General features: G+C 49.7%; 9 protein-coding genes and 2 long non-coding RNA genes across 18 annotated transcripts; 5 read left to right on the top strand and 6 right to left on the bottom strand.

Annotated features, from left to right (window-relative positions):
- The first annotated feature begins 592 nt into the window (after positions 1–592).
- On the top strand, positions 593–2521 carry LOC122901739. Of its 2 annotated transcripts, XR_006383667.1 has the most exons (4): positions 593–792; positions 1060–1262; positions 1540–1701; positions 2165–2521. It is a non-coding gene; the product is annotated as an uncharacterized LOC122901739 (long non-coding RNA). The 2 variants fall into 2 exon arrangements; XR_006383666.1 differs by having other exon boundaries at positions 593–1262.
- On the bottom strand, positions 1339–7537 carry LOC122901738 (ciliogenesis associated TTC17 interacting protein). The gene is made up of 10 exons (XM_044240845.1): positions 7494–7537; positions 7239–7331; positions 6163–6363; positions 5788–5843; positions 5031–5117; positions 4673–4840; positions 3274–3398; positions 2151–2227; positions 1765–1853; positions 1339–1569 (listed from the first exon to the last, which is right to left on the bottom strand). The coding sequence occupies exons 1-10, from the start codon at positions 7516–7518 to the stop codon at positions 1339–1341; spliced, it is 1152 nt and encodes a 383-aa protein (XP_044096780.1). The 5' UTR covers positions 7519–7537.
- Positions 7538–17815: 10278 nt separating this feature from the next.
- PNKD (PNKD metallo-beta-lactamase domain containing) lies at positions 17816–79357 on the bottom strand. 3 transcript variants are annotated; one of them, XM_044241584.1, is made up of 10 exons: positions 79275–79357; positions 78383–78551; positions 24087–24202; positions 23799–23911; positions 23119–23177; positions 22298–22390; positions 21788–21951; positions 21000–21086; positions 20034–20149; positions 17816–19751 (listed from the first exon to the last, which is right to left on the bottom strand). In XM_044241584.1, the coding sequence occupies exons 1-10, from the start codon at positions 79339–79341 to the stop codon at positions 19578–19580; spliced, it is 1158 nt and encodes a 385-aa protein (XP_044097519.1). In that variant the 5' UTR covers positions 79342–79357; the 3' UTR covers positions 17816–19577. The 3 variants fall into 3 exon arrangements, with proteins under 3 accessions (XP_044097519.1, XP_044097520.1, XP_044097521.1); XM_044241585.1 differs by lacking the exons at positions 78383–78551; positions 79275–79357 and adding an exon at positions 38512–38682; XM_044241586.1 differs by lacking the exons at positions 17816–19751; positions 20034–20149; positions 21000–21086; ... (3 more) ...; positions 23799–23911; positions 24087–24202 and adding an exon at positions 76865–77262.
- TMBIM1 (transmembrane BAX inhibitor motif containing 1) lies at positions 59709–76136 on the top strand. The gene is made up of 12 exons (XM_044241587.1): positions 59709–59799; positions 68311–68552; positions 69980–70080; positions 70903–70967; positions 71114–71167; positions 71711–71761; positions 72252–72291; positions 72526–72563; positions 72744–72831; positions 73159–73254; positions 74254–74307; positions 74728–76136. Exons 2-12 carry the CDS (start codon positions 68351–68353, stop codon positions 74872–74874), a joined length of 936 nt encoding a protein of 311 aa, XP_044097522.1. The 5' UTR covers positions 59709–59799; positions 68311–68350; the 3' UTR covers positions 74875–76136.
- A 344-nt stretch (positions 79358–79701) lies between the features above and the next one.
- LOC122902301 (angio associated migratory cell protein) lies at positions 79702–84659 on the top strand. 2 transcript variants are annotated; one of them, XM_044241588.1, is made up of 11 exons: positions 79702–79909; positions 80371–80529; positions 81194–81313; positions 81829–81968; positions 82236–82380; positions 82663–82746; positions 82850–82965; positions 83104–83207; positions 83358–83448; positions 83611–83765; positions 84190–84659. In XM_044241588.1, exons 1-11 carry the CDS (start codon positions 79789–79791, stop codon positions 84263–84265), a joined length of 1311 nt encoding a protein of 436 aa, XP_044097523.1. In that variant the 5' UTR covers positions 79702–79788; the 3' UTR covers positions 84266–84659. The 2 variants fall into 2 exon arrangements, with proteins under 2 accessions (XP_044097523.1, XP_044097524.1); XM_044241589.1 differs by having other exon boundaries at positions 79703–79909; positions 80374–80529.
- Positions 84660–84895: 236 nt separating this feature from the next.
- GPBAR1 (G protein-coupled bile acid receptor 1) lies at positions 84896–87936 on the bottom strand. Its single transcript, XM_044240844.1, has 2 exons — positions 87736–87936; positions 84896–86046 (listed from the first exon to the last, which is right to left on the bottom strand). Exon 2 carries the CDS (start codon positions 85999–86001, stop codon positions 85009–85011), a length of 993 nt encoding a protein of 330 aa, XP_044096779.1. The 5' UTR covers positions 86002–86046; positions 87736–87936; the 3' UTR covers positions 84896–85008.
- Positions 87937–92096: 4160 nt separating this feature from the next.
- ARPC2 (actin related protein 2/3 complex subunit 2) lies at positions 92097–121523 on the bottom strand. Its single transcript, XM_044241583.1, has 11 exons — positions 121448–121523; positions 121149–121230; positions 113329–113363; positions 111895–112007; positions 107345–107390; positions 103565–103751; positions 102840–102933; positions 97200–97326; positions 95635–95735; positions 95096–95196; positions 92097–92556 (listed from the first exon to the last, which is right to left on the bottom strand). The coding sequence occupies exons 2-11, from the start codon at positions 121220–121222 to the stop codon at positions 92532–92534; spliced, it is 903 nt and encodes a 300-aa protein (XP_044097518.1). The 5' UTR covers positions 121223–121230; positions 121448–121523; the 3' UTR covers positions 92097–92531.
- Positions 121524–151527: 30004 nt separating this feature from the next.
- LOC122901736 (C-X-C chemokine receptor type 2-like) lies at positions 151528–159598 on the top strand. Of its 2 annotated transcripts, none has more exons than XM_044240842.1 (2): positions 151528–151717; positions 158520–159598. In XM_044240842.1, the coding sequence occupies exon 2, from the start codon at positions 158528–158530 to the stop codon at positions 159596–159598; it is 1071 nt and encodes a 356-aa protein (XP_044096777.1). In that variant the 5' UTR covers positions 151528–151717; positions 158520–158527. The 2 variants fall into 2 exon arrangements, with proteins under 2 accessions (XP_044096777.1, XP_044096778.1); XM_044240843.1 differs by lacking the exon at positions 151528–151717 and adding an exon at positions 157335–157359.
- Positions 159599–179129: 19531 nt separating this feature from the next.
- Positions 179130–187105, bottom strand: CXCR2 (C-X-C motif chemokine receptor 2). 2 transcript variants are annotated; one of them, XM_044241582.1, is made up of 2 exons: positions 187058–187105; positions 179130–182319 (listed from the first exon to the last, which is right to left on the bottom strand). In XM_044241582.1, the coding sequence occupies exon 2, from the start codon at positions 182292–182294 to the stop codon at positions 181224–181226; it is 1071 nt and encodes a 356-aa protein (XP_044097517.1). In that variant the 5' UTR covers positions 182295–182319; positions 187058–187105; the 3' UTR covers positions 179130–181223. The 2 variants fall into 2 exon arrangements, with proteins under 2 accessions (XP_044097517.1, XP_044097516.1); XM_044241581.1 differs by lacking the exon at positions 187058–187105 and adding an exon at positions 186151–186192.
- Positions 187106–194041: 6936 nt separating this feature from the next.
- Positions 194042–213154, bottom strand: RUFY4 (RUN and FYVE domain containing 4). Of its 2 annotated transcripts, XM_044241579.1 has the most exons (12): positions 213118–213154; positions 211828–211968; positions 211591–211697; positions 210039–210164; positions 209656–209762; positions 209167–209310; positions 208439–208508; positions 206937–207563; positions 206244–206350; positions 200429–200575; positions 195370–195480; positions 194042–194843 (listed from the first exon to the last, which is right to left on the bottom strand). In XM_044241579.1, the coding sequence occupies exons 2-12, from the start codon at positions 211865–211867 to the stop codon at positions 194741–194743; spliced, it is 1689 nt and encodes a 562-aa protein (XP_044097514.1). In that variant the 5' UTR covers positions 211868–211968; positions 213118–213154; the 3' UTR covers positions 194042–194740. The 2 variants fall into 2 exon arrangements, with proteins under 2 accessions (XP_044097514.1, XP_044097515.1); XM_044241580.1 differs by lacking the exons at positions 194042–194843; positions 195370–195480 and having other exon boundaries at positions 200463–200575; positions 206244–206348.
- LOC122902295 lies at positions 195392–204612 on the top strand. The gene is made up of 3 exons (XR_006383790.1): positions 195392–195467; positions 203499–203619; positions 204007–204612. It is a non-coding gene; the product is annotated as an uncharacterized LOC122902295 (long non-coding RNA).
- Positions 213155–227806: the final 14652 nt, after the last annotated feature.

The following is a 227806-nucleotide window of genomic DNA, read 5'->3' as shown; positions in this document are numbered from 1 at the left end:
TTTCTCAGTTTCCTCTAATGAACATGCATTCCTTTTGAGATAAGGGATGAGGACAAAGAAAGTATTTAAAGAAAAATTCTTTAAGGCTCAATTCAAGTGATAGCTCATGAAGCCTTTTTGCCCCGAGACTGGAGTCATGGCTACCCTCATCGCAGGGCAAAGGTTGTGGGGGTCGGGGAAGTGGGGGGGTTCCCTCAGCTGGAAGAGGCAGGCCCATGAGTGGGTAAGTTGGGGGATGCGGCCTGCACATCCCCGTTACCAGCTGTCCCGGAGAAGCTTGCCTGATACTTGCAGATGAGCCGTGGCCAGCCCTGGGCAGAAAAAAGCCATTGGCTGTCGGGGACCGCCTCCGGCCAGGAAAGTCCCCGCCATTACAAGATGGCGCTTGGCTCACTGCCAGCAAAATATGCTGCAAGTAAACACCGAACTTTCTGGTGAAGCCCACCTGAAGGAGGACATAGTCATTGGCTGTTTCAAATTTAATCAGTATAATAACAGGACTCTCATTGGCTCTCCCCATTGTTTGGCCCCTTATTGGTCACCCTGACACATATAAGCTAAGAAAGTTGTCGAAATAAAGAGACGAAGCATTAACACCATGCCAGGCTGGTTGTCGTTCTTGCGGGCCGAGGGCGACAATTGGCCAGACTGGAGCCGATGATTCCCTGCCTATCCTTTTTTCTCAGGGAGCCGGTAACTGGGGACCCTGCATGCAGCTTGGGGGTTCCTGTCAGTGGAAAAGAAGGTGGAGTGTGAGAGCTGGCGGCCCACATGTCTTGGGAGGCTTCAGAGGTGATGAGCGAGGCCCATGGTGGTCCGGATCTCCCACCAGCCCCTGCTCTTTTTCTTGGTTTGGGGGGGGGGAGCGGGAAGAATGGTAATTTGGTTTATGCTTCGGGGCACCAAGATACCCTGCCCCTTTATCCCTACGAACCTAAGGACTAAGAGTGTGGCATCTAACGTTAGCATCCAACGTCCAGGTTTGCCTCCCGCTTCCTCGTACTAATTCTGTGAGTTACTTAACCTTCCCGCGCCTCTCTTTTCTTACCCGTAAAATAGGAGTATTGATTATAGCATCTTGGAAGAAGCGTGAAATTCGCTGGATAAACTCTGCTCACAGTTCCTCTTTTTAGCCAAGACACAAGACTCTGGCCAGGGAAGGTTCCCGCGCCCACAGCGGAACTGCGGGGATGGGGCCAATTTATTGCCCCCCCCCCGCCCCCACCAAAAAAACCCCGCAGCTCGCAAGTCGCGCCTCTGGGGTGAGTCCCTCCGGTTCCCCGCTGCGTCCCCGGCGACCGCCCGACTTCCTGCAGGTCCCCGCCCGCCGCGCCCCGCCTAGTGCAAGGGGTCCCGGGGGTCCAGCGAGCGGAAGGGGCTGGGCCGGTGGGAGGAGCGCAAGGCGGGGGTCGGGGGGTGGCGCTTCGCAAAGGGGCCGAAGAACTCCGCGGCGAAGGTGACCACGTCTTCGGGCTGGCGCAGCAACAGGAAGAGCAGAAAGTCTGAGATGAGCGCCTGGGCCTCGGGGTGCTGTCGCAGATAGCTGCTGTGGCTGAGACGGAGCTCCTCCTGGCGGGGACCGAGCCTGAGCGGGACCCGGGACCCCGCGCCTCGGGAGCACCCCTCCCCCGCCCCCTTCGCCCCAAGGAGGGCCCTCCAGCCGTCCGGGTGTGCCTCTCAAGCAGGCACAGAGAGGCATCGGTACTGGTAGAATTCATGCGCAGGGGGGAATGGGACCCCAGGCTGATTGCAGCCTCTCCTTACCTTCCGGTCCACGAACCTCGAGTAGAGCTCCATATCCTCCTCCCACACCAGGGGCTTCTTCTCAAATACGGGGCGAGGCTCAATCTCATCTGGGTGCGGAGGGAGGAAGGCGGCACTCTCTCACGCCAGAACCTTCCCCAGATACAGGGGGATGCCCAAGAATACTCAAATTGCAGTCCCAGGTGGAGCCCTGGGTTCTGCTCAGATGGCCAGAGTTGCTGGAAGGGGGTCCTTGCAAAGTGATCCTCCCTTAATTGCCTTGGAGTCAGAGGCTGGAGGGCAAAACTTCCCCGTCTCCACTCAGTCCAGCCTCTGCACCCCGGAAGGTCCCTGTTTTCCCCACCTCTCCTTCATGAAGTCTTCAGCCAGCCAGCGGCTTCACTCACCCTTCTCCCTCAAGATAGGCATCTGGGTGATCAGGCAGTACCCCGGGGAACCCACCTGGATTCTCTTGGCCAGGTGCCTGGAATACAACGCAGGTGTGAGAGTGGGAGTCTTCCTACACCAGCCCACCCCTCTGACAGCGATCCTGGGGGCCTCCCTTTGCTGCTGCTTCCCCAACACCACTTATCTCTGAATTCTAGGGTCATGTTCATTCCTAGGTCCCCAGATAACGGCACCGCATTTCAAACTGGGTCTTGTCTGTGCGCTTGGAGATGTGTGCTGGTGTGCACTAAAACACTCACGATGGGCGCCTGGATGGCTCAGTGAATTAAGTCTCTCTGCCTTGGGCTCAGGTCATGATCTGGGATGGAGCCCCCGCATCCGGCTCTCTGCTCAGCAGGGAGCCTGCTTCCCCCTCTCTCTCTGCCTGCCTCTCTGCCTACTTATGACCTCTGTCTGTCAAATAAATAAAATCTTAAATGAAAAAACCTCACGAGCTTCCTGCTTCGTGACCCCCCAAATAGAAACAACATGCTAAGTTATCAAATAAGGAAAGCCAATGATGTTCCGATTATTTGTTTTCCCAATGTAATTATTCTATCAATACCTCTTTGGAAATTTCAAGAAACAAATTCTTCCCCCACCTCCCTCCCCAATTTTCTAACGATTTCGCTCCTGTGCTGGGCTAGTGACAGCCTGACAATGTGCCAGGATGTCCCCCTCTCTCCCCAATGCACATTGATTCTACCCAGTGTCGTTGTTCAGACCTTGGTGCTTTTTGGTATTATACCCAGCGGTGGCAGCTGCTTTAGCTACCATGCCTTAGGCTTTGTGAGGTTAGTATTGACTTTCTCAGCCATTCAGGGCTCCTTGGTGAGGTTTGGACATGACTGCATCAGGGAAAGCGTACCCATTGGGCACGAATCGGACATGGTACAAATCAGGAGAAAATGTGTGAATGATGTGGAAAAGAATGAATGATGTGGATAAAGCAGAGGGGCGCTCCTCCTGGTCGTGTCCCCAGAGACAGTAGTCTTCCTTGGCCTCAGGCCCTGGGCCAGGATCCATCCAGTTCCCAGGCTTGTGCTCCACACTGCCCCCTAACCCCCACTGTCAGTAGCTCACCCATCCGACAGCAGATAGAACTGGCAGGAATTGGGGATGCCTTTCACTGAGTGGACCCTCTGCTCCACGATGAACACCTCTACCTGCTGGCGGCCCACCTGGATCTTCTGGAAGCCCAGGTCTTGCTAGCAGCAGCCAAGATAAGAGGGAGGGAGGTGAGGTGGATGCCCACCAGCATCTCCCCCAAATCTCACCCTGGCCCTTTTCTCCATCTTGCTGCTTCGTTTCTTGCTTATCAGTGACAAACAACCCTTGGCTGTCCAGGCCCTCAGCCACCACGGGATTTGAATCGCACCCCCAAGTTAAGTGGGGGTCCCCTTGTAGAAGGCCAGTTCCATGCTGCACTCGCCCCACGCTCCCCTCCTCATCTTGATGACCAAGTTCTCCTGGTTGGCAGATTCAGTTACAGGATGAGATCATCCAACAGGTGTGAGCCTGAGGAGGTGGGGGCGGGGAGCGTGGGGAGGCTCTTTGAGAACGGGGTCCACAATGCTCTGAGGTGGGGGCTAGATTGAGATCTGTGGCCCCTGCTGCTGCAGGCAGGCCACCCTGTTGTCGTTACAATTTAAAACACTGGGAGCAGCTGCGGACACGGGCCCGAAAGGAGCTAATGCAGGAACTGTGTTTCAGAGAAGTGACATGGGCCTGTTTGTATCAAATACATTGCCGTTTGTCATGTTTGCGATAGAAAAGACTGGAATGTCATTTACAAAGTTGGTCAAATCAGCCCCCCAAATGTGTGCTTAGAAGCATAGCTTTAAAATTGCACATGGCAGGGGCGCCTGGGTGGCTTAGTGGGTTAAAGCCTCTGCCTTCAGCTCGGGTCATGATCCCAGGGTCCTGGGATCCAGCCCCACATCAGGCTCTCTGCTCCGTAGGGAGTCTGCTTCCTCCGCTCTCTCTGCCTACTTGTGACCTCTGTCAAATAAATAAATAAATATCTTTAAAAAAAAATTGCACATGGCAGAAAGTCGTAGGTATGTCAATCATGAAGTTTTAGCCACAAGAAAAGAAAAAGGAAAAAAAAAAAAAGGAACCCTTCAGGTCCGAGACATAATAAAAATGCAGTTGGAAATGGTGCATTTCCTGATGTTAAAAAAATACATCTTTTAATAGCAGCCCTCTGCTATGTTTATTTTTCCTGGACTGACTTCTGGGCAAGAAGCATTGCTTCTCAACTGCTCCCCGCTTTGGTTCCTCTTTTTCATGCCACCTGCCCCCCACGTGATCTTCGAACACATGAAGACTTGCTTTCTCCTGCCCTTGGAAGTCCCACCGGCAGGGCCCCAGCCCACCAGCTCTTCCACACCTGAAGCTGTCTTTTCCCCTTCTTCGGCGACCTCCGTGCCCCTCCTGGCTTTCGCCAAGGCCAAGTCCCCCACCCAGGGAGACCCCTCACGTAAGTGGAGTAGCAGAGTTTGCCCTCTGTGTCCAAGGCCAGGAAACGGGCATTGCTGGGCACCGTCTGCCGCCAGGCCATCACCCTCAGCAACACCAGGTTGGCAGCCTCGGAGATGAAGCCCGTGGTTGAGCTCCCTGGGATAAAAGTCACTTCGGTCTTGACTTCCTGTTCAGGGAAAGTCTGGGTCAGGGACTTCCATCTGGGAAGGGGTGGGGAGGACAGGAAAGCCAGATATTGGGCTCATATAGGGTCCTTGCTGAGTCTCCACGCCCAGCTCCCGTCCTAACAATCTGGCCCCTGCTCTGGGCTTCCAAGAGGATGTGAGGAACGGCCCCTACCTGTCTCTCACCCTTACCTCCCCCTCCTTGACACTTCTGGTCATGGTCAGCTGGTCATCCTGCTTCACCAAAGTCATCTTCCTCTCCATGGGGAGGACGCGGAACTAAGGGCCAGAGCAGGGAGGGGAGAAGCAGGAGCTGGCCTGGGTCCCTAGTGAACAGGAACAGCACCCCCACAGGTCGCCTTGCCCCGTTCTCCTTTAGAAATGAGAAAACTGAGGGAAATTTGGATAGAAATATCTTTGTAGTGAAGTTCAAGACCAGAAGGCATATGATGGTGTAATAGAAAGTTAAGAAGCAAATGCCCTTCAGAACACGGGTTTTAAAAGAGGGGAATGGTTTCTGTGGGAAACTTCTTAGGCACAAGTGCTTTCCAGCGTGTAAAACTGGTCCTGTTCCAGAATTTAATGACGTGGCTGTGGCTGGGTGTGGGAGGCACAGAGCAGGAGAATTTGGAGGTGAGGGGGTAAGGGCCCTTGGAAAAGGCCAGGCTCTGGGAAAGGTTGGCCTGAATGGTCCTCAGGGAGCTACTGGGCTCTCAGCCTGGGGAGCCCCCTGGTGGACTGGACCCAGGGTTCGTGTATTAGAAGGTCGTGAGAAGCAACCTGTTGCCCCAGATGGATTGGTTTCCAAGTGTGATGGGGATTACAGGGTAACTTGGAGAGAGCTGCGCGTGACATCCTGCTGAGTCCCCCCATTCTTCTCTCCTTCCCTCCCAGGGTCTCCATTCTTTCTCCCTGGTTTGGGTTGTAGGCTTGGGGCCCCAGGGGGTACCTTGATGAACTCTTGACTATGTTGCTCCATGACATGCAGTTTCCATGAGAGGTAGCCTGGAGCAGGAGGGGAAGGCTGCCGTCACTATGACCTCATCACAGGTGACAGGCTGGGAGACAGCAGGGCAGGAGGGTGGAGGCCCAGGCTGGAGGATGCAGGGGGACTGTGACTGCAGGGAAACTAAGAGGCGCTCTTGTCCTAAGTCTGCAGCAGTGATTAACGTCCCTGTCACCCCCACCTCCTACACACCCTCCTGGCGGCCTTCTGGTCCCAAGGTGAAATCCAGGGTGGGTCCCGAGTGAAGATCCTAGGAATGGGGGTGGAGGGGGGAGGGAAGAAGGATGGAGGTGAAGCCCCAGGCAGCAGCAAGTCTACCCAGCAGGGAGTTTCCGCAGAGTATCTTGTCCATGAAGCCACGGCTAAAGGCGTGCACGCAGAGGCAGTGTGACATCACTCCAAATTCGTCTTTGTTTTGCCGTCTCTGCACCTCAATGGTCAGCTCTCCCTGAAGCTCCCCCGTGTCCGAGACCATGGCCAGAGTCTCAGAGAACAGCAGCATCTGCAGCTCCTCCTGCTCTGGGGGTGGGGGGGTTCCCATGGGCACAGATAAAGCCCCAGCTCCTGGGTCTCAACTCTCAGACCCCACCCCACCCCCCCGCAGGGCCCCACCGTCTCCACCCACCCCTTCCTCATCTCCTGGGTCCCAGGCAGCTCCTGCCTCCCCTCCGTTAGCCCATACAACAGACAGCAGGTGAAGAGCCTGCCACCACCCCGAGTCCCCATGTCCTTGGGGGTCTTCTCTTGACAATTATCAACAAATAGGGGCACCTGGTGGCTCAGTGGGTTAAGCCTCTGCCTTTGGCTCAGGTCATGATCTCGGGATCCTGGGATGGAGCCCCATGTCCGGCTGTCTGCTCAGCGGGAGTCTCAAGCAGACTCCCTGGCTGGGCAGGGAGCCTTACATGGGGCTCGATCTCAGGACTCTGAGATCATAGCCTGAGCTGAAAGCAAGAGTCAGAGGTTTAACTAACTGAACCACTTAGGTGCTCCAAATAAATAAATCTTTACAAACAATTATTGGGGCACCTGGGTGGCTCAGTCAGTTAAGCAGCTGCCTTCAGCTCAGGTCATGATCCCAGGGTCCTGGGATGGAACCCATGTCAGGCTCCCTGCTCAGTGGGGAGTCTGCTTCCCCCCCTCCCCACTGCTCATGCTCTCTCTCTCTCTCTGTCTAATAAATAAATAAAATCTTAAAAACACACACACACACAAAAAAAAATTAAAACAAAACAAAACAAAATTTCAGTGTTTAAAAAAAAAAATCAATAACCCTTGAACCCTTTCTGAGTCCCAGGGGAATCAAGGCTGAGAGAGACAGTGCCAGGTCTGGGCCTTCTCTCTTCCCTCCTCTCCACATCTGTGCCCCCACCGCCCCCACTGTCCAGGCTTACCGAGGGTGCTGAGGAAGTGGATGGCTTCAGCATTGGCCTTTGGGGCTGGCAGACTCTCTTCAGCTGAGGGCTGGTGGTCCTTGGCTTTGGGGACTAGGGAGGGAGGAGAGGCTGAGATGGCAATCTTGGGGAGAGGGACAGGGATGGCACACGAGTCCCCAAAGCAAAATCCCCAAGGCCACCTCAAGGAGGATGGTGGGGGAGAAGAGGAGAAGATGCCTCTTCAATTTCCAGTGCCAACAGCCCCCTTCCCACCTGTGGATTGAAGTTTAGAGGACATGCTGCCTTCTGCTACCCAGGCTGCGTCCAGCTGTCTCCATGGCAACCGGAAGCCAGCTACCGCCTCTTAAAGGGCCATCAACACATCTCACAAAACACCCAGACCTGGACACAATGGTAGGAACTGTGGGCTTTGTAACTCAGGCCATGCCTGAAGCATTGTCCTGCAGAGGGAACATTTGACATAGCAGAGGGATGACATGGGTCACTAGAATCACCTTAAGGAGTGCCTGGCTGGCTCAGTTGGAGGAGCATGTGACTCTTGATCTCGGGATCATGAGTTCTATCCCCACGTTGGGTGTAGAGATTACTAAAAAATAATAACAGTAAACATTAAAAAAAAAAAAGAATGACCTTGGAAGCTGTGGCCCTGAGTCAGACATGACCTCACATGCGTAGAACCCACTTAGATGCCCCGTGAATAGTGCCCTATGTGAGAATGATGGTGATAACAATGACAGTCACAGCAAACCCTTAAGCTATGCTTACCGTAGACCTGGCACTGTTCTGGAGGGCTGGACACAGGTGATCTCATTCAATATTCAGACCAACCCTCCGAGCAGGTCCTTTTTTCCCCTGCACTTTATGGCTGAGAAACCTGAGGCACTGAGAGGTTAAATGTCCTCCCAAGGTCACAGGGCTGATAGAGTTGATTTGCGCAGCACGGGTTTGAGCTGCCTGGGTTCACTTATAGGCAGATGTTTTTCAGTAAATATGGTACAGTAATGTAAATATGTTTTCTCTTCCTAATGTTTTCTTTTTCCTTCTTCTTAAGGATTTTATTTATTTAGATGAGGGGGTAGTGGCAGGAGGAGAGGGGGAGAGGGAGAATCTCAAGCAGACACAGGGCTCTATCCCACCACTCTGAGATCATGACCTGAGCAGAAATCAAGAGTGCGATGCTTAGTCGACTGAGCCACCCAGGCGCCCCATCCTTATGACTTCTTAATAACATTTTCTCTCACTTACTTTATTGGAAGAACATCATATATAATAACAGAAGGTACAAAATGTGTGTCAATGAACATTTTATGTTATCTGTAAGACTTTGGGTCAATAGTAGGCTATTAATAGTTAAGTTTGGAGAGAGTCAAAGTTATATTTGGCTTTTTTTTTTAAGTTTTTCCTTTTTTTTAAACACAAATTTCAGTTTTATTTTTTTTAAGTTTGTTTATTTATTTAAGTAATATCTACACCCAATGTGGGCCTCTAACTCATGACTCCAAGAACAAGTCACATGCTCCTCCCACTGAACCAGCCAGGTGACCCATGCCCAGATTTTCAACCGTGTCCGAAAGGGCGGGGCAGTGTTGGTGGGCCCAGCCACCATGTTGTTCAAGGGGCAACTGTAATTGGCAGAGCCATGACTCAAGCCAGTCTGGCTCCTAGAGAGAATTTGAAGAAAAATGAAGCAGCAAATAGACAATAGGTTGAATCCAAACACGTGCCACAGAACGGGTAGTGATTGGTGACAAAGACGAAAACTGTGTTATGATAGGACTCAGACCCCAGGCTGTGGCCGATCTGGTCCCCACCTTGTAAGTGTCTGAGTCTGCATCATAGTGGCTACAAAAAGGGGCTCAGCCTAAAAGAATCACACACACAAATCTTCTCCGAAACCTCCATCACCAAAGGAGTTGGCCACCCACCCCCGACCCCCACCATAGTCCTCAGAAAGGTAATCTTCCAATGTCTTCTCATTAGGTAATTACCAACTTCAGGAAGATTTAGAATTATGTGTAAGCAAAGGAAACAGTTAACAAAACCAAAGACAACTGACAGAATGGGAGAAACTATTTGCAAATGACATATCAGATAAAGGGCTAGTATCCAAAATCTATAAAGAGCTTAGCAAACTCAACACCCAAAGAACAAATAATCCAATCAGGAAATGGGCAGAGGACATGAATAGACATTTCTACAAAGAAGACATCCAGATGGTCAACAGACACATGAAAAAGTGCTCCACGTCACTCAGCATCAGGGAAATACAAATCAAAACCACAGTGAGATACCACCTCACACCAGTCAGAATGGCTTAAATTAATAAGTCAGGAAATGACAGATGCTGGTGAGGATGCGGAGAAAGGGGAACCCTCCTACACTGTTGGTGGGAATGCAAGCTGGTGCAACCACTCTGGAAAATAGCATGGAGGTTCCTCAAAAAGTTGAAAATAGAGCTACCTTATGACCCAGTAATTGCACTACTGGGTATTTACCCTAAAGATAAAAATATAGTGATCCGAAGGGACACGTGCACCCAAATGTTTATAGCAGCAATGTCCACAATAGCCAAACTATGGAAAGAACCTAGATGTCCATCAACAGATGAATGGATGAAGAAGATGTAGTATATATCTACAATGGAATACTATGCAGCCATCCAAAGAAATGAAATCTTGCCATTTGCAATGATGTGGATGGAACTAGAGGGTATTATGCTGAGCAAAATAAGTCAATTGGAGAAAGACAACTATCATATGATCTCCCTGATTTGAGGAAGTGGAGATGCAATGTGGGGGGTTTGGGGTGTAGGAAAAGAATAAATGAAACAAGATGGGATCGGGAGGGAGACAAACCATAAGAGACTCTTAATGTCACAAAACAAACTGAGGGTTGCTGGGGGGAGGGGGGTTGGGAGAAGAGGGGTGGGGTTATGGACACTGGGAAGGGTATGTGCTATGGTGAGTGCTGTGAAGTGTATAAACCTGGTGATTCACAGACCTGTACCCCTGGGGCTAATAATACATTATGTACTTATTAAAAAAATTTTTAAAAAGACTGAAAAGAAAGAATTATGAGTAGAATTGCTTGAGACAATTGAACTAACAATGTTAATTTTTGTGTGTGTCATATTGTGCCTATTTGGTATTTCAAGGTCTTTAAAATAATTTGGCATAGAAGGATGCTTAAAAGATAAGTCTTGAGGGGCACTTGGGTGGCTCAGTCAGTTAAGCGTTTGACTTCAGCTCAGGTCATGATCTTAGGGTCCCAGGATCGAGCCCCACATTGGGTTCCCTGCTCAGCGGGGAGCCTGCTTCTCCCTCTCTCTGTCCCTCCCCCTTTGCTTATACTCTTGCACACTCTCTTTCATATGAAAAAATAAAAAATCTTAAAAAAATTTAAAAAGAGGGATGCCTAGGTGGCTCAGTTGGTTAAGCAGCTGCCTTCAGCTCAGATCATGATCCCAGAGTCCTGGGATCGAGTCTCGCATCAGGCTCCTTGCTTGGCAGGGAGCCTGCTTCTCCCTCTGCCTCTGCCTGCCACTCTGTCTGCCTCTGCCTGCCACTATGTCTGCCTGCCACTCTGTCTGCTCGCTCTCGCTCCTCTCTCTCTGACAAATAAATAAATAAAATCTTTTAAAAAAATAAAAAAAGAGAAGTCTTGAGATTCTAATTTATATCAGGCAGTTGAATGACACCTGGCTGGGTCAGTCATAGAGGGTGGGACTCTTGACCTTGGTGGTTGTGGGTTCGAGCATCACATTGAGTATAGAAAGTCCTTAAAGAAACAAAAAAATTTTAAAAAATAAATAAATTGGGGGCACATGGCTGGCTCAGTGGGTTAAGCCTCTGCCTTCAGCTCAGGTCACGATCCCAGGGTTCTGGGATCGAGTCACGCATGGGCTCTCTGCTCAGCGGGGAGCCTGCTTCCTCCTCTCTCACTGCCTGCCTCTCTGCCTACTTGTGATCTCTGTCTGTCAAATAAATAAATAAATATTCTTTAAAAATAAATAAATAAATAAATAAATAAATTGGGCAGCTGAATAATTGATTTAGACTGAACTCTGAAGTTAAATCCTTACTGGATGGGAATGCAAGTTGGTGCAGCCATTTTGGAGAACAGTGTGGAGATTTCTTAAAGAGTTAAAAATAGAGCTTCCCTATGACCCTGCAATTGCACTACTGGGTATTTACCCCAAAGATACAGATGTAGTGAAAAGAAGGACCATCTGTACCCCAATGTTTATAGCAGCAATGGTCACAGTCGCCATTGATGCTATAATGGCATAGCATCAATGTGGAAAGAACCAAGATGCCCTTCAATGGACGAATGGATAAGGAAGATGTGGTCCATATACACTATGGAGTATTATGCCTCCATCAGAAAGGATGAATATCCCACTTTTGTATTGACATGGATGGGACTGGAAGAAATTATGCTGAGTGAAATAAGTCAAGCAGAGAGAGTCAATTATCATATGGTTTCACTTATTTGTGGAGCATAACAAATAACATGGAGGACATAGGGAGATGGAGAGCAGAAGGGAATTGAGGGAAATTGGAAGGGGAGATGAGCCATGAGAGACTATGGACTCTGAAAAACAATCTGAGGGTTTTGAAGGGGCGGGGGGGGGTGGGAAGTTGGGGGATCCAGGTGGTGGGTATTATGGAGGGCACATATGGCATGGAGCACTGGGTGTGGTGCATAAACAATGAATTCTGTTACGCTGACAAGAAATTAATAAAAAAAAAAGTAAAATGGAAAAAAATTCTTACTGGAATTGTAAATAGAACCAAAACATTTTTTAAAAACATCAAAATTTTAAAAATAAAATAAAATGAAAAAACTTTAATTTTGCTGTATGTATGTACGTATTATTATTATGTTTTATTAACCTCACAGGCGCCCAGGGGGTTCCATATGTATGTATTTATAAGTATGCTCCACACCCAACATGGAGTCCAACGCTGGGCCCAAACTCATGACCCTAAGATTAAGACCTGAGCTGATATCAAGAGTTGGACACTGAACCAAGCCACCCAGGTGCCCCCAAATTTACCATATTTATATGTTTATTTTTATTAGATTACAACCAAAGTACTTGGAAGGCTTGTTTCTCTTTTTTTAAGATAACTGGGTTCTTTTTATTTTACTTTATTTTTTCCAGCTTTATGAGATATAATTGACATATAATAATCAGTTCCCTTTGAAAAGGAAGAATATCTGAAATGAATAAATATAACATAAACTGCCGAGAGCAGCTGCAATTTTGAAAAGAGGACCAATTTTTTTAAAAGATTTTATTTATTTATTTGACAGACAGAGATCACAAGTAGGCAGAGAGGCAGGCAGAGAGAGAAGGGGAAGCAGACTCCCTGCTGAGCAGAGAACCCGATGCCCAGGACTCTGGGATCATGACCTGAGCTGAAGGCAGAGGCTTTAACCCACTGAGTCACCCAGGTACCCCAAGAGGACCAATTATTAATCAAAGTCCCCTTAAAAGTTATTATTAACATTATTATTATTATATTATTAACATTAACATACTGGATTTATGATGAAAATAGGACTGATAAGTTGAACTTAAAAGTTTTAAAATGCTTATGTTTTAAAATTTGCAATTTAAGAAACTGAGTATTAGATTTTTAAATTTTATTTTTACTAGTTTTTGTTTTTTTTTTTTGTAAGCTCTACCCACAATGTGGGGCTTGAACTCATGACCTCAAGAGCAAGAGTCTCATGCCCTAAACGACTGAGCCAGACAGGTGCCCCTAATTTTAATTGTTTTTTAAATTTTATTTTGAGTGTTAATTTTTAAAAGCCACAGCGCATTCTGAAGAAGCCTTTCTCTGCACATAAGCAACTGTCAGCGGCATTAAGAAAACTCACAACGACTTTACAAGGTAGTCTATTAGTTCCTCAAAAAGTTGAATGTGGAGTTACTATATGACTCAGCAATTCCACTCCTAGGTCTATACGCAAGAGAACTGAAAACATCTGTTGGCACAAAAACCCATACACAGATGTTCATAGCACCATTATTCATGACAGCCAAAAAGTGGAAAGAACCCAGCTGTCAACTGACTAACGGATAAACAAAATATGGTGTATATACACACAATGCAATATTATTCAACCGTAAGAAGAGTCAAGTATGCACAGGTGCTGGACCACGAGCCTTGAGAACAGCCTGAGCTACAGGAGCTGGTCACGAAAGACCACGTGCTGTCTGATGCCATGTTTGTGATTTGTATAAACCTGTGGGGACAGAAAGCTCATCAGTAGCTGTCTGGTGTGGGTCCGCAGAGGCAGGATGTGACATCCAATGGGTGCTGGCGTTCTTTTGGGGATAAATGAAAATGTTCTAAAGTTAGATTGTGAGGCCCCTGGGTGGCGCAGTAGATTAAGTGACTGACTCTTGGCTCAGATCATGCTCTCTGGATCATGGGATAAAGCCCCATGTGGGGCTCCTGGATCAGCACAGAGTCTGCTTGGGTTTCTCTCTCTTTCCTCTTCTGCCCCTCCTTCCCCACCCCCACATGCGTGCTCTCTTTCTCAAATCAATAAATAAATCTTAAAAGATTTTAAATTAGATTGTGATGATCACAAAACAGTGCATATGCTAAAAATCACTGAATTGTACACTTTAAAAGGATGAATTTTGTGTCACGTCCATGATAGATCAAGAGAGTTGTTAATAAAAGGAGATTTAAATAAGATCTACAAAAGCAAACCCGGTTGCTTTCATATGTAAATGACATAAAGTTGGAAATAATATTTTTGCTTATTAGGACAAAATTGGGAAAAAAAGAAGGCAGTTATGGTGTAGATGCTCTTAAAGGGGTGCCCATGTAGTTCTCTCCCTACTGTGCACCCCCCCCTCCTGGCCTGAAGGCAGATCTGTCCCCCAAGCCCTTTACTGTTTAGAGTTTCCCTCCTCCCCCCTCCCCTCTCCTTGGTCAGGCCCCTGGAGCTGCACAGAGCTCCCGCCAGTCTGTCCACAACTTTCTCAGCCCCCCGCCCCGGCCATTTCTTTCCATTTGTGCTGGCCGTTTCCTGCTAGCAGAGAAAGAAATGTGACAAAGTGGTTCACAGAAGGATCAACATTCAGTTTGTTCGTCGGATTTTAAAGCATCTGAAAGAGATCTGCCGCAGACCCTTGTTACCGCCCCCCTCCCCTAGCGCCTCCTAGTGGAGGTTCCCCAGCGGAGGGATGCTCTGTAGCAGGTTGACCTACTAGCTGTGCGGCAGAGTTGGGCAGGTTGGTCTCTTTGAATCCATGACAGGGACAGCCTGTATCCTCTGAGTCACGGGGATCTGCATCTAAGGAACCACAGTCACTAACGTGAAGAGGGGCTCACTCTGGTGCTCAGCTCTGCAGGTATCAACTCACTAGGTCCTCACAATCAGCTTCCGTGGCAGTGCTGGCCACACCCTCAGTGGATGCAGGAGAGAGGGAGGCACAGAAAGGTTAAGTAACTTGCCCAAGTTCACCCAGTTAATAAATGGAAAGTGTGGGGGCTCCTGGGTGGCTCAGTTGGTTAAGTGTCTGCCTTTGGCTCAGGTCATGATCCTGCGGTCCTGGGATGGAGCCGCTGGGTCTGGCTCCCTTTTTAGTGGGGAGTCTGCTTCTCTCCCTCCTTTTGCTGCCCCCCACCCCCGGCTCATGTTCTCTCTTTAATAAATAAAATCTTTAATAAAATGCAAGTGTGGACCCCAGCCCAGATGGGCTTTCTCCAGAATCCATGTTCTCAGTTTGTCCTATTGTCCTTGAGGGACTGGCCCTATGTTTATTAGTAACAGTGTGTGTTGAGGGGGAGGTGTTCTTCACTGAACAGCACTGTGCATCTTACTTAGTCCTCCCACTTGTTCCAGAATGAGGCTCGGTGACATGAGATGCCTGTCTGGCATCACCAATGGTCAACCAGAGGTAGAACCTGTGTTCCTCTCCAGACCCGTCCCTCTCTGAGTCCTCTCCCTGCCACGCCGTCCCACTTATTATCTGTCTACCCACCTATTATCTATCATTTCACTTTCTGTTGGTTCTGTTCCTCTGAAGAACCCTAAGACAGGTGTTTTTCTCTGCATCTTTGGTGGGGCTTTGCCTCTGGTTAGGAACTCAGTGTCATTGCCTAGGGTTTAAGACCACCTGGGTTAGGTTCCTACCCACTTTCAAAGTCTCCTTGTGTGGTCAGGGCCTTGGAGGACTAAGATCACCCACAGCACACACAGGTAGGCAGAGGGCTACTCCCGATCACACGGTGGCTTCCCGGGTCTCTGTTCCTCCCCGGAGCGCTGATGGCTGCCTGCTTAGTGTTCCCTCCCCTTCTCCTTTCCTGCCCCTAGAGACAGCCAGCCTGCGAGTCAGGAAAAAATGAACTGCTTGCTGGTTATTTTTTAAACTAGGTATTATTCAAATACCTTTGGGGCCACCTGTCTACCTCCATTTCTTCTATATAGGTATTATAGCCCTAGGAATCTGATGTAGCATTTTCCAAAGTGACTTCATGTGCCCTTGCTCATCGGACTCTCCTAATAGCTTCTAATAAGTGGACTTTTGGTGACTGTCAATGATTTTGTTGCCTTATATCACTTCTGGTATCAGACCCCTTCTACTCTGGGTGACATTTTCTACACTCCCAGCGGAGCTTCCAGCTGGGTTTGACACTGCCCTGCCAAGTGTGGTCATGTGACCTAACCTGGCCAGTGAGAGGGGCCCATTCCCTAATTCCTGATTGGCTCAGGATTGGGCACATGACCCAAGCTGAACCAATGAAACTCAGCCCCTGGGACTAGGGGAAGTTAGGCTAAACTTGATGAACCAACTAGTAGCCTGTAATCCTGGAATTTGCAGACTTGGTCTTTTCCACTGCAGGGACAACACCTGACAGACAACGATACCACTGCAAAAGAAAGCTGAGCTCAATGATAAGACTGCCCTTGGAATCCGTGGATCCAGCAATGCCTGCACTCACCAGGACATAATGCCCCACTTCTTTATTTCACCGGCTGATACATTTTCCTCTTGGTTTAAGCTCCTTAGTGTTGAGTATGTCACTGGCACCTGAAAATGTCCTGACACATTCAAGGGTGTTATCTCCGTGGAAGGTGAGGGAACATGTTGGTCAGAGAAGTGAAATTTGCCCAAGGTCACTTGGATGTTGCATTTAAGAGTTGGGAATGGAACCCAAGTCTCTAGGGCCAGTGACACCTGCTGGCTTATAAGCAAAGGGCAGGTAGCCTGGTTGTTGCTGGTCAGCGCCAGCAGCACAGAAGGCCTGGGCCATCATTCACAGCAATGTCCCAGTGGGCGGATCACCTAAGACTCTAGGAAAATGCTTCACCAGCCCTAGAGAACCATCGCCAATGACCCTTGTAGCTGGGCATCCCCAAAGAGACCTAGCCCTGGGACTTGCCCATTCAAGACAGGAGTAACCCGGAGCAAGAGAGCAAGGAGAGCTGCCCTTCTTCTGGAAGGTAAGGACCATGGCCCCTTACTCCATGCTCACCCTAAGCACGGCCCTAATCTGGGGGCCCATGGCAAGGTCCCTTGCTTAGGGTGAGGAGTAGGCTGAATTGTGGGGTGGGAAAACTATGCCTTGGTCTGGCCCCAAGGAAATGTGGAATTAGGCCAGTGTTGCCCAGACTTCAGGCATATCAAAGCGACCTTTAAGAGTTCTGCTATGGGGGAGCCTGAGTGGCTCAGTCAGAAGAGAGGCTGGTTCTCGAGTTTGGCAAAGGTTGTGATCTCAGGGTTGTGGGATCGAGCCCAGAGTTGGACTCTGCACTCAGTGGGGAGTCTGCTTGCAATTCTCTGTCTCCATTTCCCTCTGCACAACCCCCAACCACTCACACCATCTTTCTCTCAAATAAATAAAAAAGGGGGTTCTGCCAGGGCCCAGGGTCTCCTTTACTTCATTCCTATTTCAATAAATATCCTTAATTACTTTCATGTATTGAAAACTGTGATCACTTTGTGGAAACAAAAGAAAAAAGAACACTGCTATCATGTGTCAAAAATATTAACCCAGGGGTGCCCGGATGACTCAGTCAGTTGAATCTCTGACTGTTGGGATTCCAGAGCAGGGCATGATCACAGGGTGGGGGCACCGAGCCCCACATTGGGCTCCATGCTCAGCGGGGAGTCTGCCTGTCCCTCTGCATGCACCCGTGTGCTCCCTCTAAAATAAATAATAAATTATTAAAAAGATATGGTCCTCAAAGGTAAATACAATGAAAACAAAACCAGGGTGTTAAAGTTTAACTCAAGATAGTTGACGAACTAAGGTGCCACCTGGAGTCTGGCTCTGTTAGAGATGCACTGAGGAGAGGTCAGGACCAAGACCTCTCCTCTCAGTGCTAGTCCTCTCCCTGTGGCTGGAGGTGCACCTGTGCCTCCCACGCTTTGGGGGACACTGAGGCAAGCATGTTGTAATTCTGACCAAGCCCACACAGACATGCAAGGATGTTATTTACAGCACTGTTTCTGGCCAAGGCTCTTGGAGCTCAGTAACTCCCAGTTAGCAGCCTGGAACCAGCAATAAAGATGGTCTCATGGAGTGATCAAGCCCCAGTTAAATTATTCATTCATTCAAGATTTATTGAGCGCCTCCTGTGTGCCAGGCACCGTGCTAGGCGCAAATTACAGAGATGCATAAGATACAGTCCATGCCCTGAAGGGTTCACAGTCTAGAAGGGGAGACAAACATGTAAACAAGTAAAATACAATGTGAGAAGTGCCACTGAGAGAAGCATTTACAAAGAGCAGAGGTAGCCTGGAGGGTGAGGAGCATGGGGGTTGTCTTCCTGGAGGAGGGGGCCTTTGAGGGGCATTGTGAGAGATGAATGGGTGTTTGCCAGGCAGATAAGGCTGGAGGAGCAGGGGAAAGGCATTCCAGTCTGAAGGAACAGCATGAGCAAAGGCACAGCGGCATGAAACTGCTTGTCTGTTGAGGGGGTGGGGACTGTATTCTGGTGGTATTGCTAGAGTTGGTACCAGACACTACGGCTGGAGAGAGAGGCAGAGGCGGGATGATGAGGGGAAACCGAGGGGAGGGGGCATCTCAGAAGCTCACTAGAGGCGAGCATAGCCTGAGGGAAAGCTTGAACACAGGAAGCAAAGGCTCCCGTATGCCTCCTCCTCGAGGACCTCAGGAATCCTCTCTGAGGCCCCAAAGGGACCCGGACCAGAGGAGAGGCTGAGCCAGAGGGCAGGGCTCAGGCCTGGGGTCCTGGAGGCTGCCACTCGGTGGAGAGCGGATAGCTCTCTGCTCCCAGGCTTGATTTCTGCGCTCTACTGCGTGGACCCCCTTCCCCGGCCAGGATGAGATCAAGGATCGAATGAAAGATGACGTGAGGAGGTTCTTGGCAAACTTCAGAGGGCCAGAGGAAGGGTTTTATAACTAAAAGAGGAGAGGGACTGAGGAGGGTAAAGCAGGAGTGAGAACAAGGCAGAAGTTTCTAAGAACAAGGGCCATGAGGAGAAAACTGCCGCGGCGGGGTGCAGGATGGCTCTCGCCCCTGGGAAGCAGAGTCCTTTGGGCCCCAGGCAAGGGCAGAGGCCAGCTGCACAGGGAGCCTGACTGGCCAGGCTGCAGTCCAGCATCCCCTGTCTCCTCAGCCTGAGGGCACAGTGTCGGGGGCAACCAGGACCCTCCCCCTTCCAGGCTGCAGGGGGATCACTGAGGCCGAGATTGTCCAGACATGCAGACGTCCAGCCCTTTCAGCTTTCCCAGAAATGGCTCTGTTTGTAAAATGCCTTCATGGGTGGGGGACAAGGGGGTGGGCAGAGGGGAGGCTTGGGGAGGAGGGCCAGTGTCTCAGGGCGCCGGAGCCCAGCTGCCCCTCTGAGTGACCGCTTTTCCAAGGCACCACACCTCAGGCCACTTTGGGGGCCTGAGTGTCTTTCCCAAGCCGGGAAGGGAGAAAAGGGAAGAGGACTCAACCTGCTCCTGGCTCCTGCTGCCCTAGGTGAGAGTGAGGTCCTCCTGAGGGAGGGGCGACCAGCACTCTCCATGTCCTTGACAGGGGCAGGAGTGGGGCCAGGGAGGAAGCCCCCTCCCAGCAGGGTCTGGAGAGGTCCCAAGGCTCCCCCTTTCCTCTTGCCCTGGATATCTCCGCCTCCCCCCGTGGGGTCTCCAAGCCTTCAACCAGCCTCTGTCCTTTCGGTCTCATGGCCTCGTCCCCTTGTCCCTCCTCCCGCGACAGTGCTGGACCCTGAGGCCCCCCGTGGGCGCCGATGGAGGTGGTGGTGGCAGCAATGAGGGGGATGGCATGGTGCGGGCGGTGGGTGGACTCCCCGCCATGGGGGATGGGCTGGCGTGGGCGGGGGGGCTGTCACTTGCTCTTGTGCAGGTCCTTCAGCTGGCGGAGCTTCTCCAGGAGCTGGGCCCGGGAGTAGTCATCGTCCCCAGTGGGGCCTGGGCCTGGCCCCAGAGCCTCCTGCAGCACCAGGCAGTGGGTCCTCAGGAACGGATTGTAGGAGCGCTCCTCTCCCAGCGTGGATGGGCACTGCGGGACAAGAAGCACCAGGTTTGGTGGAGACAGTCTGGGAGACAGACCCAATCAGGGAAGCCATCCCCCCAGGTTCCCTGTTTCAGGGTTCAGGGGGCCTCCCTTGAAGGCCTGTGCACCAAACATGTTGGGGCTCTAGGGACAGGTCTACAGGCCACAGCTCAGCATGAAGGGGTTCCTGCTGGGGCGTGCCCTGGGGGGGGGTCCCCCCACCCTTACCTCCCCCTTCCCCCATGTCCTCCCTCCCCCACCCTCACCCCAGGCCCCACCCGCCCGCACCGTGCTCTTGCGCTCCATTCGCTGCCTCTGGACCCACTGCATCTTCCTCTCCCGGGCCAGGTTCTCAGGCTCCACCACACCTGCGAAGCCCAGGTTCTCTTCTGCGTACTCATGACCTGAGGCCCAAGGGGTGGGGAGGGGAGGGACCAAGACACCGGGCACAGAGAGAGCAGCAGTGCAGTTAGAAAACGTCCTCCTTCCCCCCACGCACCTGATGGCCAGGGGGAGGGCTGGGAGAGCCCCAGCCGCTCGCTCGCTCGGGAGCCCTGCCTCCTAACCCTCACGCTGCCCCTGCCAGCTATGCAACCTCAGAAGAGTCACGGCACCTGAGCCGCAGTTTTGTCGTCTGGCACGTGGAGCAGATAATGCTACCAGAACACAGATGTGTCCCCAGTGCCTAGGATAGAGGCTGGCACGCGTTCGGCATTCCATCAAGGATTTGTCAAATGAACGGATGGGTAAATATACGTTCTGAGGATTAGCTGACATCTCAGTGATGTGCTTGAGAATCTACGGCTATCTGACGTTTGTGGACATATGTAGGGACGTGCAGTGTCTGGACGGACGGATGGATGGACATGCCACATACACACCTGGGGACAGATGCACATGCAATGTGGGGTATGGGTGCCTGCAGTGGACACGCGCAGAGTTGGGTTTACTGACTTCTCTGATAAGCAAAGGTGATATTCTGTTCTTGGCTCTGGCTGTAAAATATCAGCCATCTCTGGGATGCCGCGGGGCCTACAGGGCTTCTCGGAGGCCGAGGGCTGGCTGTCAGGGGCAGCTGGCATGAGAGGCAGAGGCGCGTTCCAAGCCAGTATTCCAGAATGAAGGGGGCTCTGCCCTCGTGGCTCGAGCTGGCTCCCAGGAGCCACTGGGGGTGGAGTGGTATCCCCTCTGGGCCAGTTGCAGGGGTAGCTGGGGCTGTAAGGGAGTGAGGGAGGAGGAGGAGGGGGACCTCACCAGGCCACAGCAGAGTGTCATCCCCTAGCCCCAGCACCGTGTCCAGGGAGCTCAGCATGGTCTCTGCGGTGCCCTCAAAGGTCCGTCCTGGCGAGGGGCAGCGGGTGTGTCACAAGGTACAAGAACACAGCTCGGTGTAAGGTACAGGGAGCGGGCTGGGGCCCAGCATGCACAGCTGGGACTGGCCACCAGCTCTCAACCTGGCCCCTGCCACCCCCACCCCCAGGCGTCTACACCCTCCTTCCCACCGGTTGCTGAGCCCACATGCTCACTCCCCAAGCAAGCCTGTGGCAAGGCCTGCACTGCACATACTGACATGTGGATGGAGAGGGGGACGGAAGCATCAGGCTGAGTGCCCAGGGCCCCAAGCACCGTTGGTGTGGGGTGTCTCTTTTCCACGGCTGCCCTCTGAGACTCCACACAGCCTGGGATTGTGATCCTCCCCTACCCACGGGTCACCCTCGCATTCAGGGCTTCTCTACTTTTTGTAACCTAGTCTCTCCAGGTACCGGAGAACTAGTCTCCGCCCAGTGGAAACCCACGCCCTGCCAGGTCTGTACTCTGTGACAAGCATCATCTCGTTCTGTGCATCCTCTGTGGGAGGTTGCGAGGGTATTAAAAACCACGGGCTCACCCAGACGGGAATAACAAGCAAGGCAGTGTCTGCACTGAAAGCAAAGTTTTCAGGCACTGCATGGGGCTGTGCTGTCTTTGGGTTTCAGCCCTGACCTCTCCCTCCTTTCTATCCACCCCCGCTCCCACTTCCCTTTTGGTGTGGGGGAACTCACCACAGCCAGAGAGGAAGAGGAGGTCCCCTGAGAAGAGACAGGAGGGACCCTTGTAGGGCTCCCCGTCCAGCAGGTAGACCAGATGGCCTTGCGTGTGGCCTGGGGTGGCCAGAGCCCGGATCTGAAGTCGTCCCACGCTAACCACATCTTGATGACACAGGGGGCTGAGAAGCAAGGCAGCAGGGGAGAGAAGGTGCTAGAGCCTGGGCTGTGCTGGGCCTTGCCCCACCCGATGCCCAAGGAGTCTGGTGAATTGAAGGAGGCAGGGCTTCCACACCGGAAAGGGAAGGCACTGACAGTGCTCAGGGCTTCAGATCCAAACTCTCGCCTCTCCCACTCTCGGGGACCATGGCTGGATGAGTTGGGGGGGTGGGCTGTGATCTGCCCTCCAAGGGCCAGGAAGGGGGTCAGCAAAGATCCAGCTGCTGGCACTCCTACAGTACTCGACTACAGGACAGGGTGTGGGAAGGGGTGAATGGAAGGGCCACCCACCCCAGGACAGGGACTTACTGGGTGAGGTAGGGGATGCCATCCTGAGGGCTCCCGTACACCCGACAGTCCTGGTGCCGCCGGCTGAGGTCACGGTTCCCTCCACTGTGGTCCCTGGAGGACAGCAGAGACAGGAAGGAACTTTAAGGGGCAACAGTACTAGGCCTCCTTGCCTTCCTTGTTCCAGATCTCTAGGCCTTCAAGCCTTGAGCCCTGGGCTTCTGAACTGAGCCAAGCTGTCCACACCTCTAGGCCTTTGTTCGAGCTGCTCCCCTGCTCGCAATGTCATCTCCACGACCTGCCACCCCTCCCCTCCATCGCCTAGCCGGTGCCCGCCAATCTTTTTGGACTCTCTCAGCTTCAGGGCCATCAGCCTGTAAGTCCTCCAAGTGGATCTGGTCATACTTCACCAAGAGCCGCCCCACCTCCTGTACCTTGTGCCAACTGCCATCTAAATGTCTGTCATCGTTGTACCTGGTCACGCAGAGCTATCTCCCCTACCCAACTATAATCTCCTCAAGGAAAGAACTCACAGGGTTTGCCCATGTCCCAAACACAGTGGATATCTAATACGTGCCTCAGGAATGAAAGATAAATGCCTGTCCTGTCCTCCTCTAGGGCTCCAGGAGCCTGATAAGCCCCACGGTGGGAGACCTGCCCCTTCCCTCCTTTTCTGCTGGTGCCCCCCAAGACTTTATGAAGAAGGTAGGTTCCTCGCATCCCGACTCCCTGCCCCCCCCAGCCCAGCCTCTCCTCCCTGGGTCTAGTCCTGCCAAGCCCACAGGGGCAAGGGTTGGCCAGGGAAGATCTTCTGGACCCAGGCCCCCACCCCAGCCCCTTACCAGTGCTTGTGGGTGCAGAGGATGGCAACCAAATTAACGCCCTCCTTTTCAATGGAAGCCTGGGGGAGAGAGGAGGCACTGAGATGGAGGGGTGGTGTGTAGCGGGGGCGGGGGCACAGGTGCTGGGTGAAAGCAGAGGGAAGGGAGAATGAGAAGGTAGGAAGGAGAGGGCTGGGGAGAAGGGAGGCAGTTGAAGCTGAGCCACAGCACAGGGGAGATCATGGGGAGGTGGGAGGAGGGAGGCTCGAGGGGCAGGGGAACACACAGGTACACACATTCACAGAGAAATAAGAAATGGGAAGGAAAGATGGAGAGACCCAGACACCAACAGACACAGATGAGGAGAGAAGTTAGAGGGTCAGAAAGGCGCCACAGAGAGTGAGACACACAAGAAACCTCAGACCACGGTCCTGAATCTGCATCCCCTTCCCTCTGGCTCCGGTTCCCCCAAAGCTGTAGGTACCCCCTCCCCAGGCCATGCCCTGGACTCTGGCCCCTCCCCCATACTGTGGTTTTGGGGGGCTCTGTGTATTCTTGCATGTTGGGGTCTGTGTGTGAAGGCACAAGGAGGGAGCACATCCCACTGGCAGAGGGATCAGGAACAGCCCCTCTCTAGTGAGGGAAAGCTGCCAGCCCCCAAGGTGACCCAAATTACCACTGTCCCCCAATCCTCCCCTCACCTGTACGGCCTGAGGGTCTGAGGGGTCCACAGCCACAGCCAGCCGGGCCTGGGTGTCGATGATGAGGTAGCTGTAGTTGTCTGAGAGGACAGGGATGGGAAGCACCTTCACTCCTGGAGGACAGAGATGGGCTGTGGGCGGGGTTCCGGCCAAGGAGCCCAGCGATTGGCGGTGGGGGAGGTTGTGGGGGGTGTTGGTGGTGGTGGTGGTGAGTGGGCGGTATACGATGCGGGGAGGGTGGGTGGGCACAGCTTGGGGCCATGCTGGCCCGGGGCAGCCAGAGCTCACCGTTGAAGAGGCGGGCCTGGGTTCTGGAGTGGCCTTTGGGGTAGCGATTCCGAGCCCTGCGCAGCTGCTGGCGATAGAAGAGGTACCCCAGCCAGGTGCGGGTGTACAGACTGTACCTGCAGGGCGGGAAATCTGCGCTCAGCTGCGCCCCCCACACGCTCGGCCCCGCCCCCGGCGCAAGGGTCCCGCCCCCACGCCCTTGGCCACACCCCCTGCCACACCCCCAGTCAGCGCATCTCTCCCGTCACTAACTGTGTGCCTACTGTTTGCCCTGCTTAGTCGTCAGGCCAAGATAGAGAAGGGGACAGACACACCCAAAGCCCCAGGGCCATCCGCGGAGATGGGAACGGAGGGATTCACGGAAGGGACTCAGAGGGCGAGGGGTTTATTCCACAAACGGTGTAGGAGTTAGGCAGCTGAAATGAGGTGTAAAAAAGTAGTTCCAAAGAGCAGGAGAGCATCACATCACGCGGGGAGCTGCTGAGCCAGATTCTTTGCCCCATCACCCCGTCTGCGCTCCTCAGCCCGGCTGGGGTGGGGCCCGGGAATTTGCATTTCTAACAAGCTCCAGGTGATGCTGGTTGCCGGGGCCCAGGGACCAAACTCTGAGAGCCTCTGGGGCGGAGGAAACAGGCAAGGCCCAGAGGCAGCAGACAGCAGGGCCGTGTTTGGGGAAACTATAGAAAGTGCAGTCTGGCGGGTTGGAGGAGGAAGTAGGGAGTAATGAAGCGGGATGGCTGACCGCTCTCCGTCTTCTCGCCATGTCAGGCCGTCCCAGGCTACATATGGAAAAGGCGGAAAAACCCGACACAAAGAGGGGTCTTGTGACTAACAGAGTCCTCCAAACACAGAGCGGCAGCATGCAAGGAGAGCCGCAGGGGCATGTGTGAGAAGCGCAGTCGCGCGGGACCCCACGGTGGGCTCAACGCTCCACTGCCACCATCTTGAAATTCTTAATGATTTTGCCCTTGGCTATGTGTCCCGGAAGTGAAGAAAGTGAAGTCAGAGGCCACACAATTTGCGCATGCTCGGTCCCTGATGCCCCCCCGCCCCCATTCACGGTGTCAACGATCACAGGATTCTGGTGGCCCCACCATGGTGGGAATTCAAGACTCAAATGGGTTCCAAGGTGACTATACACCTATGACTAAGTGAGGGTCCGAGAGGCCACTCCTTTGGTCCAAACCAGAACTTGCTTCAAATGCATGAAGAAGGTGTTCTAAGAAACACAAATGACCAAGAAATCCTGCCCCATCCTTTCACTTGTGTTACTTCCCTGTAAGATCCATTTTGGCTGCAAACATTGCTACAGGAGGCAAGGGATAGAGGGTAGCCCGTCTGTCCTGTCCCTTCCGTCCACCCTGGCTCATTAGTAATCCAAAGGCAGACGGGGCTGGCAGAATGTGGGCGTACCAAAAGCGAAAATAGAAACAGGTAATTCCGTTCTGTGCAGCATTTCCACTGCTTGGGTAAGAACAAAATACATATCTGCGTACAAGCTAGGAAGGTGAATTGCAGTTTTGGTGATTTCATATGTGACTTAAATGTCTCATATTTGCATTTGAAACGGATTGTACAAGGGTGCCTGGGTGGCTCAGCTGGTTGAGCCTCCCACTCATTTCAGCTCAGGTGCTGGCTTCAACGTCAGAGAATAGCACCCTGCGCTGGGGGTGAGGCCTGCTTGGGATCCTCTCCCTCTTAAACAAAAACAAAAAACTGGGATTGTATAATAATAAAGCAAAAGGCAAAATTTCATGCTGATAATTTAGATTTTTATTTTTTCTTTACTTAGGCTGACGTTAAGTAGCAAATGAAAAACATCAGGACAAGTCCCAAGAGAAATTGTAGAAGAAAGGAAAAACTTATATTTTAGAATGTTTCATGGCAACTTTTTCCTGCTCTTTGAGGAAGAAGCTCTGGATTCCATTTTCCACTGGGCCCTGCGAATACTGTGCGCAGCCCAGCCAGCACAGGACCAGCCACCTCAAGCTGTCTCACACCTCAGCCTCTCAGAAGGAAAAATGAGACCAGGGTGGGGTGCTGGGCCAGGGGCGGGGGGCTTACAAAAGCCTCCTGTGTCCATGTTTAAGGTTATCCAGCAAGTCAGTCAGAAAAGAAAAATCTGGCTGATTAAGACAGACAAAGAAGGGGCATCTCGGTGGCTCCGTTGGTTAAGTGTCTGCCTTCACCTCAGGTCATGATCTCAGGATGCTGGGATAGAGCCCCATGTCGGTAGGGCTCCTTGCTCAGCGTGGAATCCGCTTCTCCTTCTCCCTCTGCCCCTCCTCCCTGCTTGCTCACTCTCCGGCTCGCTCTCTCTCTCTCTCTCAAATAAATAAAATCTTAAAAAAAAAAAAAAAAGCTGAGAGGAGTCGAGGTGCAGGGTTGGGGGTAGATGGTAGACCCTAAAGGTCGACGGAGATTTGCTGCGTCTGTCTTGGGGCGGAGGGGGCAGGGACAGCGGCTCTTGAGGCCCCTCTGGGAAGAGCTAGCTCATTTGTCTACAAATAAGTTGGTCAAAAATGAGCAGGTTTCCATGACTGCATTAGAGATTAATCATTGCCGTCCCTGCTCCAGGTGCCCGTGCACCTGTGTGCGTGGGGAATTTGGATACCCTGTGGCAGGGTTTTGCCATGCTTTCTGTGTCTTTATGTCCAGTTTCCATAGGCCCTCCCCTTCCTCTTTCCTCCCTCCCTCCCTCCCTTCCTTCAGACTTTATTTATATATTTGACAGAGATAGAGAGTACAACCAGGGGGAGCAACAGTGGGAAGGGGAGAAACAGGCTCCCCACTGAGCAGGACCCAGGAATCATGACCCCAGCTGAAGGCAGATGCCCAACCAACTGAGCCATCCAGACGGCCCGGCCCTCTTTCTGTTTCATTTTCTTTCTTTTTTTTTTTTTTTCCAATCTGTTTCATTTTCTTTTTCTTTTCTTTTCTTTTCTTTTTTTTTTAAAAGATTTTATTTATTTATTTGACAGAGAGAGAAAGACAGTGAGACTCTCAGGAACCCAAGCAGGGGAAACAGGAGAGGGGGAAGCAGGCTTCCCACTGAGCAGGGAGCCTGATGTGGGGTTCAATCCCAAGATGCTGGGATCATGATCTCAGCCAGAGGCAGACACTTAAACTGAGCCACCCAGGCACCCCTCTGTTTTCATTTTCAAATCTTCCAGATCTTCCCACTTTCACCCATTCAACGGTATTTAGTGAGGCCTGGCTTTGCTTTGGGCGGAGTAAGGCAGTCACTGTCCTCTGGCAGCTTATATGCTAGTGGGACAGACAGGATGACAAATTCATTGTCAAGAGGATAAAACCAAACTGGGCAACAGAACAGAGAACGGTGACATCAAGGAAGGCTGCTCTGGAGGCGACATTTCCAAGAAGCAAGGGAGCACTTGGGGCCAGAATCTGGGGAAGGCTTACCAAGAACTGGACTGACAGGAAGTATAAAAGTCCCCGCGGGGAGGAAGGGAGCCAGCTGGCAGGGGCTGCTGACTCCCTGTTCTATGCTGTTGTAATCACAGAGTCGGCACGACAGACATGCCCAACAGGAGGGGACTGGTTGGGACAACATAAATATTCTGGACTGCACTTTAGACCAGAAGAGGAATGTTAGTGGGCCAACTGGAAAAATGTCAGTAAGGTCTGGAGAGTAGTTAAGAGTTTATATGGACGTTAATTTAACATCTTGGTTTTGCTGTCTGTGGTTATGGGAGACAGAACATTCAGCGGAGCTGGTTGAGAGGTCTTTGGGGGATCCTGTGTACTGTTTCCACAAGTCTGAAATTATTTCAAAATGAAAACTTAAAAGATCACAAATAAGTCAATAAAATCATTTTCCTCTGTGCCCCAACACTACCTCGCATCCATGCTCGGAGTCCTGCTCCTGACCTTACTCCTTCCGACTTAGACTTATGGGAAGGGCCCGGGCCCCAGCAACAGAAAACTCTGGGTACCAGATATGGCTTGGCACTCCCAGCCCTGTCTCCTTGGGTGAGTTACTGGTCTCTTAGATCGGCTTCCTCATCTACAAAGTGGCGACACCAAGACTTAGTCCCGCAGGACTGTGTGAACATTCAGAGCCATACAACGAGATAACAAGTGTGAATAGTCTGCCAAGGGCCGGGTGGGTGGAAGGTTTAGCAACTGTCACTTCCTTCCCGAATTCAGTCAGGCCCCCATCACGGCTGTTGGAAACGGCTGTCCACATTCAGGAGGGACTGATAGTTGTTGCCTGTCTTCCCTTACTGGATGCTTCTTAGGCGTGCTTTCTCCCCAAGCGAAGGTCAAGTCCATGAGGACAGGGCCCATGCACTGGGAGGCTGCAGTTAACAAGGCCCCCTTCGTGCATTCACTATCTTCTGCAAACCTTGCTTCACGTGCTGGGGGCCGGGCAGACAGCAGAGAGCAAGGCAACTCTGGGGGGCTGACAGAGCCAAACTAGGAAACGCATTAATGAGAGGCAAGTGGTCCAGTGCAGCTGGCGAGGGAGGAGACCAGCAGAGCGGAGGCATTCTGACTGTGGAAGGCCTGGCTCTTCCCTGAGGGTCACACTGGAGCCGGGAGCCCAAAGGAGAGAGGGAGTGCAGACTGTCCAGGCAGTCCTCAGGCCCCGAAGCAGGAAGGCATATTCTAGAAGTTGCCAGCAGGGCTGGAGGGATGGAGAGTGCCAGGGAAGGGGTCAGCGGGATGGTCAGGGGCCAGGCCATGGTGGGGCAGACAGAAATTGCTGGTAGGTTTTAAAGTAGGAGGCACATGCTTTGACTCCCTTTCTAGGAGCTTGCTGGCCTGCTGTGTTGGAGGGAGCGGTGAAAGGCAGCAGAGTGGCGGGTGGCAGGAGGAAGTGAGTTGCCAGTGGGGGACCTGACCAGGGCTTGGACTGGAGGGGTGAGGTGGAGGTAGGTGGGAACGGATGCCAGACCTGAGATGGGTGCGCTGCTTGGCTGTGGGGGAAGGGACGAGGTGGCCTCATGGGCCTGAAGTCTGGGTCACTATACAGAGCAGGGGAAGGCTGGCTTGGGTGAGAGGCAGGGGCGAGGACGCAGGGACCCTGGGATCCTGTCCCTAGGCCTGCTTTTTCCCTGACAAAGACTTCTGTGTGACTCTCTCCAGTCTCAGAGCTGTGGCTCCTTCCTCGGCCTGCTGTGCTGCAGGCTGACTGTCTCAATCCCCAGGAGCCCAAATCCATGCTTGTCAGCTCCTCCCCGTACCCCCTACAGCCTCTCTCTCTGGGAAAGGCCTTGTCACTCTCCCAGGGACACAAACTTGAGCTGGCATCTAACTCTCTCCCCGACACACGCTACCAAAACCGAATCCTCTCAGTTTCACCTCCCCCAAGCCTCAGCATGGGTCTCGCCTGGGAACAGGCCCTGGGAGCTCTTCAGCAGGCCCTTGCGAAAGCCTTTCCTCAGCTCTCTGCCCAAACCGCAAACCAATGGAAAACTTGAAGTTCTCAGAGCGACACCTGAATGAGCCCCGCTCTTGCTTGGGAGCCTTCAGGGGCTCCCCGCTGGTGACAGGAGTGTGTCCCACAAGCAGAACGGTCTAGAGCACCAGGTCTCAATGTGCACGAAACTCAAACACACATTAAGCTAACAGACATGCTACCAGGGAAACAGACAATCTGAGAGTAGTTATTAAAACTGTCAAAGCAGGGCGCCTGGGGGCTCAGTCGGTTAAGTGTCTGCCTTTGGCTCAGGTCATGATCCCAGGGGTCCTACTCCACGCTCAGGGGGAGTCTGCTTCTTCCTCTCCCTCTGCCCCTCCCCCACTCCTGTGCCTATGCGCTTGCTCTCAAATAAATACATAAAATCTTTAAAAAATAATACAAGATAAATAAAAATGTCAAAGTACGCAAAACCACTATGCAGATTGCCTGGGGATACAATCGGGTGTAGGGAAAGAACCAAGGTGGCTGAGGAGACGGTCACAGCCCAGCTCAGCAGGGTTCCCACACAGGCAGGGAGGAGGTCGGCTGGGAGGTGGGCACAGGGACTTCACCGGTCTGTGACATTTTGTTGCCGAAGCTGGGAGGTCGGGGAGTTGCTATATTCTCTACCTGCTTTTGCACGCCTGAGACACCTCCCGCCAGCCTTGTACTACCATTGTGCCTGGCTCCTGCTCTCTGGCCTCGAATACCTCCAGGTCTTCTCCATTAACTAGACCCCTAAGTATCCTTCAGAGCACGGCTCAAGCCCCCCTCCTGATGGCCCCTGCAGAAAGCCACCTTCTTCTGCTCCTTCTGGAGCACTCGCCTCCCCCTGCTCCCCTCCCCTACCCCGGGTGACAGGAGCTGAGTCCCCCAGTGGTAGGGCCTTATCCACTTCTACCCGTGTCTAATCAGTGCCATGCACGGGGTAGGTGGACTCGGCTGGTGACCCAGCCTGCTCCGTGGGGCTCCTCTGCACAACTCCCCCGCCGGAGTACCCCAGCACCAGCACAACACAAATTGGCTCTCAGAGAATGCTGGCTTAGTGGCCAGGAAAGCCTGGGGTTGTGGGGCGGGGGAGGCCAGTATGCAGGTGGGAAGCAGCAACCTGGAGGAGAGAAGGCTCTATCCACCCAGTGGGCCCCATGTCCGCCTGTGGACCTTGTGAAGTCTGGTGGGGGCTTGTGAGGCCCAAGTTGCAACCACCTCTGCCCTTGCTCTCCCCTCCCCTGCTCACCCATTGGCTGTCCAAGTCCCTCCCTCTCCCTGCAGCACCCACACACCAGGCCCAGCAGGGTGCTCTGATAACCAGGTCACCTAGACCCAAGGGCATGGGTGGGGCTGTGTCACAGGGCACAAAATCCCAACTTCCCAGGCTCTGGGGTGGGGGCCCAGGGCCACTAAATGGAGGAGATGGAGGGAGCACTGGACGGGAAGGGGGGGGGGTCTGTCCACGCAGGTTAGAGCGTGCCTCTGCAGCTCATGGGCTTATCTCTCCCCAGCCACACCCCCGGGCAGCCATGAGTTCAGTGTCTCCCATCAGTCATCTCCTGTCCCCCTCCAAACAACCTGGAGGCAGCTACTATTCGTTCCTCCATGGTATAGACAAGGACACGGAAGCCCAGAAATGTGGGAAAGTGTCCACCCAGATCACAGCAAAGCAAGCGAGGGGCAGAGATTCAATCCCGGCATCCTGATCCTGGAGTTCACATGTGTGACTGTTGACATCCTCCCCAAATCCTGATTGAGGGCAGAGATGACATGAGTGGGCCTGAAGTATTTTCAGGTCGACCCACCTCCTCTGAGGGCCTCTGTTGAGAAAAATGCTACATCACGGTGGTTTCAGGGACCCAGACACACAGCCCGGATCTGGCTGCTGGGACCTCTTAGATCACTGATTTTGGTCTTTTCGAGACCAGACTTGAGCCGACCTCATTACACGTGCCACATTTCGCTGATGAATGGAGGCTCAGAGACCCCACAGCCCTCCGGGGAAGAAACCCTGAACTGGAGAATCTTGAAGGTCCCTTTCAATTCAGGGCTCTGATTCCTAATCCTGGGTTTATGACGGCGTTGATGGTTCCCTGGGAAGAAGAGCAGGAAAACAGAACAGATCCCAGCCAGGAGGAGCATGTGAAAGGGAAGGAGTCAATGGGAAGAACCTGTCTCATCTGCTAGCCGCCCCCCCAACCTTGCTGGGAGTCACTGCCCCATCAAATGGGCCCCTATGGCTTCCTTTCTTCTGTTGCCAGAGGCAAGAAGCAGGAATGCACTCCCTGCCTCAATTTCCCTCCCTGTGAAACCAGGTGCTCCTCTCCCGTGAAGGGGCAGCTTGGCCTGGAAAGGCCACATGATTTATAAGATGCAGCTGACACCCCAGGGCCTAATGTGGGATTCAAACTCTCTGCCCTGGGGTTCCCAGGCATCAGCAGAAATCTGGAGGTGCTAGTTAAACAGGAAGATTTGTACCTTCTCCTCTTCTGCCTGCTCTCCCCCCACCCACACTCTCCTCCCCCAGACCCCATGCCCTGGCCCCTCGCTTGAATTCTGATTCAGCAGTTCTGGGGCCCAGAATACCCACTGTCACTTCACCAGAAACAAAAGTAAATTTCTTAATTGGTCTCCTGGGACTCAGAAAAACCACAGTGCAGGTTTGGGAGGGGATTGGGGCAGACTGCCTGGGGTGATCCCCTGCAGTTGTCCTCAGGGGCCCTCCCTGAGGGGTTAGAGCTGGGACACAGCCCGGGTCACCCCAGTGAGGGGTCACAGGCACACCTTTCGCTCCCAGCTTCACTGAACAGAGCATGGGTTCTCTGGCTTGTGAGTCTGAACTTCTAGTCCCGTGGGAGGCCTGTGGGCCAGCTGGGGACTGAGACACAGCCCCTCCCCCTCCCAGACACCCAGTGCGGAACACACAATGGAGTTCTTCTTCCCCTCCTCCCTCGGGCAGTCTCCCCATCTGGGCGAGAGAGGCCTGAGGGCTCTCAAGTGTCAGACCAAGCTCGCTCTGGGCCCTGACCACCACTGGGCCCCAACAGGCAAGCCCAGGTTGCAGAGGCCTCTGGTCAGGGGGTACTTTCACCATCTCCCCTCATTCTTCCCCAGGACACAGCCTGACCCAGGCTTTGCACCGGACAGGGAGCGCTTTATGAAATCCAACCCAGAAAGGCCTGTCTGAGGGCCGAGGGTCCTGGAGTGCTACTGGGACCGGGGAACAGAAGGAGACTCAGTGTTTGACGTTTTCTCAAAACTGAGGAAACCAAAGAAGATAATGAGACAGCTAAAAAGGCCCTAGGGAGGGAGTTTCCTGAAGCTGCCAGCAGGGCTGGAGTAGGGGGGCACTTCCCTACGCCCCAGCGAGGGGCAGCGCCTGCGTGGTTGAAACGGGCCTGCCCCGGGGGACCATGGGGGCCTTTCTCCAGTCTCCATGCCTGTCCGCAGCCCTCACAGCCCTCCCTGGACTCCATCCAGTCTTCCCCTACTCTCCCTCCCCCCAGTGCCAGCCCTCTTGATTGGGTCCTGTTCCCGGGGCTAGGAGTCTGACGGCGGGTGGGGGGAGGGAGGAATCAGACCTGTGGAAACCTAATGGAAGAACAAACCAGGATGGGCAGTGAAAGCTCTAAGGGGAAAGCCAGAGCCAAGGGCACGCTGGAGGCAGAGATGAACTTGGACTGGGGAGCCTGGGCAGGCTTCACGAGGAAATGGCACCCGTGCCAAGCTTTTCATTCAGAAAACATTTAACAAGGGCCAGCTGTGTGCCTGGAACTGTTCTGGACACTGGGATACATTACTGGAAGAAATTTCTCCCCTCCTGTGGCTCATATTCTGGTTGGGCGAGGAAACTAATAAACCAACAGACAAATCAGTACATAGGATGCCCTATGGTGCTATGTATCACGGAGAACAATGAAGCAGGTTCCCGGGGATAGAGCCCAGGAGTGTGAGCGTTGTTTTTTTTATATGGGTTGGTCAGGGCAAGACTCCCCAGTAGGGTGAAATTTGAGCAGAGACCTGAAGGAAGCAGGGCAGCAAGCCACGTGGCCATCTGGGGGAAGAAGGTTCTGGTGAGAGACAATGGCAGTGGAAGGGCTCAGAGGTAAGACTGTCTTAGAGGGTTTGGGGGAAGAGCCAAGTGGCCCAAGGAGGCACTGCAGAATGCGCCAGGGAGAGAGCACAAAAGGTGGGCTGGGGATTGACTGGTCACACAGGACTTCAGCTATTCTGGAAGGATCTGAGCAGAGAATGGCACACTTCTTTTTTTTTTTTTTTTTTAAGATTTTTTATTTATTTGCCAGAGAGAGAGAGAGCAAGCGAGTACACACAAGCAGGCAGAGAGGCAGGCAGAGGCAGAGAGAGAAGCAGGCTCCCCGTTGAGCAAGGAGCCCGATGCGGGACTCGATCCCAGGACCCTTGGATCATGACCTGAGCCGAAGGCAGCGGTTTAGCCCACTGAGCCACCCAGGCATCCCAGAATGGCACACTTCTGACTTAAATCTTAATGGTTTCGTTCTAATTGCTGCGCTGAGAACACTTTGGGGTACAAACGCCAAAGGAAGCAGTTTACGAGGCCAGGCAGGAGAGGACCCCGGGCTGGCCCAGGGAGACAACAGCGGAAGCAGGGATAGGTGTGTTCAGATTTGGGATGATATTTTATTTTATTTTTTTTATTTATTTTAAGTATACTCTACACCCAACACGGGGCCCAAGATCGAGAGTCGTATGCTCTACAGACTGAGCCAACAGGTGTGCCTGGATATCTTCTGAAGGTGAGCTTTGAGCGCGCAACAGCGTCTGACAGGTAGAGACAGAGAGAGGAAGGAAAGTCTGACTGGTCCCAGAAAGAAGTGTAGAAAGAGCTCAGGGCCTGCGGAAGATGGCACTGGGTAAGTCTGCAGGGGTGAAGGAGGGTCCCAAAGGCCTAGGTCGGGGTGTCAACTCTATTTTGTAGGCAATGTGGCTTGGGGGTGGGGGTTCCCACTCAGAGCCATGCTTTGGAAACTACCTTGCAGCAGAGGGGCCACTGTGGATGCTGGGGCTGTAGCTCCCCAGGGTCCCAAAGGCCGGCCGAAAGGAAAAGGACAGGCCATACTGGGGACGGCCCAGCCCACTGCCTCCACGAAGCCTTCATTCCTGTCAAGCAGATGGGTCATTTACCCTGAGGCCCTCAGCTCGGGATTCTTGCCTTTCCTTGAAATCAAGCCAGTGGGCCTCACAGGCCCCAGAGAAGCGGGTTCCTCTTGCGGAAATAGAGCAAACAAGATTTGTCCCAGACATAGTTGGGTCAGGAGAGTCAAAAAAGACCCCCTCGGGGGCACCTGGGTGGCTCAGTGGGTTAAAGCCTCTGCCTTCGGCTCAGGTCATGATCCCAGGATCCTGGGATAGAGCCCTACTTCGGGCTCTCTGCTCAGCAGGGAGCCTGCTCTCCTTCCTCTCTCTGCCTGCCTCTTTGCCTACTGGTGATCTCTGTCTGTCAAATAAATAAATAAAAATCTTAAGGAAAAAAAAAAAAGAAAGACCCCCTCGGCCTAGGTAGGAATGAAGAAGGGGTTTAGTCAGGGAGTGCAGAAGGGCTCTGGCAGCTAGGACTGTCTACCCCCAAAGGCTGGGTGCCATCTGCTTTCCCAGTTGTGCAAGATGTTCCAAGTCCTGGATGAGCTCAGCTTTGTGTCCTTCCTATTCACCCCTGCCTCTGAGGAGGCTCTGCTCAGGGCCCCATTCTGCAATACCTTCTTGACTACCACTGAGAAGGCAAAGGGGCAAAAGGGAAACAGAGGCACAAAGCAGGGGGCACATATGGGAGGGTCCCACGCTCCCGATCCCAGCCTCCTCAGGCACCCCCTGACACTCCTGGGGAACTTGTCCTGTCCTGCCTCCCACCATGGTTTGGGTCCCTGTTCCTGCTCCTTTCCCCTCTTTCTTGAGGGCAGCACCCAGACTCTGTTCGTATCTGTGATCCCACAATCCCAACCCAGAAGAGTTAGGAGTTCACTGGAGGAATGAAGGGATGTGGGATCTCCTGAGGGCTGGGTGGACAGGACAGTCTTGGAAAAGAGAAGTAAGAAAGGAAGCTCTTGAAGGAGCCTGGCCAATGCCCGCCGCCCCCACCCCCCAGCCAGGCTCCATGCTAGAGAAAGAGCCATTGCTAACATTTCCCGAGCACTTACTATGAGCCAAACCCTGTGCATTTATATGCATACTTTCATTTGATCCTCATGGGATGCCCATGAGGATGGTACCATCACCATGCCCATTTTACAAATGCAGACAACCGAGGCACAGAGAGGCTGAGTTATCTGTTCAAGGTCCAATGGCTGCTATGCAACAAACCTAGGACTCAAAAGCAGATTTGTCCCAACCCCACATGCCATGTACTACCTGTCTCCCGTGCCCTGCCGAGTCCCCAAGTGTGCGTGTCTATCTCAGGTTAGCCTAGATATACAATCCATGATGCCCATTCATCCCCATCCCAAGACAACGGTAATTTTTTAAAAGATTTTTAAAAATTTATTTGACAGATAGAGATCACAAGTAGGCAGAGAGGCAGAGGGTGGGGCGGGCGGCGGGGGGTTGGGGGGTAGCAAGCTCCCTGCTGAGCGGAGAGCCCAATGCAGGGTTTGATCCCAGGACCCTGGGATCATGACCTGAGCCTAAGGCAGAGGCTTTAACCCACTGAGCCACCCAGGCGCCCCAAGACAACTGTAATTATGTTTGAGGAAAGCCCTTTATAAAATCGTCCAACACCAGTGATGATTGTTATTAATGATAATAATTGCTTCTCTCTTAGTATTTCCATCACCTGCTTTCCAACCCCCAAAGGAACCCCCCATTTGGGGTCCTCCCAACCACATGTTTAGGGTGGAGTGTGCCCCTGCACTCTGCCCTTCCCATCACAGCCTGTCCCATCCCATCCCACACCCCCCTCCTCTCCATCCTTCCTGGAGGCCACCCCCAGTAGCAACACCTGCCCATTTCCCCCAGACCATTTCCTGCTCACTCCCCTTTGTCCCTCCCAGCAGCCAACAGCCTCTCCCCCAAGGGACTGAACTGATTGTTTCCCAGACCATGGAGGGGCAGGATCTGGAATTCTGATTCCAGGCACGCCCTTCTGCTCTGCAAATTTGGGGAGTTGATTCCAAGGCAATAAGGAGATCCAGACAGGAAAGTCCAATAGGGAAACCGAATTCCGAAGAAGTTCTCTGAGAATTCCAAGTTTTGAGATTTGGAAACTTCCAGATCCTAAGTTCTAGGAATACTCAGACCCTCAGGATTTGGAGAAGGCGATCTTGGAAATTCTTATTCCAGAACTTTTGATTCCAGTTCTTTGTGGAAACCTTTCTTTTCCACTTCCTCAGGCCATTTGTATGACTTCAATGTGACTAATTTTGAAAACCAGAAGTAAATTTAAAAATTTATCTCCACACAGAGCTGCGAAATTCCCAGAAATTTTATCGGGAAATTTTTTTTTAGGTCCCAAACATGAAATTATTTAAATATCTGTAAATCTCATTATTTAATGCTTTTTGCAGAGCAATGGTGACTTGGAACATTATCAAGAATGTGACCAGTGTTGGGATGCCTGGTTGGCTGAGTGGGTAGAGCATGTGACTATGGATCTTGGGTTGTGAGTTTGAGCACCAAGCCCTATGTTGGGTGTAGAGATTACTTTAAAAAAAAGAAAGAAAGAAAGAAAGAAATCTTATAAGAAAATGCAACCAGTGTTCAATCATTTAGAGATGTGAATGCCCCAAAGCCGCACCCATGCAAGATTCTGTCGCCCCTCATGTTCTTCCAATTTTCCTCCAATTAGCCCTTGTATCTGTACCCCTTAGACTGAGTTTCAGTAGAACCCTAGGGCTGAAGCTTCTTTCTTCATTTTTTTAAAAAGATTTTATTTATTTAGTTGCCAGAGATCACAAGTAGGCAGAGAGGTGGGGGGGGCAGGCTCCCCACTGAGCAGAGAGCCAGATGCGGGACTTGATCCCAAGACCCTGAGCTCATGACCTGAGCCAAAGGCAGAGGCTTTAACCCACTGAGCCACCCGGACACCCCAGGGGTGGTCTGGGGAGGAGGGATAAATTGTACAATGTACCCTCTCTGAAGCTCAGGAAATTCCCAGCCTTAGGCCCTCCCCCAAACCTGGCCAGTGGCCAGGGCTCCCACAGTTCCCATCCCCATCATAGTTGTCCTCAAGTTTGAGGTCCTGTCCCCTAGGCCTGCTGGCTGTGGGAAGGGATTGGGGCCCTAGGAAGCCTTCTTGTGGTTCCCTTCCTGCCTCTTAGTGTTTCCATGGCAGATCAGAGCTGGTTACCCCCCTAGTCTAGCCCAGGAAAGGGGAAAAGTAGGGAGAAGGAAAGAGTGAGGACTGGGGGAAGGGGATAGAAAAAAGTCATTGGAGGTCGGTGAACTTCCCCAAGCTCATTGAGGAGGGTTGGATTTCACAGCCTGGCCTTCCGACACGGGCCAGGGTAGGGGAGAAGAAGGAAAGAGACAGACCTGCAGAGTTGGGACTCTCGCTTGGGAGAGAAGAGCTGACAGAATGGGGGGAGGGCTGGGTGATGGGGAGAAAGACAGGGACACATGGAAGCAGCTGGCAGTTTCAAGTGACACTGATGGTCTGAGGCATTCCTTCTCTCCTGCACCTGCCCTCCTTTTCCAGCTCCCTGTCTCCGGCCCCTCATCTGGCTCTTTTCCCCAGATGCCCCCTTTCCCTGGCCACCCTGGCCTGCCCCTCCAATACCTCCCCAGCCTATCCCAATTTTCCAGCGCCTCCCCCCCGGCCCCACCCCCGCCCCCGACTCCTGCTCTGCTCAGTTCCCCCAAGTCAGTGGCTTCTCCAGCCCGCCTCTTCGCTCTCTCTTCTCTGGCTCTGGACGCCCCAGCCCTCGCTCCGTCCAAACCCTCGGGCCGCCCCCCCCCGACCCCTGCCTCTCGGTCCCCACTCCCCTGCGCGCGCGCCTTCCCGAGCCCCGCATCCCGTCGCCGGAGCCCGGCACTAACCCGATTCGGAAGAGCAGCCGCTTGCTGCGCGCCATGAAGAGGCCGCGGAGGGTCCGCCGCGCTCGGCAGCTGCGGGGGCTCACCAGCAGGACGAGGACAAGGAGCAGCAGCCCGCAGCCGGAGACCCACAGCCACGGCGCAGACCAGCCCTGCCAGGCCATGCTGGGGGCAGGCTCCCGCGGCCGACTGGGGGCGGGCGGGGCGGGGCGTTGCTAGGCGACGGCTCGGCCCAGGCCACTTCGCGGGGGATCTGCGGGGTTGGGGCCCCGCCCCCTGCACTGCCAGCCTGGGGGGCGAGGAGGGGCATTCTGGCCCCGCCCCACTCTGCGACTCGCGTTCGAACCCTCCCCCTCGCTACTCGGCGCAAGCCCGGAATGCCACCCGCTGGAGGCGGCCTGGCTCCGCCCCCGCCGCCTGACCCGGGGGCGGGGCCCGTGGGGCGTCTGACCTAAGGGGATTCGAGTCCAAGCTCTCCAGAGGTGGAGAGGGGACCGAGGCTCGCCGGGTGCCCGCGCACCCACGTCTCCTCCACACCCCCACCCCCGACATCCTCCCACCTTTCCCCAACAAGAGGACTCTGGGAGAGGCCCCGGAATGGTCCTCTTGGCAGGAAACCCTAGACCGAACTTTTTCAGGTGGAAGAAACCTGGAAGATCATGTGGGTTAACGGCATTCATTCATTTATTTGTTCACTAAATTACTATTCTGTGCCCTCCTTTGCGCCAAGCACTGGGGATGCAAGGGTCAAAGACACAGCCACTGTATTCCTGGAGCCTGCAATCTAGAATCTGGCAGGGAAACAAACCAAATAAGCCAACAAACATAATTATATACGCATTTATTTATATCTATATACACACATATACACACCACACACATATGTACATACCTGTGTGTGATTACAAACTGTGCTCTGATAAAGGGATCGAGCACAGGGGGCAATGATAAGGAGGAAAGAGGACCAATTTAGATGGGCCAGGGCCTCCTTAAGCAGGTGACCTGTAAACCACACGCCATTAAGGATAAGAAGAGACGACAAAGGTCAGAGAGTGTGATTCAACCAGGATTAGGCAACAAGGGGTGGCAGAGACAGGAGAAAGACCTTGGTATCCTGCCTTCCAAGCCCAGTGGGATTTCCACACCATTCCTCCCCCTTCCCTCCCCACTCTTACCCCCTGCACTGCTGCCTTCCTGATGGGTTCCAGAAATTGTTGAGGTCAGTGGGAGGGAAGTGGATGCAAGGGCAGGCATGGTGACATCGACAAATTTGGCAAAACTTTCTGGCTCCAGCCCTAGGGCTGGCCCAGCTGGAGAAGGGAAAGAAATGTTGCCAATAGTCAAGTGAGCTCTCTCTCCTGCTGGGAGGGGTTGGGGAGGGAAGCAGGTGAGGCAGTGCTCTTGTTTTCTTCCCTGCAGCCTGCACTTGGGCCCAAGAGGCTGGCTAAACTGACCCCCGAGTCATGAACTGTCTCCCTCTGATGGACATGTCTGGGGGCCCAGCGTGGAGAGCATAGACGGATGGGCTCATCATGCACAATGAATTGGAGGCGTCATCATCATCCTTCCAAAAAGCCAGGAGGTGGGTTGATTTATCCCTAAATGGAACTGTAATCCCATCACATAATCCCGGTTTCATTCAGAAACCCCAGATGTGGACTTTCTCTTACATGGATACATCCTGAGGGCCAGAACCTATGGCCTGCTCCCTTTCTGTCTCCTTGCCCATAGTTCAGCTCCTTCTTGGGGCCTGGCCCACCAAGAGTCTGAATAAACAAGTGTCAGATAGAATGGCATTAGGCTCCCACCTGTGGTTAGCTCCCCACCTGTGAGTGCTGGGCAAGAACAGCAGGCTACCTTGCAGAAGTCCCTGCCAGGCCAGGGGACTTCATATGTCTCTAAGTCTGGGTCTGTACATGCAAAGTGAAGAATTATGAAGCTTCATCAAAAGACATTGTGAGGGCGCCTGGGTGGCTCAGTGGGTTAAGCCGCTGCCTTCGGCTCAGGTCATGATCTCAGTGTCCTGGGATCGAGTCCCACATCGGGCTCTTTGCTCAGCAGGGAGCATGCTTCCCTCTACCTCTCTCTCTGCCTGCCTCTCTGTCTACTTGTGATCTCTCTCTGTCAAATGAATAAATAAAATCTTTAAAAAAAAAAAGACATTGTGAACACACCTTTCTGCAGGTAAGGCATTATATTGGGAAATTAACACAGTCTCTATCATCTGAAACAGGAAATGCAGGCTCGGGCTTGAATACAAGATGATCCAAGCCTTCATCTCCAGCCACACACACACACTGACAAGATTAGATAATCATCCAAGATGCATTTTATGAAATACATGGAGCCAGGACAGGGCTGGGCATAAGGAGCGAGGGTGGGTGTTTTAGAGGTCTCACGTGGGCTCAGGAAGGCCTCCTTTCCTCCCCTGGTCTGTTCTGGAAGACTTCCAACGTCTGCTCTGAATCTGCTTTTATTATTTATTTATTTACGTTTTATTTTTTAAGTAATCTTTACACCCAATGCCGGGGGCGGGGCTTGAATTTACAACCCCAAGATCGAGAGTCTCGTGCTCCTCTCACTCAGCCAGCCTGGCGCCCCCAAATCTGCCTAGTGTCATCTCCGCTCCATGGAAATCTTCTGTCCCAGCCAGACTGATGCCTCAGTATTCACCTCCTACTGATCTTACATCTTATATCACCTACTTGTCTTTCCCTGAATCCATCATTTGTCATTCCCTGAATCCACACCCTCGAGATTTTGACCCGCTGTGCCTTCTGCCTGGAGTATCATTCATCCTCTGTTCTCCCAAAGACTCAGATCAGATGCACTCTCTTCGAGAAAGCTCTTCTTGAACCCTCCCACCCCAGCATGGGTTTACGCATGACGCCCCTTTTGCCAGCTCTAGGTCTTGTCCATAAGTCTATCTTTCAATGCAGTGCCTCATGCTCTGTGTGTGTGTGTGTGTGTGTGTGTGTATTTGTTTACATGTCTATTTCAAGAGTCTAGAGTCTAGAAGACTTTACTCTCTTCCAGAAGAGTAGGGAGTATAATTTAATTGATTCATCTTTGAATCTCCAGTGTCTGGCGTGGTACCAGATGCATACTAAATACGGACAAATGTTCTTTGAAATGTCCTAACGCCAAAGCCCCTGCTTAGTGATTTCAAGCCTATCTCTTCCACCTTCTCAGATGCCATTCCTCCCCTATTACCACGGACCAGCCACACTGTTCCTCAGATGGACCAAGTTTGTTCCCACCCCAGGGCCTTTGCTCATGCTCCCTCTTGGAACGCTCTTCCCTCAGTTCTTTGAACAGGTAGCAGCTTCTCATCCATTGGGTTGGAGCTCAAAGACCAGCCCCTCTGTGATGGGAACAGCCTGTATCCTGAGTTGACTGACGATTACATGGCTTAGCCCAGGAGCCCCCCACGGGGGAATGCTGCCTCGCAGAAGACATGCGGCCAAATCTGGAGACATTTCTGATGGTCACAAAAGGGAGGGGGAGGTGTGCTACAGACATCTGGTAAGTAGAGACCAGGGGATACTGCAAAACATCCTGCACTGAACAGGATGGCCCCACCACAAAGAATTTTCCAGCCCCAAATGTCAATAGTTCAGAGATGGACAAACCATGGCTTATGCAAATGGGAAAATTCACCAGACGGTGCCCTAAAAATGTGTGCACTTACCATATGTAGGCTATCCATCCAATTAAAGAAAAAATGCGACCCTCTCTGAGAGGCCCTCGTTGTCCCCTCCATCCTGCTCACTTCCTTCATCACGCCTTCACACTGACATTATTCTGTGATCTCATCTGTCCCCCTGCTGGAATATAAGCCCCGTGAAGGCAGGGAAGAGTCTGTCTGTCTTTGCACCACGGTATTCTCAGGGGGGTGCACAATGCCTGGCTCCAAGTAGGTGACAAACATCTGGTGAGCGAAGGAGTGAATGAGAGAAACAAAGAATGAATGAATGATAATTTGGTTATTGCCGCTGAACCTGTGACCATCCGAAGATGAGCATCCTGACCAAGTGGGCTGCGTCCCTGCAGGACGGATGTGCAGAAGCCATTCCCCACTCGGGAGGATCGCTAGTGAACAGAGAGGTTCGACAAGCCTGGTGACTGCCCGTGTTTCCTACTATGAGGGAAGGCTGCAGGAGAGCCAAGTCTGAGGAACCCTCTTTGCCCATGACCTCCTCCCCCCACCTCGGGCAGCTTGGGGTGCACTGCCAAGGCTAAGGTTTGCCTCTGCAACTCTCCTGGGAGAGAACCCATTAATCACCTGGGTCAGACAATGGGCAGCATGTCATTCCGGCCTGTGATGGGGGTTTTATTTTTTATTTTGTTTTATTTTATTTAATTTTTTTGATGGGGGGTTTTAGAGTTTAACTCATGAAGAGCAAGCCTCCCCACAGGTTCCTGGGTTTCTCAACTCTGCCCCTTGTCCACTTGCCATCTCGGTTTGCCTGTCCCTGGTGTCTGAATCCTGTCTTCCCAACTGGCCTGGGACTTTCCATTAGGATCGAGAGCCTGCCTTCGTCTTGCATCATACCTCAGGCTTGAGGCCTGGCGCTTGGCTGGTGGTCAGGAAATCAGGGAATTAATGGTGGTGATGGTGATGACGATGATGGCGATGAGTGGTCATGAAGGAGCGGAGATGGTTGGCACTGTCTGAATGTTAGAGAAAAAGACATCTTGTTGGACGGGGGTGGGGAAGTGAGTTCAGCGTAGAAAAGACAGCCGGACACAGAGTGGTGGCTAGGATTTTCTGTCCCCGCCTCAGCCCAGCCTCATATGTGCTGCCCCACGCCAATCCCGCCCTCCCACCGTAGACCTCCCACCAGCTGTGCTGTACATTCTGGAACCCCGGTTTGTGTGGCTTCCATTTCCTTCCTCCCTCTGGCTGCCCTGCCTTCTGGAGGGGGAACCTACAGCAAGCGTGGCCCATTGGTACTTTCAACTTGGCTGTTCTCAAACTTCAGGGAGTCTAAGAACCCCTCGGGGGAGATTGTGAAAATACAGAATCCTGGGCCTCTCCTCAAAAGATTCCAACTTCGTAGGTCTGGCCAGGGCCTAGGAATCTGCATTTAGCACGGGTAACTCTGAACTCTGCCTTGGCCTCAGTTCTGACCTCACTTCCGAGGCCTTCGGTTCAATAGAACAGCCTCCTCATGTGGTCCCAGCCTGGACCCCCTGGAACTTGTTGCCCTCTGAACATCTCAAGTCTGGTGTCCTTCCCTTTGACCCCTCAGCCCCACATCCTATACTCCTTTAACTCTAGCCCCTCAAACCTTGTGTTTTCTCCCAGCCCCTCCGCTCCTCCTGCCCACATTTCCTTCCCAGTGAGAACCTGGGTTCAGTCCCTTGAACCACTCACCAGCGGAGGAAGGAAACTGAGGAACCACTCGCTGCCCAATCCGGGCCCTCCATCTTTGGCCCGCCAGGCTCCAGCCTGCCTGGACCAGCCTGACAGCCCATGGACTGCTCCACCCTCATGGACAGGACTGGAGACAAATGGCCATCCCATGTGAATGAGGGTCTCTACCGCTCAGGCTTCACTGGGATCCCCCAACACGAATGCTTGACACAGCTTTGACTTTGCTGGGATGCCTGCTCATGACCCCCAGTGGCCATTGGAAACCTCAGGCCCACCTCCAGTTCTCTTGCTTCCAGCCAACACCCTTCTCAGAGGAAATAAGTTCTGTGCCTGCCCACCCCCTCTACAAATTTTGCTGTTTCCATATGCATTCTTAAAGGACATGCTATTAGCCTTGCTCATACCTTCAAGGGGTGTTCCTCCTGACCACTGCTTTTCCTCAACCTATGAGCAAATATGAGTATCTCGTTGCCTTAAAAAAAACTCCCTTGACTTTGGGTCCCTTTCTGGATTCTGTTCTGCCATTTATCATGACACGACTGAGCTTCCTGAAAGTTGGTCTCCATGGGTTTAGTAGATTACATTTCAGTTCTCAGTTCTTCCCCCCCACCCCAGTTCTTTTTTTTTTTTTTTTTTAAAGATTTTATTTATTTGTCAGAGAGAGAGAGAGGGAGAGAGAGCGAGCACAAGCAGACAGAATGGCAGGCAGAGACAGAGGGAGAAGCAGGCTCCCCACCGAGCAAGGAGCCCGATGTGGGACTCCATCCCAGGACGCTGGGATCATGACCTGAGCCGAAGGCAGCCGCTTAACCAACTGAGCCACCCAGGCGTCCCCCCACCCCAGTTCTTAATTCATCTCTCCCTGTAAACACATCCTTTGTCATGTGACTATGCACATTTCAATAAAGATGAAATGTATTTATTTCCCCACACCATTGACATTGGGCTTGGTCTTATGATTTGTTTCCGCCAGTGGAATGTTAGCAGACAATGATATAAGCAGAGGTCTTAAATATGTGATGGTGACTGAATCTGGTCTCTTTATGTCTTTTTCCAGGAGATCATCCTCTGGCAGTTGCTGGTCTAAGGAGGATGGAAAACACTTGGAGCCCGCTTGAACCCACTCACAGCTTAGAAGCCAGCCTAGCAGAGCCCAGCCTAGATCAGCTGAAACTCCACCTACCCACGGATGCATGAGAGAGTAATGCTTGTTGTATGCTTCTCAGTTTTGGATTTGCTCGCTATGCAGCATGATTGCAACACTAGCTGGTGGAGCCAGAGGGAAGCAAAAAGGTTAGTTAGTAACAGTGCTGGAAACACAATGCTTGGAGCTACTTGGAAAAGAGCAATTTAGATCTGTGCATGGCAGAGTGCAGCAAAATGAACTGAGTGAATGAAAGTGTTAAGGACTTAAAATTAAACCATACACAATTAGAGGAAATGTAAATGCATGTTCAACGTCTAGACAGTGGAAGACTTTCTAAGGCAAAAAGCAACTGAAGAGTTCTAATTTTTTTAGTAGGCATCTATTACTCTTAGACGAAAAGCAACTTACGATCTAACAAGGGAAACAATTACCCTTTTAGGTACTTAAAAAAAATTAAGTTTTTCATATATTAAAAGAAAAACCATGGGAAGCCTGGGTGGCTCAGTCGGTTAAGCGTCTGCCTTCAGCTCAGGCATGATTCTAGGGCCCTGGGATCCAGCCCCACACATGGGTTCCCTGCTCCAAGGGGAGCCTGCTTCTCCCTCTGCCTGCTGTTCCCTCTGTTTGTGCTCATGCTCTCTCTCTCTCTCTGCAAAATCTTTAAAAAAAAAGAAAAACCACGCATGCACAAAAGAAAAAGCCCAAAACAAAAAAACATGGAAAATATTTGCCTCAAATTTGTCACAGAGTTAAGCTACCTATTAAATAATAAAGACCTTTATAATATAAAGACCTTAATAAATAAGAGGACACTAAGAGCCCAATTAACAAAGGGATAAATGGGTACATGAAAAAATGTTAAACTCTTAACATCTAAGAGTTAAATTAAATTTCTTAAAGACATCTAGGGGCACCTGGGTGGCTCAGTTGGTTAAGCAGCTGCCTTTGGCTCAGGTCATGATCCCAGAGTCCCAGAATCGGAATGGAGCCCCAAATCGGGGATCCCTGCTCCATGGGGAGCCTGCTTCTCGCCTGTGTGCCCCTCCCCCCTGCTTGTGCGCAGGCGCTCTCTCTCGCTCTCTCTCAGTCAAATAAATAAAATATTTTAAAAAAAACGAGAAAATGTAAGCTACTCTTTCTCGTCACTCCCTCTCAAATAAATAAATCTTAAAAATAATTTAAAAAAAAAGGGAGGTTCCTGGGTGACTCAGTCGTTTAAGTGTCTGCCTTCAGCTCAAGGCATGCTCCTAAGGTCCTAGGATGGAGCCCCTCATCAGGCTCCCTGCTCAGTGGCGGAGCTTGCTTCATCCTCTGCCCCTCCCCCATGCTTGTGTACACGCTCTTTCTGTTTGTCTGAAATAAATAAATAAAATATTTTTTTAAATAGAGAAGATGAAAACTAATAAAATCTAGGGTCATGATTTTGGCTCAGGTCATGATCTCAGGGTCATGAGATCAAGTCCCTTCTCAGGCTTGTGCTGAGCATGGAGCTTGCTTGGGATTCTCTCACTCTCTCTCTCTCTCTCTGCCCCTTCTCCACAACAAAACAAGACAAACTAATAAAATCTGAACGTTGGAAAGACTATGGGAAGATGGGTATTCATACACCACTTGTGGTGATATCCTGAGATCGAGAGTTGGATGTTTAACCAACTGAGCCATCCAGGTGCCCCTAGATTTTTTTTTTTTTTAAATTAATACAGCGGTGGGGTGCCTAGTTGGCTCAGTCACAGGGCTCTCTGGATCTCAGGGTCAAGAGTTTAAACCCCACATTGGGCGTGGAGCCTACTTAAAAAAACAAAACACGTGCAGGCAAAGCAACACAGGTGTGGCTGATCCTGCCCGTTGATTAATGCCCATTCGCCACTCCCCCCCTTTTCCCTTGTTAACCCGTATTTTGCCAGCTTTGCTATGAATTGCCATAGCTTTTTTTTTTTTTTCCAATTTTATTTATTTATTTGACAGACAGAGATCACAAGTAGGCAGAGAAGCAGACAGAGAGAGAGGAGGAAGCAGGCTTCCTGGTGAGCAGAGAGCCTGATGCGGGGCTTCATCCCAGAACCCTGGGATCATGACGTGAACTGAAGGCAGAGGCTTTAATCCACTGAGCTGCCCAGCACCCCAAATTGCCATAGCCTCTGAATGACTCCCTCCCCAGCTATGGGGTGGGTGCATCTTGACTAGTCCAATCCAATTGGTACATTCTTTGCCCTGTCACATAATTAGTTAGACCCAGGAATGGGATGAAATTCCTGCCACTAGATAATAATAACAACAAGTATTTATATAGTACAAATCATATGCCAGGCACTGCTCTAAGTGCTTTATGCAGAAAAACTCTCAGCTCACCACAATAGCCTTGTAAGTCAAATAGTTATAATTTCCATTGCACAGATTAAAACATTGAGGCACTGAGAGATCAATTGCTCCACGATGCATAGCTGTGAGGTGGGGTAGGAAATAGACTGCGACCTTCTAGGATGGTTTTCCTAGTTGTTGAAGAGGAATACAATAGCACTGTGCTCTTTTCTTGTCCAGGATGCTGTCATCTGCCTGTGATGCCTGGAACTGCAGCAGCCACTTTAGGATTAGGAGGATACTGTAACATGCTGGAGATGGCAGAGTAAAAGTGAGGATGGAACCAATGTCCTTGAAGACATAACCAAGTCCCTGAATTAACCAGTCCAGATTACCTTGCCCCTGGACTTCTCATTACGTGAAATAAAAATAGTCCTTATTGTTTAAGCCACATTTAGTTGTTTCGTTCTGCTTTGATAACTGCAGCCGAAAACATTCAAGCTAATACTGTGGGTGTCCATTTTAACATAAAGTGGGAGGAAAACAGGATACAAGCATGTGTAAATTTTGTATCATTGGTAAGAGCGCTGTAAACAAAATGCACAGAAGAAAATCTAAGATGCTACCAGTGATGACTGTTGATTGATGAACTTATGGGGTATTATTTGTTGTCTTTTTCTTTCTTTCTTTTTCTTTTTTTTTTTTTTTAAGATTTTATTTATTTATTTGAGACAGAGAAAGAGAGAACTTGAGCATGGGGAGAGGGACCGAGGGAGAGGAAGGCCAAGAAGCAGACTCTCTTCTGAGCAGGGAGCCTGATGTGGGGCTTGATCCCAGAACCCAGATCCCCAGATCATGACCTGGGCCAAAGGTGGATGTTTAGCAACTGAGAGGCCCAGGTGCCCCTTGTTTTCTTTTTCTTATATTTAAAAAATATTTTCTGTCTTACTACAATGAGAAGATATTACTATTTTAATAAAAAAATTATTTTAGAGGGGTGCCTGGCTGGCTCAGTCATTAGAGCATGTGACTCTTGATCTCAGGGTCATGAGTTTGAGCCCCCTCTTGGGGGTAGAGTTTACTTTAAAAAATATATATATATATGTATAATTTTATTAATATATATAATTAAGATATATATAATTTTTTGAAAAGATTTTATTTATTTATTTGACAGAGAGAAATCACAAGTAGACGGAGAGGCAGGCAGAGAGAGAGAGGAAGGGAAGCAGGCTCCCTGCTGAGCAGAGAGCCCGACGTGGGACTCGATCCCAGGACCCTGAGATCATGACCTGAGCCGAAGGCAGCGGCCTAACCCACTGAGCCACCCAGGCGCCCCAAGATATATATAATTTTATTAAAACAAAGAAAGCAGTCCTCCTTCCTGCCTTTACTTTTCACTTTGCACCAATCTTAGGCCATTCAGCTGAGCTTCTGCTCCCATCATTCCATCCTAATTTGGCTCTGAACCCCTTGGGGCACCTGGCCAACTTGGTCCAGACAGCGTGTGATCTCGGGGTTGTATGCTGGAGCCCCACATTAGGCATAGAGATTACTTAAAAATTTAAAAATATTAATAAACAAAACCCTTTGTCACTGTTCATTCCTGGTCACCTAACCTCTGGGCAGAGCCTTGTTTTGCTCCACCTTCCCTATCGCAGCCTCTTCTGACTGCCCTCCCACAGGCAGCCCCTTCTGCTGCCATCGTTCTGGTTCCCCAGAGCTCATGACTTGGCCCTTTTACTTCCAGAGTCACATTCACTGCTTCCCTTGCCTCCGTGTGACATAGAAAGCATTGCTCGCAGAGAATGTCCACTCCTGTGTTCCTCTCGAGTTCCAAACTGAAATACCCATCCTCTTTCTTATCATTCCCAGATGTGGCTGGGCAGGTATAGGGGATCCCCAATCCCTTTCTTGGCAGAAGGGACTGAGGACCCGCATGGAGCTTTTCTGACCACTAACCTTGATTACCCAAATAAAGTTCGCAGTGTGGGGTTCTTTCCAGATACTCATTCACTGATGTTACTGAATCTTTTGTCTTTCTTGCAACATTGACGCCTGGTCCTTATGGGCACGCCAATACACATTTTAGGAATGGGTGCAGAGGGGGTGATCCTTCTCCTCCATTTCCCACTGCCATCACCCCAATTTGGGCCGGGGTCCTAGCACCCAGCCCACCGCAGACACCTCTGGCCCCCACCCACCTCACGAAGGCTATCAGACAAAGCCTTTGGAAGCCCAACTCTCAATCAGGTCTGTCCCCTCCCCACTTAAAGCCAGGGTCTACACCATTAAATTCACATTGCTTGATTTAGCAATATGGCTTCAACCCAGTTTTTCAGCATTTTATGCTCCCGCCGCTCCCTTCCATGTGCCGCACACCCCTCCAGTAGGTCTGCCCTGGTCACTGTCCTGGATTTTTTGTTCCCTACATCTGCCCCGACGGGTCTGGAGAAATCCCCCAGGCACTCTTCTCTGGGTACTTTCTGCCCCCACATGGTCAAGTTGATCTAATACATTCCTGAAGTGGTTGTGACTAATTAAGGCTGATTGTCAGTCTGGGGAGTTCTGCAGGCTCTCCCAGGGGGAAGGAGGAAAGTGAGGTCAGTCCCCGCAGAGACTGAGATGGCTTACCTTGGAGCACAGCTCCTTTAAAGCTAAAAGTGAATTCAATCTCCCCTCCGAAGCCCCTTCTGATCACATTTTATGCCTGGTCACTACTCTATCCCCAGACTCTGGAAAAACACCTGCCACAGAGTTGTAAACAATGAAATGAATGGTTTGGAAAGTAAGCCTCATGATTTTCTACCCTGAACTGTGGTGGAGTCCAACGGGGGAGTCACTGTACCTTGTTCCCAGGACCGCAGCCTCCCCAGTGTCCCCCTCATCCCAGCGCCCATTACGGTGCCGGACCCTGTGCAGAGCAGCAAATGCTCACTTGGTGGCCGGGGAAGGAAAAACAGAGCGGGGAAGGTGGTCTGCTGTGCACAGGGCCTGAGCCACACCCTTGCATGTGTTCCTTCGCTGTCCTAGCCACTGTGTGAGGCAGGTGACAGTGTCCTCATGTTAGAGATGAACAGACGGAGGCTCGGGTGGGCTAAGCGATGCACCCCATCACACAGCTAGTAAGGGACAGAGCCAGAATTCAGTCCCAGTTTTATCTGACCCCAATGTCCAGGCTCCTCCCACCGATGCTGTGTTGCCAGCGGGGTGGGGGGTGGGGGCGAGAAGGGAGTTGAGAAAGAGTCGGCCAGGAAATGGAGGACCCACTCAAACTGAGGACTGGAGGGGAGCATTATGAACTGATTACAAGGCGATGGGCGGGGTACAGGGAGCCCAAGGGATAGCGGCCGTACCCCAGGACCATGACAGTGGGGCCCTGGACCAACTCTAGGCTTGATGGGTGATGGCACGGAGCAGGTGTAGAACTTGAAGGGAAAGAGGTGAGTGGACAGGACCACCTGGTCTTTGGTTGAAGGATGAGCCTGTCCATGGAGACCTTTCGGGAAGGAGAAGGAGGACAAATACCCAGAGTTCAGGCTCCTTGACTCCCCTCCTCCAGTGACCAAACCCAACTGAAGCTGGAGGACAAAGGGCCCACTGATGTGTCCAACCAAGCCAGCTCTGAGCACAGCGAAGGGCAGAGATAGTTGTGGGGGCACTTGAAAGATAGCCAGCCAAGGGAGGCCGAAGAAGATATGTGGTTTGGGGTGGCTGTGTGGGGGGGAAGTCCGCCATCTTCCCTCCGATGCCGAGATAGCTCCTGACTGGCCGCCCTGCCCTCATGCTCCCATCCCAGCCCACTGTCCACTCAGAGCCAGGGTACCCTCTTAAAGTGAAAACCAAATCAGGTCTCTCCTCTGCTCAGAAACCATTCAGTGGCTTCCCTTTGAAGTAAAATTCAAAATCTGTCACAAGTCCCAAGAGGTCCTGCAGGTCTGGCCCCAACCAGCTCCCCAGTCTCCTCTCAGGCTGCGCCCCGGGGCTCACCTCACCTCCGAGTTCCCCCGCACTCTGGACACTTTCGGCCTCGGGGCAGCCTCTGCTGCCTCCACACAGCTTGCTCCTTCAGTGGAGAACGATGGCAGCATGCCCGCCACTGCCACACACACACACACACACCCCATACACAGCCCATACATCTCATAGAATACACAGAAACACATATCACACACCATCCACGCACACATCCACACCACATACCACATGCCATACACATCCATATCCACGTGCACACACACACACCCATACATAACAAATGATACACAGATACCATACACATCCATATCCACACACACATACCTCACACACCATCCACATACATACATAACATACACATATACATATGGACCACATACAGCCACATCTGCACATGCATATGAACCATCCACATCCACATATACCCACCACACACTACACACACACACACACACACACAAACACCACACATGCCCAAACACACACAAACACCACACACATCCACACACACACAAATATCACATACATCCACACACGCCCCACACATCTCTGCACATACACACGTACACACACACACACACACACACAGAGCTCATCCGACTCGGGCTGCTCTTCAATACCGTCCTCTCAGGGCAGCCGCCGTGGTCTCTCCAAGCTCAGCGCAGTCCCATGCATTGCTCTGTTAGGACCCCGTGTCCATTTTCCTTCAGAGCAGGTATTACTGTTTCTAATGATATATTTACGTGTGAGATTAGTTGCTAATGTCTGTCTTGCCCACTGGACTGCGAGCTCCCAGGGGGCAGGAGCTGTGTTTATGCTTTTCCCTCCTGTCTGTCTGTGCCTTGTGGGCGACCTTAGCACACCGTTGGCCCCGCAGCCCCCCAGCAGCCCTTGCTGAGTCGGTATGAAAGCACTGGGTGTGAGGCCTGGCTCCATTGCTCCTAGCCCTGAGCCCGGGTATGCCATTCGGCTGCTCTGAGCTCAGCTCCCTTTCAATTTAACTTCAGAGGATTTACAACAGCTAAATCAAAGAGGAGACCGCATCAGGAGCTCTCCCAGTCCCATTTCCTACGACACTGGTCAGCGTGTGGGTTTGGTTTCTTTATCTGTAGGTATGGGAAATTCAGGTGATTTTCAAACTTATTGACCATGACTCACAATAAGAACATTTACATCAGGACTCATGCACAGGGTGCTGGGGGGCTCAGCTGGTGATGTACCCCACCCTTGATTTTAGCTCAGGTCATGATCTCGTGGTTGTGGGATGGAGCCCGGTGCCCGGCTCCACACTCAGCAGGGAGTCTGCTTTGGACTCTTTGCCCCTCCCTTCACTTGTGCATGCTCTCTCTCTAAAATAAATAAACCTAAAAAAAGACTCATACACAATGTTACACATAACAATAATAGAGCTTATATTCATATTTTTTTCTGGTCTCTTTTTTTAATGTCAGTATGACTCAATTGAAATCGCTAATGGGTCATGAGAAGCAATAAAACCCTGCCCCGAATGACCTTCCACCTGTGTAGAAAATTGTTAGCGGTCTCCTTTTTCTTGCCAAGAGATGATAGCCAGCTCCTGCCCCCTAGTGGTAATGTTTGGGAACGAAGCGTGTGTTCCTAGACATCAATTTTTGACTTGGGGATAAATTTATTTCGATAAAAAGTACTGAGTTCAGGTCCTAGGCCAGGCATCGAGGGAGAAGTGTGGCGGGGGGTGGGGCTGAGATGAATTACAGCATACACCTTGACCCCCAGAATCTACCCCCAGTTGATGACCAGCTTAACTGCTCTACGTCCGTGCGGTCCAATACGTAGCCACCAGCCACATGTGACCAGCGAGTACTTGAATTGTGGCTAGTGCAATGGAGAAACTGAATTTTAATTTTATCTTATTTCAATTTATTTAAAGTTAAATATAAAAATTAACACTGATTTCAGTTCCTCAAATATGTTCAGAACAACCTGGGTATGTGAATCAACATTATCAACTATACATCTTTTTTATAAAATCTAGATAAAGAGTCAGTATTTCTGATGAAAATTTAGCATCCAAATCAAGGTGTGCTGTAAGTGTAAACTACGCACCAGATGTTGAAGTCCTAGCATGAAAAGAAATCCTGACAAGAATCTTTTATATTTGGTTAAATGTTGAAATGGCACTTTTAGACAAATGTTGGGTTAAGGAAATAAATTATTAAAATTCATCATACCTGTTTATTTTATTTATTTTATTTTTTAAAAAAGATTTTATTTATTTATTTGAGAGAGAGAGAGTGAGGAAGAGAGAGAGAACACAAGCAGGGTGAGGGGCAGAGGGAGAAGCAGACCCTTCACTGAGCAGGGAGTCCAATGCAGGGCTTGATTTTGGGACTCCAAGATCATGACCCGAGCTGAAGGCAGACGCTTAACTGACTGAGCCACCCAGATGCCCCATTTTTACTTTTTAAATGGGAATCCTCGAAAATGTTAAAGTACTTATGCTGCTTAAGTCATGTTTCTATCAGACAGCACCTGCAAGGCTAGAGTTCCTTCTGACATCCCTCCTTCTGTGTATCTTGCATCCTTGATGGAGATGAGGGAGGATGCTAGAATCCTCAATCAGACTGGGTGGGGATGGGGATGGGGATTAGGAGTTAAGCGTTGGTCAAAAAAGCTTGAGAAGCTTCTGACCTCACGAGGAAGAGAGAAAGTCACCAGGCAGCAGCATCACCTGGAGCTCATTAGCAATGCAGATTCTCAGGCCTCACTGCAGGAAGTAGAATTTGCATTTATTTATTTTTTTTTTTAAAGATTTTATTTATTTATTTGACAGACAGAGATCACAAGTAGGCAGAGAGGCAGGCAGAGAGAGAGAGGGGAGGAAGCAGGCTCCCTGCTGAGCAGAGAGCCCGATGCGGGACTCGATCCCAGGACCCTGAGATCATGACCCGAGCCGAAGGCAGCGGCTTAACCCACTGAGCCACCCAGGCGCCCCAGAATTTGCATTTAGATAAGATTCCCACATCATTTGTTTGCACACGGAAGTTTGAGAGAGCTTGGTGGAGATCCAGGTGGCAGTTCTCTGACAGCTTTAGTCCGCTCAGTGACACAGGGAAGCAAGGTTAAGCCCGAGAGCGAGGCTGTGGAGGAGTTGGGAGGTTTGAAGAAATTGGTGGGTAAGTGTGGAGTAATTATCTAGGGTGGGAAGGTCAAGATGAATGCCGAGAAAAACCCAAGTCTTGATGAACTCAATGAGATCTGTCAGCACCTTGCATGCTTTCCTTCTCCCTTTCAGCTGGGTGTCGTGCTGAGCTCCACCAGGCTGGGAGGGGAGAGGGGTATGGGGATTCCCATGGGGGATCAGAGTTTGAGGCCGGTTAAGAAGGAAAGTGAAACGGGGAGGGACAGGGCAAAGGAGATGAGACGCAGAAGCTGTCAATCCTGGTGTGGTCACAGTTGTCACAGTTGGGGTTGTTGAGCTGGGCAGACCGATGGGGATCAGAGTGTGGGCGCCTGACATTGAGATTACGGAGGGGACACAGTTACCGGCAATGAGAGGTCCTAGGACAGCTATTATCTTGGGCTGGAATAAGAGAAGAGGAAATGGTTGTTGGCTTTGTGGAGTGTGGCGCTGTTTAGACAAATGCAGGTAAAACATGGGAGGGCCTTCCTGTGCGGGAGAGGTATGCAGAGCTGGGAATTCCCCTAGCAGGTCAGGGTGACCGAGGAGGCCAAGGTCCACGGGCGTCAGTGGGCAGGGCGAGAGGGCATACCTTAGCCGCCGCAAACTCATCTCTTCTGGTCCCGCTTAGCCTTCCAAATGCAACCACACCGCCGGCAGATCAGAGGCGCGAACTCATCACTGAGTCACTGGGCTTCTCTCTCACCACCAACCGTAACAGCCGACAATATTTGCTAGGCCCCAAGCAATTGGAAACTGCTATTTTTAAACCTCACACCCTACATTATTACCTCCCTTTCTACAGAAAAGGACACAAGGCTCTGAGAGGTTAAGTAATACACCTGGCCCCAGCGTCACGCAGCCACTAACACGATTTGAAAAGAGCCCGGGTCTGTCTAGCACCAAAGCCCGTGGAGAATTAGAATCAGCAGCGGGTGTTTCTTTCAGCCTCCCCTGACGATTCTGATTCACATTTCTGATTCTAGAAAGAGGTATGCCCCGAGGAATGGACATATTTTCACAAGCCTTTCGGTGATTCTGACGGTCAGGGAGGACTGGAAAGCATGGCCCCATACCCTGGCCACGTCACAAGGCGACACCTCCAGGAAAGGGGGAGCTCTCTCACCTAACCTGTTTCCAGTTCCACTTCACTGGCAAGATCACTAACAACAGACCCATGTGCAAGCCTTTTTTAGTACTTTTCACGTAGATGACTTCATCTGAGGCTTCAAAAGTGTAGGAGGAAGGAAAGAATGGTATGATTAGACTCATTTATAAGGAAAGATGGGGCCCCAGGCCTCACAGCCACTCAGGGACAAAGGTCGGACAAAACTCTTATTCCTGGGATGTTCAAATCCACTATTCTTTCTACTCCTGATTTCTTTCTTTTTTTTTTTTTTTAAAGATTTTATTTATTTATTTGACAGAGAGAGCACAAGCAGGCAGAGAGGCAGGCAGAGAGAGAGGAGGAAGCAGGCTCCCTGCTGAGCAGAGAGCCTGATGCGGGGCTTGATCCCAGGACCCTGAGATCATTACCTGAGCCAAAGGCAGCGGCTTAACCACTGAGCCACCCAGGCGCCCCTCTATTCCTGATTTCTTTATGAAAGTGCTCACTGATGTTTATAGGTAATAAGACTAATTTTGGGGGCACGAGCTCTAATGCCCTCCCCCACCCCGGTTTGGTGCAACAGAGTCCCTTTAACTCAACAGATGATGGGACAGGGCTGTCTGAGGCTGGGGATGAATGACTTTGTCCTTACCCTCCAGTTGTGAGAAAGAGGCATATTTACCCCCATATTTACCTCTGAAAAACAAAAGGGAGCTTTTTGGATAAAGTGAGCGATAAATGAAAAGACCTTTCTCGGGGGAATTAAGCACAAGCTCAAAGTGACCAGGCATCGGGCAGGAGAAATCTGTAGGAGAGATTACTGAAGCCCTGCGGCTGGCTGCGGAGAAAGCTGAATTTCTGGCCCACTCCCTCCTAGTTCCTCCCCGGGGCTCCAGGGAAACCACCCCAGGGGCCCACTCCTGTCAACCTCCCCTCTCCAATCACTAAGCTCTGGCTGTCCCAACCCTAAAACAACTATCAGCCTGATTCCTTTCGTTCCTTCTACTCTGTCTCCTGCTGCCTCTGATTTGACTCAACTTGACTCAACTCTCCTCCTGGGGCAGGGTTGCCAGAAGAATACCAAACGCCCAGTTAAAAGTGCATTTCAGATAAGCAATGAACACTTTTTAGTGTCTTCCCAAATATTATATGGGACAGTGACACATACTTAGGCAAAAAAATTATTTGTTGTTTGTCTGAAGTTCAAATATAACTAGTCATTCTGTGTCTTTATTTGTCCAAGCTGGTACCCTGACTCCAAAGGCACTATCATGGGATGCCTGGGTGGCTCAGTTGGTTAAGCGGCTGCCTTCGGCTCAGGTCATGATCCCACCGTCCTGGGATCGAGTCCCACATTGGGCTCCTTGCTCAGCAGGGAGTCTGCTTCTCCCGCTGCCTCTAGTCTGCCACTCTGTCTGCCTGTGCTTGTGCTCTGTATCTCTCCCTCTCTCTCTCTAACGAATAAATAAAATCTTTAAAAAAAAAAAAAAACAAAAAAAAAAACAAAGGCACTATCATGACTCCCACCCCCTTCCCGACTTTTTTCTAGATGCCTGTTGACAGTCACAGGCCTCCCATTGTCCTAAAGGTGAAATCTCAATTCTGACCCCCTGCATCCTTGCTCAGTCCCATCTTTTTTTTTTTTTTTTTAAAGCAGACTCCATGCCAACATGGGGCTTAAACTCGTGACCCTGAGATCAAGACCTGAGCTGAGATCAAGAGTCCTGTGCTTGGGGTGCCTGGGTGGCTCAGAGGGTTAAGCCTCTGCCTCAGCTCAGGTCATGATCTCTGAGATAGAGCCCCATGTCGGGCTCTCTGCTCAGAGGGGAGCCTGCTTCCTCCTCTCTCTGCTGCCTCTCTGCCTACTTGTGATCTCTCTCTCTGTCAATTAAATAAATAAAATATTATTAAAAAAAAAAAAAAAAGAATCCTGTGCTTAACTGACCGAGCCGCCCAGGTGGCTCCCCGGCCCATTTCTTATCACTCCACCCGCTTAACCCGAGACTGCTGTAAACCGCCTGCTTAAGATGCTGTTCCCAAGTGAAACCTTCCTCATCCCGGCACTTGTCAAACTATCAAAACTAAAGCGATATACTCTTTTACAATCTTCCCGAGAGACTCTGAGTTTCTTGAGGACGGGGCCGGGCTGCGTCCTTCAGTTAGTCATCTCCGGAACCAGAAATTCCTGTCCGCTTGAAGGACAGCAGGGGCTCAGTAATCTGCTAAGAGTCTTATAAATTAGACCTTTATCCCTTTTATCCAGGCATAAAAGGGGGTCAAGAGAAGGAGACATCACTTGCTGAATGCCCATGGCATGCCCTGGGCCAGGTGCTCCCTTTAGGATTCTTTTAGGATTATAATCGTGATTCCGTGATCCGAAAATGGGCTCAGAGGAAAGCATGCTCTGAGGCTGGTGTGGAGTTTTGTCAGTGTGTGTCTCCACATTCCGCTTTCCCATGAGTCGGATGTGAATGCTGGCTGGAAAACGAATCTCCCTGGAGACTGCCCTAGCAGTTCCAGAAAGTGGAGGGCGCCTTCTGCAGTCAAATGCTCTACCCCTGAGCTATACCCCCTGGAGGGCGCCTTCTGGAGAGGAGGCCTAAGTGTAGAGAACGTAAAGAGGTGTCCGGAGTCTGGGGCTTTGCCTTTCAACTGGGGCTCTATTCTACTCTCAGGGTAGAGTAGTGTGACCTTCTTGCTTGGAAGGTCACATGTTGGGAGGGGACTTCCTAAAATGAAGTCTATGGCTTCTGAGATCTGAATTCACATTGAGAGCTGGGGTGGCTGGGGGAGGGGGTGGTTAGCCTGCCAAAATGTCCACCAATCCCCCTAAGTAACTCCTACTTAAATTGTATCTATACGAATAAACATAGGAACTTTCAAATAGGCAATGTGAAAAAACATTTCTATTTTAATTGGTTTGAAATATACAATCTGAGTGGTAATCCTGCTTACTATGTTTACTCGTAGGCACACTGCTTTCACTCATGGGCTCCCAGATTAAATCCTTCCCAAGTCTTGGTCTGTGACAAAGCTAGACTGGCCACCAGAGAGAATCATGGAAGGATAAGTGCTTAGAGATGGCTCTGGAATCAGGAGGGGTTCTAGCTGCATTTTGTCAAGTCTAAGGGTCCCACTGCTGCCATTCAAGAAGTTAGCGCCCTAGAGGCTGAGAAAGACATCCAGCGGTAGTGTTGATTTGTGGCTATTAGCACTAGATAAGCGCCTGAAATAAAGCTTTCAATGACCGGCAGCTTTGGCGTAATGGAAAAAAACATGGACTTTGCAACTATACACACTCGGGCGATGTTTCAAAAATTCCCAGAACCCGTTTCCTGTTCTGCAAAATAGCACTCGGAGGGCATCCTTGCATTAGGGGCTGGGCATGCTGAGATGACAGGGCCACGAATACTAGTAACCTACAACCCTAGTCAGGATTTCTGAGTCCCAAAACACCTGCTTTCCAGGTTGAAGTAACTTCAAGCAGGAAATGTCCTAGTTCCCAGGGACAGAGAGATTCCAAGTTCCATCTTTATGTTTGGACATTTGACGTTGTAAACCTGTGAAGTGCGTTTGGTTTTAAAAGAAGAGAATTGTCAAGGATGTTCAGCACAGATTTGTGTCTGATACTGAGAAATAGGAAACAATTTAAGTGTCTTCCGGTAGGAAATTAATTTAATAAATCAGCATAGCTATGTGATAGAATACTTTGCGGCATTAAAATGATGCTTTTGAAGAATTATCTAGTGACAAGAAAAATGTTCATGATAAAATGTTAAGTAAAATAAAAGCAATGGATAAAACATCATACAATGCGCCCCACTCTGGAAAGACAAGTAAAAAACACGCGCTTTCCGCAGGAAGTCGGGAGGCGTGTAGCGAACAGATTTCCCTCCTGTATGTTTGTGTTTTCTAAGTTTCCATCAATGATCACGCATTGCCTTTATATCCGAGAACCCTAGACGGTCCTCCCGGCCTCCCGAGGCGCGCGCGGAGCCGCCAGACGCGGGCGGGACCCCGGGCAGCCCCCAGCGCCCCCTGGCGGCATCCCGAGGCCCCGCCCCACGGGGGGCCGACGCGACGGGGCGGGGCGCGGAACCCCAGCCCTGCCCAGCCCAGGCCCGCCCAGCCCAGGGCAGGCCCGCGCGCTCAGTGCTGGACTAGCTGCGCCTGGAGGGAGGCCGGGAGTGAGGCCGGGAGCGCACCGTCGGAGCGGTCAGGCAAGTCAGGGGGCCGGGGCCGGCGGGAGTGGGAGACCGCGGGCCAGCGGGGACGGGGCGGGGGCTGGGGTGACGCCCCGAACTTTCTCCGAGTTCTCTGCCCGGGGAGGCGGCGCCGGATGACAATCTGTGGCCCTCGCCCTTGGAGTCTCGCTTTCCCGCGGCGTCCGGGCGGCCGAGGGGCGCCTGTTTCGCGTTGGGAGCGAGCAGTGGGTTGTGGGCCCGGGCGAGCGGGCCAGGGTCTGAGGGTGTCATGTCTCCCTCCTAATGGCGCGTGTCGCAGGGTGTGTCCACCTTACGAGCCCCCAGAGTGGCCTGCTGAGCGCGGGAGGAGGACTGTCAGGGCCCTGGGCCGGCGGGAGGGGGAGGGGAGCGGCCGGGAGGCTGGTGCCAGCCTCGGCGCAGCCAGGTGAATTGAGCATGGGAATGGGGGGAGGGGGCCTGGCTCTTGGGGTGGGAGCAGCCAGCGGCCCACTGTCCTTAGCGTGGAGAAGTGGCCACCCCTGTTACCGTGACTTTGCCTCGGCCCGCCTGCTTCCAGCCACTGTCCCTAGGCTGGGTTGAGAAAGAAACAAGGAAGTGCTGTCTGCCTCGTGCCCTCTCTGGGTCAGCATAAAAACCCAATTGGAGCCTGGGAAAGGGGAAAACAAGTGGAGCCGGACAAGGAGCCAGCAGACGGTGGCAGGGCAAGCCAGGGAAGGCTGTTGGGAGGCTTGGCCCTGATCCGGAGGTCCTGCATCAGCTCCTGTCCCTGCCGGGGGGGGGGGGGGGGGGGCGGTCCTCCATTCCCCCCTCACCCCACTGTGGCCTGGGTGTGGTATCCGGGGGGGTGAGGTTCTACTTGATGCCAACTTAGGATGTGAGATAAGTGGAGGAAGGCCTGGGAACTAGGGTCAGAGCCAGATGTCAGGGCAGGTCCCTCGGGTGTCCAGTTCTCTGGGGCTCTGAAATATTCATCTCACTGGTGAGCTTTGGTTTCAAAGCCGGTGCCTTTGGCCTGGCCAGTGGTGGCAGCGGAAGCCAGGTGCTGCCTTGGGTCTGCTTTGTCTGGGGCAAAGCGGCAGCCATACTTTCTCTTCACCTGGTTGCTGTCCCTGGCCCTCTAGGCTGGGGACCCAAACAGAGAGCCAGTTTGTAACTTAAGAACAAGTGGTAGGACCACAGTGTCGAGGGCACTGACTTCCTCTGTCTTCTGGTGCCATGACCTCAGGGCCTCACTTGTAAAAATGGGCACGTCAGAGAGGTAATGATGGGGTACACTGAAAGTGTGGGGAGTGCGTCGTATCAGGAGCTGGGGTAACAGCCGCTTCAGCTACAACACCTCTCTGGGGACGGGGGCCTCGGCTGGAAGCTGTCCGCCTCAGAGCACATCCACCCCCAAACTTCTCACCCTGGCTCCTTCAGAAAGAGCAGAAGCCCCAGAGAAGAAACACATGCTCGCGTCTTCACAGGGCCGGAGTGGGAGGGCCAAAGTGGGCACGCTCAGACAGCTCTCTGGGAAGGAGGCCTCTGCTGACAATATGGTTAACACTGATGTGGGCCTTCTTGAATATTCTGCTGGGAATGCTGTGGAGGGGATGGCCTTGACCGGATCCTCCAACCCTAAAAGTCTGGGCTTCTAGACCAAAACCTGGGTGTTGTTTGGAAGTAGAGATGTTCGGAAGTCCACAGGCCACAGTCCCGGCTGCCGAGAGTCCTCAGTACACTGGTCAGGAAGGAGGACGGATGAGTCTTTGTATTTAATGACTGGTATTTTTCCCATTCCATAAGGGTGATGTTAGGGGACGCCAGTCTCCTAGTTCTGTGCTGGTTGAAGATGTCGCCCAGCCCTTGGCCTTAAGGCTACTGTGGAGATGACAGAAGCTGTCTTGTGGGACGGGTGGGCGGGGGGAGAGGAAGGATCCCGAAGGATCCACTTGACGCAGAGTGAGGGGACATGCTTGTACTTCACGTGACTGCTCCGAGGGCTGGCTAGGAGGACAGGGGCTTTAAGATACGAGGGTTAGGACAGGAATCATTCTCAGGGTTGGGTCTCTGTAAAACAAAGGTGGACTGGTCAGGATCCCACGGGATATTAATTAGGTGTGCCCTGATTAAAACTGTTTCAGGCTCAAGGAAGTCTGGGGGGAAGCTGGGTTCAACAAAGCTGAACAGTTCTTGCCCCCTGCAGGACTGCACAGAGGCTGGATATGCCGTTGTGCCTTGGGAATTTCTGAAAGGGGTACTGGTTGTTTTTCAGATTTCTCTGTTTCAGAGCTCATCCAGTAACATCTCCGGGTTATGCTTTAGAGCAGTCTGGGAAATACCTGGTTGGATGAGTTTAGCTGTCAGCTCCAGGGTTCTGGGTAACTGGTCCCTCCCTGCTGCCCCATGGGGGCTGGTGTTGGAGGGTGGGGAAAGGAGGCCAAGGGAGGTCACTTGCCTGGTGGCAGGGTTAGAACTGGAGCCCAGTTCTCTGATCTCCCTCCTGCCTGGTCGTCTTTCTTGTCTACACTGTTAGACTGTTTCTCTGCTGGCTGCAGGTAAGTGAGCGCCCTGGAAATGCTGGCCGAAGGTTCCAGAGGGCAATATGGGAACAGTTTGGGAGGGAGGATGTTAGGGCCACTCCCATCCCTGGAACATGCCATGTGTCTCTGCCTCTGTAGCTGTTCTAGATGGGGAGTAAGCCCAGGTGTAGATTCTTTAGGAAGCAGGGCGGTGTGCCCTGACCTGCTGTGCTCTGTCGGGTTGCTCCTTCAGAAGCAGAGGCTGTTGGAGTTGGAACAGACTTGATCTTTTGGCTCAGTGTACCTGTTTTATGGTGGGGAAGAGAGAGTCCAGGGATGGGGAGTGGCCCACCCGGACTCCCAGAGGTGTTAGGAGCCAGACAAGAACTCTGCACCTGCCTTCTAACCCACGGCTCTGGCGTGGACTGACTTTCTCCAAGGGAAAGGTCCTCACTACACCAGCCCATCCTGGGTGCGAGTCTGTGCACGAAGGTGGCTGATAGGGGTGCCTGAGGGGCTCGTGTTCCAAGCAGGTGTAAAAGCAAAGGGCCTGGACTCTAAAATCGGATGTCTAGCCTGGGTTCCAGTACATCTCTGATGTTTGCCTGCTGTGGGCCCCTAGATCTGTTTTCCTCTGAATTTCAGTTTTCTCCTCTGGAGAGTGGGGATAAGAACACACCTCAGAGGGCTGTTGTCAGGCTCAGACCTGCCTTAGGAGCCAGTGACAGGTACCCAGTACTCACTGCTATAAGCGGCTCTCTTCCTTCCTGCCCGGCCTGCCCACTGAGGGAAGGGTGAGTCCCCTCTCCACCGTGGGTTGCTAATTACATCTGCCTCTCCTCCCTCCTAATCTCAAGACACAAGGAAAAGCCAGAGATGAAAGGCAAGGGAGGAGGTGGCTAGGCACAGTGTTTCTGAATCCTCCTTCCTTATCTGCACTTCCAGGCCTTTGGGACCAGTGACGTGGTTGGAGTCACTGAGCTTACCCACACTGGTGACACACTTATGTCTCCCCACCCCCACCCCCCCCACCCCCCCACCCCCCCCCGTGAAGAAGGGTGACAGAGCTGTGGGGCTCCTTTGCTCTCCAGGGCGTCTTCCCCACCCCACCTCTCTGAGCCCTGGGCTTGAGACTCCGGACGGAAGGGAAGTCAAGGGTTGGCAGTCTTATCTGTTTCTGAGCAGGGTGGGGACACAGAGGAGGGGGGCGGAACAGAAGGCGGGTGGCTTGTCCTGGCTCCGCCTCAGCTGTGTGTGTGCTTGTATCTGTTCCTAGGTTCTCAGACAGTGGGCAGGGCTGGGTGGGAATGGAAGTGCCAAACCTGTGACCCACAGGGCCTTTTGTGCGCTGGGCAGGAACTTTCTTGGTATTGGGGTTTCCTGGTGTGTCAGACAACCAGATGATTTCTAAAGGCACTCTAGCTCTTTTGAGATCCATTCCGCGTCATGCTGTTATTCCCAGAAGCCAAGCAGACAGAAGGATAAGTTGATTCTGGGCCTGTTGGTCCGCGTGCAGGCAGCCTGGTGACTTGCCCAGACACCTCTGGGTGTATCTTTTTACTTCTCTGCCCTGGTGGTTCTGTGCTGGGACCGGGGCAGGGGAGTGGGGGGCCGGTTCCTGGGGCTGGGGGAGAGCTGGGGGTGTTGGGGTAGTTAAAGGAAATGGGAGGGAAGGACTGTGCTCCTACGGCTGCTGGGTGGGGTTTCCTGAGATGCACACTTTGAGCTATTCTTTCCATTCTGACTCTGGGCGTCCGTTCCTGGCAGAGAGGAGGGCAGGCTGCCTGGGACCAGTCAGCTGCTCCTTTCTGCGAACACTCACACACACACACACACACACACACACACACACACCCTCTTGGTTCAACCCTTCTGTGCAGATTCCAGAGCTTTAACCCTCCAGGGGCCCCCAGGGGAGCCTGAGGCTGGGCCTGAGCTGGCTGGGCTGTGGTGGCCACACTGAGCCGGCTCCAGGGGAAGGGGCTGTTCCACCCCACGGCTGTATCCGAAATCCCTGACAGCCAGCGAGTTCTGCATTGGAGCCCACCCGCTTCTGCTGCCAGGATGGCTGCGTCTGCAGGAGAAAGGAGAGCTTTTGGCACCTTCCTGCGGGGGCATTGGGGTCCTGAGGATGGAGGAGCAAACTTAGCTCTGTAACATGGCAGGGATGGGGCAGAGTTAGAATGTCTTGATAACAGGCAAGGTGAGGAAGAAAGTTCTAATGATTCAGGCTGCCGGCAAGGGAAGAGCCTGGCTTCCGGTTACTGGAGTGTGTTCAGGAGAAGCTGAGTACCTGCCGTGTTTTAGGAAAAGTCAGGCTTCCAGTGGGGAGCCTTAAAGTTCCCTTTTAGCCCATGGAGACCGTGAGCTCCTCCACTAGCTCTTGGTGGAACCCAAATGACCCGATTCCTGGTTTCTGGTCTCTGGATTGTCTCCCTTCCCTTTCCCCTCATTCCCTTTCGACTCTACGTTCTCCAGCTCCTGCCCTTAGTCATAGCTACAAAAGCAAACACTGACTACTTCCCCCTGTCTCTACTACCCAGGCGGAGGCCACCCTCAAGCCTTATCCTTAGCAGAGGCCTCGAGGCCATGGAAGTGGCCAGGCCCCTCAGGTAGGCTGGGCAGCAGTCAGCAGCCCACCACCCCCCTACCCCGGCCCTGCTCAGAGGTGAGGGAGGCTGAACTTAGCCACTTCCCTGATTTGCCTGAACACCGTCTCCTGTGCCCAGGACTCAGAAAGCTGGGATGTGGTCCCAGCCCCCCGCCCAGCACTGTGACCATGGATGGGTCACTCTATCTTCCTGTGCGGTTGGTAAAGCGAGGGGGTTGGCTCGTCTTAGATGAGTGGACTTGCTTTCAGCTCAGGCAGTTAAGACTCTATCTCTGACCACCCTCCTCACCTCCTGGCGGTTATTTGGGAACTGGGATTGGGGGGGGATTTTAGAGGGAGCTGAACAGCTCGGTGTCTACTTGTCATGTAAGCCTTCTGTTATTGCTAGAGTCTTAGATGGGGAGCCATGAGATGTGAAAAGAGGCTTCGATGGACAGGGTGTCCAGCTGTGGGATTAGAGTGTGGCCTCTGGAGTCCATCTTGAGCTCAGGTGTAGACTTCATCGCACCCTAGCTAAGTAACCTTGGGGTAGTGACTTAATCCTTTCTTCATCTATGGGATAACATTACCCACCCTGCTGGACTACTATGAGGATTAATAATAACTAGAAACAGCCACCATTTATTGTTTTTATCGGGGGTCAGGTACCCCTCTAAGTGCTTTATGCGTAGTTGTTCACTTCTGTGGAGAGTACTAGTATAGTGTTAAACCCATTTTCCAGGTGGAGAAAACGAGGCATAGTAAGGTGAAATGGTCCAGTGCCAGTCTCTGGTAAGCTTGGGCTGGTGGCTGAGCCCTTGGACACCTGGACTATGACCTGCTATGTCCCAGCAGGCTGGTCTACTGGTGAATTCCTCTGAAACCAGAAGAGTCAGAGGGAGGGGCAAGGGAGGAACAAGGGAGTCCTTATGCGTCAGTAGCCTTCTGAGTGGAAACTGGCCGCTGGAGTCTCCTGGGGGGCCCTTCCAAGGCTGACCTTGCCCTTGGTGATTCACCCCGCACTCTGCGGCCACAGCCCCTGTGGTCTGGGAAGGGACCTGTTGGCCTGGCTTGGCTTAGAGGAAGGAGGGAGGACCATCTGCTTGGCTGGACAAAGAGCAAGCTCCACAGAGCTGGGTGCCTCTGAGAATTCAGTCTGCTGGAGCTGGAGCTCACAGATCACCTGGCCTGTGACATGTCATTTTACAGAGGTGGACCCTGAGCAGCAGACAGGGCGGGGTCACGGTGACATTCCTGTGGTAGCTCCACTGGGGCTTCCAACCATGGAGCCTTCCCTGCCAAGGTCTCTTGGGTCACGTTCAGCCTGTTCACCTGTGTACCACCACCCAGATGGCTGGGCATCCCATGGACCCGGGGCCGGGATGGCCGTAATGATGACAGAGAGCCCTACTGCAAAGGTGACCTGTTCACACCTCTACAAACAGGATGCCATTCTCTTGGTGGAGTTAGAAGGGGCTCCTGGAGACGGGCAGGCAAGGGGCTGTAGAGAGAAGGAGCCTCTTGCCTTGGGATGAGAGCCAGTTTGTGTTTCATCCTTTTGAAAAATCTGGGAGAATTGACACATTACAGCTACCTGTGCTAATTTCCCTGCCCTTGCAGGAGACCAGAACATTGGCACAGCAGTTCGTTTCCCTGTTTCTGAAACTCGCCGCCCTCAGTGTTTGGTCTGTTCCTGTTCTCTTTGGCTCCTTATCTCGTCAGGTCACTCTCCTCCACTGTGTAGACCTTCACCACAAGCCTGGCGTGGACGCGCTGTCGCACCCTCACTGCTAGAAAAGTCTTTCTTATTTCTGACCTGACACATCCTTGTTGTGCTGGTCTGTCTACTCTGGGAGGATGGAGAACGGCTTTCCTCAAAGTAACCCATTTAGAGGCCTGGCCTGTTACTCGATCCCTTCTCCCTGCCTCTCCTACCTCCTCTCTGAGCTATCCCACTTCTAAGAGAGAAGAGGTAACACAGTCCTTTCTCAGATCCCTGGACTCCGTGGAGTACCCTAATAAGAAAAGCCAGTTCCCTCTTCTTTCCAGCAGAAGTTCTGGGGATGTCTGCCTGTCTGGATCCGGGGGTGCTTCCTCCTTGTGAGGTCCTAAAGTTCTGCCCCTTGGGAGATGCTGTAGGAGGAGGCTGTGGCACTGTCAAGGCTCATTACCAAGGACGCAGGGCCTTTCTGGGACCTCCTCCTTAGCTTTTCTCCAGCCCCAGCTTTGCTACCTCAGAGGGAACACCAGGCCTAAGAGGCACCGAGAACGCAGTGTAACACAGATCATGCATACAGGCCCCTGAAGGCCTCGGTGCTGTTTGTGCCTTCCTTCCTCTGCTAGTTCTGTGACCCTGGGAGTTATACGTCCCTTCACTGTTAGGCGCCTTGATTCCCTTATCTGAACCGAGCATTTGGGGCCATACAACCTGGCTGTTTTGGGGGCTCCCCCTCCTCGTTCTAAAGCCTTCCCCTGGCTATGGGAGTCTTCCTGCTACAGAGAAGGTATGGGCCAGGCCTGGTGGCAGACTCCTCAGGGCGCTCTCCTTCCCCCTAGCCACGGGCCCTGCTGGGGAACATGGGGATACCAGAGGCCCCGGGGTTCAAGACATGTGTCTGTCCCTCCACGGGGGTTCGGGGCCTGCAGACACTTCCACTCCCCACACAACACAGCCAGAGGCTGCTATAGACCTATCGGATGTGCCTCAGCTATTACCCGAAAGAACCAGAAAGCCCTGTCTCTGGCCTGCCCTTTTCTGCAGTTTCCCAGCTCCCAGTGGCCAGCCCAGTGCACCCACTCACCTAGACCTCTCCAGCGTCCCCTGACTCAGCCACTGGCCTCCCCTGACTCAGCCACTGGCCGTGGGCTGGCTGCCCTCCGGCTTGGTGCCTGGTGGCTCAGCCCTGGGGTTCACTTGTTGTCCACACTCCTCCCCCTCCACTTGGAGCCTTGGCTCCTCCCCAGCTCTGCCTTTCAGGCCCTAAGCTCCTGCCAGCTGCCCTGGGGGCTGGGCTGACCCCTGCAATGGGTCCCAGCTGGCCTTGTGACTCACCCAGAGGCTTGGCTGGTCCCTGGAAGCTTTGCTTAGCTGAGCACAGGGAGTTCCCGCCCCACCCCGCCCCTCACACCACCGGGGCCCAGTGACTGCTCTGGGCTCCAGCACAAACCTCCCTTCTGCTTTCCTGGGGCCTGAAACTGAACCGAAGTAGTGCCATGGCCAGAAAGCTGGCATGAAGGCAGAGGGGCTGGGGCTGAGCTGGTGGGGCCAGCAGCACTGTGGGGATCAGGAGGATGGCCTGAGGGCAGAGTGTGATACACGGGGAACATGATTGAGAGAGAGAATATGAGGGTCCCCTCTCCTCAGGGACAGCCTGGACTGGTGCCCCGTGTGCCGGCTCTGGGCACCCTTGATTGCTTTTCTCATCTCCATTTCAGGTGCCAGCAGCTGGGGTCTCCCTTCAGCCCTCGAGCAGCCATGTCCAACCCCAGCGCCCCCCCTCCATATGAGGACCGCAACCCCCTGTACCCTGGCTCTCCACCCCAGGGGGGCTACGGGCAGCCATCCGTCCTGCCTGGTGGCTACCCTGCCTACCCAGCCTACCCCCAGCCTGGCTATGGTCACCCTGCTGGCTACCCGCAGCCGATGCCGCCTATTCACCCGATGCCCATGCACTACGGTGAGTCCCTGAAGGGAGCTGGGGGGAGGGGACGGCGGGGCAGCATCCGGCCCACGCAAGACACCTCTTTTCCTTCCTTCTCAGCTTCCTGTCTCATCCCTTTTTTCATTTCCTCTTTAGTTCTCTCTTCCTGTCTCCCCATCTTTGTTAACTCCCCCACCTGCCCCCTCGGCACCTCACCCCCCCACCAGATGCCTGCTAGCCCCTTATTCGGCAAGGAAACTGAGTCCACAGTCACACACCAGAACTTACACATCAGATGAGAAAGTGGCAGGATGAAGTAACTAGTTACTGTTTCCTAATTAGACAGTTGTCCCCTCTGCGCCCAGACTCCTCCTCCCTCAGGAATTGCCTTTGGAACCGGAAGCACTTTTTTTTTTTAAAGTATTCTTGGTGCTAACAGGTCCTCCTCTGTTAAGATAACATCTGAGTTTTGCAAACGTCTAGAAGTCATTTGGATGTTTGGTATGTGTCACGGCAGGTAACTGCTCTGTTGGGTCCAAAATGAGAGATTAGATGTGGCGACTTTTGGTGAATGGCTCACGTGCCGATTTTGAAAGCGGTTCTCAAGGAAGCACTGAAGGAACATTCTGAGCCCCGCAGTCTCTGGAATGCCGGGCCACGGCCAGCCCTCAGCCGCCTGCACTTGTTCATACGTGTTCCGGCGGGGATATTCACACGCCAGTCACATTCATGGTCACGCCCTGTCCTGGGCATGCAGACCCCTAGCATCCCTGAATGCTCATGTTTGCCAGGTGGAGAACACGACCCCTCCTCTGTTCCCCATCCTCCGCACATATATTCCATGTGTCTACCTGCCTTTCCTCTCTTCATTCCTGCCCTGCCGCTGCCAGCTCCTGTCAGCGAGGCTCCGAGCCTGTCCCTGCCGGCTTCCCCACTAGGTCGTGACCCCCAGATGGCAGGGACCATGGGTGTTCACACCCCAGAGCACCCAGGTGTGGGCCAGACACCCTCACGCAGGGAGCCCTCAATGAGTGCGCACTGGGGCGCCTAGGTGACTCAGAGGGTTAAGCTTCTGTCTTCAGCTTGGGTCATGATCTCAGGGTCCTGGGATCGAGCCCTGCATGGGGCTCTCTGCTCAGTGGGGAACCTGCTTCCGCCTCTCTCTCTGCCTGCTTGTGATCTCTCTGTCAAATAAATAAATAAAATCTTAAAAAAAACAAATGAGTGTGCACTGACAGATGGGCTCATACCTCAGGCCCCTCGTGGCAGGGACACATGGCTCTGTGTGGTGTCCAGGCCAGCACTGGGTCTAGAAAACCTGGCTGGGGTCAGGAGCTCCTGAGTATATGGCACCTGTCTTTTGGCTGGAGATACTACAGATTCTGACATAATGTCATGCGGGCTTTGGGATTGAGGCCACTTGTCCCACTTCCCTGTTGGTCACATGTGATCTGTCCCCCCAGGCCCAGGCCAGGGCTATGATGGGGAGGAGCGAGCAGTGAGTGAAAGCTTCGGGCCCGGAGAGTGGGATGATAGGAAAGTCCGACACACCTTCATCCGAAAGGTGAGACACGGGCTGGGAGGCCACTGTCCCTGGGCCCCTTGGGCTGGGGGAATGGGGTGCAGGTGGCCAGGCACTGTGAACCCCGGGCACTCATTCCAATGGAGATATGCTGCTGCCTTCCAATGTCTTTCTAGTTTTGCCCTGCCATGGCGGGGGGTGGGGGGGTGCGGGGGGCATCTCCTCTGACCCATGTTGCCTGCCTCTCACTCCTCTCTTCCTTGACCTTGTGGCCAGGGACAGATTCAATCTGGGAAAACCTAGGTGGGTTCTGCCGAAGTGTCCTGCCCTCCCCAAACTTCTTTCTCCTGAGAGACTGGCAGCAGCTTGCAGCCAGAACAGTCACACTTGTTTATGCCCCTCCTCCTCCTCAGCCCCCATGTGTGCATGCGCTACTCTAGGTGGGCAAAGGAGGGGGCACAGGAGTGCTGTGTGAGCTGGGAGGAGCCTGCCTGGTAGTGGGGGGAGGGATGCGGGGGGGGGGGTGGGGAGAAGGGAAGCCAGGCTAGCCACAGGACATGTGCAGGTGGGGGTGGGGGCAGAGGTGAGGGGATAGTAAGGAGCAGCTGGAGGTGGGGGTCAGTGTTGGGAGTGTGAGTGGGCTCTGAGCCAGATTCCTTACTCTGGGGTGGCCTTGAGGACAGGCAGCAGCCGGGGAGGGCCCTCAGGTGGTAGCGAAGTAAGACTAGATCCTTCAAAATTAAGAAAGAACCCCTTCCCCACCATCAGAGCCGGTCTTTGGGGCTCCTGGGGGAGGGCTGGCTGCTTCCTGGGGGGATGGTGTGACACGTGCTGCCCCACCCCCCACCCTGGCTTGCGTTCCAGGTTTACTCCATCATCTCCATCCAGTTGCTTATCACGGTGGCCATCATCGCTATCTTCACCTTCGTGTGAGTCTGAGGACTCCACCCAGTTCTACTGGGTCCCCTGCGGGGAGTGTGGGTTGGAGGGGACCCTGTGCAGTGGTTGGGAGGGCCTGGGGAAGGAGCTAGCCAAGCCTCGTGTGACTGCTCTCCCCTCCTCCCCTGCTCCCCAGGAAGCCGGTTGGTGAGTTCGTGAGGAGAAACCTGTTTGTCTACTACCTGTCCTAGTGAGTCTCTGCTCCCCTCTGCTGTGTGTGTATGTGCTGGGGGCGGGGGGGGGGGGGGCTGGGCAGGGAGATGAGGGGGGTACCTCGGAAAGGGGGGTACCTCGGAAGAGCTGCTTTCAGGGCAGGGATCAATATCTGTTCTGAGAGGGGCCCTTCAAACTACCAGCAGTGCTGGGAAGTGTGGGTGTGTGGGAGTGACCCAGTGAGGACTGACAGCACCACAGAGCTCCTGAGAGCAGGGGTGAGGGACTGGTGGCAACGGGCAGACTGCCAGATGGTCCCCAAGTTCTCTTAGCTTCTCTGCCACAGTCTCCTTCAGCCTCCTTCCTGCCTAAACCCTGCATCTCAGAGGATCTCCAGGGCCTTGGCTGGGGTAATCCTGTCCTGGGTAGCCTCCCCTCAGACTTCCAGATGGTTCTGTGGACGCCCAGTTTCCGAGAGCCCCCAGTCTGCTGGCCTGCTAAGTGCTGCCAGGTGGGGCCCGGATGGGGCTGGGGGCGGTGAACGGGCCTGGAGACGACTTCCTCATCTCTTTCTTGCCAGTGCTGTCTTCCTGGCCACCTACCTGACCCTCGCCTGCTGCCAGGGACCCAGGTGAGTCCCAGACAGATGATGAGAAGGGACGGTGGGGAGCAGGGGGGACAGATGTTTGGGGGAGAATGGGAATCCTGACAGCAGCTGAGTGGTGATGGGCACAGCTGAGGTACAGGTGTGTTCAAAGTCCCTTGCCTGTGTGGGATTGAATCTGTCACGTGGCTGCGGCTTTTACGGTACCTCTGCACGGTAGGTAATGCTTTAACCATTTCACAAGTAGGAAGAACCCAGTGCTCATTGAGGCCGAGTAACTTCCTCACAGTCACACCGGCAGGCAGTGTATGAGCTGCAGAAGGACCCGGGTCTGTCCCACTGGCCCATGTTGTCCCTGCATAGAACACCTGCGCCGGTACCAAAGGCCAGGCCAGCCTCCCTCCCCCAGGTCAAGGCCTCATTCTCCAAGCACCTGAGCCAAGAACTACCTTCTGCTCAAGGAGCCTCTGACACCTGGTGGTCCCCAAGTCACTTAATCACGTCTCTTTCCCTTCAGACGCCGTTTCCCATGGAACATCATCCTGCTGACCATCTTTGTAAGTCACGAAGGGCGTGAGGGAGGGTGGGTCCCAGGGAAGGGCTGGAGACATGACCATGGAAGATGTCCCTGGTGCTCTCCCCCGACCCTAACCTGACCCACGACCTCGGTCTCCCCTTGGCTGCCTGGGACTCGGTCACACGTGGCCCCAGCTCTGGCAGTCTGCCACGGCCATGCCTCCAGGGGCCTGCCTTTCTTACATGTTCCACTCTCGTCTTTGTCCTCCCCTCAGACTCTTGCCATGGGCTTCATGACGGGCACCATTTCCAGGTATACTCGGGACAAATCACCACACTTTTGCGGAGTATTATGGGGGAATGGGGCATCCCTGGGCTGGCAGTCTGTGTGGAGGGGGGGATGCTGGGCAGGATCCCTCTAGAAGTGAGAGTTTTGAAGTCATTCCTGCATGACTTATGCCTCTGGCCTCTCCACACTCCTTTTCCCCCGAAGCGTGTATGAAACCAAGGCCGTCATCATTGCAATGATCATCACTGCTGTGGTGTCCATTTCAGTCACCATCTTCTGCTTTCAGACCAAGGTGAGGGTATGGGGGTGGGGGGCTTCCCTGGCCACCCCACACCCCCTTTATTTATATAACCTGGCCCTCCAGCCTTGGCCCTGCAGCAGGCCTGCCATGGCCCAGACTGCTCTACACCAGGGATTTCCCTCAGAGACCCCGATCCCCTTCCCCTTCTATCGGCACCTGCAAGACTCTTCCTTGCAGCGGTCTTTAGAATGTCATGGTTACTACGGCGCCTTCTAGGAGGCAGCACTGGGATTTTGTGGTTGGGGAGCTGGGGCAGTCTGGCTGGGCTGCTGGGTGTAACACTCATCTGATGGGTGCCTCCTTCTCCCTTCTCGGCAGGTGGACTTCACCTCGTGCACAGGCCTCTTCTGTGTCCTGGGAATTGTGATGATGGTGACTGGGATTGTTACTGCCATTGTGCTGTCCTTCAAATATGTGAGTGTCCTGGGAGAGCTGGGCTCAGTGAACCTAGCTCTCAGAGGAGACTTGCCGTATAAAGTGTTGGGAGTAGGCCCCACCCAGGCCTCTTGGCAGGCTCTGACTTCTGGAAACCCTCCACTGGCTAGCAAAGGGACCAAAACCAGAGCACCATCCTTTGGGTTAGGGTAATCTCTATCTGGAGTTAGAAGGCCCTGGGAGACTTAGAACCCGAAGCCCTGGTCAGCATAGCAGAATTCCCACGGGAAGTAGTGGGTGAGATGTGCCTGACAGCTGAGGTTAGGTTCTAGAAGGGAGATGGGAGAGGTGCCCAGGACTAAGAAGATGGGCTTGGATGGAAGGGGCCTGCGAGGAGGGAGCACAGTGCTGGGAGGGCACCTGCCTACCGGACCATGGCCGGCCCTGGCCTTCTGTGAACAGGCAGGTGGAGGGCTCCAGGATTCTGGCATTCCTTAGTGTTCCTGGGGGCTTCCTTCCCAGGCTGGCTGCAAGAACCACGATTAAGTGTGGACTAGGACTGGGGGAGAGGTGACAGGGCTCTTCAACCAGTGTCTGCCTGGCTCTGCCCCTCCCAGAGTGATAACACAACCACCTGCTTTTTCCCAGAAGAACAGGGAACACTTCTGTACCCTCACTTTGGAGACTGGTGTCATATGAGCACTGAAGGATGGCCTGTTTTCTCTGTCCAAATTTGTTACTATTCTTTTTTTTTTTTTTTTTTAAGTAATCTCTACACTCTATGTGGGGCTCGAACTCAAAACCCCGAGATCAAGAGTTGCATGCTCCACTGAGCCAGCCAGGCACCCCAAATATGTTACTCCTCCTAATTTCTTCCTTGATCTAGAAGGCAGAACTGGTCCTTTCATGTAGCTACCTTCCTGGGTCTCCGGACTCAAGTACCAGAAGTCAGGGGTTGGGGAGAAGCTGGTTCTGAGGAACTGCCTGGGCTTGTGCTTGGCTAAGATCTCTAACACCATCCCTGCCTCCTCTCCCCAGATTTACTGGCTCCACATGGTCTATGCCGCTCTGGGGGCCATCTGCTTCACATTGGTGAGTAAGGACCTGTTCCCTCTCGGGAGAGGAGCTGAGGGGCTTGGGCAGGGAGTGACCAGAAGGATACAGCATGATTTTAGGCTGCGTTGGAGGCAGGGGCGGGCCACAGCTACCCATCCCTCTCTCCACTGTCAAGAGGGGACTGCTTTTCTGGGCATTCCTGCCCCCTCTTGTTCACTACCAGCTAGGGAGAACATCCAGGAAGCCATATCACAGATGAGGGTGGGTCTCTTCCCCTTTCTAGGTGGTGGGCCCCTTGCGAGTAGACACCATGTGCTGTGCTGTTCATTAGCGTGTCTGTAAGCAGCACTGAGGCTCCCAGGACAGATCTGCTGGGAACAGCTGAAACGAGAACCAGAAAGGACCTCTGGCCACTGAGCCCCGGGGTCCTCACGTGTGCCTTCCCTGTTCCTACAGTTCCTGGCTTATGACACGCAGCTGGTCCTGGGGAACCGGAAGCACACCATCAGCCCCGAGGACTACATCACTGGCGCTCTGCAGATCTACACCGACATCATTTACATTTTCACCTTTGTGCTGCAGCTGCTTGGGGATCGCAATTAAGGAGCATCGCATTCCGCCCCTCCGTGGGCTCTCCCTTCCCTTAAGGGCTGGGCGGCTGTGACTGGAGTCTGGACCTCACATCCGTCCCTTTCCTTTCCCTCCAGTAACATGCCCAGTTTCTTTTCTGTCCTGGGACGGGTGGCCTCTCTGGCGGGGGACGCACAGGTACCTGGTGGGCTGGAGGAACTGGGGACTAACTTGCCTTTGGCAGACCCAGACAGCATGAGGCAGATGTGCCTTCTTCCTCTACCTGCTACATGGCACCAAACTCTTCTCAACAGCTGGGGTTGCAGGGAGGGACTAGGAGAGCCTATTCTCTAGCCAAAAAGGAATACGAGCAGTAGAAGTGACTTCAAGGTGATGAGGTGTCCCCTCCCACCTCTGCCATAGGCTTCCAGGGTCTGTAACTAGAGCTATTTCCTCCCTCAATGCCCCAGAAGGCCAGAGAACTTTGTCCCCAGCCTCCTGGACTGCTAGGCCATTATCCAGTACTCCTTTGACAACCCTTGGTGCCTTCGAGCTCATGAAAGTAGAAGAAATCTGTGCCCATGGTCTTCCCCCGCTTCAGTCCCTCTTCTTTCAATGGCATATACTGTTTATTTGGAGCGAGGCAGGAAGAGGAGGGTAAGCAAAGTCAAGCACAGGGGCCAAGCACAGAGCAGCATCTCCCCTGGGCTTCCATAGGGCTTCTGGTGGTGGAGAGGACAGGCCTGGGGCCTCCTTGGGTGCTTCTGAGATCTCTGGTCAGAGACACCTCTGGCTTCCTGTGCCCAAGCTGCTCAGAGCAGAAAGTGAGGAGCAAAAGTCAGGCAATGGGGTGGTTTGTGGACTGTAAGTGTGGCCAGGAAGTAACGAGGAGGAAGACAGGCCAGGGTGGGGATAGGGGAAATGCTCTGCGTCTTCCACCTGGTCTGAGGGAAATGAAAGCCTCCTTTGGTGTCCCTGGAAATGTCTGTGTTCTTTCCTTAACGATAACCTGGGGAGGATCCTGAGCAAAAGGAGACTTCCCCTCAGTTTGTGTTGGGGGATTTTAGACCTGAGCCTTATCTCTCCAGCCAGCTGCCACTTTCTTCATGACATCAAGTGCCTCAAGCTGAAATGGGGAAGGGGGACAAGAGTCACTCTGTCGCTGGGGGGTGGAAACCAAATCAGCCTGAGAGTATCAGCCTGAAGTAGGACTTCTCTTAACTACTTGGTCCTAAATATATCATGCAAAAGGACACAACTAGAAATGTAATAAAGTTTTATGTTTAGAAGTTAAACCCCTATTTGGATCTGATTTCTTTAAGGTGGGAGCTCTGGGAGTGCTGGTTGGCTCTGCCCAAAGCACCCACTTCCGACCTCTGCATTCCAGCTTGGCGTCTTCTGCCTTTGCTAAGATAACCAAGTATATTTTGCCCCACTGCTTCTTGGTGATGGATGCAAAAGACTGGTAAAGGTTCAACCTTGAAATATCGGGTCTGGCAGGGACCTGTCGGAGCAGTGGCACATGACCTTTTCTGCATCATGGACCCTTTATAAAAGCACATGAGAGCTATGAAGTCTCCTCCCCACAAAGCTGTATGTGTATGCACAATTTCACAGGTGGGGATGGGGGGAGATGAACCACAGGTTCAAGTTTAGAACCCATGTCTTAGACATCACTAGCCCAATCCCTGTTACAAACAAGGAAACTGAGGCCCAGAGGGCCCAGTCTCTTGGACTGGTCCAAGAGGAGGAGTTACCCCCACCCCGCCGGCCCCCACTCAGATGCCCTTTTTGAATTCTCTTTATTTTTTGTTAGAGGCTCAGGGGGCCCCACCCTCCTGGCCAGCAGCTCTGAAGGCTTGGTCCCCTAGCCCAAGCCTAGGCTTGTTGTATTTAAGTCTCTGTGGTCTCCCCAACCAGCCAGCCAGGAACACTGAGGGCTTCTGTGAGAGGGAGCACAAGTAAGTAACCAACCCCTCCCTCGGCCCCTCCCGTCCCAAGGAATTCACAAGCCCACTCCTGGTTCCTTGGCGCTCAAAACACTCTGTGACTTTATTTGCCTTTGGCTGGCTTCTGGGCAGAACGGGGCAGGCGCTGGCAGCGGCCTGAGCTTCATGCGCCCTCTGGCGGCCCTCACAGGCAAGGGCTGGAATCCTGGCCAAACCCAAAGGACTTCACAGTCTTGAAGGCCACAGTCAATAGAGTCTAGGGGAGGGCTGCAGTGTTCCTCAGGCTTGCACCCCTGACCCAGCTTCAGGAGACAGGGCGTGTTGGGAGGAGGCCCTGAACCTCTGGCTCTCATACTCGCCCGTGTTGGATGCCCGCATGTTCTGCCGAGCCTTCATCTGCTTCAAACGGTCCTTGTCCACTTCCCGCTTGGTGAGGATGAAGAGGAGGATACCACAGGGGAAGCCGATGGCCCTAGGGGTGGGGAGATGTGCACGGGGTTTGGGGAGGGGCCAAGCCTGAGCCAGAGGAGCTGGGGGAATCTCATTCCAGCTTCATCGGTCGCAGGAACACTGCAATACCTCTCATTTCTGGGCAGCCTCCTCCAACTGGCTGCTGGAGGGCCCCAAGCAAATCAGATCCTGGCTACCACACTGCTTTAAACTCCCTAAGAGCTCTCCGTCACTTCCCAGCCAAATCCAAACTCTTAGGCACAGCACAAAAGGCCCAGTATGGTTGGTCCTCTGCCCACCTTTTCACTCCTGTCCCCTACAGTTTCATGCCCCTCGACGTGAGCCCTGCGATCCTGCCACACCGACCATGCAAGGTTCTCCAGACGGCCCATCCTCCTTCCCTCTCCCAAGTGCTGGCAAACGTTCTCTCTGCTGTAACCGCCCCACACACATCCCTTCCCAGACCCCCTTCTTCATCTGAGTAACCACCGCTACCTGCTTGACACTGTGGTGTGGGGTAGAGCGCATGGAGTCACGAGACCTGGTGGGAATCCCACCTCTGAATCTTTGTTCCCTCCTCTGTGAAATGGGATGGAATTTTAAAAAAATTTTTTGTCTTTTGGATTTAGGGGATGTAATATTTATCTCAGAAAAAACTAAAACATTACATTGTAAAGTACTGGCACACCTCAGGTGCGGAAAAAAGTGTTAATTTTCCCCTTCTTTCCTTTAATATCAATCAACAATACACAATAAGGTCAGAGTCAGATCCAAATAACGATATACTGAACATCTAGATGCTACTTATACAACTAACATAATCTCACATGATCTTAATGATTTCAATGAAAGAGCTCAATAGGTTTTCAGCCCGAGCTCCCAAAAGAGAGAAGGCGGCCAGGGACCCAAATTCAAATGAGATCAGCTCAGCTTACTACACAGAAAACCCACTGTGCCTCCAATTCCACATACTTTCCCACCTCCCCTCCACCCCTGCTCTGAGATTCCAGTCCTCAAACCAAGCAGTTCTGTCCCCACAACCTCGATTCAACTCACCACCTGAAACTTGGAGAAGTTTCTGGGTCCCGCCCTCCACTGTGCCACTCCCCATTGGTGGGCAAAGAGTTTTAGTTAAAACTCACCAGGCGAGTCCCACAGCTTTCATGGGGTTCTTGCCCCTCTTTCTGGGAATGTATTCCAGCTCAGGGGAAAGGGACTCCGGCTCCTCCTTGCACTCTGGGGAGCTGTGGCTTTGCAGTGCCCGGGTCCTGTTCTGGGAGGCCTTGTTAGCTGTGGCTCCTGAGAGAATTCCTGTGGATCGAAAGGAGGGTCAGTAAGAGAGGATAAGAAAGCCCAGGGGAGGAAGGGGAGTGACGGCAGTTTGAAGTTACAAGTGCCAGGGAGAATCCAAAGGGAAATGGGAAAATTGCCATCAAGGTGGCACCTCTGGAAGCCACTTCCACGTCACTGCGGGCTCATCACCCTGGTGCCAGGAGAGCGAGCTTCGTTGTTCTTCATCTGATCGGACGACAGGATGTGAAGGACTGCAGTGGGGCTCACATAAGTCGTATGAAGGAAATCCGAGGAAAGGTTTTCAAACTGCAGGATGTTAGCACTGGGAGCTTGCTTTCTCCCGTTATTTTAGACAAGAGGAAACTAAAGCCCCGAGAGACGAGCTGCTTCGCCCAAGGTCAAACTGCTAATTATCCGGGGCTAGAACCCAAGCCTCCAGAAGCCCAGGGCTCTTTCATCTGCACTGCGGTGAGTGTGAAACACCTGGAGCGCGGGAGTCTAAAAGGCTTCCCCAGAGCTCCCTCTCGCAGCATGACCCCAGAGGTGTCGCGTAACTTGAGGGCAGGGGGATGGACTGTGTGACCTCTAGAGAGCATCTTTTAGCCCCCAGACTCTTTATGATCCTGCAGAGCGGGGTGCGAGGAGGAATCGACAGCCATGACCTCCTGCTATCGCTGGTCGGGATGTATAAAAAAAGGGGATCCCCTGCCGTCCTGCCCTCCCCGGGGTCCCTCTCCTTACCCCGGAGGACGCGGGCATTTCTCGCCCCCCGGCCCTTCAGCGCCGTAGCAGCTACCACCGCCGCCATGTTCAGATCCCACCCCCTTTCGCTGCGCTCCCCGCCGGGAATTGTAGTTTGCGTAAGGAGCCTCCCCCGCTCCTTCCGTCCTGCCTACAGACCAGAAACTACAACTCCCAGAAGCCTGCGAGGGGACCTGGGAGAACTACTCTTCCCAGGAGACCCCGGAGGCGCGCACGCTCGCTTGTTTCCCTCCTGTTGGAGGCGGAGTCAGGCCGGGCGGAGTTTGGATTCTCCCCGCCACGTCCCGGCCCCTTCTCCCAACTCTGACCTCTGATTGGTGGATCGGGCAGTTAGCCCCCTTCACTATTGGCTTAGTGGCCGTCGCTCTTTCTGCCGGGGAGTTGCCTACGCCTACTTCCTCCCGGGAGGAGGGGCTCGAGTTCCGCGTCGTCGCGCAGAGCTGACTCTGGGAGGCGTTTGGGCCCAGAGAAGTGGATCGGCCGCTTGCGCCGCATGGAGTCCGAATCCGAGAGCGGGGCCGCCGCTGACACCCCCCCACTGGAGACCCTGAGCTTCCATGGTGATGAGGAGATTATCGAGGTGGTAGAACTGGATCCTGGTCCGCCGGACCCAGGTGAGAACTGCCGCTCCTCGGGCCGTGGGACAGGAGGCGCTCACCCCTGGCCTCTGACCCCTGCTTCTCCCCCCTCCCTTCCTCTCCCCACTGGTCATTCCTACCGACCCATTTCGCCCTTCCCCCCCTGCCCTGCCCCCACACTTAGTTCTTAGGCCTGGCAGGGGTGGGGGTTCCCCTGACGCCTCCTCTGGCCCTTCCCCTCACACACCCCCTTCCCATCATCCCCTCGGTCCTCCCTTCCCACACCGTCTTTAGCCAACCCCGGGTCCTCAGACCTCTCCTGTCCTTCGTCCCCCGTGTCCCCGCCTCCCTGCCGCTTCTACCCTTGCTTCTCCCTCTCTGTCTGACCTCAGCCGACCCTCTTGTTACACCCCAGCGCCTCAGACCTCCCCACCACTTCTCCCCTTCCCTCTTTCTTACTGTCTGCCCAGCCGCATCTCTTAACCCTCTCCCCAAAGCAGATGATCTGGCCCAGGAGATGGAAGATGTGGACTTCGAAGAAGAAGAAGAGGAAGAAGAGGGCAATGAGGAGGGCTGGGTTCTAGAACCCCAGGAAGGGGTGGTCGGCAGCATGGAGGGCCCCGACGATAGTGAAGTCACCTTTGCGTTGCACTCAGGTAGGTCTCTGAGGGGATCCGCCATCAACTCAGTGCACGTGGGCATTGGAACATCAGATTCCTGCTGTGTAGGGAGCCTTTGGAGGGACAGGGAGTTGGGAAAACAGAGGCTGGCCTTGCGCTGGAGGAGCTCGCACTGTGAGAGCCTGGGGGAGAGCTTGGCTCCTGGAGCCGGCTGGCTTCAAAGCCTCCTCTTGTTCCTTAGCGATTTATGATCTTTATTAATCTTTCTGGGTCTTAGTTTCTTTTCAGAAGGTTACCTTGTAGTAAATTAGAGATAGTTGTACCTTTTTGAACGTGTTTTATATAATTCTCTCAAATATTAGCCCTTAGTAAGGGAAGTGACACGGTGCTTTTCTCACTCTGTGCTCAGCCTGGTGACACCCTGTGCTGAGACCTGGAAGCCTGCACGTGTACACTCCTTGTCTATCTGGGGCAGTGAGGGCAGCAGCACTGGGGAAGGACTTGGAGCTTGGCAAGCGTGGGCTGGGATTGCTCCAACAACTTGAAGCTTAGAACTTGGATGCACCCTTCTTTTCCAGGAGGAAAGACATGTTGCTTTGGGTGGAAGGGGGTGGGCTTCCTGAAGGTCCCGAAGGACAGAACCCGGGTGGGTGGGTGGGGGAACCCTGTCCGCTTACTTATGGAAAATCTCTTGGGACAGCGTCTGTGTTTTGTGTGAGCCTGGACCCCAAGACCAACACCTTGGCAGTGACCGGGGGTGAAGATGACAAGGCTTTCGTATGGAGGCTCAGTGATGGGGAGCTGCTCTTTGAGTGTGCAGGTGAGGGGGGGCAGGTGTAGTTGTGTTACTTTGGAGGTCTTGGGGGCTAGCCTGCAATGGTTGTGCATCCAGCACCATTTACTGGTCCCCATTTGGGGCGAGCTCTGTGCTGAACCTAAGGACCTCAGAACAGAATAACCTAGACTGTCTTGGGCATGGGGAGGGAGCCAGTATTGGCCCGAGGAGTCTGGGGAAGGTCTGGGAGGAGGTAGCAGCGATCTAAGGCTATTTAGACAAAAGGAGGGGCTGGTTTTTTGGGCAGAGGTATGGAGTAGACAGAATGGGGAGGACATAGGCCTGGGCTAGCTAGGCATGGTTGAGTGAAAGGCCAGCATCGCCACCCCTAGGGAGACCTGGGGGGATTGGCTGAGTATTGACTCCTGGAGTGGCAGTGAGCTTGAGGCCCCTGTTATGGTGGGACCGACCTTTCTCTTCCCAACTGGTCCTTTCAGGGGGCCAGACACCTGGGTCCTATTCTCCTGATGTTCTCTCTTTCTGCCTCCTTTCCTTTGCAGGCCATAAAGACTCCGTTACTTGTGCTGGTTTCAGCCACGACTCTACCCTCGTGGCCACAGGGGACATGAGTGGCCTCTTGAAAGTGTGGCAGGTGGACACCAAGGAGGAGGTCTGGTCCTTTGAAGCAGGAGATCTGGAGGTGAGATCTTCAGAGTGGTGTTGAGCTGTGCGGGGCCTTGGTAGGTGCCAAGAGCTGGGGGTGGGGGTGGGGGGTCCAGTCTCGCCTTTACCAGACCACGCTGGCTTGAAGGCAGTGTGCTGTCCAGGCGCAGCATGAGTGTCTGGCTCTGTTCCTGCCCAGTCCCTGCCACCCTCAGAAGCAAGGACAGCTTGGGTGGAGCTTATGGAAGGGCTCCTCGGGGAATGGGGTGAAAGGCCTGCCTGCTGACCCCTCCTCTCTGCCCAGTGGATGGAGTGGCACCCTCGGGCACCTGTCCTCCTGGCTGGCACAGCTGACGGCAACACCTGGATGTGGAAGGTCCCAAATGGCGACTGCAAGACCTTCCAAGGCCCCAACTGCCCAGCTACCTGCGGCCGAGTCCTCCCTGATGGTGAGGGCTGCTCCCCTTGCTGTCTGCCAGGCTGCTGGGTGGTGGGCTGCAGGTTTCTGTGGCGTCTTGGATTCCCTCCTCGGCCTGAGCTGGCCAGCTCTGAGGTCTGCTGTCTGGAACATGGACCCAGGCCCCAGAGCAGACGGCTTCCCCTCTCCTGCCCTGACTTTCTGCTAGTCCCAGGGGCAACGTCTGCTCCCTTACTCTCCCTGCCGTTCCCTTGCTGGGTGTGTCTGAGAGCATTGTCTGTCCTCCCCTCCATCTGTGCCTGTGGGCCTTCAGGGAAGAGAGCTGTGGTCGGCTATGAAGATGGCACCATCAGGATCTGGGACCTGAAGCAGGGAAGCCCGATCCACGTACTGAAAGGTCTCCAGGGCGGGACGGGGTTCCCTGGGTCTCTGTGCGGAAGGCCTGGGGTGGGATATGGGGGCCACGACGAAGCCTCACTTCGTCGTCTGCTCTTTCCTAGGGACTGAGGGTCACCAGGGCCCTCTGACCTGTGTCGCCACCAACCAGGACGGCAGCTTGATCCTCACCGGCTCTGTGGACTGCCAGGCCAAGCTGGTCAGTGCCACCACCGGCAAGGTGAGTGTAACCCAGAGCCAGGCTGCCGAGCCGCTGCCCCCCATGCCCGCCCCACCTCCCCCCCGGGACTCTTCTGGTCCCCTTTCCTCCCCTTCATCAGCCCTGCTCTCATCCTCAGCTTCTCTCCGGGGATTCTAGGTGGTGGGTGTTTTCAGACCTGAGACCGTGGCGTCCCAGCCCAGTGTGGGAGAAGGGGAGGAGAGCGAGTCCAACTCTGTGGAGTCTTTGGGTTTCTGCAGCGTGTGAGTGTGAGGAGGGCCTTGGCCTGGAGCGGAAGCCAGCTGGGGAGGAGGGTTTGGCGAGGGGTGCCTGGGCTGGGGAACCAGAGAGGAGTGCAGGGTATGGGAGTCCAGGGTTGTCCGCTAGTCTGAGTGGTCCTCTCCTCTGCCCAGGATGCCTCTGGCAGCTGTTGGCTACCTGGATGGGACCTTGGCCATCTATGACCTGTCTACACAGACCCTTAGGCACCAGTGTCAGCACCAGGTACGGGCAGCCTGGAGCCCTGGCAGGGCTTGCTCTCTGGTTCCCCCCCCGGCCCACCCCCTCCCTACCCTTCCCCTCCCTCCCTGAGAGTCAGAGGCAGGCCCCCTCCCCGCTCCACTTCTCTGGCCCTGATGCCCACTCTGTCTCCTGGCGCCGGCGCAGTCAGGCATTGTGCAGCTGCTGTGGGAGGCGGGCACCGCCGTGGTTTACACTTGCAGCCTGGACGGCATCGTGCGCCTCTGGGACGCCCGCACTGGCCGCCTGCTCACAGACTACCGGGGCCACACGGCCGAGATTCTGGACTTCGCCCTCAGCAAGTACGAATCTGGCAAGGGCTGGAGTCTCTTTGAGTATTTGGAGGATGGGAAGGGCCCCTGGGGGGCCGCAGGGTCCTTGGGGGTGTGGGAGGGACTTCTTAAGAGACAGAAGGTGGGCCCCAAGGCCTGCTGGCAGCCTGTGAGCCCGAAGTGCAGGGAAGCCTGAGGGAGTTGTCGCTTCCAGTGGTTGGGGACCTGCGTGGGCACTCACATCTCTGTTCTGGCACCGAGGGGCTGGGACCATCTCCTCCATGCTGTGGCTCTTTTTTGACCCCCTACGTGGTGCAGGTTTCCAGCATGTTCACTTGACGTGGACACGGCAGCCCGGTGCTAGGCACCAGGCCCCCTGAGGGCCTCAGGGCGGTGGGCTTGAGGCCAGGCCTCAGGGCCCTCAGTCCTATTGACCTGTGCTTTTTGTCCACAGAGATGCCTCCCTGGTGGTGACTACATCAGGAGACCACAAAGCAAAAGTATTTTGTGTCCAGAGACCTGACCGCTAATGGCTGCAGCCTCTGCTCTGATGTTGAGGGGTGAAGGGAGAACCCCACCAGCAGAGGCGGTAGGGTATGGGGGAGGAGGAGGCGGGGGCCTTGGACTACTTTCCAACCCCTTCAAACTGACTTGCCCCCTTTCTCCCTTCTCTTAAGAGACCCACCCCTTGCGCCCGCCCCCACCCTCGCCCAGACCTGCGGGTCCCTCAGAGTTGGGGTGGGGGGTCAGGCCTCTTTCTCATTCACCTTCATTCGCTGGTGTGATCACGGGGCTGTGTGTTTGTATGTGGGGAGTAGGTCCTTGAGGTTCCCGTTCTTTCCCTTCCCAAGTCTCTGGGGGTGGAAAGGAGGAAGAGATACTAGTTACAGATTTTAAAAATGTAAATAAAATATACTTCCCAGAGACTGTGTGTGTGTGGTTTTGTGGCATCTGGATATGAGAAACCAGAAGGGGCATGTCGGGGTGAGGGGCCCCGCAGAATCTGCTAGGCTTTGAGAGCCCTCAGCTGGCTCTCTCTGACAGTTGATGCCGAGGGAGTCGGATCTCTGTGGATGCACATCTGACTTTAGTTCTCTCCCCACCCCCTTTCGGAGAAGCAGAATGAGATAACCGTGACCTGGCTAGAGTTTATTAGGTCAGGGTAGGGTCAGATAAGGGCAGGGCCTCTGATGCAGCACCGGGGAGACAAGAGACTGCCTTCCTGGCGGAGATGGACAGATGCTTCGAGCAGGAGCCAGCAGAGGCCCTTCCCCTAGTTCAAGTCAAGGTTCACGCTGCTTTGGCTACTGGTGCGGTAGGCTGTGCGGGGACCAGGCCCAGTGTGGGGGGTCCTTCTGGGCAGCATGCGCAGGCACCTGCGGGCAGCCGTCCTCCAGGGGGCTGTGTAGCGCTGATCCCCCAGCCCCATGGCCACGGGCACGGCTGCTGCGCTGGCACTACCCAGTGAGATGAGGGACAACAGAGTTCCTGGCCCCAGCGGCAGGCGCTGCTCAAAGGCCAGGACTGAGAGGAGCAGGGTGGCCACATAGGGTCCCCAGCACAGCCCGAAGAGCAGCGTGGCCCCGGCCTGTGCCCTCGCCTGCCTCCAGGTGAGGGCCTGGGCCAGGGCTGATGGCGCACCACGGCACACTGCCCGCTCCAGCCGCCGGATGTCCTGCAGCTGGCGGTGAGCCATGGCCAGCACACGGGCAGAGAGCAGGGCGGCGGCCCCCACGGCGGGCAGCAGGAGCCCGTAGACTTCAAGGTAGAGGTAGGGGGCGGGGAAGACAGCCTGGGAGCTGCAGTTGGTGCCGGGGGCCCAATGGTTCCACCCCAGGGCTGGCAGGCTGGCGAAGAGCAGGGGCCCAGCCCAGGTGAGGAGCAGGGCCAGCCATGTGCTCCCGCGGGGCCGCAGGGGCTGCCGCACTGCCATGTAGCGCTCGCCGTGCACCAGCAGGAGGTTGGCGAGCAGGGACAGGAAGGAGAAGTTGGGCGCCAGATAGAGGAAGAGACAGGACCAGTAGCCTAGGCGGCTCTGGCTCCAGAGGCCGGGCAACACGGGTAGCGCCAGCCCTGTGAGCAGCCCGGCCAGCAGCAGGCTCAGGAAGAAGCAGCCAGCGGGCGGGCGGCGCAGGTGCCGATCCCTGGCGATGCCCAAGGCCAGGAGCAGGTTGGCGGCGATGATGAGGATGGCCAGAGCCAGGGAGAGCCCCAGGGCCCCCGTGGGAACCGGGCTGGGTGCCTCCCTGGTGCTGTTGGGGATCATCTTTGGCCTGGGGACAGGGGAGGCCTGGAGCAGCAGCCAGCGTGCCTGAATGAGAGATGGGCAGCCAGAATTAGGGGGCGCTGGGCAGTCGTCCAGAGGGCGCACAGCAGCAGGCTGTGGGCCTTATCTTGTTTGCTGAGAACATTTCCCCCCCTCAAATAACTGCCTATTGAAATTTACATAAAAAATTCATATTCTGGGCTTCCCTTAAGAAGTCCCCTCTAGCAACAAGTATGCCCAGCGTGCTGGCCACGGGCTGGAGCTGAGGGGCAGCTGTGTTTCCCCAACTCCCCAGGCTCTGCCCGTGTTGGCCGGTGCTATTACCTGTCCCACCCTCTCTGGGCAGCCGTTTTAAGGCCTCCGTTTAGACTAAAGGGTGGACCCACCCAGCCCCAAAGCCCCAGAGCATTTTGTCCATCCCGGCCTCCACAAGACAAGGCCTCCACGTTGGCCAAAAGGGAGAACAGGGTCTGGCTGGTGTGTCGTGGCTTCTGGCCATCGATCAGTTGAGAGCCTCCTTCAGGTTGGGCTGGGGCCAGGGCTAGGGGTGGGTGCTCTGATGAAGGAGGGGTCCCTGTCCTTGGATGCTCCCAGCCTGGTTGGCACCGGAGCCCTGGGAGAGGGTAGGCTGCTAAGGATTGGGGGGTCAGGGCAGGAGTGAGTGAGGCAGAGGCAAGGGCAGGGCTGGCTGAACACCTGAGTCAGTGACAGGCCACAGCCACGGAAGGCAGCAAGGAGCAGGTTGCCTTGTTCCCCTAACCTGCCCCCTACCCCCACCACCCCGCCCCCAGTACGTAATGATAACAGCTCAGTGAGCAGCCTCTGGGTAGGACTTCCAGCCCATAAACTTGACTCATCTGCACCACACTAGCAACAGAGCCCTTCCTGGGAACGGGAGGAAGAGAGGAATCGCCAGGGAGGAGGAGGATGCCAGCAGCAAGGAGGATAGCTCCCACACCTTGGGAGCTGGCAGGAGGAGCCCGAGGGCAGGGTCTGGCCGTTCTGTGACTCTGATCTGGCCCTGTCTTTTTCTTTCTCGGTTCTTCTGGCACCCTGGCCCCAAGGCCACATGGTGGGGAGGAGGAAGGGTCCAGGCCCAGGGGGAAACTCCTGCTACTGTCGGCAGGACAGCAGCGCCTGTTGCTAGGATTAAAGTCAATAAGGAAAGGATTCCTACCTGCCCCCACCCCCAAGTCATCGGATCTCAGGGCACCACTGTCTCCCTGAGCTCAGGACCGTCCTCTCTCCAGCTCCCCCCAGGCCCACCAAGGCCTGCCAAGCTACTGCCCCTCTCCCCTCTCCTCAGCTTATTTCCTCTTCCTCAACTTCCCCCACCCCTCACGCTGAGCCCTCTACCCAGGACATCCTTCCCTCTCTAGCAGGCCCTTTAGTTTCTGTTCCCTTTGTCCCTGCGCCACAAACTTTATTAAACCCCATGAGACCTCAGGGCCCTGACTTCAAACCTGGACTCTTGTCCGGGGCTGGAGGTCCCAGCACTCCCCTGGTGGGAGACCCACCCCTCCTCCCCAGGAGCAGCATGAAAGGCAGGGCTGGCGCCTGGGCCACCTTGTGTGGTGTGCTGGCCCGTGACCTGCACACCGTGGAGGCTCTGGTGGCTTGGGCTGGCTGCAGTGGCCTCTTCAGGACCTGGGGCTGAGGTCTCCAGGTGAAGTTGGGTGCTTGGTGGGGGCAGAGGGCGTGGAGGGGGGCAGGGAGGAGGGCGTAGCTACTCACATGGCTCTTGGAAGGTAGGTGTTGCTGGCCCAGCCTGGGCTTGTCCCTGGGGGTCAGGGAGTTGCTGTAGGCGGGCCTGCAGGGCTTCCTGCGCGGTCTGTGGTCCCTGTGGCCGGTGAGGGCATGGTGCCTCCACTCTGCGGGTACAGCAGGGCCCCAGGCTCTCTGCTGCCCAGGCTCTACCCCAGCCTGGGCTCCGGAGGGTTGGAGCTGGGGGTGGTGGGGCTCAGCCTGGCCCCGCCTCTCGGGGGTGGAGCCTGGCACTGGCTGGGCGGCAGGAGTCAGGAGGCTGGCCGGTCTTTGTCCAGTGCCCTCCCCCTATCCTGTACCTTTTTTGCCCCCTCCCCAGCCACCAGCTGTAGCTTGCCACCGAGGTGGCAGATCCCTTACCTCAGGGGAGCCCTGTCACCTGCCGCACGCCTAGCTAATCTGAGAAATGCAATCCAGTGAGCGAGGAATCAGAATTTGAGGAATCAGGGTTTCAGCTACTCCTCTCTGCTTCTTGTCCCAACGAATATTTACATTTGATGAGTTGTAAACCCCTGGGGTTGCGGACCAGCTAACAGCACATCCAGCTCCGTTAGGTTAATTGGGAAGAGCAGTATCTGATGGTGGCAGGGGTGGGGCTGTTTGGAGCTTGAGGATCCTTCCATCCTATCACCTGATGGGCCTTCCGGTTTATAAAGCCAAACTTCCTTCTAGAATCGGGGGTCATTCTATACTTTTCTCAACTGCTTTGAGTCTAGTTCTGGGCTAGGAGGAAAAAGTGGCTCTGGGCTAGGAGGTGTGGCATTTGGACAAGCTACTCCTGCGCCTCAATTTTCCCACGTGTAAAATACAAGTAAAAGCACCTCTCTGGGGTGTTGGGGACTATCACAGAGTAACATGTGACTCTATATATCCCAGTGCCTGATAGCCTGACACTTAACAGGAGGCCTCCGTTATGAGTAAGAGGTGTGAGCCAGTGTTGGAAGCAGAAAGCCTGGGTATGAATCTTAGAATCTCGGGATTTTATTTTATTTTTTTTTTCCTTTTGTGTGAACTTGGGAAAATTACTCAAGTTCTTTTGCCTTCGTTTCCTCATCTGTAGAAGGGGGCTTGTACTGTGCTCACCTATGGCGAGACGAACCCCAAGCTAATGTGTGGTGAAGACTTAGATGAACACTAGGCCCACAGACAGCTGTTATTAACATTTTTAGGATTCCTGCCCTCTGCCTGTCGCTCCCCTCCAGCCACCTGCCCCCTCTAAGAACTCTGTAGAGAAAGGCAGATCGAGAGCTCACAAAAAGCAAGAGAAGGGCACTTCAGCTCCACAGAGACACTGAGTGGAGTAGGTACAGCAGAAGAAAGGCAAGTTCAAGGCTAGGGAGACAAGAGGTGTGATGCTCCAATTTTCACTTGTATCAAGTGAGGCCTTGAGGTGCCAGAGAGAAGCAGGTTGAAGTGTGAGGTAGCTGGTAGCAACTGCAGCAAGAAAGCTGGAGATGAGACATGGGGAAAGACTTCCTTGCTCAAGAGCGCAGGTAGACTGAGATGGGGACTTCGGTGCCCTCGGTGAGGAAGGGCAGGGGGAGGAGACCTGAGCTGAAGGCTGTGGACCCGAGGGGTCTAGCTCTGCCCATCCTGCAGAGGATCGGGGGAACCGGGGAGACAGGACTTCTGTTAGGGCAGCAAGTGGGAAGAGGAAAGCATCCAGCCTCAAACCCCTCCTCCAGCAAGCTGGTGGTGAGGACGCTGGCTTCCAGCAACCGGCCCTCAGACCCACGCTATCTGGTCGGGCAGAAGTCAGAGGCTCTGGGAGAGTTCAGCCTGGGGCCTGGACAGAAGTGGGTGTGCGGCCCCTCAGATGTTGGACTGCCAGGAATAAACAGACCTCCTTCTGTTCCCAGCCCTGGCCTCCTCCCTAAGGGACCCAGGATGTCTGTGTTTCTTCTTCACTGCTTTGTCTAAACACTGTGTGTGGGATGACGTCCGAAGGGGGTGGCTTAGGCAGCAGGGGCCAGGAAGCCTGGGTCCTGACTCCTCACTGGACCATCCAGGCCTTCTCTGCTCCCTCACCCAGCTCTAGCGTGGATTCAACCCCAGCCTTCTCCCGTTGGCCCATAGGGCTGTGGTGCAGATAATTTCCAGACCCTCCATTCTAGCTGCAGGCCGACCTCTGTGGTCCCCATTCTCCTCTCCTCCTGCAGTCTCTACTGTGGGGCCCAGGCCTGCCAGGGACTCCTCTTGGGCTTCCTGTTTGAAGCTCTTCGCTGACTTTGGCGGCCTGGGGCTGGGCGGGAGTGGTGTACAGGGGCTGGGGTACTCGCTAATGGGACCTGTGGAAGGGAGGCGGCTCCAGGGCTTTCTGGATCCTGGCTGCCCTCCAGGGGCCACTGTCAACTCTTCACTCCCCCCTAGGCAAGAGTAGACAAGCCCTTGGGAGTCTCTGGAGGGCTCTGGGCACAAGTCTAGCCAGGACCTTGGCCTCAGGAAGCCCTGAGGCCAAGGTCTCTGGCCAGAAGACACTCTGGTCCTTCCTGTTAGGGTTAAGCCAGGTTCAACACGGGCCCCTCAGAGCCACTACAGTGCTTTCAGCAATCCCAGGAGTGGGTAGCTTTGATTGAACTCAAGAGTCTTCACTTCCAATGAGACCAAAGAGAGTGGAGATGGCAACTGCTAAGTAGTGGGAGAGGGCCGACACAGCGGCCAGCACTGCCTTCTCCATCTCTGCCACCACTAGAAGTGGGGTACAAGAGGTCACTCCTCCCCAGCGCACAGGTTTTTTGGGATGGGAACTGAGCTATGTCCCCAACTGAGAGCCCATTTCAGTGGAGTCTAAAATGACTGGGTGACTGAATGACCTATAGCTTTCAGATTTCTTGACTGTGACCCACAGTAAAAGGGGGGGGGGCTTTTATAATCTAATCAAGACGCGCCTACATAACCAAAACACATTCCAAAATCAATACTTACCCTTGAGAAATGTGATACACTCTCATCTATACTAGTCCATTTAAAAAAAAAAAAGCTGGGGCACCAGGTGGCCCAGTTGGTTAGGCCCCTGTCTTCAGCTCAGGTCATGATCTCAGGGTCCTGGGATTGAGCTCTGCACTGAGCTCTTATCTCTGTGGTGGGGTTGGGGGGGACTGCTACTCTCCTCCCAAGAGCAAACTTGTGTTTGCTCTTTCTCTCCTCCAAGAAATAAAATTTTCAAAAAAAAAAAAAAAAAAAAAAAAAAAGGCCAGTGATGAAGTTACACATGTGACAGACACACAGAAATACATAGCCCCCCCAACACACACAGACACACAGACACACACAGAGGCCAGACTGTGGACAGGGTCCTGGCTGAGATACCACTCTATAGTCATTTGAGATGCTACCACTGGGGGGAGCTGGGTGAAGGGCACACAGAAATTCTGTATTATTTCTTAACGGCTGCATTATGAACCTACAGTCATCTCATAACAGTTCAGGAAACAAAAATATCATGACAGCTCACAGTTCACGAATGAGTCTTAAAACCAGTCTGAAACACACTGCACTAGATGGAGACAAGTTAAAAGGGAAAGCAAGAAGCTAAAAACTGCCAGGATGGCCCTTAGACCATTTCAAGTGCTCCTAACATTCTCTACTGAATATTCTGAACGATTTTATTTTGGGGATCAGTGTCCTGCTAGCTAGGGGCCAGCATACATTTCTAGGCTTGGTACTGTTAGGCAAGCATCTCTCCAAAGGGAATTTTGCGGAATGCTAGTCTTATGGGATCCTGTGTGGGAAGAGAAAGGTGGCCAGTTAGTCTACATTGGGCCCACACCCTAACACCCATCAATGTCCTGCAGAACTCATTGTGGGAAATCCTGTGTATTATCCATAATTAAAGAACTAGCCAGGAGGAGCCTGGGTGGGCTCAGTCCTTAAGTATCTCCCTTCAGCTCAGGTCATGATCCCCAAATCCTGGGATTGAGCCCTAAGGTGGGCTCCCTGCTCAGTGGGAAGCCTGCTTCTGCCCCTCTCAATCCCTCTGCTTGTACTCTCTCTTGCTGCCTCTGTCAAATGAACGAATAAAATCTTAAAAAAAAAAAAAAAAAGCCAGAAAACACTTAAGTGACTATCACAGTCCCGGAAGTTTCTCGGCCACAGCCAGCCAGACTTGGTAACAGGCAGGCTTTACAGGAAGCACGTTCACATTTACTCAGAACCACCAACCAAGAGCTCACTAACCAGCCATTCTCTCTCTCTTCTAAGGGGTGGTTGAGGGACTCGTGGTCTAAGGTTTCCCAGATTTGGGTCTGTAGTTTAAGGACAGCGCCATGTGTACTCTTCTTTCCCCTCCTCTCTCTTTTGAATTCAGTCTAGAAACCCAGCAAATTCTCACGTAAGATAGAAAGATTTTCTTTATTAATGACCCCAAACCGTATTTCTTTAGATACAGGAGTTTTGAACTCAAATACTTAGGAGAAAACAAGTTAAGATTGCATTATCCTGCAACTCATTACCAGTAACATATTGCAAAGCGCAACAGCTCGGAAAAGGGGAGGAAGGCAAGGGAGTGAGGGAGGGAAGGTAAAGAAAAGGAATTAAGTTGATCAAGTGGAAATCCTTTTTTTCTTTTTTTAATTCTTGAGAACTATGAAGTCCTTGCAAGCACAGCTCGTTTCTGCAGATTATTTTCCAAACGTGTACAAAAATGGAACCAAAACGGAGAATCCCTTAAGAACCTGAAGAGGGGCAATGTTGAGAAGCTACGATTATCCAGCAGCAAGTGTTCCCGCCTTCAGCTGCCAGCCGCCTCCTCTTCCTGTTCCCGAGAGTTAGCGGGATGAAAACGTCTTCCCCCTTCAAAAGCAGAGAGAAGTGTGAAGGCCAGTTTCTGGCTCACCTGTCCTGCCGCCCCACACTCCTGGACTGGGGATGTGATCCCAGGGACACCAGACGTAAGTGAGTAAGTTCCTTAGAGGCTGTGGGAACTCTAGGCCTGGAATAAGCCCCAGCTCCCAGAGAGACTTCATCAGCTTTCCTCCTGCTGAACACTTTGGGGACACCGCGGAGCAGCTGTGCCAAGCCCGCAAGGACATTCAATGTACCAAGCTAGACAGGACAGTCCCTGGCCCATGGTGTCTGGATGGCCTAGACCTACTCGAACTTCAGTCAGGACTCAACCCTCTTCCAGGCCGAGAGCTCAGGGCCTCTCTTACACAGCTTACGCCCCTTCAGGCTCACAGAGAGCAGCTCCTTCAATCTGTCCCCATGGGATCAGGATGCTCGAAACTTCCAAGTACAGGAGCTGTGTGCTGCCTTGCAGTGACCACACACTCGGTTACAGAACACTCGCCCGACTTTAGGCTCCTGAATCTTGGTCTTCTGTCCCATCCAGTATTACTCTGGAAGGGCCAGCTTTGGGAAGAGGCTAGTTTCTGAAGACAGAGGTCGTTTGGTAAAGCAGCCTGGAAGCTAGGGCTGAGAACTATGAGAAACTGGGGCAAACAAAGATTGGGGGCTAAATTTTCCTGTCCTGAATGTCTCACCCAGCCCAGACTGAAACCGTAGTGGTTCCTCCACAGCCCCATCCCGCCATGCAAAGCTCCTGAGTGTTCGATTCCGGCAGAGAGCACCAAGCCAGGAAACCATCCTATTCCATGCAGCCCGTTTCTGCTGCCGGGAGTGGGGGGTGGGGGTCCCGGCTTCTCCTACTCATCCTTAGTAACACGACCTGGTTTTCAGCTTGGATATGGTTATTTGCCTCCCCCTCCTCCTTTCTGGGGCCCATCTCTGCTAAAGAGAGGTCACAGAACAGAGAAAGGCAGAGCTGCTCTTTTTAAGCCCCAGGAAGGAGGTTTACGGACAATTTGTTTGTTTTAAGTATCTACCCTTCCCCAGTTCCATACCAGGATAGGGGAGAACCCTTGTGGGGAGACACAGGGTGGTGGCTGCCTTGGTGGGCTCTTCTGAACAGACGAGAAGTTACAGGGCTAAGGATGACACAGGCAAGCCCTTATGGCCTATTTACGAGGCCAGCCTTCCATTTGGTGTGGGATGGACTGACAGGTCAGGCTTCCTTCTGCTGTGCCCAGCTGCCCGTTCACCTCCCAGCCAGTCTCTCCACTGGCCCTGGAAACAGCACAGCATTGGCTGCCTTACACTTGAGGTCACCAAAGTGACAAGAGCGGTTCGTGGAAAGCCAGAGGGGCAGGGGACCTTGGAAACTCCAGGAGGGAGGCCAGGTTTTAGAAGAGGTGGAAACAGCATTTGTGTCCCAGGACATATGCCCTCCCCACAGTGTTGGTTTTGCCCATGTCTGGCCTTGCCACAGAGCTGCGGAGTAGAAGGGGTGACGCTGTGAATTCGCCACCATGGCTTCGGGACACCTCTCTGGAAGCAGAAGACCCAACTACAGCCTGAACACCCCTCCTGAGGCTCTGGGCAGGAGCTACAGCGAGTTACTACCTAGCCTCTAAAGTGGCCTCTAAAGCCTTTGCCTGAGGAAATCGGGAATGACTTCCACTGCTCTGATGTTCCCGAGACTGAAAACCCTCAGCTCCGGTACCAAGAGTCAGGCGCTTCTCTTATCTTGTCAAGTGGCAGCAGAAACTAGCTTGGCAGGAGAGGCCTCATGTGCCAGGGGAGAACTTGGAGCCCTGTGCACACCATACCTGCCAAAGGTCATCCCTGAGAGGAGCTGGTGTTGGCAAATACGCTGGCTGGGAGGGGTGTGCAGAAGCTTAGTTCACCTCAAGACCTGAGTTTAATGGGCACAGAAGCTGGCAGATAAGCACTTATTCCTTGAGAACAGGATCGCCTAAATTTCACCAGAAGGGGCATCCAAACCTGACATTTTGCTTGAAGACCTTAATCCCTACCTAGGCTCCAGGCCACGCTGGCCTCTCCTGCACGGAGCCACACATGGGAGTGCTATTCAGCATTTCCATCCCTGAGAAAGATAACTCTGTCTCCATGCAGCTTCCTGCCAAGCAGCAGAGCAGGGGATAAAAATAGGGGGTGGCTGCAGGCCCGTTAACTCAGCTAAATGTCTGTAAGCAAATCTCTTCCCTTTTCGAGGAAGACCCTGAGGACTGACCTCTTAACTCAGGCCCAAAGAGAACACAGTGCATCTCAGTAAAAAGGTCCCTTTTTGTCTTCCCTAGCTGACATTTTGCTAGCTCACGAAGATGTGGAAACAAGGGAATCCATCCCGGCCCGCTCAGGACTGAAAACCTGTCCATCCCATTTTTGGTCAGTCAGGTGGCTCCAGGCCCGACCCTGCCTGCCTTTCCCATGTAGGCAGCAGCTACCAGACACCTGAAGGGCCAGGTCACCCACATCCACTATTTTCCTCGGGAAAGGAGGGTGGTCCTGCCTGTGAGACCGCTCTACTCACGTGATTGTTTTCATTTCTTTTTTCTCGGCATCTGGACGTGCACGGTTCAGCACCTTGAGGAAGTCAGATGTTTTCGCCCGCATACGTGTGTGGATATAGGCCTGGGAGCAAACACAATGGGTACTGAAGCGGTCACGTCCTAGAAAGACAGCTCTGCTTTCAGGAAGGTCGGGGAACGTATGCCCCGGGCCTGACAAAGGTCCATGCAGGCAAGCCGGAGGGCAACCCTTTCTGGAGACATATGTTCATCTCTCTACTGTGCAGAGAGGTAGTGGAGAGAGATGGAAGGAAGGCCATGGTATCTTAAAGTCTCCAGAACCATTAGAGTTCATAGCAACAGCCTGGACTATAGGAATGACTTTTTTTAAAAAAGTAAACTCTACCTGCAGTATGCTGCTCAAACTCACAACCGTAATCATGATCGCGTCACATGCTCTACTGACTGAGGCAGCCAGGTGCAGCCCACGCAGAAATGACTTTTTATGCCATTAACTCTGGTGGAGAATGACCTGGAGCACAGGCCCGAGGTGCTGCCTCACCTTAGAGCACTTGATGTGGTAGTGCAGATAGTCCCGGAACGTGTGGATCAGGTTGATGGTGTTGTCTCGAGCACTGGCGTTGGTGTGGCGAGGGAACAGCACTGCGGGCAGGGACACAGGTAAGACGTCAGGGTAACATCAAGGCCAAAGGGCGGCAAGATCAGAGCCTACAGTCAGCTCCGATCTCTCCCTGCCTGAGGAGAATGCACTTGTTTCACTAAGCCCAGGCTCTGACAAGGTGTTCTCCTCCAACAAGGAAGGGATAAGTACTACAACAGGGCGGGTCCCAGTGAGTGCAAATGGAGGCTATGTCAAGGAAAATGGAGGAGGTGATGGCAGAAAACCAGGGCTCCCCTGGGAAAGGGCTTAGTGCCGGGCATCACTCTAGGTCATGGTCTCTTGAGAAGGTGGGACCACTGGCTGGGGGGGTGGGGGTGACTTTGGAGAAAACACCTTATCTTTGACATCAGCATGAGGAAACAGCCTGCTTATCCTCCATCCATGGTGATTTGGCCTTCAGAGGCACTTGGTTCCAGAAGATTCAGTGGTCTTGTGAACACTAAACATTGTAAGCTCCAAGGACCTCAACTTTCCTGATAAGAATAGGCAGCAGGAGCTGCTTTGGCCGGGCATGAGAAAAACCCCTCCCAGGGCACCATGCACTGAAGCCCCCTGCAGCCACTCTGCCCTCTTCACCCCTTTCAGCTTTCTGCAATCCTCCCCGTCTCCTGCACCTACTCTACTCAGTGGTCTCGGCAACAGTAAAATCCTCCAAGTAGGTGGCTTTGCTAACATGAAAAGGAATACCTCAGAAGAAAGGGTGGGACCCCGGTGTCCATTTGCCCTGAGAAGAAACAAACACCAGAACCAGAGGTAACTATGTGGCCTAGGATCTAAGATGCCAACGACCGGACCGTTTATATGCACCACAGAGAGAAAGGCTGCCAACGAAAGCGTGTGGCATGCGTGAACTGTAAGCTGTGTTCCAACCTCAAAGACGTCACACGACAGAAAATGTGTAGCTCGGATTTAAGGAAACATGGTAAACTGGAGGGCTCATCACCAATCAACAGGTGCACCATCAAAAGTGAGGGGACTTCAACCTCACAAAAGGCAACATCTCAGTGGCATCGGGTGCCAAGTGTGAACAAGCGGTTATTTCAAACTGTCAGCTATAATCCCGAGCCAGCTCACTGGTCTGGAACAACCATAAGGGAAGATTTGAATTTCTTCAGTGGAATAAGTGAATCATGGCTGGAGCGCTGGCTCAGGAAGCAAAAAACCAAGAAACGCCAAATGCCAGAGAACTCCCTCCCACCCAGCTGCTTTGTGGTGCTTATGTGGTCCCAAGTCTTAACACCTGACACCAGGGGCTAGATTTTTTTTCTCCCAGCATTTAAGAAAAACAGGGGGAATAAAAAAGAGGACTATGGCACTCCTTCCCACAGTTAACGCACTGGCACAGAATGATCTGGTATGCCTGCTTTTGCCCCTTCCACATTTTAACAAAGCCCTGTCCCTGTTCAGGCCTCCTGCAGCGGGAAGGCACCCCCCACGCCGCTCACCGAAGGTAATGTAGCCAATGTTGTCGCCCACGGCAGCATCGGTGTCCTTCAGCTCCAAAGGCGGTTCCCTGTGGCTGAAGAGGACCTGCGGGGCTGTGTGGCTGGCTCTGCGGCCTTCTTTGAACTCCTGAACAAAGCAAGCAGAAGAGAATCTGACGTAAGGAGAACAGCAGCTTCCACTACAAGGCTGGCCCCATGGGGTGTGCCCTCTGTAGCACTCCAGAGCGGCAGACGGCTAAGAAACACCTGGCACGATGTAGGACAGTGCCACCCGCTACCCACACGATCTGGACTCAAAAAGCAGAGACCACAGAGTCCTTAACAAAGCTGGTCTTCAAAATGTGATGAGAGCATTTTTTTTTTTTAAAATTTTAAGATTTTATTTATTTACTTGAGACAGAAAGAGGAAGGGAGGGAGGGAGGGAGGGAGGGAGGGGGAAGGAGAGAAAGAGAGAAAGTGGGGAGGAGCAGAAGGACAGGGAAAAGGAGACTCCCCACCAAGCAGGGAGCCAGATGCTGCTGAAGGCAGACACTCAACTGCCTGAGCCACCCAGGCGCCCCTGATGAGAGCGCTCTTAATCCCGTTTCCTTTCTCTTGCTTTGCAAGGACAGAGGCAATTAAAGAGGCAATAAAAGTCCATCTGAGACTAAACAGACAACAAACTGCAAAGCATGAGAGAACCAGCTTACATTTAGATTAAGGACTACTGCTGATTTGGTTCTTTTGATTTCATGTGGAGAGGCTGTATTTATCAGGAAATCTTGAAAATCTCAGGGTGCTATGGAACCCAGGCTCTAGCTTGCTTAAGACTCAAGATAAAATCTTAACTCTTTTCCTCTTTGCCTGAAAGCCCGTTAGGAGCTGGCCCATTTCTCACCCACCCCCTTACTGCCCCTTCCGCCCCATCTCTGCTTCTTCCTCTTTCTTGAAACCAGGCTTTTTCAGGGCTCTGGACCTTTACCTAAGTCCTGTTTTGCAGAGGTATCTTAGACCATTACTGTTTAGAATCCACCAAATGGAACTTCAGACTAAATTTAAGCCCTTCTTGGGGGCAGAAGACAATGGAGTTAAAGAAGCAGAGCTGTTTTAGGGTTCATCCCTGAGAGAAGGAGGCTATGTAACATGAGAAGTTAAAGCCTGACCGTTAATTCTGGTCTTGGATGAATTCAATCACCACCACTCTGCCTAAGAGCAAATCATCCCTAAGACAACGTCCCCACCCTCTTCAAAGGAGAGGAAAATGAGGATGTAAAAACCAGGTCATTCCTCGCATGTTTTAATCTTCAAACCACAGGCTTTTCTAACACATACATTCCCGTGTACATACCAAAGTCATACAAGGCATCCCTGTCTCAACCCAGATGTGCAAAAACAGAACTAGACTTTCCAGCAAGGCCGGCAGAACAGGGTGATCCAAATTCACTGAATGATAGCAGAAGGATGGAACCGAGGGCTAGGTAAAGCCTCGGAGCGTCAGGAGGACCGAAAACCAGCTTCCACGGCTGTTTGGTCTGTGATGCTCTTCTGCTGCTGCTCAGCTATGACCTCCTCTATCCTGCCATCTCCAGCATACTCGGGCAGCTGGCTGCTGTCTCGTCTCTAAGTCTCTACTATGGCACTTTATTATTCACTAACAGTCTGGCTTCCCTACCAGGTTGTAAGCTCTACATGCCAAGGATCCTCCTTTATTACTCTGTATCCATTTCTTCTCTTTCAAAGAGGCCGGCTAGCACACAGCTTGCTGAATGAAAGCAAGCGCTTTCTACCCTCGCTGACTTAGTGCTGTTGCATTGTAAAGGAAGGGACAGGGACTATGCTTCCATCTGTAGGCAGGAAGAAAGTGCACAGGGCAGCAAGCCCTCAACAAATTAGCAGCAAAAGAAGGGTAACATCTGAGGAATTCTAATGCCCAGTCTGGGATCTTGCCTGTTCCCCTGTGCTGCCTCCTGAGCCGGCACTGCCTGGCTTCTAGAGCTTGGTGGAAGATAAACTACCACAGCCAGATTAGGTTATTAGCTCCCTCTTAAATTTTGTTCCTCAAATGAAAAATATTTGGAGAGGCAGAGAAGGAGTCAAGATCATTTAAAATGGAAATTCCTAAAGCAAAGCTTCTGAGATTACCCATCTCTAGAAAACATTACTTTTCATTCTGCAAAGGGTTGGGAGGTTTTCTCACTTCTTTTTTCACTCTTTAGCGCCCCTCCCCTGGGGGATAGGGAGAAAATAGAACAGATAATAACTGCCAGCATTTTCTTGTGTTTATTAAGTTTCTTGAAGACTCCAAATCACTGGTACCTGTTGGCATTCAAACCCAGATGGGGTGCGTGTAAACCCATGGTGACTTATTAGCACGGATTCCTTGGGTTCTGTGTGCAGAAAACCACACGTTATATCTGGTTAACAATGCACTTCTGATTTGGGGCTCGCTCCCGTCTTTGTTTCTTCTTGCTGCGTTCTCTTAAATAATACTTCAGAAACTATCAACCAACCCACACAAATAGCTCTCCTTTCTTGTTAGGGTCTTTGTCCTGTATCTGTCAGCAATGATGCCTCTTTCTTTTTCCTCCAACTAGGATGTCTTCTGAGTACCACAATACTATTTCTCTCTTCCACCAAAGCACAATTTATGACAGCAAATACAGCATATATCCAAATATATACAAAAACGGAGTATATGATAAAGGTAGCATCTTCAATTGGTAGTATAAACACAGGCCTTGAAACAATGACTACTGAGACGAGGGGGTAGCCATTCAGAAAAAAATGATGGATCCATCTTTCAAACCATATACCAGGAGAAAACTCCAAACAGGTAATCAAAAGATTAGGTGTAAAATATGAAACTATAAAAATACTAAGAAATGACACAGGTACATTTCTTTAAAATCCTGGAGTAGGGAAGGCGTTTCTAACCATGACTCAAAATCTAGGAGCCACAGAAGGGACGGACTGAACTTTGTGAAAATAAACTTCTGCGTTGAGGGGAAAACCCCCCCACAAACTCTAATGACAAACTGGAAAAAATATCTGCAACTCCTACATAGGTAAAAGGCTATTCTCTCTAGTATATAAAGAAATAGAGAAGATCAGTAACCCAACAGAAAAATAGGTAAGGATAGAGACATCTCAAAGGGAAGAAAAATAAATAGCCTTCAACATAAGAAAAGATTTTGGACCTCATTCCCAAGAGTATATAAATATCATTTTTAATCCATCAGACTGGCAGAAATCTGAATGTCTGTCAACATACTCTGGAAATCGAGCACTCTCATGCATTGAAGGTGGGAGGCAAAAGGGCACAACTTCCGTGGAGGGTCTGGCAATATCTACTAGAGTTCCTTTGACTCCGTGCTCCCAATTCAGGAAAATATCCTGCAGCTATGACCACACAGGCATCCAGGTAGACAGGGTCCTCAACATCCTACCTTCACACCTGCCTAGAAGGCAGACTGCTTGTGTCTTGTCCCCCAACATACAGAAACCAGTGGACTATGTATAACTTTTCTTGGTTATGGGGGCAGACGTTAAGATCTAAAAATATGAAAAATATTCTAGTTCACCATACGCTAATCTCCAAAACTGTACTGTTCTTGGTGCTTGCCACAGAATGAGCAGTGACATGATATTTACCAGACTTTCTCTAGTGCTCAGCTTGCATGCCAATGAAGATAGTGCACCAAAGGCAAACACTAGAATATCCATATAAGTGGGGAATGGAAGCTCCTGTCTTCTTCTTAAAGGCAGGACAGCAACGGTCAGAGTTGGCCTGCTGACGGACAAAAGCAGCAATCATGTTCTGAACCAGGTTGAAGGTCCACACCGGTAGGGGGGAGACCCACAAAGGCCCACAGCAAGCAGGTCAGTTATCAGGAAGAACTTCAAACAGCATCCCAGAGTCACAGCATTCTGCGCTAGGCATCTGCTGTTGTGGGAATTTAAAGTAACAATGTCCAGGAAAATTCTCAGATAATTTATTTTGGAGCAAAATCCAGCAAAATAAGCCCAGGTTTCTAAGGTCATTTCAAATAAACTGTCCCAGCCTCTGACTCTGTGGAGATGGAAGAAAGGCAGATGGCTTCCCAAGCACAGGCTTTCCACATTCCTGGACACCAGATGGGGCTGCCTGGTGCCAGTCCAGTCACTAACTAGAGATACTGGCAGTGCAAAAATGCAGAGACTCCCTCTTCCCTTTGAGACCAGTGTCCTATCACATGTACTTTGAGGGAGGAGTTTAAATTCACAGGCAAAGAAACACACAAAATTCTCCTAAGGAACAAATCTCCTGTAAGCTCTCCAAGATAAGGTCTGTTTAAAGCACAAAAATAAGTTAAGATGTCGCTGGGAATAAAATGGAACAAGACTGGTAAAAAACCAGCCAAATCTAAATATATACTTCATAGCTTTTAAAATTAGTTTGTCAGTCTGGATTCAGCCCAATTTCTAAGCTACTGCATTTAATTCCCTTGTCAATTCTGCCTAAAAACAGATGAAATGCCTGTCTGGAGGCTTACATTTAGGACCCAAGATATAGGTCTATACATCTGTGTGTACGTACACACACACACACACACACACACACACACACACACACACTCTCTCTCTCTCTCTCTCTCTGTCAAAGTTTAGTGCTCTCAAATGCTGAAAAGTGTCAATATTCCAATTTTTTCTGCATAGTGACTGCAAAATTAGAGTTTCTGATTAATTAAACTAAACATAAAAAGCCACCAGAGATGGATGAAATCGAGGCTCTTACTTTTGAGTATGTCCCTGGCTGCTTAGAGAGGATACCCATAAAATATCCTCACTGCATTAAGCACAACCATCTTTCAACTCCATGGCGCAAAAAAGAGTCTGTCTCAGAATTCTTAAATCTCCTCACCCTGCCAAGGAACAGAATGAATGTACAAAAGGTGTTTGACAATCTAACCGCCGTACTAGCTACTGAATGCTGAGCCATCCTGGAAGAAATCAGCCTGAATATACCACTTCACCGATGAGCTCTCCCATCTCAGAACGAGCAGCTGGTTAGCAGACAGCATGACAAAGCCACAGTGGGGTATTGTATCAGACTAGAGTCCAACTGTACCAGAAATCCAATTACCAAATGTCCCACTCAGCCCCACTCCTCTCCTTGGCAGGTGAGCTCCTTCTGAGGGAGGCGCTCTGCGGTGACCTTGGACAAACCCTGGCCAATCTGCCTCCCTGTCTGCCCCCCGACTCTGCCCTACTGATACACTACCTGCTGCTCAGGAATCTAGAGACTCAGTTCTGAGAAGAACTAAACCAAGCCAAGAATGGACCTTGCCAGAAACTGCAGGAAACACAAGAGGGTAGGAAACATGACTAAGCTTTAAAATGAAGACCCTATGGCAGCAAGGGTGCTTAAAACTCAGACATACCGTTAGTATGTTTAATCCTCAATTCACTCTCCAGTCCAGTGCTAAAAAGGCAAAAGGCACTAAGGAAAAATGACACGCAGTGAGTTCTGTGGAGGCTATCTGATGAAATCTCTGACAAGCGTCGGCGCCCTCTGAGCGGCCCGTTCTCTCTCCTATGCTCACGGTGTGCTTCGGTGCCCAGGTGTAAACCAGCACGCCACCATGCTACCTCCGCCCCACCACAAGACATCCGCTGCATACCTGCATAAACACTTTTCCAATGACCACATCGTCGTCATCCTTAAACACTGTGCTGAAGACTACCGTGACTCGGTCCTTTTTAGATTCAACGTACCTGAGGGGAACAAAACCCATGAGATAAGAAGAATCAGCAAGAGATTTTGTCAAGAACTTGATTTCCAAGTGAAGGAGGCGGTAAGTCCTAAATCACTTAGTTCATAAAACAAGGTGTGCCAAGGGAGACTCAGTATGTCCGACCAACAGAGTCAGCATAACACATGCCCGCCCAGAGAGGCAGGAGAGGACCATCACCCTGAGGAGCTGGTACTGACGTGTCTGTGTGGTGGGACATGGAATCTGGGGTTACTCCAGAATCTTCACTTTAAAACATTTCTTTCTTTATATACTAGGAGAGTCCTACTATGTAGATGATCCAAGAGTTGCAAACACACAGAACACACGGTCCCCTCTCCCTGTCACTCAGGCTATATGACTAAAGGGGACCTTCAATAGTGGTGTCTTAAAGGAAAGCACTTTCATCTTTTGCCAACTACTGGTATCTGTGGAGAAGAGCAGAAAACGGCCCCCTTTTTTCCCCTGTCATCTAAAACCTGGCTTAAAGGACTTTATGAGAAAGACATGTTAGGGGGATTCACACAGTAGAGCTTAAGGTCTGACATAATGTGTATCTTTCAGTGACGGCATGTAAGCCTTGCCCCAGCTTTGGGACCAGGTTCTATACTCACATGGTCTCATCATCCCTATAATGGATAACTGCCCTGTTCTCGCCTTCCTTGCCCTCTTCTTGGAATTGGAAATATTTCTCAAAGACAGAGGCAAAACAATTTCGTTTCAACATGCCAGCCTGATGCACAATGGAATCCTTGGATGCCGGCAGATTTTCAAGGTCATATAGCAAAGAGACATTGTATCCTAGAGAGGGGAAAAAAACCCACAAGTGGTTATATTTAAAACGAAACCAAAAAACTCTGCAGGTTCTAATGACATTTTATCTTGTTTCAGTGTCCGTACTTTTAACCCAGGTAGATTGCTGTCCACTCTCAAGGTTAAGATAAAACTTTAATTCTTGTATAACCACCGTAAATATACACATCTAATTAACAAATGCTATGCAAAAATTTGAATCAATATCAAAGATGACTGATTACAAATAAGGAATAAGCAGCAGCCATAATTCAGAACTTTGAGTAGAAATTTAGTGTTCCAGACACAGGAATGAAGGGGGCACCTGTGTATGCTATCAAGCTATAATAATAGGAGTTACGTATTTTTCTCTGATGGTTTAACTGCCAAGTGCTAACACAAAGTCAGCAGCTGGGTAGCTTTATTTTTCTTTAATAAGATATTTTATTTTATTTTTTAAAATATTTTATTTATTTGACAGAGAGAGAGGTCACAAGTAGGCAGAGAGGCAGGCTGAGAGAGAGAGGGGGAAGCAGGCTCCCCGCTGAGGAGAGTCTGATATGGGGATGTGGGACTTGATCTTGCATGATCTCAGGGTCATGACCCAAGCCAAAGGCAGAGGCCCAACCTGCTGAGCCACCCAGGCACCCCCCTGGGTAGCTTTTTAATTAAAACAAAAAACAAAACAAAACAAAAAACCCTTTACATATCATCACAAACCTTTTGTGGTGAAGTATGGACAAATTCAAATGTGTGTGTGTGTATGTATATACTGCCCCCAAAGCTTTCATATCTACATACTATCAAAATTTCAGTTTTTTTTTTTTTTTAGTTTTATTTATTTGACAGAGAGAGACACAGAGAGAAAGTGAACACAAGCAGGGGGAGTGGGGGAGGGATAATCAGGCTCCCCACTGAGCAGGGAGCCTGATGTGGGGCTCAATCCCAGAACCCCGGGATCATGGCCTGAGCCGAAGGCAGACGCTTAATAACTGAGCCACCCAGGCACCCCCCAAAATTTCACAGTGTTTTAAAATATTTTACTTCATTTGATCTCTGTAAGAATTCTTTGAAGTAGGCAGGCCAGATACAGTTGTTCTCATTTTAAAGGGAAAACAAGTTCAAAGGAGCAGAGTGCCATGCTAAATGCAGCATGATACAGAGGTACAGGCAACTCTATTTGGAACTGAACAGAACTGGGTCCAAATCCTGGGTCTTGCCACTTCATGACCTTGGACAAACTACCTAACCTCTATAATTCCTACATCTATTTAAAAAGGGGGGCTAGGGTGCTTGGGTGGCTCAGCTGGGTAAGTGACTGCCTTGGGCTCAGAGTCCCAGGATTGAGTCCCTTGTCAGGCTCCCAGCTCCATGGGGAGTCTGATTCTCCCTCTGACCTTCTCCCCTCTCATGCTATCTCTTGTTTTCTCTCTCAAATAAATAAAGAAAACCTTTAAAAAAATAAAAATAAAAATAAAGTAACAATAAAAAGGGTGGCTTTAAAAAAAAAAAAAAAAAAAGGGTGGCTAGACCAGGGAGGCCCTTGGAAATATTTAGAGCGCAAAGTACCTAGAACACAGTAGGTCATCAATAAATGGGACCCAAAGCCAAGTCTGCTGACCGCTGCCTACTATTCTCCCTCTTTACAGCATGTCAAGTAGGAGTTCCAGCAAACATGGCTGGGGAAACTAATTAGCTAATCAAACAATTAATACAAGGCAATTAATTAATACAAGGCAAAAAGTTGGCTTTGAAAGAGTATCTGTACAACACTAAGGGTCATTTCATATTCTAGGTAACTGCTGGGAATAATTTTACCAGAACCGTATGGAGTATCTGAACATTTATACTTTGTCACTATTTAATTTTTTTCCCCAAGTGCATTCTGGAGGTATGTTTTTTGTTGGATCGAGCTTCACTGAGAACACGGGCTATCTAAATCTCTGTTCTAGATTGTGCTGAGCATATTTCTGGCACTCTAATATTAAGTAATATCAATCATCACTCCATTTTGGGTACCTGAAAACCAGAGAAGCAGACTACAGGATTGAAAATTAGATAGAAAATGAAAATGTATGAAGTTGAGCTTTGTTCGTTTTAAGAAGCCAAATAAAACAAAACTACAGCTCAAGTCAGACTTTAAGTAAGGCTTTCATATGATGAAAAGGAACATACTGAGGACAGATTAAAAGGAAAAATCTAGTAGAGCCTGGTAAGACTCCCAAACTTGCCTATATAAACCCATAGAAAAAGAGGAGACACATCACTTTCACATGTATTTATACTTTGCACTTGTATGAACACAAGGTCTGCAATCTCGCAATGGCCTGTGCTTTTAGCAGGAAGCAGAAGAAAAGGCTCAGGGACAGAAACATTAGTTCTGTGTTATACTCCAGTGGTTCTGGGAGACTGTAGGATCTAAGCTATGTCAAGCATGCCCATGAGTTCCAACACGATTTTTTCTAGTCTAGTTCTGCTTCTTCCTTTCTTTCTTCTTCTCGCTCTAAAATTCCTTGAATCCCCTTAAAGCCTACAGTGTTATTTTGTTTGTTTGTTTGTTTTTGTTTCTTGATATATTTCTACCATCTATTTGGGGATGAAAACATTCCAGTATTCCTTATGGACTGTAGTCAATGCTCCCACCCACAGTATCCCTAGTAACAAGTTACATCCCAAAGATATCATTCTGTATTTGGTATTTTGTTTCCACAGCATACAGAAGACTGGGGAAGGTCTTCTATTGGGACTGACCGGGGAGGGTCTTTTATTGGGACTGGTGAGGCATGTCACATTATAAAAATGAAAATAAATAAGCAAACAAAAACCACACAAAGGCTGGGGAAGGAAATAAGCTAGTGAAAATAACAGCTGTGAATAGACAGATGAACTCTCCTTAGAACAATTTGCTAATCGAAGTACCACAGGAACAAAATGTGAGTAATATGTTCAAAAGAACTTAACTACTTGGTCCTCATCAGGGGGCCCAGCTAAATGCAGAATCTGAGCCCAGCACTTATTCATGAGGATGAAAATACTGTTCAGTTTTTCTGCTTTAAATTTCCTGTAAAACAGCAGGAACATAGCTGTTGTAATCAAGGAAGGCCACGGTGCTTTTCAGTTCCTCTGGCTGTGAAGAGGCTATTTATTCTTTATTAAAAAGAATAGATTAAAAGGAGGGACTGAAATTTCTGTTTCTTGAAAATGTGAGAACAGTTATGTTTCCTTCTCCAAAAGTGCAGAGTACAGAAAATGGTGTTATTAGGGGCTGGGGTAAAAACCAATGTTTGCTCAGTCTCAAAGGCATTTAATCACCATGAGCAAACAAAAGGGGCCCACTGGTTCTAAGTCACTTGGCTCCACCACATAAACACTAAAAATGACCCACATCAGTTTTGCAAACCACACTGTGTACCATTACTGGACAAAGCAAAGTCCCTTACAAGCTATTTTTACAGAGAGAGTTGAAGTGCGAACTGGGCTCAGGCAGAAATATTTGTAGAATGCACAGTATTTAAATGAAATGCTTTGGTTAAAAAAAGCAGAGTACGAACAGGACAGGTCTCTATCCATGTCACCCCACAGTTAGTTGCATTACTACATACCTGATTCGGGATTTACCAAGAAGCTCCCGTACACCCTCTTTAATAACTAGAAAATACAAAAACAAATGTTAATCCAAATGTCATGATAATGTCATTATTTTTAAAGCACTATATTTGCCAAGCTCCTTCTAAATCAGAATTTTTCATTTGGTGGATGGGACACTGGATACACAAGGGGAAGCAGATACATCTGAGCTACCAAGCCAGACACTCATGGAGTGAAGATTAAATCCAAAGGTTAGCGGCACTTGGGTGGCTCAGCTGGTTAAGCACCTGCCTTCAGCTCAGTTCACGATCTCAGGGTCCTAGGATCGAGCCCCTCACCAGGCTCCCTGTTCAGCTGGGGGGGGGGTCCTGTTTCTCCCTATCCCTCCTACTCATGCTCTTTCTCTCGCTTTCAAATAAATAAATAAAATCTTAGAAACAAAACAGAAAAACCAAAACCTTGTTAAAAAAAAAAAAAAATCCAGAAGGTTAATCTAGGATCTGTTTTTCAATCCAGGCTCCTCTTTTAACTTTTAGGAGTTGGTCACACCTGTTTTACGTTCTCCATTCTCCTCCTGACCATGTATCACACACAATCACTTTTGTTTTCAAGAATGCAAAAGGATGCCAAACCCAAGTGAGAGTAGATTATGTTAGTTATCAACCAAGTACAGGCCGAACCAGTAACCCAGGTGAGTAAAGAGATAAAGGCAGAATTGCTGGGAACAGATTCCAGTAAGCCTGCTTATCTTGAAAGCCTTAAAATTATTTAGCTCATCGGTTTTATGACAAAAGACAAGAGATCACTGAACCACATAGCCATTTATTTATATTGGTGGGTCCACAGAAGGCTGTACTCTCTAAATGCCTGCCTATACCCTGAAATACTTGCTACTGGCTCCTCTCCAGCTTTGGGGAGTAAATGATAAAACAAGAGCCCTTTATACACCTTCCAGTTTCTCTGTCAGAGTGACTGCTTCACCTGGTACAAACTGCTCCTAGGCTGACAGTTTGAGAAACAAAAACCTTCTGGAAGGACCAGTTCAGATTTAAATGTTATACAGGCTATGGTAAGCAGTAAAAAAGCAGCTATCTGAGGATAGAAAAACGTAAACATTAGAGCCGTCAGAACTTAGTCACGTTTTTGGTATTTAGTAGTATTTATATGTTTAAGAGGCAAAACAGACATGGTTTACTCTTAACCCTCACTGAAAACACATTTAGGGAGGGAAGGTGTCGTTGCTATTCCACAAGAAGGGAAAACAGAGGCCAATATATGTGACAGCAGTACAACAGGCTACCGAGCTTTGTTGGTAGATACTTAGTCAATTTCTCAACACTACCTCACCACAAACATACTCACGATCCTCTGTGATTTTCTAGGATACCAAAAAAAAAAGATACTTCATCAATGACAAGTTACCAAATTAAAAGTGAACAAAAGCACGAACTTTTGTTTTAATTGGAGTTACACATGCAGGTTTTACAGGATTCCATCAGCCAGAGAAAAGCAGCGCAAGTGCAGGCAGCCTAGAGGGGAGCCCCATGAGAGCAGGCCGAGCCCACTCATGCCTGCGTATGGGGATTGGCAGTAAACAGAGCCAAGTGAATTCTGAGGTTTTCTTTTTTCTTTTTTTAAAAGATTTTACTTATTTATTTGACAGAGAGAAATCACAAGTAGATGGAGAGGCAAGCAGAGAGAGAGAGAGGGAAGCAGGCTCCCTACTGAGCAGAGAGCCCAATGCGGGACTCGATCCCAGGACCCTGAGATCATGACCTGAACCGAAGGCAGCGGCTTAACCCACTGAGCCACCCAGGCGCCCCTCTGAGGTTTTCTTCTAATCTTACTTTCAATGCACCCTCTAGGTATTAAAAAAAAAAAAAAAATGCAGCAGCAAAGCACGTATGGCCTATTTGAAAAAATTATCACACAGTGAAGTTCTTTGCTTCCTGTTCTTAAATACTCTTTAATATTCCACACATTTATGTCACCACTTTCCTACAGCTGGAAGAAATTCTCTATCTATCTATATATCAAACGATGGAAAGAGAACAGGCCTCAGTTCTGACTGTGTGGGCACACTGGTTCATATACAGGCAAACAACAAGTAATGTCACACACAGTTCCCATCTGGTGACCATAAAGCCGCTGTAGGGTTGTCTCTTTTATAGAAGAGGAACTGAAGGGAGAGGTTAAGGTCACAGAGTTTGTTGGTGGCACAGAGCGATCTCACCTTCAGGTGTCCTACATACCACTTCTAAAGTTCTGAGGCGGCGGGAAGAATAATGGGCACATCCCAGCAGAACGTGAACTAGCATGTGGTCTCTGAGCTACAGTACTGCACCGGGTGGACTGTGGGTACTTGGAGGAAGGGGAAATTAGATTGTGGAAGAAAAAAATATAGCTCTGAAGATTTAGTTTAACTTCAAGCTTAATATTCTGAGATCTAAGAGCCAAACTTAACACCGTTTCACTCCTCTGCTCCTTCCACTTGGCAAAACCAGCCAATGCTTCCCTGTTGATTTCACCTGCACTTTTAACCATGATTCATTTTCCACCGAGTGCCCCCTCTTCCAATCAGACACCAGGAGATGGGTGGAGCCCATCGGTCCTCACCATCAGACCTTCCCGCCCTAGCAGCAGAGGCTTTCTGCCTTGAAAAAGGGCCTGGGCAAAGCAGCAAGTTTCCTCTGGTTATCGCAGGCTGGTCACTGTTTAACCAACCCAGAGAGCCATGTACAGGGCACTCCGCTCCAAAGCTCTGAGTGTTACTTGCTCCACCCACGTGGGCGGATGGAGTTGGTTCTCTGACCCTGTGGGAGCTACCAGAATAGCACTGTGTTGGGGAGTTCCAGAGTGCAGAAGGCACAGACTGGAAAGGAGATTTAAGAAATCTATCTCTAACGCTTTCTTTCCCTTCCAAAGATTACTATCATTGGGCCTGCATCTTAAAAAGAGAGGACTATTTGCAGAGAACGATTACACAATTTTGAGTTGTCTGTTCAAAGCTTTAACAATTCTTTTCAGGTTGTCATTTTATGGTAAATCAAAAGTGGGGCCACTTTATAATAGTCACTTGTTCCCTTTTGGTTTTAATCTGGTAGAGAGGAGTTGGCTACATTTCTAGAATGATCCTTATGTTTTATGAGACTGGGTCTTCCTCCTGAAGCTTTTCTTTCAGGTAAAATCACCCCGAATACAAATTATCTAAACATTTCCTCTTCCCTTGAATAGGCAATTCAGAAAAGGTTTTGGCTCTTCCCCTGAATTTCTGGGACAGATCAACTGCATAGGAATAACTAAAAGAAATGACTGCTTTTGGCCTTGGGATCACAGTTGTTTAATATCAATTTTAGTTTTTATACCAAAATATTACTGTACCAAAATATTACTGAGATAGATTTTGATCTTTTTTCTCAAATAGCCTTTTCATTGCATAAATTTTAACTATTTCAAAAGCTCTTAATCAGAAAGAAAATAGAAATGACCATATCTTCATTCACCAGATTAAGGAGAACCTAGCTTGTTAAAACTAAAAGATATCTGAAAACTGATTCAGGAACTGAGTCATACTTCCTGCTTTGAGACCCAACCACAACGTATGCACACTGGTGTAACAGCATTTTCTTTCTTCCATAAATGGCTCTCCCCAGAGCAAATACAGTTCAACAGGAACCAAACCTGCTACTTAAGCTATAGAAAGAAGCTAGTGAACAAGGCATGGCCACCAAGAATTTCAAAATGCATGGACAACCTTTCTTATCTCCCCTATGGTAGTTATAAGGAAGAAGAGAAACTTGAAGCAGCCAGCTCTAAGGAAGTTTAAATCAAAAAATTTAAAGGGTAGATTTGTACCTAAATTTCCAGAATGAGAAATTAAGACCATAAACTTTAAAGGCCAGAGCTATATACCTACTTCACAATATTACAGAAATAGAATGGAACCCATCTCAGTCTTGAGACAGCTATTTTTTTTTTTTTTTAAAGATTTTATTTATTTATTTGAAAGAGAAAGAGAGAGCACAAGCAAGGGGAGTGGCAGCAGAGGGAGAAGCAGGCTCAATCCTAGGATCCTGGAATCATGACCTGGGCCGAAGGCAGTTGCTTTATCAACTGAGCCACCCAGGCGCCCAAGATAGCTATTTTTAAAGTAGGCTACACAACGTGGAGCCCAATGTAGGGCTTGAACTCATGACCCTGAGATCAAGACCTGAGCTGAGATCAAGAGGTGGATGCTTAACCAACTAAACCCCCCAGGTGCCCTGTGACAGCTATTTTTTTTTACTCGTCTAAGAATGTATTGTTTGGTGCATATTTTGGGAACTAAAGTTGTTTTGGGTTTCATTGGTTAGGGAACATCTTTATTTTTCTAGAGTAATAAACAACAAGCAAAGAATCAAAGCTTTTTCTGAAAAACACCCTTCTCTGTAATATGGGTCGAGAGTCCCTGGTTAGGTGAGCAAGCCGTCCAGAGTGGCCAATGCCACAGACCTTCTAGGAGTGGGAAGCTGCCAGTAAGGTGAAGAGGAAACAAGAGACCCAAGGAAAATGATGTGGAACATACCTCATCAGCACCATGTGCCTGAAGTTCCTTGTAGAATTTCAAAGAAATACTGACCATCACTTTTGTTTTATCTCCATTAGGATTTGAAATATGATAGAGGACTCCATCGAAATCTATGAGGGAACGTAAATAAAACTGCTTAACTTGGGAATGGGAAATAAGATCTCAAGGTGACTGCCTACCTTGTTACAGGCCACAAGGAGGTCCTCCTTGGAAGCAGGTGTATATTTAAATCCATGCAGAAAGTCAGCAAAAACACTGGGACAGAACTGTCAAGTACTGATCTCTTTGTTCTCTTCTAAAATTACAAAGCTATTCTTACCTTTGTTACAGCTTGGTGCTGAAAAAATATATATATATATTTTTAAAAAGCCTTTGTCGTGATATATTTTAAAGAAGCTATAATAGAATATAGAATGGACTCCTAGCCTGCTCCATGTGACTTCAACAATTATCAACATATGGCCAATCTTTCATTTAGATGTCCCCCCCCAATGATTTATTCTAAAGTAAATCTGAGACATCACATCATTTCATCCATAAATATTTCAGAATGCATCTCCAGATGATAAGGAAGAATTAAAAAAACAACAACAAAAAAACCCAAAAAAACAACCAACACAGCTACAATACCACTGCCATGACTTAACATTTAAGAATAGCTTCTTAATGTCAAATATCCAGTCTAGTGTTCAAATATTCTGCCTCAAAAAGTTTTAAAATACTGTCATGTTATTTGAATTAGATCCAAACAAGGCCCCCACATTGCATTTGGTTATTTCTTAAGTTTCTTCTAATTTATATCCAGGCCCCCCTCTCTTTGGCTTCTATCTTCCTGCAGTACAGAGAGGATTTAACCCTGGGTAGTTCCTGAAACCAGGTGCTGAGTGCCATCACTTGGTTAGTGGCATTGCTGGTTAGTGGGAGGGGACAAGGATGGTGCCTGGTCTCCAATCACAGCACTTCAGAGCTGCAAAAAGTTTTCCAAAATCTAGTCAGGTACCCTTACTTTACAGAGGGTGATTGTTTAACTCCTTAAAGTCCACAAAGCAAGTGAGTAGTATCAACAGCTAATTTTTTATAGGGACTAGAAAACAGTAACCTCTCTCTGACTTGTTGAACAGGCCTCTAGTATTATCCATGTTTCTCCACTACGCTAGTGCTAGGCAAATTGAGATGAAGGCTACTTGAAGGCAGTAATTTAATATTTCCAAGTTAAACTGAAGTTTATACCACAACATTAAGTCCCAACTTTTAAGATATCAGCAAGTAACTTCACATAGCTCCATAAATCCACAAAATGATCATCTAAAACAAAGACCTTGAGAAGACTTGACAATCAAGGGACAGTACTCCAAATCTCCAAACGTATTTTAGGAATGAGTTTTCTATTTTTATATTGTGCCTTAACAGGGATGAAGTAAGGACACTTACCTGCAAATGTTACTTCTACTGCTTCTGGCTTGTTACTGCAAAACAAAAGAACAGTCCTTCAATAAAGATAGCTGTACTGCTGCTTGCCCCCAAGGGGACTTGCAGACTCCTGAGCTCTGTTCCGGATGGGAGCATTCTGGACCAGTCTTATGCTTACTGCTGACCTGAGACGGCAACTCATTTTCTCATGTACCTGAACCTTTGGGCTCCCTTAAGAGGACACAGAAAAGCGGCAGGACAGACAGTTTTTGTTTTCTAGCTGCTGTCAAATCTCTGCTATAGCTGGTGCTTAGTTCAGAATTCCTTAAGACTATGATATGTATGTCTGCATATGTGAACTATAAAATGCCATCTTTTGATCAATGTCTCTCCCACAGGACAGTAGTGACGGATGTGGAGGTAGTACATTCTGCTAAACAGAATGCAGAATGGTTTTAATCCACTAAAGAAGGGATAATTCCAGGTAATAAAATAAAACAGGAAGTTCTATACCATTTCAAAGACAATCTGTAAGTCTTCCTACATGTCTTTCCCTCTCCCTTAACGTCACCAAAGTTCTCACCACTCTCCTTCATGAAGCCCTCTCGGACTGGTTCTACCCTAGTTTTGTTTTGAAATTCCTGCACTGCACTTACATAGAAAGCGGAGCACAAAATAACACTGCAAAATCGCTGGGGACAGTCAAGACACCAAGGTTCCAGCTTTAGCTTTTCATCAGGACCATGTTTTCAGACCAATTAACACCTGCACGCCTGAATTTCTCACGTCTTAATTCATCTATAAAATTGGAGAATACAACCTCACTGAACTGCTAAAGATAAAGCAAGAGAACAGATACAAACTACTCATCCTGGAAGGCAACACCGATGGCCTGATACTTTCTGTGCAGTGCCCAGCTCAGCCTGGTACAGAAACTTCCACTTGATGATAAATGCTGCTGAGTTATTACCTAGAAGGCATGACATACATCCTAGCTATAAACAATAATGGTCAATTAACCTCCCATGAAAGCAACGTTATGGGATTTCCCCACTTCTCCTCAAAGCCCAATGGTAGGAAACAAAATAAGACTCCACAGTTTTATCTCTAATGACCTAGGACTCCAATGATTCCACTTTGTTTTATGGACCAACAAACAAGACACACACATTTCCACATTTATCCTTGCCTAATTTGCTCAAGACCTCACCATCAAGTACATCTTTTTTATACTACCTCCGCTCCCTTACCTATAAAGGGAACCACAACTGAGCCGCCCTCTTGGGTTGCTGGGAAATAATGGAATACACAGGGTAGTGTATGCATGTTAAAAAGTGCTGCAGATGATACACAGTTACTCTTCCAGGAAACTGGTTTTTATGAAGTGCCAGCCCTGCTGAAAAATCAACGGATACAAGTCACATACAGATTCCACTCTACTCCTGCACAGCCATCCGTGCGTGGTTTAGGAAAATCAGTCCGGGAGACTCTAAGAATCAAAGCACTGAATGGGTTTATAGAGAATCAGTGAGTTCAGAATATAATGAAAAGAGCGACATGAAACCTTCCATTGCTTCTGACCTTTCATCTGAAACTACAGCCAGGAGACAAAGACAATGAATGGCCAACCACAATTCCTCAACCTCTAAAAAGCAAGAGCAAAGCAAGAAGCAGAACAAACATTCATCTAAGGCTCACTTGCACGAACCATGAAGAGGCTGCACAATGGCAGGAAGCACCGAAGTCTGTTTCCCCTGGGAAGGATGGCTATGCCGAAACATCAGGGTGGAGGCTTGTGAAAGTCCACATGGTGTCACTTAGTAGGTTTTGGGTTTTTTTTTTTTTTTTTAATCCTTAGGCTTTAACTCAGCCAAGGAAGGAGTGAGCTCTTCATTCTCCTACTCCATCAACGATGGAGAAAAATTAGGTATAAATAAAAAAGCCTTAGGGTTCTAAGCTGTAAACATCGAAAGAAAAAAATTTTTAAAAGTTGGCTCCATGCCGAGTGTGAAGTCCAATGCAGAGCCTAAATGCATGACTATGAGGTCACAACTGAGTGGAGATCAAGAGCTGGATACTTAACCAACTGAGATACCCAGCCCCAGCCCTCGCAATCTATACACATTTTAACTGAAATTCTGAATTTCTCTAGGTTGTCAAGTTCCTTAAGGACAAATCCCCATTGGGAGAAGTTGCTTAGAAAGAGCTATACTAAAAGGTTTGCTGCCTGACTTGGGAATATTTGTCAAATCACCACCATTAATATTTTAGTTTACGTTTTATGGCTGCACAGTAGGTTATAGAGAAGACAGGCTGTAGAGGAACGCATTAGGCCAAAGGAGTCTTCTGGAGATCAGGTAGGAGTTACAAACTCTGTGCCCAACAAAGAGACCAGATCAAGAGTGAAATACACCAAACAGGATGTGTCAATTCCAAGACCAGGTGTTTGTTACTTAACTTTTGCTCTTTAAAACCTTGGAGCTAGAGGGGAATAAGACTGGTCTGGGGGAAAGTGTACCATTTTAACAAAACCAAAAGATAAATGGATTAAGTTTTTGTTGTTGTTATTTTACCATCTGCTGAAGTTTCAGATGCTGGGAATGAGTTTAAGCACAATAAAATCAAGTTCTTCGGAGTTGACTATTCAGCTTAAGTCCTGTCACTTACTGGCTATAAACCACACTCAATGTTGCTCAGATACTGCTGAGCCTCAGGTTCCTTTTCTAGAAAATGAAAATTAAAATGCTGTTGTGAAGACTAATTGAGATGACATGTGTACAGGACAGTTTCCCAACCAGTGTCTTGTGACTAAGTTACAGACAGGCTGAGATAATGATCCTCACAGACCTCAGGGCAGCCCAATAGCAGGATCTCTAGGCTAGACCATTCACTCAAATGTACCACACAAATACCATGTTCTGTGTGTGACCCATCGTAAGGTTAGAAGTCACCAGTGAAGGGTATCCGCACAGTGCTTAGTGCATTACGTCTACTCTCTCCACAGCTCCCAAAAGCCCTTGTTTTCTCAACTGTAAATGGGAACTGCTGTCACATAGGCACATTCAGAAATCAAATGAAGTTATGTTATTAAAGCTTAGAGCACAGTGTCTTATATCACAGACAGTGATTGATGAATTAGTTTTTCTTTTAGGTGGAGTGAGAAAACACCAGACTTTGAAGTCACAGCTGGGAGAAGTTGTGGAATTATGCTAACTCCCAGAATCAGGAACTGGTCAGCACTACAAGGAGAACCCCATGAGTATCAATGCTGTAATGTCCAGAATCCTAGAACAAACCAGCTAGATAAGTCCTCAGGGTTACTGACTGGATAGCACAGAACACTAAAATATATTCAATTTACTCAGATGGGTTTTGAAAGTTATTCTTAAAATTGTTAGGAAAAATTTTCTTCTCTTCTTTTCCCAAGGAAGTTTCTAGAATGTCACCAATCAATAAAGAACTCCTGACAACTGTATTTTCCAATCCTCTTTTCTCATTAAGGATTTCGGAGTTTTTACTCCTGAATGCATCCAATTCCCCATTTGGGAATTTATGTGCCTCTTCTATTTTCCCCTTCTATGAGCTGAATGAAAAATTACTGAATTCTGCTATCTCACCAAAAGTTTTTGATCACTCTGCGGTTAACTCCCCTATAGGGCTCCCATCAACCTATTCGAGCAAAGACTAAAAAATGTGGCCCCTACTCTCTGCTAAGCCAGACTCAAACTATGGAGAACAAAGATGATCTAAAAGCTAATTCATGGGGCGCCTGGGTGGCTCAGTGGGTTAAAGCCTCTGCCTTCGGTTCAGGTCATGATCCCAGGGTCCTGGGATCGAGCCCCTACATCGAGCTCTCTGCTCAGCAGGGAGCCTGCTTACTCCTCTCTCTCTGCCTGCCTCTCTGCCTACCTGTGATCTCTTTCTTTCTGTTAAATAAATAAATAAATAAAATCTCTTGTTAAAAAAAAAAAAGTGATTTTTTAAAAAGCTGATTCACGCTATCAGAATAGTGATAAACTATTCACTATCAGAATAGTGATAAATTAAGTACCTAAAGAAATTAAGATTCATTCCACCTGGCTTCATCCATTCCTTCAAGAAATTAGTTCCTGAGCTAACCATATACACAGTGAGGATGCTGGGAAAGAAAGATGACCAAAGTGATAGGCCCTGCCCTTAAGGAGTCATCCGTTTCGTGGAGTGTAGCTCTGGGGCTTCACGCACAAAGTGGTGCCAAGGTCAGAAGGCAGACAGCCTATACAACTGTAACTACCTGTAAAAAGACCAACCAGACCGTTCCATTTCTTCTAGATGCTTCTTGAACAATGTCCCAATTCCAAATCACTTCAAACCAGTCTGTCTCCCTGAGGACACATGCAGCATATTTAGGAATGAGAACAAGGTATCAGCAAGATTTAATTTATTCCTTTCTCAAATTTCTCCTCCCACAGTCCTTGCCCACCCCAACTGGCACCTCTTGCTTACTGAGCTTCACTCCCCCTCACATAACCACAGAGCCCCCACAACATGCAGAGCTGTGGCAAGAAGCCAGCATGCACTTAAAAGCAACAGCAATTCGCATGTGACAGCATTTCCTCAATTCTGGACTCCAGGCTCTAAGTTCATGGGCTACCTTCTAAGGCTGAGGTTCTTGTAGTGTACACAGTAACAAAAAAATTAAATTAATTTGCCCAATTACTTCTCTTTTAATTGGGCATCTGGGTAAGAATTCCTAAATGAAAAGGCAATGCTGTTGACAAGACCTGTGCGAGTTTATTGGTAGTGCCGAGCACAGCTTCTTAATCAGCATATTCTCTTAGCGTGTAGGCTGTTAATGAGACAATTTACCAATAATTACCATTTTGTGACGATATATGAACCGTTCCAATAAGCCATTTTCCCAGGAGTGTGGTAGGAAAACAATAAAAAGCAATTTGTTGGGAATGAATCTTAGGCTTTGTCCGAACTGCCTCCAAATTAAAAGGTGATCATGCCTAAATGTTCAACAGTTTTGATAACTGTTTTACCCAAAAGAAGTTTAGACTCTTAGTAGGATGTCACAGGCAAGAGGATTCAGCAGGATGGTCTGAGGTGTCATTTAAAAAAACAAAAAACCCTCAGGAGGAAAATTACTGCAGCTGTATTCTGAAGCATATACCACAAAACTATTTTTAAAACTATCTCACGCTTGCATTTTCAGTAGCTGCAACAGTGCTAGTGCTGTTCAACAGAACTTTCTGCAATAATGCAAATGATCTACATGTGTCCTGTCCAAATATGGCCACTACCAGAGACATGTGGCAACTGAGCACTAGAATCGTGCCTGGTGTGAGGAAATGGATTTTAGTTTTATTTTACTTTCCTCTTTAAACTTAACTAGCTATATGTAGCCACCGGCTATTATACTGGACACCACAGAGCTATGAGATTTACTCTGGAAGAGGCTGCTCAGAACCGTGATTTCCCCCAACGGGTTTGCTCTGAGAAGCATAAAGCCCGGGGCAGCTGCCCTCTCCCAGCAGGTTCGTGCACTGGCAATGCCTTTCCAATTCCCAGGGTTTCTCCTCCAAGCTACTCCCCTTCATTAATGTCTCTCTGCCATCTCCGCCCGCACACACCTCAGCCTTTAGCTCCTCTGTAACTTTTGCCAATAGACTCTCTCAGAAAGGCCTCCTTTTGCTGTTTCTGCTTGGTGCTGAGCACTGGTAGAATCCTATAAATGTTTGTGATTATCACACTAGTCATTTTTTGCTGGAAGTTCTAGTGTAGTAGTCATGAGCCTCAATAAATCCGTTAACCACTTCACTGCTGCCTCACGTTGTATGCCTGGAAACTCACAGCAGGCCTAGAAGCCAGTTTCTGATGGGTGGGATCTGCAATCCCACCTACCTCCAGGCCTGCTATCAGGGTCTCTTCAAAGATTTTCAGAGAGCTTTTCAGGAGAGTATGTTTTGAGTCCCCTTACTTAAAGTCACACTTCAAAGGGAAGACCGCCACAGTAAAAGCCAAAACTTGCTGCCCTGCCCAATAACCAACATCGCTGTAACATATATTTGTTAAGAAATGTCCTAGAAGTTCTAACTTACGCTTCCAGACTTGAGTGCTTATTTTAATTCCTCTGAAACAGTACTTTGTAAGATTTAATTTTCTAAAAGTTAAAGAGCTGTTGTTCCGGATGATGGGCTTTATTTGGAATCACAAATAGATATGAATATACTTCTACACTACAAGGCATGCTTCTACTTGAAAATGAACAGGCATTTATCTTGTAGATCAGCTTATAACCACCCAGGTCTCATTCTTTGCTAGTCTGGACTCGAGAATGCACTTAACAGGTTCAGCTATGAAAATGCAGAAGTTAATTTAACTTCCTCCTCTATGCTATACTGCTCAAAAAAAAGTACCCAGCAAGCACCCAAAATAAGACTCTGAGCTGATTCACTCACACATTTAAAAAGCAAAGGGACTGGTAAGTGAGACTGAAGAAGTAAGTTAGCTTAAAATATAAGCAACTGCAAGCAGGAAACAGGCTTCTTGTAAGCCTTACTTCAACGAAAACCATGCTTTACTTTACAGATTAACATCTGTGTCCTTATAAAAGAGATGGGAGACAAAATATGTTCAATTCAGGCAGTGGGTTAGAAGTATTTTTTTTTTAATGCCTCCAAACCACAAGTTCATTATGAGCACTTAGAATTTCCCCTGCACCAATCCTTTCCCCTCTGTAGATTTCCAAGCAGTGACTTTCCTATGACTAGTTCCCAGTTCACCAGAAAGTTTGCATTCATTTCCTAAACTGTGCAACCAAGAGGCAAAGCCCCAGCCTCGCAACGGGGAAACGAGGCAAAGGGACTGGCTACAGGTCACCAAAAATTAGAAGCTAAAACCAGGTCCCTGGCTCACATTTTAAATATTAGAAAAGCAAAGCAGCTTTGAGGGAGGAGGTTGTTTTCTACCGATTCTTGTGTTTCACAGAGAAGGCAGCCTTGGAAATATGTGCTAATCTACCTTTAAAAAGGCCAATGGTAAATAAAGGTTATCTGAGAACTTTATAGACTTTGGATGCTTGTAAATGTGTACCTGGGCCAGGATTACCACATTAAAAATCACAGACCAGGGGTCTTGTATAAGAGTTTAAAAGATAAAAGGGTGGAGAAAGAATTATAACCTCAGGAGAGAGATAAGGGAGGGTGTGGATGGGGAGACTTGACTTTGCTTGAGAAATATATTAACAAAATGGCCAGTGGGTCTTACAGCAGGTTTCGGGGAAGGGAAACCAGACCAGTCGCGTTTTTTCCGAGCTGCAAGACTGGGTGTGCTTTCAGTCTAGCCTCCAGCATCTTTAGATGAAGAGGTGGGGGTGGGGCTGGAGAGGGAGAAGGCTGGTGGGGATCTGGGCCTGCATCTTCTTCCCACCTCTAGTCCTGGAAATTCCTGAAAACTCCTTCCAACCCAATCCCAAACAGGCTTTCTTGGGGTTCAGAACAATGACGGGGAATACAGAGGGAAGGGATCCTCTGCTCCCTCCAGAAGGCAATGGGATCCTCCCGGAGTTCCGGCCCCAGCTGCCCTCACGTCCCACAGGTCTCCTGCCCTTTGGCACGCGCGCTCCGGTCCACTCGCCGCTTCCGCATCCTTCCTCCGAGCCTCTCCCCACGCATCTCTGCCCCTCACCCCACCGCGCCCAGTAGCCTCCCACGTTTACCCGGCCGGGTCCGTCCCCTCACCCGGCCAGGTCTCCCACCTCATCCCTTCAAGTCTGGAGGACTGAACGACACTGAGGACCAGCTGGGGTCAACTCTGTCTCCCCCGCCACCCACCGGCCCCAGGCGCGCGCTCACCCGGCGGCCGCGTTCTCGAACTTGAGCGCGAGCGTCTCCTCGATGATGCGGTTGTTCACCTCCAGCAGGATCATGGCGGCGGCTGCCCCGGGCAGGGGAAGGAGAAACAAGGGAGGGTGAGGGTGGGTAAGGGAGGAAAGGACTTGAGGGAGCGGCCCTGCTGCCCCGTGAAAGAGGGGGGTTGGGTGGGGTAGGAGGTCAGGGGAAAGGGAAGAGGGACCAGGGTGGGGGGGGAAGGGGAAGACGCGCGCTCGCCCTCGCACGCACTAGCTTTGGAGACACCCACCCACCCGACCGACCTGGCCCCCGAAGCCTGAACCCGCCTGCCGAGCCGCCGCCGCCGCCGCCGCCGCCGCTGCAGCCTCACCGACAAGCCCGGTCCCCGCCCAGCCCCCGGCTCCAGCCGGCCACTTCCGCTCTCACACCCACTTCCGCTCGCTGCCCGGACGCGCGGCCCCGCGGCGCCATTTCCGCTTCGACCCCTCGTGCACGCGCACGCAGGGGCGTCGCGGAGGCTGGGCTGGCGCATGCGCGACCCCCATCCCTACCCTGGGTCCATTTCACTTTCTCGCAGAGCCCCTCCACCCTTCAGGCCCGTCTCCTGCAAGTTTGTCTCCTTGTTGGCTGTCATTCTCCGATGCCTGCCTCACTGTCCAGCCCCTCCCTCCCGCTTGTCGCAGAGGTCCAGCTCCACCCTTCCGGTCGTCTCATTTCAGAGACGCCGCAAGAAGCCCGCCCTTGTCCTCTCCCAGCCCGGCTCCTTGGCCCTCAGCTTGTCCGTGTGCCCCTTACTCATGCCACACTGATGGCTGTCTAGCGGTACCATCACGAATTCATTTCTCCAATAAATATTCAGCGGGCTCATGCTCTGTGCTGGGAGTGCAGTGGAGAATGATACTGACGACATCCTGCCCTCGTGGAGCTTATAGTCTGGTAAAGGAAACAAAACCGACTCTCAGTTATAGAATACAAATAGTTAAAGGAGCAACGCAGGAAAGCAGTAAGTCACCTAGGTGAATAGGCCTCCCTGGGTTCGTCATGCCTCCACTTCTGTGCCTGGGGAGTTGCCTCTGGGTGCGACGAACATGATATGATTTCTGTCTTTGGTACCCTTGCGTTTCAGTACCTCTGCCAGAGACATACCTTCATACTTATCTGAAGGTGCGGAGTGCGCACCTGATGCCTGTGAGCCTTGTTCCGTATTTTCCCTCCAGGCAGAATCTAACAAACTTAGCTGAGTTTCTTCTACGTGCATTGATTTATTTTCTGCTATTTACTCTTGGGGCGGGAGTGGGAGAATCCAAAACATGAAGAAAAACTAGCCCCCGTCATCAAGGCCCAGACAGCTCTTTAAAACAGATTCTTACATGCTAATATTTTAGAATTAATGTTTATTGAACTAAAATAATACACATACCCCGTGCAAAAATAAGCTAAATGTCTTGTAATGAAAAAAGCAGTTCCCTGGCCTACTTTGTAAAGGCAGTATCTTCAATTCTTACCTGTTTTTCCAGATTCGATCTATATATGGAAGCAAATGCTTGTAATATTAATTCTCAATTTGTTAATTTTAAGCATTACCTATTGACTTCCTGCAGTTACGTAAGGTTTTTGGTGAAACCAATAATCAGCATTTAAATCATTGCGTGTGCAAATGCTGCTTACCAGTAAGCCCCAAAGTGCGTTACAACCATGCCAACTAACTTACACAACCCTTTATTTTTTTAGACTTAATTATTGCCTTTTTTCTCTCTTACTTGTAGATTTTCTGTATTATCTACAGTTGCCTGTCCATCCCCTCTCCCAAGTGCTCTAAGACCTGGTCAAAGTCTAGCAATATTTTCCATATACTCAAATACATAAGTTGCACTTTTTCTCTGGAGTCTTTGTCCCAGATCCCTCCTTTCTCTTGTTTCAATCTGGATTGACTGCTCCCTAGACTTACTGTACAGTTGTCTTTTGGGGATTTTCCTTACTGCTTTTCTGGGCCATTTTGCCCACTTCCTGGATCCAGGGGCTTCCCTTCTTGGTTTACTTCCTTGTTTTACTAAAGTATCTTCTCTAGTAACTTCCTAAGGAAGAGACTTAATGGATATGTTAGTGGAATCTGCATATTTGAAAATGCCCCCCCTTTTAAAGTAATCTCTACACCCAAAGTGTGGCTCTAACTCAGGACCCTGAGATCAAGGGTCACATGCTCTACCGACTGAGCTAGCCAGGTGCCCTCATATATGAAAATGTCTTTATTCTAAGACTTGGACTATAGATGGACTGTGTTAAAAAGAAACTGAAAATGGTGTTGCTTAGGCCAACTCACCAACCTTCGGCTTAATACTTAATCAAATGATACTTTCAGCCTCCTCCAGAAATAGTGTCTTAATCATTAGTCAGAAATTTTCTTGTCAGCACCAATAAGGTTATCAACTCATGGGCCCTCTCCATCCCTCAAAGGAAGATGAATTAATCCTCTACTAAGACCCCTTTATCCCCAAGTGAAGGTGACATCACCTGAAATAACCATTTTTTTCTCTTTGACTTCCTTGTCCTGCCTTTATAAACCTTTCCTGGGGTGCCTGGCTGGCTCAGTGTGTAGGTCATGTGACTCTTGATCTCAAGGCCATGAGCTGAAGCCCCACGTTGGACATGGAACCTACTTAAAAAAGCAAACAAAAAACTTTTCTTTTCTGTAGCCCTTCAGAACTCTCCTCTACTGGATGGGATGTTACCTGATTCATGAGTCATTTAATAAAGCCAATTAGATCTTCAAATTAACTTAACTTGGTTACATTTTTTAAAAAAAATATTTATTTGAGAGAAAGAGGATGTGCAGACGAGCTGGAGGGAGGGGCAGAGGGAGAAAGAGAAGCAGACTCCCCACTGAGCAAGGAGTCTTATGTGGGGCTGGAGACCCAGGACCCCGAGATCATGACCTGAGCTGTAGGCAGACATTCAACTGACTGAGCCACCCAAGCACCCCTAAATTTTGTTTTTTAACAGCTGGTTATTGATTTCAAATTGAAAATAATTTTGTCCTCATAATTTTGAAAGTATTACTCCATTTTCTTCAATCATCCAGGGGTGCTATTTAAAAAGTCTGATTCCTATTCCTATTCCTGATCCTTTGTATGTTGTATCTCCATGTCTGGAAGCTTTAGAAATTTCTCTTTAGGCTACTGGATGGAAATTTTATAATGATGTGTTTTGCTGTGAATTTTGTGCTGACCACTCATTCAAACTGGAAACTCATGTACTTCAGGTTGGGAGGATATTTTCTTTCATTATTTTTTGATAATTTCTTCTCTATCTTCTTAGTTCTCTTTCTGGAATGTCTGTTATTTAGAAGTTCCATTTTTGGATTGATTCTTTAATTTTCTCTTCTATTTCCTATTCTTCGTTTTTGTTTGTTTGATTGATTTATTAAGTTTTATTTACTTAAGTAATCTCTACATCCCATGTGGGGCTTGAACTCATGACCCCAAGATTAAGAATTACACGCTCTTCTGACTGAGGCAGCGGGGTGCCCCTGATTTTTATTTTTAGTTGTGGTAAATATAAATAACACAAAATTTGTTGTCTTGGCCATTTTAAGTTTATTATTCAGTAGTGTTAAGAATTTTAACATTGTTGTGGGGCGCCTGGGTGGCTCAGTGGGTTAAGCCGCTGCCTTCGGCTCAGGTCATGATCTCGGGGTCCTGGGATCGAGTCCCGCGTCGGGCTCTCTGCTCAGCAGGGAGCCTGCTTCCCTCTATCTCCCTCTCTGCCTGCCTCTCTGTCTGCTTGTGATCTCTCTCTGTCAAATGGATAAATAAAAAATCTTTAAAAAAAAAAGAATTTTAACATTGTTGTATAACCACTTATTTCATCCCGCAAAACAGAAACTCTCTACCTAATGTTTGTTGGTTTTTGTTGTCCTGTTTTTCTGAGCTATTTCTTTCCTTGTCGTTATCTTCAGCCATTTTAAGTTTCAGCTTTTCTGTCTTTAATTCCTAAGACCTTTTTAATGACTGACCCAACCTCATATTATTCTATCTTTGTTTTATGGACAGGAATATCTTCTATTTCTCTGAGCTGTTATAGTGTGTTTGTTTCTGCTCTCTGCTTTAATATGTTTCTTTGGGTAATTTTTAATGCTCATTTATTTAAGTCTCTTTGTTTTATGCTAATGGCTATCCTCTAAAGTCTGGCTACTCTAGCAGTCTGTTTATATTTAAGAATGAGACTCTAAGAAGCGAAAGGGAGACTCAGTGTGTGGGCAAGATGAGTTCACTAACACCTTGCTACTCAGAAGGGACCACCAGCATTGACTTCATCTGGGAACTTTTTGGAAATGCAAAATTTAAGTCCCCATTAAAAACTACAGATTTAGAATCTGCATTTTAAAAAATATTTTATTTATTTATTTGACGGAGGGGGAGAGAGAGAGCGCACAGGCAGAGAGAGTGGGAGAGGGGGAAACAGGCTCTTGTGCTGGGCAGGGAGCCTGCTATGGTACTAGATTCCAGGACCCTGGGATCATTATCTGAGCCTAAGGCAGACACTTAACCAACTGAGCCACCCAGAGCCTCTAGAATCTGCATTTTATCAAGATCACTGGGTAATTTAAATGCACATATTGTGAGAAGCCCTAGATTAATGGGTTTCGTTATAAGGTGCACCAATGGTGTGCCAGACTTCATTGGGGGCCCACAAAGTTAATATTGGGAGGTCTTTTCACCAGAGAAGGAGCCTCCAGCTGTGTTGGGGGTTATAAATTTGACCATGAACATTCCCAGAGTGTGTGGGAATGGGGAAGAATGCTTTGAGTCCCAGCTGACTTCCCCTTAATCTCATTATTAACCATGTTCCTCCCTGCTGGCTTCCACTGGGTTAGAGTCTATAGAAAATGAATCTTGAGTGGTGGTAGTAGAGGAAGAGGTGGAAGTAGGGTGGATGGGGGTGGGAAAGGGGTAAGCCCTTGATTGCTGGTGGACTTAGAATGCCAAAGACTTTTAAAAAAATTTTTTTTTATTTATTTGTTTGACAGACAGAGATCACAGGTAGGCAGAGAGGCAGGCAGAGAGAGAGGAGTAAGCAGGCTCCCTGCTGAGCAGGACCCTGGGATCATGACCTGAGCCAAAGGCAGAGGCTTTAACCCACTGAGCCACCCAGGCACCCCCCAAAGACTTTTTTTTTTTAAAGATTTTATTTATTTATTTGTCAGAGAGAGAGGGAGAGAGAGCGAGCACAGGCAGACAGAGAGGCAGGCAGAGGCAGAGGGAGAAGCAGGCTCCCCGCCAAGCAAGAAGCCCGATGTGGGACTCGATCCCAGGACACTGGGATCATGACCTGAGCCGAAGGCAGCTGCTTAACCAACTGAGCCACCCAGGTGTCTTGATATGGATTTTCTTCCATTTTCTTTATCTCTTTATCGCTTTTGGTTTATTTAAATTTATGACTAATAGGTGATAACATCTTTGTACTACCACCCACTTTTCTTTTTTTTTTCCACCCACTTTTCTTGAATCTTAATTATAATATGTTATTATAATTAAACCTTCTTCAGAGCTTTTAAAAAAAGAACTATAGTTGAAACTTCCTGTGAGTCCCACTGGATTCCATTCCTTTCTTCCCTTCCTTCCCCACTCCATAAACATAACCATCATCCTGCATTTGGTGTTTATTCTTCTCATGCATGTTTTTACGCTTTCACTGCATATGTATGTATCCATAAATAATTTATAGCATATTTTCCATGATTTTAAGCTTTTGTTAATAGTCTTATACTGTATATCTCTTTTGAAAATTATTTCTTTTAGTCAACAATGTACTTTTGAGATTTACTTATGTTGTTAAGTGTAGGTATTTTAACTGTGATAGAGCATTACAATGTGCCATTATACATTATGATTTTAAAGGTTCATTCTCCTATTGAAGAACACCAGTTTCTTCCAGTAATTCTGCTATCACGAGCAATGCTACTTTGAACATTCTTGTACCTATTTCCTATATATAGATGTGAAGATTTCTTTAGGGCATGTTCCTCAGAATGTAACTGCTCTTTTGTGGGCTACAGACATCTTCAATTTTGCTGGATGTTGTCCAGTTGCTTTCCAAAGTACTTGTACTGATTTATACTTCTACTGGTAGTAGAAGTATAAATTGCTCCCTGTCCTTGCTTGCACTTGGTATTGTCAGCCTTTGAAATGGGTGGATATGAACAAACTTCTCATTGTTTTAAAAAGAAGAATTAGCTAGGCAGAAAGAGAGGGATGTATGAAGGCCTAGAGGCGAGAGAACACAGTATTTTGCAGAGAGTGAAAGCAGACCAGTAATTGTGGGGTAGAGCTGGAGGGCTGATGTGCTGAGAAAATGATAGCTGAAGACACAGTAGGAGCTAACATTTATCGCAGTTGAGGATTTATTCTGTTTTATGCACTGTTTGAAGAGCTTTACATGTATTATCTCATTAAATCCTTGGGACAACTCTAGGAAGTAGATACTCCTAGTATTTCATTTTGTAAATGATGAAACAGATGCTGAGAGGCTGAAGAATGTATCTAAAATCATATATGCGGCTGGTCACTGAGCTGAGATTTAGGCTTCAACTGTCGTGCTTTTTGATCACTATGCAATATTGGTATCTGGTGCTGAAATGGATAGTTCTGTATCTTGCATTAAAAAAATCAATGCATTAAAAAACTGAATCTAACACTCCATTAAAAATGATGACAACAGCTTCATCCTGTTGAATCCTGATGGCCAAAGTAGGGAAATTGACTGGCCTTTTTTTTTTTTAAAGATTTTATTTATTTATTTGACAGAGAGAGAGAGAGACAGAGAGGGAACACAAGCAGGGAGAGTGGGAGAGGGAGAAGCAGACTATCCTCTGAGCAGGGAGCCCAATGTGGGGCTTGATCCCAGGACCCTGGGATCATGCCCTAGCCTAAGGCAGATGCTTAATGACTGAGCCACCCAGGAGCCCCAAAATGGACTGCTCTAAAACAGTCAGACATTTGTTTCTTTGGTCTTGAAGAGAGAGGCTGGAGCTCATCCTGGGGCTTGGCGGCTGTATGGCTGTCTTCCATTTAGTCCTCTGGATCTACTCTTCAACCTTCTCCACTCTAACGTCATCTGGGCCCCTTTACACTTGGGCTTTGTGGGCTAATAGGAAGCCCAACAGGAGGAGGAAGGAGAGAGGAAGAGAAGAGAGAGATACACAGAGAGAGATTAGGGTATTTAATCCCTTGTATCCTCCTCTTTGTGAGGTTTCCTCAGGCTGACTCTGTCCCTCAACCAAATGTCACAGTTCCTCTCAACGTGACCACCTCAGCCCAACTCTTCCCTTCCTTTGGTGCCTGGTAACCATCCCTATTCCTCAAAGCTTAGGGCCTAGAGGTGATATCAACTTGGCTGCTGTTAGTCCTGGCTTATTTCACTCTCTCTTATGGTTCCTATACATTAAAAAAAATTTTTTTTAAAGATTTTATTTATTAGAGAGAGAGAGAATGAGCATCGTGAATAGGAGCAGTGAGGGGGGGGGACGCAGCTTCCCACTGAGCAGGGAGCCCAATGCAGGGCTCAATCCCAAGACCTCAGGATCATGATTTGAGCCAAAGGCAGCCACTTAACCTAGTGGGCCACCAAGGCATCCCACATCCACACTTTGTAAATAGCCCCTCCTCTTAAGTCTCCCATCTATTTTTTGTGGTACCAATACTAATATGGGATAGAGGGTGATAACATAGAAAATAGTGAAACACAGTGATAACATAGATATACATGGATAACATAGTGATAACATGGAAAATAATGAAGCTCCAGGAATTGGTCCCTTCATTGAAACAATTACTGAGCTGGCAAGAGCTTTTCAGAGTAGATTATTTGGAACTTTGGAGTCTAGTTGAACACTTGTAGCATCTAGGGGAATGCTTGATGAAGAAAGATGCTGGTGACTTTTGGTGAGTCTCAGTGTTTTATGTAGCAGCTACCATCCCTCATTCCCACAGCAAGTAGTTATTTGGATGTCATTCTACATCTCTGACGTGACTTGCTGATTCAAGTGTAGGCAATAAGGATAAGTTCCCTTTTGGAGGAACTTATCCTCCAAAAAATCAGGGTGTTGTGGTTTGATCTGCTTGGCAGTTTGCTAATGGGTACTTACAGAGGCTGGTCATTGTTTCAACTCCAATATGCCGGGCAGAAGTGACTTCCCCAGTGGTGTCAATTAAGTTTTAAAGATACAGAACACCCTTTTTCTTTCTTTTCTTTTCCTTTCCATTCTTTTCCTTTTTGGATCCAGGCATTCAAGGAAATCCCTGTCAGGTCACTGGCTGACTACAGAGGTAATAAAATGAAGCTTCAGTGACTATACACAACAAAGAATATAGTCTGCAAAATTGGTTTGGGAAAGGTACTAAATAAACAGATGACTGCAACTTTAATCACACAATAACAACAATCCCTATATGTGGGAGGATCTGATTTCCACAGTTACCACTTTAACATTCAAAATGCCCAATTCTCACATAAAATTGCATGGTATACAAAGAAACAACAAAGTATGGCCTATTCACAGTAAAGAAGGAGAAATTTATAGAAACCATCCCTGAGGAAACCCAGATATTAGACTTACTAGAAAAGTACTTAAATAACTGTCTTAAATATATTAAAAAAGATGAAGGAAACCATGGACAAAAAAAAAAAACTAAAGAAAATCAGGAGAATGATGTATGAATACATATATACATATTGATATCTATATCAATAAAGAGATAAAAATTATAAATAGGAGCCAAAAAGAAATTCTGGACCTAAAAAGCACAAGAGTACCTTATCAGAAGATTTGAGTAGGCAAAAGGAAGAATCAGCAAACTTGAAGATGGGGCACATTAAAATTACCTAGTTTGAGGAGCAGAAAGCAAAGAGAAATGAAGAATATTGAATGCAGCCTAAGGGACATATGGGACAACACAAACAGAATCAGCATACACATTATGGAAATCCCAGAAGGAAAAGAGATAAATGGGTGAAAATATTTGAAGAAATAATGGTGACAAACTTTAAAATTTGTTGAATGTCATGAATGTACAGCAGCCAGTAAGCTCCAAGAACTCAAAGAAGGATAAAGACAGATCCACACTATTATATGTTATAACTAAACTGTTGAAAGCTAATGACAGAAAAATCTTGAAAGTAGCAAGAGAGAAGTGGCTTGTCATTTATGAGGGATCTTTGATTTAATGCTGATTTCTCATCAGAAAACAGAGTTCAGAAGGCAGTGGAATGAAATCTTTAAGGTGCTAAAAGAAAAAACCCCATCAATCAAGAATTCCATATCCACCAAAACTGTCCTTAAAAAGTGAAGGAGAGGGGCACCTGAGTGGCTCAGTGGGTTAAGCCGCTGCCTTCGGCTCAGGTCATGATCTCAGGGTCCTGGGATCGAGCCCCACATCGGGCTCTCTGCTCAGCAGGGAGCCTGCTTCCTCCTCTCTCTCTGCCTGCCTCTCTGCCTGCTTGTGATCTCTGTCTGTCAAATAAATAAATAAAATCTTTAAAAAAAAAAGTGAAGGAGAAATTAAGACATTCCCAGATAAACAAAAACTAATGGAATTCATTGCCGGCAGAACTTCCATACAAGAAATGGTAACAAGAGCCCTTTAGGCTGAAACAAAGGGACCCTAGATGGTAACTTGAAGTATTATGAAAAAATTAAGATTATTAGTAAAGGTAACCACATAGATAAACTTTATAAAGTTAATATTATTATATTTTGAATGTAACTTCTGTTTTTATTTCCTATATGATTTAAAAGCCAAATGCAGAAAATAATAATTTTAAATCTATATTAATGGGCACACAGTATATAAAGACGTGACTTGTGACAATGATAAAGAGGAGATAGAGCTGGATGGAAGCAGAGTAAATGTATGTCATTGAAGAAAATCAATATCAATTTAAACTAGATTTTAATTAATTAATTAATTAGTTAGCTTTTTAGAGAGAGAGGTGGAGAGGGGCAGATGGAGAGGGAGAGAGAGAGTCTTAAGCAGGCTCCAAGCCCAGCATGGAGCCTCCTATGGGGCCCATTCGCTGGTCCCTGACGTCATGACCTGAGCTGAAATCAAGAGTTGGGTGCGTAACTGACTGGGCCACCCAGGTGCCCCTCAAACTAGATTTTAAAAATAAATTAGGGGGTGCCTGAGTGGTGCAGTGGGTTAAGTGACCAATTCTTGGTTTGGGCTCAGGTCATAATCTCATGGTAGTGGGATTGAGCCCTGTATCGGGCTCAGCAGTCATCAGAGTCTGCTTGGGATTCCCTCTCCCTCTTCCTATGCTCCTCCTCCTCATGCTCACTCTCTCTCAAATAAGTAAACATATCTTTAAAAAAAAATAAATTTAGGATGTCAGTTGTAATCCATTGTAACCGTCAAGATAATAAATGAAAAAATGTATGGAAAAGGAAATGAAGAAGGAATCAAAATTGTACACCAGAAAAATCAGTCAAACAAAAGTAGGCAGTGTTGGAGGAAATAAAGAACAAAAAAGATATATGATGTAGAGGAGACAAATAGCACATAGTATAAGTAAGTCCTCTATTACCGGTAATCATTTAGAATATAAATAGAGTAAATTAACTTTGTTAAAAGACATAGATTGGCAAAATGAATAAAAAAGTATGATCTAACCATATGTTGCTTACAAGAGACTTGTTTTATTTTATTTTATTTTTTAAGAGACTTGTTTTAGATCCAGATACATAAATAGGCTGAAAGTGAAAGAATAGAAAAATATATTCCGTGTGAATACTAACCAAAAGAGAGCTGGGTGGTTATACTGGTATCAGAAAAGTAGATTTTAAGTTAAAAGTTGTTACGAGACACAAAGAAGGACATTACATATAGATAAAAGGGTCAATTCATAAAGAAAATATAACAATTATAAACATATATACACCAAACAACAGACCCCCCTACCAGTATCTGAAGCAAATCCTGACAGAATTGAAGAAAGAAATAGACTATCTATAATAATAGTTAGAGTTGGACTTTAGTATGCCACTTTCAATAATGGATTGAACATCTAAACAGAAGATCAATAGGAAAATAGAAGACTTGAGGACTTCTATATTTGACACACATATACAGAACACTCCACTCTACAACATGAGAATATACATTCTTCTCAACTGTACATAGCACATTCTCCAGGATAGACCATATGTTAGGCCATAGAAAAATCTTAAAATACATTTTAAAACATCAAAATCATACAAAATATTTTGTCCATCCACTAAAGAATGAAACTAGAAATCAATAACAGATGGAAAACTGGAAAATTCTCAAATGAACAGAAATTGAACAACACACTCTTTAACAACCTATACATCAAAGAAGAAATCACTAGGGAAATTAGAAAATATTTTGAGGTGGATAAAAACCAAAAAAATATATCAAACAAATATATCAATATATCAAATCCCGATGGAATGTAGTGAAAGCAATGCTCAGAGGTAAATTTATAATTGTAAGTGCCTACATTAAAAAAGAAGAAAGATATCAAATCAACACACTAACTTTACACCTTAAGAAACTAGAAAAAGAATAGCAAACTACACTTAAAGCTGGAAAAAGGAAAGGAAATGATAAATACTGGGCCATAGGGGCACCTGGGTGGCGGTTGTTCGGGAATATGACTCTTGGTTTTAGCTCAGGTCATGATCTCAGGGTCGTGGGATGGAGCTCTGCACTGGGCTCTGTGCTCAGTGCAGAATCTGCTTGAGACTCTCGCCTGCTTCTCTGTTCCCCCCAACTCTCTCTAAAATAAATAAGTCTTTAAAAAAAATTGGAGCATAGAGAGAGAATAAAGACAATAAAGAAAAATAATGAAACCAAAAGAAAAATTCTTTTCTTTGAAAAGAGAATAAAATTGACAAACTTTTTAGCTTAACTAAGAAAAGAAAGAGAGAGGATGGAAATTACTAAAATCAGAAATGAAACTGGGGACCATATAGAAAGTTAAAAGATTTGGGAGATTATTGTGAATAATTATATGCCAACAAATTACATAATGTAGATGAAATGAACAAATTCATAGAGACATGAAAATTACCAAAACTGAATCAAGAGCCAGTAGAAAATATCAATAGACCTGTAACAAGTAAAGATTGAATTAGTAATAAAAAATCTCCTCGGTTGCCTGAGTGGCTCAATTGGTTAAGCAACCAACTCTTGATCTCAGCTTGGGTCTTGATCTCAAGGTTGTGAAGCCCAGCCCAGAGCCGACTTAGAACAGAACAGAACAGAACAGAACAAAACAAAACATCTCCCAAGAAAGAAAAGACATTCATTCATTCATTCATTTGTTGGATTGATTGAGGTATAATTTACATACAGTTTTGTCATTAGTTTCAAGTGTTCAATATAGGGATGCCTGGGTGGCTCAGTCGGTTAAGCCGCTGTCTTTGGCTCAGGCTCAGGTCATGGTTCCAGGGTCCTAGGATTGAGTCCCGCATCAGGCTCCTTGCTCGGGGGGAGTCTGTTCCTCTCTCTGCCTCTGCCTGCCACTTTGTCTGCTTGTGCTTTCTCTCTCTCTGACAAATAAATAAATAAAATCTTAAAAAAAAAAAAACGAGTGTACAATATAATGATTCAACAATTACTCTGTGCTCACCACAGTAAGTGTAATTACCATCTGTCACCAAACAATGTTATTAAAATCTTAGTGACTATATTCCTTATGCTGGACTTTGTCATCTATGTGACTTATTTATTTTGTAACTGGAAGTCTGTATCTCTTAATCCCCTTCATCTATTTCACCCAATCCCCCCACCTCCCCTAAGAAAGAAACATCTTTTAAAAGAAGGATTTAAAGAATTAATACCAACCCTACTTAAGCTCTTCCAAGAAACAGAAGAGGAAGGAAAACTTCCTACACATTCTATGAAGCCAGCATTTCCCTGATACCAAACCCATACCAAGATGCCACTGTAGAGTGATATCTTTTATGAATATAGATAAAAAGATCCTCAACAAAATACTAGCTAACCAAATCCAACAGCACACTGAAAGGATCATATACCATGACACTGAAAGGATTATATACCACGAGGATTATATCCCAGTGAGATTTATCCCAGAAATACAGCAGCAGTTCAACATAAGATCAATCAATGTAATAACCACATTAGCAGAATGAAGGAAAAGAAAAAAATACATCCCAATAGAGGCAGAAAAGGCATTTGAGAAAATTCAGGGCCTTTTCATGATAAAAGTACTCAGAAAACTAGGAACAAAAGGGAGTTTCCTTAACATAGTAATGGACATTTATGAAGAAACCCGCAACTAATAATATCCTTGATGGTGAAAAATTGAAACCTTTCTGCCTCAGATGGGGAACAAGACAAAGATGTCTTGCTATTCAACATTGTACTGGATGCCGTAGCCATGGCAATCAGACAACAGAAACAAAAGACATCGAAATTAGAAATAAAGAATTAAAGTATCTCTACATGCACAACATGGTTCTATATAAAGAAAATCCTATAGAACACGCACATGTGCATGCACGCACACACACACGCACACACATACACTGCTAGAGCTAATAAATGAATTCAGCAGAGTTTAGAGTACAGAATCAATTTACAAAAGTCAGTTGTGTTTCTATATACCAGCAATGAACAATCTAAAAAAGGAATGAAGAAAACAATTCCATTTACAATAGCTTCTAAAATAATAAATTATCTAAGCATAAAAATAACCTAGGAGATGAAAGACTCAGACACTAAAAACTACAAAACATTGCTAAAAGAAATTGAAGATTTAAATCAATAAAAACATTCCATGCATGGATTGAAAGACTGAATATTATTAAGATGGCAGTAATCCCCATAGCAATCTAGAGGTTCAATGCACTCCCTCTCACAATTCTAGTGGCTATTTTTTAAAAAAAATTTTTGGCCAAAAAGTCAGTCTTCAAGTTTATAGGGAATTGCAAGGGGGCCCCAGACAACCAAAACATTAAAAAAAAAAGATTTATTTATTTACTTATTTGACACAGAGAGAGAGAGAGAATGAAAAAGAGAACACAAGCAGGAGGAGTGGGAGAGGGAGTAGCAGGCTTCCTGCTCAGCAGGGAGCCCGATGTGGGGCTCCATCCCAGAACCCTGGGACCATGACCTGAGCTAAAGGCAGACACCTAATGACTGAGCCACCCAGATACCCCTCAAGACAACATTTAAAAAAGAGAAACAAAATCAGAAGACTCACATGTCTTGATTTCAAGACTTACTACAAAACTAAAACAATAAAACCAGCATGGTACTGGCATCAAGACAGACATATGTAGACCAAGGAAATAGAACGGAGAGTCCAAGCAATAAACCCAACTTTTATGGCCAGTTGGTTTTTGACAAGAGCAGTCAAGGCCATTTGCTGGGGGGGAAGGAGAGTCTCTCTTTAAACAAATTGTTCTGGAACAATTGGTTAACCACATGCAAGAGTGAAGTAGTACCCTTACCTCATTCCTGATACCAAAGTTAATTCAATTTGGATCAACAACCTAAATATAAATGCTCAGACTATAAAACTGTTAGGAAAAAAAACATGGAGGCAAATCTTCATCACCTTGGATTTGACAATGGGTACTTAGATGTGACACTAGAGCACAACAACAAAAGGAAAAAGAGAGAAAGTGTTCTTCAAAATTAAAAACTTGTGGTAGACGCATGTGAGTTGTGTCTCCAAACCTGAGATGAGTCAGCCAAGAACTGTCATTAAGGACAGTCAGCTGAAAGTCAGAATATGAATAATGTAATGGGTTGTGCTATTTACAGGAAATTAGTGATTTATTTTATTTAAATTTTATGTGGTTTAACGTGGCTCCCAAAAACTTATCTGCTGTGGAATAAAATCACATAAATCTGAACTTCCCATTTTGGCCTAAGTTGAAATACATACCGCTTTTATTAATAGACAATTTCTCCTCATGTCTGCTGAATAAATGCTGAGCTGAAGGAATGCCAAGTTACTGGCTTGCCGAGGGTGCTCTCATGCCTTGGCCCAGTTCTGAGAGGAGGGGCAAATGTGGCAGGGGAGGTCAGGAGGCTCTTCTCTTCGTCTGCTATGAGATGATGACAGTTTGCTCTGGGTGGAGTAGATGGAGGGAATTGAATGTTTTTGAGAATGATTTCAGTGAAGAAATCCAAAAGTCCTGGTGCTGGATTGAGAGATGCTGCATTAGTTTTCCCTGTTGAGCAACAAGTCACCACAAACTTAGCAACTGAGCAAGACTCATTTATTATCTCATGGTTTCCATGGGTCAGGAGTCCAGACACAGAGGACTGGGTCTTCTGCTCAGGCGTTTACCAGGCTTCAGCTAGGTACTGACTGGGGCTGGCTGTGGTCTCACCGGAGAATCAGCAGGGAGAATATTCCCTTCCCAACTCCCTCGGGTTCTTGGCAGAAGTCATCTCCTTGCAATCTGTAGCACTGAGGTCTCGGTTTTCTTTCTGGCTGTCGAGGGATCCCCCACAGTTCCTTGACAAATATGACAGCTTACTTCTTTAAAGCTAGCAAGGGAGTCTCTCTCACTTCAACCTGCAGGATGGACTCTTACATAACATAATCCTGGGCCTGGTATCCTCTCACCCTTGCAAAGTAAGACAACCTAAACAAGGAACCGACATCCTTGGCCATATTCTACTGATTAGAAGCAAGTCACAGGTTCTACCTCAAGGGGAGGGAGTATACAAAAGCATAACACCTTAGAGTGTGTCTGCCACAGGAAGGATAAGGGAAAGCAAAGTGTCATCTATAATGTTCAGATTTCTGGCTTGAGCGAATGGGTGGTGATATTGCCATTTACAAAACTAGAGAACATGGAGGAACATGTTTGTTCAGGGAAGATCTTGAGTTCAGTTTTGGACAAGGTAAGCTGCTCAAGGGCATGAGCATGCCTATTCTGTTCTTCACTCTTTATCCAGTGTCTAGGGTAGTTCATGACACATAGCAGGTGCTTGAGACAATGAATGAATGAATGAATGAATGAATGAGATCTGTGAGACATCCTAGTGGAGATAGTGACTAGGCCAGTATCTCTTAGAGGTGTCTGGTGTTTGTACAGTGACCAGCATGCTGACTTGGATGGAACTGCCTAGGAAAGAGGATAGAGGGAGGCAAAGATTTCAGGACTGGGTGCTGGGAGCCCCCAAACTGAAAATTCAGGCTGGAGAAGAAATACTGGCAAAGCCTACCAAGCAAGGATAGACACAAGAGTGCGGTGTTGAGTGCTGCTCAGAAGTTGAGGCAGGACTGAAGCATCCGTGGAAGAACTGGTTTTGGTGGAGTGGTGGGACTCAGCAGCCAACTCCCTGGGCTGAGGGATGTTCAGGAGGTGAGGAAGGGGAGGGCAAGCAGACAGTTCTTTCTAGAAGTCTGGCCATGTGGGGAGAGATGAAGTGATAACTATAGGGAGATGAATCTACTATTGAGATCATCCAGGTTCTAATATCATGAGTGGGCAACCCAAGGCAGGTGCTGCCGTACGAGGGACTGGGTGGCTTTCTTGATCAGCTGGAGAGAGAGCACCTTTTCTGCCTATCTTATGGTTAGGCACTTTCTCTATCATGTTTTTAGTATAGTCAGGCTAGCATTGTTCTTTAAGAATGGTAAGAATGGAAAATATGCCCAAGGAGCCTCTTCTCCTCTTCTCTCCTCCTGTTCCCTTCCTCCTTTCTCATCCCCAATAATTCTATCTAGAATTTCTTTGCTTCCTTCCTTCCTAACCTCTTTCTTTCTTTTCATTTGTATGGAAGAGACTTGAGCCGTTCTCATTGCCAACAAGTAGGCTTCAAGAAAGGAGAACCTGAAGAGAAAGAAAGTGAAGATGATAATTAGTAATGTGAGACTTCCAAGAAAGCAGCAGGGAGATGGATTCTAGGGCACAAAATTGGCTTTGGGGTGGCCAAGGGATAGCAGCACTACTACGGAAGGAGTAAAGGAGGAAGGAGTGGGGGTAGGCTCTGTGATGTGTTGGTCTCGTGTCAGCAAGTAGAGGGAGGTCCTCAGAACTCAGCATTCATGGTTTTCTGCATCCACCGAGAAACCACATTTCACATAACAAACTAATAATATTGTTGAATGGCAGAGTACATGCACAAACCCTTCATAGGAGAGCATACATAACATATTTTTCCTTAAATGTTTTGAAATGAAATCCCTATTGACTTTAGTTATCATACATGTAACATGTGTTCCTTATAAAAAATTTAAATAATACAGAAAATTTCCCTTGAAATTCTGCCCCACAGAGATAACCATTGTTAATGGTAAGCAACTACCTTGCCAGTGGGTTACATATTAAACAAAAGACAATGTATGGAATTGTGTGAGCTGGTTCTCTCACTTTCACATTTCATCCTTTGTGTCAATATGTAAAGATCGTCCTTATCTTTCATAACACTTGCCTCGACTCTGGTCTACATAACACCTCTGAGTCTCATGTCTTTATTAACAAAAACGCTTTGATTAGCATTTAGGTTGTTTCTAATTTTTCAATACAATGACCATTCTTGTTCATACCATTTTGCACCCCTGCACCATTTTTTTCTTAAAATAAATTTCTAGAACAGGGAAACACGTGTACACATTTAAAATTTTGATGCCCGTCTCTAAATTGCTCTCCGGAAGGCTCTGCCAATCTGAGCTTTCATTCACAGAAGGTAAGGGTGCCTGTTTTCTGACACTCTTGCTAACAACTGGTTTATAAGTCTTAAATTTTGTTAATATAAGTGAAAAATGACATCTTATTTTAATTGGCTTATCTGTAATTGTTAGTGAGGCGGAACATCTTGAACATGAGTTTTGGACAGTTGCATGTCTTTTATGGAGTGCTTCTTAATGCCTTTTACTCATTTTTTTATTGGGTTTGTAATGTTCTTATTTATTTCTAAATAATCCGTAATTTAATAATATTCCTCTTTCTCCATCGTGTTGCAAATATTTTTTTCCATTTTGTTATTTATCTTTTAGTTATGCCATTGATTTGATTTGCGATATAGAGAGTTCACATTTTCATGTCAAGTTTCTCAATCTTTCTTTTCATTTTATTTTTAAATTAAAAAAAATTTTTTTTTAAGTAGGCTCCATGCCCAGTGTGGAGATTGAACTCATGACCCTGAGATCAAGAGTTGCATACATTACTGACTAAGCCAATCAGGTGCCCCTTCATTTTATTTTATTTTATTTCATTTCATTTATTTTTTATGTCATTGACATACTCCTAAGAAAGCTGATTACACATCAGAATTATTAAAAAAATTCTATTTTCTCTATTACTTTGTAGTTTAATGTTTTCATTCAAATTTTATCCTTTTCTGCTTTTTTAAAAATTAGATGGAAAATATCTGATTATATTCTAGTCACTTTCTTATTTTATTTATTTATTTTTCATTATTTATTTCATTCTTGTCCCTTTCTTAGAAGTAATCACAGTCATCTGATTAAGATTTTTCCTTTCAACATCCTTTACTACATTTACATTCATATACTCATATGGAGATTTATACACTTATTTAACATAAATAGTATCATTCTATATATGTTATTTGTAACCTGCTCTTGTATTGAATAGTATTTCCTTGTTAGTACAAATATATTGACCTCTGCCTTTTCTAGGTGCTACATGATAGTCTATTGTACCATTAGTTGTGGTTTAATTATTTCATATTTAAATCTTTAATCCATCTGAATTTTGTGTGTATGTATGTGGGAGTGGAGTGAATTGGGAATATAACTTAATTTTCCCCCAGTAAATTTGCAGCTATCCTAACACCATATATTGAATAACCCATCTTTCTTTTACTATCTTGAAATGTTGCTTCACAACAGATTGAATGCTAGATTGACGATGTTGAGAGGTGGACATAGCAAAGTCTTTAGGAACCTGTGAAGGAGCTTCCTGCTTCCGCTGGACCAGCAGTACCAGCTAGCCTGGTGATCCTAATTCTTCCTTGGCCATGTAGCTTGCTCTGCACAGGCATAGGAAAAGGACTGACCTGGGTGCCTGGGTGGCTCTGTGGTTTAAAGCCTCTGCCTTCAGCTCAGGTCATGATCTCAGGGTCCTGGGATCGAGCCCCGCATTGGGCTCTCTGCTCAGCAGGGGGCCTGCTTCCCCCCCACTCTGCCTGCCTCTCTGCCTACTTGTGATCTCTGACTGTCAAATAAATAAATAAAATCTTTTTAAGAGGGACGCCTGGGTGGCTCAGTTGGTTGGACGGCTGCCTTCGGCTCAGGGCGTGATCCTGGAGTCCCGGGATCGAGTCCCACATCGGGCTCCCAGCTCCATGGGGGGTCTGCTTCGCTCTCTGACCTTCTCCTCGCTCATGCTCTCTCTCACTGTCTCTCTCAAATAAATAAATAAAATCTTTAAAAAAAAAAATCTTTTTAAGAAAAGAGAGAAAAGGACTGACCAATATTCCCTAATTCTTTTATTTTCAGGTACACAGAAATCCTAGTTTTACAATGAGAACTTCTCCTTCTTCCTTTCCCCCTTTCCCTTTTCCTCCTTCTTCTTCCCCTTTTCTTTCCCTTCTCCTCTTCCTCCTTCTTCTTCTTCATCTCATTCTCCTCCTCCTCCTCCCCATCTTCTTTTTCTCCCCCCCATTTCCTTCTTCCTCCTCCTCCCTCTCCTCCTCCTCTTCCCTCTTCCTCCTCCTCTTCTTCTCCTTCTGTTCTCCTTTTCTCCTTCCCCTCCTCCTCCCCTTCCCCCTTCTCCCCCTCCTTCTTCTTCATCTTTTATTTTATTTTTTTTAAAGATTTTTTATGTATTTATTTGACAGAGAGAAATCACAAGTAGATGGAGAGGCAGGCAGAGAGAGAGAGGGAAGCAGGCTCCCTGCCGAGCAGAGCGCCCGATGCGGGACTCGATCCCAGGACCCTGAGATCATGACCTGAGCCGAAGGCAGCGGCTTAACCCACTGAGCCACCCAGGCGCCCCTTCTTCATCTTTTATAAGGCTGTGATAAACCTGCCTCTTATCCCCATCTCCCCTGAAGTCCTTGAGGTATGTATGGCGTTATGTGCCCTTATCACTAGCATTCCCTCCTGGGAATCTGGAACAGGACTGTCAGAGACAGAGACAGAGACAGAGCTGGTTTTGCTTTTGTGAAGTGTTCCACTGGTAAAAATGAGATGATTTGGGGTGGCCTGTGGTGAATCAGTTTTAATTTAATTTAATTAAAAACAAAAAAATTATTATTATCCTTACTTACATTTACCAGTTCATTATAAAGGATGCAAATGGGGGTGCCTGGGTGGCTCAGTGGGTTAAGTCTCTGCCTTTGGCTCAGGTCATGATCTCAGGGTCCTGGGATCAAGCCCTGCATTAGGCGCTGCTCAGCAGGGAGCCTGCCCGCCCCGCCCCCGCCCTGCCTGCCTCTCTGCCTCTCTGCCTCCTTGTGATCTCTGTCAAATAAATAAATAAAATCTTAAAAAAAAAAAAAAAAGGATGCAAATGAACAGCCAGGTGGACAGGCAAGGTCTGAAAGGGTTCTGAGGCAGGAACTTCTTGGTGGAGTTGGGGTGCACTACCCTTGTGGTGGGTGGATATGTTACCAACTTGAAACCTGTTTTAATTTAATTTAATTAATTTATTTTTAAAATATTTTATTTATTTATTTGACAGAAATCACAAGTAGGCAGAGGCAGGCAGAGAGAGAGGAGGAAGCAGGCTCCCCACGGAGCAGAGAGCCCCAGGCGGAGCTCGATCCCAGGATCCTGGGATCATGACCTGAGCCAAAGGCAGAGGCTTTAAGCCACTGAGCCACTCAGGCGCCCCTAATTTTAATTATTACATATTTATTTGAACAGGTATTAGAGCGCAAACTCACACAAGAGAGCCACAAGGCTAAAGTGGGTATTTAACTTACTATGATACAAGTTAGTCAATTTAAAGAAAAACATAGCACTTGAATGGACACGGGACAAATGCAGCAGACGATCTGAGGATGACTGAAATTTGGAAAATCCCAAATTAGATGATAGTTGAATCACTCAGTCAAGAGTGCCTTCAGCTACGACTAACAAGACCCGAACTCGTAAGAGTTTAAACACATTGCGGGATTTTTGTTGTTATTCTACACATACTATCCGTTCGTGTTGGTACCAGGGTTCATTGCAGTCCGAGGGTGAATCAGCTCTTTGTGATTCTTCTGACCTTCTCTTCATGGTCCCGTGATGGCTGCTGTAGCTCTGGCTCCCACAAGCAAAAGGAAGAAAAAGGAAGAGGTGGCACCCAGCAGCATCTGTCCCTTTTGTCAGGAAAAGCAAGAGCTTTCCTAGCTAGGTTCCCAACGCCTCTTAAGTCTTCCCCTTAAGCATCTGCCAGAACCACACAGGAGGCCACTGCTAGGTGGAAAGGAGGCTGGGAACGTGAACAACAAACAGGCATGGTTGCCTTTGACCCTGTTCTTCAAGCTGAACTTCTTGGAGTGAGGAAGAACGGGTGTGGGTTAGACGAGTGCCATGTCTGCCATGTGGGAACACATGGCCAGGCAGAGCGAAGCAGAGACAGGCGGCCATATGTCCCCAGAGAGAATGCCGCGGTAGGGAGTCCTGTCAGGCTTTCAGCTCCGATGCCTGAGTGACAAACTCGACTTCATTTCCTGCTCCTGCAAACTGGTGAGATTGCCTGTGGTCTCATTTCCATAAAGTCTCCTTCAACTTGAGCTGGTGGGAGTGGGTTTCTATGACTCCTTAGAGCCGCGAGCAGAGTTTTTGACAGGTCTTAATGTGTGTTTCCTCATTTGTTCCTTAAAGCACTTGCTGTCATCCTTAGCCGAGAACATAAAGAGGCTCTGAGAGGTTAGGCGGCCCACTTCCCTCTTCTTCTGATCCCAGTTTTCTGGCAGCTGGCATGCCCTTTATGCCATCTCTGTCGTCTGAGGAGGGTCACCTGTGCAGGAGTATTTATTCCATAGACAGCATCAAAGGCCAATGAGAGATGGGGTATCGTCCAGGGCCTGCCAGGTCACCCAGGAGCTCTGTCCCTGGCTTAAGTCAAGAGGCAGGATGAGGCCTGAATCTGTCAGGCATCTGCGTTTTGAAGACTCAGGGAATGTTTACTTTTTCTGCTTGTCTATTTTCAAACTTTATGCCTGTAATTTATTGTCCTGATTCCTGTTTAACATGGTTGGAAAATGTGAGACATCCAAGTGACGGATTTGTGCGAGAAGCGCAAGACAAGATGAGTGCACTTGGGGGCTACTGTTCTTCTCCTTCTCACGTCATCGTCTCTCCTTGGGTGACCTTTGAGGGCTGGAGCTTACCACTCCCCGGACAGTGCTGGCTATCGAGATAGTGATTCATCTGGTTAAGCAGAAGTCATTATCTCCTCTCCCTAAACTTGACCTTTCTCTGCATTCCCTATCTCGTTAAACGGTATAATAGTCTGCACAGTCATGCCCGGAAGTCACCACCCCCACATGCAAACGCTCGCCACATTATTTAAGATCAACCAGGCTGTATGTAATATGCCTCATCTCCTCTTTCCCCAGTGCCTTAGTTCTGGCCTTAATCTCCTTTTGGAGGGCCGTGGACACCATCTCCTGGACTCATTGTTTTCTAAGCTTGTTAGAAACCTGGGGTGATTGTTCAATATCTGGATTCCCAGGCCTTGCTCCCACACTCTGATTCAATGGGGCTGGTGTGGGCCCTGGAATCCATTGGCTTCACAATGATCCCAATCAGTTCTGGGGAGCAGTGGGTGGCGCTGGAACCAAGCTGTTTTCCCTGCCTTGGGGCGCTCTGTCGTCAGTCTAGCCCTCCTCTGCTGTAGAAGTAGCTTCCTAAAATGGGCCCATAGCTCTTAATCAGCAGCACAAAACCCAAACCAGCTGCAAGCAAATGGGCCATGATTTAGCCACTACCTCCCTCTCCAGTTTTATCTCCTGCCTTTCCTGGGTTCTACTAGTAAAGACTGTTTGTCAATTTTGAGGATCCCATTTCTTTCCTTTTTTTTTTTTTTTAAAGATATATTTATTTGAGAGACAGCAAGAGAGAGAGCTAGGGGAGGGAAAGAGTTAGAGAAAGAATCTCAAGCAGACTCCCTGCTATATGTGGAGCCTGACTTGGGGCTTGATCTCAGGACGTTGAAATCACGACCTGAGCCAGTATCAAGAGTTGGACCCTTAACCAACTGAGCGACCCAGGCTCCCCATCCCATTGCTTTTTCTGTGCTCAATGCCTTTGCCGATGTTGTTCTTTCTTCCTGGACAGCCTCCTTCCCCAGGTTGACCTGGAAAACTCCTATGCATCCTGTAAAACACAATTCAAGTGTTCCTTCTTCTGTGAAGCTTTCTTTACCACCCTGGTGACTCAAATATATGTTTCTTATTGCAACCATCCCACTGAATTCTCCATTTCAGAGACTGTGCTTAGCTCACAGGTACAGGTGGCATTTGCTTTTCTTGCGCAAGAGGAAATTTAGTGAAAGCACATAGGGCAGTTTCCAGCAAGAAGTGTTCCCATTCTTTCCCCTGCGTGTAAACTCTAGAGAGTTTCTCACTGTGAAAATCAAACACTCCTCTATCTGTTTACATTTACAATGTCAGTATATTGGAGTGTGTAATAATAGTCATCATGGATGTGGTGCCCGCTGTGTGCTGGAGACTTTGCGTTCACCATTTCACTTTATCCTACAGACAAGAAAATCGAGGCTCAGAGGTGAATTAATTTGCCCACGATCACAAAACTGGCAAGTGGAGGGATTGGTGCAATGCTAATTCTACCTCTTTCAGAGGTTTCTTTAACAACCATTAGGATATGCGGTATGTGTTCAGACAAAACATCCCTGGACCAGAGGGTGCAGGAAATGTAAATGAGTGAAGCAGGGTAGGCTTGGAGCAAGAAGGTAGGGTAGGAAGTGTGGCAAACTGGACAGTGTGCACCCTGCTTAAAAGAGTGCTCTGAAAAACAATCTGAGGGGTTTGAAGTGGCGGGGGTGTGGGAGGTTGGGGTACCAGGTGGTGGGTATTATAGAGGGCATGGATTGCATGGAGCACTGGGTGTGGTGCAAAAATAATGAATACTGTTTTTCTGAAAATAAATAAATTGAGAAAAAAAAAAAGAGTGCCGAGACCAAGTGCCAGCTGACCCCGTCCATGACATTTTATTGTGAAAATTTTCAAACATGCAGCAAAGTTGGAAGAACTTTACAGGGTATGCCTGTATACCTACGACTGAGAATCTACCATTAACATTTGGCTTGCCCTCTCCTGTATCTATGCATCTAGCCATCCCTGTATCCATTAATCCATTTTGCTTTCTTTTTTTTTTTTTTAAAGATTTTATTTATTTATTTGACAGAGATTACAAGTAGGCAGAGAGGCAGGCAGAGAGAGAGGAGGAAGCAGGCTCCCTGCTGAGCAGAGGGCCTGATGCGGGGCTCCATCCCAGCACCATGGGATCATGACCTGAGCCGAAGTCAGAGGCTTAGCCCACTGAGCCACCCAGGCGCCCCCATTTTGCTTTCTTGATGAGTTTCAAAGGAAATTGCAGACAGCCATGCACTTCTTTCTAAATATATCAGGTTGTAGAGCATGAACTAAAGATCAGTATTTATAGTTTTTCTTCTGAGTAAAATTCATAGGCAACAAAACACACAAATCCATAGTGTATATTCACTGAGTTTTGGCAAGTATGTGCTCCTGTATCATCCAAACCTCCATCAACACAGAAAACATCACCACTATCCCTAAAGGTCCCCTGGAGTCCCTCCTGTTTGTCTCTGCTTCTGTCCCTACTGAGGTAGCCACTGCTCTGATTTTCTTTCTTTCCTTTCCCTTTTTTTTTTCTATTTTGCAGCTTGTTTTATATACAATGCCACCTTTCATCAGGTCACTAAAGTTAATGAGACAATAGGCAGAAATCGCTCTACAAAGAGAGGGAAAGCACCAAATACCACCTTCTAGAGAGAACCCACAGTTTAGATTTATTTGGAGCAAAGAAAAAAGACTTTAGATCATCCCGGAGGAAACAGAGCCATACGTTTGGAATCTGTACTCAACCCACACCTGCAAGGAAGACAATATTCTGCCCAAACCGCCGATCTGCTGCATGTGTCTACTGTTGGTCTAATACCAACAATTATAAACAGAGAAGCACAACTAGTCTTTGGAACAATCCTTAGAGCGCTATAGGGCCAGACACGACATTTCATTTATCACACTGCTGCTTCTCTTTGCATACCTGGTCTGCCTCCTGGAAATGTCATTTTGGATATGGGAGGTCTTGAGACCCCCTCAGGAGTCTCTCCCTTTATGGTACGGGCCACCCTCTTGCGTGTAACATCAAGGAAACCTTGGACGTCTAAGTAGTTTGCCATCTTGATCAGCTTTCAGGAATTCTTGATCCCAAACAGGGATATCATCTATTCGCTTTGCTTTGTTATCATCCTTCTCAGGGGGCATAAACCACTCCATGACTGTTTTTCATATTGTTGTGTCAACATTTGGTAGGGGAGCTGGGTCATCATCCCCTCTCTCATCCATTCCCAAATCTCCCAATGTGGTCGCGATAGTCACAGACTGGCTGGCAATTTCAACATCAACTTCAAATATCTCTCCGTCAGAACCCTGCAGCATCATGGAAGGCACAGCACTCAGTCTCAGGGAGGCCAGAGACTGACAAGGGCACAGTGGCCTCAGCAACGAGAAGAGAACAAGGCCCTACCGGATTATTTTCTCCCATAGAGTAGCTTTGCCTGTTCAGGAACCTCATGAAAGCAGACTCGTCACAGCATGTACTTTCCCTCAGCTTGAAGTTTTAAACATTCATCCGTGTTGTTGAGTGTTGTTGAGGGTTCATCCCTCTAAGTCATGGACAATCTTCCACTGTGTTCCACCGTGTGAACAGACCAGTTTGTTCAGCCATCCTCCGTGTGGGGACAGCTGGGCTGTTTCTAGTCTTTGGCTCTTATGAATAAGCTATTAATATTTTGTATAAATATTTTTGTGAGTGCATATTTGTGTTTCTCCTGGATATATTTCTAGGAGCAGAATTGCTGGGTTAGAGGGCAGGAGTGCGTTTAGTTTTAGAAGGAACTGCCAGACCTTTTTACTGAGTGGTTATACCCTTTTATACCCACCACCAACGATGTAGGAGACTCCCACTGCTTCGTAGCCTTTGTGTCCTTCACAGACATATTGCTCATTTGTATATCTTCTTTTGTGAAGGTCTGTTCAATTCTTTTTTATTTTTAAAAAAGAGATTTTATTATTTATTTATTTGAGACAGGGAGGAGGGGCAGAGGGAGAGGGAGAATTTCGAGCAGACTCTGTGCTGAGCACAGAGCCTGACATGGGGCTCGATCTCACCTCCCTGGGATCAGGACCTGAGCTGAAAACCAAGAGTCAGACACTCAACCGACTGAGCCATCCAAGTGCCCCCTGCCTGTTCAGATCTTTTGCCCATTTTTTTTGAGTAGTCTTTTGCTCTTTTTATTATTGTTCGATTTCTTGATATATCCTGGAGACCAGCCCTTTGTCAGATAAACGTTTCACAATTGTTTTCTTCCAGACAGTGGTTTGTCTAACCTTTTTCTTAATGGTGTCTTTTGGATGAGCAGAAATTTTTTGATTCTGATGAAATTTAATTTAGCAAAGACATTTTTAAATGGTTATTGCCTTCTTTGAGTTGCGCAAGAAACTTTTTGCTTGGCTTTGAGTCATGGAGGTATTCATTCATGTTTTCTTCTAGAAACTTCACAGTTTTAGCTTTTAGGTTTAGGCTGGTGATTCATCTCAATATAATGTTTGTGTATTATGTAGGGGTCAAGGTTCATATTTTTCCCATACCTCACTATCCCAGCAATAGTCTGTTTGCTAAAAATTTCCTTTCCCCGTCTGACTGCTTTGGCACTTCTGCTGAAAAATCAGATGGTGGCATGAGTGTGATTCTGTTTCTAGGATCTCTCTCCTGTACCAGTGTCAGCTGATTTTTGCCATGGGCTCAGTATTGCCATACTTCCCAAATTTTAGAGGACAGCATAGAAACTTTGATGGTTTTTTAATGTGAATGAGTCTAAATTTTTTTTTTAAAGATTTTATTTTATTTATTTGACAGAGAGAAATCACAAGTAGACAGAGAGGCAGGAAGAGAGAGAGAGAGAGGGAAGCAGGCTCCCTGCTGAGCAGAGAGCCCGATGCGGGACTTGATCCCAGGACCCTGAGATCATGACCTGAGCCGAAGGCAGCAGCTTAACCCACTGAGCCACCCAGGCGCCCCATGAGTCTAAATTTTTAAACGTTAAAGACCAAGTCTAAATTTAAATGAACAACAGACAGAGAGATCAGCTCCATGTGGCTGAACAAACTCTTTGGGTCTGTGGCCTTGGGAGCAGGGGTGATGATTTCAGGAGGAAGCTGGATATATGTATATTCAAGTATAAATCGAGGACCTTATCTTAAGTGATAGAAAATGGGAGTGTTCACCGGGCGGGCAGGTTTCAGTAGTCAGTGACGGAATGAGAATTTGCTGCTTGGGTGAGATGAAGTGGGGGTGTATCTGTGGAGCTATTTGGAGTTGTATCTAGAAACAATACAGGTGGAGAGGGCCAGGTGAGAAATGAAGAGATACCAGCCTACCCTGGGTTACAGTTGGGGGCCTGAGAATCCAGGCATCTAGAAAGACTACTGACAGGAAAGAGATAAGGACCAAGAGGGTCCAGGTGAGCTGATTCGGAGTCAAGGGCCTGGGATGCGGGGAACTAAGAGGGACAGTTCCCTAAGCCCAGGCCCAGAAAGATGACTTGTGGAATTGGCTGAAGGCCTCTTCGTCTCTCTGGGTGGCGGCTGACAAAGAGCAGCCAGGAGATGGACAATTCCAGACGCCAGAGCTTCAAGGAAGACTCCCAGCAGCACCTCCTACTCGTCATCCCCAAGTTCAAGTTCCTAGTTTTTAACAGGCTAAGATTACGTTTTACATTTAAAAATTTCAACGGAAACCACTTCACGTGTTTCGTTAAAAAAGAAAAAAGATTTTATTTATTCATTTGAGAGAGAGAGACAGAGAAATCGAGAGCAAGCAAGAGAGAGAATGCATGAGCAGGGGGAGTGGGAGAGGGAGAAGCAGGCTCCTTGCTGAGCAGGGAGCCGGACTTGGGGCTCAACCCCAGGACTCAAGACCATGACCTGAGCTGAAAGCAGACGCTTAACTAACTGAGCCACACAAGAGCCCCCATATGCTTCAAAAATTAAAAAAAAAATAAATTAAAAATGATCAATGAAATGTCTTTTCCCACCTGTTTCCCATCTGCCCAGTTCCCGTCTTCAACCCCTCCACCCCCAGGCACCATTTGCGTAGTTTATTTTTTACCAAGGACACTATTTTGGCAGCCGTGTCTGTCAGACAGAACGTCGGGCATGCCGGCTGGGCCGTGCAGGGTGGAGCTCGCTGCAGTTGGTGGTATGTAAGAAAATAAGCAAGCCCATGTTAAAGCCGGTTGGAACTTCATTAGAACTTGCTAGAACCTTGCTTCGTGAATATGTAAGAGAGCGTGATCAGGATAGAAAATCATCCTCCTTAGAGTGTGCCATGGAGCTTGCTATGGACTACATTGTGTCTCCTCAAAATTCCTATGGTGAAGCCCTAACCCCCGATTTCATGGTATTTGGAGGTGGGGCCTTTGGGAGGCAACTAGGTTTAGCTGAAGTTATGGGGTGACGCCTCTGTGATGGGCTTTGTGTCCTTAGGCAGAGAGGGAGAGACCAGAGCCCTTTCTCTGTCACCTCTGCGCAGACACTGTGAGAAGGCAGCTGTCTGCAGGCCAGGAAGCTGGGCCTTTGGTGGTGCCCCTTGATGTCCACCTGCCACCAAGGCTACGCTGTTTTGTGCCAGCAGCCTGAACTGCCTAAGATGGGGGTCTGGCACCAAAAAGTGAGCTCTGAGAAAACAGTGGGGAGATTTCCAGTTCTTTGAAATATACCTTTGAATGGTTTTGCCAAGAGCATCCCGGTGTGCTGTATTTGAATGTGCGGGCTCACACCGAGAGACCAAGAACCACTGGTCTGGTGGAAGGGTCTGTGGGGGAAGGGGAAGACCACAGGGACAGGACTCTGAAGTGCTAGAAGCCGGAGAGAAATCGGATGGCCTATGAGCACAAGGGGCGATCAACTTCAACTGTGCTCACACTCTTGCCAACCGCTAAACTCTCCTCTGGGAGGACTTTTGAGGGGTGAATGAATGCATGTGAAAGGATTTGCAGACCTTCAAGGGTGATGTTGGGTTCTTGGCTGCCTGACTCAGCTTCTTTAGGGTCGAGGGTATTTTCAGTGAGAGGATTTCATTTTGGGTCCCCACTGTCATTTGTTCCGCTAGGAGGGGAATGCTGCCCTCTCCTGGGCAGATCTTGCAACTGCAGCCACTGCGCCCCCGGCCCCCCCCCCCCCCGTGTAAACCAACCCCACCCCCAACCCACCAACCCCCCATCATTGGAACCCTTTCTTGATTTCAGGTGTTGTCAGTATAGCTAGGGGTCTCAGGCTTTGCTAAGTCATTTCTTACAGCCACGGTGGAATCAGTTTTCCCTTCAGTGCTATATCCCAGTGGCTGGAGGTGAGAGAAACAGAGGACAAGTTACTTGGGGGTCTCCTAGCCTCTAGAAATGGAATCCATCCTCCCCCCCAACCTTTCTCTTTTGGTTTTCTTTCTTCCACCACTCTATCCCATCCTAATCACCAAGCTGTCTCCTAGCACTTGGGATACAGTGATCTAGATAGGTAAGGATTTCTGCCTTCCCCAAGCTTATAGTCTAGAGACATTAATGGTAGTATATGTACTACATAAGCAGATTACAGAGGATGCTAGAAGTAGTAAGTGCTGTGAGAGGAGAAAAATGTTTGGGAAACAGCATAGCCAGGGACATCAGGAATGCTAGGGGAGGTGCAATTGTGAATAGGTGCACAGAGTGGGCCTAAGCGAGAAGGTAGCATTTGAGCAAATTCTCAGAGGACATGGGGAAGTTACCTGTGGGAGGTCTGTAGGAGAGTATTCAGAGAAGAGTGGGCATTGGAAGTAATGCTCTAAGGTAGGAGCCGGGTTAATACAGCTGGACCAGAGCTCCAAGTGGGGGAAGGAGGAGGATACAGTTAGAACATGCTATGGGCTGGATTATGTACCCCCCCCCCATTCATATGTTAGAGTCCTGCAGTATGTCAGAATGGGACCTTAGTTAGAAATAGGGTTGCCACAGATGTTAGTAGTCAGGATGAGGCCACCAGAGGGCGCCAGAATCCAACATGACTAGTGTCCTTCTAAAAAGGGGAAATTTGGACACAGACACTGACATCCAAGGAGAGAGTGTCATGTGGCGATGAGGGCAGAGATCGGGCTGATGTGTCTACAGGCAGAGACAGGCCAAAGATGGCCAGCAAAGCAGCGGGTGCTAGGAAAGAAGCCTGGAACAGATTTTCCCTTGCAGCCCTCAGGAGGAACCAGCCCTGCTGACACCATTGTCCTGGACATCCAGCTTCAAGGACTGTAAGACAGTAACTCCCTGCTGTGTGAGCCACCCAGCCCACTAACACCCAGGGATGGTGAGCAGGATCAGGGTGGGGGTGGGGAGTGATGGGGCAGGACTTAAAGGATTTTGGCTTTTTTCAAAAGAAGGGAGTGAAGAGCAGGAGGACTGGGAGGTCACTTTAGTAGTCTAGGTGAGAAGGGAAGGGCATGGGGGCCAGGGCATCAGTTGTAGGGGTGATGAGAAAATAGGAACTGGAATGCATTTTGGTAGAGCTGACAGAACTTTCTGGTAGATTGAATGTTGAGTGTAAGAGACAGACAGGTGTCGATGATGAGTCAACAAAGTGGCCCGAGCTCCTGGAAGGACGGAGGGGCCATTTAGTGAGGTAAGATGAAGATTCTAATCTGCCTCTTCGCTCTCCTCCACTACTTCGTCCATTTATTTCAAATATTCAACCAATATTTACTTGGTGCCAGGGCTGGCTGCAGCACCCAGTGCAAAATAAGAGCGTGGGGCCCCTCATTCCAAAAGCAGGAGAAAAGCTTTTTTCTTTCTTCTTTGATCATTCTCTTAACTGGACTCTGTTGTTTTGTTTTGTTTTTAAGTAGGCTCCGTGTGTCACCCCAGTGCGGGACTTGAACTCATAACCCTGAGATCAAGACCTGGCCTTGCTGAAGTGACGGAGCCACCCAGGTGCTCCTAAGGATAGTCTCTAATGGACTCCCTCTTTTTTATTTGCTATTTAAGGCTGTGCTCCCAGAGGCATAGGGCCCCTGTGGGATGGGGGAGTGGGAGGCTGAGCCCAAGGAGGCAATAAGGGTGGGACTGCGTGTGAGCTGAGCTCCAACCCCTGTCGCGCTCCCCTGTCACACCAGACTTCACTCAGAAGACACCAGTTCCAAGATGAAGTTATTAAGAAGTTCAAGGCAGCGGACCGCAGAGCATTCTGCCCCCAGCTCAGGGCTCCTCTGAGCGTAGGACTCCGTGTGGATGCGCCGGATATCCACCCACTTCCTGTTTGGCATCTACTCATATGTGTCACACACTTTGCGGGACACCAAGAATGCAAAATAGACTCGTTTATAGTTCCTGTCTTTAAGGAGGGGCAAGGAACGAAGGGATGGTGTATGAATCACTACTCTGTCCCAGAGTCTTGCCTGTTCATTGCCCAGTAGGAGGAAAAGACTCCTAAAAATGATTCAGTAACACAGTCTGGAAACCAGCACAGTGGAGAACCTGGGCGGGTGACACAGGAGGAGAGGGGAAGGAGGACGCAGGGCATTTAGGGCTGGAGGAGTTGGGAGCTCAGTGGACAGGAGACTCAGCATCCTGGGTGTCTGCTCATGAGCCTAGCCGGACGGGCAAATTGGAGTGGGGAAGGGGGAAAGGACCATGAGAGGGTTATTTACCGAGTTCCATTTATTTATTTATTTATTTATCTATTTATGGTGAAAATGGCTAAATACGTATTTTTTAAAAATTGCCAAAGTCATGCTTATTTGAGAAATTGGGCAACATCCAAAGGTACAAATAAGAAAGCCACTCTCTATAAGCACCCCCACCCAAAGATAACCGCTGTTAAAGTTTTGACTTTCTTTCCTATTTTTCCCCTGTGTGTCTACACACATTTATTACAAAGTGTTATCCTGCTGTACATTCTGTTTGCTAACCAGCATTTGCCCTTGACATCCTATTATAGGTACCTTTCTGTAACATTAATTGTAGCTCTCCATGTTGAGTTTAATGGACACACGGTGTTCCATTTTATAGATCTACTCTAATTTGTATAAAAGTTTTGGAAGCGTACTGAAGTCATTATGAACCAGTGCTATATAAACAAGCCTGTGATAAGCTTTGTCTTCCCTCCCACCCTCCCTTCCATTCCTTACATTAGGTGGGATTTCAGGGTCAGAGGGTCTGCACTGTTCAGTGTGTTCGATGCATATTCTCCCAACAGGACCGTGGGTGAGGGGTGCGTATGTGTATCAAGTCAGCAAAAGGTGAATGCACATTTATTATCTGCCAGATACTGTGCTAAGTCCCTTACATGTATTAATTAACTCATTTCATTGATCCTCGTGTCAGTTCTATGAGCTAGGCACTACCTTTCTTCCCATTTGACAGATGAGAATGTGAAGGCACTGAGCAAGTATTCAAGCCTCAGAAGGGCACACAGCTGGCCAGGGACAGGGCTGGGATCTGCAGCGTGGTGGTCTGGTTCCAGGACCCACACTCTACCCCAGTTCATCACCACACAGCACCACGAAGCCAGGATCCTGATCCCCAGTTTTATGGATAAGGATTTTTTTTTAGTCTTTTTAAATCTTAATTTTAATTCCAAGAATAAAGATATTTTGATGCACATTAAGAAACTTACCCAAGGGCATGCCTGGGTGGCTCAGTGAGTTAAAGCCTCTGCCTTGGCTCAGGTCATGGTCCCAGGGTCCTGGGATTGAGCCTCTCATCCGGCTCTCTGCTCAGCAGGGAGCCTGCTTCCTCCTCTCTCTCTGCCTGCCTCTCTGCCTACTTGTGATCTCTGTCAAATAAATAAATAAAATCTTTTAAAAAAAGAAACTTATCCAAGATCATAAACCAATAAAGGAAGGCCCGTATATGAAGCACCATCTGTCTGACTCCAAAGCCGAGATCTATGGGTCCTTGATGAAGATGTCTGAGTTCATTCGGGAGTGGGTTCTCAGACTGGTTTTTAGGTGCTTACTTTTCAAGGTTCCTCTTTGATTTCTGCCAGAGCTTGGCAGTCAGGCCTTGGAGGTCTGCACCTGCCCAGGTCATACCTGTTAAGTCCTTGCTCACCCTGAATCTCACAGCCCAGACCCCGTGAGGCACTGACATTCCTCTCCCTCCTCTCATCCTGGACCACTTGTTTTCTAGAACTCTTTCAGTGGGTCACAGTTTTGGTTGCCAGTGACAGAAAACTCGGCCTAAACTGGTCTTAACAGTGAAGAACTGAAAAGGACTGAGGGAGGTTTGCCTCTGGTTTGTTCAGGACTCTGGCTCCGTTTCTCGATGATTCTCCCAGTTCTGCCTTCCTCTGTGTGTTAGTTTTGACTCCTGGACTGGTTTGCCATTGATGCATCAAGATGGCTTCCAGCTGTAACTAAGACGCCATCTTGGCTTTTCTGTTGTTGCCAAACAGCCATCCCAACCTTGGCTCTGCGGGGACCATCTTAGGTCACATATTTACCCTGCACCTGTCACTATGGCAATGCGAGTGATCACGGGGGGGGGGTGAATCCTCTCCTCCTCCTCCCCTACCTCTATTTTGGTCCCCAGGTCCAAGCAGACTCTTCTGCAGGACCGTGAAGGGAGGCCAACGTGGGCATCAAAGCTGACAGAGGGACGGGATAGATACACGTCCAGCCATATTGCGCCGCTCACACGTTCTTGCATATGAAGCTTCCATTTTCAAATCAGAGTGGCAAGAAGGGGCCTCCGCATTTTGCCAGAGGACTGGCATTCAGGCGACACATGTCATAACAATCTTGATGGCACTGGATGTTCCGCACAGAATAGAAACATGCTTTCCTGCTAGGAACATCACAGATCTGTTGAAGAGGGAGCAGTTCTAAGTGGGAAGGTGTGGTACGGAGGATCTGTCGGGTGGGCCGACTTGCTGGAACATTTTCAAGTGGGTAACATTTTCTTCCAAGCTCATGCCTTTTCCCTCCCATGAAATGCTCTTGCCTTTCTCTCCTTCCATGAAGTGGAGAGTCCTTTTAACTCTGCTCGTCCAGATCACCTTCCCACTGGAGACCTAAGCTACCACCGTGGCCGCCTCCACAACCACCGAGAGGGACTGCTTCTCCTTTACTCCTTGGGCCGGAGGGCAGGCCAGACCCTTCCCTCCTACCTCAATCCTTCTTTGGATTAGGCTGGAATGTTGGACTGACTGAAGTCAGGGCTTAAGAAAAGCAGAAGGGTGTTATAGACAAAGAGGGACTTAAAATATTAGTTAGAGCAGCTCCTGCCCTGGTCTGTCTCCTTGGGTCCCTTGCAAAGATGTCCTCCTGCCCGGCGACTACCACCTCCTGATGGTAGACACTCTCTTTCTCCATGGTCTCCACTTACACTAGCATATTCCTAGGCATTTGGCAGCCAAACCCCACAGTCTGTTCTCTCCTGTGTTACCAGTCACTGTTTGCCCCGCCCCCCCCAGAATTACTTTTCCCCTAGATGATTAATAAGGGAACGTCCATTCCCTTCAGGGACTCGCCACTTCAAGTCCTTTCTGGTCTAGGCATCAGAACACAATAGTCCAACACCAGTAAAAGCAAAGCATGGGTGGCCCCAGGGCAATCATCTCCTGATGCTTCCTGCAACTTTGTATGAATGAGAAGAGAACCCAGGGGGAGAGCATGACTTAGCTTAGAAAACATGCTTGTCAGTGGCAGAATTTATGCACGGGGTTGTGGGGAGGGTATGATTAATGGGCATTCATGGTAGGGGCAGACTTTATACTGGAACAGATCGATGCTAACTTTAAACTCTAGAGGATGGTCGGAGAAGAACGATGCCAGGCAGACTGGCCTGGCAGTGTGGAAGTGAAACTTTCAGGCACACCTCATCTATGACTGTGTGGGCAAAAGCAACAGACACTCTGAATCAGGATGGTGACCTGATCCGTGAATCATGGCAGGTCTGTCTGATGTTTCTTCTACAACGATGGATTGAGCACCTACTCTGTTCCCTGGCAGAGGATTGGAAGATGAAGGAGAGAGGGTCTCTATTCTTTAGAAGCTCACGGGCTGGCAGGGAAGGCTGACTTATAAGTGTGTCATTATAATGCAGGGTTCATGTTGTAACAGAGACGTGGTTACTGTACCAGAGGAGTAAAGCCAGGGGACACACGTTAACTGCTGGGAACAGCTGAGCCAGGTTCCAAGAAGACGTCCTTCATTCTGGGAGAGGAGCAAGATGAGCTTCACCCCAACTCCTCTGGTCACAGATTGGCCCAGCTCCAGTGGTCTCCCTGGGGTCCCTGCCCCCAGCCTCGGGCCATTCTAATCAACCTGTAGTTGAGAATGGTTGTGTTGATGTGTTGGGGTGGGTGGGTGGCGGTTTACTTCTCCCTCTGATCTTCATGACTGTCTCCAGCACTCCCGGGGGCTACCCCAAGGAAGCCTGCAGGAGAAGGAAAAATTGTGTGCTTGTTGTCCAAACGCAGCTCAAGGACAGCCCTCCACTTCCTTCCCACAATAACGTGTGGGGTGTGGCAGGCCCCCAGTCCCTCCTAAGTAGGGGGGGGTCTCCTACCAGAACTGCCTACAGTGGACTTCTTCTGAAGTCTCTACTGTCAAGAGTAAAATCCTCTCCCCTTTATTCATGTCCAAGCAAGTCAGAAGACTTCAAAGGTGATAAAGGGAATTTAAGGGATAAACAAGTGGACACGAATGCAAGAAGAAGAAAACAAAAGTAGTTATCCATGTGGAGAATTCAGATAGTGGACCCTTAACTCCATCTTCATGTCTGGTAGCCCTGCTTGGACATCTGGGTGCTGGGAGTCTCTGAAGCCCCACGGTGCCTTGACTTCACTCTGTCCTCCAAATACGGACATGGGCGGGGCTCAGAGAGGAGGTGTGCGGTGACGAAGCTTCTCTATTTCCCTTTATTCATCAAGTTTCCTCTGACTGTTAAATCCCTCTGGTCTCTGAGCTCCAGCCTTCTACAGTTGGACACACCTGGCGGGTGCCTCAGGTAGGAAGCCACCTCTGTTGCCAGGACTTTCTTTGGGGAGGGAGACTTGGTTTGACTGTGTTTTAGAAAATGCATCCATAGGGCTCCTGGGTGGCTCAGTGGGTTAAAGCCCCTGCTTTCGGCTCAGGTCATGATCCCAGGGTCCTGGGATGGAGCCCTGCATCGGGTTCTCTGCTCAGCAGTGAGACTGCTTCCTCCTCTCTCTCTCTGCCTGCCTCTCTGCTGACTTGTAATCTCTGTCAAATAAATAAATAAAAATCTTAAAAAAAAAAAGACAAAAGAAAATGCATCCATTTCTCTGGGACCTGAAGACTCTCTTGGCTTCCTGCCTCCTCCCTTGTGACCACCTATTCAATTCCGATCTCATAGGGGGCTGTGGTTGGTAACAAGGGGGCCACAGTCTTGTCACTTCCTCGTTTCACGCCTCTCCCTTTTTTTGGGGGGGGGGAAGAGGCTTGCATTTTCCCAGTCTAATGTTTATTACTTTGCCCTCAAATGCTGTCTTCTGGAAAAATGCAGTATCGGCAGGCAGAGAACATACTAGAATGTCTGGATCGGAATGAACTCAGAGAACCTCAGGCCTGCAGGGGATTCAGGGGTCATATACTCTGTCTCCCTCCAGGGGCAGAGGAGAAAGCAGAAATCTGTAAAGGTAAAACAACCCCCTCAAGGTCACGCAGCTTATTATTGATAAGTCGGCATAGAGTGAGGACTGGATACTCAGGACTGGTAACCTTCCAAAGGTCTTCAGACTGTTTTCTGGAGATCTTGGGAGTTCTGGGGGCCCCACCTTAGCAGCTATGTGGGTGGAAATGGCAGCACCCCTTCCTTCCCAGCAGATGAATTTTTGTTGGATTTACATGTTGGTCTTTTGGTGTGATTTTGCTTCTGCAAAATCTTTCACAATTTGGGAAGATATTTGAACACTGCTGATGGTTCTGTGGATGTTTAGGGGTAACAAGGATGGGGACTCCTCTCTAATGACAATGCTATGAAATCGACCTCAAAAGAAGTTCAAAATAGAGGAGAGGGAAGGACTTCTCCTGTTGCCAAACCAACAGAGAAGCAAAGCTATTCTGATAAGTATTCTCACATCCTTGATGAGTGACTTCAATCTGAGTTACTAAATCACATTTCTTTCTCTTGAATCTTTCAACTAGATTGATCCATGATTTTCTCAACGGAAAATCTGTGGAATGACACCGATGAGTGGTATTACGATGAATTTGGAAATTTCAGTGGCACACCACCCACAGAAATATATGGTCCTTGTAGGATAGACACTGAGTCACTCAACAAGTATGCAGTGGTGGTCATCTATGCCCTGGTCTTCGTGCTGAGCCTGCTGGGAAACTCCCTAGTGATACTGGTTGTCCTATACAGTCGGCTCAGCCGCTCAGTCACTGACGTCTACCTGCTGAACTTGGCCATAGCCGACCTGCTCTTCGCCCTGTCCTTGCCTATCTGGGCTGCCTCCAAGGCGAAAGGCTGGATCTTTGGCACACCCCTGTGCAAGGTGGTCTCGCTCCTGAAGGAAGTCAACTTCTACAGTGGTATCCTACTGCTGGCCTGCATCAGCATGGACCGCTACCTGGCCATCGTCCATGCCACGCGCACGCTGACCCAGAAGCGGCACTGGGTCAAGTTCATATGCTTAGGCATCTGGGCGCTGTCCCTGATGCTGTCCCTGCCCATCTTCGTCTTCCGCAGGGCCATCAATCCCCCCTACTCCAGCCCGGTCTGCTACGAGGACATGGGCGCCAATACCACGAGACTGCGGATAGTGATGCGGGCCCTGCCCCAGACCTTCGGCTTCCTCGTGCCCTTGGCGGTCATGCTGTTCTGCTATGGGCTCACCCTGCGCACGCTGTTCCAGGCCCACATGGGGCAGAAGCACCGGGCCATGCGGGTCATCTTCGCCGTCGTGCTCGTCTTCCTGCTCTGCTGGCTGCCCTACAACCTGGTCCTGGTCGCAGACACCCTCATGAGGCTCCGGGTGATCGGGGAGACGTGCGAGCGCCGCAACGACATCGGCCGCGCCCTGGACGCCACCGAGATTCTGGGCTTCCTCCACAGCTGCCTCAATCCCTTCATCTACGCCTTCATCGGCCAGAAGTTTCGCCACGGACTCCTCAGGATCATGGCCTTCCACGGGCTCATCAGCAAGGAGCATTTGTCCAAGGACGGCAGGCCTTCCTTTGTTGGCTCTTCTTCAGCAAACACTTCTACCACCTTCTGAGCCCCTGAGCCCCTGGGCCCTCCTGGAGCGCCTCAGGGCACCTCCCTCACCGTCAGCATCCCATCCCGAGCCTCATGTCCACTGGTTGTTTCCAGTCTCTGTGTCAAGGCAGCTCCCAGCTGTGGTTACAGGAAGCTACTGGGGCCACGTCCTTTTCAGGCCCGTTGGACGGTTTAGAAAGCCTGCCCTCGTTCCCCGCACCTCCCTATACGTCCTATGCCAGCTGCTAGAGCTCAGTCCATCCTAGCACTGAGCTCAAGCACTCTGGTGTCCGGGGCAGTTAAAGACATTCGAAAGGCATCCTTTCAGGGGACGACAGAAAGTTCCTACCGTTAGTGTTAGCCACTAGTGGCAAACAGCAGTGGTTGCTTTCCCGACTCTCCCTTTCTTGCTTGCTGGCAAAGCCCACCTCCCTTGAGGGAGGCCGAGAAGGACAGACACTCACTTTCCCAGACTCCCTTAGCTAGGAGTGGCCCTGTCATCCACTTCTGACTAGTAAGGTTTCAGGGCAATAGTGTGCTGGTGAAAAGAAGTCCGGGTTTGTAGCATTTACCAAGTTGCCTGGGGCAAATGCTCCCACCACAGCAATGTCAAAGGTTTTCATGTGTTTAGCAACTAGCTCACAAAAATTTAGGAAATGAATGGGCTGCTTTCACAAGTGGGTACAAACTGGCTTCAGGACACCGTTGCTTAAGAGGAAGTCTGCTGGGTCCAGGGACTCCTGGGAAGTATTCCTGATTTAAAAAGAGAGAGAGACACACACACACCCACGTATCCTTGGTTCTTGCCTTTGAATATGGTTGTGGGATATGATGTGACAAAGAGGCAAAAATTGTGCTCAACACACTTAGACAGATGGAGTGGATGAGAACAAAGAGCCCAGAAGGAGACCCAAGCATAAATGGTTAATGATTTTCAACAAGGGTTACCAAGACTATTCAATGGGAGAAAGGATAGTTATTCAACACATGGTGCTGGGCAAACCAGTTATCCACATGCACAGGAATGAACCTAGTCCCTTTCCTCATACCATATACAAAAGTTAATTCAACATGAGTCAAATACCTAATGATAAAAGCTGAATCTATAAAACTCTTGGGAGAAAACACAAGGAAAAGCTTCCTTTGGTTTGAGGTTGGAGATGGAGAGAAGTTCAGAGATGAGCTTTAGATCAAGGTTGAGAGTAGATCCAGGGATGAAGTTAGAGTTGGATATGATGTGGCCGGGAGCCAGTGATGTGGTGGCAGCTTGGGACAGGTCAGAAAAGGATGGGTATCGGGAATAGAGGGAGATCCAGAATAGGGAGAAGCTGGGGCTGGGGTTAGTGAGATTCAGGGAGCGCAATGGGCTTGGGACCAAGTATGGATGAGGTGTAGGAACGGCATGAGTGTGTGAGTGTGGTGGGTCTCCGGGAGAGATGTCAGAACTGGAGTGAATGTTAGGGGCTATGTTGTAGTCCAGTTAGTGGCTGGAGCAAAAAGACATCACTGATAGAATCATCATTTTCTGGGGAACATTGTCTAGGGTGCTTTTCTGGGCACCAGGATGGAGGTACCTTGGCTGTCCAGCCAAGGGTCTCCAAGTGGTTTGATGAGAAAGGAGTTAGGGCTCAAGCCCTAAGAGGTAGATCTGATTCAGGAAAGAAGCTGGAAGAATGCAGAAGTCCAGGGAGGAAGGCTGGCAGATGGGTCTTGGAATCTTCCTTTCTTTTCCTCCTTCCCCTAATTTCCTTCCACCTCTCAGCTGCGAGCTTAAATGCCCATCTTCCTCCACCTTCTGCTGTCCCAAAGATGACTCTGTCAGATGGATCCATACTGGGTCTGGGGAAACACAAATGACTCAAATACATCTGAAAAGATGCTTGGCCTCACTAGTAACCTGGGAAATGAGAATCGAACGCCAATAAAATAACTTGGAATTGTTTTAAACAGGGAGGGATATATAGTTGATTCTCAAACGAATTGTGTGGGTCCACTGATAATGTGGATTTTTAAAATAAATACAGTAGTATAAATCTATTTTCATCCTGATTTTTAAAAATTTTAAAGGCAATCTACTCCTCCAACATGGGGCTTGCACTCCCGACCCCAAGACCCATGGCATGACCCACTGACTGAGTGAGCCAAGTGCCCCTTCATGATTTTCTCCAGGTCACTCTATTGTAAGAATATAGTATATAGAACATACAAAATACGTGTTCATCTATGTATGTTATTGGTAAGGATTCTGTCAACAGGAAGCTGTTAACAGTTAAGTTTTTGGGGAGTCAAGAGTATACATACAGATTTTCGATGGTGTGGTGGGGTCCATGTCCCTAATTTTCTGTTGTTTAAGGGTCAACTGTAGTCAGAACTCTCTTTGACAAAGGAACATTGTTCCATTAGAGTTTCAGTGCAATGTGTAATTCTCCAGTAGAGCTCAATACATAAATGATTGGGTTTCAGATCTGTAACAATGTCAGGATGTGGGTGCTGAAATATCAAAAGCAAGTGTTTCAACTACTAGCTAGGGCAAGGTCGAGGAGATGGTTCATCTCAGAGAGGGGATCGGTGTCCAGGGTGAGGTTGGGATCAGGGATGGGATGCATCTTGGCAGGGGACTGGGGTGTCAGAGATGGTAGTGAGGCAGGGATGGGACTAGGTTAAGGATGAGGGGAACCTCAATGATAGAGTCGGGGACAAGGATTGGGATGTGAATGTATGTTCTGTTTGGTGCTTACTGTTCGTAAGTTTTGAAAATTTGATTTGGGGGCACCTGGCTAGCTTGCTGGAAAGAGTATGTGACTCTTGATCTCAGGGTGGTGAGTTTGAGCCCCACCTTGGGTGTAGAGAATACTAAAAATGAATGAATGAGTGAATGAGCTTAAAAAAATAAATTATATAATGTTTTTTAAAAAAGAAATTTTTTTTGTAGGCTAAGTTAATATTTTCCAGACTCCATGTAACTATGTTGAAATATACTATTTTCTCCTACACTAGTTATCCGTCTGACAAACCATGGTCCCTCACCATCCTTTGCCCAGTCCAGTGGTCTGTTTTTACTGGTTCCAGCAAAAACATTAACTGAGAGTCCAGGTTTTATTCCATAGGGGTTTAAGGTGGCCCCTTTCCCTGCAACTTGCATTTGAACTAGGGAATTTCAGAGGAAATGAAATGACCACCTCCTCTTTGGTCTAAGGGTCTTTCCTGAGATGTGTCTTCTCTGAGATGACCACTAACTGAAAAATCATGATGGATGACACACTTTGCTGTTTCCACGCAAACATTGGATACAATGTTTGCATTTCCTTTCTTTGTATAAGTTCTGTCTTCCCTGGAATTAACAATAGGATTTTCATCATTACTTTTTATTACATCATTCTCAAATGTCTCCCTCAATACCTTCACATTCATCAGATAATCTATATGTATTTTTTTCGTTCTTGGACACCTCTCTCTGGAGCCTTCATGGTCCTGTTTTCAACCCGGATAGGTTACTCTTCAGACCTATGCTTTTTTTTTTTCTAAATTGCTTTAACTACATTACCAGATTAATTTTAGAATCTGATAGCTAATTTCTATATTATCCTACTTGGATTTTAATTTGGTTTATGTTGAATCTGCAGATCAATTTGGAGAAAGCTGATATCTGAACAATATCGAGTTTTCCAATCCATAGCATGGTATCTTTATCCACTTTTTCTCATCTTGTCTAATTTATCTAGGCAATGTTTTGTAGTTTTCGGTACATAGATCTTGTACATGTTCTGTTAAATTTATCCCTAAGTATTTTGTAGTTATTTGGATGCTATTATAGATAGTATTTAAAGTTTTTTTTTCAGGTTTGGTTGTGTTTTTTTTTTTTGCCAGTGTATAGAAGTATAATTGAGTTCTATGTATTGATCTTGTATTCCAGGAGCTCAGGAAATTCTCTTATTAGTTCTAGTGGTTTTATTTCTAAAGATCCTTTTGGGTTTTATATGTAGATAATCATGTCATCTGAGAATAAAGACAGTTGTGTTTCTTCCTTTTTAAAATGTGGTTTTATTTATTTATTGCCTTAATTCATTGGCCTCTAGTACCTCCAGTACCTCCAGGTACCTCTAGTACAATACTGAAAAGAAGTTGTGAAAGTGAATATCCTTGTCCCGTTCCCAGTCTTTGGAGTAAGCATTCAGTCTTTATTAAGTCCTGAGGTTAACCTTATGGTTAACCTTTATCAGGTTGACGAAGTTCCTCCCGTGAATGGGTGTTAAATCTTCCTCTTTCTTTAAGTGCTTACAGGCTTTGTGACCAAAGGCAGATTGCTGAGCTTCCCTTTACTACCTTATAAAATGTGGATAATAACAATGTTCAGCTATTTCCTATGAAGATTAAATTAAATAAGCACACATATATACCTATGACATTTAGAAGAATGCCTAGCATACAATAGGTACTATATAAATGTCATCAATAAAAAGCAATATTTTGGTTTATCCTTTATTTTACTAGATTACTAGACTTTGGTAAGGAAGGATATATGGGAAGTAACTTTTTGGAGACCTTGAATTTCCAAAAAAGCTTTTTTAAAAAAAAAAGATTTCATCTATTTATTTATTTGGGGTAGAGAGAGAGGGAGGAGGAGCGAGAACAAACTGGAGAGGGGGGACAGAGGGAGAGGGAGAAGCAGACTTCTTGCTGAGCAGGGAGTTGGACGTGGGACTCGACCCCAGGACCCTGAGATCATAACCTGAGCCAAAGGCATATGGTTAACTGACTGAGCCACCCAGGTGCTGCCCCCAAAAGCTTTTATTCTACTCTTACACTTGATTGGTATTTTGGCTGAGTATTGAATTCTAGGTTGGAATTAATTTTCCTTCAGAATTTTTCTGTCTCTTAATTTCTTCTAGCTTCTAGGGTTGCTTTGAGACTGTTGATGCTATTCTAATTCTTGATCTGTTGTATGAGACTGACTCCTAGAAACTTTTAGGGGGCTCCTAGCTGGCTCAATCAGTAGAGTATGTGACTCCTGCTCTCAGGGTTGTGCGTTCTAACCCCATGCTGGGCATGGAGATTACTTTAAAAACGTAAACTTTTAGGATATTCTCTTTATCTTCTTAGTTTTAGAATGCACAATGATGTGCCTTGGTGGGGGCTCTTTTCTCATTCATTTTGCTGGTTAATCCTTTTAATCTGGAAACTCAGGTTCTGTGAAATTTTCTGGTATTATTTATTTGATAATTTTCTACCCTTCATTTTCTCTATTTTCTTCTTTCTAGGATTCCATTTACTTGGGTGTTGAACTCCCCAAGGCTGATTCTCTAACTCAATTTTTGTTATCACTCTTTGTCTGTTTTTCAGTATCTTCATCTTTCCACTTCGCATGAAGTTACTCTTAACTTTATTGTCCAACCTGTTAATTGGAATGTAACATTTTTTATATCATATTTTGAATTTCCAGTAGGATTTTTTTCTGTTCCCCAAGGTTCTCTGTTATAATATCCCTTTCTTACCTCATGGCTGCAATACTTCCTCTTATATTTCTGAGGATATTATGGTTTTTGTGAAGATTTCTTTGGCTTGCTTCATTGTCTCTATGTCTTTTCTCCTGGTCCAATAACATCTACTTTCTGATTTCTATTAAAAAAAACTCTTACATTTTCTCTGTTCTTGTACATTGTGGGTTATGCCTTAAAAATCCTTTTAGTGTTGGGGTGCCTGGGTGGCTCAGCTGGTTAAGTGACTTCGCTAAGATCATGCATGATCCCAGGGTCCTGGGCTTAAGCCCTGTAGCCCTGCTCTCCCTGTGCCATCCCCCCGTCTAGTGCCTGCTCTCTCTTGTTCTCTCTCTATATATATATTAAATAAATAAATAAATAAATAAAATCTTTAAAAAATCTTTTTAGTGTCATTTTAGTGGATTTTTGAGGGGGAGCAGAGATAAAAACATTCTCTCAATCTTCCATTTTTTTTTTTAGATAAAATTCCCCTGGATTTAAATATATATATACTTTTAAAAAAATTTTACTTATTTATTTGACACAGTCAGAGAGATCACAAATAGGCAGAGGGTGGGGTTGGGGGGGCAGAAGGCTCCCTGCTGAGCAGAGAGCCTGATGGATGTGGGGCTCTATCCCAGGACTCTGAGATCATGACCTGAGCCGAAGGCAAAGGCTTAACCCACTGAGCCACCCAGGTGCCCCTAAAAAAAAAAAAATATATATATATATATATATATATATATATATATATATATACTTATTTTAAGGGCACAGTTGTATCATTCTGTTATATTCAGTTCCTCAGGTATAAATTCTCCCATTTGTTATGTTGGAGGACTATTGTTTGTAGTGGTATTAGTTCTTTGTAATTCTTTGTAGTTCTTTGATTGTAAACTCATCTGTTGAAGAAAATATTTTTTTTTTTCCACATGGGAGTCTTGCATATATTTTAGGTTATGAAGAAGTCTACACAGGGACAGTGTCATGGCTCTCCTTGCTGGAGCTCTATTGAGTCTCATAGTTCAGAGCACTTTTTGTTATTGTTATTGTTTCTTGGTCTTGGGTTTCCATACCATTTTAAAGGGCAGGTTATTGTCCTCACCATTTGCTACTCAGACTTGGGATTTGGGACTGTCCCCCAGGTGGCTCCCTTTCCCCTATGGCCTAGGGCAGGCAGCTCACCTTTGAGTCAGGACTCAGAACTACCTGGTGTTCTATCTCTAGACAAGGGTGGGCCAACTCTTTTCCTGGTTCTTAGCCTTTCGCTGGGAAACCTGTTCCAGTTCCCTGCTATGTGTGGGGTCTGTAGACCTGTTGCTTTACCATTCCCATCCTTGAGGTACATAATCAGTTCTAGCGTCCTTCTGGGTTCCTCTGGATTTAACTGGTTCCTGAGAAGTCCAAACATTTCTAAGTTCCTTTCCCATCTGGCCCTTAGATCTCTCTCTCTCTCTCACCTTCTGCTTTTGATCTCAGGCATTTATTTAAAAACTTAAAAATACTTGTAAATTACCATATTTCTATGTAGAATGTGTGTGTGTGTGTGTGTGTGTGTGTGTGCGTGCTGTTTTTCATGCCCCTCAGTCCACCATCATGATGATAGGGTATCAGTAAAAATTCAAATAACACACAAAATAAAAACAAAGTTTCCCTTCCTAGTCTTTATTTCCTTTCCATAAAGATAAGCATTGCTAAAACTTTTTCCCATTACATCTTTTTTTTCATTAAGTTTTCTTTTTTAAAAAATTTTTTATTTTTTTTTAAATAAATAATGTATTATTAGCCCCAGGGGTACAGGTCTGTGAATTATCAGTCTTACACACTTCACAGCACTCACCATAGCCAATACATCTTAAATGTAAACCACTGATCAGATTTCTAGTTAACTCACAGTGTGAATGTGTATGCATGTGTTGGAGGTGAACGATATCACATTATCTCAGAATTATCACCCTCTTCTTTTAGCCAGGTTCAGATTGGGGGGGGGTGGGAGAAATAAGATAGAGAAGGTAAGTAGGAAGGTGCTTCTGAAGAAATCCAGTCACTTCCGACATGGGAAGAAGTTGTATTGCCCAACAGAAAGATGAGGCCACATCCGTACCTCTCTTGTTTCCCATGTTGTAAACAAGGCTGTCTTCCTGAAATAGCTGGCTGTGGTCCAGCTCTGAAAGTGTGGAGGGTGGAGGGGTGGAGGGAGAATAAGCATGCGGTGCTGCGTTCCCCACTTGGTCAGTGTCCTGTACACTCCTCTTGGCTGGGACCCTGATGATACTTAGCATGTGCCATCCCCTGTGCACATTGGCCAACGGGTTTTTAGAAAACATACATTAATGAGTAAGAATCCAATAACCAGTTAACTACATATCAAATGCTTACTATGCACCCAGCTTTGTGTTTGATCCTTGAGGTGAGGACATGCACAGTACACATGAAACTGAGCAAACAAAGGAAACTTATGAATGAAAGGAGAATGTGTGAAGGGTTCATGAAATTTCCTATAGTGTAATGGTGGCCAGAGCAGAGAGGTCTATCTGGATGTCCTAACGTGCCACAAGTTCAATCTGAAGATATGGGAGGGATGTTTCTAATTAAATAAAAGAGAAAGAAAAGAAAAGAAAAGAAAGACTTAGCAGCTGTGTGACTTTGAATATTCACTAAAGCCTTCTGACACTCAGTTTCCTCTTTATTGAAATGAGGTCTGATTAGGTAAGCTCCCTTCCAGTTCCAGGGGGTGATCTAAATCTAAGAGTCTACTGAGATATACAAATGCATCCGTTATTTGTGCAGATGTAGAGTTCTATGACTTGATAAAATTTTTTTTATCTTTGCTCAGATCATGATCATTAGTGATTAGGTATATCACAGAAGGCCACTTCTTTGTGCTTTCCAGGAAGCTGCTGACCAGGCCTAACGTGAGGGGTTCCACAGAGTCCTCCCTTCTTTCTCCTGCTCTCCCCTCCTTCCTCCTTTCTTCCTCCTTCCCTTCCAATACCTTCTTTTCTCATCTGTTGGCAATTCATTATCTGGGGTAGGCAGGCTCTCTGGAAAAAGGACAAATACCCCTGGGTGAGCCTAGAACAAGAATGATTGGAATCATTCCCTCACACAGAAGACTCTCCCTTTCTGAGCCACGAAGTACAGAGATTGACTTCTCAAGGTCATGAGAAGCTTGCACACCGCCATCTGACATGTCAGCTTAATCTGTCACTAACAGACGTGTCTGCTAATTGAAAACCTAATCTGTGACGGACACTGTGAAAGACACTTCTTACATTCATGATTTCATTTAATGCTCGCTGAGACTTTATGGTAGGAATTACTATTATGCCCATTTTTCAGATGAGGGAAATAAGAGCCAAGGGGATTAAATACCTTGCTCAAGGCAACAGAGCAGCAGTTGTGGCAAAACTGGATATTAAATCAAGGACTAAGGCTTTCAGAGTCTGAGCTCTCAACAGCTCATGGTAGTAGAGAAGCCCTGCAGTAGAGCTGGGGATCTGAGTCCGGCTGGGTCTTTGTCCATCATGACTTCTACGATCTTGAGCATGTAACTTAACTTCTCTGAACTTAACTTCTCTGTCTCCTTGAAGGGATGGTAACATTAGATGCTTATCAAGCTTCAAGGTTATATATGCCAGACTCTTGGAACAGACCAGGGCCTTGACATATGACAGACAGTGTTACCATAGTAGAGAGTCTTGGGAGGATGACTCAGCAGAAGAACTGGCAAATATCCCCAGACCTTCTAACTTTCATGGCAGTGCTTCCCGCATGATGTCACATGGGCAAGGGACTAATAGGAAAGTTGGGATAAACCACTTTTGTAGGCACTGGGCAGCTCTGAGATGAAAGGACAGGACTTGGAAAGAGGATCAATGGTCCAGCTTCACGTTTCTACAACAACCATTTTTTTCTCTTCTTCCGAATCATTCCCATTAGCATACAAGCTCCTTTCTTATAATAACCCTCCCTTGAAACCCCTCCACATCCCTGCCAGCTATGGTTCTATTTCTCTGCTTCACTTTGCAGCTGGGATCTGAGTCTCATGGCTCAAGGGACACTACAAGTCCATGAAGGGAGACAAGGGACATTTAGCAGAGTCTCAGTTGGAACCTGAACCGGGGGTTCATGTAAGTCTGGGCACACCTGAAAGGAATGAGAGGTCAAAGGTCTTTTAAGAAATTAACTCATTTTATGGGACAAGACTAAAGTCCATGGGCCTGCAAAGGATAATGAGTCAGAACTGGGAACAATGGGAGTGGGCACTGTGGTTAAGACTATGGACTCTGGCCCATGGATTCTCACCTAAGTGTTAGGGAGATGGGGCTTGAAGAGAAAAGGAAAAACACTGGGAGATTTTGTTAGCCCAAGCAACATACTCACTCAGGGAAGTTGGCCCTATTCTTTTGGGTGGCCAGGCTGGAATTGGCAGATGGATGAAGGCCAGCTTGACAAAAAAACCAAGGATCCTCAAAAGGACAGATGGGAAGAGGGTCCCAGTGAGTTTTCTTGAGGTGCCAGATCACAACTTGCTTATTCGGTGTCCATATACAGGTTGTAGGCAAAGAAAGCTCAAGAAGAAAATGGTGGTCAGATTTTCAGTCCTACCAGTAGCATAGGAGAGCTATTTCTCCACATGCTTCACTTCCTCCTCCTTAAAACTTTATTTTCCCTAGGCTCCTGATTTCCTCTTGTATATTTGTCTTCTTTTCAGTCTCTTTGGAGGGCTCCTCTTCCTCTCCCAGACTCTTAAACGCTGGTGTTCTTCCAGCTTCCATTGTCTCCCTTTTCCTACTTTTCTCTATTACCAGCTTCCTCTGGGTGATGTTATCCCCCTGTGGCTTTAATGACTTGCCACCTCTGTGAAAATGATCTTCAAAAACGTGTCTCTAAGTTAGCCATTTCTCCAGGGCTTCCTGAGCTAAATTTTCCAAAGCGCATCTACTTTGATGTCCCCATAAATCCAAAATGAAAGCCAATATCTTCTCTCCAAAACCTGCTTTCTTCAAGTTGTTTGTCCAAGCTATGGGTGGAAGAAATCTCTTTGACCCACTCCTTCTTTCTTGCTGCCCCATCACTATCCCCAATGGTTAGCTAAGCCCTGTTGTCTTGCTCTTAAAGAACTTTCAAACTCAACTCCTGTTGTCATTACTTTGCTCAGACTCTCACCATTTCTGCTATAGCCTCCTGACTAGACTCCTGCCTGAATCTCTAGCCCTCATGGTCCATTCACACACCACTCAGGGAATGATCCTTTTGCATATTCATCTGCTGAAAGCTTTTCCAGATCTCCTGTTGCCTGTGGGATAAAGTTCCAACATTTTGGCATAACATTCAAGGCCCCCTGAGGTTTGGCTTTGCCTGATGGCCTGGTCTTATTTATCTTATCCCACATCTGTTTTGACATTTGCTTTGGCCAGACTGTTTCCCTTAAATTTCCCCTAATACATCATGATGTCTGTCTTAGTCTAGATTTCTTTGCTTGTAAGTAATAGAAATCTGCTTTAAAGAGACTGAAGCCTAAAAGGAATTTAGTGGAAGTATCCAAGGGTCATCTGATGGACCCCAAGGGTCAGGAGATTCCAAGAGGGACCAGAACAAGGAACAGAAAGGTAACTCTCTTCTGGGCTCTCTCTCTTTGGGGACTACTGATTTTTCATCTCTACTTCATTTAGCAGGTCTGTTTCACTCCTCTTTCCAGGCACATCAGCTTTCTCTACTTCTTTCTGACCACAGCTACTGTACAAGTTTACATCACCTCAAATCAGTTGAAAATCCCAGGTAATATCCCAGACTTCCATTTCCAGAAAAGCAACTGTGGTTGGCCCGGCTTTGGCCATGGAGGCAGCTTCTGGTAGAACACACATAGCTGGGAGAAGGGATGCTTGGATGCTACCCTCAAAGGAGTTTCTAAACTCTCATCACTGAGATTTTTCCCCCTTCATCTTCAACTGTTAAATTTATTCATCGCTTAAAAGTTAGCTCATAGGCTAGACAGTTTTGAAAACCTCCCTACATTGAGTTATGAGTCCCTCCACGTGTTCCCATGAAACCATTGCACATCTTGACTTGAATGCTTATTGAATTTGTGTTGTGTTAATTGGTTTCCTGCATTTCTCCATTAGACCATAAGGTCTTGGAGGTAGACACTGAGCCTGGTTACCTTTTTTTCTTTAGAGTCAGGGGAAGAGTGAGGTCTAAAACACTGATGGATCAATTTTAAATGAATGAGCAGAACAGCTGATTAGTCTCCCTCTACCACATGTGAGGTTTTTTTTTTTTTTGCAAGATTCAGGCATATGATGGAGAAAGGGAACCCACCACAATGGCTTCTTCCAATGGCAGCATGGTCTCCACTGTTCATCAGAGCCCTGTGAGTGTCAGCCCCCAGAAAGGTGTGTGATTTAGGACTAGTCTTCTGAAAGTTAACGGGGTTCTGAGTGCTTAGATAAAAACTGCCTAATCTCACTTATTAGCAGATAAAGAAAATGAATGGCTAAAAGCAGAACACATTGGGTTGCAAGACATATTTTCAAAATGTCACCATTTTTATACGACAGACAAGTTGATGGTTGCTGTGTTCATTTTATACTGACACCATAGCTGGGAGCTCTTTGAACTTCATATCAGTGTGGCTGTGCATAAAGTTTAGCCCAAATTACTACATCTGTGAAGTTGAAGCAAAATCAAATATTTAAAGAAAACTTAATAGCTAAATCTACTGAGCACTTACACGCTCCATTACTAAACTAAGTGCTTTTTAAAAATTTTTAAAATTTCAATTCCTGTTAGTTAACATACAGTGCTGTATTAGTTTCTGGTGTACGATATAGTGATTCTGCAATTCCATTCATCATTCATCATGATGGGTGCAATCCTTAACCCCCGTCACCTGTTTCACTCATCCACCCCATGCCCCTCCCCTCTGGTAACCCTCAGTTTGTTCTCTGGAATTAGGAATCTGTTCCTTGGTTTGTCTCCCTCTATCTCTTGTTTTCTCCCTTTGCTCATTTGCTGAGCTTCATGATTTATATGTGTTCACTAACTAATCTAATCCTTAACACTACCTTATGAGGCTGGTTCTGTAACTAGTCCATTTTACAGAGGAGGAAACTGAGGCACAGGAGTTTAACTAGAGTTGGGATGTGCATGTAGGGATGTGGTTCTAGGGCTTACTACCTAAGCTAAATCTACTTACTTATAGGTGATAGGCCCTGGGGCCAGATCCAGAAATAATTAAATCTACCATCTAAACCAGCTCCAAATGTCTACCTGCCTCTCATGACGGAGGCAAATAAATGAAGAAGTAAGTTTAGGACTGCCTTTTAAGTCTTTAGTTTTGGGTTTTCCTTCCCCTTGGATCTTTACCTATAGGTACTAGAAGAAAAAGGTCAGGGGCATGTTCTCGTGGATCTTGCTGTCAGTCCTATGGAAATTAGGTTCCCCAGCAACTTGGCAGGAGGCTTCCTGATAAGAGTGAAGATGGCAAAGGATGAGGAACCTGGAGACCAGAGTCCAGCATTGCTTCTGTCACTTGTAGTTCAAAACCTTTGGCGAGTATCCACCTGCTCTTGGTCTTGAGTCACTCACCTGTCAAAAGGAGAGTTTGGGGGACGCCTGGGTGGCTCAGTTGGTTAAGCAGCTGCCTTCGGCTCAGGTCATGATCCCGGCGTCCTGGGATCGAGTCCCACATCGGGCTCCTTGCTCTGCAGAGAACCTGCTTCCCCCTCTGACTCTGCCTGCCACTCTGTCTGCCTGTGCTCGCTCTCTCTCTCTCTCTCTGAAAAATAAATAAAATCTTAAAAAAAAAAAAAAGGAGAGTTTGGTCTAAAAGGGGCTATGTTGAGCTCCCTTCCACCCAGACAGACTAGATCTAGGTAGGGCAGTTCAGGACCCCCACTCGCAGGTGGGCAGATTGGACACTACTTGGCCTAAGCGGTGCCATTTGCATAGAGTATGGTGTGAATAACATTCTTATATGTATATGTCCTAAGCTGAGTTAGCAGGGTCTTCCCATAAACACAGAGTTTTTGTGTAACCCTGACCCTGGTTCCTGGGAGCTACTATGACATTGAGACTCAGCTTTTCAGAAGCTCTTTGGGAGTCATGCTCTGCATTTTGGCCATTGAGTAAACTCAAGTATATACTTACTGGGCAGCAGAATTGTCCAAAATGCCATAGGCAGCTGTGCAGTCTAGTGTAGTCAATCCCTTAGCATAATGCTGGCCATTCAAGAAAGTCCTCTAGAAATGCTAGCTGCTCTTATTACCACAGTGGATTTGAGAACATGGGACAGGTCACCTCATGGAACTTGAAGTTTGACTCCATCTCTGAGTTGGTTTGGCACAGAGCCAGCTTTGATAGGAAGCTGACCCTGATGCTTTTGGTCAGGGGAACATGTCTGACATCAGAATTTGCAAGGCTCTGTTGAGAAATCAGTTGCATGTCTGTCTTCTCCGGGAAGGTGACTTGTGAATGTCTCTGAAGCTTCTGGGGGAGGGGCCTTGAGTTGGGATGGGATCTCCGTTCCTCCCCACGTCCCCTCCCCATCTCCATGTCTGTTCCACTTTGGGCAGGTGGAATGGTCAGAAGAGGGCTGCATTTCTTCTGGGTGAGTGGATTTTAAACTTGAGTCTTAATCAGACTCATCAGGGACTCCAGATTCCCAGGACCCAGTCTCAGGTACTTTGATTCAGCAGCAATGGGACCCTCACCCTTACGTTCACCTTAAGCTGGGATGGTGATCTGGATATCTTCCAAGTGTGCTCTAGGTCCACCCTCCACCTATCTTATCCTGCTCTATGCCCTGGGAACCTGAGCAATATGGACTACCTCAATGGATTCCCCTGTCCTCTGGATTCTGAGTCCAGCCAATGGGAACCCTTGCAGGAAATGAATGGGCAGAAGCTTCAGGAAGGGCATTTATTCCCCCAGCTCTGTCCCTGCTAGTTGCTGGGATTGGATCCTGGCAGGGAGCCCTTATCATACAGCTTCCTCCCTGGGCTCCCAGAATGGCTCCCTTGCCTCACCTCTCAGGCCTAGTGGCAGCAACAGCTCCTAGCTCTTTCTGACCTTGGGATACTGCACCACTGGACACTCCTTTCCCCAAATTCTTTCCACTCTTTATTAAACCCTCACGAGTCTGGTGAAATGCTCTCTCCTGGCCCAGCTCTGGTCAGCCATCTGGTTCTGCCAGGGTTCCGACCCATTCAAGGGTTGTCCGTAAAGCCACGTTTGAAGCAAGGGGCCTGTTCTAAACATGGCATATTTTTAGAAACACGGCTTCATGACCTTTAGTGCCCTCTAGTTCTTGTCTGGCCCCTCGGTGCTTAACTCATTTGAGACTAAGGTGACGTTTTGCAAAAGCAACTTTACCAGAAATGAAGTTTAAAAAAAAAAAAAAAAAAAGACTGTTCATTGAGAAAGAATAAAAGCCTAGAAACCAATTCACAAAGCCTAGCCCCTTTGTCTGTAAGGAGAACGGTATCTCGCTGCCTGGCGTGCCCTGCCCCCTGCATGGACAGTCAGGTCTGGGTTCCTGCACTTTTTAGAAAATCCTGCCCCAATCAAATTCACTGAAACAATGCAAAACTGTAGGCATTAATCGTGCGTATCAGCCCACCCTCCACCTCTCTTTAACTATAACTCCTTTCAGCAACTTCATATATCTTTTTCCAGATGTTTTCCTGAACATTTATAAACATACATATAATGTGTTTCTACACACATGGATAAGCCATTGACTACACCCACTGTTCTACTTTCCTTTTTCATCCAGCGTTATTTCTTCAAGATCTTTCCATGTCCTGTCGCATCACTACCTCATTATATTTTAAGGATTTTTTTTATTTTTAAAATTTTTTTCACTGTACCAGAATTCATTGTTTATGTACCATGCAATATGTGACCTCCATAAGGATTTTTTTTCCAATTTATTTATTTTCAGAAAAACAGTATTCATTATTTTTTCACCACACCCAGTGCTCCATGCAAGCTGTGCCCTCTATAATACTCACCACCTGGTACCCCAACCTCCCACCCCCCCCGCCACTTCAAACCCCTCAGATTGTTTTTCAGAGCCTCCATAAGGATTTTTTAAACAGCTTTATTGACTACAATTTACCGACTATAAAATTCACCTGCTTTAAGCACACCGTACCACGACTTTTTAGCAGCTTCACGGAGTTGTACAACCATTACCACAATCCAGATGTAGAATATTTCCATTACCCCTAAAAGAGGTCTGGTGCCCGTCAGCAATCATTCCCGGCTCCTCTCCCCAACCCTACCACACCCCAGCTCTCTGTCTCCGTAGATTTGCCTTTTTTAGACATTTTATGTTAGTGGAATCATACGATATGTGATCTTCCGTTCTGGCTTTTTCCACTTAGCACCACGTTTTTGCCTTGTGTTTAAACCACACACACGCGTCCAGTGTATTCTGTGGCCTGGATGCACCTTCACAGTTTATTGGACTCTTTCCCTGTTGTTGAATATTCAGGTTGTTTCTAAGCTTTGAGTTTAGAAATGAGGCTGTGATGAATATTCTGTATTGATGTTTGTTTCCCTATGTGGGTATTTCTATAGGGTAGATTTCTAGAAGGATATTTCCTGACTCAGAAGGTATGGGCACTAGAATAGATCTGATCAAATTGCCTTCTTTCATGGTTGTATCTATTTACTCTGCTACAAGTTTGGGTGGTAATACGGTCTAATAATAAAATGATGGATTCTGACCCCAAAACCATAAGATGTAGTAGTTTCCACTGGGCTCCCTACTGTGGCCCCTCCAAATGACCAGAGTTGTCCCTTTGTTCTTCTGATAACTCTTTTCATATTTCCCCCTTTATTTTAAGAATCAAAAGCATTTTTATGGTGAATAGGACACAAACCACAGGTTGTAGAAAACTAATGACTACAGCTGTAAGAATAATAATACAATGAATCCCAGGTAACCAAAATCTAGGTAAAGAAAGAATATTCCCGGTACTATCAAAAGCCCCAAAGCATTCCTCCCTGATAGATTGAAAGTTTATGTAAACATTATCCAAACACTGGTGGTGATCATTCTTTCTCTTTAGAGTCCACACCTAAAGTTTGTATGAAAGATTTGCAATGAGTCAATTCACTTAAGCTGGAATCATGTTTCATCAAATTCCCTCCCTTTCTCACCTAGTTTCGTGTTAACATCGACCAGAAGAGACTGTTGTGTGAGCTTTGGAAGGTGGAAAGGGGGCCAGAGGCTGCATTCTTTTTTATGCTCTGGAAGGTCAGTGCCAAGCACCAGATGCTGGTCTCTGCGGTCCTTAACCTGAGCCACACATCTTCTGACCTTCATGATGGAGGCGTAAGCATCTCTCGCAGGCCGTCTGCATGTTGAACTTGTAGTCCACAAGAGACTGGCGCAGGTTTCAGTCTGTCCTGGCAGGTCCCAGCTCGCCCTCCCTGTTGTCTGCTTCATGGGATCTTTCCTTCTTGCTCTCTCTGTCCTGCCACTTTCAGGTCCTAGCACCAGAAGCAAAGATAACTGCCTAACCTAGACCATTTTGCTAGCTCCCACAATTGCGTGCAGTCAAATCCCAATAACGAATCTCTCCCCCGAGTGGTCCTGCTTTCCATTGGAGCCCTGCGTGATAGAGCACGTGTCCTCAACAGAGGCTTGTTTTATCTGTCTCTGAATTTTGTGTTGGGCTCTAGCTGTCTCTTTTCTTTTAGAGAGAGAGTGCACACATGTGTGGGTGTGTGAGCGGTGGTGAGGAGGGGTGGGTAGAAGTGAGAGGGAGAGCGTGGAGCCTGTTGTGGGGCTCTATGCCACGTCCCCAAGAGCATGACTTGAGCTGAAATCTGGAGTCAGACACTCAACTGACTGAGCCACCCAGGAACCCCATCCAACGGTCTCTTTAACCGTTTTACCTACCAGCTCAGAATAGGGTAACCCCATCTGAGCTGTTCCCAACCTGGGCCCCAAGCCTCAGTTGCCTCTTGACTCTGTCAATGAGTGTAGGCGCTGAAGAAGTGGCCCAGCCCTACCCATACGAGTGGAACACTCTGGGAAGTTCATTTACGTATTTTTCCCTCTATTTGTAAGGTGCCTGAGGGGTCACCACTAGAAAAGCTAAATATCTAGAAATATGAACGGCACTAGGCATTTTTATTCCAGCTCTACTCTTACCCAGCCATAAGATCTTGACTGAGCTGCTTGCTTAGGCCTTAGTTTCCCCACCTGCATATTGCAAGGGTTAGCCTCCGGCGGGGGTGGTGGTGCTCTAGGTCTCCTCTGGCTCTGCCAGGGCAGGGTGGCCATTTTCCACATCAGTCAACACGGGATCAACGTCAATGTGATATGCCCCTCCTGTGGGGTATGTCTTCCTGTCACCCAGGAGACATTGGGGCTAACCCGATTTCGTGAGCAAAGGGAGCCCATTCCTGCAATGGGGAGGGACTGCGTCAAGGAAGATGTCATAAACCGGGGAAACGGAGCAACAAGACAGGGGGTTCATGTAAGTCGGGGGAGGTAGCTCAGAAACCAGAGGGGCAGGCTCAGACTGAGAAGGCAGATCTAGGCAGAACAGAGCTGGGCCCTGAATGTGGGACTTAGGCCTGGAAACATCGGAGGGAAGGAGGAAATCAACAACTCGAAGACAGACCTTGGATTTGCCTCCTCCCAGTGATGGCTTGGTTGGTAGGTTTTTTGGTGCCAAAACTGTCTTTATGTGGGAGAAGAAGGGAGGGAGGGAGGAAGAGAGAGAGAGAGAGATAGTAACAGTTTACACAAATGCAGCTCCTAGGCTTATTTTATCCCCTTATTTCCCTCGAGAAACATGCTTCCTCTAGCCCTTGTTAGAGGAGCAAAGAGCAGAGCCCCAGAACCACAGCGAAACTTGGTCTGGCCTCTTCCCACTGACAGTGATCTCAGGGAGCCATCTGGCCCATCAGCCCTGCCAGGTCAGAACACCTCCAGTCCCTCTGGCAACTGCGGTGTTCCCTCCAGTTAACACACGTTGGCCTGCTGAATCAGAAGCTGTTTGGAAGGTTTGGCCAGAGCAGCTCAGTCAAGCTTGAACCTGAGCTTAGCACAGTGCCTGGCAAACAATGAGCTCGAGACAAGGGATTATCGGGGCTGGATTAATCCTGTTTGCACTTTCATGAGTCAGGACTGGTAGTTACCTGTCCCTTGAGCACCCCAGCTCAGAGGTTTGCTCCTGCCTCCCTGGAGAGGTCTTTGGTCAGAGCCACAGCTGCTGTCTCTTTGATTTAGTGGTTGGAGAATTGGTAACAGGAAGGGGATCGGAGCCTGGTGAAGTTTGGGGACTGTGCTGTCGGACTCCCCTTGCCGTCCTACTTCCTTAGGGGGCTGCTCCGAGCCCAAACCCCTTCTGCCAAAGCCCCCGCAGGGATGAGGTCTGTGAACAAGAGCTCTGCCAGGGTAAGGCTCTGCCATGTCCCAGGGCCCTGGGAAGGCAGGTCTGCAGGAAATACTGCCCAACCAAGGCAGATCCTTGGTTTTGCCTGGATACCATGTCCCTATTCTGCAAGGTGTGCTTTTGATGGTCCTGCATGTCGGGTGTGTGTGTGTGTGTGTGTGTGTGTGTGTGAGTGTGTTTTGAGTGGGAGAGAGAAGAGAGTGGAGACTCAAAGTAGGGGTGGCTGGTTGAGCTCAGCAGAGCTGTCTGGCTTCCTGCTCCCCAATACTGCTGATTTGGTAAAACACACTGACCCTTGGTACTCAGGACTCTGGTTTCACCCAAAGACACAAGAAACACTTTGTGATCCTGGGACACATCTCCTTCCATAACACATGTCCAGTGGCCACAGATTTGGGCTAGGGGTGAAGGAAGTAGAAAGGCTGGGTTCTCTCTCGATTTCAATCCTTGTCTCTCTGTGCACCCAATAAGCAGAGAAGGGATTTAATTATTGTAAATAAATCTACATTCAGGACCTCTGCCCACCCTTGCCTGTAGCAGTTCAGATGCTTTTGATCACAAGTAATGAAATACACAACTCTAAGTGGCTTGTACAAAGAAAAAAAGACATTTAATTATCTACTCGAACAAGAAGTTACAGGTTCAATTGCTGAAATTTGTTGTTTGGGAACTAGTTGTTGTTTTTTTTTCCTTTCCAGGAAGATACACACAACATAAAATTGACCACTTTTTTTTTTTTTTACCAGTTTTAAGTGTACTGTTTAGTGGGATTAAGCACATTCCCACTGTCCTACCCCTATCACCACTATCCATCTCCAGAAACTTTCCATCGCCCCCAACTGAACTGTGTACCCATTAAACAACTACTTCCTACTTTCTCCTCTGCCTGGACCTGGTAACCACTGTTGGACTTCTTGTCTCTATGAGCTTGACTATTGTAGGTACTTCTAAAAAGTGGAATCATACACTATTTTTGCCCGGCTTCTTCCACTTCATATCATGTTTTCGGGGTTCATCCCTGTTGTAGCATATCCCAGAGACTCGTTCATTTTTAAGACGGAACCATATTCCGTCGCCTGCGTACCCCACATTTTTTGGTCCGTCATCCACTGATTGGCATTGCGTGATTGTCACTTTTTGGCAGCTGTGAATGATGCTGCCATGAACATTAGTGTACTGTTTGAGTCTCTGCTCTCAGGTCACTGCTTTCACTGTACACTTAGACGTGGAAGTGCCAGATCATACAGTGGTTCTGTTTCATCTTTTGAGGTGCTGTTTTCCATGGCGGCTGCACCACTTTACTTTTCCACCAACGGTGCACCAGGGTCCCACCACTTTTTCCATATCGTTGCTGACACTTGTTATTATCTGTCTTTGTTGTTGTTGTCATTGATGTTGAATTGTAAGAATTATTTGTATCGTGGAGAGTAAACTGTATAAAATTTGATTCAAAAATATTTTCTCCCATCCTATGATTTTCCTTTCCACTCTCTTGATCATGTCCTTGGACGTGCAAAGTTTTTAACATTGGGGAAATCCAATTATCTACTTATTCATTTCTTGCCTGTGCTTTGGGTGTCATATCCAAGGAATCACTGCCAAATCCAATGTTATAAAACTCTTCTTCTATGTTTCTAATAAACACTTATAGTTGAAGCTCTCCTGTGTAGGTTATGATCCATTTTGAGTTAACTTTTGTATATGGTATGAGGAAAGGGACTAGGTTCATTCCTGAGCATGTGGATAACTGGTTTGCCCAGCACCATGTGTTGAATAACTATCCTTTCTCCCATTGAATAGTCTTGGTAACCCTTGTTGAAAATCATTGACCATTTATACTTGGGTCTTTTTCTGGGCTCTTTGTTCTCATCCACTCCATCTGCCTAAGTGTGTTGAACACAATTTTTGCCTCTTTGTCACATCATATCCCACAACCATACTGGGAAGAACCATAAAGGCAAGAACCAAGGATACGTGGGTGTGTGTGTGTGTCTCTCTCTCTTTTTAAATCAGGAATACTTCCCAGGAGTCCCTGGACCCAGCAGACTTCCTCTTAAGCAATGGTGCCCTGAAGCCAGTTTGTACCTGCTTGTGAAAGCAGCCCATTACATTTCTTAAATTTTTGTGACCTAGTTGCTAAGCACATGAAAACTTTTGACATCGCTGTGGTGGCAGCATTTGCCCCAGGCAACTTGGTAAATGCTACAAACCTGGACTTCTTTTCACCAGCACACTATTGCCCTGAAACCTTACTAGTCAGAAGTGGATGACAGGGCCACTCCTAGCTAAGGGAGTCTGGGAAAGTGAGTGTCTGTCCTTCTCGGCCTCCCTCAAGGGAGGTGGGCTTTGCCAGCAAGCAAGAAAGGGAGAGTCGGGAAAGCAACCACTGCTGTTTGCCACTAGTGGCTAACACTAACGGTAGGAACTTTCTGTCGTCCCCTGAAAGGATGCCTTTCGAATGTCTTTAACTGCCCCGGACACCAGAGTGCTTGAGCTCAGTGCTAGGATGGACTGAGCTCTAGCAGCTGGCATAGGACGTATAGGGAGGTGCGGGGAACGAGGGCAGGCTTTCTAAACCGTCCAATGGGCCTGAAAAGGACGTGGCCCCAGTAGCTTCCTGTAACCACAGCTGGGAGCTGCCTTGACACAGAGACTGGAAACAACCAGTGGACATGAGGCTCGGGATGGGATGCTGACGGCGAGGGAGGTGCCCCGAGGCGCTCCAGCAGGGCCCAGGGGCTCAGAAGGTGGTAGAAGTGTTTGCTGAAGAAGAGCCAACAAAGGAAGGCCTGCCGTCCTTGGACAAATGCTCCTTGCTGATGAGCCCGTGGAAGGCCATGATCTTGAGGAGTCCGTGGCGAAACTTCTGGCCGATGAAGGCGTAGATGAAGGGATTGAGGCAGCTGTGGAGGAAGCCCAGAATCTCGGTGGCGTCCAGGGCGCGGCCGATGTCGTTGCGGCGCTCGCACGTCTCCCCGATCACCCGGAGCCTCATGAGGGTGTCTGCGACCAGGACCAGGTTGTAGGGCAGCCAGCAGAGCAGGAAGACGAGCACGACGGCGAAGATGACCCGCATGGCCCGGTGCTTCTGCCCCATGTGGGCCTGGAACAGCGTGCGCAGGGTGAGCCCATAGCAGAACAGCATGACCGCCAAGGGCACGAGGAAGCCGAAGGTCTGGGGCAGGGCCCGCATCACTATCCGCAGTCTCGTGGTATTGGCGCCCATGTCCTCGTAGCAGACCGGGCTGGAGTAGGGGGGATTGATGGCCCTGCGGAAGACGAAGATGGGCAGGGACAGCATCAGGGACAGCGCCCAGATGCCTAAGCATATGAACTTGACCCAGTGCCGCTTCTGGGTCAGCGTGCGCGTGGCATGGACGATGGCCAGGTAGCGGTCCATGCTGATGCAGGCCAGCAGTAGGATACCACTGTAGAAGTTGACTTCCTTCAGGAGCGAGACCACCTTGCACAGGGGTGTGCCAAAGATCCAGCCTTTCGCCTTGGAGGCAGCCCAGATAGGCAAGGTCAGGGCGAAGAGCAGGTCGGCTATGGCCAAGTTCAGCAGGTAGACGTCGGTGACAGACTGGCTGAGCCGACTGTATAGGACAACCAGTATCACTAGGGAGTTTCCCAGCAGGCTCAGCACGAAGACCAGGGCGTAGATGACCACCACTGCATACTTGTTGATTTCCAGAGATTCTGGCCTGCATGGGGCAGAGCCTTCTGGAATGAAGGGCAGGTCTGTGCTGTAACTGTAATTTTCACCAAAGAGATCTTCCAAGCCGTAAGCCTCCCAGTCCACGTCTTCCATATTGGAGGCAAACTTAAGTCCTGGCCTAGAGAAGAGAGATGGGAGTTACTGCACGATAATCTCTCCCCAGATTCTAGCCTATTTGTCCATGAATCTCGGACAGGATTCTTGCCTTGGCTTGTATATTACACGGAAGCAACCTTCACATTAGGAAATAGTTGTGGCTCTACGTTATGAGCCACATTTTGTGATAAATGGCACGTTGCACAAAACCTATAGTTCCCTCAAAGCCAAAGAGGTTCTGAGCTCCTTCCATGACATCACCATCACCCAAAACATTGTTGAAATCCCAATCCCTACAGAACATGTCTCAGATTCTTCAGTGGTGAGCCTCTCTGGCTAATGAAGCTGGATTTAATGTCAGAAATAGGAGGTGCCGTTCAGTTCTTGATGTGGGGGATGAAGCTGGTTTTGACTGCTAGAGAAAGATAGAGGTTTGACTAGAAAGCTGAGGGAGGAGCCCCTCTGTCCCACTTTTGGGAAGTCATTAAAAGAAGTTTGTGGGAAAATAGATTTTGTGATAACAGCAATACAGCTGCAGGATACTGGACCTAGAAGAAAGCTTATTTACAGACCAGCATTTTTCTTTCAGGATGCAGGAGACCTGCTGTGGGAATATTTGTGCAGTTTGAAAAAAGTATATTAAAAATCCTAAACGGGTGGCTGACTGATTCTCTAAGCGGGTGAAATGTGACAGACTGTCACAGCCATGGACTGCCACGTGGAGGTGAGCAGAGAAATCCAGAGTGCTCCCAGCAGTGGGAGAGGCGGAGAAGACAGGTCAGACAGGTGCAGGCAGTGGTACCTGTGCCCTATCAGGAGGTGCAGACGGGTGGAGACACACTATCCTTGTTTTGGTGGCTTTTCCATTCTGGTGGGGACACTTTCTGTCCTGCCAGTGAGTGCCTTCATCCATCCCTGACTCCCCAGAACCCCCAGACGAAGTCCAGGTAAACCCGCTTCTGTTGGCTTGGCCCTTGTTTTGGGGATAGCCCAAAGCCTGCTTTCAGGGGAAGCTGCAGTCACTCTGAAATTTTACCCAGTTTTCAAAGAGGATGTAAATGAAAGTAAACCAGCTCCCAAGTGAGTTCCTTGTGAACCACAAGATGCATCAGTACTGTGCCATTTCTTTATGACAAGGTATGACCGTCCTGGGACCACATGCAAGGAGGTAACCCACCTCAAAACGGAACCAGCGTTAAAGAGAAAAACACAAAGTACTAAGGCTTCAGAATAACTTCAATACTCAATAGGATCATCATTATAAAACGAGAGGGACAGTAACGCTGTTGACGAGGATGTGGGGCATGGGACCCTTCTTATATTGCTCGTGGAGATGCGCCAGTGGAGCGGCTGCTTTGAACAGTTTGGCAGTTGTTCAAAACGTCGAACATAGTTACCAATGACCCAGCAATTTCACTTCTAGATGCCCAGGAGAATGGAAAACCTATGTTTCCACAAAAACTTGTACACAAATGTTCACAGCAGCGTGACAGCCGAACAGTGGGAACAATTCAAATGTACATCAACCGATAAATGGAGAAATTAATGGAGGTGCACACAGACCATAGGCTGTTATCCAACCAACGACAGGAATAAAGGATTGACATCTGCTGCGACGTGGATGAACCATGAAAACATTATTCCAGGCCAAAAAAAAAAAAAAAAAGCAAAGCCAGACATAAAAGGCTTCATACTGTACAAGTCCATGTATGTGAAATGTACAGGAGAGGCAAATCAGTAGAGACAGAAAGTAGATCTGGGTTGCCAGGTGCTGGAGGGAGGGGTTTCTTTCCAGGCTGATGAAAGTATTCAGGAATTAGACAGTGGAAGGATTGTATAGCAAATACTAGGAACCACTAGTTGTACCCTGTGAATGGGTGACTTTTACAGAGTGTGAATTCCATCTCAATTAGAAAAAAATTAACCAAAGGGGGACACCTTTGAGAAGCAAACTCAGATAGTAAAACAATCACATCAACAATGAAACTCTCCAGAAGCTTTTCTCTTTAGCAGAGGGAGGTCTGTCACTCTCAATCATACACAGCAAAGAAGAAAGCCGAATAGGGTTAAGAGAAACTGGAAAAGCAATGCCCTTTCCCCTGGAGTGACGGAATTCTTAGTCTAGGTGATTGTGGCCAGTTAAATCAGCTTCTCAGCCCATGGAGACTCTGTGAACCTAGAAAGATCTGATGCGTTTGGGGAATGTCTAGCCAGGGAGATAAGGTAATAATGGGAAAGGCCACCATACAACTCAGCCAGTGCTGTTGGTGAGACCTGTGACAAGTCACTAGTTCTGCCATCCCACGGTCAAGAGGATATTTATCCCAGGGTTCTGTCCGATGAAGTCACAAGGTCAAGAATGGGTCATCTCTGGGAACAGATGATCAGAGATTCTCTCAAGGGAAGAAATGACCTAGAGAAGGCCCACTTTTAGCAGAGCATAATGGGACAGAGAGCTTGTGCCCATAGAGGAGAGGCCCGTATTTAGGAACACTGACCGTGAGAAGGCAGGGCCAGGGCAGAAGCATAAACTGCCCTATCAGGAGACAACAGCAGCCAAGCATACTTCACTGGTAAGTCCTCATTCTAAATAAGGCAGTGCTCAGCTGTGTGGGGGAGGGGCTGGAGATACATAGGGGAGCTCCTACTCCCAGACATGAAAGATGTGCTTGAGGGTCCAGAGGGAGACCCTGAAAGTCAGGACAGTAGGTAGAGAATTCAGGCAAGAGAAACAGGACAGGGCAGTGACCTCCAGCCACTGGGGCGGGGGTGGGGGGCAATGCTTTGTGGATGCTTGTGGGTTTTTCAGCTTACCAGTCTCTAGGGAGGATGTGTTGACAGTCAAAGGGAGAAACTAAGGGAAGGGAGTTGACCTGTCTGAGGTCTGCTTTGTGCCTCGGGGGTACATAACCTCCCTGGAGTGTTACAGATAGATATGATTAGTCCTGACTACAGATGAGAAGACAGGCACAGAGGCGCTCAGACATCAGCCCATGGTCACAGAGCCTACAAATTCTACAGCCCGGATTCCATGTAGGTGTGGATCAACTTACAGTCTACAGACCTGCTTTATTAAAAAAAAAAAAAAGTCATACCTCCTATATTAAATATTTTTGAAATATATTTGTAAGTTAAGCTTTCAAGATCTCATGAAGTGAGACTGCATACAGTTTACTCCTATTGTTTGCTATTTTGTGCATTGTTTTCTTATCTCTTCAGTAGGGCCAGAACGAAAGAAATAGTTCTTGAAAGAATGATAAACAAAACACCCTTAAACTGGCTGACTCCCACCGACCTCCTGGTCATGTTCTCGGTGAACAAGCGGGAGATTCCCTCATTGAGTGAAATGGCAGGACCCTAATGACTCACGGTCATTCAGAAACTCCATGGATGGGATGATTCTAATTCATTTTATAAACATGCTAAACAACGGAGACATACAAGATCCCAAACATTGAAGGCAATCTTTTCAATCACAATAGAAAATTCAGGAATTTTAATACAATTCTAGCATGCTTTCTCTCTATAAATATAATCTACAATATTTGCATTTAATATAGGGGAAGGGGGCCTGGATGATGTCTGGCCCTTCCTTGGACCCCATCCTAGTCCATCCTGGCTGAGTCAGGAAGGGAAGGGGCTGGGCAGAGAGTTGCCCTAAGTGGTTGTTGGAGAGAGGAGTAAGGAAGAGGGGCAGGAGCTCTCCCTTTGGGGATCTAAGGAGGCCTTAAGAGGAAAGAAGCCCACCCCGGGGTGGGGAGAGATGTCTGGGGTCATTGGGGGCTGGGTGTCAAGGGGGTCAGAGAACAGAGACATTCTGGAAGGTGAGAAGGGTGGGTGTTCCAAGACTTACCAGGCGTCTGGGCCTTTCACCTGTGGGACCCGTCCAGGAGGGCAGATGTGTCTGACTGACAGGGCGGGGTGGTGAGAAGAGAGTGGAGGAAGTGAGCGGTGGATTACATTGCTCAACTCGAGGGTGGAGTCCTCAGGCTGCTGGATGCTTTTGATAACTTGAATAATTAATTCTCAGGTCAGCTCTTGGATCGTGAGTTATTTTCTGACCTGGTAGAGTTTCATATCGGTAAGGGACCTGTGGTGTTTTCTAGCCAATCTTTCCATTTCACAGAGGAGCAAACGGAGGCCCATGCCAAGGCAGCGGTTTAACCAGGACGGCATGGATTTCTGTCATCTTTGCCCTGGTCTCAGCAGACCCTGGCTCTTTCAGCAGCCTGGTCTGACTGTCCCCATACCCTAGCTGCCTCGGGCTGCCCCCTGCTCGGGAGCCCCCAGCCCTCCTGCTTTTGAACACTTCTCCCATCTCCAAGGAGAGCAGCTCATGAAGATGAGAGAGATGGAACTTGAGCTTCTGGTGATCCTGGACCTAATGCCTCCTGTCCCCACCCCATGCACCCCCAGAGCCCTTTTTTGGCCTGTACACTTGGGATTGGGTGTGTATGGCTGGCCACTTTTGGAGCCAAGACCATCTAATTTGGAAAGAAAGGCTTTTGGGAAAAATTCGCATCTTATCCAAGTCCAAACACATTTTCGAAAGCAGAGTTGAGTGACACTGAGAATGTACATTTGTTGTTAATTACCGTGGAAAGGATAAATACAGGCAGAACAGTGAACACTGATTCACGGCTCCCTCCCAAGCTCCCTCTCCCTCCAGCAAGCCATGCCTCTAACCCCCCCACTAGGCCTCTTGCCCCCTGCATCCCAGGACCCACGGAGCGCTCGAAGCCTGCAACAAACTTGCTTACCCCTAGGAAAGAACCTTCAAGTCCAACTGTTTAGCAAACCTTCTTTGTCACTTCTCTCTTTCCCATGCTGGAGAAGAATGCGGTGACTCCTGGCCCGGTGATGCTAAAACCAGCAGCGGCTTGTTATACACGGAGAGAGGCACAGGAAAGCAGTGGTTAGAGACTGAGTGAGCCCAGCAACTCCGGGCCAGTGACTTTCCCTTTCCGAGTGTTGGTTTACTCATCTGTAAAATGAGGCCAGTGATAGCATCTAACCCACTGGGCTGTGCTGAGACTCAAACGAGGGATTACCCATAAAGCACTTAAGACATACAGCAAGCCTGATATTAGTGTTTGTTAGGGCGATCTTCGTCTCTGGAACAGTTTATCAACTAGTGCCGTGACTGTCTGTCCCACTACACCCCGCCCAGGGAAGGAAAAGCAGTGGGTCTGCTTTCCGGGCAGACTTTGATGTACAGCCCCATCGGCTCTGGCCTGGATAACAAGAGTCATGTGAGCTATAGTGTTGGGTCCCTGCTCAGGGCCAGCTTCTGGGAAAAGTGCTTTTCGGATCTTGTGCACTGAGGGGCACTTGGCTGGCTCAGTCGGGGGAGCATGAAACAACTCTTGATCTTGGGGTCTAGAGCCCTACCCTGGGTATAGAGATCAGTTAAAAATACGATCTCGATGGGGCGCCTGGGTGGCTCAGTGGGTTAAAGCCTCTGCCTTTGGCTCAGGTCATGATCCCAGGGTCCTGGGATCGAGCCCCACATCGGGCTCTCTGCTCAGCGGGGAGTCTGCTTCCCACTCTCTCGGTCTCTGCCTGCCTCTCTGCCTACTTGTGATCTCTGTCTGTCAAATAAAAAAAAAATCTTAAAAAAAAATACAATCTTGAACAAAAAGACTTGGTACATATTTAATCCTCATAACAAAGGCGTGAAGTGTGCACTTTCTGAATGAGGAAACCAGACTCTGGGAGTTAAGCAACCTCATCAGAGTGACACAGGGAACTGGCGTTTAAACAGTTTTTAAGAAATGTTTTTACCTGACCTCAAACTCTGTATTCTGTCCACTGTAACAAGGGGCTGGAGCCTAGTTTCAGCTTTCCGAGCTCGGTTAGGAACCTTTCAGTCCCAGACAACGGAATAAAAAGGTGTAGAAAGAGGAGCCCAGATTTGACATCTGCCCCCTCCGCCCCCCGCCAGCCCACTTCTTGATATTTATTAGGTTGGTCTGGCACCTGCACGTGGATGGTGGGGTGAGTAGAATGGGCTGATGCCATTGCTGGTGGTCAAGATGAGCTTGGACGAGTCAATTCTTGATGCAGTCTGCTGGAAGATGAGGCGATCGTTCTAGATCTGTATTGTCCAGCATGATAGCCACCGGATATACATAGCTACTGAAATTGAGTTGAAAGAGAACGAAAAATGTAGTTCTTTAGTCATACCGGCCACCTTTCAAGGGTTCAAGGCTCGCACGTGAGTGGCTACCATGTTGGACAGTGCTGATATAGAACATCCCCGGGACTGCAGAAGGTTCTTTTGGGCCACACTGTCCAGGTGAAGATGTCTATGTTCCTGCTCCTGCAGTCCGACCCATCAGTTCTCAGGGGACTCAGAGAGAAGAGTGAAGTTCCACCAGACACGAGTCCCTGACAGCCCTCGCTCGGAACAGCTCACTTACCTGCTATTTGCCACGACAGTTGGTGTCGTCGTAGGAGTGGCTCTTGATTTCCTCCGGGGCCAGGGGCTTGGGAGCAGTCAGCACTCTTTGGCAGGAAAAAAGGTGAAGCAGCTTTAGAGGGAAACGTCTGACCTGGGGTCACCAGGGTGAATTCCAGGAGGCCCACCAGGGAGGCGTCCCCTCAGAGGAGCAATGAGGTCGGTCCTAGGACTCTGACTCCAGGCCAAAGATCTGCCTGGAGATTCTGTGGTGAGCACTGGGGATTTTCACACCTACCTGTCTGAGGCTTTCTGGAGGAGCCTGCCAGGCTGAGGAGAGACTGAGCCTGCTCAGGCTGTCTCTGAGCGTTTCCAACCTGCACGTCCTTCTTTACAAGGAAGATGCAGGCAACCCCAGCCCCTGGTGAACAGACTTGCCTGCACTTGTTACACACTTTCTTCCTTCCTTCTAGGGTCAGCGTGAGACACATCCCTTCTTCTCTTTCCTGTGAATTCCTGCCCCGGCTGTGGGACACCCTACCTCTCGTGTCCTTGAGGGGTCTTCCTCCTGGCCCTTCTGCACCATCCGCATCTCTTTCCCTGAGTTTGCTCATGTCTCTGTCACCCGCCCTCTGTTGTAGGACCCCTCCAGCTACTGTGCCCCCAGTGCTCTGCTCACGGTGGACTTCTAGAGAAAGTGGCTACTTCCCTCTCGCCTCCTCTCCTTCACTGCTCAGCCCACTGCTGCTAGCTCCCTTCCCATCCCTCTGCTGAAACAGCTCTTGCCAACACCACCAACAACCTCAGGCCACGATGTCCAAAAAGCCCCTTTCTTAAATATATCTGCTGCCGAAGCAAGCACGCCCATTTCTTAAATAAAGTGGTTTTACAGTTATAACAACAAAGCCCACATGCTGTAAAGAATAGAGGAACCACCAAAGGATCTGAAGTCGAACTGGAAGGACTCCTTTAAGTCCTTAGATTCACACAGATCTTATGTCCATCTTTCCAGACTTTTCCACACATGCACGTATGGACATGCTTTCCTTCTTCTTCTTCCGAAAACAAATGATATGGAACTGATGATATCATTCTGCACTTCACCACGCTGTCATGGGCTGCACATAGGTCCACCTTTCTTTTTCCCCTGACAACATACTAGCCCACGGGGCGGATGTATCATGATTGATCCGATAATTGCCTTGTGGTTGAATATTTAAGTCTTGCTACGAGCATCTTTGGATGTACGTCTCTGGGAATTTGTATGATGGTTTGTGTGGCTTAAGTGTAATTTTGCTGGGTCATATCAGTGCCTATTTAAATTTTGATAAGGCTGTATCTGCTAATGGTGACTACATGTATTGTGCTTGCGTAATGCACAGAACTGTCCAGTCACTGTGTTATATATCTGAAATTAATATAACATTGTGTATCCACTATGCTTCCATACGAAAAGACTGTATTGGGGCACCTGGGTGGCTCAGTGGTTAAGCATATGCCTTCGGCTCAGGTCATGATCTCAGAGTCCTGTGATCAAGTCCTGCATTGGGCTCTCTGCTCAGCAGGAGGCCTGCTTCTCCCTCTCCCACTCCCCCTGCTTGTGCTCTCTCTCTGTCTCTCTCTCTCTAGCAAATAAATAATAAAATCTTGAAATTAAAAAAAAATTTAAAAAAGAAAAGACCCTATCAATTTATTCTCCCATTGGCAATTCATAAAAGGGTCTGTTAGTTACCCTATCTACTCATACTATCTCACATTTATCAATTATGTTAAAATGTTTTCTCCCAGCCTGCTGTATGCCTCGTAACTGTATTTATGGGGAAATGGTTATTGTTCAAGTCTCATTTGACCTCTGCAGTATTTAATCCCACTGACCTCATTTTCTTCCTATTTCTCCTGAACCTTGGTCTCATTTTGTGGCTGTAGTTCTCCATTCATTCCTCAAATCTGGATGTTCCCTGGATGTTCTCCAGAGGAGAGGACCAATGCAGGTCCTCTTCTTTCCCTGCCCTCCCCAGGCCAGCCCATCTGCTCCCCCGGCTTCAGCCCCCACCCCATAAGGGCTGGGGTCTCCCCCACCTTCAGTGCCCGGCTTCCCTCCAAACTTCTCTTTGCAGCTCAAACTCCTTGTGCAGCCTGAGCCTCGTGCAGCCTCTTGACGTCTCCCCTGAGGTCCCACAGGTGCTGCACTAAGTAGGTCCACAAGGTGCAGCAGGTAGAAAGCTTGTCTCTGGGAATTCTGACCCCACCCTCCTAGCTGGGCTACCAGCCTCCAGCAAACAGTCTGCCCCTGGCAGGCCCCTCGCAGGAGGCTATCTCTTAGCATCTCTCTTGATTATCTGCCCCTTGCCATCTTCAAGGACAGTGTTAGGCAACACTTTATTCTCTCTTGCCTGAACTAAAGCAATACATGGGGGAGAGCTGTGGATTTCGGAGCTGGACTGCAGACCTTGGGCGAGTTACTCAGTCTCACGGGCCTCAGTTTCATCATCTGTAAAATGGGGCTACTGAAGCACCTACTGCATAGTGTTGTCATGTGGATTAAATGTGTCTGTATTGAAAGATTTTTTATTTGAGAGAGAGAGAGAGAAAGAGAGAGCGGTGCGCGCGCTAGCGAGCATGCGCAGTCGCGGGGTGGGGGGAGGGGCGCGGAGGGCAGAGAGCGAGTCGAAATCATCTCTGCCTCAAGTCTTTCTCCCCCAAACCATCCTCCACTCTGCTCTCAGAACAATCTTCCCAAAGTGTGAATTTGATCAGGCTCTTTTCCTTTTCAAACCCTTCAAGGACCTGCACTGCCCTCAAGTAGAGCCTCTGCATGGGACCTTCTGTACCTACCTGGCCTCGTTCCAGACCACACCCCCGGGACTCCTCAACTCCAACCACAGAGAACCCTGGGTGGCTCCCAAAGAGCCCTGCGGGGTTCCCCGCAGAGCCTGGCAAGCCTTTCCCTCCCCGGGCTATGCTCTTTCCTACACTCTTGGTCTGGCCAACTCTTCTTTTTCCTTTAAGATTCCGCCTGGTCAAGACCGCCCCTGAGCCATGCAGCCCTCTCTGTGCAGTCTGCACAGCCCCACTCCCCCGGGGCTTATCTCTATCATGGCTTCAGTTATGGGACTGGTAATCATCTCAGCTGCTCCCTCCTCCCCACTGGGACGTTCTTAAAAGTAGGGATTAAAAAAAAAAAAAGAAGTAGGGATTTTATATCTTTTATATGTAATACATAAAAACACATAAAAATAATATATAAATCGATGGTACACAATATAGAAAAATATATAAATATTATACATAAATAGGACGAATCTATGATAAAAATCTCTGAATCCCCAAACCAACCACAGTGTTTTCTGGCATGTCCTGGGGGCTTCATAGCATTCTGTCGAGCATGGAATGATTTGACAAAGTCGGGGAACTCGTGTACATTGGAGGATCTGAGTGACATCTTGTTTCAAGAAATAATGACCTTGTCCAAGTTTTCCAGTCTGGGAACAGCGAGGTCCCAGCAAGCGCTGTGACCAAAATCACGCTGGCTGACAGTCTCTGCACTCATGCAGGCTTCACCGCCCCCCCCCATAAATTCTCCCAGGAATTTGAGGGAGTCTGTTGCAAGTGCCCCCCAGGTGTTCTTCTGGTGCTGCTGGGCTAGACATGTGCTCTGGAGTCATTCCCATGTTCCAGCACATCCCCATGCAGCACCAGGGGTGGCTATGGTGACTGTGGAAGCTTCCGCCAGGGGTCCCCAGTCTTCTAATGTCTGTGGAGCTTTTGCACTCTTCCTTGGACTTGGTGGGGATTCTTTGGGGTGGGGACAGTGCGGAGCTAGAGGCTGGACCTCGGCACTGTCCTTCCATCCCTCCCTAAATGGGGAGAAGGTCCGTTTTCCCCATTCCCAGCCCCTGATTTCCTTCAGATGAGTTCTGGTCCAGGAGCAGAACTCTTTGCCTCCTCTTTGAACATAGGTTTCTGCAAGGTCTCTCCTCTCCCTCTGTCTCAAGGCAGACATGAACTCGACACTGGAGTTCCACTAAAACATAATGTTTTCCACTAGAATATGAACTTTGTCCTAATACAAATTTCTGAGCAAGTCAGACCTGCAAGAAGGGACTGCTGCCCCTTTGGGTAGGGCTGATTCTGTTGCCCTGATTGCTCCAGAGCCCTGGTCCTGTCCCCCTCCGCTCCCTCCGTTCCCTGCCCCTCACCTTGTTGCAGGCTTTGCTAAGGAGAAGTTCTCACCAGCTCTCCAGGGCAGGAACTGCTATTGCAAAACTCTTGCTCCATGCAATGGTAATGGGAGGCAACTTTGAGTGGCCTTGACCCCAAAAGGCGGTGCACAGGCACTGGCCAGAGCCACAGGGTTGCCCAACCCTTGCAGAAGCTCTGACTGCCTGTGTGAGGCAGAGGGGATGGGGATAAGCCCACGCAGGGCTGCTTGGGGCCACAGAGTCTGCCCCGGAGCTCAGATAGGGCAGCTAATCCCCTTGATGGAGAGTGGGGCCCACGCTTCCTCTGAAATGGTATTAACACAGAATTTACTGAAGACTTCTCAGGCAGTCAGGGATATGACCTTGTACTGTGGAACTACACAAGCCCTTGTCAACCCTCTTTATTAAAATGTAGCTCACTGAGGTGCCTCAGTGGGTTAAAGCCTCTGCTTTCGGCTCAGGTCATGCTTCTAGGGTCCTGGGATGGAGCCCCGTATGGGGCGGGGGGGACTCTGCTCAGCAGGGAGTCTGCTCCCCTTCCTCTCTCTCTGCCTGCCTCTCTGCCTACTTATGATCTCTGTCAAATAAATAAATAAAATCTTTTAAAAAAATGTAGCTGACTGAGTACTGTGCAAAGAGAGTCACCTGGTCTCTGCCCCTCCGTCCAGGCACTCCCCACTTGGGACTGACCACAGTGGTTGGGAGGAAAGGAGACCGAGGGAGGCCCATGCAAGCCCTGTGTCTGGGCTCCCGGGAGCATCTGGGACTCCCAGCCCCCGCTGGTGGGAGGGGACGACGCACAACTTCTTTGGGAAACAACTCAGTGGTTTCTTAAAAGTTAAACATATACCATATCAATGATATGGACGTGGCCATATCATTGCTGGATGTTTCCCCAAGAGAAATAAAAGCCGATGTCTGTACAAAGATCTGTATGCAGCTGATCGCAGGAAATGTATGTGTAACAGCCTCAAACTGGAAACAATCCAAATGTCTGGCAACAGCTGAACATGTCAACAAAATTGTGGTCTCTCCATGCAGTGGAGTTCTACTTAACAGTAAACAGGGACTACGGAAAAACCCCAAAATAAGGACGCCGAGTGAAAGAAGGCAGACCATAGAGAATGCATGCCATATGATTCCGTTTATATAAAATTCCGGAAAACCAGTGTCTAATGGTAGAAAGTAGGTAAGGGTTTGCCTTGGGAGTGGGAGGGAGAGATTGCGAGGGAGAGATTACAAAGGACGCGAAGAAGGTCTGGGGCTGATGGATGTGTTCCTGAGTGTGAATATGGTGATGGTTTCATGGGTGTATATTGAAGTCAAAACCCATCCAGTTGTGCAATGTGTGTGAAGTGTGTTCAACATCCATAGGACCTCAAGAAAGCTGTAAAAAATAAAACCTTGCCAAAGCAGACCTTCAAAGCCGATGCCAGACAGGACACTGCTGAGTGAGGTGAGCAGAAGCTGGTGAGGTGGGCTGCCCAGAAATGTCAGGGCCCATGCGTCTTCTTCTCGGTCCAGGATGTTCTGAGCATGGAGGGCCTTCAGGGAGGCAGATGGCTGGCGCCCTCATGGACAGGAGAAGCACGGACAGCTGTGGGCTTTGTCAAGCCGCCCTGCTCATGGGTGGGGAGTGCAGGGCTCCAGCAGGCCTCCTCACTCCTGCCTCCTGCCGGCCAGCCGGCTGCTTCCGCTCTCACACTGCAGGTGCGCACAGGGCTGTCTGTCTTAGGTCATCAACTTCTAGAAGGCAGGACTGGTCAGACAAGAGGCATGGAAAGGGTGGAGGGGAGGGAGGTGACCGGAGTGGGGTGGGTGGCCCGTCCTGGGTGAGCCCGTCAGCTGGATTGAGCTTCTGCCTTCTCAGAGCAGGGAGGGCAGCGGCGTTCTCTCTTCTTGTAATCCACAGAGCAGGCATGGCAAACCAGGCCTCCGCAGAGCCTGGAGCAGAGGAAGGAACAGTGAGGAGCTCCTGGGTGTGTACGTGGGAGGGGAGCATGGGGTTTGCTCCTAGCTCCCAGCAGAGCAGCCCTGGGTCTGTCCAAGGAGGCCTGCCCTTTCCTAAAAGGTGTCTCAATGCTCCACCCCCTCCAGAGTCCTTTAAATCCAAATGACAGGGTCTCCTGCTCGCCCCCTCCCATGGTTAGTCCTGCCACCCTGTTCCCAGAAGAAGGTGAGGGGAGTAGCTTCCTCTGTTCAGATCTCCTCCCAGACCAGAAGCCTGTTCATCTGTCTTCTCGGAAGGATTGCACAGTCCCATCTTCCAGACACTGTTGCTTATCTGACCTCTTCCCACTGTTCTGGTTCATGTCCACGCTAACTGTTGTGTAAAGTGAGTGGCCAGCATTAAGTGGCTTTCATAAACCCCCAGTTCCTGGGTCCCTCCCTTCTGAGCAGGGGCAGAATACTGTGGGCTGGTGGAAACTGCACTTGTCCCGGAGCAAGACTTCTGTGCCCTCTCAGTTACCTGCACGGGTATCGCCGAGACAGCCGGCCAAAGATCTTGCTGCAGTCCACACAGCATCCGGGGGCCATGGAAGACAGATGCTGGGCTTTCTGCCACAGGTCATCCTTCTCTCTGACGGGCGGGTTGGGGAGGGGGGGACACACAAAGCAATGGGAAGAGGAGAGACCAAGACGGGGAGAAAGAGAAACATGGAGACCAAGAAGAGATAGAGAGGGAGAGAGTCATCCAGAGACACATATAAAGGGAAAAAGAGAGAGAGAGAGAGACAGCAAAGCAGAAAGACAGAGACATAGAAAATGAGAGAGACACACAAAGGGACAGAAAGAGAGACAGTCAGAGAGAAAGGAAGTCAGGGAGATGGAGAGGGAGATAAAGAGAGGTAGATGGTGAGATAAATGTAGAGAGAGAGAGAAAGACCAAGAGAACACGATGCAGAGACAGTCAGGGACACACACAGAGAGGGAGAGACAAATACAGAGAAAGACGGAGCGACAGAAAGAGACAGTGATAGAGAAAGACGGAAATGAAGAGACCATGAAAGACACACACACACAAGAGATGAGGGAATCTGTCTTTGGGAAGACAGATGGTGACACCCGGGTCCCCCTAGCCCCACATAGCCTTCATAGCCCACCTCCTCCAAGGAGACCCCAGCAGTTTCTTATAATGCTCTTAGCTTTCATTTGGCACTTGATACAAATCCTTCTGGTTACGTATGCTACACTCTGGCAAAACTATCCTCAATGGGTTGTTATTTTTTGTTGTTGTTGTTTTTTGTTTTTAAAGATTTTATTTATTTATTTGACAGAGATCACAGGTAGGCAGAGAAGCAGGCAGAGAGAGGAGGAAGCAGGCTCCCCGCTGAGCAGAGAGCCGGATGTGGGGCCCGATCCCAGGACCCTGGGATCATGACCTGAGCCGAAGGCAGAGGCTTTAACCCACTGAGCCACACAGGCGCCCCTGTTTTTTTTTTTTTTTTTTTTAAGGATGTTTAGGGGGCACCTGTGTTCATCAGTAGGTTAAGCTCCCACTCTTGGCTCAGGTCACGGTCTCAGGGTTTTGCGAGATTGAGCCCCGCCCCCAGCTCTGAGCCGGGTGTGGAGCCTGCTTCAGATTCTTTTTCTCTTTCCCTCTGCCCCTCCCCCTCTGTTTCCCTCTTCAGAAAAAAATATTTTTTTAATCAAAATGATACATACACATGACTTAAAAATTCAATAGTACAGAAGAACTTATACCAGAAGGAAACAGACACCCTCCCTACTCCTGATCTCAGTGACAAACCACTTCTTATACTTTTAGCTATTTCTCCTAGATATTACTTCCACACTTAAGTAATGTGCTCATATCCTCTCTCCTTGACACATCAAGAGAGAACACCTTACCTTGATGTCAGGGGGTTAGCTTAGTTAGTACCATCCCCACTGACTCCATCTCCTTCCTCTCCAGAATACCCCTATTTCTGGGTCCCTCTCACGATTGTAGTTTTCCAGAATATGCTCACACGTTTATTTCTCACTCATCCTATGAAGCACAGATAGCATCCAGACTGCCATTCTGTAATATGATGATGCCAGCATCCCTTCCTCTTCGGGGGACCTCCTCTTCTCCTCTCCTACTCATCTTTTCCTTCAACATGCAATATGGTAGCCGCTAGGCCCATGTGGCTACTTTAATCTATATTTAATTTGACTAAAATGAACCACATGTAGAACTTCAGTTCTTCAGTCACACAAAACCCATGTGGAGTACTCAGTTGCTACACGTGAGTGGTAGCTACCATATTCGACAAGGCAGATAGCAAACATTTCCATCCTCACAGAAATTCTGTTGGATTCTATTTTATATGTAATATTGTCTAAGTGCTAATGGACATTTGTTCTGTAATTGCAGTTGTTTTCTGTGCTTGGTCTTTAGGTTAATTCCAACATTAAAAAAATCGATAAATAGTATTTACTGTATTAGACAACATATAAATATATTGCTTTAAGGAGAGCTAAGATGTGTTCTACACATTTCCTTTCTTGGAAGTTTTCTGTTTTTCCAGGACTTTGCAATTGCCTTCCTTTGCTCCTTGCATGACTCACCTTTACCATAGCCTAATTATTCCCTCCCCCCAACAAATTGTTCATCATATCAGTTATTCTGTTGATTCTCTTTCTCCCCAGACACTTTCCTCCTGGGTCCTCAATACTTCTGCTGAAGTCTGCACTGACTGTTCCCTGGGCTTGCTGTCCTCTTGTCATCTTGGGGATTCCCTTTTCTTCTCTCCTGGGCTACCATGACTGTTCCCTAAATTCCACATCTTCTCCTTTCTTGGCTTACTTCCTTGTTTTTCTGAAGTACATCCTTAATTAACTTCCCAGGAAAGGCTGTGTGGGAGGTGCATTTTCTGTGACCTGTCTTTCTGAAAAATGTCTTTCCTGCATCACCTTCCCTACTGGCTTCATAGTTTGGCCGGACCTAGAATTCCCGGGCAAAAGCTATCTTTCTTCAGAACTTGAAAGTATGACTACATTGATGATTATTATTTTTTAAGTAGACTTCACATGTAGTGTGGAACCTAATGCAGGGCTTGAACTCGACCCTGAGATCAAGACCTGAGCCAAGATGAAGAGCAGCTTGACCTACCGAGCTACCCAGGCACCATTGACCCCTAACATGTTTTTCTGTGTCCTACTTCTTTTATAATTGATGTGTCTGAGTATATTGCCCTCATCTTTATTTCACTGAGATTTCACACACTGTATCTCGACATGCTTTTCCCTTCCTTTCAATTGTTGTGCTGATCACTCAGTGACATCTTCTACATCTGGAGACCTGTGACCCCGAGAGCTGGGAAAGTCTCTCAGCTTTTTATCTGATAATATCCTTGATTTTATTTTGTTTTTCTTTGGAATTCTTGTCAGTTGGAGAAGACAGTGAAACTCCTGGATTGATTCTTTATGTTTGCAATTGTTTCTCTCATGTATTCCATCTCTTCATGCCCTGTAAGCTATGCCCTGAGGGACTGCCTCTTTTTTCTTTTCCAGTCCTTATGAATTTAAAATAAATTTGAGAGATATTTTTAATTTCCAAGAACATTTCTCACCTTTGGATGGTCACTTTCCACAGCACCGTGTTTCATGGGAGATGAATTTTTTTGGTTTGCTTATCTTTGTCTCCCCCCTTTATGTTCTAGATTCTTTTCAAACATCTGGGGCTCTGGTTACCATTTCATGTTCAAGCTGTTGGAGCCTCAAGTAGTGGACAGGGCGTTTGGTTGGTTTATGGCTTCCCTTTAGGAAGGACCGGGCAGGGAGCTACTTGCCCCATGGACTGTCGAATGTCAGAACACACTGCCCTTTCATTTGGCGGCATCTAACTTTTTTTTTAAAGAAGGGCATTTTAATTATTTGCCTGGGAGATAGAACCCTCAGTGTTGACATTCTGAAGTCAGGGAGGCAGGCAGAAAGCAGGGTACACTGCTCTTTCTAATGACTTTATCAGTTATTTTTTCCTGATTTCTGTCACCCATGTCATTTCTGCCATCTACGTCCCTGGTGTTTCTGGGCCCTGAAGTTCTAACTTGGGCTAAATCCAGTATCAACTTTTTCATCCATTTTCCAGTTTCTGGAAAGTAGCTGAAGTTTCTTCTCTGTTGTTGGCTCCTCTACCTTTCTGTTACAAGTTTTCTTGCTTTCTTTCTTTCTCTCTCTCTCTTTCCTTCTTTCTGATCATTCTAGTGAGATCTCAGGATGGAAAATATGTGATGCATTGTGTCATCTTCACCATCATCACCATGGTGTCATCATCACCATCTTGATGCAGAAGTCAGCATCTAGGGCTTTCCACTGCTTCTTTTGGCTTAGGGCCAGATTTTCCATGACGCTTCTGCAAGGGACATTATACTGTGTAGCCTGGGATCTTGGGATGAGTTTCTTTAACATGAGGAAAAGCATTTTTCCCTCCTGATGCACTGGCGTATTTCCTTGGAATGCCTAGTGACATTTAGTCAACTTTCTGTGTTTCCATTTTATATTCTGCTGCCAAGATGCTCAGAGTTAAATTTCAACCCTAACACTAATCCTAATATCTTGGGAGTATATATTTTTTTCTCTTTGATTTCATCTATTTTTCTTTAATAATCATATATATTATATATAACAATTATATATGTGTGTATATATGTGTGTTTATATGTATGTGTGTGTGCATATGTGTGTGTGCATGTATGTGTTTGTGTGTGTGCATGTATGTGTGTGTGTGTGTTTGTATATATTACTTTTATTGTTGGCTACCTCAAATTCTTTTGTGAGCTATAAAGCTAACATTGTATGTCCCCCTTTCACCAAGTTGACAGCTCCTTGAAGGAGATCACTCCTTAAATTCTTGGTTTGTTCTTTCCAGGTTGAACTCTGCCTTCTCTCATCTTTAGTATCACTTGGATTTTGTGTCAGAGGATTTAGCCCTAGATGATCCCTCCATGACCTTCCGATTCTAATGGAAGCTGAGTCCAGTGGTACCCTGCTTCCTGAACTGGGTCAAAGTATAACATTAGCTCCCCACTGGCCTGAAAGGCAGAAACCAGGCTTTCCACAACTCCTCCATCCCCCAGTGTGTTAGTGGTTTGGAACTGATCCTGGTGAGCCCAGCCTCTGGAACCTAGGACAGAGGACCCAGGATGGCCCACAGGCCTGGTGGTCTATGGAAGCCCAGTAGGCAGTCAGGCACAGGATATATGCTTTGCTCTTAGTTAACCTCTCCTTTCTCTCAATTCCTTCTCTATCCATGGGCTCCTTTCCTTTCCCCTAACTTTGTAGGTGTGTGTATGTGCGGGTGCATTGGAGTGGTGGTGTCCCTTAGAGCCAGAGGACTCTCTGTAATTTATATGCTGTGTGTCCTTGGTGGCCAAGTCTACCTCTCTGACCTTTAGTTTTCTCATCTATAAAATGAGGAGAACAGCTGGGATGGCCAAAAGATGAGTTAGCATACAGAAAAGGTTCAGAATTTTCATTCCCCAGTCTCCACATCCCACGCCATCCCCCCTTTCACACCCCAGCCCCACTGTGTCCGCCCTTACTGAATCAGCTCCAGCACCCTCGTCTTCATGGCGCGGACCAGGTCCTGCTGTCCTCCGAGCTCCTCCTCATACATGGCATTCCTCCTCTCAGCCTCCTGCTGCTTCTGTTCAAGTTCTGTCTGCAGCTGGTCCCTCTCCTCCTGACACCTGGGCACAGAAGGAGGACTCAGTTCTCTGCATTTGTGCCTGAGGTAGGCCAGGCCTCTGCCTGCTGGGGGGGCTCTTGGGGGAAGCTGGTGGTGCCTCCCACAGCTGAGGTGTGCACACACATTGTACATGCCTCACACATGTACACATGTCAACCACACACACACGCTCATGTATATACACACACTACACATGTACTCCCGCCTCTCACAATCCCCCTGTGCCACACTGCACATACACACACATACCACATACCACATACACTGTGTACAATCCCAACATGAACACTATGCCACACAACTCACACCACACAAGACACAATACACCACACATACTACACACATCACACACACCATATAACACACATATCACATACTACATGCTGGTAGCACACTCACACACATGGGGCAACACATCATAGATACACACAACACACTCACAACACAACACATCTAAACCACGTAACACACACATACCACATGCGTACGACAGAACACACGCATACCATGGGCCACACACACACACCATACACACTGCACATATACACATTCACACCACACCACACACACACACTCACATAGACACACATTCTCCACATCCCCACACCCTCCTGTGCCACACATGCTCACACACACACAACACACCATACCACACACACCAAATGGACACTGTTGGTGTCTGGGGCCCCAGGCTGGTTGGGCTGTGCCTAGCTGAGAACAATTATTGGGTTGGGGGGATTAGTGGCATAGGACTTGGGGTGATTTTTAGCTATTAAAATATTTTGAAAAATTATGGTACATTGTCTTTTCAATTAAAAAAGGCAATATGAAACATATGGCTTTCATAAGTTTTTGTTTCAGTTTGGGCTGGCATTGCCTCAGCTCTGTTCTGGCCTCTTCCTTTTGTCTTTGGTGGCTTCCTAGAAGATTTCTTCCAAGAAATCTGCTGGACTGGAAGTAAGAAGGTCCCAGCCCTTCCCTCCATTGCTCAGATGGGAGGGTGTTGCAAAGGCGGGTCCACACATCCTGTGACCTCAGATGTGTGTGTGTCTGTCTGTCTGTGCGTGGCGCCACCCTGGGCTTCAATGTGTTTGAGGCTTTGCTAGAGGCTTCAGAATGAACTGAATTATGAATTTTTACAACACTGCTGAGTAGCAGGCCTCAGAAAGAAAGCTGGGTGGGCTGTGAGATCAAATCGACTACAGATACCCATGGAAATTCCAGCAGACCCGCCAGTCCCTCCAGCCTAAGGAAGGCTGTTCTTGTGCTCAGGGCCGTGTTTGGACTTTTAATGAACATTCTGGTCTCCAGTATCCTTACTTAGTACTGGCGTTTCGTTTCGTCGAGCTAGTTTACTTGCACGCATTACAGTGTGTCTTGGAGGTGGGAGGGAACATTTATTAAGCACCTCCTGTGTGCCAGGGGCTGTTAGAGGGGGCATAGGAGCAGTGCCTATGGATCTTGGTGGAGCTTAGAGTGTGTCTGGGGCAGTGGTCAAAGCAAGTGATAGGTCAGTGACACGGTGAAGCTAAGGGTATGACCGGCATATAGGAGAGGCGGGGACAGACTTGAGAGGGTGCTTGGGAAAGGCTCCCAAGATGAGGTGACCTTTAAGCAGATCCAAAAGATGAGAATTCAGCCATGTAGAGCCAGTGAAAGGCACATGCAAAGGTCCGCAAGTTGGCAAGAGCTTGTCTTCTTTGAGGAACTGAAACAAGACAAGGGAAGCTGGAATTTCATGAAGGGCAGGAGGTGGGGGTGTGCAAGAGATGAGGTGGGAAGGAGACAGGGCCTGATCTCTGCTTCGCTGGCCCCGAGAGGAGTGGGCTTCGACCTCAGTGCAATGGAAATCCACTGAAGTATTTCAAGTGGGGGTTGACAGACACTCCTGGTGCAGGAGGGGACACGGAGGAATTCAAGTCTATTGAACATCTACTACATGCCAGACCCTGAGCTCGGTGTTTTATAGCCTGGCTTCATTTAATTTTCACAAATGTACGGACAGGTAAGACAGTTGTCATTTTACAGGAAAGAAAATAGAGCTTCAGAGAGGAAATCACACTGCTGAGGGCCACAAGGTTTGGTAAGTGGAGGGAGCAGAAATCTGGAGGCAGACCTGTCAGGCCATCAACTCTTTCTGCCTCCCCACACTTTTATCCAGGCAGGGCCCTGGTCACCAGCGGTTTATAGCACCAGAGTGGAGTGGGCAGTGGCTGGGAGCAAGGGATGTGTTATAAGCCCCTGGTGTGCCCCAGAGTAGCTCACTGTGGAGTGGGAGGGGGAGAAGTGTGATGTTTGCCTAATTCCCCATCTGAGGACCTCTTCCACTCACACCTGATCTAATCACTTTTGCTTTGAGGTCTTACCCAGGGGCAGAGGAAACCCACCTGCTTGACAGGATGGTCTCAGAGAGCATCGGAGCTGTAGGAGGAACTTGAGCACCATCTCCTTTTGCAAATCAGGGATTGGAGGCCAAACAGGGAAGGCCAGTTTCCCAAGGTGGCTCAGCCAGAAAGCCGGGAAGTGGTTATTGCATGCACCTTAACTCAGTTCCAAGTGTATTTTCTTGGCCCCTGGTTGGTCTGCTGGGGTCTGGTGCTTGGCTGGTCGGCTGTGTCTCCCCTGTGTGTCTAGCCTGGGGCTCTGCACCCAGGGGCTGCACCCCTGCCCACCTTCACTCTATTCTCCACACCACAGACAGAGCAATCCTGAAGCCCAGGTGACCCCCCAGAAAACTCTGCTCCAGCCTTCCAGAGCACATGGGAGTGTCCCTCTGCTCCAGCCCCACAGAGACTTTGCATCTGCAGGCCCCCTTCGAGACCACTCCTGTCTCTATCCTTGTTCCTGGACTGATGTTTTCCCACAGCCCCCATGACTAGCTGACATCCCATTTCCATTTGTTGAACTGTCGTCTGTCTCCGCAGGCCCCGAGAGCAGACACCACCTATTCTGCTCACTGCTGTCACTCCGCTCACGGCTTCAGTAGAGGGACAACACTATTGCTGGCTGACTCAGTGGGCCCCATGGCACTTCTGTCTGGCGGTGGTGAGACAGCCCATCCCAGCTTGGTGCCCACAGCCCCCCCCCCCCGACTATGACATTCCTCCCGAGGACCCCAGGTGGCAGGGGAGCACATCCTCCGTCTTCCTAGTGGCAGGAGCTTCTGTTCCTGCTGCCCGAGTTCTTACGACTTTCCAGCAGATCCCCAGCCCACGCCTCTCCCCTGAGATCCGCACCCTCCGTGCTGCCCAGCGGCTCCACTTGCCCGTCCAACTGGCGTCTCAAATTTACATGCTCTCGCCCCAGCTCCTGACTTTTCCCTCACAAGCCCGCCCTGCTAGGGCAAACTGTCAGCAGGGACTCTGGACTCCGAGCTGGTCGGGCCAGAAAACAAGAGTCATTCCTGATGCCTGTCTTTCTCTCTCCCACCAGGAAGCCAGGCCTCACTGTGGCTCCAGAATCCTGCAGCTTCTCTGCACCTCCATTGCCAGAGAACATCCGGGGGTTTGACCGTGCTCCCCTTCTTCATCAGCGCTCTTGCTTCCTTACAGATTAGCCCCACGGAGCAGCAGCCTCCAGCCCCTGAGAGCACAGATCAGTCTGGAATAGGCAGGTCTATGGGGACAGATGAATGCTTGCCTAGGGCTGGGAGGTTGGGAGAAAATGGCAGTGACTGCTCATGGTACAGGATTTCTCTTTGGGGTGATGAAAATGTCCTAAACCATGGTGATCGAGGCACAATTTTACGAATACACAAAACCCCACTGAACTGTTCAAAAAAAAAAAAGCAAACATACTTAACATTAAAGCCAAAAGTCAATTCTTGTCCCTTCTCTACTCAGGACTCTCAGTGGTTCCTATCTCACTCTGAGTCAAAGCGAAGGTCCTCTGGATGACCTGTGAGGGTCTCCTGTTACCTGACTGACTTGCCCCTCCCTCCTCTCCCTCCTTCACTCCACTGGGCCTCTGTGATGTTCTGATGACCTGCTACGGCCATTCCTACCTCAGGGCCCTTGCTCTTGCTCTTCCACTGCCTAGAACGTTCTTCTACCACATATGCACATGGCTTATTCCTCACTTCCTTCAGGTCTTCGATCAAGCATCACTTTTTCACGGAGGCCCTCCCTGGCCATGCTGCCATATTTAACCTATACCCCTTGACACTCCCACCTCCTTTCTCTGCTTGACTTTCTTCCTTCTTAGGACTTGTTGCATCTGACACTATGCAATTAACCTGCTTATCGTGTTTACCATTGGCTTTCCCCAACTAGAAGGGACATTCCCCAGGAACAGGGATTTGGTCTGTGTTGTCTGCAAGATGATTTCTGATATGCTACAACAGGGCTGGCACCGAGTAGGCAATCTGAGTGTCTGTGGGATAATGGCTAGGATAACAGGTGGCAGGATAGTGGGCTAGGAGACAGGGGCTCCCCCAGCTGAGGGAGCAGCCTGGGCCTGGTGGTCTCTTTGGGATCTCCCAGCGGCTCCCTCCAGCCCATCATCATTCCCAGAGAAGGCTCCTGCGTGGGCAAGGCCCCTGGGTTCACCTAGGGCCTGGGTCACAGGAATCTTTCCTGACCAAACTGCCAAGCTCAGCCGAGCATCCGGCAGGAGAAGCCCGGGGAGGGGTGCCTTTTGGGGTTGGTTTCTGGGCCCGCAGCCTCTCTCAGCCTTTTAAGCAGAGAGTCTGTCAAGTGGCCCATGATTCAGTCTGAAGCACAACTACCCAGGCTCCGATGGGGTTGGGGCTGGCACCTCCTGGGGTGGGCGTCGGCCACACGTGAGAGACAGAGCCGGGTGGGCACATGGAGGCACACGGAGACCACAGGAGACAGACACAGAGACTGAGTCAGACCCAGGAAGACCTTTGCATGGCGGAAATATTTTTTAAAATTCTGAAAGAGAAACTCAGACATGGAGAGAGTGTGCGCTGGGCTCTTGAGGTTAATAGCATGACAGAAAGTGGGAGAAGCTGGATGGTGAGAGGGGGCCGAGTGGGAGAGGCGGGGGGACTGAAATAAACACAGGCACTCAAAACAGGGCCTGAGGGCCCGTGTGTAAGCCGTCCGGTGCTGCAGTCGGCTGCTGGGGTGCGGACCTCAGCTCCTCTACTAACTGGTGACATTGGGTGAATTGTGCAGCACCTTTGAGACTCAGTTGCCCTATCTATAAAATGGGGATTCTTAGAGAACCTACTTCATAGATTAGGAGGGAACGCCTAGAACCGTGCCAGGGACATAGTAAGTGCTCGGTACGTGATAGTTACGGTGACGATTGTGACTCACCAGGGTGAAGGAGAGGCTGGAACAGAAAGAAGGAAAATGAGAGGGGGGTATGGAGGGAAGATGGAAAGTAGGGAAGGAGACTGGCTTGAAAAGAGCAGAGCGTGGGAGGGGAGAGAGGGGCAGGAGGCATTCACCTCTCCTGCAGGCCCTCGGGGAGGTCAGCGAAGGAGGGGCCGGCAGGGCTGGGGCCAGTGGGAGCTCCCCAAAGAGCCCCAGGAGTTATGCCCTGCAAACCTCACCCTCCTAAGCCTGTGCCCCGCGCGGGAGCCACTCAGAAGGCGCTTCCCGGCGTGACCACGAGGGGGCGAGCAGGAGCCAGGGAGCGCCGCCAGCCCTGGGGGCCTCCGGGCCAGGCCTGTTTGCGCCGACAGTTGCCAAGGTTACCTGCTGAACTGCTCCTGTAGTGTCTTCAGCTCCCCTTCCTGCTCCTTCAGCAGCTGCTCCTGGTGCCGGGCCTGCTCCTTGGTCCTCCGGAGCTCGTGTCTCAGGCTCTTGGGGGTGGGAGGTAAAGGAAGGGGAAGGGAGGCTGAGGGAGGAGGGCGGAGATGCCAGCTCCGGGTCTGACCTCACGACATCTCCGGAGACCCCAGGCCGGACGAGACAGCCCTAGGTGGAGGGCGGGGCTGGGCACAGCACCGGGAGCTGAGACGCCAGGCTCTGCCCCTGGGTGAGCCTGGGGCCATTTCTTCCTTGGCTGAGGGATGAGAGTTACAGAGCTCAAGGGGCATGAAGACCCCGGCTAGAGAGGAGGCCGAAGGAAAGCTTGAAATCAGTCTTGGTGATCTCCGGGAGAAGCAAGTACAACGAGGGCCGCTAGGCAACTGCCCCGGCGGAGAGTTGCTGGGGAGGGGTCTCAGACTCAAGCGCCCGCAAGGGGCCAGGCACATAGGACTGATGAATGAAGTGGCCCTGGCGAGAGCTCACAGCAAGAAGACCCCCTCGAAGAATAATCATCCTGTGCGGCCAATCAGAATTGATCCGCACAGGATGCCCCTCCCCATCACCACTGATGACTCCCACCTTGGGGGCTGGGTTGGGGGAGGAGAAGAGGCAGGTACAGCGCTCAGCAGCTCTCACCTTGACCACTTCCTGCAAGGCCACTTCTGCCGGCACCTTCCTCCTGGTCACACTGGTCACTCCCCTTTCCTCTTGCGGTCTCTCTGGGGTGGAGTTTTCCTTTGTTCCCAGGTCCGGTAGGACCCCAGGCATCCCCGGAATACTAGATGCCTTCCACTTCTGCCAGCTCCCTGACATTGTGTCCTCTATTGTCCCTGTGGGGCTGGAGGCCAGCAACCTGTGGACATGACCCCACTCTGTTTCCCCTTTGTGGGTCCCTTCTGCACTGGGCAGAACCCCTCTTCCCTCAGCCTCTGTCCCTTTCACCTCCTTCGGAGCTCTGTTGGTCCCTTCCCCCTGTCCCTGGCTACTGGGGGTTGAATTCTCCAGGCAGACCCCAGTTCTCGGGGCTCCCTTCTCCTGGGCTGGCTGAAGCTCCTTTCCCTCCGGTTCCCACGTGCTCCGTGGGGGCCCGAGGCTCTTGGGATCTTCTCTCTCCTTTTCCACGAAGGGAAGAAGATGCTTGGGTTGCCAGGCCCCGGGAAGTCCAGCTAATCCATCTTCCCTGGGAGCAGCTTGCAGACCAGCTTGGCTAGTGTGTGGCTCTTCTGGCTGGGCTCCTGTGGGGTCTCCATATGTGGCTGGGATCTGCAAAGAAGCCCCCCAAACCACCCCCAGTTACCAGCACCTCAGGTGGATCCGGGGGCCGAGTTCCTGTCTGGTCAGGGAGTGATGCCTCTCAGCGTTCTTTCCTTTCCTCCCCACCCTGACCTGCGAGTTCTTCCCACCCTCTCCTCTCCTCCTTCCTGCCCCCTGAACTTCTCTGTGTTTCGGTTTTCTTGCCTGTGAAATGGGAGTAATAACACCTGCCCCATAGGGTTGTGGTGAAATCTTAGAGACCCACAGCAGCTGAGAGTCCCCTCTCTCAAGCAGCCTTCTGTGTGCTCCCGTGTTCTTCTGTGCATGTCTGCATCACCTCACTTAACAGGCTGTGTTGTGAGGTTCCCCCTTCTGGCCAAAGGCTGAGTCCTCGTGGTATCTGTACCTGGCGTCTGGAAGCTGAGGGGTTGCAGAGCAAGACTGGGGAATGACAATAGCCACAAGCCACCACTTCCTGAACATGTGGCTTGGGGCCTTGCTCTGGGCTACACATGGTCTGTCTCAACTGTCTCAACGCTCCCTCACAATCACCTTCAAGGCAAGACAGGTACTTTGCCAAAGACCTTGGTTATTAGCGGCAGAGCTAGGATTTGAACCCAGAAACCTGGCTCTTCAGTTGCTCCCTTGGCAAACTGAACTGAGAAGTTTGCCCATTGTTCAACGGAGGCCTTCCTACGTGCTTCTAGTTACATACCCCAGTGCTTCCCCCGACCCTGGGTCCCCTGCCTCCCACGGATGGTGCCAACGGTCCCCTTCTCTCCTTGATATCTGTCTGTCTGTCTGTCTGCTTGGTTACTGCTCATCCTGGGAAGCCCAACAGAGATGTAGAGCAGGCAATTTGGAATGAAGTTGGGCAAAGGCACCTGCTTTGGGGAATCTTTGGTCTTTTTGGGTCTTCTTCCCTGGGTCCGTCTGGGACTGGAGTGACAGGACCTGCGGAGAAAGGGCGGGGTGGGGGTGGCTGGGGGCCTCTCTCTGGTAGCAGGTAGCAGTCGAACCACCCAGGCACCGCAGCACCCCTCCCGCCCTCACGGCCAACTCCGGCTCGGCTCTCTCTATCCCTGCCTGTGCCCCACCCACCACACATCCTCACGTCCCCCCCCCCCCGGGGCTCATCCTTCTGACCGCCCACCCCCAGCATCCAGCGGCTCCTTAAGAGTGTGTACTGTGGGGCGCCTGGGTGGCTCAGTGGGTTAAGCCGCTGCCTTCGGCTCAGGTCACGATCTCAGGGTCCTGGGATCGAGTCCCGCATCGGGCTCTCTGCTCCGCGGGGAGCCCGCTTCCCCCTCTTTCTCTGCCTGCCACTCTGCCTACTTGTGATCTCTGTCTGTCAAATAAATAAATAAAATCTTAAAAAAAAAAAAAAGAAAAAAAAAGAAAAGAAATAAAAAAAAGAGTGTGTACTGTGCGCAGCCTCACGTGACGTGAGGGGCTTACCCCAGGAAAACAGAAGGCTGGGGAGGGGGGCATCAGGGGCTCAGACAGCAAGAAGGGAAGGCTAGCAGGCCAAGTTTGGAGCTTGCTTGGGGTGGGTGGTGGTCAACTGGCAGTAAGGCCCTAGAAAGAGGGGGCCTCCCTTCCCCCCACTCACTCTGAGAACATGGGCCAGGCTTCATCCAGGTTCGGCCACTGCAGGTCCAGGTCGAAGGCCACCCCATTGAGAGCGTAGAGAGAGTCCAGGAGGTCTTCCCGGAGCTCGGGGCACACCAGAGGGCTCCGGGGGCCATACCAGTCCCTGTGGTAATGGCGAACAGCGCCTTTGGCCTTTGGCTTTGGTACTATTGCTGCCCTCTGGACCCCCGAGAATCTGCTGTCCACCACATGGCATGATTCCCACGGCTGGGTTGAGGCCCTCGGGGAGCAGGTGGCTTGAGTATCATGGTGCTAATGGGACTCCTGTGTTCTAACCACCCCCCTCCCTTTGCTCTTTCTTCATTACTTTTCCTTCATGGCTCTCGTTTTAGTTGTCCTTGACATTAACCCATCCATCTGGGTGTGGTGGTGGAGGGGGGAGGCACGTTTCACGGGGAGGACAGTGGACTTAGGGGGAGTCAGGAGGAGCATGTGCCGCGAGCCCCACCTGGTGACCTCTGGGTTCAGGAGGCAGAGCTGCAGGGACTCGGCCAGCTGTCCCTGGGCCAGGCAGAAGCGGATGAAGGCACGGCCTTTTGCCAGAGGTGTCTTTGACTGCAGAGTGCACAGCGGGTGAATAGTGGTGGGGGGCGGGGTGGACGGCCCTCTGCTATGAGAATGAAGGGAACTCAGCAGGCACAGAGGCCAGCTGGGAGCTTGTACTGTCTTGGGAGCAAAGACGTGGCTGGAGGGATACTGAGGGTGGGGCTAGCGAGACCAGAGGACCAGGTGAGCAGTCTGTGGTCCGCGGAGCAGAGATGGGTGGGAAGGGGGCCCCTGGAGGCCATCCCTGTCAAGGGCCCGGTGGCAGGGCCACCTGGCCCTGGATACCTTGTCCTGGGCGAGGATGAAGCGGGCCGGCTCCGTGCTACCCCGCTGTCGCCACAGGGTGGCGCAGAGGAAGTCCCAGTAATCCTTCCGAGGCCTCAGGAAGCTCTTCTGCTCTCTCTGGTCAAACTGGTAGTGGGATGAGGGACAGGAAAGCATAGAAATGTTTCCCCCCCACCCCGCACCCACCTTGTATCCCAGCACAGAGAGAGAGGACAGGGCTACTGTGGGCAGGCCTGGCTCGGCCCTTACTGGCTGTGTGACCTCGAGCAAGGTGCTGGACCTCTCTGAGCCTTTGGTATTCTAGTCATGCACTCCAGTAACACTTGTGGAGCACTTATTTTGTGCTGGGCTTCGTTCTGTGCCTGGGAATTCAGCAGTGGACAAGCTGCCCGCATGGGCTTACACTTGGTAGTGGAGACAGACAATGAACAAATCGAATAAGTAAAACATATGTTATGGCAGTACTGACTGCTAAGGAGGAAAATAAAGGAGGGAAGGGGACCAGAAAGTATGTGGTGTGTGCACACATGTATGTATGTGTGGTGTGTGATGTCTGTGAGTGTGTCGTGTGTATGTGTGGAGTGTATGCCTGAGTGTGTGTGATTTAGGGTGTGTGTGCGTGTGTTAAAAATTTGGATTTGAGGGGTCCCTGGGTGGCTCAGTCGGTTAGGCATCTGCCTTCTGCTGAGGTCATGATCACGGGGTCCTGGGATGGAGCCCCACGTGAGGCTCCCTGCTCAGTTCTCCCCTCTCCCTCTGCTGCCTCTCCCTCTGCCACCGCTCCCCTGCTTGTGCTCTTCTCCCCCTTCTCCCAAATCTGAAAAAATTTGGATTAGAGTAACTAGAGAGAACTTCACTAAGGAACTGCGACTCAGATCCAGATCTGAAGGAAATGAGTTGTGCCATCCACATTTCTGAGGGAAGAGCAGTCTAGGCAGAGGGCATCGCAAGTGCAAAGGCCCTGAGGTGGGCGAGTTCCTGGCATGCTTGAGGAAGATCAAGGAGTCCAATGTGATTGGAGTGCAGCAGATGAGGGGTAGACCGGCAGGAGATCGACACACACTCCAGACACACCTCATGCCTACATATATGTACACTCACACCACATGTGCATCACACACAGAGACACACACAGGCTGTGTGTGTGTGTGCATCCGTGGGGGTGGCAGGGTCATCAGGCACCTCAAGGGGCTAGAATGAGAATGTAATAAGGTGGGACAGGAGGAGGGCTTAGCCTGGCCCATGGTAAGTACTAAGTATAAGGGCCAGCAGCAGGAAGGCCAGCCCGAGGATATCTTGCCTCTGAAACTTCAGTCCTCAGAGCCGGGTGACCGCCCTGCCCCACCCGTCCCCACCTGGCCCCAGCTGGGTCCCCACTTACTTCTGAGGCTATAGTGTCAACCCCCAAGAGTGAGGTCAGATGTCAGGAAGGACTTGCTGACTCTGAGTGGGCTGAAACTAGTCAGTGGCTCTTCCTCAGTATCTGGGAAAACCCTCCTGGCTATCTGGGCCCAGAGAGAGGAGGGTGGGAGGAGGGCAGGGAGGGGGTCACCTGCAGGAGCAGCTCCAGGCAGCCACAGAGTGTGTGCAGCTCAGCACTGGCATCTGTCACTGGCCGCTGCGGGCCCCCATAGCCCTGGAGGATGGCCGAGACAGCAGCTGGAGAGGGTGGGGGCGGGAGGATGGTGGACATCAGGCTCCGGGTCGTGGGGGCTCTAAAAGAGGGGCTCCCAAGACCCCTCCCTTCTCCCCCAACTCAAGCCCAGAAAATTTCTCCAGACGCACTCACCTTTCAGGTTCCTGGTGAGGACGGCCCCCTCCTCTGCCATGAGGATTTCAGAATGATGGGGGATTCCTCGTGGTTCTGGGAGATCAACCCGAAAAGGAGCCCCTTCCTGGATGGCTCCTTATCCAGGGGAGGAATCACAGCCTGGGCCAGAGATGGGATATATCTAGGGTCACACAGTGAGTTCACAGGTAGGATAAACACCCCAGCTCTTCCTTGTAGGCTGGCGTGGGAACGTGATTGTGTGGCCCCCATGAATGCGGGTAGTTCCTGGGTGTCAGGCGCCATGCTCCATGCCTGACATTGTTGTCTTACTCAGTCCCCATAATAATCTAGGAGGTCTGTAACTCCATTCGATACAAGATGAAAGGGGGGCTCAGACAGACAGAGAAGTCTTTGATCCGATGTCACAAAGCTCTAAGCGGAGAAGCTAGAGTTGAGTTCGAACTCAGGACTGTGAGCCCTCGCACGGGGCGACTTGGCACGAGCGGCCCTGTTCATGCTCCTGCGTGAGGACACAGGGCTGAGGGAGAGTCACTCCTGTTCCCCACAGGGAGCTTGTTGGAGCAGTCATCTGCCTTGAGGCACACATTCATCCTTTCCGGGCCCCCAGCTGAGTGGAAAATGTGTGTTCTTTGAGGAAAGGGAGGTAGAAGTAAAATGAGACCCTAGAGCTGGGGCTGTGCCAGAATATAACCCACAGGGTATGTGTGGGAGCAGGGCAGCTGGTTTTAATCCCGTGGTCCTCTCCCAGGGGAACTGCAGCCTGTTGTTCCCTCAGTGGGTCCTGGGGCTCAGAGAGGAACCCTGGGGCTGCTGGGGGCCGGTGGCTTATCCTGATGTAACCTGGAGGAAAGGCCGGGCATGGGAAACCCACATGTCCTGCCTCCCAGGCTGAAGTTGCTGGAACCCAGGGGTGGGTGGGAGGGAAGAAGCAGGGGACACAGTGGAGGGGCAGGGAGTGAGAAAAGAAGGTAAATAAGGGAGGCTGCATGAGGATGGTGTTCAGGAGACACTGAGCTGGGAGTTAAGAGACCTGGGTCTCCATCCTGATCCTGCTACTAACTCACTGTGTGACCTTTTGCTTTTCCTGGGCATCAGTTTCCCCACCTGTAGACCAAAGGGCAGACTGAGGGTCTCTGCGTTCCCTTCTGGTCCACTCTATACAATCCATGAACACCTAGAGGGCCTCCTCAGCTCCCTCTTCTCTGTCCAGGAGCCTCTGCCCCACGCCCCACCCCTGGCATTGCCCCCTTTCTCCAGCCTCCCCCAGACTCCCTCCCTGCTCCTCACCTGGGAAGGCCTGGAGAGCGGGCACTGCAGACTGAGCCTGTCCCTTGTGACTGCAGGTCCTGCACCGCCTTTCCCGGAATGCTACCCGGGAAGTGACTCAGGCCCAGTCCAGCACCCTGGAGGGGGAAACCCTGCTCAGAACAGGAGGAGCACAGAACTTGGTGGGTGGGGGGAGAGGGGGTAGAGGCAGGGCCCAGGGTGCCAGGGCAGAATGGGTGAACTTGGGGGTGGTACCCTTCAGGCAGACCCCGTGCTAGAGTCACTCCTTGGCCACACACCAGCTCACTCTGAGGGACAGCAGCAATTGCCCCCCTGCAAGTTCCCTTGTTACCTTCCCCTTGTTACCACGGTCACTTGCTCTTGTCTTTCTTCCTTGTCCCCACCAGGCGGCACCAAGAGGCTGGGATTGCCCTTCCTCCCGCTCCTCTGCCAGGCTTCAGTCTCTCGTTGGAAGTCTGGTGCAGGTGGGGACCCTGTCCTCCCCATCGCCCGGTATCTCCCTCCTCCTCCCCACCTTAGTCTCCGGGTCCCCAGTGCCGTATTGCCCGACCTGCCCCCTCTCCCCCAAGAATGGAAGTGAAACCATTGCGAAGGCTTGGATCCAGGACCCGGCCAGCTGGGTGTCCCTGGGGCCGTGGCCCTTCCACCCTGGCTGGACTCCGCCTCCTTGAGGCTGGGGTCTTTCCACCTCCCGGTCCCCGTTTTTCTAGGCTGGGGTGCCCCGAGGGCGGGTCCTGGGGACTGAGAACAGAGGAGCAGGTTCCCCTGCAGACTCCGGTTTTCCAGACCTCAGCAACCGCCTGTAAACAGTGGCACACGCAGTGGCCGAGCCCGGCTCTGCCCTCCCGCCGCCCCTTCCTGCGCGTCTCTCCTTCTCTGGGACTTGGTGTCCCCGCGCAGAGGCCTCGTTCCCCAGCCCCCCGCCCCCGTCCCCCAGGTCCCCGCGTCCGCGGTCTCTTCCTCGCTCTCTTCTTATCTGCTTCCTGCCTCCCCCGTCGCGCCGTCGGTCTTTTTCTCGCGCTCCCAGACTCTGCGGGTCGCCGCCCCGGGCTGCGAGCCCCCGCCGCTGCAGCCGCCGCCGCCCCCGCCTCCGCCCCTCCCCGCGCCCCTCGGGCTTCCTCCGCCCCCGGCTGCGCCCGGGCGCCCGCGTCCCGGCCCCTCGCCCGGCCCGCACTCCCCGGCTGGCTGGCGGCGCGGGTCCAGGACGCTGCCGGCGGGGCCGCGCGGGGGGTCTCGCCGCTTACCCGCTCCGACTTGCGGGGCACCCCCCGGCCGCGCGCTGGCCAGGGCCGGGGGGGCCCGGCTCCCCACACACCCCGCTCCCAGCTCCCCGCCCCGCGCCCGCGTCCCCGCCCCCGGCCCGCCGGGCGCCCGGCCGGATGGGCTGCACCGTGAGCCTGGTGTGCTGCGAGGCGCTGGAGCCCGGGCCCCCCTGCGGCCCCCAGCCCCCGGGGAGCCCCCCGGCCTCGGCGCGGGTCGAGCGCTGGGAGCCCGGGGCCTCCGGCCGCGCCGAAAGCGGGCGGCTGCCGCTTCAGGTAGGACGCCGCGGGGCGGCCGGGGGGAGCGGGTGGCGGTGGCCAGGCAGAGCCCGGCTCACCTGAGACAGGTAGGGAGCAGCGCCGGGCAAGCGCCCGTCAGCCCGAAGCCGGAGCCCCTGGCCCCGGGGCGTGGAGGGGGTGGAGGCGCGGGTCGGGCAGCTACCGGGTGAGGAGGCCCGAGCTGAGCCGAGGTCCCTCCTGAGTCTCTCGTGTCCTTGGAAGAGACGAATGTAGGACTGTCACTTAAAAGGGCAAATGGTTCAGGTCAGTTTTAGGGCCGGGCTGGGAATGCTGGAGAAAGGTTCTGAAAGAATTTATTTCCCCTGAGCTGGTCCAGAGTTGACCGTGGGTCCCAGGGTAGCTGTGGCGGTTGTCGCCCACCTCTGTAGGCAGGAGGGAGGGGCCTTCTGAACCAGGGAAAGCCCTACCAGAGCAAGGACTGACCTAAAGATGATCTGGGGAGCTGGACAACCCCCCCCCACCAACCCCCCTTTCTCTGTTTCCGGTAAGTCTGGGCACCTTGTGAATGGGCAGCAGACCCAGAGGGTTAGGGATTGGCCCAGGCTGGGAGGTGGGTGTTTGTTCTGTCTGCCAGGGAACCAGTAGATGTGGGCACTAGATTTCTCCAAGGAGGAAGTGGAGGACAAGGAGACATTTGGGGTCACTAGGTAGGACTAGGTAACCTTGCTCTAGGCTACCTGCTTAATCCCAACCTACCTGCCGGCCTGGGGCTGGGAAGTTTCCAGCCTCCTCAGATTTGTTTTGCTGCTCTGGGTTTGGATTATGCTGGGGTCTTACATCCCTCCACCTGAGGCACACGGAGTTCGGGCAACACAGTGTACCAGGAGGGACAGCCTTGGTGGGGCAGAGTACTTGTCCCGACCTTGTGGTGGTGGTGCAGGTGTGATTCGGATGGGAGCCTGAATTAGCTTAGTGTCCCAGGGTAGGGTGAGGCCTCTGGGGGTCAGCTGGGCATCCCAGACTATGGCTTCTCAGTCCTCGCAAAGGGGGCAGAGAGTCTGGAGAGTGAAAGTGACCTGGCCCAACACCCTCAGGTCAGGCCCTTCCAGAGGTCATCAGGGCTTCTCCTTTGACCCAGAGCCTCAAGAACCCGCTCTGTCCTTGGAGGTTTCAGGCGGAAGTGAGTTCACAGTCTCCCTCCCTCATCTGTTCCTATCTCAGACCTTTCTTCACTTGGCTTTCTCTGTCTCCCTACGTCTGCACTTGTGATGCGGGTGGCTGTGGACTAGGGAGCAGGTGGGCCACCGGGCAGGGACAGGGACAGGGACAGGGTTAGGGACAGGTAGTCGGGGCTGAGATGGAGGAAGAAGCCAGAGGCAGTGGATGTGGGTGATCAAGGAGAAGGGAGGAGTGGGGAGAGGAGTGAGTGCGTGGGTGTGTGAGAGCCACAGGGACAGGGATGGGGACAAGTGTCTGTCTGCATTCGGATGAGCTGGTTTCTGAGCGGCCTCTTGAGAGGGCCTGGCGCTCGCCCATGACTCACTTTCTCCTTGTCTGCGGGATGAAACCCCATCCCAGCCCCGGCCTGTGCGTGCTACTCTCCTGGCCCTGGCTCCAATGGGGGACGCTGCCCCTGGCTGCTCTCTCCCCTCACCAGCGCACCCCCTCCCCCTTTATACTGCAGCTGTCAGGAGACCCAGGACAGAACAACCAGGCGGACTCTCGGCCTCTCGCTCCCTGGCTCGGTTGGAGGAGGCGTTTACCACGTTCTTGTGGCAGATAAACATCTCTTGGGCTCTCAGCTCCCCTCAGGAGTCAGGGCTTAGAAGTTACTCCGGCCTCTGGGCATCTAGCCAGGGCACTCCCACTGACATTGTGCCACCGACATGTCACCGTTGCTGCCACTAATCGTGTTCCCCTGTCCTCCTCCAACAGGTCTGCTAAGCTTCTCTTCTCAGGCCACAGGCTCCTATGGCTTCCTCTGCCCACAGCCCGCTCCCCCCGCCTCGGGGCAGCCCCCTCCCATCCAGGTCACATTGCCCTCTTGCCCCCCCGCCCCGCCCCCACAAGGCTGCCCCCAGCTTAGTCCCTGAAGCAGGCTGTCCTCTGCTCAGACCACACTGCCTTCTTCTCTCTGGCGGCCTGCTTGATCCTCCCAGGCTCTGTGGCCCACGCTGCTCTCCCCCTCCATCCCCAATTTGTGGCCTGCTCTGGGGAGACCTGCACATTTTGCCTCCCTGGCCTCAGAGCCTCAGCTCTGGAGTTTTGGGGCTTGGAAGTATAGGCTCTTCACCCCTCAGGTGGCCCCCTCAGGGGCGCATGATCGCCCTATGTCCTGAGCTCTCTTTGGTTCTACACATTAGCCAGCCGACCTTGGGAGAGGGAAGGTGGGGTTTGGCACCCCTCCTGAGCATTCCCGCCAAGCCTTCTCTGACCTGGGTGCCAAGGGGCCTGGAGGGCATCTCCAGGTGCCAGCCTGCCTCCTCGCTTTCTGCCGTAGCCCGAGACAAGTGGGTGCTTGTCCGCTGGTGGCAGGAGCCAAGAGGAGGAGACTTTGGGCTCCTTCTGCCTCCTGTCTTGAAAAACCAGCCCCCCGGGTCATTTGCTGTGGCTTCCCCCCAATCGCCTAGGAGCCCCATTGAGTTTAGGATTTCCCCAGGAGGTCATGTCCTGCAGCCTCCTTTGTGTTCCTATTGTGGGGTCCTACACCCCTGGTGGAAGTTCTTGAACCCCCTCTGCTATGGGTTGAATTACTTCCTGTTTCTCTCTAGTTATCTATGATCATAGACCCCCCCAGAGGCGAAAAGGATCTTGGTTAGTGGTTCTGAACTGTTTGCAGTCATAGATCCCTTTAAGAATCTGATGAAAGCTATGGATGTTCTTGCTAGGGAAATGTGCACAGGTATGTGAACACACACACACACACACACACACACAAATGTCATATACCTCTTCAAGCCTACCTAGGGCCCCGCTGCATCTCACGCCTGCATTTCACAATGAGGACACTGAACCCAGAGAGAAATGACTTGCCCAAGGCCACAAAACAAGTGAGTGGCAGAGTCAGGACCATGACCCAGGTGTTCTGACCCCCAACAAGTGGAAGTTTTGTTTCCAGAGGCAACCTGGCCTTTTCCAAAGGCTGTCTGCCAAGGCCTGGCCATTCATCTGTTCAACTAGAATTTTTCTGGGGGGAGTTTGAGGGAGTATTTATTACCTTAGCTTTTAACTGAGTTTATTTCATTGTAGGTTAATGTACCTTTAAAAATTTATTTATTTATTATTAAAGATTTTATTTATTTATTTGACAGGTAGAGACACAGAGAGAGAGGGAGCACAAGCGGGGGAGTGGGAGAGGGAGAAGTAGGCTTCCCACTGAGCAGGGAGCCTCATGCGGGGCTCGATCCCAGGACCCTTGGACCATGACCTGAGCTGAAGGCAGTCGCTCAACCAACTGAGCCACGGAGGTGCCCCCCAAATTTACTTTTATTGAAATACATTTGACATGTGATACTGTATAAGCCAAAAGTGTACAAGGCATTGATGTAATACATTTATACTTTGCCATGTGATTACTGCTGGAACCTCAGCTGCCACATTTACAAGTCACATCTTTTTTTTGTGTTTTTTTTTTTTTTTTTTTTGGTAGTGGGAACAAGTAAGTCCTTTAGTCAACATGCATTTTTAAGCACCTGCTCTAAGAAGCCAGGCATTGAGCTAGGAGCTGGGGATGGAGCAGGAAATCAGACAGCCCCTGTTCTTGCCTTCAGAGATGGTGTCAGTCCAGCGGGACAGACAGAATAGAGCGGAAACAAATAGTTGGCGACTAAATGCGGTACTGGAAACAGTGCCATGGGAGAGAAGTAAGGGTGTCATGGGAGCCAGTGGAGGGGTCAGATCTCTACTGGGAAGGTGGAGAAAGTGGTGTTTAAACAAGGAGACCAAGTGCAAGCAGAAGGTAGGGAAGAGAAGCATCCCAAAGGGTGGGAACAGCTCAGTTGAAGGTCCTGAGATGAAGAGGTGTGAGCCCTTATAGGATTTAACAGAGACTTTCTCTGGGTGCTCCTGGCTCTCCATGAACCCTGCGCTCCATGCACTGTGGATATGGATTGGAAACAGTGAGGCACAAAGCCAGGAGACCTGCCTGGAGTAGGCGGTTGCAGTCATCTGGGTGAGAGGGTCGTGGTTTAGGTTAGAGATGCGACTGGCCACGGGGAGGGCTTAGGGGAGTGAGGCCAAGCCTGAGTCAGGAGAGATGTCCTTGTCCAGGAGGTGGAGATGGGCTGGGAGTGGGTGGGTGCGAGGCAGAGATGTGTATGAACCTGACCCCTTTATTTTCAGTGCACCCGCTAAGCCTTCATTAGGCACTTCTCCATTTCAGTTTAGTATTTTATCAATATGAAGTGTTTCATAAATACAGAAAGCACATGAATTTTCCCAGACCAAACATGCCCATGTGCCCATGACCCAGTGCTCAGCCAGCAATGGGGTGTTACATCTGGAAGACTTTCCCCATGCCCCCTGCCAGTGACTAATCCCCCTCGGAGGCTTCTTGGCTATCCTGACTTCTAACAACACAGATTTGCCTGTTGTGGAGCTTCTTATAAATGGAGCACGTCCTATGGGTTATTTCGTGCCTGATTTCTTTCTTCTTCTTCTTCTTCTTTTTTTTTTTTTTTAAAGATTTTATTTATTTGACAGAGGAGAGATCACAAGTAGTCAGAGAGGCAGTCAGAGAGAGGAAGAAGCAGGCTCCCTGCTGAGCAGAGAGCCCGATGCGGGGCTCGATCCCAGGACCCTGAGATCATGACCCGAGCTGAAGGCAGAGGCTTTGCCCACTGAGCCACCCAGGAGCCCCTCGTGCCTGATTTCTTTTGCTCAACATTAGGGTTGTGAATTTCATCCTTCGTCTTACACCTGCCTGGAGGTGTTCCTTCTCATTGTCAGACACCATTCCACCAGGTGAAGAGACACAATTTATTTATCAGTTCTGCTACTGACAGGCCTTTGGGGGTTTGGGACTATTGTAAACAGCTCTGCTGTGAACATTTTTTTTTTTTAAGATTTTATTTATTTATCTGACAGAGAGAGATCACAAGTAGGCAGAGAGAGAGGGGGAAGCAGGCTTCCTGCTGAGCAGAGAGCCCGACATGGGGCTTGATCCCAGGACCCTGAGATCAGGACCCCAGCCGAAGGCAAAGGCTTAACCCACTGAGCCACCCAGGTGCCCCTGCTGTGAACATTTTTGTGCCTGTCATTTGGTTGTGCTTTCTGGCGGGCTGATTCATTCCTCTGTTTTGATGAGTGTCTCTGGAAGACCCCAGCATCCCAAGAATCAGAGGCATCATTCTACAAAGGGAGCACTTCAGGCATTTTGGGGAAGGGGAGATTCTCCAGCACCCTAATATGTCCCCGTCTCAAGATGAGGCTCAGGTAGGAGGGGAATGGGGAAGAAGCTCTGGAGGCCCGCACTGGAGTAGGGGTGGGTGGAAGTCAGCTGACCACATCTCTGGACTTACCTACTGTCTAGGGGCAGGTCTGGGTCCCTGGTGGGTCAGGAGAGTATGAAGCCGAGGATGGACCATGCCTCCAACCGTCCCTCCTTCCCAAAGGGCAGGAAGCCAGTCACTGCCTCCCTGTTTGATGTATGAACTTGCCAAGGGCCCCTGGCACCAGGACTGAGTGTGGTGCCAAGGGCAGGCAAGCTACAGCAGCCCCTGGAGGGGCAGCAGCCTGTGGGTGGGAAGCAGAGGCTGCTGTCTGCAGAAAAGCCAAGTGGTGGGGAGCAAAGGGAACATAGGCAATGTCCACGGTTCGGTCCCCTTGCTGACTGTCCTAGCTCTGGTCCCTAAGTTGACTCCCTCCCCACTGGACACAGCTGCCCTGACACTTTGAGCCAGCCCCTCTCTCTCCCAGCCTGAAAAGTCCTAGGGTCCCCAAGCAGAGGCTGGGTCTCCCAACCCACCCTGGGATAAGGGATGGAGGACTTCGGCCTTACTGTTTCTTCCTGACCTAGGTTGTGAGAGCGGTGATACCTCTTCACAAAGCTCTCTGTCTCCCCAGGAAATCGGGGAGCCAGGGCTTTTTATTTTTTTATTTTATTTATTTTTAAAGATTCTATTTATTGATTTGTCAGAGAGAAAGAACACAAGCAGAGGGAGAAACAGGTTCCCCACTGGGCAAGGGGCCGGATGCAGGACTCTATCCGGGACGCTGGGATCATGACCTGAGCTGAGAGCAGACGCCCAACCGACTGAGCCACCCTGCTGTCCCAAGGAGCCAGTGTTTTTATTTATTTTTTATATTTTGTTAAATATTTTATTTTATTTTTAAAAGATTTTATTTATTTATTTATTTAAAAATTTTATTTACTTATTTGACAGAGATCACAAGTAGGCAGAGAGGCAGGCAGAGAGAGAGAGAGAGCAGAGAGAGCTGAGCAGAGAGCCTGATGCAGGGCTCGATCCCAGAACCCTGGAATCATGACCTGAACCGAAGGCAGAGGCTTTAACCCACTGAGCCACCCAGGTGCCCCTTATTTATTTTTTTGACAGAGAGATTACAAGTAAGCAGAGAGGCAGGCAGAGAGAGAGGGGGACGCAGGCTCCCTGCTGAGCAGAGATTCCCAATTCAGGGCTCGATCCCAGGACCCTGAGATCAGGACCCAAGCCGAAGGCAGAGACTTAACCTACTGAGCCTCCCAGGTGTCCCGGAGCCAGTGTTTTTAGACCAGAGTCCAGTTCTTGAGAGTTTGGTATCCTAGGTACGTAGCAGAGGGTGGGCTCAATAAGGGTTGCCCAGCGGAAGGATGGCTGCATGTGAGACTGGGAGAGACAGAGACCCCAGAGAGGCGAGAGAACCCAGGGGGAGGCTGGGCACAGGGTCTGGCCGTGGGCAGGTGTGGCCTGCTGTGCTGGGAGGGCTGTCCTGCTTGGGAAGCGGAGACCCCTGCTCCACCTTGGGCCTCTCCCTGGGCCTGAGCTCCTCTGGGCACGCCCTGGGTGGGCATGGGTGTGGGGAGGGGGATGGGACTGAGGATGGGACCACCGGGGTCAAGTTCAGCCATAGTCAGCAGTCCACTGACAGTGGCCTTTTCGAGGTTTGGAGCAAGTGGAAGGGAGTAAGACCCTGTGATCTGCCCAGCCTTCGCCCTCGTGCCCATTGCCTTTCTTCTCTCCCACTCACCTGCCTGCTGCCAAGTCCTGAGGACACACACTAGTCTTCCCCAGTAAGTCTTCACCCTCGGTTTAGAGGCCCAGGTTGGGGGGCAGGGGGAAGATGCACTGGAAGGCCTGAATAAGCTGTCCCCTGGTTTAGCGCAGGGGTGGCCTAGTTTGCCTGGGGCAGTCTAGAAAGCCCTCCCAGAGGAGGTGACATGTTGACCTGGGTCCTACAGGGTGAGTAGGAGTTCACTGACAGGGGAGGAAGGCTCCGGGCCATGAAAGTGTGTAGTACCCTCAGGGAGCTGGAGGATAGGGTGGGAAGGGAGAGGCTGGATCAGAAGCCTGAAAAGAGGTGGGTCAGCGTGGGCTGGGCCTTGAATGCCAAGCTAAAGAGTCTGGACTTCAGACTTAATGTGGGTCATAGAAAGCCCCTGGAAGGTTTAGCGGTCTGTGTGTAGGGAGTGGGTGGAGTCTGTGTTTTAAAATATCTCTGGCACAGTGTGGGAGAGGTGGGTGCGGGATGCCGGGAGCCAGTGGTGGGTCTTTCTCCTGTGGCTGGACCAGAAGGGGATCTGCGTGTGTGCACCTGTGTGTGTGTGTGTGTGTGTGTGTGTGTATGCGTGCATGCATGTGCGTGTGTAGATGGGTGCCCTTGGAAGCTGGTTCCCCTTCTTTGTCCCTGAGTTCACCTCTGCCAACCCCTTCATCCCCTAACTAACAGCCTGGAGAACTCTGGTCTGGCAGGCCAGGGGTTAAGCTGGGAACTCACCTGGAGGGCATTCAGCTGGCTCTTGGCCATGTCCCTTTGGCTCACTTTTACCTTCTGCCCAGCCCAGACATCACTCCCACGGAGGCCGGGCAGGGGACAGGCCTGGCTTTGTTGGGACCCTGAGACCCGGCCGGGCTAGGCCTGTCGGCTCTGCCCGGGAAGGGATGGAGGGCGAGGAATGGCGGGGGTGGGGAGAGATGGAGATTGCAGGGACTGGGTGCTGCCAGGAGTCCCTTGGCTGACACCTCGGGCACACCCCAGTCACATGCCCAAGGGGGGGGTGCTTCAGGACGGGGGGCAAGGATGGCAAGAAATGGGCAGGGTTGGAAAGGGCTCCAGAGCCACCTTCTTCTTCCTCTTCTGCTCCCTGTGTCCCTGGGCCTTGTCCTCGCCCTGGGGAGAGAAGGTGCTCTCGCTTGTGGGAATCAGGACCCTTTGGGGGGAGCCATTGTGCCTTCTTTCTCTCTCTGCGTGTCTGTCTTGCCCACTTCTCAGGAGTCGCGGTTCCCTTTTCTACCCTCATTTTTTTCCCGGAAGGCAGAAAGCGGGAGGGCTGGCACCTCTGTCCTAAGGGACACAGTGTGAGGTGGTGGGTGGTGACCCAGGGGACTTTGGGGCGAAACTTTGGGCTTTGCCACTTCAGGGCTGTGCATCGCTGAGCATGTTATATAACCTCTCTGTGCCTCGATACCCTCTGCTGCCTCAGAAGCACTTAGAACAGTTTGGGGCTTGTTGCTGTCCCTTAACGAAGGGTAGCTGTTGTTGCTGTTATGGCTACTGAGTGGTTGTGTGAGTCTGGGTCCTCCAGGAAACAAGATGTCAGTAAATGTGTGAAGATTTTATTAGGGGAAATGGCTGAGCGAAAGGAAGGAGCCAGGGAAGGCTGGGAGAGCCTTCAGATGGCCGCCCAAGTCCGAGCCTGAGTGAAGGGGAGCCCGAGTGAGCCCGGGTGGGAGGGAAGTGTCCTCGCCCTCCGTGCACACCGGAGCCAGGCTGACAGGGGATCCATGAACCCAAGTTGGCCGGAAGTCTTGGGTCTGTCAAGAACAAGGCTGACAGAGTTGCCCTAGCCATCCAAGAATGGCGGGCCCCTCTGGAGGCTTGGCCTTGGTGAGCGAGCACCGGTAGTGATTTCAGAGTGCTCAGCTGGGGCCTTGGGGCCTTGGCCGGTCCTGCTCCCTCTGGCAGGACGACTGAAAGGTGCATTTCTGTGGCTGCCGCAGGGCCTGGAGACCAGGAGGAGGAAAGGCCTTTGGTCCTGGGGGATCTGGGGCGGCTGTTGAGAGGGGTGGAGGGGAAGGACCTGTAGGTGTGGCAGGAGGCAGCAGACTGGGGCCCAGGCTGTCTTGCTCCCTCCCAGGCCTGGGCCTGCTGAGTCTGGCCTCAGGCTGGATTCTGTCTGTTGAGTTACTTATCCTAGTCACAGGAAATGGGTGCCCTCCTCTGAGGGCGGAGGGATGACCCCGCTGGCCTTTGGTATGGCCCTCTGGTTCTCCTCCCCATCTTTCCTTTGTGCTTGGGGTGTCTCAGTGCTGAGGAGGGAATGGAGGCACAGACACCTCAGGCCTGTGAGAGCCTACCCCTAGGTTGCCGGCATTCCAGACTCTGTGTTGTGCTGTTCTCTTCTCCCTGCCCCTCCCCCAACAGAGCCATCCATCCCAAAGTTCATCCTGGGGAGGATGGGCAGCCTAACGCCAGGCCTGACACTACCAATGGGTGTCCTGGGGCTGGGGCGGGGAGGTGGGGTGGCTGGCTGGGGCCGGCCCGTGGCTAGTCAGAGCAGGGGGCAGGGGTGTGGAGAGCACCAGCCCTGACACTACCCTTGGGTGTCCTCAGGGGCTGGCTTGGGGCTGGCTGGGCTGGCCTGAGCAGGGGGCACGGGTGCGGAGAGTGTGTGCCAAGCTGCGACACCATTAGGGGAATGAAGTTGGAGCAGGAGCGAGTGCTTCTGGGCACTGAGCTGAGGCCATCTGTAGGAGGTCGGAGCAGGCCCAGCCTGGCCAGACTGCCCCCCCTGCTGCCCCCCACCCCACCCCGGGGCTCTCTGCCTTTGCAGCTGCCGGCAGACTGCATTGAGATGCCCGAGCCACCCAGACGGCCTCTTGAACCCCAGCCACTCAATATGCTAAGCAGGGCTAATTTATTCCTTTGCCTCTTAATGGAATTGCACAAAGCCAGCAGGGGGTGAGCGCGGTGGAGGTAGCCCTGTGGTGGGGGTGGGGGATTCTTCCCTGATTCTTCTGCATTCTGAGGCAAGACCCCTGGGCTCCCTGCAGGACTCCACATTGCCTTTTCCAAGGCTGCAGTTCAGACAGGAAGCCCTGTAGCCCCGGGAACCTGGATGGGAGCAGGGATGGGAGCCGGGCAGCTGGGCGAATCCTTGCTTACCGATTTTTAGCAGGGTGCCCTGGAAAAGCTGCTTCACTTCCTCTCCCGTGAGAATGGGCGCACAGAGCCCACCTCGCCAGGCCGCTCTGCAGGGCTGGCCACAGTCTGTGCCAAGCCCTGGGACACAGTGGGCAGGCTGGTCCAGCCTGTCCACACTCTGTTCTTGTTGGCATCTCCTGTCCCTTCTTGGTCACCCGCTGCAGTCCTGAATCCTGAGGTCAGCTGCGGATGGGTGTTGGGGGAGGGGGAGTTCTGGGAGCTCTGCTCTGGGTACAGGGATTGGGTGAGGGGCAGGGACAGGGGAGCGTAAACACTACAATGATGAAATGAGGGAGGGTTTGTGGTAGAAAAGCATGAGCCCAGGGCATGGGTTCCTCTTGTCACCAATCTGGGCTCTGTCCCTCATAACTTTGTGAGCTCAGTTTCCTCATCTGGGAAATGGGAATGATGGCACTCGCCTTACAGGGTTAGCCGGGAGATTGGGGCGGCTGATGTGCGTCAACCTAGCACACAGGAGGTCCCCAGTAAACATCAGTGTCCTTCCCCTGGAAGGAGGCTTTGGGATCATCTGGTTGACCTCTTCCCTCACTGCCAGAAGCCTCCCCTGGGAACTGCTTTCAGAAAGAAGAAAGCAGGAGTAGGAATGAGGGGGAGCCCTGGGCTTGGGATCTCTGACTTGTCTGGTAGGTCAGAGGTCACTGGGTGATCATGATAATCAATGCCCTTAAAGACAGCCTCACGTGATGCTCCCAACAACCCTGGAAAGTGATGTGAGCAGACACCATTAGCCTCTTTCAGAGATGGGGAAGTTGAGGCTCTGGGAGGTGACTTGTCAACGGCCCCGCTGCTGTTAGTGTAGTCAGGACGTGAGCCAGGAACCTTAAGACCTCTTGTGCACATGGCCTCTCTCCTGCTTCTTACTTGTTCTTCTGAGTAGGACAGCTCCTCCCTGCCCCCAGTAGGACGGGTTTGGGGTGTGCAGTAGGAGCAAAGGAAAAGGTTCAGCTTGTTTCCTCTGGCCTCTTTGGGTCAAGAAGCTATGATCTTGCTTGACTGATCAGTCCTTCTCCTGGGACCCCCCACCCCCATGCAGGCCTGGCCTTCAGCCCTAAAGAAGGTATCCACCCTTCTCCAGCTAGACCCAAGGCAGCCTAGGGAAGGGGGAGGGAGATGGGGTGGTCTGTGGTCCTGCCCCCTTCTCTGGGGATAGGCTAGGCTTAGGCTTATTGCCCCCTCACCTAAGCTGGACAAGGAAGCCCGGCTCCCTCTCTCTCTATGTCTTCAGCAGGTTAGTACTTCTGACTGCCTCCTCCAGGAAGCCACTTTGGGCCTTAGCTTTCTCCCTGCCCCTTGAGCCGATGCCCCACACCCCAGGCTCTTCTGTGGCCTCTTGTGGCTATGAGAACAGCCCTCATTTTGCTTCCCAGACCCACTGATGGGCATTTCCAGCTCTGGGGTCTCCCCTTCCCTCCTGCTTCCCCCATTTTTCTTCTCGGAGAGGAGAGCCTGGCCGGCCGCCTGCGTGTGCAGAGTGGGGAAGGGGCAGGTATGGGCCAGTGCCTAGTGAGGGCCTCAGTCTGGGCTCTGGACTTTTTAGTTAATTCCCAAGAGCTTTTTGCTTTGTTTTCTGAATATTCTTTTTATTCTTTGTTTTTTGCCTCCTGTTCTTGTTTCATGGATGTACCTTCTCCTCTGGCCTCTGTGAATGCCAATAACTTGATCTGAAGTGTTCTCCTGGCGCCCTACCTGTTTCCTCCAAGTGGCTCCAAGCGGCTCTGTGTCTCTAGTTCTTCCCCTGTAAGCTTTCCCTGCAGCCTGGGTCCTCGCCTTGTATTTCAAACGGGACCCTAATGGGTGGATGCTTTGCTCTGAGGGTGGGAATGGACCCACAAGGGCCTGGCTTTGGGGTACCTGGCCGGATGGCTGCACGGGGGAGCCTTCTGTCTGTATCTGGGTTCCTCCTCCCGGGCTTGTCAGGTCCAGGCCTGGCTACCTCGTGCTCTGCAAACACTTAACTCCCCTTTCCCCACCAGTACTCACACCCGCAGCTGTGCCTCACGGCCCCCAGGCCAGGGCCCACTGTTTTATCCTCTCCAGGTTCTAAACCTCCTGCCTTCCACTGGGGGAGGGTGGGGTCAGAGAGAGGATCTGGAAACCAACCGCTTCTCCAATGTCCTACCTATCTTCTAATTTAAGTTCACATTCGCCCCCACCCCCAAAGGTATCTGCCTCCACCAGCTCAGAGCGTTTGGAGGGTCCTGTGCCCGAGGCTCTGGTGGCCTCCTGGCTTTGGTTTTTCTGGCCAGTTCAGGGTGCAGCTCTCTCTCGGGCTCACAGATGCTGCTCATCCCTCTGTCCTCCAGCTCCCAGAATTTTGATACTGTTGTCAAGGGTGATCATCAAAATATTTAACCAGAGGGGCGCCTGGGTGGCTCAGTGGGTTAAGCCGCTGCCTTCGGCTCAGGTCATGATCTCAGGGTCCTGGGATCGAGTCCCGCGTCGGGTTCTCTGCTCAGCAGGGAGCCTGCTTCCTCCTCTCTCTCTCTCTGCCTGCCTCTCTGCCTACTTGTGATCTCTCTCTGTCAAATAAATAAATAAACCTTTAAAAAAAAAATATATTTAACCAGAGATCCAAGCAACTGGGCTGGGAGGCTGGAGGAGTCCTGAGGCCCCTCCTGGGCCAGGAATGAGCCCCTCTGGGTTGGGGGAGGGGGTGCCCCGACTGGAGCCCTGGGCAGGGCACACTGGAACAGAAGGGGTTTGCTGTCCCGCTGCTGGCGGCGGGGGGGGGGGGTGTGTGTGTGTGTGTGTTGTGCTGCATCTTTTTCTTTCTCATTTGTTTTATTTGTCCTCCTGGCGTTTTGCTTTAA

The sequence above is a fragment of the Neovison vison genome, chromosome 3 (genome assembly GCF_020171115.1).
Source record: "Neovison vison isolate M4711 chromosome 3, ASM_NN_V1, whole genome shotgun sequence".
Classification (NCBI taxonomy): domain Eukaryota; kingdom Metazoa; phylum Chordata; class Mammalia; order Carnivora; family Mustelidae; genus Neogale; species Neogale vison.
This window is presented reverse-complemented; position numbering and strand designations above follow the sequence as displayed.

What these genes read in the sequence shown, in the direction of transcription:
- RUFY4 (XM_044241579.1), bottom strand. Translation starts at nt 211,867, where the DNA reads ATGGCAGAGGAGGGGGCCGTCCTCACCAGGAACCTGAAAG. An exon ending in CTACAGGAGCAGTTCAGCAG is followed by an intron (nt 200,576 to 206,243) that starts GTAACCTTGGCA and finishes TTCTGTGCCCAG; the next exon opens with GTGTCAGGAGGAGAGGGACC. An exon ending in AGGGTGCTGGAGCTGATTCA is followed by an intron (nt 195,481 to 200,428) that starts GTAAGGGCGGAC and finishes CCCGCCCGTCAG; the next exon opens with AGAGAAGGATGACCTGTGGC.
- GPBAR1 (XM_044240844.1), bottom strand. Translation starts at nt 86,001, where the DNA reads ATGATCCCCAACAGCACCAGGGAGGCACCCAGCCCGGTTCCCACGGGG.
- LOC122902301 (XM_044241588.1), top strand. Translation starts at nt 79,789, where the DNA reads ATGGAGTCCGAATCCGAGAGCGGGGCCGCCGCTGACACCCCCCCACTG. An exon ending in TTGAAGCAGGAGATCTGGAG is followed by an intron (nt 81,969 to 82,235) that starts GTGAGATCTTCA and finishes CTCTCTGCCCAG; the next exon opens with TGGATGGAGTGGCACCCTCG. An exon ending in CTGGACTTCGCCCTCAGCAA is followed by an intron (nt 83,766 to 84,189) that starts GTACGAATCTGG and finishes TTTTGTCCACAG; the next exon opens with AGATGCCTCCCTGGTGGTGA.
- LOC122901738 (XM_044240845.1), bottom strand. Translation starts at nt 7,518, where the DNA reads ATGTCCTCTAAACTTCAATCCACAG. An exon ending in ATAGTCAAGAGTTCATCAAG is followed by an intron (nt 5,118 to 5,787) that starts GTACCCCCTGGG and finishes TCTGGCCCTTAG; the next exon opens with TTCCGCGTCCTCCCCATGGA. An exon ending in TTCTATCTGCTGTCGGATGG is followed by an intron (nt 2,228 to 3,273) that starts GTGAGCTACTGA and finishes GTTGTATTCCAG; the next exon opens with GCACCTGGCCAAGAGAATCC.
- LOC122901736 (XM_044240842.1), top strand. Translation starts at nt 158,528, where the DNA reads ATGATTTTCTCAACGGAAAATCTGTGGAATGACACCGATGAGTGGTAT.
- TMBIM1 (XM_044241587.1), top strand. Translation starts at nt 68,351, where the DNA reads ATGTCCAACCCCAGCGCCCCCCCTCCATATGAGGACCGCAACCCCCTG. An exon ending in TTTGTCTACTACCTGTCCTA is followed by an intron (nt 71,168 to 71,710) that starts GTGAGTCTCTGC and finishes CTTTCTTGCCAG; the next exon opens with TGCTGTCTTCCTGGCCACCT. An exon ending in GGGCCATCTGCTTCACATTG is followed by an intron (nt 74,308 to 74,727) that starts GTGAGTAAGGAC and finishes CTGTTCCTACAG; the next exon opens with TTCCTGGCTTATGACACGCA.
- CXCR2 (XM_044241582.1), bottom strand. Translation starts at nt 182,294, where the DNA reads ATGGAAGACGTGGACTGGGAGGCTTACGGCTTGGAAGATCTCTTTGGT.
- ARPC2 (XM_044241583.1), bottom strand. Translation starts at nt 121,222, where the DNA reads ATGATCCTGCTGGAGGTGAACAACCGCATCATCGAGGAGACGCTCGCG. An exon ending in TTGGAAAAGTGTTTATGCAG is followed by an intron (nt 97,327 to 102,839) that starts GTATGCAGCGGA and finishes TGCTTTGTTCAG; the next exon opens with GAGTTCAAAGAAGGCCGCAG. An exon ending in ACCACATCAAGTGCTCTAAG is followed by an intron (nt 95,197 to 95,634) that starts GTGAGGCAGCAC and finishes GTTTGCTCCCAG; the next exon opens with GCCTATATCCACACACGTAT.
- PNKD (XM_044241584.1), bottom strand. Translation starts at nt 79,341, where the DNA reads ATGGCGGCGGTGGTAGCTGCTACGGCGCTGAAGGGCCGGGGGGCGAGA. An exon ending in CCAGGCCCGCCTCTTCAACG is followed by an intron (nt 23,912 to 24,086) that starts GTGAGCTCTGGC and finishes TCTGTCCTCCAG; the next exon opens with GAGTGAAGGTGCTTCCCATC. An exon ending in GAATGGAGCGCAAGAGCACG is followed by an intron (nt 19,752 to 20,033) that starts GTGCGGGCGGGT and finishes CTTGTCCCGCAG; the next exon opens with TGCCCATCCACGCTGGGAGA.